General features: G+C 40.4%; 3 protein-coding genes across 14 annotated transcripts in view; 1 reads left to right on the plus strand and 2 right to left on the minus strand.

Moving 5' to 3' along the window:
* Positions 1–105,975: 105,975 nt before the first annotated feature.
* Positions 105,976–217,924, minus strand: MYLK4 (myosin light chain kinase family member 4). 7 transcript variants are annotated; one of them, XM_037010977.2, is made up of 13 exons: positions 217,363–217,924; positions 212,476–212,590; positions 192,397–192,667; positions 130,982–131,060; positions 127,262–127,367; positions 124,489–124,582; positions 124,306–124,415; positions 123,273–123,414; positions 120,440–120,510; positions 119,502–119,630; positions 118,748–118,900; positions 115,554–115,632; positions 105,976–109,419 (listed from the first exon to the last, which is right to left on the minus strand). In XM_037010977.2, the coding sequence occupies exons 3-13, from the start codon at positions 192,553–192,555 to the stop codon at positions 109,297–109,299; spliced, it is 1,245 nt and encodes a 414-aa protein (XP_036866872.2). In that variant the 5' UTR covers positions 192,556–192,667; positions 212,476–212,590; positions 217,363–217,924; the 3' UTR covers positions 105,976–109,296. The 7 variants fall into 7 exon arrangements, with proteins under 7 accessions (XP_036866872.2, XP_036866870.2, XP_073080888.1 ...); XM_037010975.2 differs by lacking the exons at positions 212,476–212,590; positions 217,363–217,924 and adding exons at positions 112,149–112,218; positions 193,963–194,155; XM_073224787.1 differs by lacking the exons at positions 115,554–115,632; positions 212,476–212,590; positions 217,363–217,924 and adding exons at positions 112,149–112,218; positions 193,963–194,161.
* WRNIP1 (WRN helicase interacting protein 1) lies at positions 214,768–236,274 on the plus strand. 5 transcript variants are annotated; one of them, XM_073224782.1, is made up of 7 exons: positions 214,769–215,778; positions 217,931–218,122; positions 219,414–219,580; positions 229,751–229,980; positions 234,061–234,216; positions 234,890–234,969; positions 235,543–236,274. In XM_073224782.1, the coding sequence occupies exons 1-7, from the start codon at positions 214,963–214,965 to the stop codon at positions 235,816–235,818; spliced, it is 1,917 nt and encodes a 638-aa protein (XP_073080883.1). In that variant the 5' UTR covers positions 214,769–214,962; the 3' UTR covers positions 235,819–236,274. The 5 variants fall into 5 exon arrangements, with proteins under 5 accessions (XP_073080884.1, XP_073080883.1, XP_073080885.1 ...); XM_017672142.3 differs by having other exon boundaries at positions 214,770–215,778; positions 219,339–219,580; XM_073224783.1 differs by lacking the exon at positions 234,061–234,216 and having other exon boundaries at positions 214,768–215,778; positions 219,339–219,580.
* A 47,801-nt stretch (positions 236,275–284,075) lies between these two features.
* SERPINB1 (serpin family B member 1) overlaps positions 284,076–288,358 on the minus strand; it is an 8,344-nt gene continuing 4,061 nt past the window's right edge. For both annotated transcript variants that reach the window (XM_037011704.2, XM_017667145.3), the window contains exons 5-7: positions 287,167–287,309; positions 286,915–287,082; positions 284,076–285,436 (exon numbers count right to left, since the gene is read on the minus strand). In XM_037011704.2, the coding sequence (XP_036867599.2) occupies positions 285,032–285,436; positions 286,915–287,082; positions 287,167–287,309 (716 nt within the window). In that variant the 3' untranslated portion in view covers positions 284,076–285,031. The remainder of the gene's footprint in view (positions 285,437–286,914; positions 287,083–287,166; positions 287,310–288,358) is intronic.

A 288,358-nucleotide genomic window follows, 5' to 3' on the forward strand; every position in this document is an offset into this window, starting at 1 on the left:
CATATACTATTAATTAATATTATACTTATATTAATCATATATTAATGTAAGGATAATGTTATATAATACTAGAATATTATATAAATCTTATTCTATTCTACCACATTTGGGAAAATTGACACAAGTAGCAGTAGTAAATTCTGTGTGGAACCATCCAGATTTTGGTTCTTGGTGACAAAGCTCTGCTGCAAGTACCCTCCAGGAATTGTCTTTGCTGAAGCCAGCCATCTCACCCATTTCCTGTGCTCTTCCTGGGAACGACCTGCATTCAAATGACTGGTTGATGTGGTGGTGTTAGGCTTGGTCCCCTGACTGTACTGGGGGGCGACACTGTGGGCTAGGCTGAAGCTTCCTCCTCTGCCCAGTCCTGCTCCCTTCTGTCTCCTCACAGCTGTTACTCCTGCTGAGCATTTCTTAAGCAACTTCTGGTATGCTGACCTTCATCTTAGGGCCTGATTCCAGGGAAGCTAACTGCAGCTGTTTGTCCCAAAAGAAGTGATGCCCAGTGGGCTTCCAGTGCTGTGTCCCCTCAGACACTGGCAGTGACAGCCACCAGTCATAGGAAGACTATTGATGGTTCTGAAACAGGGTGGCAGAGGTAAGACTTACACAGGATGTGACTGGAATGACATAGTAGTAGACACAAGTATGCTAGAGGGTTCAAAGTATCAAGTGACTGATAAACATGGAAGAAATAGAAATTATAATGACAATGCAATTGAAGGTTATTGCTAGATGCAGTAGATTCTTTGGAAAGACTGAAAGGGATTGCTCAGCAATTAATGTTTGGGGATAAGAGCTAGAGGGCCCCTTGGCAAAGAGACTCTCATGTCATGAAGCTGAAGAACAGAAGAGATGAGCACCAGGTTCAGGATGAAACAAGAATAACCAGAGAAAGTTGGATCCTCAGCCTAAGCAGCTGTGCTAAGACAGGACCAAGGACCTGCTTGGGAAAGAATAGCACTCTAAGTCATAGGTGCAGGATGTGGGGGGATGCACTTGGAAATCTTGAGTCCCCCGATTCGTTTGAACCCTCTGGGCTACCAGAAGTGAGCCAGTTCTCCCCATTAGAAGCTAGTGAGCCTGCCCCTTGGAAAAAATGTCAAGGCCACTTCCTTATAAGACCACACATTCCCCTCTCTGAATCTGCCCCTTCTCCCCCTCTGCCCACCCCAGACCACTGAGTAGGGTTGATTCTCAACATAAGTTTGGTGAAGGTGCACTTGGCCTGGGAAAGGGGGTCAGGGACTACACCTGAAGACTCAGCTAATGGGAGCTGGCAGAAATTGGGAGAGTATACATGGGGCTGGATGCTAGGGAGCTGAATATAAAGTGATACAACAAAGCCTTTATGGATATGGGGGAACTTTCCCAGAATATAAGATTTAACACCTTGCCAAGGGCCTTGGAGATGATGCTAATATGCTGTTAGAAGCTTGAAAAAAAATTGGTACATGTCATGTGAAGTAGAAAAGCCTGAATTGCCACCTCACATGGTGAAAGAGAGGATTGAAAGGCTCAGGAAATGGGCCTGCTTGAGCAGCTATGTTAGGCAAGGCCAAAGGGCACACCAGCTGATCATGTTCTGAGGATGGATTTCAAGAATCTCTGAATGATGGCACTGAGGATTGCACAGCATCCCTGAGAAACTTGGTGGCAGCTCTCCTTGCAGGCCAGGGCTGACCCCAGGGAAGGTGGTCACAGAACAGGCTCCCTGAAGACAATGAGGGTGAAGTCCCTAGAAAAACAGAGGCCAGATAATAGTGTTTCACCTTTAGTTATGATGACTGTCATATGAGTGGTAAAATTAGAGAGGCAACCAGAAGCATGTCCTGCAGAGAGCTATGGAGATGGAAATAGAATAGGACACCCTTAAGGCAAGAATTAAGAGCAGCAATCAAGAGGATTGCTCACACATACAACCATAAGACATCATGGATGGATGAGCAGGAAACTAAGGGCAGATATCTCAATCAAATGTCAAAATCATTTTTCCCAGTTTCACTGGCTTGAGCCTACTCATAGCCCATTAACCAAAGAAGAGCCAGGTCACCAGGATGAAGACCTATTAACACATGACAAAAATATATAATAATGATTCCCTACCCTTCTCTAAAGGGACCTATGGCCATTTACTCAGATAACTAAGTGCTGAGGAAATGGGAAAACCCAAATATCTTGAGGATGGTTGGACATAAGATCCAAGTTGCATTAATGCCAAGGGATCTGAAATGTCATTTGCCACCTGTCCCCACCCCCCATCAGAATAAAATAAATAGTAGACAGATAATAAATGGAGTTATGGCCCAGGTCCTGCTCACAAGAGAACACTGGGTCCACAGACCCACACAATTTCTTCCATTCCTGAATGTATAACTAGAATGAACATAAATGATAATTGGGACAGAGGCTTAAAGATGGCACCATGAGAGGTGAGACAAAAACCTCCTCCCAAAACCACATATAATATGAAAATATAGCAAATACATCTAATCCTGAAAAAGCAACAGGAAAGAAGGCTGAGGCAGATTGCCTACAACTGGGGAAAACAGCAGACCTCAAGGAAAAGGGTAAAGTACCAAATCTGTGATCCAGAGGGACCCAAGCCCTTCCCCCACCACAGCTCACCAGCAGGAGGAAGAGAAACAGAGCAGGGAGGGGGTGGAGGCCTGCAATTGATGAACACGCAGCCCTGGAGATCTGCTTTGAAAGCACAAACCTACATTACATGGTGCTCTGGAGATTAGGGGTGTTGAAAAGCTAGACAGGCAGAATACTTAGAGATACTGAGATTCAGCTGCTTGGGGAAAACACATATCCACAACTGGCTGCTCTGTGACAGAAGAAAGGCAGACAATCTGAGAGACTTCTTTACAGCAAGAGGGCTGCTGAAGAGGCAAGAACTGCTCAGAGCTTACTGCTCAGGAGAAAGGACAGGTGGACAAAACTGTCCAAGTGTGTTCTGCCCAGCAGGTTGGGAACTTTCGGGAGCTTCAGGTGCTCCATACCCTGGCTGGCTATGAAGCTACAAAGCTCCCCACCATGATACACACCCTGCTGTGCCTTCCTCCTGGCCGGCACCAGCTCACAAACCAGCTGCCCCTGCCATTGTGTCAGGCCAGCCAGAGAGCAGCCCCACCTATGGCAGCTACAAGTGCAAAGCATAGAGGCTTCTCCCTGCACACTTGACCCACTGGCCCTGGCAGTAGAGACAGACACTGCAGCTGGGAAGCAGAAAAGAGCTCTTTCCTCCATACAGGGACAAGTGCCTCTAGCCTGAGACTCCCACCATCTCTTCAGGGGCTGAGCAGCTCCAGAGAGCAGAGTTTCTGGGCACTAGAGGGCGCCACCTACAAATATGAAACATCAAAATAACCTGGTTCAACACCAAATCGCACAAACACCAGAAAGAGGGCCAAGTGAAACTGAACTCACCAATCTTTCTGAAAAAGATTTCAAAATAAAAATCATAAACATACTCAGAGAGCTACAGAAAAATATTCAAGAACTCAGGGCTGAATTAAAGAATGAGATTCAAATGTTGAAGAATACATTATCTGAAATGAAACATACAATAAAGGGATTTAAAAGCAGATTAGATGAAGTAGAAGAGACAGTAAATGAAATAGAAATTAGAGAACAGGAATACAAAGAATCTTAGGCTCATAGAGAAAAAGCATATCTAGGAATGAAAGAATGTTGAGAGAACTCTGTGATCAATACAAACAGAACAATATCCACATTATAGGGGTACCAGAAGAAGAGGAGAGAGGAAAAGGGATAGAAAGTACCTTTGAGGAGGTAATTGCTGAAAACTTCACCAATCTGGGGAAGGAGATAGTCTCTCAGGACATGGAGGTGCACAAATCTACCACCAAAAGGGACCCAAGGAAGACAACATAAAGACATATAATAATTAAAATGGCAAAGATCAAGGATAAGGACAGATTATTAAAAGCAGCCAGAGAGAGAGAAAAGATCACATACAAAGGAAAACCTATCAGGCTATCATCAGACTTCTCAATAAAACCTCACAGGCCAGAAGGGAGTAGCATGACATATTTAATGCAATGAAGCAGAAGGGCCTCAAACCAATAATACTCTATCCAGAAAGATTACCATTTAAACTTGAAGGATGGTTTAAACAATTTCCAGAAAAGCAAAAGCTGAGAGAATTTACTTCCCACAAACCATCTCTACAGTGTATTTTGGAGGGGCTGCTATACATGGAAGTGTTCATAAGGCTAAACAGCTGTCACCAGCAGAGATTAAACCACAGTAATGAAAGTAGACTAATTAATTACCAAGCAGATGCAAACTCAAACCAACTACCCCTAAACTCAGTCAAGGGATATACAAAGAGTAGAGAATATGATACCTAATATATAAAGAATGGAATAAGAAGAAAGGAAGAAAAAAGAAAGAGCCTTTAGATTATGTTTATAATAGCATACCAAGAGAGTTAAGTTAGACTGTTAGGTAGTAAGGAAGTTACCCTTGAACCTTTGGCAACCATGAATCTAAAGCCTGCAATGGCAATAAATACATACTATCAATAATCACCCTAAATGTAAATGGTCTAAATGCACAAATCAAAAAACATAAAGTCATTGAATGGAAAAATCAACAAAACCTGTCTATATGTTGCCTATGAGAGACTCACTTCAAACCCAAAGACATACACAGACTAAAAGTGAAGGGATGGAAAATGATATTTCATGCACTAATAGGGAGAAAAAAGCAGTAGTTACAGTACTTGTATCAGACAAAATAGACTTCGAAACAAAGAAAATGAACAAGAGACAAAGAACATTACATAATGATAAAGGAATCTGCCCAACAAGAGGATATAACCACTATAAATATCTATGCTCCCAACATAGGACAATGTACATATGTGAAACAAATACTAACAAAGTTAAAGGGACAAATAGAATACAACACATTCATTTTAGGAGACTTCAACACACCACTCACTCCAAAGGACAGATCAACCAGACAGAAAATAAGTAAGACACAGAGGCACTGAACAACACACTAGAATAGATGGACCTAACAGACATCTACAGAACTCTACACCCAAAAGCAACAGGATACATATTCTTCTTAAGTGAATATGGAACATTTTCAAGAATAGATCATATACTAGGCCACTAAAAGAGCCTCAGTAAATTTGAAAAGATGGAAATTGTACCAACCAACTTCTCTGACCACAAAGGTATAAAACTAGAAATAAATTGTACAAAGAACACAAAAAGGCTCACAAACATATGGAGGCTTAACAACATGCTCCTAAATAATCAATGGATCAGTAACCAAATTAAAATAGTGATCAAGCAATATATGGAGACAAATGACAAAAATAACTCAACACCGCAAAATCTGTGAGATGTAACAAAGGCTGTGCTAAAAGGGAAATATATTGCAATACAGGCCTACCTCAAGAAAGAAGGACAATGTCATATGAACAGTTTAAACTCACAATTAAGTAACTAGAAAAAGTTCAAATGAGGCCCAAAGTCAGTAGAAGGAGGGATATAATAAAGATTAGACCATAAATAAATAAAATTGAAAAGAATAAAACAATAGAAAGAATCAATGGAAGCAGGAGCTTGTTCTTCAAAAAAATAAACAAAATCGATAAACCCCTAGCAAGACATATCAAGAAAAAACAAAACTCTATACACATAAACAGAATAAAAAATGAGAAAGGGAAAATCACTATGGACACCAAAGTAATACAAAGAATTATTAGACAATACTATGAAAAATTATATGCTAGCAAACCAGATAACCTAGAAGAAATGGACAACTTTCTAGAAAAGTACAATCATCAAAGACTGACTCAGGAAGAAACAGTTAATCTGAATAGACCAATTGCCAACAATGAAATTGAACTGGTAATCAAAAAACTACCTACGAACAAAACTCCCAGACCAGATGGCTTCACTGCTGAATCTTATCAAACATTTAGTAAAGACCTAATATCCATCCTTCTTTAAGTTTTTCAAAAAGTAGAAGAGGAGGGAATACTCCCAAACTCATTCTATGAGGCCAGCATCACTCTAATATCAAAACCACTCAAAGACGCCTCAGAAAAAGAAAATTACTGACCGATAACCCTGATGAACATAGATGCAAAAATATGCAATACAATATTAGCAAATCGAATTCAAAAACACATGAAAAAGATGATCTATCAAGATCAAGTAGGTTTTATTCTAGGGATGCAAGGATGGTACAATATTCAAAAATCCATCAACATTGTACACCACATTAACAAAAAGAACAATAAAAACCACATGATCATCTCCATAGATGCTGAAAAAGCATTCAACAAAATTCAACATCCATTCATGATAAAAACTCTCAATAAAATAGGTATAGAGGGCAAGTACCTCAACATAATAAAGGCCATTCATGACAAACCCACAGCCAACATCATACTTAACAGCGAGAAGCTGAAAGCTTTTCCTTTAAGATCAGGAACAAGACAAGGATGCCCACTCTCCCCACTTTTATTCAAAATAGTTCTGGAGGTCCTAGCCACGGCAGTCAGACAATACAAAGAAATAAAATGCATTCAGATTGGCAAGGAAGAAATTAAACTGTCTCTGGTTGCAGATGACATGATATTGTACATAAAAAACCCTAAAATATCTACTCCAAAACTCCTAGATTTAATATCTGAATTCAGAAAAGTTGTATGATACAAAATTAATACAAAGAAATCTGTTGCGTTCCTATACACTAATGATAAAGTAGCAGAGGGGGAAATCAGGAAAACAATTCCATTCACAATTGCATCAAAAAGCATAAAATACCTAGGAATAAACCTAACCAAGGAGGTGAAAGACCTATACCCTGAAAACTGCAAGACACTCATGAGAGAAATTAAAGAAGACACCAATAAATGGAAACTCATCCCATGCTCTTGGTAGGAAGAACTAATATTGTCAAAATGGCCATACTACCTAAAGCAATCTACAGATTCAGTGCAATCCCTATCAATATACCAGTGGCATTCTTCAAGGAATTAGAGAAAACTGTTCTAAAATTCAAATGGAACCACAAAAGACCTTGAATAGCAAAAGCAATCCTGAAATGGAAGAATAAAGCCAGGGGGGTTATGCTCCCCAACTTCAAGCTCTACAACAATGCCAAAGTAATCAAGACAATTTGGGTCTGGCACAAGAATATACCCATAGATCAATGGAACAGAATAGAGAGCTCAGATAAAAGCCCAAGCATACATGTTCAATTAATATATGATAAAGGAGCCATGTATATGCAATGGGGAAATGACAACCTCTTCAACAACTGATGTTGGCAAAACTGGACAGCTACATGTAAGAGAGTGAAACTGAATTATTGTCTCACTCCATACACAAAAGAAAACTTGAAATGGATCAAAGACCTGAATGTAAGTCATGAAACCATAAAACTCTTAGAAGAAAACACAGTTAAAAGTCTCTTGAATATAAATATGAGCAACTTTTTCCTGAATGCATCTCCTCAGGCAAGGGAAAGAAAAGCAAAAATGAACAAATAGGACTACATCAAGCTTAAAACTTCTGTACAGCAAAGGACACCATCAGTAGAACAAAAAGGCATCCTACAGTATGGCGGAATATATTTTTAAATCACATATCTGACAAGGGGTTAACATCCAAAATATATAAAGAAATCACATGCCTCAACAGCCAAAAAGAAAATAACCCTATTAAGAAGTGGGCAGAGGATCTGAACAAATACTTCTCCAAAGAAGTAATTCAGATGGCCAACAGACACATGAAAAGATGCTGCACATTGCTAGTTATCAGGGAAATGCAAATTAAAACCACAATGAGTTATCACTTCACACCAGATAGGACGGCCAACATCGAAAAGACAAGAAACAACAAATGCTGGTAAAGATGCAGAGAAAGGGGAACCCTCCTACACCACTGGTGGGCATGAAAATTGGTCCAACCATTGTGGAGAGCAATATGGAGGTTCCTGGATATAGAAATACCATGAGACTCAGGAATTCCACTCATAGGAATTTACTCAAAGAAAGCAAGATCTCAGATTCAAAAAGACATATGCACCCCTAGTTATTGCAGCCCTGTTTACAATAGCCAAGATATGGTAGCAACCTAAGTGTACATCAGTAGTTGAATGGACAAAGTAGACGCGGTACATACACACAATTGAATACTATTTCGCCATGAGAAGAAAACAAATCCTACTATTTGGAACAACATGGATGCAGCTAGAGGATATTATGCATAGTGAAATAAACCAGGCAGAGAAAGACAAGTACCAAATGATTTCATTCATTTGTGGAATATTACAGCAAAGAAAACTAAAGCAACAAAACAGCAGCAGACTCACAGACTCCAAGAATGGATTAACGGTTAACAAAGGAGAGAGGTTGGGATGATGGGTAAGGAGGGAGGAAGAAGGGGACTGAGGGGTATTAGAATTGTTACACATCATGTTGGGGGGAGTGTCAGGGGGAAGCCAGGACACCAAAGAAATTTAAAAATACATGATTTTATTTTGCTGGAGTCATTTCTATACAATGGAAGTGTGGTGTGGCACTTGGAAGAAGCTATATGCTTGTGACTGATTTTCTTTGACTGGAAGAATGGTCTTAAATAAGAACCTGCTGCTGGCAATTGTCAGGTGAGCAATTCATAGTGCGATGAGGAATCAGGGTGAGGACTATGGTTCTCACAGGCACCTAATCCCTGTGTCCCCCGAAACCCCGCACTCAGAAGGTCTGATTCTCTTATGGGAGCCTGCACTTCTACACATAATGAATTTATTATGAATGGGATAAAAAAAATATGGTTCATCTTTTTTATTATTATTATTATTGTTATTATTATTATTATTTGTTATTCACAATTATTTATTCTGTGCTATAGCACAGAGAAGACAAGTAGTGACTCTGTGGCATCTTACTACACTAATGGACAGTGACTTTAATGGGGTACAGGGGGACTTGATAATATGGGTAAATGTAGTAACCACAATGTTTTTCATGTGAAACCTTCATAACAGTGTATATCAATGATACCTTGATTTAAAAAAATTAAAATTAAAAAAAAAGATAATTGGCACAGCTTTCTCATTGACTTGTCAGTCTGTGGAGTAAGAGCTACCAGAGTGTGCAAAGTCAAGTTGAAGGCTCTGAAACAGATCTTTCCCTAGTGAAGTAAGTAAATACGGAACAATATTCTATCCTGGGGGGATGGCAGAGATCAGCGTCACCCTTTCTGTCATGAGGACACCAGGCACTGGATTTAGGGCCCACCCTAAATCCAGAATGGTCTTATCTGGAGATCCTTGATCTCGTTACAGCAGCAAAGACCCTTTTTCTAAGTTCATATTCACAGTTGCCCAGGCTTAGGACTTGGACACAGCTTTCGGAGAGGACACAATTCAACCCACTACCCCAGATGACACAAAAGGCATTCAGCTCTGAGCGGAGTCCAAGGAGTGGCCCTGCCATTTGGCCTGACTGACTCTGTGGGATGGGTGGTGTGTGGAGTCATAACAGGAGAGTTATGACAGTCCCTGGGGGTTCAGATCAGGGCCAAGTAGCTGAAGTGGAAAGTCAGCTGTGGGAAATAGCTCCTGGTGAGGTGCTAAGCTCTGCTGGAGGCAGAGTTCCACAACAGTGTCACCAAGTGACCCCAGTGTGAGAACCGCCCTTCATGAGCTCAGCTTTATGAGACCCACCAAGTCAGAAGGTCAGCTGGGCCCAGCCAAGGTGATGTCCTAAGATGAAAGTGGCATGTTAGGGATTAGTCATGAGCAAGAGTAGAGGGCACAGGTGAACTGCATGACCCCATGTCACCCACGGGTTACAGCAATGCCTCTCCCTCAAACACACTGCTACCTTCCTCTGGGAGGGAGTCCCTCATGGCCAGCTGAGGAAGGAACGACAATGTTGAGATTTGTTCATGGTGTGTAGATGTGAACCAAAAACAGACTTCAGCCCCTCTCGAGGCTGGCACCAACAGCCAGTGCCCCTGGGTGCCCTGCCGAGGCAAGCAGAAGCCATGCAGGGTGAGGGGTGTAGAATGGAGGGCAACTCCTGTTGCCTCCAGGGCTGCAGTTTGTCCTGCTACCTTCCTCTTATGCATGTTCCCTGCACACAAGGGCTCCCAGCTCATAGAAGGGCTGCTCTTGGAACCTGAGAAGTGAGGCCCAGCGGGGCAGGCCTGCTCCCCAGGGAGCATTTTCCATGGCTGAGAGGGCTGCCTGCAGACACCCAGCTGGCAGCCTCTGTATGACTTGCACGGGGCCAGAGTTTCTCAACCTTGCAGCATTGACATTTGGGCTGCATCCTTTGTTGTAGGGCCATTCGGGGCATCATACGATGTTTAAACAGCATCCCTGGCCTCTACCCACTGGATGACCTCCCTGACGCTATGAAAACCCAAACCATCCCAATGCTGCCTAATGTCCTCTGGGGGCCTCCTGCCCCCTGTTGAGAACCACTGTGCCAGGAAAGAAGCACCATGTTGGGACCACGCCTCCTCCCTGGGGCAGTCTGCATCAAGTAAGGAGCCGGCAGCCAGGCCCCCACTTGGGACAATCCTGAAGGGTCTTCCAGCCTCGGGGCACCTGGGGTTGGCTGGGGCACCTTTCTCAGTGACTGCTGCACTTCCCAGCCTCTCCTCTGCCCCCGCTAGGCTGGCTTCCTTCCCTTTCCAACAGTGCCAATCCCAGAAGGACTCCCCGACCGTCCTGCACACAAATCTCCCCCTCACGAGTCAGGCAGCCTGAAGGAGCAGTCAACTTCAGCTTCCTCACCATCCACCTTAGTTAAACTAGTGAATCATGCAGTTTTCTTTGCTGTACTACTTTCTCGATGAAAACATCAGCAATGCCTGGTTCATCTTCATGAGTTTACTCAATGGCGACAGTCAACAACAGCTGCAGTGTGGTTCTCATTGGCAAGGTCCTGGACTTGGAATTAATCATAGAACAAGATTTAGGTCCAGACTGGCTACATAGTTTGCAGGGTGACTTGTTCAAAACTTGGTAACAATTTAAGACAGTAACAGCAGAGCATCAAACCAAGAGTGGGCCCTCCTGAGCTTGGCATTTTTGTGGAGCATGGATTGTTCACCCATAGGTCATGTTCTCATGCAACCGTCTTCTAGCCAGGGAGACAAGTATTCAACCATTAATTACATAATTAATTGTTTGATTGCAATTGTGAGAAGACTTATGTCAGAGAAGTGCAGGCTCCCATGCAACCTGTAATAAGACAATCAGACCTTCTGAGTGGGGGGTTTCAGGGGACACAGGGATTAGGGGCCTGTGAGAACCATAGTCCTCACTCTGATTCCTCATCGCACTATGAATTGCTCACCTGACAATTAGCCAGCAGCAGGTTCTTATTTAAGACCATTCTTCCAGTCAAAGAAAATCAGTCACAAGCATATAGCTTCCTCCAAGTGCCACACCACACTTCCTTTGCATATAAATGACTCCAGCAAAATAAAATCATTAAAATAAAAAAAAATGTTGTTAAAATAAAGTGAATGGAAACATAAGGAGGTCCATCACTGGTTTAAGAAAATAAACTCAAAACCAAAATATTCTGAGCAACACATTAGGGAATTAGAGGGAATCAAAAAGTCCACAATAGGGCCAGCTATATGTCAGGTTCAGAAACTGATTTAATTCTATGCTAACAGCAAGGAGACCTCAGTTCTATTCCCAGTGCTTTCTGACTCTGAGAACGTCCCTTTGGTTTTCTGTTCCTTGTCTAAATAATGAAAAAAGCAGTTGGTCTGTCATTTTGGATTTCATGAGTGTTATTAGGATGATTCTTTTAGGACACTTTGAGCTAGTTCTTCTAGAAACACAAATAAATACCATACTTACCTAAAGACAAGGCAATCTAAAGTTAGGGTACCCACACCCAGCCACAAACAACTATTGTGAATTCCGTCTCTACCAACCCCCACTATCATGTAGAAAAGGTTTTCGTGTGGAGACACCAGACTTCCACCAGTGCTTGTGCCCCCCCATTTTGGCAGGACCTTCTTTTCTTGTTCTTGCTTCTGTCAAATCCACCATGTCCTTTACGAACACAGATGCTGATGTACATTTTCATATTTTGAAAACAAGCACAAGGGTGTATGACTGCAGAGAATATGACAAATGCAGTGTTTCATGTGAGTAGTGAAAGGGTGATTATTAAACATACTGGGAAAACTACTTACTTATCCAGAAAAAATTAAGCAAGCTTTTTACCTTACTCTAAATATTTAAATAAATTCCAGATGGATCAAAGAGATGAAAGGTTAAAAATGAAATTTACAAATATTAGAAGAAATTTAGATGATTTTATAATTTTGGTGTTTGAAAAGCCCTTTCTAAAAATAACACCAAATGCAGAGTTTGTAAAATAAATCATCAATAGATCTAACTATATATAATAAATTCCACATACCCCATAAGCAAAATTAAATGTCAGTTAACAAAGCAGAAAAATATTTGCCATATATATTCCAGATAAATGACCAGTATCTTTTATATATAAAGAACTCTTGCAAGTCAATATGTAAAAGACAAATTCTTTGGCTACAAAATCCACTTCCTGAAATTCATCCTCAGGAAATAAGCCTAGAAATGGTTATCATACTACTTCCCCTTTTCAAGTGCCCAAGGGGTCTGTTGGCCAGGGAAACTACCTGGCTTAGAAGTGAGCGAAGGGGCTTTAAGCAAGTCCAGGGGCCTGGAGGGTAGTCAGCCGGAGGGATGTTTCAGGGCCCCTACTGTATCAATGACTAGTTCCTACAGAAAGGGGTTTCTAGAGAACCAAAATAATGCATTAAATACAGGGGGTGCCATACCAGGAGGGGTGTCCAAATCTAAAGGCCCCCACTTCGGGTGCCCAATAAAAAACTGTAACACTCAATGAAAGTGACATGAAAGACTGAAAATAATCCTTTAAATACTTTGATGACCCTAATTAGTGTTCACATCACCCTTTTTTAAAATTCAGGAGAATAAAGCTGAGAAAGATTTCGTTACCCAACTTTTCATTCTCAAGATGGAGGAAATGGATGGAGCCCAGATCCTCTGTGTTCCAGTTCTTTGCTCTGCTGGTCTGTATGCCTTCTTGGCATCTTAACAGATGTTTCTGCTTCCTTTTTCTCACAGGGCAGCTGTACAAGAAGGCCTTTTTGATGTGAGCTCCGCATGTCTGGTAAGGGCAGACTTTCTTATGGATGCATTTCTCAGTTTCGTGGGCCTCTGGACTGTGTCCTCTAACTGTTTCCAGAAAGTACCCGAGAGGTCTGGAGAGTTTGAAAGGGGAGCTCTGTGCACTCAAGGTCGGATTTCATGTCACTGTGCTGCAGCCTTGTGCATACTCGGGATTTCCCTTAATAAATTACAGGTCCTGCCACTGAGTTGTGAATGGAGACTAGTAATAGGTGATTTAGAGGTGCACAGAGGCTCCCAGATTCTTTAAAGATCGGTTTCTTTTGTTTGTTTGTTTTTACCAGGAGATGGAAAGTCAGCCTTTGAGAACCTTGAGTGCCTCCACGGAGACTTCGGGAGCCAATATTTGTCAGGATTGGGTTACCTGATCTGAGCCCATGTACTGAGTTATTGAAAGTTTGAAAAAAAAAGAACTTTTTATATAGACTTGTAAAGATCACAAAATTGGCTGTTGTATTTTCTTCCCCAGCCCTTCATTTCCTCCCTATTCCACCTGGCCTGCTAAGATACATGGTGAACATATATTCTGTGCCTCTCCGTCTGGGTCAGGTGGCATGCAAATGCTTTCTGAAAAGAGTGGATAGTAAATATTTTAAGCCCTCTGGGGCCAGATGGTCTCTGTCACAACTATTCAGCTTTGCCTTTGAAAGTAGCCACAGACAAGCATCAAATAAATGGATTTGGCTATATTCCAATAAAATTTTATTCACAAAAACAAGCTGGGGGCTGGATTTGGCCCACAGGCCATAGCTTGCTGACTCCTGTTCTAGTCAAAACTCATGTACCCCAGGTTCTGTTTTTTCCCTTATCGCACCTCTTATTCATGCTTCTAAGTTTCATGTAACTTCTATAACCTAACCATCCCACTGACAACCAGAAATGAAGAAGTGAGGATTTGAACAATTTAGCACCTGGTGAATCTGAATATGCCTCTTTTTCTAGGTTCCTGTTTCCAAGGTGGGTATTTATGTTTCTTTATACACCTATTTTGCATTTCTCAGTCTGGTAGGAAATGACTGCTGTTGCTGAGATGAGGCCTAGCCTCCCACGGCACTAAATTTGCCAGCCCTAGAATCCTAAGTCGAATTCTCAGTTCTCTTGGTGGCCAATTATTAAGAGCATTTACCTTCACTGCTTTTAGCTATTTGCATTAAGTGCCCCTGCACCGAGTGTAAGGGGCAAGTCGCTCTAATCCCTGCAATTCCCTGAATGCCTGCTCCCACCTGCTCCTGTGATCCTAGCATGACATTTGATCTGTAGTGTATCAGATTGACTAATAGTTCCTTTTATTGAGATCCTATTAAGTGCAGAATATCTTTATCACATCACATAATCCTTCTGACTGCTCTGATATCATCTTTGCTGGAAGAGACAATGGACTCAGAGAGATTTACTCCATTGTCCAGCAGTACAGCTAGGATGCAAGCCTGTTTGTCTGACTCCCAGCCCCATGTCTTTCATTGTTATACAACCATTATTATTAATTTACACATTTATTCCTACACTCATCCACTGCATACTTTCTGATTTTCTATTTCCCAGCACTGGAGATACAGCAGTGACAAGCAGAGATAGTCCTTTCCACAGGAGTTCTCAGATGCTCATCCATAATTACCCGTAACCAAGCCATCATAAGGGCAGCATGGCCTGCAAAGGAAAGCCCAGGGGCCTATGCAGGTATGTGGCAGAGGGTCCTAAGTACATTAGCTTACCTCTCATCAGGGTTCGAAGTTTATTCAAGGACAAAGATTACCCTTATATTATTTGCTATTTTATGTAACTGCTCTATTGGGACAAAAAGTTCTGATTTCTCCACCTTCTCTGTCTGTGCACAGATGAGTCATGGCAGAGACCAGTGCGGCCTGTGCGGCACCCTATGAAGCAACCAGAAGTAGTGAGATCAACATATAGCAGCTAGCAGAAGCCTTACAGGCATACCATGCATGGTGTGGGGAAAGTAATGAAAATAATGCAATTTACATCATAGCTCTTATGTACAAAACAACCCAATGCATTTTATAAAAAGAAATACATGATTACTTAGGGAGCTGCATAGAACACCACATATTGGGCCTGGCTATAAGAGGAGGGAACAGCTGAGAAATCAGGGACAATGGGGAAAAATACAGTGAGAGAGGAGCCTTTTACAGGCTGTTCTCAGAAATATGATTGATTAAATCTCTGCCCAAGAGGTCTCCAGAATAAACAACAAAAACAAAAAGTCATTTGATGAAGTAGCCTCAATGTTGACCTGGACAGAGGGTGATGATCTTTAAATACTGGCCCTTAGCTTCAGGCAGAGAGGTTTCACGGTGGGAAATCGGGCAGGACAGATAGAGGCATAGAAGAGGGTTCTCTCTGTCAGAAGGGTGAAAAGAAAGAAAAAGAACAGCCCTTCAGGAACAGTGGGGGATGTTCCTGTGTTTATATAAACATGCTTCCTTAAGAGGGTGGACCCTTTACAGAGAAGGGCCATGTCTTCAGTACTTCACATAAACTGCTCTGCGATAGCCAGCAAAGAATGAGGTATTGGGGGCTCCTGAGGTGTTTGAGGGATGACAGCCATCACATCCATGTAGAACCCCTTACCAGGATACCCTTTGTGCGGTCCCTTAGGCACTGTGCAACAGTAGCTGCTGCACTGTGCTAATAGCCTCACTAGGTTATAGGTCTTATCTGACAAAGTGTGAAGTAAAGAACAGCTGGCTGTGACCCCACAGAGGTAAAAGCCTCTGGCCTCTGCCTCTTGAACAAGCTGTTCCCAAAACAACGCTGTCATTTTGGTTATTTGCTGTAATAAAACCACTGCATTTGTTTGGAGACACCACATACATCTTTCAAAATCCCCCCACCTCCCACTCTACCCAGGGTAATGAATATCAAATTTGGAAAGGAAAAGCATGAAGGACATCTCCCCCTACAGTTAAGGGCCAAGGAAATTAGGTTAAGTCTTTCTCTTAGTTCCAGATAAAATCTTGGACAAGATGGCAATTGCACTGAGAGGGATCACCAAAGCCATTTTTATTTGCCAGCATTCTGTTAGGGGAGCTGATTTGTAGGTTTAAAATATGCAATGTACAAAAAAAGAAATCATTTATTTCTTGACTGACCTTGGGCCTTGATTTATCTCAAAACCAAGAGAACTTTCCTCTTGGTAAAGGTGGGCTAATTCTTTCAATAACTCCTTAAATTCCTCTGCCATCAAAAACAAGCCACATGCTGAATGCACAGAAATGCTCTGAATTTGAGAAAGGTGACGTGGGGAGTAGTGAGGGGTGAGGGAGATGACAGAAGGAACAGAAGCTGGGAAAATCTGGAGGGGATGATGTGTAGCTAATGGCGCATATTTTAGGATAGAAGAAAAAGCCAAATGTTCAGGATGGTAAGTGGGGCCTGTGCCACCAGGCCCGAGGCACTTCGCCTTGTTCACTGACCACTTTCAGGCAGTCCTCTGTGGTTCCGGCCTTCGCTTGCTGGCTGACCTTCCCCTGACTCCAGGAGGGGAGGATAGTGAGGCTCTGTGTCCTCACAGGCCAGGCTGTCCTGCGACCCGCCTGGGACCGCGCAGCGCCTTTCCCACACACCCCCACCAAGGCCTTGCTGTAGGCTTGGTTTATTTTTTCAGGTGAGTAAACTCTGTATCAAATACTGGTTTCTCAGTTGCTTTTAATTAGGCTTCTGGGTCCCACTCTTTCATCTCGGTGAAATCTGCATCACTTTTCTCCAGCTATTTTTGGTTCTAAAGCCATGGGTTTGATTTCATTCAGCTAATTGAAGGCACACAGGAAAGGAGAGAGGGGATAATCCCAATCATTTGACATTTCTTAGGGTTGTGATAAACCACAGGTTTTTAGCGGCCGAAACTCTGCAACCTCTTCCCCAGGGGATGGGGCTGCCCACTCACGAAGGCTCCCAGATCAAAGCCATGTGGGCCTCTCTGAAGCCCCTGAACTCCAGGTAGACAGAGGAAGGGCAAGTGAGGCGTCATGATGTAACCAAACATTCCCGGCCTAACTTTCCCTCCCTGCTGGGAATCTGGTGTTCAGCGGGATCCCTTCAGCCTGGCCGAGACAGCACTGGGCCCTTGCCATTGATACACGTTAAGGCTCAGCCAGCCAGACACGTATTAACTTAGAGAACCCAGACGATAGTGACACCCCAAGAAATGTCCCATGAAATGAAAAGCCAGCAGCTAGGTGCTTGCTTAATCCCAGGCAGTATATGCTTTTTATTAAAATGTTATTAAATCCTAATACAGGATCCTCTTCTAATCTTTGGAACAAAAGACTCTGTGAAAACTATATTTGTGAAGTAGAAATAATTTGTTGTTTTTACCAAGGCTATATAGTAAACAAACTTTAGATCTTGCCAGAGTAATAAAAATAGAGGGCAAATAAATTTATCGGAGTCATTCCATATTTACAATTGATAGGATTACAGGACTTTCATAAAGCTTCTACAAAATGGAAAAAAAGACCCTACTTATCCATTTCCAAAAAAACCAAAATAATATTTTGCATCCATATCTCAATACACCATTGTGCCCAAGTTCATTCCAGGAGACAAAGGAGTACAAATTACTAGTTAATTCTAATTAAAAAATAAAGTACATAAGTGGATCCAAAACAGAGGCAATTGACAATAAATCCAAATTCCACGTAAAGTGGCCTTCATAAGATAATGAATGGGAAAAATATCTGTACTTCATTCACATAAAGACAGAAGAAAAATGATAACACACTGTGATTGCAAGGGAGTAAGGGAAAATTCATTATTTATAAAAAGCTGATGGAAGTATATACTCTTTTCAACCTCTATAGGGAATTTGGCAATATCTACTAAAATTATAAATGTGTATGCTCTTTGATCCTACATTATTTTTCTAAGAATTCATTCTATAAACATATTCACCTAGGGGAGAAATAACATTTCTATAATATTATTCATTGTAGCATTGGCTGAAATAGCAAAAGATTAGAAACAACTTAACTTCCATCAATAGGGGACTGGATAAATAATTTACACTCTAACCCTACAATGGAATATTTTACAGCTAGAAAAAATGAGGACTATATATATTACTGTTAAACAATCTCCATTACATATTATCAAGTGGAAAAATCTAGTGTCTATAATACATTATCATTTGTTAATAGTAGGAGATAGACAGACAATGATGACAATCATGATCGTGATAAAGAATAAAGGCAGAGATAGCCAGTGTCAGCACTCCCTGGGATTTTGTTTGTTTGTAATAATATAAAATAATCTCTGGAAGAATATATAAGCAATGTAGGTGCCTGTACCAGAACTGGGTGTGCTGAGGAACTAAGTTGAAAGGAGAATTTTCACCATACCACCTATTAGAGGTTGAATTGTATCCTCCAAAAAGATATTTTGAAGTCAATCCCCAGTACCTATAGATATGACCTTACTTGGAAATATGATCTTTGCAGCTGTAACCAAGTTAAGATGAAGTCATACTGGATTCACGTGGCCCAATTCAATATAATTGGTGTCCATTTTAGAAGAGAAAAAGACACACATACACACACACACGCACACACACACACACACACACACACACACACACGGGAGATGGCCTGTATAAAGACGGCAGCAGAGTTAGCATAACACATCTACAAAACAAGGAATGCCAATGCCGGCCGACAAACCACAGAGGCTAGGGGCGAGGCCTGGAACAGATTCTCCCTCGCAACGCCAGCCCCATCTTCACCTGGACCTTGACTATCAGCCTTCACAACTGCGAGACAATAAATTTCTGCTCTTTTAAGCCACCTAGTTTGTGGAACTTTGTTACTGCAGCCCTAGAAAACTAACGCACACCATTTTGTAATTTTTGAACTTTGAACCATGTGAATGTAATACTTATTCAAAAAATAAATACATAGATTGAATATTATTTGGCCATAAGCATGAAAAAATTAAGTAGGTCTTATTATACCATGACTCTGATTAACTTTCCAAAACCACATAGAATCTCATGGAAATCTAGGGAATTTGTTTCAATAGTCAACCATACTTAGGCTACTAGTTAAAAATGAAAGAAACAAAGAAAAATCCAGGGATCTTGGGTGCTGACTCTCTCTGTCTGTATTTCTGAACGCCCACCCTGGCAGCCAGAAGCTGAGAACTGGCCATAGGTGAAGTTGTCCTTTCCTCATCTTGCTTTCCTACCATTTTTTTTTTTTAAAGAAAAAAAGGTGAAGTCGTTTGATAGCAAGAAAAGCTGCCTGAGCCCGCAGAAATGACTAGAGCCATTGAAAGACCCTTTTCTTGAGGGCTTTTGCTCACAGTCTGCACGCACATTGGTCTTAGAGGGTAAATTAACCACAGATTTGCTCTGCAAATGCTGCAAAAATGTTGACTTCATTGATTCACCAGGTTCCTCCTCTGCTTATAGAGCAAAACTGTGCCTTTTCTTGCAGACTGGGACTGAGTTATATTTGTACATGGTATTAGCTCTGAGACTGAAAAAGTTTTTGTAACTACATGCAACCAAGACACCAAAATGTCTGATCAACTCAATAAACTCAGAACCAGATTTTGACATGGACGCTCAGCCCAATTTTTTTTTAAAAAGAGACCTTTTTAATAGGACAGTTTTAGAAAAATTATGAAGATAACAGTTTTTCTTTATAGCCTACAACCAGTTTCCCCTATTACTAACTTTACATTAGCCTGATACATCTGTTATGATTAGTGAACCAATATTGATTCAATGTTATTGACTGTATATATATAACCATACTTTATTCAGATTTTCTTAGTTTTTATCTAATGTCCTTTTTCTGTGCCAGGATCCCATCCAGGACACCATAGCACATTCTGTCCCCATGTCTCCTTAGGCTCTTCTTGGCTATGACAGTTTCTCAGACTATCCTTGTTTTGATGACCTTGACAGTTTTGAGGAGTTTAGGTCAGGCATTTTGCAGAATGTTCCTCAGTAGGTGTTTGATATTTTTCTCATGATTAGCCTGGGATTTTGGTTTGAAGGAGGAGGACCACAGAGGTGAAGTGCCATTCTCATTACATTATATCAAAGATGCACACTACCAGCATGACCTATCACTATCAGTATTGACCTTGATCACCTGGCTGAGGTCATGTTTGTCAGGTTTCTCCATGCAGAGTCGCACTATATGTCCACCTCCCACTTCCATACTGTCTTCTTTGGAAGAAGCCACTCTGCACATCACACATTTAAGGGGTGACAGGTTCTGCTCCAAATCCTTGAGGACAGAAAATCTACATAAATCATTTGGAATTTCCTGCATAGATTTGTCTCTTTTCTCCCACTTATTTATTCAACCATTCATTTATATCAATATAGGCTCATGGATATTTACTCTATACTTTTGGTTATAAGTCAATCCTACTTTATTTACTTAACTGAGTTTTTGATTAAATAGAATGGTTGTTTTGGCACTATGCCCAGATCACAGCTTACCATGCAATGATACATGATAGTATCTTTTTATGTGTTCACATGGTACCATAATTCTAATGATTCATTTATTCATCAAATATGTACCATATGCACTCATGGTGCCATGTGCTGGGTAGAGAGTAGTGGAGGAATAGACTGTGTCCCTGTCCATGTGAATAGTCAATCGAATGTTTGGTTTGTTTATTTATTTGTACATAGAAGAGCATTAGAAAATCTGGGCATCAGCAGACAATATAATTCCAATCCTCAAAAAGCTCCAAGAGTCATTTGAGCAGGCAAGATGCATACCCAAATTCACATAAGACAAGAGAGAAAAGTAAGTACAGACCAAAATTTGTTGGGGTGCTATAGGATGAAAGTAAATCAAGGATGGATTTCTTGAGATGGCACAGAAATAGATTATCTTAGAAAAGTTTGGTTTTAAAAAAAAAGGATTTGTAGATATGAGACAATGAAGAGGCAAATGGGATCAAATGTAGATTTTTCTAGGCTGGTACTTTTTTTTTTTTTTGACACTGAAATTATTCTTTTATTAATGCCAGAAGCAAAAATCTAAACAATAGCATTTGTCAGGTGAATTTTTTTTTTTTTTTTTTTTGAGAGGGCATCTCTCATATTTATTGATCAAATGGTTGTTAACAACAATAAAATTCAGTATAGGGGGGTCAATGCTCAATGTACAATCATTAATCCATCTCAAGCCTAATTCTCGTCAGTCTCCAATCTTCTGAAGCATAACGAACAAGTTCTTACATGGTGAACGAACTCTTACATAGTGAATAAATTCTTATTCACTGGTGAACAGTGCAAGGGCAGTCATCACAGAAACTTTTGGTTTTGATCATGCAATATGACCTATAAACAATCAGGTCAAATATGAATATTCGTTTGATTTTTGTACTTGATTTATATGTTGATCCCACATTTCTCCTATTATTATTATTATTTTTATTTTTAATAAAATGCTGAAGTGGTAGGTAGATGCAAGATAAAGGTAGAAAACATAGTTTAGTGCTGTAAGAAGGCAAATGTAGATGATCAGATGATCAGGTGTGTGCCTATGGACTAAGTATTAATCCAGGCTAGACAAGGGCAGCAAGACATCCACGGATGCAGAAGATTTCTCTCAAAGCAGGGGGGGTGAGGTTCTGAGCCTCACCTCTGTTGATCCCCAAATTCTCACCTGATGGCCCCCCTGCGACTGTGCCTGTCTTAGGTTGTTCCTCCCTTGAGGAATCTTACCCGTCTCTGGCTAACCAGTCATCTTCCGGGGCCATACAGGGAAATGTAAAGTTGGTAAGTGAGAGAGAAGCCATATTGTTTGCAAAGGTTAGCTTTTTACTTCTTTGCAGATTTATGCCCTGTGGCTTCTATGCCCAGCACTTGTCTCGAGGTATCTTTACCACCTGGAGGAATTATGATACTCGGTAAATTCGATATGAGGCACGAATTCTATTTAAGGGTTGTAATTAGGAAGGAAGAAGAAAAGCTATAGATGTAGCATATGAAGGAAACTTGGGAGGATTGATTATTTCTTTGACATATCTTCTTGTAGAGTACCTTAAGTATGTATAGGTTTTAAACTACTAACTAATTTGCACACACATATTGACATAATAGGAATACGGTGACATAAACAAAGCAAATCTATAATTACCAGCCATCTCCAGTGAAGCCAAGAAAACCATTTAGGCACCCTAGGCATTTGTGAAAATTTATCTATGATATGATGGATATTGTCCAACTGTACTTGAACCATCAGACAAATTAAAGCAGCCCATTTCTGGGATCTGTTCACATCCCATATGTTCTTTTAACCATAGATAGTCTATAGTCATGAGATTTTGGAGTGCTACAACTTGCACCCCTCCCAACTCCTGGTTGAGTTCCAACAGTACAGATCCGGTCAAATTCGTTGTCTCACTGTATGCACATGCCAGCCTAGACATCTCCCTCCTCCTTCTTATGGCAAGTCCAGGAGACGGTGGGCTGGATGCAGCCACAACCGCAGCATCGCCCGGATCCCTGTGGAGGCTTTTTGATGATCATCCCCCGGCACGAGTCCTCCAGAGAGTGCTGATGCCGGAAGCTCCTCCTCATATCGTATCTTAGTTCATTTTCTGGGTATCCAAGCTAGGCCTTGATCTTCTGCATAGAAACAAACAGACCCTTTGCCCACACTTTGACATGCCCTCTATACCACTGTGCAGAACTCATTGGAGGTCACTAGGCTGGTACTTTTAAAGACAGAATAGACAGACTGTCTATAAAACTAAGAAGAAGAATGTGTGAGATTCCAGACTGTAGACGAGTGGTCCCCTGCCAGCGCAGACTCTTCAAGGCGCGGGAGGAGTGGAGGAATTCGTTTTGGGGACACGATGGAGATGGGGGGGATGTTCCATTCACTGAGAATGTTGGCAAGAATGAAACACTCGCATTCCATCTAAAAAGGAATCTGTGTCATCAGGTGCCATGAAGGATGAAGCAAAGGGAAGAAGTCACGCCTTCTCAAGGTGGCCGTGGCCCATGAATTCTTTTCTTTTCTCTTTCAACTTTATTGAGGTATAATTGAGAAATAAAATTGTAAGATATTTTAAATGTACAACGTGATGATTTGATCTATGTATACATTGTGAAAGGATTTCTCCCATCAAGTTAATTAACACACCCATCACCTCATAGACTTACTATTGTTGGTGTTTTAATGAAAACATCTACTTTCTGTTTTCTTAGCAAATTTTAATTATACAACACAGTGTTACCACTACATTCATCTTGTTATACATTAGATCTTCCGACTTTATTCATCTTATAATTCTGTGTGTTGGAAATGACTATGAAAACTTTCATTATGTTTTGGAGAAGAGCAGATAGGAAGATTCCCTAAGTCCACACTTGAGCTGCTCTGATGGTTCTTAAATTGTAAAAGAATTTCATCCCCTGAGTTTGCCACATTTTACTACTCACCCATCTGCCATGACCTCCAAGAGATTTGCTGTTTAACTCTTAATGTGATTAAAACATGTCTGAGAATTGAAAGAAAAACACTAACATTAAAAATAATATCAGTATAATGGTAGAGTAGTTTAAATGTTCTCCATGCAGCAAAGCTCTTAACAATGGTTTCTTGCTTGCCAAACCTCTATAATGCTTTGTACAAAGCAAATATATTTACCAGGATATGATTTTAAAAAAAAAAAGCTCAAAGAAATGGATATTTCAGTTTTTTGTCTGGGATTTAAAAATAAATTTAGTACTTAACTTTTGTTTTTGGAAGAATAGCATCCTCTGTTCTTCACCCAATCCAAGTCCCTTTTCTGAGACTAGTCTCTCTCTGTGCTTCCCTTCCCACAGATCTCAATAAACAGTTGCTGGATAAAAGATTACAAAGGTATAATCTTTTCACTTAGAGCTTTGCAAATATTTGCAAATTATCATAACAGGGTCAGCAATTATCGAAAAATGCCAGCAATTTTCTCTCAGGAAGATTTTGATAGGTCTGGTGGTAACAAATTCCAGTGTCCTTGTAGCCTCTGGCCACTGAGTGAATGATCACTGTCAGGGTTTTCATATCTTAACTTCCTCCCAGCGAGAGGGTTGGATCTGCTGCTGTTTGTAAATGGTCGCATGTTACTGCTGTTCTCAGTTCAGCTGACCTCACATGAACCAGCCAAGTGACCATAGGGAACAGGGATGCTGGGCTCCATCCCTGCTGTCACACTGAGTAAATAGGAACCCATTCAAAAAACAAAATCCCCCAAACAAGCTTATTCATGAGCTTGCAACCTGCTCTCTCCTCTTCCCTAAGTAGCCTAACTGCATTTTCAGCTTTTGTGCTAAATTTTAGAAATCCTGCAAATATAATATCAATCTGCACTTTCCTGATCATGGGGGACACTTACTAATATAGGATGTCAGTGACTGATTAAGAAGGATCACAGTGAGGAATTGCATTTCTGTAATTCTGTAAAACATACAAAGTGGTTTCACATGACTTCTCATCTTGTGTTTGTAACACTCTCTTTACAAACTTCACCTTCAGTGTCAGAATGGCTGTAATGACCATAGCTAACATTGAAGGAGCCTCATTGTGTTTGAAATTCTATTCTGTGGCTTTCATCTGTACTCATTCACTTAGGCGCTATTATTATCTCCGTTTTACAGGTGAGAAGACCGAGGCATAACACCCTGCCCATAGCTGAACAGACCCTAGACTGTCTGTACCCATAGCTGCTCTGCTGCCCTGCCTGGGTTCAAAGCCCAGCTTGGCCACTCACTGGCTGTGTGAATGTGGGCTAGGATCTAACTTCTCTTACCTTAGTCCCCTCATATTTTAGTGAGGATAATAATACCGATCCAATAGGGATTTGTCAGGGTTGAATCATAATTTACATAAAGTTCCTGCTATGTGCTAACTAGACATTGGTATTACTTTTATTTGGGATCACATTTCTTTTGGTAAACACTGAACATACACTACGTGCCAGGCCCTGGGCTTGAGCTGAGGGTACAATGATTTATCAGCTTCCTGTTGCTGCTCTAAGTTACTGGTCTTGGTGGTTTAAAACAACACAAGTTTGTTATGTTACAGCTCTGTAAGTCAGAAGTCCAAAGTGAGCTAAAATCAGGGTGTCAGGAAGATGGCGTTCCTTCTGGAGGCTCAGGCGGGAGTTCATTTCATCGTCTTTCCCAGCATCTGCAGGCCACCTGCATTCTCTCGCTCACGGTTCTCTTCCTCCGTCTTCAGTGCCAACAACAGTGGTTGACCTCTGCTTCTCTGATGCTACTGTCTCTCTTTTTTCTCTGTAAGGACCCTTGTGATTGCAGTGGGCTCATACAAATAACCCAAGATAATCTCCCCACCTCAAGAACCTTAATTAGAGTATGCCTGTTAGGTCCCTTTTCCTTGTAGGGCAAAATCTTCACAAGCTTCTGGAATGCAGACATAGACATTTGGTGGGGAGGGTGGAATTCTTCTGCCTACAGCAAATGGCAAACCAAACACAGCCCCTGATTTAATGAGGTTTATGTATCCCATTTCCAACTAAGAAAAGTTAGAAACAAGAGATGAAATGGTTTACTGAGGCTACTGGAATGTCAGGGATGCTGAGCCTTATCAGACTATTTTAAGATTTTGGGAAACTGAGCTTTTTACTAAACACTTCAAGTTCCTCTCTGAAAACACAATGCATGAGATTAGAAAGAAAGAAAGAAATAGGTGCTGCCAAAGATGTCTATTGTGATATTCTAGTTACTGGCCTTTTTTTCTTTTGTCTCCCAGATACTTAAGTTGTAAGATTAATATATTATTGATAAATTAATGCTAAAGATGTTATTTCAGGAATGTTTTGAAAATATAACTAGAATTCTTAATCTGAAGAGGTTCTTTTTTGGCAGCTATTTTACTTTGTTCCTATAATTAAATTTTCTCTCAAAATACAAATATTCTACTTGGGAATAGTCATACCCTCCTTTGTCTACCATTGTTAAAGACTCTGATTAAATGGAAATCCCACCCCTCAGCCCCATAATAAACCAATGTTTTTCATATGACATAGTACATATAAAAAGCTGTTTCTTGCAACAGTTTTCTTCAATTTGTGGTATGACTGAGCTTGAACATAAGAAGACTGAAGTTACAGAATATCTATAAGAAATGACATTTCATAAGCTGGTGGTTAATGATGCCTAGAACATAATGGGGTTTAGAAAAATAAATAAATTTTTAAAAGTAAGAGTCCATCAACCTTATAATATTTTATAATTCCCATTATAGCCCTTCTGCTATTATTTTAAATCTTCTCTGAAAAGCCAGAATCATTCAGTGCTGTTTGCACATACTTCATAAACTCACTGTGTGTCACTTAATATTTAAAGAAATTTCTTGCTAAAGTAAGAAATGGAAGCAGACGATCTACTGCTTTCCACTCACTAAATGATAATGGACAGATTTTTCGTGACTCAGACGTGCCATTGAGTGCTGTAGAGATTCAAAGACACTGGGGTTTGCCATTTGGCAGCTATGATGACTGGGACATGGCAAGTGGCTTTTTCCTGTTGGACCCCAGCTGAGTTAGGTAAAAGTCTGTAACACATAGAAGATTCTCTCCACAAATCAGGAAAGCAACTGATTCTCAAGGGTTTTTCGTATGTAGGTGAAATTCAGTTTAAACTTGAACAGATCGTAATGATATCTGCCCTAACTTTATCTTGTTCTGACTGGAGTGAGTGGGGCCAAGAGCACTCAGGTGTCTGGCCAGGAATACCTGCACGTTAGTGACAGAGCCAGGGCGTGCCTGGGACCAGAGACCCGCATCAGCACCTCTTGAGTCGTGAACACAGTGAAGGAAGTCAAGTAAGAGGGCGACATAGTGAGATCCTGAACTCTCCTCTTCCCATGGACATACCAAGTCTACAGTTAATATGGAATAATTTCCTCTTTAAGAAACTGAAAATTGGCTGACTGACAGCTATTCATAAGGCAAATTAGAAGAAAACTGTCAAGGCAAGAAGGCCACAGTCTTGCCATAAAACCTACCCTTACTTGGCAGCCCACAACCAGGGAGAAGCCCAAAATCCAGAGCTTCTCCCTGGGAAGCAAGGGATTCAGACCCCACATCAGGCATCCTGACTTTAATGACTTTTGACAGCCAAGGCCCCAAAACTTCTGGCTTTGAAAACCAATGGGGCTGAGAGCCACAAGACTAGCTGCTTTTAAAGGACCCAGCTCAGAGGCAGCCAATTGTGCCAGACTTAAGGTGACCAGGGCTCACTTGCTTGTATTAAAGTGGTGGCCTGAGGGGCAGGATCTAATTTATACACACTCAGGACTGTGCTGGGACACCATCCCAGGGGTGAAGACTGTGATTGCCATCATCTTGCTCTCTCTTTCCCATGCTCCAGAGCACCAGGGTCCTGGCAGGAAGCTTTTGCCCTGAATTTTGTGGCTGCCACCTAAAAATCACTCTTGATCACCTGGCAGTGGAGACCAGGGAAGCTTGAATTCCTGGTCCCACGAGACTGTGATACTAGGTGTCACCTAGAAAGGAGCTCATACAGTGCCTGGCACCCCAACTTTCCTAGCTGCTGGCAGGGATACCTCTACATTGATTGGCTCTAGGGGCCAGTGAAGCTTACATTTGCTGGTCCCTGGGGCCGCAATCAATGGAGAAAGAGTGTTTAAACAGCTAACACCCCCAGGGCACAGCATGAAGCAAAAGGCCTAGGAGTTGGGTCTTTCCGTATAGGAGGTCTGCGAGGTAAGCATCATGACTGCAGCCTGATGGGCGGGCTTCTGATCAGTCACACATCTCAGGGATGACTGTGATCCTTTCCAGAGACCTCAGGGAGTGGACACTATCTTTGCAGTCACTCTCCACCATGCTCCAGAATGCCAGTGTCTCTTGGAGGGGGGTTTACATGTTTCTGGTGCCCTGTTTTTTCTGTCTGGTACCCTAGTCTTTGTGGCCATTGCCCAGGGGATGACTCTTGATCACCTAGCTCTGGTGGCCAGGGTGGCTTGTATTCTAGGGACCTATAGGACTCAGGCAATCAGGGAGATGGTTCTTGGAAGGCTGTCACTCCTAGGGCATGACATAGTGAACTGGCTCCCACCCCAGTCTTTTGGTGAAGGACACTCTGCTTGTCCTGGAGCTTCAGCCTGAGGCCTCAGGTTTGGCACACATTTAGTGGCCTAATAGCTGCTCTCAAAGAACATAGGCTTTGGACACCATCTTTGTGCTCTACCTCTGGCCTGTTCCAGCTCATAGATATCTCCCAGGAAAGAGCTTATGTACTTGTCTTGAGCCCTGATCTCCATAATTGTCACCTAGGAGATACATCCAGATCATCTAGTTCTGGTGGCCAGCAGGGCTTATACTGTGGTCCCACAGAATTACATATATTTGCATACTTAGAAAGCTGCTGCTAGAATGTGGCTTCCAGTCAGCCTGAATCTAAGCACTGGGATCTAGCTTTTTGAGATACTCACAGGTCCTGGCACATCCTCAAGTACTGCGAGCTATTAAAAATCTAGTAAGTGCTTGAATGAGCACAGAGGTTTGAGAGACAACCAGGATCTGAGGCAAGGTTGAATGACAAGTTTCATTTATATGAGGCTACACTTTAAAGACTGGGAGAGGTGGCTGCTTCATCTACTATATAGAAACCAACACAAAGAGCTGGCAAAATGAAGAAACAGAGAAATATGTTCTGAATAAAATAGCAATATAAAACCTCAGGAAAAATATTTTAATGAAACAGAGATAAGCAATTTACATGATAAAGAATTCAAAGTTCATAAAGATGTTCACCAAACTAGGAGAAGAATGGATAAAAGCAGTGAGAACTTCAACAAGAGATGGGAAATATGAGAACTTACCAAAGAGAAGTCAGCTGAAGAATACATAACTGAATAGGAAAACACACTAGAGGGTCTCAACCACAGACTAGATAAAGCAGAAGAAATGATCAGTGAACTCAAAGATAGGTCAGTGGAATGTGCACAGTCAGAACAACAAAAAGGTAAAGAACAAAGAGAAAGTGAGGATAACTCAAGGGACTTATGGGATAATATAAAACAAACTAATATTTGCATCATACGGTTCCCAGAAGGAGAGAGAGAAAGGGGCAGAAGGCCTTTTGAAGAAATTTCCCTAACTTGGGGAAGGAAACAGATATCCAGATACAGAAAGCCCGATAAAAGGAACCCAAATAGACCAACACTAAGACACATTATAATTAAAATATCAAAAGTTAAAGACAAAGAAAGAATATTAAAAGCAGAAGAGAAAACAACTTGTTATGCACAAGAGAATTCCCCATAATGCTGTTAGCAGGTTATTCAGCAAAAAATTTGTAGCAGAAAATTTGTAGGACTTTGATATATTCAAAGTACCAAAAAAAAAAACTTCCAACAAGAATTTGCTGACCAGCAAAGTTATCACTCAGAAGTGAAGAGATAAAGAGTTTTTCAGACAAGAAAAAGCTAAAGCCAGTCTTACAAGAAATGTTAAAGGGACTTTTTACACAGAGAACTGTACTAATTAGTAATAAGAATACATATGAAAGAATAAATCTCACTGGAAATGTAAATGTATGGAAAGGTAGTAGATCAATCACTTAGAAAGCTAGTCTGAAGGTTAAAAGACAAAATTAGTAAAATAACTATGATAACAATAATTAGCTAAGGGATACACAACATGAGAAACGTAAAATATCACACCAAAAACATAAAACATGAGGTGAGAGGGTTATAATGTTGAGTTTAAATTGGATCAAACATATTTTTATCAACTTGAAATACACTGTTATAGATATAAGTTGTTATATGTAAGCCTCATGGTAAACACAAAGCAAAACCTAGAGCAAATACACAAAAGCTAAAGAGAAGGAATGTAAGCATGTCACTAGAGAAAGTCATCAAATCACCAAGGGACAGAGCAAGACAGGAAGAACAGAAAGAGACTCTACAAAACATCCGGAAGCAGCCAACAAAATGGTGATCAGCGCATACCTACCAATAATTACTTTAAATGTAAATGGACTAAGTTCTCCAAACAAAGACATAGAGTGGCTGAATGGATTAAAAATAAAGTAAGACCCATCTATATGCTTTCTACAAGAAACTCACTTCAGCTGTCAGGGCACACACTGACTAAAAAGATGTAAAAAGATGTTCCATGCAAATGAAAACAGGAGAGCTAAAGTAGCTATACTTATATAAGATGAAGATTTAAACAAAGACGGTAATAAAAGACAAAGAAGGGCATTACATAATAATGAAGGAGTCAATCCAAGAAAAATATATAACATTTATAAATATTTATGCACCCAACAAAGAAGCACCTAGATACATAAAGCAAATATTAAAAAACCTAAAGGTAGAAAAGGACAGGAAAATAATAATAGTGCAGGACTTTAGTGGCCCACTTACATCAATGGATAGATCATCTACAGAAAATCAATAAGGAAACTGGCCTTAAATGTCACATTAGACCAGATGGACTTAACAGAGATATACAATATAGTCCACCCACAAGCAACAGAATATACTTTCTTCTCAAGAGCACTTGGAACATTTTCCAGGATAGACCAAAGGTAAAGCCACAAAACAACCCTTAATAAATTTAAGAGAATTGAAATAATACCAAGTATCTTTCCCAACCACAATGGTATGAAACTAGAAGTTAATTACACAAAGAAAAAATTCACAAATATGTAGAGATTAAACAACATGTTGCTAAACAAGTGGGACAAAACAGAAATCAAAAGAAATTTTAAAATTACCTTGAGACAAATGAAAAATGGAAATGTAATAGACCAAATTTAGGAGATGCCGCAGAAATAGTTCTAAGAAGGAAATTCATAGTGATCAACGCCTATTACAAGAAACTAGAGAAGACTCAAATAATCAACCTAATTTACACATCAAGAAACTAGAAAAAGAACAAAGCCCAAAGTTGTTAGAATGAAGGACATAACAAAAATTTAAATCAGAAATGAATGAAATAGAGACTAAGAGGACAAGAGAAAACATCAAAAAAGAAAAAAAAAACCAAGAGCTGCTTCTTCCAAGAGAGACACAAAACAGAGAAACCTTTATCTGGATGCACCAAGGAAAAAGGGAAAGGGCTCAGATAAATAAAATTAGAAATGAAAGAAGAGATGTACAAAATCTGTTGCATTTTTTTTCTAATTGATGAATTTATTTGAGAGACACATGGGTGCGTACACACAGGAAGAGATCTGGAGGGACACTCTGAACTTCCAGAGGCGGTCATCCACAGAGAAGGGCTGGACACAAGACAGTGACTGACAGGAGCTTTCATTTACACTTCACCTGTATTCGTTAAGTCTTTACAAGCATGTATTTTGTAATTAAAATACAAATGGAATAAAAGTGTACAAGAAAGGTTTGTGAAGAAAATCTGTTGCATTTTATACACTAATAATGAATTATCAGAAAGAGAAAGTAAGAACGCAATCACACTAATATTGCATTGAAAAGAATTAAAAACCTGGGATAAGTTTAACTCAGGTGACAAGGAGGTGAAGACCTGTATATTGAAAACTACAAGACAATTAATAAAATAAATTGAAAGAAGCACAAGTCCTAGCTAGAGCAATTAGGCAAGAAAAATGAATAAAAGGAAAAGAAGTAAAACTGATGCTATTTGCAGACAACATAAGATTATACAAAGAACTAGAACTAATGTCTGTATTCAGCAAAGTTGCAGGATACAAAGTTAATACACAGAAATCTGTTGTATTCCTATACACTAATGATGAACTAGCAGAGGGAGAAATCAGAAAAACAATTCCATTCACAATTACATCAAAAAGAATAAAATACCTAGGAATAAACCTAACCAAGGAGGTGAAAGACCTATACCCTGAAAACTACAAGACACTCATGAGAGGAATTAAAGAAGACATCAATAAATGGAAATACAACCATGCTCATGGATAGGAAGAATTAATATTGTCAAAATGGCCATCCTGCCTAAAGCAATTTACAGATTCAATGCAATTCCTATCCAAATACTAACAGCGTTCTTCAATGAACTAGAGCAAATCATTCTAAAATTCATATGGAACCACAAAAGACCCCGAATAGCCAAAGCAATCCTGAGAAGAAATAATAAAGCAGGGGGGATTACACTCCCCAACTTCAAGCTCTACTACAAAGCCACAGTAATCAAGACAATTTGGTACTGGCACAAGAACAGAACCATAAATCGGTGGAACAAATAGTCCAGATATTAACCCAAGCATAGATGGTCAATTAATATATGATAAAGGAGCCATGGATATACAATGGGGAAATGACAGCCTCTTCAAAAGCTGGTGTTGGCAAAACTGGACAGCTACATGTAAGAGAATGAAACTGGATTACTGTCTAACCCCATACACAAAGTAAACTTGAAATGGATCAAAGACCTGAATGAAAGTCATGAAACCATAAAACTCTTAGAAGAAAACAGGCAAAACTCTCTTGAATATAAACATAGCAACTTCTTCATGAACATATCTCTACAGGCAAGGGAAACAAAAGCAAAATTGAACAAATGGGACTACATCAAACCAAAAAACTTTTGTACAGCAAAAGACACCATCAGTAGAACAAAAAGGCATCCTACAGTATGGGAGAATATATTCATAAATGACATATCTGATAAGGGGTTGAAATCCAAAATATACAAAGAGCTCATGCACCTCAACAAACAAAAAGCAAATAATCCAATTAAAAAATGGGCAGAGGATCTGAACAAACACTTCTCCAAAGAAGAAATTCAGATGGCAAACAGGCACATGAAAAGGTACTCCAGATTGTTAATCATCAGAGAAATGCAAATTAAAACCACAATGAGATATCACCTCACTCCAGTTAGGATGGCCAACATCCAAAAGGCAAACAACAACAAATGTTGGTGAGGATGTGGAGAAAGGGGAACCCTCCTACACTGCTGGTGGGAATGTAAATTAGTTCAGCCATTGTGAAAAGCAGTATGGAGGTTCCTCAAAAAACTAAAAATAGAAATACCATTTGACCCAGGAATTCCACTCCTAGGAATTTACCCTAAGAAAACAGGATCACAGATTTAAAAAGACATATGCACCCCCATGTTTGTTGCAGCACTATTTACAATAGCCAAGAAATGGAAGCAACCTAAGTGTCCATCAGTAGATGAATGGATAAAGAAAATGTGGTACATATACACAATGGAATATTATTCAGCAACAAGAAGAAAACAAGAAGAAAGACACGTACCAAATGATTTCACTCAACTGTGGAGTATAAGAACAAAGAAAAAACTGAAGGAACAAAACAACAGCAGACCCACAGAACCCAAGAATGGACTAACAGTTACCAAAGGAAAAGGGACTGGGGCAGGGGGTGGAGGGGGGAAGGGAGGGATAGGGGGAATAAGGGGCATTATGATTAGCACACAAAATGTTGGGGAGCATGCATGGGGAAGGCAGTGTAGCACAGAGAAGACAAGTAGTGACTCTATAGCATCTTACTACACTAATGGACACTGACTGTAATGGGGTATGTGGTGTGGACTTGATAATGGGGGGAATCTAGTAACCACAGTGTTGCTCATGTAATTATATATTAATGATACCAAAATAAAAAAAAGATTACACGAAGGAAACCTTGAAGACACGTTCATGAAACTGTTAGAACTTAACAAATTCAAAAATTGCAGGATACAAAATCAATGTCCAAAATCTGTTACATTTCTATACACTAATAGTGAATTATCAGAAAGAGAAAGTAAGAACACAATCACATGTACAATGCATCAAAAATAATTAAAAACCTGGGATAAGTTTAACCCAGGTGATAGGGAGGTGAAGACCTGTATGTCGAAAACTACAAGAAAATTAATAAAAGACATTGAAAGAGACACAAGTAAATAGAAATATATTCCATGCCTATGAATTGAAAGAATTAATATTGTTAAAATGTCCATACTACCCAAAGCAATATATAGAGTCAATACAATCCGTAGCAAAATTCCAATGGCAATTTTTATAGAAGTACAACAAGAACTCCTAAAATTTGTATGAAAGACCCTGAATAGCCAAAGCAATCATGAGAAAGAACAAAGATAGAGGCATCACATGCCCTGATTTCAGACTATATCACAAAACTATATTAATTAAGACGGTATAATATTGGCATAAAATGAGACATGTAGATCAATGAAACAGAAAAGAGAGAACAGAATTAAAGTCACACCTATATAGTCAATTAATTTACAACAAAGGAGGCCAAGAATATACAAAGGAGAAAGGACAGTCTCTTTGATAAATGGTGTTGGAAAAATTGTACAGCCACAGGCAAAAAAAAATGAAATTGGACCACTATCTTACACCATAAACAAAAATTAACTCAAATGGATTAACATAAGACCTGAACATAAGACTTTGAACATAAGACCTAAAGCCATAAAACTCTTCAAAGAAAACATGTTAAACTCCTTGACATAGGTCTTGGTGATGATTTTTTTAATATGACACAAAAGCAAAAGCAATAAAAACAGAAAATAAATGGGACTGCATCAAACTATAAAGCTTCTGCACAGTAAAGGAAACCGTCAAAAGAATGAAAAGGCAACCTGCTGAATGAAAGAAAGTATTTGCAAATCATATATTGGATAAGGGGCTAACATCCAAAATACGTAAAGAATTCATACAACTCTATAGCAAATAATAATCCATACAATATAATAATAGCAAATAATAATTCATACAACTCTATAGCAAACAATAATCCAATTAAAATGGACAGAAAATCTCAAAAGACCTTTTTTTAAAGAAGACATATAGATGGCCAATAGGTACATGAAAAGATGCCCTACAACATTAATCATCAGAGAAATACAAATCAGAACTACAATGAAACATCAGATCATACCTGTTTGAATGGCTATCATTAAAAAGATTACAAATAACAATTGTTGATGAGCATATGGAGAAAAGGGAATCTTTGTGTGCTGTTGGTGGGAATATAAATTGGTGCAGCCATTATGGAAATGAGTATGGCAATTCCCCAAAATATTAAAAACTGAAATATCAGATGACCTAGTAATTCCACTTCTGGGTATTCACTGAAGGAAAATGAAAACACTAATTTGAAAACGTAACTGCAACCACCATGTTCATTGCTGTTGTGTTTACAATGGCCAAGATATGGAAGAAACCCAAGGGTCCATCGATGGATGAATGAATGATTACAGAATTTGAGGCCTATCTATACCATGGAATATTATTCAGCCATTTAAAAAAAAGAATGAGGTCTTGCCATTTGCTGCAACATGGGTAGACCTAAAGAGTATTATGGTAAATGAATAAGACAGAGAAAGAAAAATACCATATGATCTCTCTTATGTGTGGAATCTTAAAAAAATTTTTAAATCAAAACTAAGCTCATAGATACATGGGACAAATTTGTGGTTGCAGAAGGCAAGGGTTGGGGTGGAGAGAAAAATTGGAGAACTGGTATTTTTGTTTGTTTGCTTGTTTAGTTTAAATAAACTGAATAAAACATCAAATAAAAGTTAAATCTTTGTGTTTCAAACCTTCTGAACTTCCTGCAGCTGTAAGGAAAATAATACGTTGTGTGAGTGCAGCCAAGAAAAGGTGGTAGTATAAAAAACATGGCATTTGAGAGTTTAATGATGATATCAAGGATAAGAATAGGAATGGAGAAAAAACATTTTTTTATTTTTTGAAAAACTCCTACATATAAATAAAGGTTTAAATATGCAAATACTGTGTTTCCAATAAGTTCATATTTAAAGACCTATAACTCCAACCCTTCTTCTCTATCTCACTGCCATCACTTAGACGCAGGCCCCAGTCATCATTCCCACGCACGCACTTCATTGTTTATCCTGTCTCTGATCTGGTCCCTCCTTCAGCATTCCTCCACAAAACAGTCTTCCTTAAAGTGCAAATGTGCACTCCTTCTCTCCTTAAATGTCTCCATGTTTTGCAATGCTGTAAGATAGTCTTTAACACCTGGGTCATCTTACCTAAGACCCTGCTTCCTACCCACCAATTCCATACCCCATTCTTTCCATCAAAGCACAGCCTGCAGACATACCTGAGAGTGCAGTGCTCACCGAATGGGTTACCTAGTCAGTCTCTGTGCCCTTGTATATGCTCTGTCCCTCTGCACCAAAGCATTCCTAGCACACTTAATGGATTCAGCTCAAGCATCACCTCCTGGGCGCCACCTTACCTGACCCGCAGATAGAATCAATTAGTCCTTCCTTTGTGCCACTACTGGATCCGTATTGACCTCTACTATCGCACTTCTGATCTTTACTCTGGTTTTTTGTTTAATTGTACAAATACATGGAACAGGTATGACACATAGAGGGTCTGATGCATAGAGGGGCTCAAGGCATGGTTGATGGATAAATGAACACATTAAGTTCTCTGAATTTAGCTTGAGGCAGGAAGTAGTGAAAAAAATTATCTGGTTGAACAGTCAGCCTTTCCAAAGGACCTGGCCAATTACGATGGCAGTATGACTTCTAAAACCATCATGCTGTGCTTAACTCTAGGGAGTGTGAGCATTCAGGGAGCCTGAATTCAGGCCCCCAGCGCTTGTAAACGGAAACAATGTCCTGAGGAAGCAGGTCTGTTCCGGGACTTTCTCATACTTTGTACTTTCCAGCTCTTACGTATCACTGTGTATTCATGCAGCAGAAACACACCAGGCAGGGAAAGCTGGGAGTAAGCTGACCTATCCAAGGGGTGGAAACATATGGTAGAACTCTACGACAAGACGGTAAGATGGAATTTCCAGAATAACTTTACATGTTGAAGATCTACCAGGCTCCAGGAATTCCTCAGCTTTCCTCATAGGTATGCAAAATACTTTCTATGCTTATTCAATAAGAAGCTAAGTGGTCAAACACAGAGACTCTGGAGGTAGACAAACCTGGGTTCAAATCCCACCTTTGCCACCTAATGAATGTGTGACCTTTGATGTGCAACTTCTCTAAGCTTCCATTTTTTTCCTCCTTGAAACAGGGTGTTGTTGTGAGTATCAAGAAAATGCAAGACATTGAGGTCAGTGCCTGACATGCTGGAAGTGAGACAAACATTAAAAGCAGTGATAGACGTTAAGTTGAATTTTTCTACGTCTAAACAAGGTACTGGCTTGAAACATGTCTCAGAAAAGCACACCATGCTTCATGTATTATAAGTACTGCACATGTGAAAAGTCAGGAAAATAATCCTCCTCCGAAGGTTATAGTTAATTTGCTGGTTAATGGAGTGATGTGTGTGGAATCCATTTAGTCATCTAAGCGACTGACATGTCAATATTCCTGATATTATTTGGGTTAACTATTTGGGTTATCTGTTGCTATACAAAAACTGCCCCAAAACTTTAAATGCATATTGCTAAGTGAAAGAAGCCAAACTGAGGAGGCTACATCCTGTATGATCCCAACTATATGATATTTCTGGGAAAAGGAAAACCATGTACACAGTAAAAAGATCAACAGTTTCCAGGGGTAGAAGAGTGGGGGAGGAGGGATAAACAGATGGAGCACAGAGAATGTTCAAGGCAGTGTAACTATCCTGTATGACAATATAGTGGTGGATACAACATTATACATTTGTCAAAATCTGCAATATGTACAACACCAAGAAGGAACCCTAATATAAACCATCCACCTTAGTTAATAACGATGTGCCAATATTGGTCTCTCAATTGTAATAAATGTAGAACACAAATAGTAGCTATAAATAATAGAGGAAACTGTGTTCTGGAGGTATGGGGCATGTGAGAACTTCCTTCTGATCAATTTTTCTGTAAAGCTAAAACTGCTGTAAAAAAATAAAGCCCATAAATTTTTTAAAAACCTGCCTCAAAACTTAGTGGAAGTTCATATTCTAAGAGAGAGAAATAGTTTCCCCTTTTCAATATAAGGGGTGGCAAAGAGTTTGCAGTCATCTTTAATTGGCTATCTTTAGCAAGACTCTACTTGAGAAGGTGAAAAGATAAGAGTTGCTTTTTTCAAACCTGAACAAGCTAAACTTCCCAGGATGCTTTGTAAAAAGTCTAAACTAACATTTATAGACTCCCTGCCATAACACACACACACACCACACACACACACACACACAAAATGTACAGAAGGAAGGTGAATCAATGTGTCCAGAAAGTTCTGTTGCTAGAAAACTAGAGGAAAATTGCACTGTTTCCAAATAATTAACAGAAACTGTAGTTTAAATTAATGAAAATTCTGAATTATAGTCTCATAAAAAATGCACTATTGTTTCAAGCAAAAGCAGCATTAAACATAGACTAATCACATTTCTTACCGAGTCCTTAAATACTGCAGCAAACATTCATCCCATGAAAACCACCAGAAAAGGGTTGGTGGGTCTCTCCCATGGCCTTCAGGACTGGTGACTAGTGCCAGTTCTTCCAACTGTAACAGGGGCCCAGAAGTCTTGGTGAGGTGCCAGTGGCTCAGCGGCTCCAGTGTATCATCCCACTCTGGGGTCGTGTGGCTCTCTAGTGGCTCCTGGGGAGCCTGCCCACTGCCCTCCTGTGCCCAACCTTAGGAAATCTTCCTTCTCACCTAACCTTTCTGCTTGTGGCTAACACATTTGCCTGTCTCCTAAATCCTTTCTTTTTCAATAACTTACATTTTGGTACAAAAGTCAAAGGTGTGTTAGACCATTTTTCTTTCTCACCTGGCATTGCCTCCTCCAAGGCAGTGAGGATACCCAGACAGACACCTGCCTGCCCAGGTTGAGGACAAGAAGCAAACACAAATGCTGGAGGAGAAAAACCTTATAGGTTCAAGGGTCAGGAATGTTACATCTGCACTCACAGTTCTGTAGGAAGGAACCCACAGTGAGGCAGGATTATCATGGCCATGCCAGAAACCCACATTTCCAAACTCTGGGAATATCCTATTAGTGAAGCTTGATTTATCAACCTAGCAGAAAGGCTTAGAGCAGAGTGTTAGAGGAATCTGGACAACCTAGAAAAATTCATTGTCCTAAAAGGAAAATAAGCCAGGATAAACTGGGGCTGAGAAAATATGTTAATTAGAGAAATAATGAAATCTGTTAATGTTAATAATGAAAATCTGTTACCTAGAGAAATTAGGAGAGAATCAGAAAGGATATGCTGATCAAAATAGGGCTTATTTCAGAAATGACAGATGTGTTGAGGGGCTCTCAAGAGTAAGATGGGGAGGAGGAAAAGGCGGAGTAGGATGGAAGGAGGAAGAAGGTGGCAGGAGAACCGAATTCCATGGGTAGCAGTGGGGGGAAATCTTTTTGTTTTTCTTCTTTAATTTTTTTATTAAGGTATTACTGATATACACACTTATGAAGGGTTCACATGAAAAAACAATGTGGTTACTACATTTACCCATATTATCAAGTCCCCACCCATACCCCAATGCAGTCACTGTCCATCAGTGCAGCAAGATGCCACAGATCCACTGTGTGCCTTCTCTGTGCTACACTGTTCTCCCCGTGACCCCCCACACCATGTGTACTAAACATAACACCCCTCAATCCCCTTCTCCCTCCCTCCCACCCGCCCTCCCACACCCCTCACCTTGGTAAACACTAGTCCCTTCTTGGAGTCTGTGAGTCTGCTGCTGTTTTATTCCTTCAGTTTTGCTTCATTGTTACACTCCACAAATGAGGGAAATCATTTGGCACATGTCTTTCTCCACCTGGCTTATTTCACTGAGCATAATTTCCTCCAGCTCCATCCATGTTGTTGCAAATGGTAGGATTTGTTTTCTTCTTGTGGCTGAATAATATTCCAGTGTGTATATGTACCACCTCTTCTTTATCCATCCATCTACTGGGGGACACTTAGGTTGCTTCCATATCTTGGCTATTGTAAATAGTGCTGCAATAAACATAGGGGTGCATATGTCTTTTTGAATCTGAGAATTTGTATTCTTTGGGTAAATTCCAAGGAGTGGGATACCCAGGTCAAATGGTATTTCTATTTTTAGTTTTTTGAGGAACCTCCATACTGCTTTCCACAATGGTTAAACTAGCTTACATTCCCACCAGCAGTGTGGGAGGGTTCGTTCCCCTTTCTCTGCATCCTCGCCAGTATTTCTTGTTCTTAGTTTTTTCAATGCTGGCCATCCTTACTGGTGTGAATTTCTGAATTTCTTCTTTGGAGAATTGTCTCTTCATATCCTCCACTCATTTTTTAATCAGGTTATTTGCTTTTTGGGTGTTGAGGTTTATGAGTTCTTTATATATTTTGGATGTTAACCCCTTGTTGGATATGTCATTTACAAATATATTCTCCAATACTGTAGGATGCCTTTTTGTTCTGTTGATCATGTCCTTTGCCATACAGAAGCTTTCTAGTTTGAAGTAGTCACATGTGTTCATATTTGCTTTTGTTTCCCTTGTTTGAGGAGATGCGTTCAGGAAGAAATTGCTCATGTTTATATTCAGAAGATTTTTGCCTATGTTGTCTTCTAAGAGTTTTATGGTTTCATGACTTACATTCAGGTCTTTGATCCATTTCGAGTTTACTTTTGTATATGCAGTTAAACAATAATCCAGTTTCATTCTCTTGCATGTAGCTGTCTAGTTTTTCCAAAACCAGTTGTTAAAGAGGCTATTTCCCCATTGTATGACCATGGCTCCTTGATCATATATTAATCCATATATGGTTGGGTTTATATCTGGGCTCTCTAGTCTGTTCCATTGGTCTATGGGTCTGTTCTTGTGCCAGTACCAAATTGTCTTGATTACTGTGGCTTTGTAGTAGAGCTTGAAGTTGGGGAGCATAATGCCCCCAGCTTAATTCTTCCTTCTCAGGATTGCTTTGGCTATTCGGGGTCTTTTGTGGTTCCATATGAATTTTAGAATGATTTGCTCTAGTTCATTGAAGAACGCTGTTAGTATTTGGATAGGAATTGCATTGAATCTGTAAATTGCTTTAGGCAGCATGGCCATTTTGACAATATTAATTCTTCCTATCCATGAGCATGGATGTATTTCCATTTATTGATGTCTTCTTTAATTCCTCTCATGAGTGTCTTGCAGTTTTCAGGGTATAGGTCTTTCACCTCCTTGGTTAGGTTTATTCCTAGGTATTTTATTCTTTTTGATGTAACTGTGAATGCAATTGTTTTTCTGATTTCTCCCTCTGCTAGTTCATCAGTGTATAGGAATACAACAGATTTCTGTGTATTAACTTTGTATCCTGCAACTTTGCTGAATTCAGATATCAGATCTAGTAGTTTTGGGTGTATTCTTTAGGGTTTTGTATGTACAACATCATGTCATCTGCAAACAGGGACAGTTTAACTTCTTCCTTACCAATCTGGATGCCCTTTATTTCTTTGTGCTGTCTAATTGTTGTGTCGAGGACTTCCAGAACTATGTTGAATAAAAGTGGAAAGAGTGGGTATCCTTGTCTTGTTGCTGATCTTAAAGGAAAACCTTTCAGCTTCTCACTGTCAAGTATGATGTTGGCTGTGGGTTCGTCATGTATGGCCTTTATTATGTTGCCCTCTATACCCATTTTATTGAGAGGTTTTTATCATGAATGGATGTTGAATTTTGTCAAGTGCTTTTTCAGCATCTATGGAGATGATAATGTGGTTTTTGTCCTTTTTGTTGATATGGTGGATGATGTTGATGGATTTTCTAATATTGTACCATCCTTGCATCCCTAGAATAAATTCTACTTGATCATGGTGGATGACTTTTGACATATTTTTGAATTTGGTTTGCTAATATTTTTTGAGTATTTTTTCATCTATATTCATGAAGGATATTGGTCTGTAATTTTCTTTCTTTCTGGTACCTTTGCCTGGTTTTGGTATTAGAGTGATGCTGGCCTCATAGAATGAATTTAGAAGTATTCCCCCCTCTTCTACTTTTTGGAATACTTTAAGGAGGATGGGTATTATGTCTTTTCTAAATGTTTGATAAAATTCAGCGGTGAAGCCATCTGGTCCAGGAGTTCTGTTCTCAGGTAGTTTTTTTTTATTACCAATTCAGTTTCATTGCTGGTAACTGGTCTGTTCAGATACTCTGTTTCTTTCTGGGTCAGCCTTGGAAGGTTGTATTTTTCTAAAAGTTGTCCATTTCTTCTAGGTTGTCCAGTTTGTTGGCATGTACTTTTTCATGGTATTCTCTAATAATTTTTTGTATTTTTGTGGTGTCCATAGTGATTTTTCCTTTCTCATTTGTGATTCTGTTTATGTGTGTAGACTCTCTTTTTTTCTTGATAAGTCTGGCTAGGGGTTTATCTTTTTGATTATTTTCTTGAAGAACCAGCGCCTGCTTTCATTGATTCTTTCTATTGTTTTATTCTTCTCAAATTTATTTTTTTATGCTCTAATCAATATTATGTCACTCCTACTGACTTTGGGCTTCATTTGTTCTTCTTTTTCTAGTTTTCTTAATTGTGAATTTAGACTTCTCATATAGGATTGTTCTTCTGTCCTGAGGTAGACCTGTATTGCAATATACTTTCCTCTTAGCACGGCCTTTGCTCATCTCACAGAATTTGCAGTGTTGAATTATTGTTGTCATTTGTCTCCATATATTTCTTGACCTCTGTTTTTATTTGGTCATTGATCCATTGGTTATTTAGGAGCATGTTTTGAAGCCTACATGTGTTTGTGGGGGGGGGGGGTTGCTTCATTTATTTCTAGTTTTATACCTTTGTGATCTGAGAAACTGGTAGGTATAATTTTAATCTTTTTGAATTTACCAAGGCTATTTTTGTGGCCTAGTATATGATCTATTCTTGAAAATGTTCCATGTGCACTTGAGAAGAATGTGTATTCTGCTTGTTTGGGTGTAGAATTCTGTAGATGTCCATTAAGTCCATCTGTTCTAATGTGTTGTTCAGTGCCTCTGTCTCTTTATTTTTGGTCTGGTTGATATGTCCTTTGGAGTGAGTGGAGTGTTGAAGTCTTCTAGAATGAATGCATTGCATTCTATTCCCCCTTTAAATTCTGAAGTATTTGTTTCACATATGTAGGTGCTCCTGTGTTGGGTGCATAGATATTTAAAATGGTTATATCTTCTTGTTGGATTGACCCCTTTATCATTATGTAATGTCCCTTTATGTCTCTTGTGACTTTGTTTTGAAGTCTATTTTGTCTGATATGAGTACTGCAACTCTTGCTTTTTTCTCTCTATTAGTTGCATGAAATATCTTTTTCCATTCCTTCACTTTCAGTCTGTGTATGTCTTTGAGTTTGAAATTAGTCTCTTGTAGGAAGCATGTAGATGGGTCTTGTTTTTTATCTATTCAGTGTCTCCATGTCTTTTGACTGGTACATTCAGTCCATTTACATTTAGGGTGATTATCAATAGATATGTACATATTGCCATTGCAGGCTTTAGGTTCATGGTTACCAAAGGTTCAAGGTTAACTTCTTTACTATCTAAGAGTCTAACTTAAATCACTTAGTAGGCTATAACAAACACAATCTAAAGGTTCTTTTTTTCTCCTCTTTTTTCTTCCTTCTCCATTCTTTACATATTAGGTATCATATTATGTACTCTTTTTCTATCCCTTGACTGCCTTGGGGGTAGTTGATTTAATTTTGCATCTGCTTAGTAATTAACTGTTCTTCTTTCCTTACTGTGGTTTTATTACCTCTGGTGACAGCTATTAAACCTTAGGAACACTTCCATCTATAGCAGTCCTTCCAAAATACACTGCAGGACTGTTTGTAGGAGGTAAGTTCCCTTAACTTTTGCTTATCTGGAAATTGTTTAATCCCGCCTTCAAATTTAAATGATAATCTTGCCAGATAAAGTAATCTTGGTTTGAGGCCCTTCTGCTTCACTGTATCAAATACATCATGCCACTCCCTTCTGGCCTATAAGGTTTCTTCTGAGAAGTCTGATGATAGCCTGATGGTCTCTCCTTTGTATGTGATCTTATTTCTCTCTCTTGCTGCTTTTAATAGTCTGTCCTTATCCTTGATCTTTGCCATTTTAATTATTATATGTCTTGATGTTGTCTTCCTTGGGTACCTTGTGTTGAGAGACCTGTGCACCTCCATGGCTTAAGAGACTATCTCCTTCCCCATATTGGGGAAGTTTTCAGCAATTACCTCCTCAAAGATACTTTCTATCCTTTTTTTTCTCTCTCCTTCATCTGATACCCCTATAATGTGAATATTGATCCATTTGGATTGGTCACACAGTTCTCTCAATATTCTTTCATTCTTAGAGATCCTTCTTTCTTCTGTGCCTCAGCTTCTTTGTATTCCTCTTCTCTAATTTGTATTTCACTTATCATCTCCTCTACCATTTCTAATCTGCTTTTAAAACCTTCCTTTGTATGTTTCATTTCTGATAATATATTCCATAATCATTGGATCTCTGGGCAGAATTCACTCCTGAGTTCTTGAATATTTTTCTATACCTCCATGAACATGTTAATGATTTTTATTTTGAAATCTCTTTTAGGAAGATTTGTGAGGTTGATTTCATTTGACTCTTCTCTGTTCAATTTTACTTTGAACCAGTTTCCTTTGATATTTCATATTTGTATGTGGCACCCTCTAGTGCCTAGAAGCTCTACTCTTTGGAGCTGCTTAGCCCCTGGAGTAATGTTGGGGGTCACAGGGGAGCGGTGTTGGTGCCTGTGGGGAGGAGATAGCTGTTTTCTGCTTTCCGGCTGCTATGCCTGTCTCCGCTGCCAGAACCAGTGGGCCGAGCACACAGGTATAAGCCTCTATGCTTTGTGTTTGTAGTAGGTGGCTGGCCTAATGCCATGGTAGAGTTTGTTGGTTTGGGCGCCAGGTGGGGCTGGCCAGGAGGAAGGCACAGCAGGTTGCTTATCACGGAGGTGGGCCTTGGTGCTGTGTAGTCAGCCAGGGGTCTGGAGTGCCTGAAGATCGTGAAAGCTCCCAACCTGCTGGGCAGAGTGCATCTGGACAATTTTGTCTACGTGTCCTTTCTCCTGAGCAGAAAACTCTGTGCAGTCTTTGCCCCTTTAGCAGCCCTCTTGCTGTTAGGAAGTCTCTCAGACTGCCCGCCTTTCTTTTGTCCCAGAGCAGCCAGATATGGATCTCTGCTTTCCACAAGCGGCTGGAATCTCAGTCTCTCCAGGTATTCTGCCTGTCTTAACTCTCCAACCCCCCTAATCACAAGACCACCATGCAATGTAGGTTTGTGCTCCCAGAGCAGATCTCCAGGGCTAGGTGTTCAGCAGTCCCAGGCCTCCACTCCCTCCCTGCTCTGTTTCCCTTCCTCCCACTGGTGAGCTGGGGTGGGGGAGGGGCTCGGGTCCCACCAGGCCATGGCTTTGGTACGTTACCCTGTTCCATGAGGTTTATTCTTTTCTGTGCAGTCTGGTGCAGCCTTCTTTCCTGTTCTCTTTCAGTATTAGTTGTATTAATTATATTTTCATATTATATGCAGTTTATGCTGTCTCACCTCTCATGCTGCCATCTTAATCTCTCCCTTGGGGGTTATTCTGGCAAGCATTTTGACATAAGATAGGCAGTTTGAAGTAAGGCCCAGTCCAAAAAGAGCCTACTTTTTCCGGGTTCTAGGGGCCAGGAGTACACGGAGAACCATGAGGAAAGGGCTCGAAGGTAGGTCACTAAGTGGGCCCAGCCACACTGTCTGAGCCACATGACACCAGGAGCAACTCAGCAAAGCCAGAGCCGCTCATCCTCCAGTGAGACTGGCACAGACTGGCACCCCGGTGGCTTCCTGCCTTTTTTCCAATGGACTCAATACAGCAAGACTCTGTGGAGAGGAGAGGAAGCCCAAGACCACACCTTGTTTTGGAGAGGAAACTTGTCCTTTTCCTTTTTCAATTTTTTGACCAGCCAATTAAATCCAAAACAAACTATTTATCCAAGATGGATGAGCCCCCTTTTTGGTACCTGAGCAGTGAGGGAACTTTAAGAACTTTATTTAATAAAGAAAAAGTTTGTATTTACTGTAAACTTTATACACAAATGATCTACAAATGGTTTTCAATTGTCCAGAGTATTTTATGACTGGACATAAGCACAATGTTGTACCATAGCTATACTATTAATACAGCCTTTTTCCTTGGAGCAAACAAAAATCAACTTTAGTTAGTGATCCCAACCCAAATCATAAATTAGGTAGTCTACATGCTTTTCTTTCCCTTTAGAAGATATTTCTATTAGAAAGATATGTACCTATGACCTGTATCACAGAAAAATAATCGCAAATGTCACTTAATACCATATGCTCTGAGGATGTCAGGGAGCCGGGGGAGTGGACAGAGCTAGTTAGTAAGGGTTTTGTCTCTAGAGCATGGTTACTCAAGTTCTCAAAATGATTTCCATCTGAGGAAGGTTTGGGGGCTGAGTATGACAGGAGGGAATGAGGTCAGCCAGTAATATTGTGTTCAAAAAAATCATCCATCATCTCTGCTGGGGCCTTGGTCCAGGTTCTAAATGATCAGGAACAGAGAAAGAATCCACCTCTCTCATCCTGGTTCCTGGAGGCATGGCTGTTGTAACTCCAAGCCCTCGATAGTTAGCCAAATGTGAAAGACATGCTATCCAGGTGCGTAGAATTAGCATAGGACTTGAAGACCCAGAAGCCGTTCTCCTACAAGCCCGATGCATTTAAAAGGCCATTGTTCAAGGCAGAATTCTAAAATGAACCCTAGGGTTCCATCCCTGACGGGTATGCAGATGCCTCCTCCCAGTCATTCAAATTAAAGACTAATCTGGATCCTGCTGTGAAGGGGTTTTACAGATGTAATTAAGGTTCCCTATCAGAGGACCCTAAAATGGTGAGATTAACCAGTGAGCTTTACCTAATTACGTGACCTTTTTAAAATCTAAATGGAAGGGTCAAGTATTTGAAGCCTGAGAAGGATTCCCTGCACCATTGCAGACTTAAGAATGACGGGGCCCCATGGCAAGGAAAGCAGGTGACCTCGAAGAACTGAAAGCAGCCACAGCTCACAGCGAGCAAGGAAAGAAGGACCTCTCAGTCTTGCGACCACAAAGAACTAAATTCTGCCAACTGTGAGAATGAGCCTTGAAACAAATTTTGTTCTACAGAAACTCTAGACAAGAACCCTTGACTTAAGCTTTTACCCAAGCAGAGAACCCAGCCAGACCATGCTGGGCTTCTGATTTACAGAAACGGTGAGATAATGTCTGTTGCTTTAAATCATTCAGGGAGGGCTAATTTGTTGCTCTGCACTAGAAAACACGTGGCCAACTTTATATCTGTTTGTCTTTCTGCTTCTATGTCACTTACTTTCATTCTCTATCTCTGATGCACATAAAATAAAAGGTAAGCCAGATAAGTGAGAAAATGTTATCTATGCAGGTCTAAAAGAGGAAGGTCCTTTATATGTTTAAAGGGGAAGTAATGTTTCTATAATAAGATTATGGCATTTGAGGTTTTGTGTCTTAAGAAAAACAAAACAGTTTAAGACCACATAAAATGGAGACAGGTCATTCTCAGCGATGCAGCTAGCTGTCCACCAGGGCAGCCAGCAGCCCTCGGAGTCTCAGACTTGGGGAAGCGGGGTCAGCACAAGGGGAAGGGGAAGGAGGGACTCCTCACAGGTGAAAAATTTAAGGGGGTGCCAAAAAACCCAGTCATTAAGATAAATAAATTTTTAATTGTGGTGAAACATATGTAATATAAATTTTACCTTTTAGCTGTTTCTAAATATATAACTCAATAGCATTAACTCACTGTGTTGTGTTAATGATCACCACCCTCCATCTCCAGAACACTTTTTATCTTTCAAAACTGTAACTTAGAACCTGTTACACAATAACTTCCCAGATAAATAACACTTTAATACAATATATTTATAGACTTTTATTTTTTAGAACAGTTTTAGGTTCACAACAAAATTGAGGGAAGATACATAGATACCCTCTGTCTCCCTCATTTTGCACAGCCTCCCCATTATCAACATCTGCACCAGAATGGTGCATGTGTTATAACTGATGAACCTATGTTGACACATTATTATAACCCAAAATCCATTTCTTAGTGTTGTAAATCCTTTGGGTTTGGACAAATGTATCATGACATGCCCCATCATTACACTGTCATACAGAGTACTTTCACTACCCTAAGTATCTTCTGTGCTGCATCTATTCCTTCCTCCCTCTCTTTAACCCCTAGCAAACACTGAATACTATTGCTTTTTCTAGGATGTCACATAGTTGAAATCCTGCAGTATATAGTCATTTCAGACTGGCTTCTTTCACTTAATAATATGCATTTAAGTTTCCTAATGCCATACTTTTTAAATATCAAAATCAATGCAAAAAAAAAAAAAATCCAGGATGAACAAAATACCAAAATTTAAAGACCAGATCAGTATTAGCAGCCACTCCAACCATCTTCACAATTCAACTCACTCTGTACTTTGATCATGTAACAAACTCTGTCCTCTAATAACATTGGGACATTTTCCTTTGACCATTTGCTGCCAGAACTTTTGCGTATTTTGAGATCATCTAAGTGAATTATTCAGTCGGCCATGGCAGGCTGGAAAGAGTCTGGTGGCTGCAAAGTCCCTGCCAAGAGTCTGAGCTTTCCTGCTTGTCCCACCCCCTCCCCTGCTGGACATTTCTGGGAAGTTCATAGGTGGTAGGTGGTGTAGATTACAGCTGAGAAATTAGTTCAGATCATGCAAATAAATAAGAGGCATGGAGAATCAGCATGAAGCATATGTCCCCGGCTTCCAGCACAAGCTCCCATCACCGTTTCCAGAGCTTTTACTGGCGTGACTTCAAAATAATTTCTTTCTGAATTTCAGCAGAAATTCAGTGTTTTCAGCAGTGAGAGAATTACTTTGAGATTGGGGCAAGACAAAGCCCTGTCCCTTCACAGGCTCATTCCTCTCTCCAGTCTTCTTTCTCCACACAGAAGCACTTAGAGAACTTGCTGGCCCTCCTCTGATGAGGGGCTCTGGGTGCACTCCCCACCAGGGAGGCGGCCAGGGAGCTGGGCACCGCTGAGGGCTGTGTGACTCACTGGGCAATGAGGCTTGAATGAATCAGAGAGCTCGCTGCAGTGAATCGGAAGAAAAGACCAAGTTCCTTTAAAGCCTGGTCCAGGCAGAATTTCAGAAAGGTGCCATTTCTGATGTTCCTTTCATGGAAGATGGTCTCTAGACTTCTCGGATGCCAGGCAGTGACTTAGCACTGTTGATTTCTGAGGGTGTGAGACCTGTGGTGAAGGAGGGAATGTATACCAGGTCTGACGATTGCAGCAGAGGTGGAGGAGAAACTTGGGGGATGGGCAGGGCAGAACCAGGGAAAGGACCTGCCTACTTTCCTCCTCCAGACTGAGAAAGGCACCCTGTCCTGCTCCCAGGAGGGAGGGGCATGTTCCTGAATAGACCCAGGAAAACCCAGGGGCCCACAGGAAAGAAGCACTTGGTACTTTCTTATGTTTATTCTCCTCTATTACGCATATAGAGACTGAGAATCTTTGTAAATTCTCAGAGACTTTTCATTAATCTCCTGGAAATAGCACTTAGCTACTTTAATTTCAAAGGCGCATTTGGTAATGTACGTAACTGTACAGTCACTGTGTGGAACACCTGGACTAATACAATATTGTGTATCGACTGTACTTCAACTTAAAAAATTTTTAAATAGAGTTCCACAGAAGGGAAAAAATAAATAAAACTAATGTCTGAAAACCTTGCGTCTCTTTGCGATTTTTACGATTCCACATGGGACGTCATCCATGCAGCTCACAAGGGTTGCCAGCTACTTTCCGCTGCTGGTCGGGGGCAGCTTCTCTGTGGCAAAGGGAAAGGTGGCGTGTCCAGAGGGCCAGATCCCCGCCCTCAGCACTGGCCCAGCGGCTCCCCACATCTGCGTCCCTCCTGCTGCGAGAGGGGGCTCGTCGCCCGGCGTCATCGGTGAGAAGAGGATGTGGAGCCAAGCACTGCCCTCTCCCTGTGCCCAGGGAGCCGGACTGTCAGAACGGAGGGTGGCATGTGCCGTGCACAGTTAAAGGGACACAGCGCTCTGTGACTGATGTCAAGGCCGACTGCGCATCCGTCTCCAGCAGTCTACGCCTTCCCTTTCATAAACGGTGTATTTTATGTTGTGCGTTGGCTAGCTTGGTGGGATAAAGTTAACAGTGAAATTGGGCTTTATTATTATGTCCCCAGAAATGCTAATTCTGGGATTCTCAGGATCCAAATAAAACTGGCCCTTCCTTGGAAGAGAGTGAAGGCTTCAGGGACTCATGGTGGCCAGTGCCACCTTGTGGAGCACGAGGTGGCTCCATGTGACCCAATCCAGCAGGTGGAGACGCTCCTCCAGCTCCCCCACTCCCCCTGTGCTCTCAGCCATGGGGGTTGAGCAGGGACAGTGAATGGGGGGCACTGCATCTTGATGACACTCATAGGTTAGGAGATGCCCCCCACTAGAGGTACCTGAGCCCTGTGACAAGTGCCCCGACAGCAGGTTTCCCTGGCAGGGAATGTGTCACCTGTCCTCTCAAGGGGCCACGAGGGGGCTTGAGTAATGAGGAGCCTGGGGTCCCCGGGGCCTTCCCACAGCCTGGTGAAGGCCTCCTCTTCTTCTCTGCTCTGCACAGAAAGGCGGAGTGTGCTCCCCTAATCTTACCAGAAGGCTTAGGTCTATAGGGTGGAGATTCCAGGGGGCTGTAGAATTAGACCCTCCGACAAGGTGACTATGAGGTATTCGTGTTTTCTCAAGGTGAAGACTCACACCTGGAGCTGCCCAGGAGGCAACCGCGGTGGTCTTTCCCCCTGGCCACTCTGCCCACGTTCAAGTGCACAGTGCAGTGCAGGCAGCGCCGTGCTACCTTTTGGTGTAATCAAAAAAATGGCGAAAACAAGTTTCAGCTCTCGACCTTCCATTTTCATCAACATAGAACTTCTCTGAAACAATCTCCAAACCAGCTCACCTCTCACCACCAGGCTATTTCTGTTCCTGGTTGTGAATTGCAAAGGAAAGAAGCAAAATGGAGAAGGAAAGGGGAAACATTTCAGACTGAACAGGTGTGTTTCTATTTCATCCTTTTAAACAGGGAAGTTCATTCAAAAACAAACAAAACCAAATGCAAATAAAAACACAACCTCAAGAGCTATGTGTTTTTGCTAAATTTGTCACGATTTGCAGTTGAAATGTTTGATATGTCTTTGCTGCATCCTGAGACTCTAATTATGATTTTCTTTTCTCCCTGTTAGATTTTCTGTTCTTTTGAAGTTAGGAAATGTCGGTGGTTTCTTTCAAGGATCTTTGGGCAAGACTTTTTTTTTAAGAGTCAGAGCAGGAAGAGGCCATTCAGCTTATCTTGTTCACTTCCTGAAATCTAAACAAGCCCTCAGAAAACGGCATCACACCCTATTCATTCAGCCAGAGTCTCTGCACTGGGACAGGGGATTTCAGAGCCATCTCAACTTCATAAGAACTTTTGGAACTGGTTTGAAAAGTCTCCAAAGATTTTGAGAAATAACTTAGAAAGTTTCAGCTAAAATTGGTATGGCTATTTCCCTCCTAAGGAAATGATTCAGAAAAGTCCTTTCTTTCCTCAGAGAATTCCATCCCTGTTGGCCTCCCACAGCTCCCAAGGAGACTGATGGCTGATATTTTCAAACTCTTATCCTAATTCTGTTTATTCATTGGGTGGAGAAAGCCTCTAGCTATTCTTGTAATTCCCCTTGTCCTAACTGAGAAGTGAGCTTTGCAATATGCACGTGAAAGAAATGAAGAGTTTTGAGTAAATCTACTTGCCCTCATCAAATAATTATCTATGTAAGACTTATTTATAGGATGTAAGGCTTTTCACCATGCAAAAAAAAAAAAAAAAAAAAAACGACCAGAAATGCAATGCAAACACCCCAACATATATTCCTCCCAAATTTGTGAAGCTCCCTGCCTTAAAAACGTTACAGGGAGGATCAGCTATCAGTGCAAATCATCTATGTGTGCAAACACAGTGCGGCCTCTTGGCCAATCATCTACGCCTCTCCTTTCAGGATTCTTCCCATTTGAATGTGGAAAAGCAGAAATGTCAAGTAAAATATATTTTAAGGACCAGGCAGCAGGAAGCAGACAGTGTCTGGCCTTCTCATTTGACATGGCCAAGCTCCTTAGCATGGACTTGTCATGGTCTTGGGAATGTGACAAACAGTGTGGGTATGTGTGAGTGAGCTCTGAATGCCACTGCCATTAGTGCTACAGTTAGCACTAAATGGTCTTATCTCTGAATAAAAGCTGAGACTCCCAAGGGCCCTTGAGGGTTGCATGTGTTCAGTGCCTGCCACCAGAATCTACTCGCTGTTATCAGTGCAGAGCGTAAATGCCTTCATCCATCAACCCGGCTGCTCATGTGGAAGCCCTAAACCAACACTCATCAGGGAAGTAAGACTGAACTCAAGCCATAGAATGAGCCCAGTTTCAGAATGCAGAAGTTTTTTTTTTTTTAAGTTCCATTATCACACCACAAAATTTGTAGTCATATTTCATTGTCAGAGTTGAAAATAAAAGTCAGTCCTCAACTATCATGACAGCTGTTTCTTTCTATTACAATGTGACCGCTTGCTATTTTTGAACTAGTACCATTGACATCTTACTTATCAAGCTTTTTTTGTGATAAAGGAGAGACTATCATGAGTGAATCATCAAAAAGTTTCTGTTTATCCTTTTAAGTAGCACATTTTAATTTTCAATCTTAACCATTTTGGTTAAATTTTTTCCCCAAAATACATTACAAACTTCCCAGCCCTCGTATCAACTAATCTTTTTATTTTAGTAAAATATGCATGATATAAAACTTACTGTTCTAATCATTTTAATTGTATGGTTCATTTGTAAGTGTACATACAGTACATAAATGGCATTAAATATATTCATATTGTGCAACCACCATGCATAAGAACTGATTCTTTTTAACACAAATGAACCTTCCTTTGCTGGCTCAGTGTCTTCCATGTAAACATCCAGCACTATGTTGCGGTGTAATATTATTCACAGGGACAAAGGAAGTGTTTATGGCTATTTATCCCATATGTTAGACAGCCTCTAGTGTTAAGGTTTTGAGGTCTTGAAATAGCATTTCGTATTGCTCTTGTTTTGGTTGTTCTTTGCTCCCATCAGGCTGTGAGCAATCATTTTTCTCTGCTTTCAGTATACTTGTTTGTGACATCCACTCTTTCATAATCCACTGCAAGAAGAGCCAATAATCAAATTTGTTAAAATGTGCTAAACTACAACTCCAGGGGCTGAGAAAGATTTCCTGTAAGGATCAAAAATATCCTGTGAATGGACCTCATGATGAGCATTTTCCTGATTTGGAAAACATTTTTCCTTCTTTCAGGTTCTTTGTCTTAGATTGCTGTGATTGACATACACCTGACCTGTAAATAAGGAAAGACTCTTCCTCTTGTGAATCTTGGTTGCCTGAAGCTCCCCTAAACATCAAAAGGCAAAATGTAATAATAACATCTGGAAGCCTAGTCCCCACTGTGAAAGCAAAAGAGAAAATTCAATTAAGGAGACAAAAAAATTTAAGCAAACTCCCTTCTAGGTTACTATCATTTCCTGCCGTAGAAATAAAAGACAGATTCTTTCTATATTTGCTCTCAATTTGTCTCGATCATAGCATTTTTACTCATGAAATTATTTCCCTAAATATAGCAGGCAGAGAAATAAATCCTGGATGGAACCTAAACTTTAAAAGCAGCCAGAAAGCAGACAAAGCTGGAAAAGATAAACTGGGGGTGGGGTTGGGGGTGGGGATGTCCAATACCTCTCTCCTTTCTGCTTCAGTACCTCCTGGATGGATGCGTATTTTCTCTGAAAGTATCTGCTACCAGTACTTCATTTTAGCATTCTAATTAAGTCAGTGGTTCTCAACTGGAGGCAATTTTGCCCCCGGGGAATGTTCGGCCAAGTCTGCAGAAGTTTGGTTGTTGCATCTGGGGAGAGAGAGGTTCTAGGACCTAGTGGACAGAGGCCCGGGAGGCGGCCAACCACCCTGCAGTGCACAGGACAGCCCCCGTCACATAGAATTACTCAATGTCAGTAGTGCTGAGGTTGAGAAGACCTGAGGTAAGTGGCCAGAGGATAATGGAGGGAACAGAAGGATGCCACAGAGAAGTGTCAGAGAGGAACCTATAAGTAGATCACATAAATGCTGCATGTTTTATGAGATATTTGTGGGTGCAAAGGGTTATTAAAAATGTACTTTCGAAGCTAGAGGACTCGTACTTGAGTTTGACTGCACCAAATGGAAATGACCCTGTTCAGAAGTTGAGGCTGCGAGAAGGAGCCCGCTGAGCGCCCTGAGGGCTGTCATGAGTGTGTCTGAGTGTGTCTGCTCCTACGGGCAGGGGACAGGAACAGCCTCAGCTCTGGGCAGAGGGTCTGAATCCAGCTTAATCTATGCGATCCTGGAAGAAACCCACTTAGTCCATAATAATTAAAGAAATGCTCAAGCTTCTCATACTCAGGGAAGTACACGTTCAGACAGTGGAGTACCCCTGCTCACCCTCTGAATCGCTGCATTTTAAAAGTGAGGCAATATCGACTTTTGCTCTTTGAACTTCTATATTGTTTTGAATATTTTACAAAGAGTTTGTACTCATGTATTACCTGTGCCCCAAAACAATAATAATTTTTATTTAAAGAATCAAATCCTTTTCACAAATATAAAATGTTGGTCAGTACCCACTACGTTTATTTTGTGATCCATTGATGTTTACCACCCTTGGTCTGAAAAACAGCCCGGGGAGGAAGTTACACAGGAAACATGTATGAGGATGTGATTTACAGGGTGGTTTGTGTGGTTGTTAACACTAGGTGTCAAGTGTGCCAGGCTACGGTGCTCCGATGTTGGTCAAACACTCTACTAGACGTCTCTGTGAAGGTTCTTTTGGATGGCATTAGCATTTAAATCAGTAGATTTTGAGCAAAGCTGACCCTTCTCTGTAATGCACGTAGGCCTCAGCCAATCAGCTGAAGGTCTTAAGAAAAGAGACTGAGCTCCCTCAAGGAAGAGGGAGTCCTGCCAGCCCTTGGGCTGGGGCTGCAGTGCTTCCTTGGGCCCCAGCCTACCAGTCTACCCGAAAAATGTTGGTCCTGCCAGCCTCCATAATCATGTGAGTCAATTCCTTAAAATAATTCTGTCAATATATGTATATATAATAAATACATATTATGAATTTATTATTAGTATGTTATTATATGTATTATATATTGATTTTACACATAAATTATACAAAGAGAGAGATTTCTATATGTCTATAGATATATCTATATATATAGTTATAGGTACATGAGATAGGTAGACATAGAATTACCTTACATACACACATATATCACACACACACGCACACACACACACACACACACACACACACACACACACACACACATCCTATTGATTCTGTTTCTCTGAAAAACCCTGGCCAACACTAACTAGTTTGTAAGAAAAAAATTTGAAGACAATTTAAATTCCCAGTATTACTGGAGCCAATAAATAAAAAGCAGCATATTCATATAATGGAATATACAAGATATTTGTTACAATGAATAATTAAGTTTATGCCTTTCCTCTTAAGCAGCTCTTGAAAGCAAAATGTTGAATATACAAAATAGTGCTAAACAATGTATGCAATAGAATGCCACTTATGCAAATTTAAAAAATATGAAATAATGCTATGCTTTTATTATGGAAAATATATGTGTAATGACATAGAAAATCATGGACTAGATGGATACACATCAAATCAAGCAGCATTGCAGTCTCTGAGGAGGGAGAGGATGAGAGAAGTAGCACAAGTAGAGAAGTAATGGGACCAAAAGCACAAAGACTTCAACTCTATTAGTAGTGCTGTTTTTAATAAAAAAATATCTGAGGCATATGTGACAAGATGTTAACATTGTTCTTTCCAGCTAGTGGTTGAGGGAGTTGAATTGCAGTCCCCCGAAATACATCCACCCAGGGCCTGTGAATGTGACGTTATTTGGAAAGAGAGTCTTTGCAGGTGTAACCAAGGTAAGGATCTTAGGATGAGGTCATCCGGGGTTAGCGTGGCCCTAAATCCTGAGGCAAGTCCTTGCCACCACAGATTTCAATTCTCCTCCCAAAATTCTGGAACTTTTATCCAAAAATGTGTTGATGTATTTGAGAAGGAATGAAATCATGTAAAAAGGTGAAAATTGGATCTGATTTGCACAGTGGCACCTAACTAGTTCCTGTCCTTCTTGGGGTGGTGTAAGACCTCTAATTTTGGCATCAGAAAATGGTCTTAAAAGCCCCCCACCAACCCTCTGCCCCCCTCTTCCCCACGTGGCAGTCTCAGAAGCCATGCGCTCCAGGTGGCATAGCTACAAGACGGAAGCCGGGGTCCTGCCTGCCTCTGGAAGACAGCTACCCTGAGAGCTGCCTGCCCTGGACTTTGATAAGCAAGAACTAAGATTTTCTTGTTACTGAGACCTTGGGGGTTCTGCAGCATGACCCATTCCTAACAAATATAAGCCCCAGAAGTACTGGTCTCATTATTTAATCTTTTGACCTTCTTGAACATCAGCATTTACAGATCCTGCCACCAGAATTGTCTGTTATTTCTATGGCTCGGTCAGTTCTCCTTAGGATTATTAAAGACATTAGTAAACATGCATTAAAATCAATTTACAGTCTCTTCCACTGGGATTTCACAAATACAACCTCATAGCCACATGAAATTACCTCTCTCATCTGACTCAGAAAAGCACAGTGTAATTAGAACACTTCGCACAATAAAAACAAAGGAGCGTCAATGGATTGTTCTGGATACCAAATATGGTTAAGCCACTCAACTGTAAGTTCTGACCGGCCAGCTTTGTTTATCTACACACATTTCACAAACAGGGGGTAGACTGAGCGGTGAATCAAGGTGTGCATGTGTGCATGTGCTTGTTATCAGTTAAGCCTTGCCCAGTCTTAATTCTTCCTACCCCAAATCAGCACTTTTCTATAGACTTCTCCCACAGAAGACATGTCACACGTGATGGGGATATGATTTAAGGAAGCCATGAAATGTAATAATGCAGAATACAGGCTTTGAGGCCCGAGAGACCTGGCTTCAAATTCTGACACTTACCAGCTGTGTGTCCTTGACCAACTCGCCGAACTTCCTGATTTCCTGGTGTAGAACATGGGCTAATGGTATGATCTTGTGGTATTTGTGATGAATATGAAAAGTCCTTAGAAGAGAATCTGGCTGGTCCTGAGTCTGGGCAGAGCGGTAGTTTTGTTGTAGTCCCAAGGATCAGAAGGAAACTCCCCACCAACCAGCAGGACATTCTCAAAGCTTTCTTGCCCCGCAGATGGAGGAAGGACGCGTCCATGGAACCCCTCCCCCTAGAGGCAGAAAGTGTAATATTCCCCGCAGGGAAAGCTCCGTAAATTGACGCCCAGGGAATTCCATGTTAGGCAGAGTCAATGAGGCCCTTCTCACAGGCACAGAAATTATAACCAAGCATTAATGAAGTAGAGAAGCAGACACCAGTGAGTGGGGGTGAGGGAACCCTACAGCCAGGAAGGCACCTTCCTCACAGAAACCCAAGGCCAACCAAGTTAGGCAAACCCATAGACCAAAAAAACCACCTGCTTCAACTCAATTAAATGTGACCAATCTTCAAGTAGGAATAACCTGGCTATTGACAAGCTTGTCTTAAAATTAATGCAGAGGAGAAATGTCTTGAAGGACATTCATTAAAATAATCTTCGTTATGCTTGGATGATGGTATGGCAGGTGATTTGTCACACTTTATTTTACAAAAGCAATAAAACCATTTTCAGGAAGAAAAACAATGGAAATAAGAAGGAAGTATCCGATGTTCTGAGTCAGAGACCCGACTCCAAATCCCAGCTTTACCCCCACCAGCTGTGATCTTGAGTGAATCACATAATTACTGAGGGCCTCAGTTTCCACATCTGCAGAATGGGAGTGATGGTGGCCACCTCCTAGGATTATCTGAAGCTTAAAGTAGGCAAGTCATGATATGCAACTTCATCTAGAAGAGGGCTCAAAAACAGTAAAGTTTTTTGTGTGTACTTTTTTCATCCCCATGACTTATTTGTTTCATGACTGGAAATTCATACCTCTCAATCTCCTTAAAAATATATATAAAACTCCATCTGTCAAAGTGATTTTGACATATGAGCAATTGCAGTAAAATACAGGGCCAGATGAGGACCGGGCTAGTCACTGTGTACACAGAGCTTCTCTCCTGCATCTTGTCTGGGTGCTCTTTCAGTTTTGTGCCTCTGTCAAGCAGGGACCAATATTTAAACAGTATGGTTGAACAAACTTAATGCCAGCCATTGGAGACCAGTTTTAGGCAACCACCCTTCCAAAAACATTTTTGAATTTATGCCCCAGTTTTCTCATGTTGAAAGATAACTGAGCAAGCTCTAGCTACTTTAAAATAGCATGAAATAAGATACTTTTGTACTTTGTATATACATTTTGAAATGTACACAGTCTGGGCTGAGTTATAAGAAAACTATTGAATTTAGGAAGGCAGATATTAGCACAAACACTTGAACCTGTGTTAACGAAAGGAGACACAGGTTGCAACTTGAAGGCCATTTACTGTGTGCTTCAGGAAAATCCACAATGGAGCTTGAGGATGCAGTGGGTGGTGCTCATATCACCACGTCAGGGAGTCAGCTTGAGGGAGACTTGCAGATAAATGTCAGATGAACTAAATTATGGATTCATTTTTTTTCCAAATGCACTATACCTTTAGTGTGCCACAGTGCAATCAATAAAAATTGTTCGCAGTCTGGGAACTTTCTTCACGTGATTGACAGCAAAAGATTCTACTAAGGAGAAAAGCAGGAGGGAAAGCTGCTTTGGATGTGTCTCATCCTTTCCTCAAAACATTGCAGGAAATGTATAATTTCATTCTACTTCCCTACTATTTTAAAATACATGTTCTACAGTGATTAAAGTTAGGTTTATGCAAATAAAGTAGTGTGACATGGCCCTCAGAATATCGGGATCGGATTAAGCTGGAAAAGTATGCTTGTGTGAATCTTGGAGAAAACCAGCCATAATCTTATGGCACTAAAATTCACAAACATTAAATTCTGTTTGAAAAAAGAAGTAGATATCTTTTTTAAAAGTTTGGTAACTGTCTTCTTTATCTTCTTTATGGCCTATTTATTAGAGTCTAGCACTTTTATAATCAAATGACACATTGGAAAGGTTTTTGATCATCCCTAACTTGGGTGTGCCTAGCTCACATCCAAGGTAGATGAGGATATATTTTAATAAATTATAAAACTAGGAAAATCAGAACTAATATCATTTCCTGAGCTCCTCCTTAAATATGTTTCTTAAATATATTTATTCTAGAGTTTGGGGAAATGTGGCCATAGATGTTTCATTCTTAAACTGTTCTTTAATATGAGGCTCTATCATGGGTTTGGGAATAAATAATTGTGTAAAAATAATTAATAGGATGTGCTTTGCTGAGTATTTCTCAGTGGCATATAAATAAGGCATTACTTCATGTGTGCACTCAGGGTTACTATGTCAAATGAGATTTAAGAAGGAAACACAAGAACTTGGGTACATCCATTGTATATTTTGAGAAAGATGACTCTTATACAGGGCAGTTTTTCAGTGTCACCTTAAGGCAACATGTTCTTCCAAAGAAATCCATCTTTTCTTTTCTTTTTTTAAAAGCCTTTTGGCCTTCCCTTCCCACCCACCATCCTTCAACTTCTCTCAGTGGACTCTTTCTTGTTTAATCAGTAAATGACCACACCTCAGTGATGGTAAAACAGCCCCTGTCAGGGAGTAGCCTCAAGTTATCTCATGTGCTTGAGCTTCAGGTAACATGAGTAAAGGTATCTGTATGTATATAGTCACATGTGTATTCTAGCCAGAAAAAAAATGTGTTTATTTTGACACAGGGAAACACTGACTTTTGTTGCTGAGGAACTTGAAACTAGTGAAAATCTCTCTTCTTATTCTCTGAGTGGACCTGCAGTGACGTAAGCGCCATTCCTTCAGCAAATGCCCACTGGGCAGCCTTTGAGCCACATAGTCCTGACTTCATGAAACCTGTTGTCCTGGGGAAGGCTAGTTTCTCCCTTCAATTCCTCAAGCCTGGGGTGAAAAGTCAAGAGCTGGGTGCTATCCTGCCACAGTGTTTTAAGGAACCAAGGTGTGACTTGCAAATACAAAATGTTTGGGAGGGCCCTGGGAATAACTTAATGGGAAGCTAATTTATTAATTTGCAAGGGAGGTGTAGGAACCTCTGCCCTGTTCTGACACCCTGAGGATCTCCTCTCAGCTGCTACACCCGCGGAGGTTATGCTTGGTAAGACACCAGACAAGATGGACACGCACCTGCATTTCTAATGTGTTCTTGGGGTTTGATTATGATAAAAAAGAAAGGTTTTTAATAAGTTAAACAAATGTACACACACACATAAACACATGTAACACTCCAAAGCAACTTGTTGGGGAAAGGTATTTTTCACAGAAGTTATGACTTAATTGGAGATGGACCATCTCCCTGAACACAGTCCGTGCCAGGGAAAACAGAGGTGCAGAGTGTCCCCCCCTCACCACCAGGGCCTCCGAGACACTGGTTGCGGGGAGGGCTGAGGGCGAGGAGGTGACACTGGAAGGTGCAGCTGCTGGAACCAGAGGCTCATGTCACATCCACCCATTCAGATTTCAGCTGTCACAGCCGAACTGAGATTCCACGGCTACTGTACCGACCCCCCAGTGTAACCACATCCTGGCACGGAAGCCCCAGGCCAGAAGCAACTTGACTCAAACCATCTCCACTTTGACTTGGTGTCCCGGAGCTTTTGAATGGATTGCACAAGCATGTAAGACCAAAACAGGCCAGTGTGCCTTCTCTGCCTGTGGTTGTGGAGGTTACCAAGGGCCGCCTGAACCTGGCCTAGCAGCACCAAGGCCTCCTTCCTAGGATGGGCGATGGGCAGGTGTTCTCTCATCTGCATTTCCTCCTTCTTCTCCCCTACTTCTCATTCGCAGTTATCCATCTTTCTCTAAAAGTTGGCAGATTCACTGGAGACAATCCCCCAGCTGGCTTCCCTGCCTTCTCCATCTTTAGGTCAGATTTCTCAGGAGGGCTGGTAATCTGCTCTCAGCTCATCAATAACTTCATCAGCAAATCCTCCCAGATCCACCTCTGCTCTGTGAGACGAGCCAAGACGCTGGCCTGGCTGCCCTGTGGGCTCCAGACCCTCCATCCTGCCATTTCCCTCCTCCCGGGGCCTCAGTCTCCCTCTGCTTGTTTTCATCCTTTGCTTACCGTTTCACCACCACAATGAATAGTTGTTTTATGTGACATTCTTGGAGTCTTTTCCGTGGGCTGGCAACTTTGTAGCGGAGAGGGATTTTCTCTCTAAAGCAGAATGATGTCTTGTTTTTAAAAATGACAATAAACTGAAAGAGTAAGTTCCTCTAAAGGAAGTTGGCCTATGGCATTCAAGTTGAGGGAAGAGTTTTTCCTATCCAGAATTTGCCCCCTTTCCGTAACCAGATGTGCACACTGCTGCGGCCTTCCTCCCAGGCTTGTTCCAACAGGCTTCTGCATGCGTGCTGGCGCAGGGTCTCCTCCCTGCCCGCTGGGCTGTAGCTTCTCAAACATGCCCCTGTTTCCGAGGGCAGGGAGCAAAACAGGTGGGGAATGAGCTGGGGAGCCCCTCCGGGTTGTTTCTCCGCAGCAGCCCACACTCCTGGTCCACGCTGAGCTTGGAGGAGAAGCACAGACGGGCCTCCAAGCTCTGGGCGCTTCTCCTCCTCTGAACTGGCAAGAGCATCTGTGGGATAAAGGCCAACATCTTGAGGCTCTGTGTGGACACGTATGCTCAAATGTCTGGGTACCTATTCATTTGCTTTTTCTTAGGAAACCATCAGAATATAGCAAAGGGCCTGGTGTCTGAGAGCTGTGGGGCTTCATTCCAGCTTTTATACTTGTCTCATTGGCCATGTAACCCTAAACAGTCTGTCCTTCAGTTTCTTCAGGTGTAAAGTGATGAAGACAGTATCTACTTTGATAGCTTGTTGGGAGAATTGCCTAAAATAAAGTGAGTACTATGGCTGCAGGCTTAATGAGCCCCTCTCTATACTGGAGGGGGGCCTAAGGCTCCCCTGCAAAATAGGAACCTGCCGTGCTCACTGCCTGTTTCCTTTGCACCCCCAAAGTTGGGCATTCTTACCAAGCTTCTTTATTTTTATTATCTCATCAACAGACTCCTTGACTTACCTTCTTTCCAAAGTCCCAGTACACCGCATTTATATTTCAACTATCCTTAAAAAGACTCCATCTGTAACCTCTGCACTGCTCCAAGCGCTGCTGTCTCAGGACTCAGCGGTTCCCAGTGCCTGTCCCCACATCTCCAGGCCCTGCTCTGGGGAGGTCATTTGCATTGGTTTCCTAAACTATGAGGAGCACGTTCTGCTCCCCGCAGACCACGCTGGCCCTTCCGGAGCCAGTCACAGCGCTGGACTGAGAACAAGGGCTGACTCGGCCCAGCAGGTCTTGGCTGGGAATGTTTTGATTGCTAACATCCAAAGTTGGTCTTCCCTCTATCTTTTATGGGAACAAATTCATGCATGCTCCCCACTGGATAGAGCCGCTTTCCCTGCTTTCTGCGGACACGTGCCGGCCTGCTCCTGACCTCTCCTCACCCTGGCCAGTGCCTTTGCCACCGAAGCCTGTCAGTAGATTTCTTTCCATATGTCCACCTGCGTGCTTCCTTATGACCACTTTATACTCCGCAGGAGTTGCTCTCCTTGCCTGTAATGTTTCTGAAAGCTTTGCTCAGAAGCTGCTGGGGGATGGGGAATCTGCGGAGGAATGGCGCTTTATAAATCAAAAAAATAATAACGGAGCGTACGCTAAGCACTGGAGACTCGAAGAGGTTAGGCATCCCCACGGGCGCTTGGGAGGAGCAGGGCGCGTCTAGTGAATGACAACACTGCCCTCTGGTGGCCAGTATGAGCCAGAACCAGATTGTGCGGGCAGCTTTGAGTTTCTATACAATGCGGACGAGTTTTCCCACTAATCCCATAGAAACCATAACCGAGCAATGAAAAGAATTCCCCAGGAAGCATTACAGCCAGGAAGAAGCATAGTAAGAAAAAAAAACATTTTTAGGGTTTTTTTTTTCGGTCCCCAGATAGCAGAATTTTTGAGTAGCTCCGAGCTCACTAAAGAAACCCAGACTTTTAAGGGCATTTTATAACGTTGCTTTTCATAAAGAAAATATTTAAGCCATTGCTATTCTGTTACTGAGGGTTACTGTTAGCCAAAAATTATTGTGGAACTCTCTAAAAGGGGACAGTTTGTGCTTCTTTCGCGTTAAGTGAAAATGCCAGTTTTTATGCTTAATTATTCAGTTATGAACAGCATATGTAAACTCAGAGTTTGGGTTCTCTCTGAGCCAGAAACCTGGCTTCAGCAATCATCCACATACACCATGAGGACCGCACGCTTGGTGCTGAACATGCAAGCCAAGCGTGATGAAGTCTGTCTTTAACAGGGCATTTCATTAAAGTTTCAACCACTCGCTGTAAATATCTCCAGTCTAGACTGAGGAAAAAGTTGTAGCATACTTGGAAATTGGGGTGGAGTATTGTAGTCCAAGAAGGCATATTCCTTTCTGGTATTTTCCACTCCCTGGCTGCATAACCTTGAAGTCTGGATTCTCTCCGTTTCTTTGTAACTGGAAGAATCCTTGTATTTCTCAGTCTACCCCATAACTGTGTGGGAAAGATTAATATGCTGGATTTTTCTAAAGCACTTTGAGCTTCTTTCAAGGGAGTAGCTTTATGAAAGCTACCTTCAGTGAAGTAAAAAAGAAGAAAAAGAAAAAAAAGTGACATATTTAAATAAGATGCTCCAAAGTCGGAATTGCCATGAACATTGTAGATCAAATCTGCCCCAAAATGAATTAATATAAACTTCAGGGAAATGTGAAAGTGGCCTTTGCATTTACTTTATGGTGCCTAAGTACAAAGGCCCAAACTGTGCTGGGCAAACCAGGGGCTACTCCTACCTTAGACCCCAAAGAGCACCAGCCACAGTACCCCCACATGGAGAGACCAGCCATCGTGATGAGGTTGACGCGACCCTGGAAGTGTATGCCCTCAATAGCAGGGGTGCCCCAAGTGAAATGCTCTCTACATGAAATCTCATCTTTCATTGGTTTTAGAGCTGCCTTCTTTTTTTTTAATTGTGACAAAATATGCCAACACAAAATTCACCATCTTAGCCATTTTTAAGTATGCTGTTCAGTAGCTTTAAGTATCTTCACATGTTGTGCAACCATCACCACCATCTAGATCTAGAACTTATCCATCTTGCACAACTGAAACCCTATCCCAGTCAATACTAGCTCCCCATGCCTATCCTCAGCCCCCAGCCCTTGGCACCCCATTCTATTTCTACTCTCCACCTCTGTGAATTTTACTACCCCAGGGACCTCACACAAGTGGAACCATCCAGAATTCGTCCTTTTGTGTCTGGCTTATTTCATGAGCATAATGTTCTTAAGTTTCAACCATGTTGTAGCCTGTGTCAGGATTTCCTTTTAAAGACTATTTTCCTATTAAGACTATTATTATTTTTAAATATTCTGTTTTATAGATCACCACATTGTGTTTATCCATTCATTTGTGGATGGACACTTGGGTTGCTTTTACCTTTTGGCTATTGTGAACAAGGCAGCTGTGAACATGGGTGTGCAATTATCTCTTCAAGCCCGCGTTTTCAATCCTTTTGCTTTTATACCCAGAGGTGACTCTGCTGGATCATACAGCAATTGTATGTTTAAATTTTTGAGGAGCCTCCATACTCTTTTCCAGACGATTGCATCATCGTACATTCCCACCAACAGGGCCCAAGGGTCCCGGTCTCTCCGCACCCTCGCCCGCGCCTGTCTTCTGCTTCTTTGGTACGAGTCATCCTGATTGTCAGGTGGTAGAGAGCTGCCTTCCTTTGATTAATGTGACCATCACTTTCTCGGCCTGGGAGCTTTACAGAAAGGTTATCTCTTTTCATGGTGTCTCTCAACAGGAAGTCACTTAGTGGGCGTGGTTAGGCACTCCTACACTCCCTGCAGTTACCCCCTCAGACTCCCCTGAAGGATGTTGGGAGTTGGTGGACAGAGGACACCCAAGACGAGGAGAACCCTGGAGTTCCTGAGACCCAGTGCCTGGGGGGCAGGCATCTGGAGGGCAGCAGCAGCCAGGCTGGACCTCACAGCCCCCTCACAGAGCCAGGACACCCTAACCCCGTCAGCCCTGAGGTCCAGGGCCTGCGGCCTCCTGGGTGCACGGGGCTGTGTGTTCATCTGCAGCCACACAGCGGTTTCCAAGGGAATCTGGGAAAAGGGAGGCACCCCAGATTATAAGGAACAAGACCCTAGAGACAAAAATGACCACGTGGGAAGCCGCTGTGGCCCTGACCAGGTCTGGGAATGAGCTGGAATGGAAAGCCATCTAAATAAAGCCTGTTTACAGCCAATGATTTGGCTTTCTCAGGCACTGTTTGTATGAGAGTTGGTGACTGTAGCACAATTGTTCTAAACTGGTCATTTTTGTCTCTGGCTTTTTATTTGCATTTGAAATGATTTTATTGTAGGTAATACAGAATTATAACCCCAGACTTTTGCTGCCGTTGGAAGATATGCACAGCTTCCCACAAAAGCTTCATTTGGTGGTAAGCCTGTTGTGGTGTTTGAATATTTGAAATATGGTAAAAATAATCTGAGAGGATCACCTCATCTTTCCCATGTCAGCTCTCACCTTTCTTGCTCAGTTTCCTGATGAAAGGTCTCTGTTAACTCCTCACGCAGGGAAGAATGCAAATATAAATTCAGTTACGGGCCCACTTCAAAGGTCTGTAAGTGGGAACGCGAGGGGACCAAGGATCCCACAGTCATGGGAACTGTCTTCGTAGAGACAGTGTGGAATTCCAAATGTGGTTAGAGCTTCCCCATCTGAAAACCATAAGAGTGGACTCAGTAGAACACCCCCAAGTGATAAATTGAGTAATGTTACTCAGTAAAAAACCTAAATGCCATCTTTCCCGTTTCCTTCTGCAGTAAGCAGTCCCCAACCTTGCTGCCTATGAGCATGGCTTTTGGAGACTTTTGAAGAGCCCAGCTGCACCTGAGACAGATGGGATAAGGGTGGCCAGGGCAGCAGGCAGCAGTTGTGACTGCCCCCCGCTGGCTCTTAGGTGCCCAGGGGGTGGGAACCTATGCCCAGCAAAGGGAGGGCAATGAGCACCCCAGAGAGGATCCCTTCTTGCAGGCGGGACCAACAGCAAGACGTTTCAAAAGGAAATAATGGATCAAAGGTTCTTTAATTTGGGGCAGTGAGCTGTTGACCTCTGAGAGCATCATGACTTTTTATGCAGTTTGAAGGTAAGGCACAAAACAGATCAAACAAGGCACGAAACCAAAACTTGAGAGTCTTGTGAACCCACTTTTCATCAAAATACTTTTCCACCTGTCCTCATTAAAAATGCTCTCAATGTACAAATTCAATTAATTCACTCTAAAAAGTAAATGACCATGAAAAACCAAAGTAATGCCCTTCCTTGGACTCCTGAACTTGACCCCTCCTCCCCACAACTCCAGCGTACCCATGCACAGCATGAGCACATGCACACACACACACACACACACACACACACACACACACTCACTACTGTTGCATGAACCTTCGTCTTCCTTCAAGTCTTAGAAGATGAGTTTTCTTTCTGCCTTCGCTTTTTGTCTTTTTGCCTCTTTGCTTCTCTTTCCCGAAGATTAGCTATTTCCCAGGGATGTTTTCCTACACTTCTAAAAATAAACTGCAAGTCCATTTGATTTTAGAGAATTTAATTTTTTTTTAATACAGAGAAATAGATAAGGTCATAGAAACAACAAGCAAGAGAGAAAACAGAGGATCAAAAAATATATAAAATTTTGGAACAATGGTTCCAACACTCCCAGTTGCTTTTCAAGGAGATTTGGACTATTCTCCCACCTCTGGCTTCTGCCTGTGTTTCCCAGTGACTGGCCCGGGGTAACCTGAAAGCTTCAGGTCTTTGGTTTTATTCCTGAGAGTAAAACCACACCTCACACCCCCACCCACTCCCACCAACAACCCTCCTTAAGTCCTGCAGGACTCCTGTGTCACCAGGCCCCCTATCAGCCTCTCTGCCGACAGACATATTAGGCATTTACTACCAGAGGACTCTAAACCTTAAGTTCAAAGACCAACTCTACCAAGGCAGATAGTATTTGGGGCATCAGTGAACAATTGAGGAATTGAGTGACATGGGATCTTTGCTACCTGGTCCAGCAAAACATGGAAAGATAAATGGAAGGCTTCCTTCCTACAAATCCCAAGTAGACCAAGTTCATAGAGGGGAATACTTCACAACAAAACACCTTTCAGCACTTACTAATTAAGCATGTGACATTGCCATTTATTAAATCTGGTAGGAATGGTTAGAGGCTCAACAGCTTAAAAGAACAAAATACTTGGCAATGTTGAATAGCTGACTATTAATGTCAGAATATGACAAAATACTAATGTTAAAATGTGCCACCAGTCTGTCAAAGTTTCAGGCTACTAATATATCTGCAAGGCCTTTAAGAACAGTTATTCCAAGCACTTGAGAGCATATGGCTTAGTGAAGAATACACTATTCTAGAAAGCTCTACCCGCAATTCTGCCAGAAGAAACTTAGGTCAATCATTCAGCCACTATGGGCCTCAGATCTTCATCTTTAAATTAGTGATAAAAACGTCTACCTCAGGGTTGCTGAATCCCCTAAGAATATTTTAGCACACTGCTTGGTGCCAATAGTATCGACAACAAGCACATAAAAAATGCTCAGCATCATTATTCATCAGAGAAATGCAGATGTACAACACACTGGGAAGCCCAAGGCTCCCACTAGAATGGGAGTAAACAAGGTTGACTATACCACATAAATGTGAGGGTGAGGGGCAGCAGGAGGTCGTATATATTCCCGGTGGAAATGAGGAGTACCACCCCTCTGGAAAACCACGTAGCAGGATGGTGAACATATTACTTCCACATAACCCGGCAATCCCACACCTAGATATTCACCCAAGAGAAATGAATCATGTGTCTACACAAAGAATGGAATGCCACCATTCATGGCAGCATTAATCAGATAACCAAGAACTGGAAACCAAATGCCCTTCAGCTGCTAAATGAATAAACAAAATTTGAAATATCTGTACTATACAAACTACAGAGCAATGGAAAGGAGCCGAATAATAATACAAGCAGCAACATGAATGAAGTCCAAAACATCCCACTAAGTAAGGACATTGACTTCCTTCCCCCAAAATTACATATTGCCTTATTTCACTTATATGAGAGTTCAGAAAAGGCAAAACTCTAGACATAGAGAGAATCAGTATTTAACTGAGTCTGAGATCAGGAAAGGGGTCAACTGCAAAAGGTACACAAGGACATTTTTTTTTGCTATCATTAATCTACAATTACATGAGGAACATTGTGTTTACTAGACTCCCCCCATTACCAAGCCCACCCCGCCCCACAAACTCCATTACAGTCACTGTCCATTAACTTAGTAAGATGCAGTACAATCACTACTTGTTTTCTCTGTGTTGCACAGACCTCCCCACATTATACATGCTAATCATAATGCCCCCTTTCTTTTTACCCCCTAATCCCTCCCTTCCCACCCATCCTACCCAGTCCCTTTCCCTTTGGTAACTGTTAGTCCATTCCTGGGTTCTATGATTCTGCTGCTGTTTTGTTCCTTCAGTTTTTCTTTGTTCTTATACTCCACAGATGAGTGAAACCATTTGGTACTTGTCCTTCTCCGCCTGGCTTATTTCACTGAGCATAATACCCTCTAGCTCCATCCATATTGTTGCAAATGATAGGATTTGTTTTCTTCTAATGGCTGAGTAATATTCTATTGTGTATATGTACCACATCTTCTTTATCCATTTGTCTACTGATGGACACTTAGGTTGCTTCCATTTCTTGGCTATTGTAAATAGTGCTGTGAGAAACATAGGGGTGCATATGTCTTTTTCAAACTGGGCTGCTGCATTCTTAGGGTAAATTCCTAGGAGTGGAATTCCTGGGTCAAATGGTATTTCTATTTTGAGCTTTTTGAGGAACCACCATACTGCTTTCCACAACGGTTGAACTAGTTTACATTCCCACCAGCAGTGTAGGAGGGTTCCCCTTTCTCCACATCCTCACCAACATTTGTTGTTGTTTGTCTTTTGCATGGTGGCCATCCTTACTGGTGTGAGGTGATATCTCATTGTGGTTTTAATTTGCATTTCTCTGATGACTAGTGATGTGGAGCATCTTTTCATGTGTCTGTTGTCCATCTGAATTTCTTCTTCGGAGAACTGTCTGTTCAGATCCTCTGCCCATTTTTCAATTGGATTATTTGCTTTTTGTTTGTTGAGATGTGTGAACTCTTAATATGTTTTGGATGTCAATCCTTTATCAGATCTGTCATTTATGAATATATTCTCCCATACTGTAGGATGCCTTTTTTGTTCTACTGGTGGTGTCCTTTGCTGTACAGAAGCTTTTCAGCTTGATATAGTCCCACTTGTTCATTTTTGTTTTTGTTTCCCTTGCCCAGAGAGATGTGTTTATGAAGAAGTCACTCATGTTTATGTCCAAGAGATTTTTGCCTATGTTTTTTTTCTAAGAGTTTTATGGTTTCATGACATACATTCAGGTCTTTGATCCATTTTGAATTTACTTTTGTGTATGGGGTTAGACAGTGATCCAGTTTCACTCTCTTACATGTAGCTGTCAAGTTTTGCTAACACCAGCTGTTGAAGAGGCTGTCATTACCCCATTGTATGTCCATGGCTCCTTTATAATATATTAATTGACCATATATGTTTGGGTTAATATCTGGACTCTCTATCCTGTCCCACTGGTCTGTGGCTCTGTTCTTGTGTCAGTAGCAAATTGGGTTGATTACTGTGGCTTTGTAGTAGAACTTGAAGTTGGGAAGCAAGATGCCCCCAACTTTATTCTTCCTTCTCAGGATTGCTTTAGCTGTTTGGGGTCTTTTGTGGTTCCACATGAATTTTAAAACTATTTGTTCCAGTTTGTTGGAGAATGTTGTTGGTATTTTGATAGACATTGTATTGAATCTGTAGATTACTTTAGGCAGGATGGCCATTTTGACAATATTAATTCTTCCTATCCAAGAGCATGGGATGAGTTTCCATTTGTTTGTGTCCTCTTTAATTTCTCTTAAGAGTGTCTTGTAGTTTTCAGGGTATAGGTCTTTCACTTCCTTGGTTAGGTTTATTCCTAGGTATTTTATTCTTTTTGATGCAATTGTAAATGGAATTGTTTTCCTGATTTCTCTTTCTGTTAATTTTTGTATAGGAAAGCAACAGATTTCTGTGTATTGATTTTGTATCCTGCAACTTTGCTGAATTCAGATATTAGTTCTAGTAAATTTGGAATGGAGTCTTTAGGGTTTTTTATGTACACTATCATGTCATCTGCAAATAGTGACAGTTTGACTTCCTCTTTACCAATCTGAATGCCTTGTATTTCTTTGTTTTGTCTGATGGCCATGGCTAGGAACTCCAGTACTATATTGAATAACAGTGGGGAAAGTGGGCATCCCTGTCTTGTTCCCGATCTTAGAGGAAATGCTTTCAGCTTCTCACTGTTCAATATGACATTGGCTGTGGGTTTGTTATATATGGCCTTTATTATGTTGAGGTACTTGCTCTGTATAACCATTTTGTTGAGAGTTTTTATCATGAATGGATGTTGAATTTTGTCGAAAGATTTTTAGCATCTATGAAAATGATCATGTGGTTTCTGTCCTTCTTTTTGTTTATGTGGTGGATGGTGTTGATGGATTTTCAAATATTGTACCATCCTTGAATCCCTGAGATGAATCCCACTTGGTCATGGTGTATGATCCTCTTGATGTATTTTTGAATTCAGTTTGCTAATATTTTGTTGAGTATTTTTGCATCGATGTTCGTTAGGAATATTGGTCTGTAATTTTCCTTTTTGATGGGGTGTTTGCCTGGTTTTCATATTAGAGTGATGCTGGCTTCATAGAATGAGTTTGGAAGTATTCCCTCCTCTTCTCTTTTTTGGAAAACTTTAAGGAGAATGGGTATTATGTCTTCTCTATATGTCTGATAAAATTCAATGGTGAATCCATCTGGCCCAGGGGTTTTGTTCTTGGGTAGTTTTTTTATTACTGATTCAATTTCTTTGCTGGTAATTGGCCTGTTTAGATTTTCTGTATCTTCCTTGGTCAGTCCTGGAAGGTTGTATTTTTCTAGGAAGTTGTCCACTTCTTCTAGGTTTTGCAGCTTGTTAGTATATAGATTTTCATAATATTCTCTAATAATTCTTTGTATTTCTGTGGGGTCCATCATGATTTTTCCTTTTTCACTTCTGATTCTGTTTATGTGTGTAGATTCTCTTTTTCTCTTAATAAGTCTGGCTAGGGGGTCTATCTATTTTGTTTATTGTCTCAAAGAACCAGCTCTTGGTTTCAGTGATTTTTTCTATTGTTTTATTCTTCTCAATTTTATGTATTTCTTCTCTGATCTTTATTATGTCCCTCTTTTGGCTGACTTTGGGCCTCATTTGTTCTTCTTTTTCCAGTTTCATTAATTGTGACTTCAGACTATTCATTTGGGAATGTTCTTCCTTCTTTAGATAGCCCTGGATTGCTATATACTTTCCTCTTAGAACTGCCTGGGCTGTGTCCCACAGAAGTTCGGGCTTTATGCTGTCACTGTCATTTGTTTCCATATATTGCTTGATCTCTGTTTTAATTTGGTCATCGATCCATTGATTATTTAGGATCATGTTGTTTAGCCTCCATGTTGTTAAGGCTCATGTTTGTGAGCCTTTTTGTTTTCTTTGTACAATTTATTTCTAGTTTTATGACTTTGTGGTCTGAGAAGTTGGTAGAATTCTAATCTTTTATAACTTACTGAGGCTCTTTTTGTGGCCTAGTATGTGGTCTATTCTGGAGAATGTTCCATGTGCACTTGAGAAAAATGTGTATCCTGCTGCTTTTGGGTGTAGAGTTCTGTAGATGTCTGTTAAGTCCATCTGTTCTAGTGTGTTGTTCAGTGCCTCTGTGTCCTTACTTATTTTCTGTCTGGGTGATCTGTCCTCTGGAGTGAGTCGTGTGTTGAAGTCTCCTAAAATGAATGCATTGCCTCCTATTTCCTCCTTTAATTCTGTTAATATTTGTTTCACATATGCTGGTGCTCCTGTATTGGGTACATATATTTTTATAATGGTTATATCCTCTTGTTGGGCTGACCCCTTTATCATTATGTAATGTCCTTCTTTATCTCTTCTTACTTTCTTTGTTTTGAAGACTATTTTGTCTGATACCAGTACCGCCATACCTGCTTTTCTCTCCCTATTGTCTGCATGAAATATCTCTTTCCATCTCTTGACTTTTAGTCTGTGTATGTCTTTGGGTTTGAGGTGAGTCTCTTGTAAGCAGCATATAGATGGGTCTTGCTTTTTTATCCATTCTGTTACTCTGTGTCTTTTGATTGGTGCATTCAGTCCATTTACATTTAGGATTATTATTGAAAGATATGTACTTATTGCCATTGCAGGCTTTGGATTCGTGGTTACCAAAGGCTCAAAATTAGCTTCTTTACTATCTAACAGTCTAACTTAACTCACTTATTAAGCTATTATAAGCACAGTCTGATGATTCCTTATTTCTCTCCCTTTGTATTCCTCCTCCTCCATTCTTTATATGTTAGTTGTTTCATTCTGTATTCTTTTGTGTTTCCTTTGACTGCTTTTGTGAGTAGTTAATCTTATTTTTTTACTTTAGTTAGTATTTGGTTGGTCTGCTTTCTTTGCTGTGATTTTATGTTCTCTGGTGACATCTATTTAGCTTTTGGAGTGCTTCCATCTAGAGCAGACCCTCTAAAATACCCTGTGGAGGTGGTTTGTGGGAGGAAAATTCCCTCAACTTTTGCTTGTCTGGGAATTGTTTAATCCCTCCTTCATATTTAAATGATAGTCATGCTGGATACAGTATTTTTGTTTCAAGGCCTTTCTGTTTCATTGCATTAAACATATCATGCCCTTCTCTTCTGGCCTGTAAGGTTTCTGTTGAGAAGTCTGATGACAACCTGATGGGTTTTCCTTTGTAGGTGACCTTTTTCCTCTCTCTGGCTGCCTTTAATACTCTGTCCTTTTCTTTGATCTTTGCCATTTTAATTATTATGTGTCTTGGTGTTGTCTTCTTTGGGTCTCTTGTGTTGGGAGTTCTGTAGGCCTCCATGGTCTGAGAGATTATCTCTTCCACCAGTTTGGGGAAGTTTTCAGCAATTATTTCTTCAAAGACACTTTCTATCCCTTTTTCTCTCTTCTTCTTCTCATACCCCTGTAATGCAGATATTGTTCTGTTTGGATTGGTCACTCAGTTCTCTTAATATTCTTTCTTTCCTGGAGATCCTTTTATCTCTCTCTATGCCTCAGCTTCTCTGTGTTCCTGTTCTCTGATTTCTATTCCATTAATGGCCTCTTGCACCTCATCCATTCTGTTCTTAAGTCCTTCCGGAAATTGTTTTATTTCTGTATTCTCCTTCCCTGTTTTATCTGTTAGCTCTTGCATATTTCTCTGCAGCTTCATCAGCATGGTTATGACCTTTATTTTTTAATTCTTTTTTGGGGAGATTGGTTAAATCTATCTCCCCAGGCCCTCTCTTGGGTGTCGTCTGGGTAATTTTGGACTGTACCAAATTCTTCTGCCTTTTCATGGTGATACAGGTAGCTGTAGGCAGGTAGCACATGTGTCAGCTGGAAAACAAAGTCCTTTCCTGCTTGCTGGTCACTTTGCCCTCCTGCGCTGCCTGTGTCAGTTACCCGCACTCCTGGAGCAGCCTCCGGATTAATCCCCTAAGCTGCTGTGGGCGGGGTCTCTGTCAGAGTAGCACAGAGCCCTGCGGAGGTAGCCAGCACTCCGGGTGTGCTCTCCTGTGGGAGCGGCACCCCTGCCAGGCAGCTGCATGGTAGCAGCGGCCTTTGGGTTTGGCCTGGGTGGCTGTGCTCTGGGAGGAGATTCCGGGTGGTTGCTGGGGGCGCAGCCACTCCTGGGCCACAGGCTCATGCAGGCCACTCCCAGGCTGCTTGCTCGGCCTCTGCCACCACCAGGGCTCACATGGGCCACTCCTGGGCCACTCGTTCAGCCACCACCACCACCGCCAGCTCATGCAGGCTGCTCTACAGCTACTGGGCCAGAGTGTCGGGGTCTGCACAGGCTTAGAGAATGACTGGCAGGCTGCTTATTGCCATGAGGGGCTTCGGAGCTGTGCTGCCACCCAGGGGTTAGGTTACCTCGAGTTCCCCAGGATTCCCAGCTGCTGGGCTGAATGTTCCAGGACAGTTCCATCCAGCTGTGAGGTCCCTGTCCCTTTAAGACTTTCAAAAAGTACTTGCTTTTCTTTTGTCCCAGGGGAGCCAGCCACTAGCAGATTTTACTTTTCCATTTCTTTAATATCTAGCACACCATGCACCGTGTGTCTGTGCTCCCGGTGCAGGTCACTAGAGCTGATTGTTTAGCAGTCCTGGGCTTTCACTCCCTCCCTGCTCCCTCCTTTCTTCCTGCTGGGGAGCTGGGATGGTAGGGGTGCTCAGGTCCCTCCAGGCTGTGGCTTGTATCTCACCCCCTTCATGTGATGCTGAGTTCTCAAAGATGTAGATGTAGCCTGGCTGTTGTACTATATCCACTGGTCTCTCTTTTAGGAATAGTTGTATTTGTTGTATTTTCAAAAATATGTGTTTTTGGGAGGAGATTTTTGCTGAACTACTTACACTGCCATCTTGGCTCCCCCTCCACACAAGGACATTTTTAGGATGATAAAAATGTTCCATATCTTGATTGAGGGGATGGCTGCCACATAAAATTACCAAAATCCATTACACTGTGTTCTACAGTGTGTACAAAGTGATCTGTATACAATGAAAATGCCTAAATTTTATTATACATAAATAATGCTTCAATTAAACTAGAAAAAAATTTAAATACCACATGCAATATCCACTTTAATGCTATCATTATGGCATTGTCTTTGGGGCAGGCAATACTCTCTGATTCCCACTCACAGCTAGCATCACTCACTTATGTGGCAATTGACCAAGTTTAGGGATTAGCCTCAGCTTGGCTCCATCACCTCTGTGCTTTCTAAAGGGACAAATGGCTGTCTTCTTTGCTGGCCAGCAGAGCAACTACTATGTAAGGACTTTCTGCTTCCAGCAGGGGAACTGAACAGCAGCCACCCACCCTTTGGGACAAAGCCTAGGGAACAGAGGCTGGGGCAGAGACACTTTCAGATGCCCCTGACTCTTCTCAGGGAGGCCTGAGCACTGCATGGGACAGTGCACCAAACAGGGAAAGATGCTACAAAAGTGAGGTTCTGAACAAGAATCCTGCAGGAGGTCTCAAATCCAATCTGGGAATGTACAGCAGGGAAAATCATTCATTGGAAGGAGCATTCATGATGCCATTGTGTTAAGAATAAATATGAGGCCATCAATTCAAATAACCAGGTGGATTGTTTATTTATTTGAATAAATAAACCTTCTTTTCCACTTTATCAAGTGGTGGTGAATTAGCTAGTTGGTCATTTTGTTCATGTGTGACATTGGAAGGGTGTGTTTTAGTTTGATTTATTTTGAAAGAAGAAACCAAAGCATGAATTTGGATGCAGGTAGTTTAGGGAGGAAGGTAATCCAGGGGAGCAGCATGAGGGATGGAGACAAGAAGGCTGAGAGGGAAGGAAACCCCATCAGGGCTGTGTGACCGAGCTGGCTCCTGCAGTGGAGATGTCCTGAGAAACTCTTCAGAGGACCGGAAGTCAGGCATTTCTCATTGACTTCCAGCTCCCATGAGTTGAGGGTCCCAGGGGGTTATTTTCCAGAGCTGTATGTACCTGGACAAAGCCACTTTTTGTGGCTTAGGAAAAAGCCCCGAAAAGCAGTGAACCCCCGCTGGAGCACACATTTGTGTGGGCTCTGAACAGCCCTCTGCAGCCACCCTGCACTCCGGTGAGTGAAGGGCTGTGGTGCCAGCTGCAGGTGAGGGCCCAAAGGAGAACAGGTAGGTGGCAATAACAATCTTTCCAGCCAAAGAGAGTACAGACTCATCATCCCCTGAGACACTACAGGGACAGAGCAGACAGCCCCCTTGTGGGGTGTTGGGGTGCTTCCTCGGTGCTGTTCAGAGGCAGTGAGGTGAGAGTGGAGAGCTTCCCATGTCACTATTGGCTCTCTGAACCTGTGACCCTGTGGTGGTGTGGGTCTCCCACACTCTGGGAGAACTGGAGGGGCAAGATTGCTACCACGTGCTATTCATCCTAAAACTTAGACTAAGCCATCACACAAACACATGGAGAAGTTTTAATGGTTTTATTTTAATAGAATCCAATTCCTCCAAGACAAGCTGGGGGCACACTTCCTGCCCTGTGCTTTGCACCTGCAGTGAAGATCTAGAGCCAAATGGAAGACAAGGTGCATTGGGGATAATCTGATACCCCAGCATCATTCCTAGCATAGGTGGACAGAATATGCACGTGTGTAATAAGAGCTCCAGGGGTCACCAGACACTTGACAAATGGCCTGGGGATTATGTGCTTTTAAACTTTTCTTTGGAGACAGGGGATGATCAGCAGGTTTTTGACACTTTTGAAATACCTGCTGAATGTGCCCACCTGCTCTACAGAGATTACTCCTTCCTGGAGCTTGGAGACAATGTCTCTAATTCTCCAAGAAGCTCACAACCTGGAACAAAACTTTTGTCCTCCCAGAGGAGAACCAACCCCCAAGCAGCTCACTGAGGAGAAAACAGAAGACAAGACAGATTTTAGAGAACCTCTTACTAACGAAAAACTCGTATTAATGATGGTGTTTTCCCATATCACTGATTTCCAGGACCTGTCTGAACACTTTGGGTGACCAAGAGGCCAGCTTACCCCAAGAGTGTATTTGATATTCAATTGAAAAGGCTGCACTAATTTAAGCAGCTCCAGAATGGCTAACAAGTATGAACAAAGCTTTAGAATGGAGGTTAGAGTAAAAATGTAATGGCTGTTTTCATTTTTCATGAACAGATCAATTTTACAATAGAGATGATTGATTAGGGCACCTAATAAGTCAAGCTCATAGACGCATTTACCATGAATAATTCTCTGGTAAACACTGACCTAGCCTAGGAAAGAGGCTGGGATACCAGATCATCCCAGATGTGCTTCCCTGTCTTCTCTTCAGATGTGTGGCCTTTCACAGCAGGTGTTGCAGGACAGCGTGCAGCAACCATATTTGTGAGTGAGTCTTTGTGTGTGTTTAAACAACTTTCCATCTTTATGCCAACTTTTCTATACTCCGATGTTTTACATATGAATTCATGATCATTTATCTTAACCTTTATTAAAGGTTTCACTGAGAGTGAACCACAGAGTGTGATGTGTGTATATGTGTGGGTGTGGGTGGGTGTGAATTCATAAAGTGAACATAGGCAATGAAGAGAGTTTCTTAGTGATGTCGTAAGTGCCATATAGGTGCTTACTGCCTCCGTGACCTTTTTTGTTGTAATCATATGTATCAAAGAAGCATCTCCTCAGTAACTGCTGAGGAGATGTATTTTTCACAATGAAGAAAATTTCAAAGTTTCTCAAATGGGCTCTCTCACACTTCTCCCCTACCCCACTGATTTGTTGTCAGCCCCACCAGATCAGTGAAGACATGCCTGTGAAGAGGCTTGGAGGCAGGTGGTAGACTGTTTCCCTATGGGTTGGAAAAATTTTAAAGTAAACCCAAGCCTTACTAACTGAATGACATTCAACAAGTTTCCTAGATGTAGAAGACCCAGTTTCCTTATATGGAAAATCAGTAGTATAGAAAGACACACCACTTCACCCAGATTACTATGGAGATATATAAATTAGATAATGAGTGTTAATCTCAGCACAGTGCCAGACACAAAACATCTGCTCAATTAATGATAATAATTTTGAACATGGCATGCCTGATGACTTTCCTTGCATGTAGCACCAATGCTTGAATACCTTCTTGATTCGTTTCTATCTTAGGGCCAGTCTCATTCTTTGGGCAGCACATTGGAAGCTCATTTTAAAATGGTCCATGAGAGCACAAAACTCAAGAACACTAATATTCCATAGAGTTGCAACCAGGAGAGAATAGCCATGAAAGAGTTAATGCAGCTTTGCCTGCTGCATCCATGGTGAGGATCCCATATGCGGTGCCACTAGGAGACTGCTGGGTGTTTTATTTTATGATGGAAGCTGGGTAACTTCCCACATATATCATGGACTTCCTTGGGATGATAGCTGAAGCAGTACTTAGGGAAAGTATTAGCATTAAATATCTATATTAGAAAAGAAGAAATATTGCAAATCAGTGACTTAAACTTCCTCTTTTAAAAATTAGAAGAAAAAGAGCAACCTGACCCAAAAATTTTAAATAGAGAGGAAATAATAAAGAACAGAAATCAACAAAATAGAAAACAGAAAATTAACAAACAGAGAAAACCAAAGAAGAAAAAAGCTGATTCGTTGAGAAGCTAAATAAAATTGATAAATTTCAAGTCAGATTGATCAGGAAACAGGACACAAGTCAAGTTATGAGAGAGGAAGAATCATCACAGGTTCTGAAGATATTAAAAGGATCATAGGGAACAACCAATTAATAATGCCAATAAACTTAGATTAAATAGATAAATCATTTGAAAGATACTACTTACTAATATTAACTTAGAAAGAAAGACATATTCTGAGCAGTCCTACATCTATTACAGAAATTGAATTGAATTTGAAGTTAAAAGCCTTCCCAAAAAAGAAAACTCCAAGAAGATAGCTTCACATCAACGTTCACGAGCGAAAAGTCATTACAACAAAACCACAGAATAGATAGGAGAGTATCCTTCGTAAACATAGATGCAAAAATTCTAAATAAGGTCTTACCTAATTGATTCCAAGAATATAAGAAGAAGAATTATGGTCAACTTGGGTTTGTCCCAGGAATACGTGATTGGTTTAATATTTGAAAATCAGTCAATGTAGTTTATATTAATAATCTAAAAAAGAAACCATATAATCAAATAGATACATGGATAAAAAGGTATTCAACTAATTCAATATTCATTCCCAATGAAACTTTCCAGAAAACTAGGAATAGGAACTCCTTAACCTGAGAAAGACTATCTACAAGATTGCTTGCCCTGCCCGCTCTACTCAATATTGTGCTAGAGGTGGTTGCCAGGGCATTAAGGAATGAAAATAAAAATGAAAAGGCATTCATATTCTAAAGGAAGAAGTAAAATTGCCTTTATTTGCAGATCATATGATCATCTATACAGAAAATTCAATGGCATATACAAAAATCTTTGACAATTATTGAGTTCATTAAGGTTGCAGGATAGAAAAATCAGTATGCAAAATAAACTTTTTATAATAGCAATAAACAATTAGAAACTATAACTTTAAAAATACAATAGCATCAAAAAACATGAAATACTTAATGACAAAATTCGACAGAAAGAACGAGACTTCAATACTGAAAACAACAAAAGAGTGATGAGAGAAATTAAAAGATGTAATTAAATGTATAATTATACTGTGTTCATGTGCCAGAAGGCCTGGTATTTTTAAGATGTTAATTCTTTCCAAATTATTTTATCAGTCCAATTCAATTCCAATCAAATTCCAAGCAGATTTTCTTTGTAGAAATTAACAAACTCATTCAAAAAAACCTGGGGAAATGTGAGGAATCTAGAATAACCAAAACAATTCGAGAAAGAAAAAAGGTTGGAAGACAAATAATACTGATTTCTAGACTTATTACAAAAGTCCAGTAATCAAAACAGTGTGTTTTAGCATCAAATAGATGAATAGATCAATGAAACAGAATATAGTCCAGGTCACATATACATACCCAACTGATTTTAGAAATATGCATAAATTTAGTGCAGTGCAGAAAGGAGTTTTTTCAACAAATAATGCTGGAACAATTGGACTTCCATAGACAAACAAACAAGCAAGCTTTTATTCATACCTTGCATCATACACAAAAATTAACCCAAAAGGCAGTATGAACCTACATGAAAAGTTTAAAATATTAAAACTTCCAGAAAAAAACAGAAAATCTTCACAACTTTGTGTTAAAGATATCTTAGATATGGTATCAAAAACATGATCCATAAAAGAACAAGCTGATTGCTGCCATTTGAAGTTAAAACTTAAATTTTTATTATTTTAAAAATAAAATTAAAGATTTCTGCCATTTGAAAGACACTGTCAAGCAAATAAAAAGACAAGACATAACCTGGGATAAAAAATTTGCAGATTATATATCTGATAAAGGACCTGCATCCAAAATATATCAACAACTCTCAAAACACAACAATAAGAAAACAAACAACCCAATGAAAAGGGGCAATAAATGTGATCGGACACTTCCCCAAAGAAGATATACAGCTGGCAATTACAAAAATGTAAATACACACACACACACACACACACACACACACACACACACACACTCACACACACAAATTAAATGGGCATTAGGAAATTCAAATTAAAACCACCATCAGATACCATTACATATCTATTATTAGAATGGCTAAAATTAAAAGGGCTGACCATGCCAAATTTGGCAAAGATGTGGGAGCACTGGTGAACATTTCAGTTGGCACAAGTAAGCTGAAAAACAATTTGAAAGTTTCTTAAGGAGTTAAATATTCATGTACTATATGATTCATACTGTTAATTTCAATAAAGTTACTAAAATTATATTATCTATTTTGTGTATGAAGTGCCTATATGCACTTTTTTTTGGTATCATTAATCTATAATTACATGAGGAACATTATGTTTACTAGACTCCCACCTTCACCAAGTCCCCCCCAGATGCCCCTTCACAGTCACAGTCCATCTGAGTAGTAAGATGCTCTAAAATCACTTCTGGTCTTCTCTGTGTTGCACAGCCCTCCCTGTGCACCCCCCCTCCCCCGCACACATTATACATTCTAACCATAAGGCCCCCTTTCTTCTCCCCTCACTACTCCCTCCCTTCCCACCCATCCTCCTCAGTCCCTTTCCCTTAGGTAACCGTTAGTCCATTCTTGGGTTCTGTGATTCTGCTGCTGTTTTATTCCTTCAGTTTTTCCTTTGTTCTTATACTCCACAGATGAGTGAAATCATTTGGTATTTGTCTTTCTCTGCCTGTCTTATTTCACTGAGCATAATAGCCTCTAGCTCCATCCATGTTGTTGCAAATGGTAGGATTTGTTTTCTTCTTATGGCTGAATAATATTCCATTGTGTATATGTACCACATCTTCTTTATCCATTCATCTACTGGTGGACACTTAGGTTGCTTCCATTTCTTGGCTATTGTAAATAGTGCTGTGATAAACATAGGGATGCATATGTTTTTTAAAACTGAGCTGCTGCATTCTTAGGGTAAATTCCTAGAAGTGGGATTCCTGGGTCAAATGGTATATCTATTTTGAGCTTTTTGAGGAACCTCCATACTGTTTTCCACAATGGTTGAACTAATTTACATTCCCACCTGCAATGTAGGAGGGTTCATCTTTCTCCACAACCTCGCCATGAGTTGATATCTCATTGTGGTTTTAATTTGCATTTCTCTGATGACTAGCGATGTGGAGCATCTTTTCATGTGTCTGTTGGCCATCTGAATTTCTTCTTTGGAGAACTGTCTGTTCAGCTCCTCTGCCCATTTTTGAATTGGATTGTTCACTTTTTGTTTGTTGAGGTGTGTGAGCTCTTTATATATTTTGGATGTCAACCTTTATTGGATCTGTCATTTATGAATATATTCTCCCATACTGTATGGTACCCTTTTGTTCTATTGATAGTGTCCTTGGCTGTACAGAAGCTTTTCAGCTTGAGGCAGTCCCACTTGTTCATTTTTGCTTTTGTTTCCCTTGCCCGGGGAGATATGTTCAGGAAGAAGTCACTCATGCTTATGTCCAAGACATTTTTGCCTATGTTTATTTCTAAGAGTTTTATGGTTTCATGGCTTACATTCAGGTCTTTGATCCATTTTGAATTTACTTTTGTGTATGGGGTTAGAAAGTGATCCAGTTTCATTCTCCTACATGTAGCTGTCCAATTTTGCCAGCACCATCTGTTGAAGAGGCTGTCATTTCCCCATTGTATGTCCATGGCTCCTTTATCATATATTAATTGACCATATACATTTGGGTTAATGTCTGGAGACTATTCTGTTCCACTATAAAAAGTCAAGCAAAAAACTGGTCTGTGACTCTTTTCTTGTGGCAGTACCAAACTTTCCTGATTACTGTGGTTTTGTAGTAGAGCTTGAAGTTGGGGAGCGGGATTCCCCCCAACTTTATTCTTCCTTCTCAGGATTGCTTTGCCTATTCAAGATCTTTGGTGGTTCCATATGAATTTTTGAACTTTTTGTTCCAGTTTGTTGAAGAATGCTGTTGGTAATTTGATAGGGATTGCATTGAATCTGTAGATTGCTTTGGACAGGATGACCAATTTGACAATATTAATTCTTCCTAGCCAAGAGCATGGGATGAGTTTTCATTTGTTAGTGTTCTCTTTAATTTCTCTTAAGAATGTCTTGTAGTTTTCAGGGTATAGGTCTTTCACCTCCTTGCTTAGGTTTATTCCTAGGTATTTTTTTTAAATGCAATTGTGAATGGAATTGTTTTCCTGATTTCTCTTTCTATTAGTTCATTGTTAGTATATAGGAAAGCCACAGTTTTCTGTGTATTAATTTTGTATCCTGCAACTTTGCTGTATTCTGATATCAGTTCTAGTAGTTTTGGAGTGGAGTCTTTAGGGTTTTTTATATACAATATCATGTCATCTGCAAATAGTTACAGTTTGACTTCTTCTTTACCAATCTGGATTCCTTGTATTTCTTTGTTTTGTCTAATTGCTGTGACTAGGACCTCCAGTACTATGTTGAGTAACAGTGGGGAGAGTGGGCATCCCTGTCTTGTTCCCGATCTCAGAGGAAATGCTTTCAGCTTCTTGCTGTTCAGTAAGATGTTGGCTCTGGGTTTTTCATATAAGGCCTTTATTATATTGAGGTACTTGCCCTCTATACCCATTTTGCTGAGAGTTTTTATCATGAATGGATGTTGAATTTTGTCGATTGCTTTTTCAGCATCTATGGAGCTGATCATGTGATTTTTGTCCTTCTTTTTGTGGATGTGGTGGATGATGTTGATGGATTTTCGAATGTTGTGCCATCCTTGCATCCCTGAAGTGAATCCCACTTGGTCATGGTGTATGATCCTTTTGATATAATTTTGAATTCGGTTTGCTAATATTTTGTTGAGTATTTTTGCATCTACATTCATCAGGGATATTGGTCTGTAATTTTCTTTTTTGGTGGGGTCTTTGCCTGGTTTTGGTATTAGGGTGATGCTGGCTTCATAGAATGAGTCTGGAAGTATTTCCTCCTCTTCTATTTTATGGAAAACTTAAAGAAAATGGGTATTATGTCTTCTCTGTATGTCTGATAAAACTCTGTGGTAAATCCATCTGGCCCGGGAGTTTTGCTCTTGGGTAGTTTTTTGATTACCGATTCAATTTCTTTGCTGGTAATTGGTCTGTTTAGATTTTCTGTTTCTTCCTTGGTCAGTCTTGGAAGGTTGTATTTTTCTAGGAAGTTGGCCATTTCTTCTACGTTTTCCAGCTTGTTAGCATATAGTTTTTTGTAGTACTCTCTAATAATTCTTTGTGTTTCTGTGGGGTCTGTCATGATTTTTCCTTTCTTATTTCTGATTCTATTGATGTGTGTAGATTCTCTTTTTCTCTTAAGTCTGGCTTATCTATTTTGCTTATTTTCACAAAGAACCAGCTTTTGGTTTCATTGACTTTTTTGTTTTATTCTACTCAATTTTCTTTATTTTTCCTCTGATCTTTATTATGTCCCTCCTTCTGCTGACATTAGGCCTCATTTGTTCTTTTTTCCAATTTTGATAATTGTGTCTTTAGACTATTCATTTGGGATTGTTCTTCCTTCTTTAAATATGCCTCGATTGCTATATACTTTCCTCTTAATACTGCTTTTGCTGAGTCCCACAGAAGGTGAGGCTTTGTGTTGTTATTGTCATTTGTTTCCATATATTGCTTGATCTCTCTTTTAATTTGGTCATCGATCCATTGATTATTTAGGAGCATGTTGTTAAGCCTCCATGTGTTTGTGAGCCTTTTTGCTTTCTTTGTGCAATTTATTTCTCGTTTTATACCTTTGTGGTCTGAGAAGTTGGTTGGTAGAATTTCAATATTTTGGAATTTACCGAGACTCCTTTTGTGGGCTAGTATGTGGTCTATTCTGGTGAATGTTCCATGTGCACTTGAGAAGAATGTATATCCTGTTGCTTTTGGATGTAGAGTTCTATAGATGTCTATTAGGTCCATCAGTTCTAGTGTGGTGTTCAGTGCCTCTGTGTCCTTACTTATTTTCTGTCTGGTGGATCTGTCCTTTGGAGTGAGTGGTGTGTTGAAGTCTCCTAAAATGAATGCATTGCATTCTATTTCCTCCTTTAATTCTGTCAGTATTTGTTTCACATATTTTGGTGCTCCTGTATTGGGTGCATAGATATTTATAATGGTTATATATCCTCTTGTTGGACTGACCCATTTGTCATTATGTAATGTCCTTCTTTATCTCTTGTTACTTTCTTGTTTTGAAGTCTATTTTGTCTGATACTAGTACTGCAACACCTGCTTTTTTCTCTCTGTTGTTTACACGAAATATCTTTTTCCATCCCTTGACTTTTAGTCTGTGCATGTCTTTGGGTTTGAGGTGGGTCTCTTGTAAGCAGCATATAGATGTGTCTTGCTTTTTTATCCATTCTATTACTCTGTGTCTTTTGATCAGTGCATTCAGTCCATTTACATTTAGGGTGATTATTGAAAGGTATGTACTCATTGCCATTGTAGGCTTTAGATTCGTTTTTACCAAAGGTTCAAGGTTAGCTTCTATACTATCTTACTGTCTAACTTAACTCACTTATTAAGCTATTATAAACACAGTCTGATGATTCTTTATTTCTCTCCCCCCTTTCTTATTCCTCCTCCTCCATTGTTCTTATGTTAGGTGTTTTTGTGTGTGTGTGTGTGTGTGCTCTTTTGTGTTTCCTTTGACTGCTTTTGTGGGTAGTTGATTTTATTTTTTTGCCTTTAGTTACTATTTGATTGTTCTGCTTTCTTTACTGTGATTTTATTTTCTCTGGTGACATCTGTTTAGCCTTAAGAGTGCTTCCATCTAGAGCAGTCCCTCTATAATACCCTGTGGAGGTGGTTTGCGGGAGGCCAGTTCCCTCAACTTTTGCTTGTCTCGTGATTGTTTAATCTCTCCTTCATATTTAAATGATAATGGTGCTGGATACAGTATCCTTGGGTCAACACCCTTCTGTTTCATTGCATTAAATATATCATGCCATTCTCTTCTGGCCTGTAAGGTTTCTGTTGAGAAGTCTGATGACAATGTTATGGGTTTTCCTTTGTAGGTGACCTTTTTTCTCTCTCTGGCTGCCTTTAATACTCCTTGTCTTTGATCTTTGCCATTTTAATTATTGTGTGTCTTGGTGTTGTTATCCTTGGGTCCCTTGTGTTAGGAGTTCTGTGTGCTTCCATGGTCTGAGAGGCTATTTCCTTCCCCAGTTTGGGGAAGTTTTCAGCAATTATTTCTTTAAAGACACTTTCTATCCCTTTTTCTCTTTCTTCTTCTGGTACCCCTATAATGTGGATATTGTTCCATTTCAATTGGTCACACAGTTCTCTTAATATTCTTTCATTCCTGGATATCCTTTTATCTCTCTGCATCAGCTTCTCTGCATTCCTGTTCTCTGATTTCTATTCCATTAATGGCCTCTTGCATCTCATCTATTCTGCTTTTAATTCCTTCCAGAGATTGTTTTATTTCTGTATTCTCTGTCCTTAGCGCTTGCATATTTCTCTGCAGCTCCTTCAGCATGTCTATGACCTTTATTTTGAATTCTTTTTCAGGAATTTTGGTTAAATCTATCTCCTCAGGTTCCCTCTCAGGGGAAGATGTCTGGGTTAGTCTGGTCTGTATCAGATTCTTCTGCCTTTTCATGTGATAGATGTAGTCATGTGCCGTTGGCACTTGTGTCAGCTGGGAGAACCAAGACCCTTTCCACTTGCTCCTGGCATTCCTTTCCTGGGAGAACAGTGACCCCTAGCAGCTTGTGCTGGGCAATTGCACGCAGATGGGATCTCTGATTCTTGCCCGGCCACTGTGGAGCAAGCTTCACAGTTTCTGTGGGCATGGCCGGCGTCAGGCTACTGCTCCAATATGGCGGGGCTGCCAGAGTGGGAATGGGTGGGAGGCTGTTTATCACCATGAGGGGCCTCCAACCTGTGCTTCTGACCAGGGGTTTAGGGCACCCGTAGTTCCACAGGATTCCCAGCTGCTGGGCTGAGTGTGCCGGGGTGCTTCCATCCAGCTGTGGGGTCCCTGTCCCTTTAAGACTTTCAAAAATCACTCGCTTTTCTTTGTCCCAGGGGCCCTTCCTGCGGGGACCCACTCACAGGTTTTACTGTCCCATTTCCCTCTGTGCTCCAGTGTGGATGGCTAGGGCTGGGTGTTCAGCAGTCCTGGGCTCCCTCTCCCTCCCCACTCCGACTCCTCTCCTCCCACCGGGAGCTGGGGTGAGGGGTGCTAGGGTCCCGCCGAGCTGCAGCTTGTACCTTACCCCCTTCATGAGGTGCTGGGTTCTCGAAGATGTAGATATAGCCTAGCTGTTGTCCTCTATCTTCTGGTCTCCCTTTTAGGAATAGCTGTTTTTGGTGTATTTTCAAAAATATGTATGTTTTTGGGAGGAGATTTCCGCTGCTCTACTCACGCCGACATCTTGGCTCCTCTCCCTATATGCACATTTTTAATGGAGTGTATATCAACTTCTGCAACTCTTTTCCTTTTCCTTATTTTTGTCCAACTTATATTTATTAAAGTATAATTTTTTTGTCTGTTGAGTCTAATAATAAAAAATTAGGGCTTATATTTTGAATGTCTTATTTTCCTATTTCATTTTGTTCGTGGTTAATTTTCCATTGTATTTCACTAAAGTATCAGTTTAAAGTAGATTGAAAATTTAAACGAATAATCCAAAAATCCTGATGTTTCTTTATGTGTAGATTGAAAAACACTACTCTAGCATAATTCCTCCCTATCAATCAGAATGGGGTCACATAATCATGCCTTACCTGCAAGAGTTTGGGAAGAGAAGAGCAACCAAGTTCTATCACATCAAAATAGGGTGGCCCAGAATGTTGTCTTAAGAATCTCTGAATATCCACTGCTCCATTAAAAAACAAAGCAAATAAATTTTTAATTGGCAAAAAATGGAAAAAATCAACTTTTTTTATAGCTCTGAGAATTATCCAAAGACTTGGAACAATCCCAGGAATATTTACTCAAGAATGGCTGAATATCATAAGTACAGTCAGCTTTGCAGCATTTTAACTTGCTGTTCCCATTCCCATTCCTTTCTCCACATTGCTGTGGTAGACTTGAAAACCAGAAGCTTAACAGTCATGTAAAGGGACATGCTGGGTTTGAAACTTCTTGGAAAGTTTCATCCTAAGAACCCTGTCAATATTAGACCTGTCTATCAATTTCTTGGGAAATCCCCATTTTCAGGAATTGTTATTTGACCTGACTCAGAACTTGTTCAATGTGAAAACCTTATCTCCAGGCATTTGTTTAAAAAAAAATGGCAATTGTTTTAACATCTCAGCTGCCTAGGCCAACATTATTCATTGAGACAAAAAGTTAAAAGAAAGATATGGAGAATTAGATGTTCATAGGGGGTTTTGAAAAACTCTGACATATTTCAGGGGATCTAGAAAGACATGCAAATGTGCAGGGCTATGTACATGCCTAGGAAAGAATTGAGAAGATTCTAATCTCTCAACTGTGCCTGACTTTGAGGCTCTGTGTGATCAGGAAGTGAAGGCTAAAGCAGAGTTCGAAATTGCTGTTGCACTGAGAAAGTTTCCAAACACACAAAGAATTCCTCAGCAAAGGGTGGAATACTTACTGTTTAAGGCATTTACAAAAATCACTTTCTAATCTTTAATTAGCCACTAAGCTAAACATTGAGCAGATACTTCAGGGCCACACGTGGCAAGGAGTATAGACTTTTCTAAATTAGTCCAAGAAAGTGACTGAACAGACATTATGATCAACAACAACAAAACAGAAAGAATGGCAAACAAATCTGACTTCTAGAATAACTACATTATATTATTTAAAATGTCCAATTCTTAACAAAAATATTGTAAAACAATGAAAGCAAAAGGGAAGTATGGCTCATACAAAGAAATAAAGTAATCAATAGAAATTGTCCATGAGGAAGACATTTGGGGGTTTAATAAGAAAACTTTTAAATAGCTATTATAAATTCATGCAAAGAACTAAAGAAAACCATGTGTAAAGAATTGAAGGAATATGAGAATAATGTTTCACCAAATAGAGAGTATCAATAACAAGACAGAAATTATTTCTAAAAATTAGTAATTCTGAAGTTACAGCAACTGAAGTGAAAATGTCACAAGAGGGGCTCAAGAGCAGAGTTTAAGTAGAAGAAAGAATCAGCAAACTTGAAAATAGGTTAATTGAGATTATCCAGTCTGAAGAAAAGAAATAAAAAGGAACAAAGAAAACTAAACAGAGCCTCAGATACCTGTGAAACACTATCATGCATGCCACCATATTCTCAGTGGGATACCCAGACAGAGAAGAGAGGCAGAAAGAGAAAGAAATATTTGAAGAAATAATAACCAAAAACTTTCCAAATTTAACATAAAACATCAAGATGCTCAACAGACACCACACAGAGTAAACTTAAAGATGTCCACACCTGGAAACATCATAGTCAAACTGTCAGAAGACAAAATAATCTTGACAAAAACAATAGAAAACTCATCACATACAAGTGATCCTCAAATAAAGTTAACAGTTGACTTCCTGTCAAAGCCACAGAGACCAGAAAGCAATGAAATGACAAATCAAAGTGCTAAAGGAAAAACACTGTCACCCAAGAATTCTATATCTGGTAAACTATAAAAATAAAGGGAAAGTAAGACATCCCAAGATGATCAAACTAAAATACTGGATTGATAACTAACCTCCCCTATAAGAAATAGTAAAGGAAATCCATTTGTATCTAATACTTTGATAAAATAGTTTAAACTTTAATAAGAAGAAGAATCCTTTAAGCTGAAATGAAAGGATATAAGACTCATATCCATATGAAGAAATAAAGAACATTAGTAAAGGCAGATAGGTAAATAAACAAAAAAAACCTGGTGTTTCTTTACCTGTAGATTGAGAAAGACTACCCTAACATAATTCCTCTCTATTAATCAGGATGGAGTCACATGGTCATGCCCTACCTGCAAAAGTCTGGGAGAAGAAGCACAACCAACTTCAGATATTCTATGTGATTTAAAAGACAACTGCATAAAGCAATTAATTGTAAAACAATGTTGGTGGGCTGGTAATATATAAAGATGTAATTTATATGAAAAGATCACAAAGGATAGTGTAAGAATAGAGCTATTTTATAGCAAAGTTTTATATAATATTGAAATCAAATTGGTATTGATACAAAGTAGATTGTTTTAATTTGTTAATTGCAATCTTCAGGAAAACCTCTAAGAAAATTACAAAAAAGATATAGTGAAAGAAACAAGAGAATTAAAATGAAACACTAGACTATATTATTTAATATAAAGTGAAACAGTAATAGTAGAATAGAGGAGATGAAAAGACATGTCGTAGAAAACAGTCAAATGAAAAACATAAATAAATCCTACTTTGTCAATACTTTTATGAAATGCAATTCCATTAAATACACAAATTAAAAGGCAGATATTGGCAGAATTAATTTTTTAAGGCATGATATAACTCTATGCCATCTAAAAGTGGCAAATTTTGGATTCAAAGTTGGTTTACATTGAAAAAGATATATTATGCAAACAATAGCCAAAAGAGAGCTGGAGTGGCAATAGTAATATCAGATAATATAGACTTTAGGACAAAAATTGTTGCTAGCAAAAAAGAAGGACATTTTTTAAATGATAAAATAGACAACCCATTAAGAAAACACAAATTATGAACATATGTGCCTAACAACAGAGCCCCAAAATACAGGAAACAAAATGAAATAAAGGGAGAAATAGATAATTAATTAACAATATTATTATTCACAATAATAGTTGAAGAGTTCAGTACTCTGCTTTCAGTGAGAAATAGAAAAACTAGGCAGAAGATCAACATGGAAATAGAATTGAGGAACGCTATGAACCAACTACACCTAAGAAATATGTATAGAACACTCCACCCAACCATAGCAGAATACACATTCTTTTCAAGTGCACATGGAACATTCTTCAGTATAGATCGTATGTTAGAACACAAAACAAGCCTCCATAAATTTTTAAGGAGTGAAATCATACAAAGCACTCTAATCACAATGGTATTAATATAAAAAATCAATCAAAGAAGGAAATTTGGGAAACTCACAAATATGTTGAAATTAAACAGCACACTCTAAATAACCAGGAAGACAAAGAAGAAATCACAGGTGAAATTAGAAAATACTTTGAGATAAATGAGAATTAAAACACAATGTATCAAAACTTAACAGAATATAGCTAAAGCAATGAACATAGTCAAATTTTTATCTTTTAACACCGTATTGGAAATGGGTTTGTTCACCATCATGGAGGTAACTTGAGAGTTACATTTATTCAATAGTACTAGCATATCTCAAAACAACTTTAGAATTGCTATGGAATAATTTTTAGGGTTCTCATTATAGTTTTAAAAAATATCTTTAATGAAAGAAGTTCTTTAAATTTAGAGGTTTTAGGTAATTTTTGAAAGCAGAAATCATCTGGAGCCACATTAGTGAATAACATGACTAGCGAAGCTAAATGATCCCATTGTTGACCTAAACACCAGGTGACAGACAAAGAAGTGATCCTGATTTCTATGGAGGCATTTGCAAAACAAGACAGTTGGCAATTCCTGAAGAGACATTCCAAACATGTGCAAAGTAAAGAAAACATGGTGGGAATAAATGCATAGCTATAGAGGGTGACTATTTTTAGTACAATGGTCATTGAAATGCATATGTTTTAGGCATAATGCTACAGCAAGTACTCTCAATACCTCACTAGTTGCTTTATGTGTCCCATCATTTCAAGGTAGCAATCTTTATAATCTTTTTCTGCTGCAATAAAGAGAAATTGGAAATGGTGAGGAGGCAAGAACTGGCCTAGGAGTTTGGTCCTTTACATCAAGTTCATATTGATTAAGTAAATTTCCATTTGATCTTAATTTGTTTTTTTCCATTGTTTGACAAATGACAGTCTGTTCATAAGTCTAGGGATGTGTGTTTATATGCATACATGCACATACAAAATATGAAAGTTTATCTTTAAAGTCAGAGAGTCCAAGTGTCATATACACTCACCTAAGCCTAAATTTTTGTCCCTCTAGCTGCCTCTGTACTGTTATTTCATAATAACTACCAAAAACTAATGACAAGATCCTTAAGTTCTATGCAATATAAATTACTACATAAATAGCAAACACATTTATTCCTTACTGTGATAAAATGGAAATGTCATTTTGCCAATGTGAACAAGATTTCTTCTTCTATAAAGAGTATTATTTTGGAAATTACAACTCCCAGTAGATTGTCACAACAGGGACAATTATTATCTATTTTATTCATCTTTTTGTTATTAGAAGCACCTTAACCAAACATTTGATGTTTTAAGAAACAAACTTGTAAGATATTTGTAAGAAAGCACAACCTAGAAAAAAAATTTTGAGATAGAAGGAAAGTGAAACTATTGTAAGAAAACTGTAGACTCTGACAATAGGGAAATTAACAAAAAGGAGGCTCGGCAGACTAGCAAAAACCATGCTTCATTCTGGAAAGCTGAGATCCACTGCACATGGGAAAAGCTGCTAAGTGAATTATTGAATGATAAGATTTGGGAAAAATAGGAAGATTTTCAGTGAAAAAATTCTTGAAAAATCATTTAAAATCATACATAAAAGCAGACCATACATTGTCTTTTGAAACCTTTGGAAAACTTCATAAGTTTTTGAAATGCAAAGTTCAATTTTCTAAACATATGGGTAAGTTTAAAATTATTCAGAATATTAAAATTAATTTGAAAATAATTAAAATTCAGGAAAACCTCAGGTGTTCATCCCTGTCCTGGGCAATGTTAACATGGTATAAAAGTGGCTAAGGAAATTTACAGTGAACATGTGTGTGAAGTAATTGGGGTGGGGGGGAAGTTCAGACATTAATTAGCAAGAATTATGAATATGCTTATTGGGTTGTTTTCTCTCAACTTGATATATTTGAGCATATATATAGAGGAAATATTTTTTTAAATTATGAATACACATGGAAAATAAAATCTAACTTGTTCATAATATTCAGCACTTTTGCCATCAATCACTTGATGAGACATGGAGGAATACCAAAAAAGGGTCTAAACCAAAAGAAAACTATGATTCTAAATATTTTTAGAAGTTTATTCAATAAGTCTTGATAATAGCATTGAAAAGATCTCCTTTCAAATCCAGGAAAATAAGGAATCATGCACTGAAAAAGTCTTTCTGTTGAAACCTGAACAGAATAATTATGTCAAAAATAAGACCCTAAGTCCTATACTCAAGGGACTTGTAGGAGAAGGGAAACCAGACCAAAAAAGTAGAAAGTTGGAAATGACCACTGCTATGGATGTGACAAGGACATAAGGACTTTGCCTTGGATAGGGAAGGATGGTGAGATTTAGATGTTTATCAGGCAGACAAGATTAGGGGAGAACTCCTCAGACAGAGGGAAGAGGATGTACAAAGCTTCGGAATTACAAACAAGCCCATTGCACTGATGCTATCAGAAGTTACAGAGCATTCCCATAGCAAAAACCTAAAAGAAGAGAGAGGCTTTGGTGACAGACTGTGGGAAGAAACTGGAAAGGCTTCAGGGAGACCATTAATGAAAGACTGAAGCACCTTGAAGAGTGCTTCATGTAATCCTAATGACTTCTAGGATGTCATGAGTGATAACTTGAAGAAATGTGGAGAACGGTAATTTGAACTTGGAGAAAAGTGATCTTTGTTATATAGTGGCAGAGGATTTAGCAACACTGCCACCTGCAATAATAGGAAAGTAAAAAACTTACCAAGTGGACTGTATGACCTAGCTAAGGAGATTTCCAGAGACCGTTGAAAGTACTTCTTTGTTTCTTCTTACTGCTTATAACAAAAGGTGAGAAGAAAGAGAAACAAAAAGAAGGACTTTTTGAGGAGAGGATTAAAGATGACAGCATGAGAGGGGAGACAGAAACCTTTTCCCAAAACCACATATAATATGAAAATATAGAAAATACATCAAATCTGAAAAGAACAACAGGAAAGAAGGCTGTGGAAGACTGTCTACACCTGTGGAAACCAGCAGACCTCAGTGAAAAGGGGAAAGTACCAAAGCCGTGATCTGGAGGGACCCAAGCCCTTCCCCCACCCCAGCTCACCAGAGTGAGGAAGAGAAATGGAGCAGGAACTGCGTAGGACTGCTGAACACCCAGCCCTGGACATCTGCTCTGGGAGCACAAACCTACATTACATGTTGCTCTGCAGATAAGTGGGGTTGGAAAGCTAAGACAGGCAGAATACTTGGAGAGACTGATATTCCAGCCACTTATGAACAGGTACACACAACCGGCCACTCTGGGACAAAAGAAAGGTGGACACTCTGAGACTTCCTAACAGTGAGAGGGCTGCTAAAGGGGCAAAGATTGCAAAGGGATTTCTGCTCAGGAGAAAGGATGGGTGAACAAAATTGTCCAGGTGCCCTCTGCCCAGCAGGTTGGGAACTTTCAGGAGCTCAGGCGCTCCATCCACCTGGATGCCAACACAGCTACGAGGACTGCCACCACAGTATGCAGCCTGCTGCGCCTTCCTTCTTGCTGGCACCAGCTCACAAACCAGCTGCCCCCACCATTGTGCCAGGTGAGACAGGGGGCAGCCAAACCTATGGCAACTACAAGTGCAAAGCATAAAGGCTTCTCCCTGCATGCTCAGCCCACTGGTCCTGGCAGTGGAGACAGGCCCCACAGCCGTGAAGCCAGAAAGAGCTCATTCTTCCCAACAGGCACCAGTGCCACTAGTGTGATACCCCCGCCATCACCCCCAGGGTCTAAGAAGCTCCAGAGAGTAGAGCTTCTGGGTACTAGAGGGCGCCACCTACAAATATGAAAGGACAAAGGAACCTGGTTCAAACCAAAATCCCACAAATACCAGAAAGAGGGCCAAGTGAAACTGAACTCATCAATCTTCCTAAAGGAGATTTCAAAATAAAAATCACAAAAATGCTCAAGGAGATACAGAAAAATATTAAAGAACTCAGGGAGGGATTCAGGAATGAGATACAAATGTTCAAGAATACAGTGTTTGAAATGAAACATACAATGGAGGAATTTAAAAGCAGATTAGATGAAGTAGAGGAAACAGTAAATAAAATAGAAATTAGAGAACAGAAATTGAAGAAGCTGAGGCAGAGAGAGCAAAAGGGTCCCTAGGAATGAAAGAATATTAAGAGAACTGTGTGACCAATCCAAGTGGAAAAATATTCACATGACAGGGGTAGCAGGAGAAGAAGAGAGAAAAAGAGATAAAAAGTGTCTTTGAGGAAGTAATTGCTGAAAACTTCCCCAATGTGGGAAAGGAGATAGTCTGTCAGGCCATGGAGATGCACAGATCTCCCAACATAATGGACACAAGGAAGACAACACCAAGACATATAAAAATAATTAAAATGGGAAAGATCAAGGATAAAGAAAGAGTATTGAAAGCAGCCAGAGAGAGAAAAAAGATCACAATCAAAGGAAAACCTATTAGGCTATCATCCAACTTCTCAACAGAAACTTTACAGGACAGAAGGGAGTGCATGACATATTTACTGCAATGAAGTGGAAGGGCCTCAAACCAAGAATACTCTACCACAAAGATTATCATTTAAATTTGAACAGGGATTAGACAATTTCCATATAAGCAAAAGCTGAGAGAATTTATCTCCCACAAACAATCCCTAGAGTGTATTTTGGAGGGACTGCTATAGATGGAAGTGTTCCTAGGGCTAAATGCCTGTCAGCAGAGGAAATAAAACCACATTAAAGAAAGTAAACCAGTTAATTACTAAGCAGATGCAAAATCAAATCAAATACCCTCCAAGTCAGTCAAGGGAATAACAAAGAGTACAGAATATGATACCTAATATATAAAGAAAGGAGGAGGAAGAAAGAGGATGAAAAAAAGCATACTAAATGAGTTAAATTACACTGTTAGATAGTAAGGAAGTTACCCTTGAACCTTTGGTAACCATTAATCTAAAGCTTGCAATGGCAGTAAGTACGTACCTACTGATAATCACCCTAAATAAAAATTGTCTGAATGTACCAACCAAAAGACATAGAGTCACTGAATGGATCAAAAAACAAGACCCATCTATATGCTGCCTACAGGAGACTCATTTCAAGCCCAAAGACATACACAGACTAAAGAGAAGGGATGGAAAAAGAATTTCATGCAACTAATGGGGAGAAAAAGGAATGAGTTGCAGTACTTGTATCAGACAAAATAGACTTCAAAACAAAGAAAGTAACAAGAAAAAAGAAGGACATTACATAATGATAAAGGGATCAGTCCAACAAGAGGATATAACCATTATAAATATCTATGCACCCAACACAGGAGGACCTACATATGTGAAACAAATACTAACAGAAATAAAGGGGGAAAAGAAAGCAATGCATTCATTTTAGGAGACCTCAACACACCACTCACTCCAAAGAACAGATCAACCAGACAGAAAATAAGTAAGGAAACAGAGGCACTGAACAACACATTAGAAAATGATGGACCTAACAGACATCTACAGAACTCTACACCCAAAAGGAACAGGATACACATTCTTCTCAAGTGCACATGGAATATTTTCAAGAATAGATCATATACAAGGTCACAAAAGAACCTCAGTAAATTTAAAAAGATTGAAATTGTAGGAACCAGCTTCTCAGACCAGAAAGGTATGAAACTAGAAATAAATTATGCAAAGAAAACAAAAATCCCACAAACATGTGTAAGCTTAACAAAATGCTCCTAAATAATCAATGAATCAATGACCAAATAAAAACAGAGATCAAGCAATATGTGGAGACAACTGACAACAATAACTCATCACCACAAAATCTGTGGGATGCAGCAAAGGCCTTGCTAAGAGGGAAGTATATTGCAATACAGGCTTACCTCAGGAAAGAAGAACAATTGCATATGAACAGTCTAAACTCACAATTAATGAAACAAGAAAAAGAAGAATAAATGAGGCCCAAAGGCAGTAAAAGGAGGGACATAATAAAGATTAGAGCAGAAGTAAATAAAATCGAGAAGAATAAAACAATAGAAAGAATCAATGAAACCAGGAGCTAGTTCTTTGAGAAAATAAACAAAATAGATAAACCCCTTACTAGACATATCAAGAAAAAAAGCGAGTCTACACACATAAACAGAATCAAAAATGAGAAGGAAAAATCACTACAGACACCACCAAAATACAAAGAATTATTAGAGAACACTATGAAAAATTATTTGCTAACAAACTGGAATAACATAGAAGAAATAGACAACTTTCCAGAAAAATACAACCTTCCAAGGCTGCCCCAAGAAGAAACAGAAAACAGACCAGTTAGGATCTACAAAATTGAACTGGTAACCAAAAACTACCTAAGAACAAAACCCCAAGACCAGATGGCTTCACTGCTGAATTTTATCAAACATTTAGTGACAACCTAATACCCATCCTCCTTAAAGTTTTCCAAAAAGTAGACGAAAAGGGAATACTTTTGAACTCATTTTATGAGGCCAGCATCACTCTAATACCAAAACCAGACAAAGAGACAACAAAAAAAGAAAATTACAGACCAATATCTGAAATGAACAGATGCAAAAATACTCAACAACAGATTAGCAAGTAAAATTCAAAAATAGATAAAAAAAAGATCATTCATCATGATCAGGCAGGATTCATTCCAGGGATGCAAGGATGCTACAATATTAAAAACTACTCAGATTCAAAAAGACATATGCACCCCTATATTTATCACAGCACTTTTTACAATAGCCAAGATATGGAAGCAACCTAAGTGTCCATCAGTAGATGAATGGATAAAGAAGATGTGGTACATATACACAATGGAATACTATTCAGCCATAAGAAGAAACAAATCCTACCATTTGCAACAACATGGATGTTGCTGGAGGACATTATGCTCAGTAAAATTTGCCAGGTGGAGAAAGACAAATGCCAAATGATTTCCCTCATTTGTGGAGTATAACAATGAAGCAAAACTGAAGGAACAAAATGGCAGGAGACCCAGAGACTCCAAGAATGAACTAGTGCTTACCAAAGGGGAGGGGTGTGGGAGGACAGGTGTGGAGGGAGGGATAAGGGGATTGAGGGGTATTATGTTTAGTACAGATGGTGTGGGGGACCACCAGGAGAACAGTATAGCAGAGAGAAGGCATATAGTGAATCTGGCATCTTGCGGCACTGATGGACAGTGACTGCATTGGGATATGGGTAGGGACTTGATAATATGGGTAAATGTAGTAACCAGATTGTTTTTCATGTCAAAACTTCATAAGAGTGTATATCAATCATACCTTAATAAAAAAAATCCATCAACATCATACACCACATCAACAAAAAGAAGGACAAAAACCACATGATCATCTCCATAGATGCTGAAACAGCATTCGACAAAATTCAACATCCATTTGTGATTAAAACTGTCAACAGCATAGGTATAGAAGGCAAGCACCTCAACATAATAAAGGCCACATATGACAAGCCCACAGCCAACATTATACTAACAGAGAGAAGCTGAAAGCTTTTCTTTTAAGAGCAGGAAAAAAACAAGGATGCCCACTCTCCCCACTTTTATTCAACATAGTTCTGGAGGTCCTAGCCACAGCAATCAGACAACACAAAGATATAAAAAGCATCCACATTGGTAAGGAAGAAATTAAACTGTCATTGTTTGCAGATGTCTTGATATTGTACATAAAATACCATAAAGAATACACCCAAAAAGTACTAGAACTAATAACTGAATTCAACAAAGTTCCACTATACAAAATTCATACACAGGAATCTGTTGTATTCCTATATACTAATGATGAACTAGCTGAAAGAGAAATCAAGAAAACAATTCCATCCACAACTGTATCAAAAAGAATAAAATACCTAGGAATATACCTAACCAAGGAGGTGAAAAACCTATACCCTGAAAACTGCAAGACACTCATGAGAGAAATTAAAGAATATACTAATAAATGAAAATACATCCCATGCTAATGGATAGGAAGAATTAAAATTGTCAAAATGGCCATCTTGCCTCAAGCAATCTACAGATTCAATGCAATCCCCTATCAAAATACCAATAGCATTCTTCAACTAACTAGAGAAAATAGTTCTAAAATTCATATGGAACCACAAAAGACCCTGAATAGCCAAAGCAATCCTGAAAATGAAGAATAAAGCTGGGGGGGTTATGCTCCCTGACTTCAAGCTCTACTACAAAACCACAGTAATCAAGACAATTTGGTACTGGCACAAGAGCAGACCCATCGATCAATGGAATAGAATAGAGAGCCCAGATTTAAAACCAAGGATATATGGTCAATTAATATATGATAAAGGAGCCATAGATATACAACAGGGAAATGACAGCCTCTCCAACAACTGGTGTTGGCAAAACTGGACAGCTACATGGAAGAGAATGAAACTGGATTGTTGTCTACTCCATACCCAAAACTAACCTTGAAATGGACCAAAGACCTGAATGTAAGCCATGAAGTCATAAAACTCTTAGAAGAAAACATAGTCAGAAATCTCTTCAATATAAACATGAGCAACTTTTTCCTGAATGCATTTCCTTAGGCAAGGGAAACAAAAGCAAAAATGAGCAAATGGGTCTACATCAAGCTTAAAAGCTTCTGTATAGCAAAGGACACCATCAGCAGTACAAAAAGGCATCCTATAGTATGGGAGAATGTATTTGTAAACAATATATCTGACAAGGGGTTAACATCCAAAATATATAAAGAACTCACATGCATCAACAACCAAAAAGCAAATAACCTTATTAAAATATAGGCAGAGGATATGAACAAACACTTCTCAAAGAAGAAATTCAGATGGTTAACAGGCATATGAAAAGATGATCCACATAGCAAAATATCAGGGAAATGCAAATTAAAACTGCAATGAGATATCACCTCACACAAGTTAGGATGGTCAACATCAAAAAGACTATGAACAACGAATGCTGGCAAAGATGTGGAGAAAGGGGAACCCTCCTACACTGCTGGTGGGAATGTAAATTAGTTCAACCATTGTGGAAATCAATATGGAGGTTCCTCAAAAAACTAAAAATAGAAATACCATTTGACCCAGGAATTCCACTCCTTGGAATTTACCCAAATACAAATTCTCAGATTCAAAAAGACATATGCACCCCTATGTTTACCGCAGCACTATTTACAATAGCCAAGACATGGAAGCAACCTAAGTGTCCATCAGTAGATGAATGGGTAAAGAAGAGGTGGTACATATACACAATGGAATACTGTTCAGCCATGAGAAGAAAACAAATCCTACCATTTGCAACAAGATGGATGGAGCTGGGGGTATTATGCTCAGTGAAATAAGCCAGGCAGAGAAAAACAAGTACCAAATGATTTCCCTTATTTGTGGAGTACAGCAATGAAACAAAACTGAAGGAACAAAACAGCAGCAGACTCACAAACTCCAAGAAGGGACTAGTGGTTACCAAAGGGGAGTCAGGGGGGTGTGGGTTACCAAAGGGTGGGAAGGGAGGGGGAAGGTTGCTGAGGGGTATTATGAGTAGTAGACACGCGTGTGTAGGGAGTCACAGGGAAGACAGTGTAGCACAGAGAAGACAAGTAGTGACGCTTACTACGTTACTGGACAGTGACTTCAATGGGGTATGGGGGGGACTTGATAATATAGGTGAGTGTAGTGACTACAATATTTTTCATGTGGAACCTTCATAAGAGTGTATATCAATGATACCTTAAGTAAAATGAAAAAAAAAAGGGCTTTTTTTTAAAGGATGAAAAAGTCCAGCCTCTTCATACAACAAATGATACTACAATTAGGACATAGCTTCCAGGCAATGATCAAATCCAGGGCCCTCTAAAGAAAAGTACTGTCTAATCATGAAGCCAAGAATTTAAAATCTTTTAAGACCTCAGAAATATCCAAGACAGCACATCAGTAGGTCTTCTGAGAATTTTGAGGGTGTTAGCCCTCAGCAGAAATCCAAGATAGACAAGAGCGTATCTCCAAGAGACTTACGGGTATGGTCATTTCATCAGAAAATAATGAAATCAACCGCAATAAAATTCACAGGCAGCCTAGGAGGCTTTTTAAAGATGCGTTTCACTAGGTGCCCTCCAGCTTGGACTGAAATGGTCAGAGAGGGCACAAAGAGGATACAAGCTTCTTATTCACAGACTTTAGGGAGCAGGAAGCAAGCTGAGAAGCTGACAGCTGCACACACCAACTGGCTTTCATGGACAAGGAATAATGACACAGCGGGTGAAACCAAGAGCTCAGAGTCATGAGTCATGGTAAACCATTCCTGGGAAGGAGTGAGACTGAGTCCCAAATAAGGAACTCCAACATCTGCCTTGCTGAATTTCGTAACTGCTATAGAGCAGTGATTCTTGTATGTTGTCCCTTTTCTGTCATTTTGAATAAGAATAGCCTTAGTGGTTGTCCTATGCCATGTCCACCTTGGTATGTTAGGTATGAATGTGGTGGAGGATTTTTAGTTACATGTCTTTGGACTGAGAAGAACTGTACTCAAGGAACTAAACTTAAGGAACTTCACTCAAGAAGACTCATCCACAACTAGACTTGATTTAGAAGACAAGATTCTTGATGTTGAGCTGAAGCTGTAATAGGATGAGGTTTTGAGGGACGTTTGGAATGGCATGTTTTGCATGTGGGTGGGATGTGTATTTCTGGAGAGCCATAGGGTGGTGATGGTCACTAGCCTCCAAAACAGCCCCTAACGAATCTTACCTCCTACTATTATTCTTGCCTTGCTGTAGTCCCGTCCCACATTGAATAGGGCATGTGGAAATTAGTCGCTGTTGCTGGTAGTAGGTTATGAAAAAGATTGAGCTTTCTATCTTACTCTCTTTTTCATTACATGCCCTGAAAAGGCCCCTGTCATATGAGCAGCCCTATGGAAAGGTGCACCTGGCAGGAACTGAGGTCTCCTGCCGAGAGTCAGCATCACTTGCCAGCTATGCAAGTTAGCCATCTGGGAGATGGATCCTCCAGTCCTAGACATGGTCCTTCCTTTCTAGCACTGGTTGTCTGTGATAAAAAGAAATACCACCACAAATAGCTATAACTCTTTATTAATGACTAAATGATCCCAAGGCATTCAATTAAAAATTTTAGTGTCTGTTGTCCAAAAAGAGTCATATCTATAGGTCTCCTTTGTCAGAAATGCCAAATTCTGACCCTGCTGGAGGCCCAGGAATTAATTCCTGTGTCTTTAGAGTAGAAGGGGTGGAGAAGCATAGCAAATGATGCTGAAAAGTAAGGTTGAATGCACTAATACATGAGGATCTTGAACATGATACTAAGGAGTTTAGGTTTTTTTAGGCTAAAGTTCTAAACTTTAAAGTGATATAATTATATTTGTGTTTTAAAGATAAAATTATCATCAATATGGAGAATTGGAAGAGAAAGAGAATGGAGTCCAGACCAATCATGAAAGCAGTGAGATGCGTGTGGCACGAAGTGTGTAACAGCCAGCGCTCCCCAACACAAAATCAGGATGAGCGATGGACCACAGGAAGAAGAAGGCTACGTAAGAAGGCTATTTGCTCACTACTAGTTCACTCCTCCACAGAAAATTGCAGGATATTAGTCTTAGGAAGGAATGAACTCAGAAGGGCCACCCCGCTGGCAGGGATGAGTGTGGCCGCAGAGTTCCCGAGAGCAAGATTCTTCTTTGCTGCTTCATGTCTACTTTAGGGACTTGCTTCATTAGACTGTAAAGAGGGACAGAAGACACTCCTTTTTAAGAGCCCCGTGTTGACTCACAATTGTTAGCTAACTCTGTAAGGCAGAGATGTCCCTAAAGACGACAGGCAGGGATGCCGGGAGTCCGGCAGGCCTGACGTGCTTCACAGGGCGAGTACTTTGAAGTAGAACAAGTCTGCGTGGGAGAGAGGGGCAGGAAGAGGATATGTGTTCCTTCTTGTGTGTTCCCCAACTTGCTAAACAAGGGGCCAAGGCAGAAGCTGAAAGACCTTTTTTTTCTTAGGAATAACTGTGTGAGATACTGTGGCCAAGCTGTGTGATTTTGTCTGTGTGAGTTACTATACAATACTCTGGGGCACAGAAGTTGGCTAACATTGGAAGGATGCTAATCTAGTCAATAATATATATCCCAGGGCTTGATACATAGCACTTAAAATTAGCAATAATAAGCTGGTCTGTATAATCTTTTCTTCTGTCTTTATGTCTTTTCAATACCAAAAAAGTTTGAAATTAACATGGATAGTAGAAAATTATTTTTTTTAATTGGTGAAATAAGTAGTGTTTCGAATGTATAGATTGGCTAGAAATGTTGTATGGACATTTCTACCCTTAAATGAAAAATAAAGATATAATAATAATAATGTAATGAGTAATAATTGAATTATTTTTCATTATTATACTATATTATTCATATAGTAATAATGTAATACTTATATAATGATATAAGAATCCAGCAAGCTCAGAAGCTTATACTCTTTAGAGCAGCCCTCAGCTTTTAGAATCCACTGGGTCCTAACCTCAGCCATTTAAAAAGGATGATATCATCTGACCCAACTAGTTACCTGGATCTTACAATCAAAATATTGTCACATCTGCCTTGAGTGAACATTTCATGCAGGGTGCTGTCAGAGGGCATAAAAGGACAGGCAGCTGAGGCTTCACTGGGCTCACACACAGTTTGTTGAGCTATGGCTGTACCTGCTACTCATCATTGTAGGTAAGGCAGAATGCAGCCTGAGCCTCATCGCACCAAACCCCACCTAGTAGTCAGGTTATGGGGAGGAGACTATTGCCTTCACTGATTTCTACCTGTCAGCTTGTAATAGCTCTGGAGACATTCGGTTAGCTGAGATGACCCAGATTGCTTAGGTCTGTCCCAACACAGGACAGCGAGCACTCTCTGCACGTCTGTGGGACCGCACGCCTGTGCACACATCCTCGTGTGATGGGGACTCCTGGGAACACTGCCTCAGGTACTGAGAGGGTTGACCTCTTGAGGGAAGCCAGGAAGCAGCACTATTGGCAGTGGGACATTAGCAGGGAGGTGCCCTTGGTGGTGTCTTGCCAGAAGAGGCCACTCTTCCTGACAAGCTGGTTCCTATAAGAATATTTTGGAAGCATCTAGAAATCACTGGAGGAGCTCTAAGGGGGCTCAGAGGCTCTAAGCTCTGCAGCTGAGGCCATGAGCTCACTAAATGCAGTTTAGTAGCTTTCCTGAGACCCTGCTTGTACCCACAGTGGTAACGGTGAGGTCCCATCTGGGGAGCGCTGAAGGAGGGGCACTGGGAACTGCTTCCTTTCCTGAGGGTTTGGACCATGAGATAGGCTGGAGTCCCCTTCCAGAGCAGAGGGAGCTCCGGGGAATGGTGCTGTGGGCTTCAGCGCCCTCCCTTTGTGGGGTGCGGAGGTTGGCTACCCGGCAGAGGGTGAGGAGAAGGTCAGGAGGAAGATGATTGAACCTTATCTCTGAGTTCCAGGCCCAGAAACACTGGCATTGAGAATCTATTTCTGGTAAAGCGTGCGGCTGTCCCATCTTGTGCTGGTTTTAGAGCAGAGGAATGTGGTTTCTCCACTCATAACATTTTGGACATCAAATGTGTGGGGTCTTTTCCTCGAGTTAAGCAATTCTGACCCTCACTAGTTGGAGTTGGCTTAGACCCATCAGATGCAGGGCTCAGTCTCACAAGACTGCCCCACTTCACACGATCACAAGGGGTGGGTCCCAGGGTCACCCACACTTCTGTCTGACCTGACTACAAATTGGGGCTTCCCATGACCTCCTCCTAATGCTCAATAATTTGCTACAATGAGCCCAGGGAAAAATTTTGCTTAACTATTACCAATTTACTATAAAGGATATATTAAAGGATGCAAATGAGCAACCAGATGAAAAGGTACACAGGGCGGAGTCCAGAGGGTCCTAAGCACAGGAGTTTCTGTCCCTGTGGAATTTCAGACAAGCCACCCTCCCAACACTTGATGGGTTCTTGCTCACCAACCAAGAAACTCTATAAACCTCTTTGATCAGGGTTTTTATAGAGGTTCCACTATGCAGGCATAATTAATAACATTAGCCATTGGTGATTAACTAGATCCCGAGCACCTTGCACGCCCCCTGGAGGTGGAGGTGTGGGGCTGAAAGGAAACCCCACATGCTGGGTTCCTCTAGCCGCCAGCCTCATCCTCCAAGAGTCGCTTCACAGGCATAAACTCTGGGGCGGCCACCGGAGGCTGATCACGAGTAACCGCGGTGCTCCTCTCGCCTCTCCTGCCCAGGAAATTACAAGGGTTTTCAGGAGCTCTGCGCCAGGAACCAGGGACAAAGCCTAAACACAGAGCTCTTATTTTATCACCATATGATGGAGGATGGATGAGATTTACTCACTTTGGGGAAGAAGTCAGAATGGCTCGCCTAGAGATTCAAGTGGGAAAAGACAGGTTCAAAAAAAAGGGACAGGGTTGCTTTGTGTGAGAACACAAGCACCCCACTCCTGCATGACATCAGGACACTAGGAAATTCAGTGAGACTGTCTCGACCAGGTTGGGGTGGAGGATTTCGTGGGCACTGAGAGAGTCAATCACTGCTGGGCTAACATGTGAATGGTGTCATGGACCCAGCTGTCATCCTCAGACGCACATGGAACTGGGCTCTCACAGCAGCATTTCCAGACCCAGAAAGCAGTGCGGCAGCCGATGACTGGGTGCCCATTTTATACTGACTTTTCAGTGGCAGATTTTCTGAAGCAGACACCTTGCAGGGGCTGACGAATATTCACTAAGGTATGTTAAAAGGATTGAACAGCTGCTAATTGCCTTAATAACTTTTTAAACGTTGTTCTGGCACTAGAAACTTTACAGGTATCTCAGTCAATACATTCGTGTTAATAGGAAAAATAATCCTAGATGCCTGGTTAGGGTGGTACATTGTAACCACCATGTTTTCAAATGAGAAATGTTTCTGCCCACAGGGGCTGGCCACTGTTCTTGCGGGTGGTTCTGGAGTCCCTATGCCACAGCTCTTTGCAGGTCTCTTGGGTTCTTAATGTCACAGTATTTTTAGCATGTCAGAACTTGTCATAAAGGACAGAGTTTGTATTGCATTTGCCAAGTCCTTCTTTGAATAACTTAGCTCATAACCAAAGGTAAATAAGGTCTGTTTATTTTTCAATATAATACATATATATGACTGTTATACATTTTTAGAAAGCAAAGAAATATAGCCAAATGAAACTATGTTCAGAAATAAAAAATATACATGATATATGCAATCACCACATCATGAATCCATTTTTATTTCTTAACTACACTGATAAAACTCACTGTTATCAGCTGGCACAACTACAAAATACTTATCAGTCAACAGATGAACACTTCGGTGTTGATGTTTTCTGCTCTTCTGAGTAAATAGTAGTTGAGTTATAAACCTTCACAGGTGAACCTGACCATATAAAAATCCGCTCTAGAAAACACACTTGACTGAAAAGGCAAGTGGACAAATACATAGAACTCCTAGTCTGAGAAACTGGGGACTCCAAGCTCTACAAGGAAGTCATCTTAATCCACAAATTGAGCTCCTGGGAAGTCTAGTGTAGTTTCCCTTAGGACAGAAAGCAATCTGCCTTTTGGAAATATAATTTTATCCCAAAAAGGCTTTAGGGGAGCATCATGATGGATGAGAAGACGGACTTTGATTCTATCTGAAGAAAAAGAGAAAGAAGTAAAAAAAAAAAATTAAAGATAGAGCAAAAGCAAAGTCAGTAACATGGTGGCTATGGAGAAGTGAGCCTCAGTGCGGTGCAGCCCGCATCCACAGGGACCCCCCTCCCAGGGAGCAGAGAGCTGAGCGGGGGCTGCTAAGCACACTGCAGGGTGCCTGCCTCTCCCTCTCCCTCTTACACAAGTGAGTTTTCCAATGAGGCTCCCTCGGCTGGCCTACCTTCCAAACCAAACCAAACGAGCATGTGTATGCAGCCTGGCACCCCTTACCTAATGGCTGGGGTAGGGATAGTGGGAGCAAAAGGGACAAAAAAGGAATGCAATTAAGAATAAGACCCTCAGTTTCCTCACATCAAATCCCTACATTTACAAAAGAAACAGCAACTACCTAATGCAAAGAGAGCGAAGCCATAGCATCCATTAAGAGGGTGGAGGAGAAATTCAGGCTCTCAAACTCTAATCACTTTTTGGAAAAACTGATCACAATAGCCTCAATCTAGCCAGACTCAGCTTCCCTGGTTCATGCTCGCATCTGGTTTGATGACTGCTGTGCAAAGCCTTTTCCCATCGAGAGGCAATCTACCAAGTTACAGCTCTTGCTGGAGTAGCCACAAGCGGGTGGAGGGAGGGGAGAGGATAAGCAGAAGACTGAAGTCCTCCTATTCTGCTGTAATTCTAAACGGTAACAATCAACTCTGCAATGCAAACTACCCTCGGCTCTCAACTAAAACACACCCCACTGGCATGGGGATGCCTCCCCATTCAAATGCGGAAATTTAACTACAAATTCAAGGGAGATCCATCTGCAAAGTCATCTCCTTTCTAGCATCTTTTAAAAAAATCATACCCACTTACTGTGGGGTCACTGGTGGATTAATCTGGCAAAGAAATTATTCCTTCATTTGACCTAACCTGTGTCTTCCATGTGTGGTAGGGTGTGGGGAAAGTTTATTAGCCAGCGTGAGTCAGAGTGGGAGCTGGATGCAAACGGCATGCCGAGGCCCTACTGCTTGGTCTGGTAGGGCATCCACACCACAGGACAGAAGATGCCCTTCCACGAGGGGTCTCAAACCAGACCCTTGTGTCTTAGTTAACATCTGAGTGAATGCCAGCTCTCTGAGGACTGAGTATTAATGCTTTTATTTTTCCAAACTCAATGGATACCATCAGCTAAAGATAGCACAGTAACACAACGCTTCAGTCACAGAGCTTTGTTGTTGGTTTTTTTTTTAAGGAAACTAAATTAAACATTTTAAGCACAGTCACATAACAGGAACAGGAGAAACCAACCTTGGGTAAAGGCATGGGCCAAAGGAAAAAAGAAATACATCCTAATGTAAGAGCAAAGGCTGACAGACTTGATTTTACAGCTCACAGGACCACTACACTGGCATGTGGCCTTACCTAACTACCCATTTTCTTCTGTCCTCTTTACCTTTCACACGAGAATAAGGATATTGCATATATACTTATTCTTGGGCATGTTCTAAGGAGTCACTAGGTGAACAGGAGAAATAACGTAGAAAACCTAGCCACCCATTATTCTTATTCCATTTCATCAGTGTTGTGACAACTGGAGCTTAGAACAATTTACATCTAAAACCAAAGACATTATCATAGTTGATCTCAACACAAGACTTCCTTGGAAGTGGAAAAGGTGAGGGAGCTTTAGAAGCTGAAGGGTGAGCTTGGTGCAGGGTGGGAACGAGGCGCTAGGTGTGGCCTTGCTCTGTCTTTTCTTGGTAAAGAAATGATACACAGGGCTCACCCCTCTGAGGCCCTGGGCCTTTCTGTGCAGGGCTCATGTCTCTTATTAAATGCCTGTGATGAAACACATGAGCTCAGAGCCAGGAGAAGCTTGTAACTGGAAATCATTCTCATGTCCAAAAAGTGAGGTGAGGTGTTCCCATCACCTTTGGTTTCTGAATGCTCTGTCCTCACAGTTGAGCCACAGGAGTCGGAGTGCAGCTGAGGTCATTGGCTTCATCAGGGTTTGAGTTTACCCAGGAATTCAAGTGCTATTCCCAGTCACCTCCCTGCCCCAGGCCACACAAGACCCATCGCTTCTCATTGACAGCTGTAGTGTGAGGAAAGCTCTCCTGACTGTTAACAGTATTCAAACGGTGTGATTATAAAGACCAATCACAAGCAGATACCTCTTGCCCCACCTCTCAAAACCAGCGTTTTGTGCAGATGAATGTTCAATCAGAGGAGAGCTCGGAGTATGTTGTGAAAATGCACATTTGAAAGTAGCTTCAGCAACCTGGAAGAAACTGATGTGTGTGGAGGAAAAGTCCAAATAAATGGAAGATAGTGTCTTATGCCTCTTGTCTCAGAATTCAAAGAAAGTATATGTTCCAGAAAGTAAATTAGTCATCAGTTGGATTCACCTGATCTCAGAGCAATTCACACTAATAAAGTCTGAGAAACTAAGTTTTCAAGGGTGCACCAGACTTAGAACTTCTTCTGGGAATAGAATCACCCTTTGATTATCCCATTAAAGGCAATGTTTAATGACTCAAGGCAATTTCTCTGTCTGAATGCGTCCTCCAGGTTTAAAAATCTGAAACAAATATCCAATACAGTTGCTCTAGTATTCAGAGCGATAGCAGAAGTAATACACCCCTTTGCCCTGGTGGGTAAAATCAAAATAGAAACACCAAAATCCAAAAAACTCAAGATGGCTCGCCTGCAACCCTGGGACAGCAGCACCCAGCATCCCCGGGGACTTGGCGCTCTGAGCTCAAGTGCAGTGGCCCCCCCACTCCCCCACTGCATGGCCATCAGTCATCACAGGGGTCAAGGCATCAGAACTGCTGATTTTTCCAAAAATCTTCCCCAAGCAGCAGCAACCACAGCAGTTTTCCTGCAAAGCAAACAAAATATGACTCTTGTTAATTCAGCAGGGCTTTAAAAATTGTAATTAGTTGGTTGTGCCCCTTAGGAAAACCACACAGGATTTTTTATAATGTATGTGTGTATGTGAGAGGAAAATAAGAAACCCCTTGAAGGATTCCACTGCTTACCAGAGTTGGGGGTTCAATTTTTTTTTCAGTTTGCGTAAGATATTTTAGTGCTGTTTGCAGTATGGAAGGACAAGGCTTCTTTGTTTCATATGAAGCACAGCCAGCTCCCAGAACAGCTGCCACACCGTGCACTGTGTCAGCTTGATCCGGCATCAAAGCCAGACTGCGGAGGGGGTGTGGGAATATTTCCATTCGCTTTATGACTGCCTCTGACCTGCAGCCCGCACACCGTTTGCTGCCCTACATCATTCCTGTGGACCTAAGGGGGTGTCTTCAATTTATATGTCACAGGCTGGCCAGAGATGCAACAGAAACATGAAACAAAATGCCACCAGGCTGATTTTCTGAGTGTTTCCTCAACGCATCAAAAAACCTCTAACAAATTACAAGAGATTTATATGCCTCAGTTTAGGCTGTGGCTTATGCCTTATTCATAGGACCCTGGAAGTCATTCCTTTTCCACAGGAATAATCTTCAACCACCAGATTTTAAAAATCAATATTATCTCAACATGGGTTTTACTAGTAATATATCTTGCCAAAAACCCCATCTATCCTAGCAGGAAATATTGTGAAGAATTATCTATTTTTTTTAAAAAACATTCTTCTCAGATGAGACTACTCCCAGAGTTAATATCTTAAACTGTAAAAGAAAAAGAAAGAAGAAAAGAAACTAGGAAACAGCCACATCATATGGACCTAAAACAGCTTTTGCCTGGCCGGCAGTGCAACCAGGTGAATTCCTGTGGCCAACTGTTGCTGCAGGGACCAGGGAAAAGAAGGCAGCCAGTCCCAGAGACCCACCATCAGGAGGCGGGCCTGACCAAGTCAGAGGAAGGGCGCATCAGGCAGTGCCAACAAAGATGGCAGCGAACAGCACCAATGTGACCAGCTCAAATGTCTTGGTCCTCTGCATAGCTGTCACTGCTCCAGCTGCCACTGTCTTCCATGCCGTGGGATTCAAAGCACAACTTACCATGGAAGGACTCCCCAACCTCCCACCGCTATTTCCTCCTCATTCTTCCCCTACCAGAACTGACCACAGGCCTGCCTTGCAGTGCAACCTCCTGTCACCCAACAAATTCATTCCCACCAGCTCAAAAGTGACTCTAGTGTGTATGGTGGGAAGGTAGCTTGTGAGAAGCCCTCAGGGTTTGTGGTAACTGGGGATGAAATCGCTTCTGCAGCAGTGGGGCTGCGGGAGGAGGAATGACACAGGCCAGGCTGGCTGCCTGTAGACCCAGGTGCTCACGGCTCAAGGTGAAGGCTGGTTGCATCCCAGGTAGCTCTGCAACCCAGGCCCAGGAGCGCAGAGTCCTTCCCCCTCTCCCCATTGGCACAAGACACAACACTACCTTCTACTCTTCCCAAAACTTTAATGTCCTCGTTATTTTTGACAAACAAGAATGGCCTTTGTCAGCAGAAAGCACAAGTCTTCTTATTGAGTTTTGTGGGTTTCTAGGTAAGTGATTGACTCATAAGTGAGCAATCCTTGCACCAAAGCTGAATGCTTTCCTAACACTTATCTGTGACTTTTACTATGATTTACTGATTTATTTCTACCCAACCTTGTTCTACAAAAGATTCAAGGCAGTTTATAAGAATATATACAGTCAAACAGACAACCAAAAGCCTCAGAACCAGAATAAATACAAATCAGAATAAAAGATTAAGATGAGTGCGCAGGAAGAATGCAGACTCGCAGGTCATAGGTCCTACACAGTTGTTAAAATAGAGCTGCAAAAATGGCCATGGACTCACTGCCCAAAATTAGGGAGCTGGCTTGCTGGAGGATGAATGGCCCCCTGACAAGGACACCAATGTTGGAATTTCTGAAAGTCCTTAGCACTAAGGACACTTCCTTAGGCTTCCCCTTTAGGGCATCAATTAAGGTAGCCTATTGATAATCACGTATATTCAGTATTGAATTATATTTTAAGGAATTCATGTGTAAAACTCTCTTGGTAATCCTGACAAAATTCTAAGCAGATAGAGGCTTTATATGAAGTAGTGGCTCCTCTGAATCCAAGAGGGGGCCTCCCCAGAAGCTGCTCAGGGAAGAACAGCACGGGGTTTAGATTCATGGACATCCGAGAGGATCCTGCCATACCAGCAGCATGGCTCTGAGTGACTTATTTAGTCACTGAGTCTCTGAGACTCATTGTCCACAACTGCACAAAAAAGGCGTTACTTTCTCCAATCCCACACAACCATTTTAAGGACTACCAGAAATCGTCTCTGTTCAGTTGCTGGCAAGTAATGATGGAGCACCGACTATGGGCCAGGCCCTGGTCTCTGGACTTTGCTTGAGTTACGTCACTGAAGTCATTCAAGAAGCATAGTAAGTAGGATTATCCTCAACCCACAAACCAGAAAAGGGAAGTTGCCCTGTTAGAAAATGGCAACGCCAGGCTGCAGACACAGCAGTTCGATTTCAGGCCACCCCCACCCTCAGCAGAAACATCGCCTTGCTTCCCACACAGTCAGCGCAAATATATGTTTCATTTCCTTCTTGCTCCTCTCACTTAAGGTTTGTACAAACGTTCCTCAGGAAAAGTAGGGAGACCAACCTTTCCAACGGGCGCCTCCCATACACTATTTGGTCACAAGGTCCTGAGCATCAGAGCAGCAATCTCTCTTCTAGGAAAACCAGAAGACATTTTGAGAAAGATTAGAAGCTTTTTAATAAGTTCCTGACTTATGATACAAGAACGCTTGAAGGGTCATAACTTGCTCCTGAGTAGGAAACGTTCCTCAGATGTTTTTGGAGCTGAAATTGCTGATAACCCACTGACGCACCTTCAGGGTACAGCTCAAGCAAGTCCCCACCTCTCCCTGATGCCTTGTCGTCACCGCCTCTCAGAGTCAGAGACAAAGAGGTTAGCACTTGATGACTTTTTACACATGTCTTGTCAAAATTCACTTTGACAAAACACAAGAGTCATGGCTGATCCTGAGGCTGCGGTGACTACAAGGACGAGTCAGACACAGGCACTGCTTCTTTCAAAAGCTTTCACTCTATCAGGCACGTTATGAAAGGGCTTTAAGAAGACAGAGAAAGCACTTCCAGCCTGGGGGTTGAGAAGAGCTGCCTTAAAGGACGCTGCATTTGAAATAGGCATCCAACAGTCGCAAGGGCTGCGGCTGCTCCGCAAGGGGTGGTGGGCTGCCTGGACTTCTGGGTGTGTTTATTTGGTGTGCACAGAATCCCACATGAAGATCTTTGGATCATGGAGCAATACGATCAGAGTTATAATTGAGGAAATAATGATTTGGTGAACTAGGGAAGAGAGTGGATTGAGATTGAATACCATCTTATAGGTTACATTATTAGTTCAGTAAATTGGAAGAAAGGCATGAGCTAAAGTAGTAGCCCTGGGAATGGGAAGAAAAGGCAGCAGGCTTGTGAAAAAACCATGTCATATTGGCTTATCTTTCCTTCTTTTGGTCTCGAAGCATTTACTACGTCTGCAGCGTGTATTTGATGAACACTAATAGACTTGTAGTTTGGGAATGCTTTGCTCCACCCCAGTTGAGAGCCATTTCTGATGGAAGAGGGACAATGTGTGGATGGTTGGAGACACAAAGAGCTGAAAACCACAGTGTGTGCCATCTGGAGCACAGCACAGAAGGCGGACAACTTCAGAAAGAAGAAAAAAGAATCCGTAAATGTAGTGACTGACTATAGGCATGGTCAGTGATTAAGAAACAGTAAGTGCTTTTAAGCATGAAACAAAAGATATAAATGGAAGTCTATAAGACTTTCAAAAATAGGATTTAGATTTAAAGAGTAAATCGTTTTGAATAAGAGTTAAATTTTTAAGATAAATCTTAGGACATATGAGAACCAAGACTATTCCAAAACATCAATCTTCTGGAAACACTTAGCTTCAACATTTCATTGAAAAATGGAATATGTTAAGCTTAAATAGTGGCTTTCAGTAACACCAAAAATGTATGGCACATGAATGGTTTTGGAAACATCATGAGGCCCCCTCGCTGCTGCAGCCCTTTATCCAGCAGGAAAGCAGAGTGCTGAAGCTCTGCCCAGACGCCCGGCCTGCCCTTCGGATGCTAGCTGTCCCTTGCTCCTGGGGAGATCCCACCCAGGGCTTAACCCCTGTGCTCTGTTTCCTCATCTACAGAATGAGGATGATAACAGTACCTGTTACAGAGGATTGGTATGAGGATTAAATCATAAAGCAGTTGCAACCGTTTCTGGCATAGTTCCAAATAATAATAACTTCAATAATAATTAGATTTCTGCAATGGAATTTTTTGTCTTGAAATCCTCATCATTAATGAAGTATATATTCACCTTGGATCCCAGGAGTTGGATAGAATTACAAAAAGGTGATTTCATTGCTGTTGTTATATGGTCTAAAAACATTTTTAAACACTTTAAAAACTGTATAATGTCATTAATTATCTGCTGTGGTTTCCATATTGTCCTACCATGTCAAACTGTATTTGGATGCCAATAAGCTTGGATAAAAATACTTCAGTGGAAAATTGGCCCAAAACAGGTTGGTAACTCTAATAAGCAGTTTATGTAGTCTGGGTGAGGTACCAACTAGGTAAAAAGTCTATTTTTACTTGACATCAGTACCAATTATCAAGGAGAGGCATATTCAGACACAAATAAAACTTAGTACTGATGCTTAATTTAGAAGTAAAGTTAATTTCAATAAAAGCTGAATGTGGAAAAAATGAGTACCTGAAACATAGTCATTCCCAGGTTTGTTGGTCAGTGAAAAGGCTCCATTCCAAAGCCCCAGGCAGGAGGGAGGATGCGGAGCAGACATGGAGGATGAATGTATGTCAAGAACATTCTATTTCAGGGCATGACAGGAGCCGTCCTCTCTGACGCTCGGGCCAGACCTGCCCTCAGTGTGACTTGAGGTAGAGATTGCTTATTGCGTCTATATGCACCTTCCCAGTTGAGCATGCTACGTGTTCAGTGAGTTACTGAACTGTTATGCGTCTGCTTCTCTGTTCTTTGTATGATACAAAGATTTGGTGATCTGGATGGAGATAGTCTGGAGGAGGCTACTGTAGTCATTCAGAAGAGGGGTGTCCTGGGCCAGGATATACATGGGGGTCAAGAAGACTAGACAGATTCCAGAAGTAATCAGGGAAAATGATGGACAGAACTTGGAATAAATTAAATATGAGATGGGGAGATGGAGGGAGAGGAAGGATGCAAGCAAGGTGCCCTGGGGTTTGGGAGAGGTTGTGCAGTGGGGGCCCTTCTGGGAGGAGGGTTGAGAGCGAGGCGAGGTAGGCGAGATTCAGTCAGTTTGGATAGAGAAGACCCAAGTAGAAATGTCAAGGACACCGCGATATATGGATCTGAGGCTTGGGAAAGAAATCTGGTCCCTCAGGATATAAACAGCAATTAAGGTAATGAGAGTAGACAGGGAATTTATTGTCAGAAGTTATTGCACTGTGGCCTCTGCAAGCACTTCGGTCCTCATCACGCAGTCTTTGGTAAGAGTCTCCCTCACATATCCTTCATTAATGTCTGGCACAGGCTGAGTATTACAGTTTTTGGTGCCCAGAGCATATGAAAACAGGTAAGCATAGAAGTGAGAATTCTGAGTTCTGTCTTAAGGAGGTATAACTATCCTTAATGTACATTAACATATATTCTCCAAAACTTATGTTTATATATCCTAGGCTATATGTGTAAGTGTGTGTACATTGTACAGTGATTTAATTCATTTTATGATTATAATGATTTAATAATGCACACAATAAGTAGTTATGCTACTAAACATAATTAGCACTTATTTAAAAAAACACAAACTGTTCAACAAAATCACTTTAAGCAATTTAACATTAACTCAAGATTTGAAGGCTATGAGAAAAGGCATTAGAAGGAATCTCACTTAAGGTTAAGATGCCTCAAGTATCTGATCATCAAAGGACTGAGGCCCAGTAGGAAAAAAGAGGAAAAAACAAGCCTCAGTTACCTGTGTTTTGAGCCTGGAGTGGAGCTTATGGTCTAATAACCAAGGGTGTTTGAGAGCTTCACTTGCACTTATTCTCCAACTAAAGGGAAATTCAGAAGATTATTAGTAGATATGCACCAAATCAGGCCTGAATCTGCCATTCAACCTCAGTTCTGGCTGCTGCTACTGGGAGACCAGATGGCAGAGTGTTAAATTCACAGGCAACACTGTCATTTTGGAATTGTTATAAACTTACATGACTGTACGTTTCAGTTACATCCAATCAGGGTAACAGTTATCAGTTAAGATAAGAAAGGCCACTAAATCAAAATTCTTGTTAATAACAAACATCTACTTACACATATAAGTAACCATTCTTGATTATCATGCCTGAGCTTCAAAAATTGAACTTCTATTAGTCATTGAAGGATAAGTAGACACTATTATAAGAACAAAATGCTATGATTCTTGATGTTTACAAAAGCAATTTATGTAGTAAAACTTCTGAATAATATGCATTACTAACCTCTGAATATGTATTACTAACTTCAAAGAATTAAATAAATAGATGGAGAGTTAACATAAAGGGTTTTTTAATTGGAATATAGTTGATATGCAATATGATATTGGTTTCAGATGTACAACATAGTGACTCAGTAGTTATATACACGACTAAATGCTCCCCAGGGCAAGTATAGTTACCTGTTACCATTCCAAGATATTGGTTATAATTCTCTAGAGTTAATAATATAATATTATTGGTTATATTCTCTAGAGTTAACCTAAGTATTGAGAGGGAATATATTAGATACCTTTCCAAAGAAACTATACCTTTTTGAGCCAACAAAGCTCTATATAATTGAAAAAAGTAATGATAGGAGGAAGAATGATAAAGATTACATTATATTCTAATTCTGAACTTTGTAAACCTGTTTTGTATGCTAATGTTTATCACATTAGACCAAATAAACTTTCAAAATAAAAACACTAAGTAAGTGTAACAACCTGAAGTCTGCTTCTGAAACAATGTCAAGAAAGTAGTTCCAAATAGTCATGAGGCTTCAGTTTATATGATTGCTTTAGTAAGTTGCTTTATCAGATACAAAATATTTAAGTAAAAGATTTGAAGAAGAGATAAGTCTTCAGTTAATGAAGGAACATTTAATAACTTGGTGACAATATCACCATTAGTATGACTCTAAATGGGCAGATACAATTTTTTTAAAAACTCTTGGCCTCCACCAACCTTGGTTGGTATCATTCTTTAGAACATCCTTGATTTTCACTTTTGGATCCCCAGAAGCATTCCAAAAGCTGACAGTGCCAAAAAATTATTATTCCTGCACTCTAATGTAAAACTTTTAAAAGCTGACTATTAAAAGGTTAACAATAACATTGTACTACTAATAATTAAATTTTTAATACATTTTCAAGTTTATTTTAATACCCTAGAAATTTATTCTATGATAGTGGTATTTGATGTTGGCCTTAGTTTCATCCAAGTGTTGACTTGAATACTTGGCCAGTTTCATTCTTCCCAAATGTGTAATCACTCCTCTTAATGAAGCCCTCAGACTGAAGGCATGGGCAGGGCAGGGGTGCTGAGTCTCCCAGGCCTGGCTCTGAATCTGCCCTGACCCGGCATTTTGCTTCACTACCCTCAGCCTCTACTTCCTCACCTGTAAAGTAATGGTGAGAATAGCTCCATACCACAGGATTACCCAGAGGGTGAAATCAGATAACATAAGTAGGGTATCTGTAAAATAGGTTCTAAGTATATGTGGATTTCTCATCCATCAAAGATTTGATAGTGTCAACATTTTCCATCTGTTCACACTTAGCTCAGTGATGTACAAATAATAATAACAGTAACACAGGCTATTGTGCCTCTCCATTAAAGGTAAAACCAGCGTCTGTTCATTGCCCCTCCTCTCAGACTGATACCCCAGCCTGGTTAAGCCCTCTCACCCTTCAAGGCTCAGCTCTGGTCCTTGTCAATGTACTCTATCTTTGCATTAGCTACATGGTATTATATCTTTGTAGAAATATCTATCTCTTGTATTAGATCATGAGTAACCTAAAGACAGACACTGGGCTTTATCTATCTGTTTTCAATGCCGCAGATGCATTTCCTGGCATATTGTAGATAATCTATTAAGTGCTTACATGAAAGAGCCTCTTGTGTGTACGGCTCTGCACCAGACCCCTTACTCATGTTGTTTCTTTACCCTTCCCCCGTTGCACCCGCCTGTACCTTGGTAGATGGTCATGTTCATTAATACCTAAAAGCCATAAATATAATAAAACAACAGTGACTATTGTTGGCACTGAAAATCTTAAACACTATCTACCATTATAGGATGTAGATATAAAACAATCTGAAATAGTGTTTTTGATAGACTAATCACAATGTCCTTTCTTTACCCATAATTTTGAAATGCAAATCACACTCCTTCATCCACTGAATTTTGAATTACTGTGGTTTTAGCAAAAAGAAAATAGAAGTCCATGTAATATCTAACAGTTCAGTGTGCAACCTTGATTTTGAAATGCAAATCACACTCCTTCATCCACTGAATTTTGAATTACTGTGGTTTTAGCAAAAAGAAAATAGAAGTCCATGTAATATCTAACAGTTCAGTGTGCAACCTTGGGGGAAGCTGGACATGTTTGATTGTCAGTTTTGCCACTTTCTAGCCATATGATTAAGGCAAACCACTTAAGTCTCCCCCATAAAATAGTAATGATAATTTCCACCTCATGGATTTGGGGACTAAAAGAGATCATGTATATAAAGCACCTGGCATAGTCTGGCCCATAGTAGGTTCTCAATTAAATGATAAACTGTTCAGCTACACAGAGCAACATATGCTTTGTAGATGTGAAAGGGATCATGGAAATAACTTATCCCGCACCCTTTATGTTGAGGTCAAGTCCACTGAGGCAAGAGCCCTCAACCGCTAGAGCCTTAAGGCAAAAGGTGGAAGGAGGGAAGTTCTTGCAGCCTTATTTAAACCTCATGACCAAAGCAGCCCCAAATCTCAGTAAATTGGGTCAAAAGCATCAAAGTCATTCTATCTACCCCTCTGCACAGGCATCAGAGATATCACTAAGGGAATTTGATAGTTTCCTGACATGAATTCCAGGAACCCTGATAGTATTCTGCTTCCCTATTATCTCTCCTCCTTCCAGAACACAGAATGAACTTGGATTACCTCTTCTCCTTAATCAGAAGCTTGGAGATGAACTCCCTGGCCTCTTCTGAGATGTCCTGAAATTCTTCATCTTCTAAGTCCCACCTGCAGGCCAGGATGTTGTTGAGGGTCTCAGCATCATTATCACCCAGGAAGGGGGACAAACCACTAAGTCTATAAGACAGAGGATCCAGACTGAATATTTTCAGTTTCAAACCCTTTATAGAGAGGCAGCTTTTTTTTTTTCATTTAAAACTGAAAGAGGGCAAGTAATCTAATAATTAAACATAATTTTATAATATTTTTTGCAATCAAGAAAACTTACCTCCCCCACCCCAACTCCTAATTAAACAAGTGCAGCTATGGAGGTGGCAGCTACACTCCAATACGAATCTCTGAGAAGAGTGCAGCTTCCTTTTAAAGCTAGTGAGGTCTGTGACATACTCAGATCGCAAACACCAGGGGGTCATGTCTGAAGAATAAGGCCAGCGTTAGTCATGTAGGATATTAGGACACCGGTTTGTTTTTAAATGTCTTTTAGGGCCTGGTATCCTAGAGGTTAAAGTGATAAGTGAAGATGTTTACTTTTTCCAGTGAAGCACAAGGAAAGAATTTATTCCTTTTGCCCCCAGCCTAAAACCTAGAAAGTCACTGAAAGTGTGTTATTTATTTGTTAAAGACCTAAATTAGAGCTTTCATTCAAAATAGCAAAACCTCATAAAATATGCATGGCAACTGAGATGAAGTCAGAGAGACTGGCCGGCGCTCTGCTTACAGCATGTAGGCAATGACCCCCACACTCCACATGTCAGTGGGGAAGGAGACAAAATCATAGTTCACAACTTCAGGGGCAAGAAATTCTGGGGTTCCAAAGTTCACCTTCAGTTTCTCTCTGGGTTTGTATCTGAAATTAAGGAGACAAAGTGGAGAGATGGAAAGTGTACATCAAAAATAAAAAATCATGGAAATTGAAAGGATGCAGTCTATAAGACAAAATAACTACAGCCCACACAGCAGATTTAAAATAAACAGACTTAAAAGGAAATCACATACTTAAAAGATAGTGTCCAAAACCTGTAAAGAAGCTTGAGGAATTTTAAGTCATAATTCATACTACAAAACCTTAATATAAAACTTACATAAAACTGTAATACTGCTGAACACCTGAACATAATACTTAGAACAATTTCAGAATATGACAAAAGGAAAAGTGATGGTCTTCCACGTGCAGACGGCTTGAATATGTCCCCCATATTAATGGATAAATGAAACGCAAATATTTGCAACATCCATTGCATATTCATTGTTAACACGCTGAAGCCCACATAAACTCTTTGTTTCCTTAAGAAGCTCTGACATGCTAGAGTCCATTGCAATCTTGTTTACATTATTAATTTTTGTAAAGTATATCTTTTCTTTACAGATGGACAAATATGAAAGATTCAGACAAATCTGAACAGATTCTAAATTAATGTCTTCAAATTTCATCACTTCACTACATTAGGTTTTAGTTTTTCATATTTTTTCTCTCATGCACTGTAGAAACTTTTAAACATTCAAATCCCAAGACAGCAAGGTAAAGTGAAAACAATTTTTGTAAGCTAATTCCATGAAGGTATGAAACCAAGGGTATGTCAATTTTACCTTTGCAAAGAAAGAGCGCCCACCACACTCCCTAGCTCCATTCATACACCCCTGTTCAAACAGACATACCTTCTGGCCAGTCCAAAGTCAATAATTTTTATTTGCTTAGCATCCCGATTCACACACAGGATATTCTCAGGCTGCCAGGAGAAAGAGACACATTAGCAATGAAAACAACCATCATTCACTCAAATTGTCCTGGAACCACAACTAAAAATACAACGATGCTCAGGAAAAACATATCAGGCCTTTCACTTTGGGGCTGGCTTGTCTGTGTGGGTATTTTCTCCTTTAATTATGCGGTGGATGAGGTTGTGGGTACCCTGCCAACCTTACATTACCCTGCCTGTCCCTCCCTGGCTCTACAGTTTACCATAATGCCTGAGTTCAGGCAGAGGCTTCCTTGGGGGAAGACAGAAAAGGAGGCTGCTTCAGTACTTTCTAAATGGATGGTGGAGGCCGCCTAAGACTTGACATCGGCCCCCCTAAAATTATTAGGTATGAATTTACCTTCTTGGAGGAATATTTTTTCCCAAGGATTTACGAGTTCCAAGAGAAATGGCCTGATTCATTTAAACAGCCGCACTGAATATGCAATTTTATGTGCATGTTCTGACCTCCAGACTCCCCCTCCGCACTTAGTCTATGGGAACGTCACGTAAAAGGAAGGCTTTCCCCCCGTTCACCCTTCATTCTGGGCAACCCCAAAGTTTTGCTGAGTTTGGTCTCGGTACTTAAATGTGTTCCCTTGGAGTCTGACTCTGGCAAGACTTTGACCTGCCAATCGGGTAGTCCTAGGGATAAGAGGGAGAAACCGAGATGGTAGCACTGCAACTCCGTGTTTATGGAAGGTCTTACACGTGTACTAACATGTGTTAGGACAAAAGAATTGAGGTCTGGGAAAAATAGAGCATTTGATTTAGAGTCAAGGTCATCTACAGAAGAGAAATAAAGTTTTCAAAGAATTGCCTGGAACTCTCCAGCTCTGATCCCAACGCTTCCCTAAGAGCTGGGGCGCATTAGCCCAGTGGTCAAATCCTAGGATCCCAGGTCCCATCCTTTCAGTGGTATCATGGCTGCCCCTCTGCCTGTCTCAGTGGAGAGGAGCTTCAACTGAGATCAGAAGCCTTTATGAAGTGACATAAAATACGCATTACATAGTGTCTCCTTATCAATATTCAATAGTCCATTTGGTTGGCATAATGTCTCTAGAAGCCCTTTTCTAAAATATCTATAAAACAGGTGTCTATAGGTTAAACTGTTTGTAGAGAAGTGGGTGCTACATAAGATTTGGATTCATGCTTAAATAACTGATCAATCATGTATAAAGCTGTACAATTGTCAAAGAATACTATGATGCAAAAAATTTTCAGAATTTAAAGAAACAGCTTTGACAGTGCTTCAAAATGTTAATTTTTTGCTAATTATGAAATTAAAACATATTCACTGAATAAAACTTGAAAAATACAGAAGAATATAAAGGAGACCATTTTTAAGTCACCTTTGATCTTCCCTACATAATGACAAGCATTCTTAATAATTTTGGCCCTTTTTCTTTCAAGGAGCTTTCTGAAGGGGATGGTTGGTCCTTAATGACCCATCCAACTGCCACCTTTTTTATTATCTTTACATACAGTTTGTAACTAAAACTGCCCATTGCCAGTCCTTAATCAATGTTATGAGCCACATACAGAGTAGTTTGACTTATGATGGGTCAGGTTCTAGTTCCAGTTGCCAATCAAATCCCTTTAGGGATATCTGCAAAGTATCTATACTCAATAAAAATGCTCCATTAAAATATGCATTATCAAACTCAGGTCATAGCCAAGGGCTTTGCTAATGATTTTTAACCTCTGATTTTGTCATTTTATATACCATTTCATCCTGCACTGTGAATGGGAGCAGCAATGTACATAAATCAAGACAGTGAGGGAAGCCAAGTTATAGAAAGAGAGACCCATGGAAACCTACTTAAGGAAGCTAAATTTATTTAGCTCTGTAATCCCTGATGACTTGCAAAAGATGACTTGCAATAATGTTATATAGAATATATATTTTATCTCTCTGTCACATTGGGAAAACAGAGAAATGAGGAAATGATAGAGCCACACAAGAAGAGGCGCTTTATGATACTCAGCTCTGATACTGGAGCTACTCAGAGTTATTGGCCTGGGTCTTTTCCTGGTTGTAACTACACGCAGTCCAGTTCTAGGGACTTCATAATGGGAGCAAGATCAAAAGGGAAGGATCATTAAATAGAGGAGAAAGGAAGGCAGCATGGCTCCCCACTGCCATATAGGCTTTCCGTCATTGCCAGCATGGTGCCTGGCTCCAAGCCCTCCACCTTCTCTGCTCCTCAGCACTGCAGCACCACCCTCTGGCTGCCTTATATCCCGTCTTGCCACGGGTTTCTCAGTGCCCTAGCATGCCCACAGAGGAACAACCACTAAGGTCCAGAGCTGCCCCAGAGTGCTGCGGATTCCTGGAGAGCTAGCAAGTCTGGCTCCGCTAGGGAATCCTGAATTAACTAAAACCCTCACACCTACTTATCCTAATCGTGAGGGACACAGCAAGGATACCATGGTGGAAGTGATGGTGGTGGTGGTTTTAATTCTAAACTTTTAGGGAAACCATGTCCCATGTGTCTTTTAATACAGGCAAATTACAAGAATATGAATAGCCCCCAGAGATAGAGGCATGTCAATATTTAGGGGATGATAGAAATTGGGAATGGGGAGATGAGGCTAATAGTCCAAATTTTCATTAATTCCTGAATGTGTATGTACCACATGACAGCATCAATTTCCCAAGCTTGTGTCAGTGACTGGCAGGGCCCACTGATCTGCATGAGGGGAGGGGAGGGAAGGGCTCACATTACATGTGATACAAAAACCCATTCTACCTTCAGGTCCAGATGGAGAATGTACATCTGATGCATGTGCCTTATGCCCTCACATATCTGCCTGATGAACAGGATGGTATCAAACTCAGTCAAGTTGTAGTTGTCGTCAATGATGCGGTCGAAAAGCTCGCCTCCATCCACACTGCAGAGGAAAGGGGGTGAAGTCGAGTCATGACCCTTTAATGAACACGTGACTTCCTTGTCACAGCCGAGTGTTTAACTGCTCTAACTCACCCAACAGATGTATGACAATTCTTTCTCTGCCATCTTTGCTGTCTCTGTTAGCTGATGCTTATGTTGAGGGCCCTTATTTAGGGCCATCAATTTCACAAATGCAAAGTCTCACAGTCCCTTTCATGTATGGAAGAGAAAAAGGATTTTGAAAAGGCCAGGAGGGGATTCCAGCACAAACTGAAGGTCAAACAAGATCTCCTCAGACTAATTTCAGTGATAAAGTGCTTCTATGTGGCTGATGCTAGATATTTTATTATCCAAAATTCCTTTTTACACAGTGACAAACAAAATCCAGAATGGGGCAGAAAAAAATAAAATGAATCACAATACTGGTTCAGTGTGAATTAGAACTACTACTTTCTAACTAAACGCTTAAGTTCTTATAATGATGATTTTAATGGAAGCACCTTGGCCCTGATTATTAAGATTTTGACATGAAATTTGTATTAGCAATTAGAGTGAATGAGAATTGCAGCTCAAAAACTACTGTCCTCCAGGTTACCCAGAAAATACTTCAACCAGATTTTTGACAGTATAGCTTAGATACAAAGCTCGATCTATGTTGTTACTCTACTTTTTCTCCTTGAAATCACCTGTGGAGATGTCTATTCCTAAGTAATTTCCTCTCTGAAAGTGTCAGACACGACACACACAAACCCAAATCAGCAGTGTAGTCAGTGTGGACTTGGCCCTGCTGAAGCAGGTCAGAGCTTCAGGTGTGCAGTCACAAGTGCCACGAGCTCTACACATGTGTGTGAAGCTTTGAGGGATGGGAGAGAGGGCAGGAGGGAACACATACTATTCCATGACCAGGACCACGTCATTCTTAGACTCGAAGGCGTCATAGAGCTGAATGAGGTTCACGTGATCCAGCTGGTTCATGATGTTAATCTCGTTCTTCACTTCATCCTGAGAAGACAGAACGGCCCTTTAGTGAGGTGAAGACAAGGGCAAGGAGAGAGCCACACTGCATAACCTTCACCTTATCCTTCTTGCTTCTGGTCTTGATGATCTTGGCTGCCAGCTTCAGACCTGTTGCCTTCTCTTCACACTTGTGAACCTGGCCAAAGCGCCCCCTGCCGGAGAAGAGGACAGGGTGCATCATGAGGGGCTGTCTCCACCAGGACCTGGCTTCAGCCACTCTGAAGTACACCAGGCAATTGCCCTGGGCATTTCTCTTTCTGAGTTTGAATGAGCAGACCTATTAGTGCATCTACTGTAGCCAGTAAACTTCCAGCACAGTGTCAAGGTGTGGTCTGTGGATCACTGGCATCAGAGTCACCTGGGGCAGTGTTAGGAATACATATTTCCAGGCCCTACCCCAGACCTACTGAGGCAGGAATACAGGGTGACACCCCAGAATCTGCATTTCACAACATTCCTTGGGGTGATTTGTATACACCCTAAAATTTGAGAGTCTCTATTATAGAAAAAATAGGATCTTTCTGAATACATATGAATGTAAAGTGCACAATACAGACACATCAAATTATTTTTGGAAACTGTATGTAAATAAAGAAGAAGTAATAACAATATAGTATATAACATATGATCAAAAATATATATTATATAATCACCCATGAGATTTTTGACAGTTTAGCTTGGATATAAATTTATATATACTTTGGAAGACAGCTTCTTACAAACACATACACATAAAGATTCACATGCTCAAGAACAATTTTGAAATTTAACTTCTTGCTTTGATTTCTGATTTTGTAAAATAGGACACAGGTGCCAGCAGCGGTGGCTACCACAGCAGGAGTGAAAGGGAAGCTCCCCAGACCATCGTGAGCCAGAGGCCCACCGCATTCCTGGAGGACTGCAGAAGTGAGGGTTGTGGCAATAACTGACAGAGGCTGGGGGGTAGCGGGTGAAAGCCGCCACACCCCACTCAGCTCAGCTACATACGCCCAGCAGAAACAGATGAGTTTTGCAGAGTGACATTAACATAAATCTAGCCAAGTGGTAACTTCAATTCCAAACACTGTTCCACACGTAGTCTCTTAACTGGAGCACATAAACACAGGCCCAGGTGCCTCGTGTGTAGCTGCTGATACAGAAAATGCTTTTTTCTCTTACTCGGCAGTGGCCCCCAGGGCTGCCTGGCCCAGCAGTGGTGCCACATCACTGTTTAGCTTCAGGATTACCTCATCCATCTCTCATGTGTGATTCGTTCTGCAAGAGCCTTGAACAATTAGTCTACTTCACAGGATTCCTGCTGGTCCGCCATTCTGAGAACCTCACGTCAACTGAACATAGTGAGTAGAGACTATAAATACCTGGAAGTCACAGGGCGGGAGATGAACCCCAGGAAAATTCAGGGGCCTGCCATCACAGGCAAGTTTTTTGGGATCCAGTGATCCTTGGCCTGTTGCAATATCTCTACCAAAAGTGAAAGATAATGTGCTGCTCTGTAATTGTCTACCACTAAAAAGATCACTTGATCTCTTGGCAAGTGAGGGCAACGACAGGCATGTGCTCGGGCCCCTGTCACTCCCTCACAGAGCGCGTTACGGCTGCCTGCTCCGGGTACAGGTCAGAAGAGGAGACGGCGGGCCGTGGGTCCAGATGGCAGAACGTGCGCCTGAGAAGACCCGAGACTACCCACAGGGGCAGAAAGGAAGTTTTCAGACAAACCGTGAGTATTGTTTCCAAGCCTCTTCTGCGAATAATCATTCTCCTGTAGAGAAATGGCCACTGGCTTGCCAGTGAAGTCCCCAAGACCCACAGAAGCCGCTGTGTGCGGTAATGCTGCAGGCTGGTACAGCACCTTTCTGAATTCCCATTTCTCCCTCAGCCCAATCACACAATCCCACGGGAGGTTCTCCGATGGTCAGCTGGCTAGGGAGGAAGTTGGGGTGGTCCCCGTGGTGGAGGGCAAGAGAAATGTGAATGGGAGGAGGAAGTTGTGATTTTACAAAGGTCAACCACACTGCCAATGACCAAATGCAGAAACACACACTCTAGTAGCTGTGCATATTTTCCATGTGTTATTAAGTAAATTTTGCATGTTCGTCTAAATTTTCTGCTTTCCTCCTCTTATTTTACATAGATATGCTGATGGTAATAAACTATACTGTAGGCTTTATGTTACAAGATATCATAGGGGGATTGTGACTGAGGCAGAAGAGCAATGAATTCATGAACTTTATTCCTTCTTCAGGGAGAGGGTATGCATTTAGATGTCCTTCAAATAAGTCCTCCAGTGAGGAAAGTAATGGATTGAACTGGATGATATAATTAATACAGTAATGACATAAATAGAAAACCAACAAAGATAAACAAGAGATTTAACATATGCCTATAAGAAATAGTGTTACTTGATAATATGGGTGAATGTAGCAACCACAATATTGCTCATGCGAAACCTTCATAAGATTGTATATCAGTGATACCTTAATAAAAAAAGGAAAAAATATATAGTGTTCACTCATTTCTACATTTTGTTTCTCTGTTTCCAAGCTTTGGACAGCTTCTAAACCTGGTGACTCACACTGAGTTTCTCTCACTTTCAGACATTACAACATGGGAAGTAAAGCAGATAATAAACATGGGGTTTAGTCACTGTCACCACATCAAACTTTCTGGCACCAATGACAATTTTCAGAAATGGTTGTATCTCTTAAAATGTTTGTTTCTGACATTTCTGGTTCTCAGTTTGAGACTGGTGGACATTTACAAAATCCTCAGGATCTTTTCTTTGAGAGCTCTCTTTTTCTGTCGAAAAAAAGTTAAAATTGAGTGTTACTCACCCTCCTAAAATTCCTGTTCTGCTCACAGTATAAAAGCTGTTGACCGCTGCTTGTTTGGCCGTCACAATACGGTGATTGAATGGAGCAGGCGGGGCCAGGATGTCATCTGGAAGGTGAGGGGAAAAGTTTCTCTGTTGAGCAGTCAGACCACTTTGTGGCACTAAGCATAAGAAAGACTTTGGCCCCAGAGTAAGACTTTGCTCATTTAATAATAAAATACAATGGGTCTTCTATTTTATTCCTAATGACCCCAGGGAACATTTTCATTTCATATTGTGATCTATGATTCAGGGAGGTGACACCTGACACCTTTTAGACAGAATGTCAAGACCACTCAACTATGGTCCATATCATCTTCAGGATGACTTTTAGAAATGTCAAAATAGTTGACAATCTCCAACCCCAATGCAGTGCAGACAGGTAATACTTCCAAGCCTGAGGTCATTTAAATTCAAAGAATTTGTTTGATCCATTTTTTAAAAAGCACCATTATAGTCCATTATTTTAATTAAAGCAGAAATGAAAAGTTTCTTCATGCCATTGAAATGTTTGATATTATTATATATTACTTTCCAAAATATTTTAGCCCTTTTTTCAGACACATTTAAGGCACTAAGGTGAATTTTTCCTGGCTAGAAATAAAACACCCAGTAAAACTAGCTTGGTATGTATTCCATAGGTCTCCAATTTCTGCTACTTTTCACCTTCCAGCCTAAGTGTTAAAGTTCTAGTCCACCTCAGGACCAGCTCTGAATATAAATTACTTAGTAATATTCTTCCAGTGTTCTTTTGACTTTTCCACGATTACTACTGTTAAAATTTGCTTGCCATGACCCTGTTCATTTCCCCATTTATTCATGATTTAAGCATCTGTTGCATGCAGCTTCTTACATGCATATGGACAATACAAAGGGAAGTGAGTAGATAACTTTACTTTCAACAATCTGTATTTATTCAACATACAGTTCTTGAGCACTTACCTGGTGCTAGGCACTCTTTAAGTGTTATATTTTTTAAAATTCAGGTAATATAAATCTCTGCAAATATGATCTGATATGGAAATTCACATCTCAGGGCATAAATATGCTGAAAAATAAAGAAGTCAGGAGGGAACTCTTTTGGTGGCATTCACCCCTTCAGTCCAAAAACAAAAAAAAGGCTGTTGATACACACAAATGGCATCAGTATGATATGACGTCTCCTTCAGGCTGTTAGCTTAAGTGCAGTTTAATTGGGAATGCTTGCAGTGAAAGGTTAAGAAGCTTTAAAAGGCTGACACAAAAGCCATTTATTTCCTACCCAATGGGGTCACCAAATCTTGCTGTCTGGAGGTCTTGCTTCCAGCAGACCCCCAGGGTTTGCAGTGTAAACTCTCCTGGGCTTGTCTGGGTTCCTGTGTCCTGGTAGCTACATGTCTTTCCCCTGAACTCGCTATGTCTATTCTGCCCTCTTGCTGTCCTCTGGGATGACTATTCCTCCATCACCCTCCGTTTACTGCTGCCCGCATGCTCTGCTTGTTCTGCTTTCTGGAAAACAGGTCCTGCTGCTGAGTGTCCCAGGATTCGTGATGTGGAAATGGCTTGTACACAGCTGATACACCTGGAAAATAAAATCCAGCTGCAGCTCTCAACATTTCAAGGAGATAACTTGCAAGTGGCCAAAGTCTTCAGGACTAAAGCTTCCTTAGAATAGTATTTTGGTGAAGGGGCATAAGCTTCATGACAGAGAGTTGGCCATTTCAGTGTTTGGGGATAAAATGGAGCAAATCTAAGTGACATGATAAGTGTACATAACTAGGATTGAGGAGAATCTCCTGATGATCTCATTGAGACCCCAGGTTATTCCCTTGGCCCTTCACAACAGCAGCCAGTTTATGAATTTATGAATACCTAACCAATTTGATCTTCATTATTTTTCCTTCCTTTTCTAATTCAAGAGAGAAATGGCTAAACTAAAGCATAGTAAAAGAAGCAATCATCTCTCTGAATAGCAACAGCAGTGAGAGGAATCCTTTACTGGTGAAAAAAATTGACCTAATTTCAGTTTTCACAAGCTCCAGGCCTTACAAAGTACATCTTCACAGTGAGGGACTTTCTTAGTAAACATTAGTGCTTATGTTTAATTGTTGGAAAATCAGACTTCTCCATGATTTCAATACATTATTAAAAAATGTAATACGAATTGTATCTTAAACCCTTAAAAAGTTACAGTTTGTTTAGATAATCTTTGTTCCAAATTCTGGGGCTCATCATAATATAGACTAATTAATTTTAATTGGTTACACAGTTACCTGAATTTATATGTGAAACTTTGCAATTAAAGAAGAGTCATTCAGTAATCTACTTCTTATTCAAGCTTCACAGTATTTCTGAGAAAACAGCCAATTTATATATGTAATGGGGGCAGGTAAATTTTTCAAGAATGAGGTTTTTAACTTAGAGATAAATCTGATCATTATTCAATTCTTGATCTCAGGAAGGATGTGCTCTGCTTTGCTAAAAATAAGAATTTTTACTTGATCTTTAAAAAATACTGGTTGACCCTATACTGAATTTTATTGTTGTTAACAACCATTTGATCAATAAATATGAGAGATGCCCTCTCAAAAAAAAAAAAAAAAGACATTTCAAATCAAAAAAAAAAAAATACTGGTTGATATGAGTACTAACAATCATTATTTTTGTCTATTAGTTAGTAGAAGATTTAGAAAATAATAAAATGCCTGAGAATGTCACAGGCAAGAAGAAAAAGTCATGACAAGAAAGTGTGGCTAAAAGAAATCTAGACAAGCTTGGAAATGGGTTTCTAAACCTTTGCTTAAAAAGTGAACACTTCAGTTATCCTTTTGATATGGCCTTAAGTCGCACCGGCACACAGATCCACAAAAATGCCAGCTGGGGATATGCAGACGGGTAACCCTACCTTTCACAGAATTGATCACCATGAATTTTGTCAACATACTGCTTTTTATTTGAGCACTTGTTCAGTGTATCATTTGTGATTGCCGATCCTTCTTTTTTCTCAACTTCTTTTCTACTTGTATCTTCCTTACAATAAGGCTCATTCTTCTCTCCTTTGACCACTGGACATTCATTCTTACCCATGGCGCTGTGCTGATCACCACCAGCACTGTTATTTTCTTGTCTGCTCAGCCTCTCTGTGGGTGAATTGTCTCTTCTGTCTGTACTTTCTCTTGGCTCTCTGGAATGTCTTAGAGCAAAATCTTCTACCTCATCTTGTGGCCCTTCTGTATTAAATGTGGCAACACTTCTCTGAAATAGAGAGGAATTGGTCTTCTCAGCATTTTTCTTGTTGAGTTAATTAACCTTTTCTGTCTCAGAGAAGGGTTGGTTCTTCTGGGAAGTTCTCTCTAAAAGCCACCATAGGTCACAAAATATTTTAATGGGGATGCATGTGATCAGTATAAATTTGGCTTCACATAATGGCATTTCTATTCAAGTTTCTGTTTATCGGCATATATAATCTTTTGAAAAGCAGAGTAGAAGTAACATGACCAATTGTCTGACAATTGGGTTCCCAAAGACTTCTTAGTTTGTAACTAGTAGGACCCAAAGCCAATCACGTAAAAGTATTCAAACAGCACTCCTCCCAGAAGAGAAGTTATGAACATGTAACAAGTTCTTTAAAAAAGCATTTTTTTAAAGAATTTAAAAAAGAGCATTCTTTATTCATGAATATCTAGTCTTCTAAAGACATTACCTGTGACAGCCAATGTCCTTTTGCCTTTGACAGGTGCTGTTTCCTTCAGGTGAGGGTGTGACCACACGTGCTCCTTAGCCTGCAGATACACAATCAAGTAACTGAGGTTACATGTTACACCAGAGCTTCTCAGCCTCAGCACTACTGACACTTGAGGCAGCATAATTCCTTGTTGGGGGAATGTCATACGATGTTCAGCAGCAACTCCTGCCTCCACCCACCTGATGCCGATAGTACCCTCCCTCCCAACTGTACCATCCAAAAATGTCACCAGAAATTGCTAAATGTCCCCTAGAGGTAATATCTCCCCAGGTTGAGAACCATTATATTACATGATTCAAGCACAGGAAAAAAATATATAAAATTAATAGTAATTTAGAGAGCAGGAGAGTATGAATTAATGAAACCCTACATAGACTACAGTATTTGCAAACAAATGAACTCTTTTAAAAGAAATTCTATAAAACTCTGGCATTGTTTGTAGAAGGTGGCCCATCTTCATGAATAAAGGATATTGATAATGTATATGCCACCTTTGACCTCAGTTTATATTGTCTTTATATGGTTCACATATGAATCAAATAAAAATGCAAGGATATATGTGAATGGGTTTTGTTAACCAGAAAGTGGGAGACTAAAATGAACTTTTATACGTGGAGCTTTTATGTTGTTCAGAACAGATGGCTTTTTACCCAAGGAGATAAACATTCTTCTCACAGTTGTGGCTTCCCTGAATTAGCTTAGCAAACCCTTTTTAAGTACCATATAAAAAGTAAATATTAGCTCAATCTACCCAAATTATCACAAATTCTAAAGCTATGCATTATAAATTAATGAAATTATATGGATATCCAAAGAATCAGTCTTTTTTTCCTTTGTAAAGACAACAAAATTTGCCTTAAGGTGACTTGCAAGCATGAAATGCCATGTAAGCGTAGCTCATAGACATCAAGACAAAGCGCAAATGTACTTTTTAAACAATCCCAAGAGCAGTTCCATAAGTTCACAGTATTTCCATTTTTCACACAGGGACCTTAAAACACAGAAGCATGTTTAGTAAGTCTGTAGAACACCAAAATTAGTGATTAGAGCCTCAGAGTTTGTGACTTTCTCTTTTAAGTGCAGGGAAATGTACTTCAACTTCCTTGGGCAAAGCCAGTTGCTCCCTTCTCTATGCTTGCACAGCTCAGCACCTACCCACCCCGGTATTACTTGCAATACCTTACTAAACTTTACTTCCTGTCAGTTTCCCACTAGACTGTAGGCCTCACATGGGCAAATAGACTAGTTCATCTGTGAATCTCTGGCACTTAATCCAGAGACTGGGATAAAGTACTGATGGTGGTGGTAGTGGTGATGCCGTGGGTAGTAATGGTGGTGGTGACGCGGTGATAGAGATGGTGGTGGTGGGTAGTGTTGACAATGGTGAATATATACTAAGCACTGACTATACATTAGGTACTTTTCTAAGCATGTTACCTTATTAACTCAGTTGCTTCTCATAGCTAACTTTTGGAATAGACATAATTAGCTCCATTTTATAATGAAGTTGGGTAATTTTCCAGGGTTATATGGTTCCAAATGGTGCAACCAGGATCGCTTATGACTCAGTTGTCTACTTCAGTCTGTGTTCTTAATAAATACACTGTACTGTCTCTCTGAATAAAGAAACAGAAGATTAAAGGCAACGTACATTATTAATATTTACTGACTATTTATGCCACACAGCCAGCACCACAGGAGATAAGAAAGAAGACTAGGAGAGAAGGGTACAAAATGAAAACAAATGAATAGAATGAAGAAATAAATATTTATTGATCAAAAGATTAGAGTTAACATGGAAGAGAGGCAAGAGAGAGATAACTTAAGTCCAATTTTGAAAATAAGTCAAATTAGTCAAATAAGATAGTTACAGAAATTTTGTAACTTTGTTTTTTATTGCTTCTCTTTGGAAATAAAAATTGGTGGATAGGTATTGTGATTCTGTATTTATTCTGAAGGTGTGAACACTATGGTAAAAGCATACATGTCTTAATAATGAAAACTGGTGTGTCCACCAATTTCACTCCATCATTATATGTGAAATTGAGATTTGGTTGTAAGACTCCATAGAGTCTGATCAATCAGTGTTTGCCTGTAAGGCCTGAGTGTTGGTGGTGGTAAATGTCCACAAGTCATATCAACATTCTTTGGGAACAACAGTCTAACTTGACCAATAGGAGGATCTGCTGATCCTGGAGAAAATAAGAAACCAGCTTCCAAATGAGCTATTTTTTTCTTCACCAATTACATATCATATACGTTTTACCATTTAAATAATGTAAAAAGGTCTTTATTCATTGTCACAGGCTATTGTATTTTCATTTGCTTATGTAATACTGACATCTAGAGGAACTTTGAACTAAAGAGTCTTCAAAAGGCCAGAAGTACTTCTTTTCTGTTTCTGGACAACAACTTCAAAATGAGGGGTTTTTACTTTGTGTTTGTTTCCTAGTTATATTTAGAAGTAGCTAAAATCGGAAGTACAAGTCTATAGATATGTCTTGTTTGTGTCCAAAAATGAAGCATTTTCTCCTCAGCAAAGGGGGCCCAGGACAGTGCTGTTATGCAGAATGTGCCTGTAAGAATTACCACCACCCTCTGTTAATAGACAGAAATCATGTCAGAAATTGCATCCGTCTCCTCAATTCTTGCTGATGACCATGGTGGGCCTGAGGGCCTTATTTGACTCAAATTCACTCATTATTCATTTGCTTAATAAATACTTACATATTTGCATATGCATTCCTTTTATAATAATGTATCGATGGATTTAGAATAACAGAGGGAAGAAAGGGGTCCCAAATACGCAAGTATTCAAAACACAGTTCAGCTTTCTCCACTCATCTGGTTTCCTAGACTGGTGTCCTAAGGGGGTGCATGTGCCCAGAGCATATCCAAGAAGTCTTCACGGAGCATGAAGGAAATGTTAGAATCCATTTCTAGTCATTTTTCATTCTTTTGAAACTTATATTTACCTATGTTTATAAAACTACACATACAAATTTTATAAGCATCTATAACATATTAAATGTTATTTATAAAAGTAAATATACATGTATTGCTTATCAAGGTATTTAATTTATAAGTAAATAAACATATCGGGATATGCTAAAAATATTTTGAAGACAGCTCAGAATTAAAATAATTTGGAAAAACCATTCTTCTAGACAAAACTCTCCCACATTCTGATTTTCTGAAATATATGTTTTAGAAAAGAATAATCCTAGCAAGTTTAAGAAAATTCTAATTAGCCCAAGTACATAATTAGAACTAGCAGCTCGATTCTTGCAGACGGCTCCGAAGAGGTCAGGATGTGCTGCCAGATGCTACTCTGGCAATATAAGCCATCACTGCACTTCCCACTCTCATCCTCAGTGCAGTTTCGCTTACTACTGCAGAGCCAAGACCTGCAGAGGAAGGCGCCGTCCGTCCACAGGTGGGTGCCCACCTGCCTGGGCTCATGAGGCCACCCTCACCGTACACCACAAGCCTGCCCCCCGCACTCCGCTAAAACTCCTCTTCCCGGCAGTGGCGGAAGGAAATTTCCAAAAAGGAAAAGTAACTCACTCAGTTGAATAACTCCGCCTGATCCCTCTTTCATTCCCATTCAATAAAAACCAATTTTAAAGATCAATCCTAAAACAGATTTTACTTTAGAAGAACAGAAAAGTGAAGGTAGTCGCTGCCTCCTCTGGATGCCTACATTACGGGAATCATTTTCTAGGTTATCATACCATCAGCTGACGTGCCTGACCCCACACTGGGATATGGACCCCTCTCTTTGCCTTTGGTCCCCCAGCACCACACAAGGGGGTCAGGTTCTAAACGCGCTTGGCAAACCCATGTGCAATGAAGGAAAGAGGTGTTTGCCAGGTGGTGCCCTTGTTTGTGAGAATGTTCTTTCATAGGTTGCCTCACTGGGAAGCCAAGCTACCCCAGGCATCTTCTGAAATGCATCCGTCACTGCCTCTCACATTCTTTACATGGTGATATCCACAGCCCCGCATTCTGGGATCATAGTTGCTCAAGAAAATTGTTTTCTAAACATCACAAAGGGACAGCACTAGACCAGCTGCATACCCTGAGCTGAGGGTGTCACGTGTTCCTGCTCACAGAGATGCCAAGATGAACATTTCTTGGTAATTTTAACCTAATGCCTAGAAATATAACAAAATTATAACAATTGATAATGACTTTGTTAAATGCTGATTAGGCTCCTCATGGGGGGAATAGGGAAAAACAGACCCTAAAAGAACATAAAGAGAATTATCAGAAAAAATATTAAAACTATGTATTCCAGCTTGAGCATAGATCATTTTAGAGATCATTTTTAAATAAATCTATTTCTCTTCATCCTCGGGGCACACTCAAATTCTCTGCGTGTGAAGTGAGAAAACTTCCGAAAGTCCCTGGCTGATAAAAGTAATTTTCTCAAAGCATAACTGGTTTCTCCTTCTGTGGGACTGGTGTAGAAAAAGGCAGGCAGGATCTGGCTGGCCGAGTCCAGGAAGGGAAAGTGTTAGCCGAGACCTCAGAGCCCAGTAAGCCACCCCTCCCAGGGCTGCTGAAAACAAGGGTAATCAAACTGTCACCTGAGAAAGTAGCCCTGCCTGGAAAACTGAAGCCTTTTCATGCATCCACTATGACACGGACAGGGCTTCATTCAGAAACCGTGTCAATAGGACTCCTCAAGGATATGTATCAAGAAGTGTCCTGAAATTAAAGGTGCTGGTTCAGGAAGTTCTAACTGGGCCATCTGGCAAGGGAAGATACATGGGTAATTTTACTTTCATTGGATTATAAAATGTATTGAGCAGTACCATAAAAAAGAAAACTGTGCTACCACGTTCCACAGCCTCCTTGAGCAAGAAACGATAGAGCACGGAAGAGCCCTGGTCAGACAGACTCCGCCGGGTCATTCCTCCCCGACACGGACTCTCCTTAAGGTAAATGCACTCCAGGTTTTCTTATTCCAAAAGCCCCCTTGTTAAAAACCCAGACCACGTGGACCACAGGTTCAGTCCCAAGCAGGTGTGTCAAGATGAAGAGTTAAGGCTGTGGCCGCCCCTAGCATCTGCCCTGCCACTCTCAGAAGCCAGGCTGTGGGTGAGAACTACAAATTATTACAAATTATTTGCTTCCCTCCATTCTTCTATCCAGCCTTCTTCTGTCGGTTTTAAAAGAACTCATTAGAATCAACTTGGAACAAATTAAGAATCTTCACCTAAGTATTTAGTCACTACTTTGATCATACAGATTTTATTTTTGCTCAGCTTAGTTAGGACATCTCATAACGGATTCACATTTTCTCATTTCCTTCTCACCACTGCCTTTCCTGTCCTCCCCAAACAGAAAAGACTGCCCCTTGAACTGGTAAGCACTCATTTCCCCACTCAAACCACCAACGTGGCTGCCTGGCCGGCAGGCCCTGTGTACCAGCCCCACATTCCCAGCTCTCCTTTCTCTGACAGCAGGGCTCTCAACCTCCTGGGGGGCATTTGAAAGTTTGAGGCCTGGGTCCTACTCCAAAGAGGTGGGGGGGCTGGACACTCGTTATTTTTTTAATCTCACACACACACCTCCCCATGACTGTAATGGGTCAGGTGCCACTACCTCTCGGCTCTGGCTTCCATCACTCTGGACATTTTTTTTTTTTAGTCCTTCTTACCACCCAGGCTCATCTGCTTCACCACAGTTTTGAATGATAGAAATAACACTGGACACGTGGTCTTTCTTAGGTCCTTCGTTCCTCCCACCCACCAGCGTGGGCCTTTGATCCTCTCCTGGATGGGTTACCCAGCAAACTACTACCTGCTCCTCACCTGCCACCCAGGAGCATGTGTATGGAAATGAGGCTGAGGGGGACTGCCCGGGAGACCTCAAAACCTCCCCTCGGAGGGCGGGGATGGCCCGCCATTAAAAAAGCCAACGTCAACGTTCCCAATCATGCCTCTGGCCCCGCGCTTGAAATCTTTGCCTTGCTTTCTGGTCAAAATTTAGTAATTGAAAGTGATTTAATTCCTCTACCAAAATGAAGGTGAGCAGAAAAGCAGAGAACTCAGGCTAACGTGGAGAGACACCACCTCACGGGGCATAGTGTTTATATCACTTAACACAAAAGTACATCTGAAAATCATAAATCTCTGCAGGCTTTTGCTTTCTTGGGATTCTGTCACCACAATAACAAGCACCTGAATGCTTCAAAAACTGTGGAGCAAATTACTAAGACAGTGCAATGGGGTGTGCGCGCGTGAGTGTGTGTGTGTGTGAATAATCAATTTCAAACACAGTTATTAATGGGATTATAGTTTCCTTGATGCTCGTTTCATTTCATGAGTCTTACTTAGTCAAATTCCTCTTTTATACTATACAAGACCAAACCTTGGAATATTTTCACATGAAGTTTACAGTGTTTTTTCATCACCTAATAAAACTCTTCTAGTCCTTCCCACCACAGACAGTTTTATAAGTATTCATGTCACACAATGTTCTCAGTATGCTTTTTAATTTTTATTTTAGGGGCACTTTTATCACTCCATCTCTTGCGTCCTTCTCTGAGTAAGCAGCTTCTCCCAGGCTGGATCATGGAGGTGCCACATGGCTGTCAGAGGCCCATGGAAAGCGCAGTTTCTAAGACTGAGGTGATGTGTGGTCCCATGGGTTGTAAGGGAATTTCGGAGATCTAAACTTAGATTCACTGAGCTAAATGTTTAACCTCCTAATGGCTTGCCTTTCTGTATCTTCCCCTGCATAGCAAATATTGCAAGCACGCTACAAAGAAGAATGGCTTTAAAAAGCTATCTCTGATAAGAATGAGAAGCTGCAAAACTCTCAAAAAGTCTCTGAATTTGCAATATGCAGTATGAACTCTGTAGATGTAAGCTAATCAGTTATGATGATCCCCAAATGTTTTCTACTATTCAAAGTAGGTCCATGGACAGGCATTAACTGGGAGCTTGGTAGAAATGCAGTGTCTCAGCCCCTCCCCACCACCTATCAATCAGAATTTGTGCTTTAACCAATCCCCAAGTGGCCCCCACCTACATCAGAACTTGAGAAGATTGACCTAGATAACAGACCGAATGATTTGGTGTGAAGAAATATCTCACAAAATGTTTGTCACAGCCTCTTGTATTTATTTTAATCTTGCCTCTGTCCAGGAAAAGGTAATGTCATGTTCGGGCAAGCTCAGAGCAAGGACGGCAGAGAAAGGAGGAAGGAGCCAAGACAATGCTCAGCCGGTTGGGATGTCAGTAGGCCTGGAGGGGTGTGGCCAGTGGGAGTCCAGCACTACGGAGAGTATCAGTGGACTTCATAGAATGTCCAGAACCTTGATACCAGCCCAGAAGTCCTGGCAGGGACTCAGAAGAGAATGTAAGACTTGAAATATCCCTAGAACTTTCCACTAATCTCTGGGGTCTCTAGCAATTGCCCAAACTCAGTCCTCATAGAAAGGCAATATTAAAATGTAAAGGTTCTGTTATGGACTGAATATTATGTCCCTCCAAAATTCATATATTAAACCCCTAATTCCTCATATGACTGTATTAGGAAACAGGGGGTCTCTGGAAGGTAATCAGGTTTAGAAGAACTTATGAGGGTAGAGTCTCTATGATGGCTTTAGTGTCTTTATCAGAAGAGGAAGAGACCAGGGCTTTCTTCTGTCTCTCTGCCATGTGAAGACACAGATTCAATAACCCTTCCTCAATGTGGATTTTTAAAATAATTTGCCATTTGATATCTTCTTAACAAATGTTTTATACCTAATGAGAATCAGAACATGTACTGTAAACACTGTATGCTTAATGTATATAAAATCTATTGTTCATATTTCTACATTGAACTTAACTTATTTTACATGCTTTAACTCATTAGCACAGAATTACACTTAATGAACACCTTTGGTGATGGAAATGAGAAGAGGTTAGTTAGGTATTGTTACTCCCACATCTTACTTTATGATGATTATGGAACTTAATTTTGCCAAAAGGCAAGAACAAGCAATAACTATTTCATTTGAAATGTCTGACTGAACTTCTTTGTACATTACCTAGCAAAACATCAAAATAGGTGCTAAATGCCTTTGCACTTTACAACCAAAGTCCTCTACAGTATTTCTAATGGTGACTAAGTAACCAGTCTAATTATATATAACATTCATTACTGTAATGTTTCTTCAGCACTAAAGTTCTACAGTGCCACAGAATCTAGAACAAATCTTGGGACAGGTAAAGAGCATGCTCGAAGCTTTATACGCTGGCAAGAAGCCACCTCTCAAGTGCTTTTCCAAGTTTTCCCACCCTCGGAATCTGTCTTCTCTTGTGATGATGATTTAGTAGTAGCCAGATTCTAAGTAAAAATTTCTTTATGGCGGATCATAGAAGTAGTGTGCTTGCTTGCTATTCATTTAATTCTCCATTTATCAGCAGGAGAGGGTTTTGCTTCTAAGTAGTTATTAGGTTATCCCCACTGCATTGGGCCCTGTCAGCATGCAAAGAGTTCTCTTGGAGATTTTATCAATAAACTTTCCAAGTTACCCCTTTCTACAATGGGAAGGGAGTGTGCTGGGAGTAGTCTGGGGTAATGTTTCTTCTCAAGCAGTGCTTAGATTTGGAAACCAGTGATGTGGGGATGGATTTGTAAGACATGCCCCTCCAGTATCTTTTCAAAATTATTGTCTCAGGAAGCTATGGCAATGAACCTCCCACCCTGTTTACACAGAGGGCTTCATCTGCTGATTCAAATAATAACAATCTCTATTCTCCAAGGCAAGTGATTGCTATTTCAGTAAACAAAACCAAAACAAAGCAAAAGGTAGCATTTTTTGTTGTGGAAAATAGCTATTTATTTTCCATGTTGCCTAAAGGAAGAATAAGAAGAAATATGAAAAATCAGCTTAGATTTAATATCACAGATTTAAATTCGATTTTAAAAAGAAGTTAAGATAATGGAAGGGGTTTGCCTCATAATCCAGTGGGTTAGATACACAACTGTTTTGTATTCCCAGTCACACAACTTACCATTAAAAAACACAATATTCTAATGGTACAAAATAAGACAAGGAAGTAGAAAACTTACTGAACCATAAAATCCATTTTAAATTTGAAGAGACTTAAAGAGCATTGGAAAAATATGTGAAGGAAACCTCACTCAGAATTGGAGTTGGGAAGCCATGAAAGGAGGGCTGTCAGGCATGCACCACTCAGTGCAGCTTACGGAGTCCACCAGGAGGAAGTGTAAAATAACTAAGTCGTGGGAATGTAATGGACAGCATGGCAACTATAAGACTATAGCATATTTTAAAGTTGCTAACAGAGTAGATCTCAATAGTTCTCATCACAAGGAAAATAAGTTTATAACTAGGTACAGAAGCAGACATTAACTAGACTTACGGTGGTGATCATTTTGCAATATATACGAATGTTGAATCATTATCTTGCAGTCCTGAAACTAATAATAGTATGTCAATTATACTTCAACTTTAAAACATATGAGGATAGTGCCCCCACAAAAAAAAAATGAAAGAAAAAAGAAAAGGTTGACATTTCATGGTGTCAGAAGTGGGATCTGAAGGAGCTGAACCCCTGAGGAACTAAGAACCCCTTGAGCTCTGTGTGGTACCCACTTGGGCCCTTTGTGCTCTCTGCTTCAGTGAGTCAACTTCTTCATTTTGGTTGAGTCTTCTCTCAAATTCATCTCCTTCTGGTTGAGCTCTGCAACTTCACTGGGGATCTGTTTTCTTGAAGGCATCATCCTTTTGGTGAGAACTCATTTGTTTTTGAACGTCTGGTTTTGAGGTATGAATCCAAATCCTACAAATTTTCTCAAGAGGGTTAACCTTCTGGGGCCCAAGTTGGTTTTATGTTCAAAAAGTAAGGTCCCTTCTCAGGAATTCCACTCTTCAGAGTTCAACCAAAGAAAACAAAATCCCTGATTTGAAAAGGTATATGCACCCCTATGTTTATCCCTACACTATTTGTAATAGCCAAGATATGGAAGCAACCTAAGTATCCATCAATAGATGAATGGATAAATAAAATGGGGTACATACACGCAATGGAATATTATTCAGCCATGAAAAGAAAAGAAATCCTGCCATTTGCAACAACATTGATGGCTCTAGAGGGTATTATGTTCAGTGAAATAAGCCAGGCAGAGAAAGAAAAATACCATATGATTTCACTTATTTGTGTAATATAAAAACAAAGCAAATAGAAGGACCAAAAGAGCAGTAGGCTTATAGACACTGAGAAGTGACTACTGGTTACCAAGGGGGAGGAGTTGGAGTGGGAGTGGGGAGAGGGGGATAAAGGGGCACAATAATTTGCAATCACAATATAAGTTGGTCATGGAGATGGTAGTAGAGCATGGAGAATATAGTCAGTGATTCTATAACATCTTTCTACACTGATAGATAACAACTGCACTAGAGGGGGTGAAGATTCACTAATATGGGTAACTGCTGTATATTTGAAACCAACATGAGATTGTATATCAATGATACATCAATAAAAAAAATAAGGTCCCTCCTCATACACATTCTTAATTAAATGAGCCAACTTAGCCAAGGATAATTTAGAACTCCAACAGCCATAAACTTTCTACTTCCCCAGACTTGTGCTTTTCAGAACAAAATTAGAAGACTACAGCTCCAAAATTAAACAGACTGAATGAGATGCCAATTTTAACTGATACCTGGAGGTTTCCAAATATATCCAAGATTTTAAAATCACCTTTTTATAAAATATAATTTCTAAATTAACTGAGGTGAATGAACAATTGAAAGAAGACAAAAAAGGGGAAATAAAGCTTATAAGGTCTCTTTTCCTTCCTCTGTTCTCTTTGCCTCTGGCACCAGCTTCCTCTTCCCTTCTGTACTGTCTCCATCACCTCTGTACCCTACACTTCCTCATTTTAATCCCCTCACTGGACTTTTCTTTTTCTCTGACCCTCTCCCTAGTTACTCCTCTCCCAAGCCAATTAAACTGCCCCTTTCAAATCAGACACTAAGGATTCAAATGCTAACCCCTTAATTTTTCATGTGCCCTGGTCTCATGCTGAACTATGAGTCACAAAGATTTTCCCAAAGTAACTGAACTGAGTATCCCGCAGATTTACTGAGGAATTTAATATAGTCATTCAAACGAACCAACCTGGCTTCTCTGACTTACATCAGCTACTTCATATGCTTGTTGGTGAAGACCAGGCCCAACACTCAATGAAAATTGCCAATTGGAACAATCCTGAGAAGTCTTTAGAATTGCAGCCTGGGGACCAAGAATCCCTTGCTGCCTTACTATATAATCAGGCTCAGGCAATTGCCAAGCAACTCCACTTGACAATTCCTAGGGCTTTCCCAAAGCCAGTTGGTTTAAATAAGATTTCAGGCTTGTATCCAGAAGCCCAGTGAGACCATGCATGGTTATTACAGCTGGCTCCAAATGGTGTTTAAAGAAATTGTGTCACCTCACCAACATTTCCACAAAAAAATGCTGTCCTAAAATGGTCTAAAAGTCAAAGAAACTCACCTCCAGATGATAATTTGGAGAAACTGACTAGACATCCATGAATCAACACCAGAAAAGGAAAAACACTATTGGTAATCAAATGGCTGTTGGCTTAAGAAAAGACCACTGGTTTGGATCAAATAAAAACCCAGCCCCACCAAAAATTAGAAAATTCCCACTGTTGACCACTGTACATGCATTCAACCATTGGTCTACAGATGAAATTATAGCATTTATGAGTCAATAATGGTGAAGAAATATTAACAAGGCTACAAAAGGTGCCTACTTTACTCACTTCATCTCCCCAAAACATGATCCAGGAGAACCTGCCCACAGTGCTCCTGGGCACTTTAAGTTGCCTAGTGGACAATTTGAGGTTTGGCAAATGAACCTTATTCAGCTACCCTGACACTGTGGATACAAATATGTATTGGGAATGATTTGTAAGTTTTACCACTGGGTTGAAGCCTTTCCATGTAAACCATCTATTGCCTCTTCAGTAGCTAAAATACTATTAGAAAAAAAAATCATCTCTACCTAGGGAACCTCTCTTGAGCACCATAGTGACCAGAACCTGGTCAAATATTACGGCAAGTCTGTGCTGTTTGGCCAGTTCTACAGCACTCTCACAATGCTTATGATCCTCAGTCTTTAGGGCTGATCAAAGAAACCAATGGCATCATCAAAACTTAATTGGCAGGAGGAGGAGCCAAGATGGCAGCATGAATAGGGCAGTGGAAATCTCCTCCCAAAACCATATATATTTTTGAAAATACAACAAATACAACTATTCCTAAAAGAGAGACCAGAGGATACAGTACAACAGCCAGGCTACATCTACATCTGCGAGAACTCAGCATCTCATGAAGGGGGTGAGATACAAGCCGCAACCCAGCGGGACCTGAGCACTTCCCCCACCCCAGCTCACCAGGAGGAGGAGAGGAGTCGGAGCGGGGAGGGAGAGGAAGCACAGGACTGCTAAATAACCAGCCCTAGTAATCTGCACCAGGAGCACAGACACACATTGCATGGTGTGCTGGATATTAGGGAAATGGAAAAGTAAAATATGCCAGTGGTTCCCCACAGGCAGTTACCCTGGGACAAAAGAAAAGCAAGTTTTTGAAAGTCTTAAAGGGACAGGGCCTCACAGCTGGACGGAATCATCCTGGCACACTCAGCCCAGCAGGCAGGGAATTCTGAGGAGCTTTGAATGCCCCAGCCACCTGGGAGGCAGTGCAGCTCTGAAGCCCCTCATGGTGATAAACAGCCTGTCATACATTCCCCCTCCAGTGTGGCCCCGCTACAGGGGCCAAACAGCCTGAGAGCAGCAGCACCCACAGCAGCCGCCCAGAGTCTCCCCCCAGCACTCAGCCACATGGGCCAGACCCAGGACCGCCGCTGGTATGCAGTTGCCCAGTGCAGGCAGAGGAAGCCAGAGCAGGGCACAAAGGGGCACCGTACTCACAGGAGAGCACACCCTCCACACCTGCCTCTCCCCACAGAGCTCTGGGCTGCCCCAAGGGCTGCTCCCAGTGTGCTGGGAAATGACACAGGCATCAGAGGGGCAAGGCAACCAGCAAGCAGGAAGGGACTTTGTTCTCCCAGCTGACACCCATGCCACCTGCCCACCACTACCTCTATCCCCATGAAAAGGCTGAAGAATTTGGCCCAGTCCAGAATCACCCTGACAACCCTTGAGAGAGTACCGGGGAAGACAGATATAACCCATCTTCCTGAAAAAGAATTCAAAATAAAGGTCATAACCATGTTGATGAACTTGCAAAGAAATATGCAAGAGCTAAGGGATCAATTTAGGAGGGAGACTACAGAAATAAAACAATCTCTGGAAGGACTTAAGAGCAGACTGGATGAGGTGCAAGAGACCATTAATGGAATAGAATTCAGAGAACAATACAGAGAAGCTGAGGTAGAGAGAGATAAAAGGATCTCCAGGAATGAAAGAATATTAAGAGAACTGTGTGACCAATCCAAATGGAACAGTATCCGCATTATAGGGGTACCAGAAGAATAAGAGAGAGAGAAAGGGATAGAAAGTGTCTTCAAAGAAATAACTGCTGAAAACTTCCCCAAACTGGGGGAGGAAATAGTCTCTCAGACCATGGAAGCCCACAGATCTCCCAACACAAGGGACCCAAGGAGGACAAAATCAAGGCATATAATAATTAAAATGGCAAATATTGAAGACAAGGACAGAGTATTAAAGGCAGCCACAGAGAGAAAAAAGGTCACCTACAAAGAAAAACCCATCAGGCTATCATCAGACTTCTCAACAGAAACCTTACAGACCAGAAGAAAATGGCATGATATATTTAATGCAATGAAACAGAAGGGGCTTGAACCAAGAATACTGTATCCAGCACGATTATCATTTAAATATGAAGGATGGATTAAACAATTCCCAGACAAGCAAAAGTTGAAGGAATTTGCCTCCCACAAATCACCTCTACAGGGTATTTTAGAGGGACTGCTCTAGATGGGAGCACTCCTAAGGCTAAATAGATGTCACCAGAGAAAATAAAATCACAACAAAGAAAGCAGACCAACCAAATACTAACTAAAGTCAAAAAAATAAAATCAACTATTCACAAAAGCAGTCAAAGGAAACACAAAAGAGTACAGAATAAAACGCCTAACATATAAATAATGGAGGAGGAGGAATAAGAAGTGAGAGAAATAAAGAATCATCAGACTGTGTTTATAACAGCTTAATAAGTGAGTTAAGTTAGATGGTTAGATAGTAAAGAAGCTACCCTTGAACCTTTGGTAACCACGAATCTAAAGCCTGCAAAGGCAATAAGTACGTATCTTTCAATAACCACCCTAAATGTAAATGAACTGAATGCACCAATTGAAAGATACAGAGTAATAGAATGGATAAAAAAGCAAGACCCATGTATATGCTGCTTACAAGAGACTCAAACCCAAAGACATACACAGACTAAAAGTCAAGGGATAGGAAAAGATATCTCATGCAAACAACAGGGAGAAAAAAGCAGGTGTTGCAGTACTTGTATCAGACAAAATAGACTTCAAAACAAAGAAATTAACAAGAGATAAAGAAGGGCATTACATAAGGATAAAGGGGTCAATCCAACAAGAGGATATGATCATTATAAATATATATGCACCCAATATAGGGGCACCAACATATGTGAAACAAGTACTAACAGAATTAAAGGAAGAAATAGAATGCAGTGCATTTGTTCTAGGAGACTTCCACACACCACTCACTCCAAAGGACAGATCCACCAGACAGAAAATAAGTAAGGACACAGAGGCACTGAATAACACTCTAGAACAGATGGACCTAACAGACATCTACAGAACTCTACACCCAAAAGCAGCAGGATACACATTCTTCTCAAGTGCACATGAAACATTCTCCAGAATAGACCACATACTAGGCCACAAAAAGAGCCTCAGTAAATTCAAAAAGATTGAAATTCTACCAACCAACTTCTCAGACCACAAAGGTATAAAACTAGAAATAAATTGTACATAAACAAAAAGGCTCACAAACACATGGAGGCTTAACAACATGCTCCTAAATAATCAATGGATTAATGACCAAATTAAAATAGAGATCAAGCAATATATGGAGACAAATGACAGCAACAGCACAATGGGCCAACTTCTGTGGGACACAGCGAAGGCAGTTCTAAGAGGAAAGTATGTAGCAATTCAGGCCTATTTAAAGAAGGAAGAACAATCCCAAATGAATAGTCTAAAGTCACAATTATTGAAACTGGGAAAGAAGAACAAATGAGGCCCAAAGTCAGCAGAAGGAGGGACATAATAAAGATCAGAGAAGAAATAAATAAAATTGAGAAGAATAAAACAATAGAAAAAATTCAGTGAAACCAAGAGCTGGTTCTTTGAGAAAATAAACAAAATAGATAAACCCCTAGCAAGACTGATTAAGAGAAAAAGAGATTCAACACACATCAAAAGAATCAAAAATGAGTAAGGACAAAATCATGACAGACACCACAGAAATACAAAGAATTATTAGAGAATACTATGAAAATCTATATGCTAACAAGCTGGAAAACCTGGAAGAAATGGAGAACTTCCTAGAAAAATACAACCTTCCAAGGCTAACCAAGGAAGAAACAGAAAATCTAAACAGACCAATTACCAGCAATGAAATTGAATTGGGAATTAAAAACTACCCAAGAACAAAACTCCCAGGCAAGATGGATTCACCACTGAATTTTATCAGACATATAGAGAAGACATAATAACCATTCTACTTAGTTTTCCAAAAAATAGAAGAGGGAATATTCCAAACTCATTCTATGAAGCCAGCAGCACTCTAATAACAAAATCAGGCAAAGACCCACAAAAAAAGAAAATTACAGACCAATATCCCTGATGAACAAAGATGCAAAAATACTCAACAAAATATTAGCACACCGAATTCAAAAATCATTAAGAGAATCATACACCATAATCAAGTGGGATTCATCTCATGGGTGCAAAGATGGTACAACATTTGAAAATCCATCAACATCATCCACCACATCAACAAAAAGAAGGACAAAAACCACATGATCATCTACATAGATGCTGAAAAAGCATTCAACAAAATTCAACATCCATTCATGATAAAAGCTCTCAACAAAATGGGTATAAAGGGCAAGTACCTCAGCATAATAAAGGCCATGTACGACAAACCCAGAGCCAACATTATACTTAACAGTGAGAAGCTGAAAGCTTTTCCTCTAAGATCAGAAACAAAACAGGGATGCCCACTCTCCCCACTATTATTCAACATAGTATTGGAAGTCCTAGCCACACAATCAGACAACACAAAGAAATACAAGGAATCCAGATTGGTAAACAAGTGAAGCTGTCATTATTGCAGATGACATGATATTGTATATAAAAAAATCCTAAATAATCTACTCCAAAATCTACTAGAACAAATAACTGAATTCAGCAAAGTTGGAGGATACAAAATTAACACACAGAAATCTGTTGCTTTCCTATACACTAACAATGAACTAGCAGAAAGAGAAATCAGGAAAAGGATTCCATTCACAATTGCATCAAAAAGAATAAAATTCCAAGGAATAAACCTAACTGAGGAGGTGAAAGACCTATACCCTGAAAACAAAGAGATACTCTTAAGAGAAATTAAAGAGGACACTAACAAATGGAAACTCATCCCATGCTCTTGGCTAGGAAAATTAATATTGTCAAAATGGCCATACTGCCTAAAGCAATCTACAGATTCAATGCAATCCCTATCAAAATACCAACAGCATTCTTCAATGAACTGGAACAAATAGTTTTTAAATTCATATGGAACCACAAAAGACCCCAAATAGCCAAAGCAATCCTGAGAAGGAAGAATAAAGCAGGGGACATCTTGCTTCCCAACTTCAAGCTCTATTACAAAGCCACAGTAATTAAGACAGTTTGGTACTGGGACAAGAACAGAGCCATACCAGTAGAACAGAATAGAGAGTCCAGATATTAACCCAAACATATATGGTCAATTAATATATGATAAAGGAGCCATGGACATACAATGGAGAAATGACAGCCTCTTCAACAGCTGGTGTTGGCAAAACTGGATAGCTAAATGTAAGATAATGAAACTGGATCACTGTCTAACCCCATACACAAAAGTAAATTTGAAATGGATTAAAGACCTGAATGTAAGTCATGAAACCATAAAACTCTTAGATAAAAACATAGGCAAAAAGCTCTTGGACATTAACATGAGCAACTTTTTCATGAACATATCTCCCTGGGCAAGGAACACAAAAGCAAAAATGAACAAGTGGGACTATATCAAGCTGAAAAGCTTCTGTACAGCAAAGGACACCATCAATAGAACAAAAAGGCATCCTACAGTAGGGAGAATATATTCATAAATGACAGATCCAATAAAGGCTTGACATCCAAAATATATAAAGAGCTTACCCACTTCAACAAACAAAAAGCAAATAATCCAATTAAAAAATGGTCAGAGGAGCAGAACAGACAGTTCTCCAAAGCAGAAATTCAGATAGCCGACAGACACATGAAAAGATGCTCCACATCGCTAATCATAAGAGAAATGCAAATTAAAACCACAATGAGATATCACCTCACTCCAGTTAGGATGGCCAACATCCAAAAGACAAACAACAACAAATGCTGGCGAGGATGTGGAAAAAGGGGAACCCTCCTACACTGCTGGTGGGAATGTAAATTAGTTCAACCATGTGGAAAGCAGTATGGAGATTCCTCAAAAAGCTCAAAATAGAAATACCATTTGACCCAGAAATTCCACTTCAGGGAATTTACCCTAAGAATGCAGCAGCCCAGTTTGAAAAAGACAGATGCACCCCTATGTTTATAACAGCACTATTTACAATAGCCAAAAATGGAAGCAACCTAAGTGTCCATCAGTAGATGAATGGATAAAGATGATGTGGTACATATACACAATGGAATATTATTCAGCCATAAGAAGAAAACAAATCCTACCATTTGCAACAACATGGATGGAGCTAGATGGTATTATGCTCAGTGAAATAAGCCAGGCAGAAAAAGCAAATATCAAATAATTTCACTCCTTGGTGGAGTATAAGAACAAAGAAAAAAACTGAAGGAACAAAACAGCAGCAGACTCACAGAACCCAAGAATGGACTAACAGTTACCAAAGGGAAAGGAACTAGGAAGGATGGGTGTTAAGGAAGGGACAATGGGAAAAAGGGGCATTACTATTAGCAAACATAAAGTAGGGGATGAGGGGGCACAGGGAGGGCTGTGCAACACAGAGAAGACAAGTAGTGATTCTACAGCATCTTACTACATTGATGGACAGTGACTGTAATGGAGTATGTGGGGTGGACTTAGTGATGGAGGGAATCTAGTAAACATAATGTCCCTCATGTAATTGTAGATTAATGATACCAAAATAAATAAATAAATAAATAAACTTAATTGGTGAAATTTGTGGACACCCTCTAACAACCTTGGACAAAAATATCACCATTGCTTCTTCTAAATCTTGGATCCACCCCATTTGGAGCACACAAATTTTCACTATTTGAGATTACTGCTGGGTACCTCATGCATTAAGTTTCTGCTTCTTTTGACTCAGACCGAATGAAAGGAGGTATAAGGCCTTTCCTTATATGCTTTCCTTTGATATACTTCAGTATTGCAAAGGTCTAATTATATCCCTTGAAAAGTATCATGCTCTAGTAGAGCAATCTTTCCACAATGCACTCCAGCAGACAAAACCTTATACACTGTACCCTGAAACCTGGGGATTTTATTTATTAGAAAAGACACCCCCAAAAAGATTATTTTCAACCATACTGGAAAAGCCCTTATCAAATGTTACTGCCCAATCCTTGCTGCCAGACTCTAAGGAATTGACTCCAAAATCCATGTGTCTTATCTAATAAAGAAAGCCCCAAACCCTGACTGGACTTGCATACCAACTGGTGACCTCACATTAAAGATATTCAAGAATTGAACCAGATGACAGCTTTGTCAAGATTATGGGCTTTGACCTGTATATTCTCTCCTTTTTGCTTTTTCTCACCTTTTCTCCTCTACCCTGGAAAGACAATGCTGTCATTCATATTTCCCAACCTCTTTCAAAAGGGGGAAGCCATTCTGATTCTTGGGTCTTTCGTCAGTAACCCTGATATGTCCATGATATTTGTGACCCTTTAGATTCCCATGTAGCAAACTTTTCCTTCCTCTCCAATGCAACCCCTAACTACACCCACACCGGTCCAGATAGGTCTTACCAGCTTAAACTGCTACAACCAGGTTTTCCTGCACTTTGCATTGACAATTCCCCTGTCATAACTCTCAAAGCAATGAATCGTCCCTACCTCAGGTATACAGTTCCCCATTCTCAATACCCCCTTAGATCTCATGCTATAATAAAACAAACCCTTTCTGCACACCCTTTGAGAATAAAGAACAGAACAGGATGGTTTCTCCCTAATTGTTCCCAATATCACTGACCCTTGGTTCAAAAGGGCCAATCAAATAATCCCAATTTATAGCACTGTTAGTTATCAAATCCTAGAAGGAGTTTTATGTGCACTCCATGGTTTTACCTCTGTCTGTGGCGAATGAGCCTCTCACTGGGCCTATCAATATTTAGACAGCTGGTGGGTTGGAGGCAAAGGCTGACCGGGATTTTTACCTGTCACCGTGGACATCTGCAATCTGAAGCCATTTGTTGGCCCTCCCATTGGTCTTCGCCATTAAACCTTCTTTGCTGCCTTAAATGGAAACTTCCTGAAGGTGCACATGACTCTGGATTTACCTCCATCAGACAGGCATTTATCCCTCTTGTGGGTGTTCATGCTGAAGAATGGATGACTAGAAATCTCTCTCTGAAACTGGGAATGCTTGCTGATTCCGCTGCTAAGTCAACAGCAGCCCAACAGCCATCACTTGACTTGTTGGCTAAAGTGGTTTTGAACAGTTGCATAGCCCTTGGACACCGATTTGCTGAACAAGGAGTGTTTGTGCAATAGCAAGCATCACTTGTCGCACATGGATGAATTCCTCAGAGAAGCAGAAACTCAATTACATAAATTTAGAGAACAAGCACATTGGCTACAGCAAATTCCGCCTGATGACCTAATCTCTTTAAAGCATTACTCTCAGGCTTAGAAACCTTTAGGACTATTATACAAACTGGGGTCGTCTTTCTGCTCCTCATCTTATTTTGCATAGTCATTTTTAAGCTTTGTACCTATTGCCTGTCAAACCTCCGCAGAAGGGAGGCACCAAATCGGGTGATGCTGGCTCAGTACTTTGAAATGGTCTCCAGACTTGATAGGATTTGGACTTTTGATGGGAAGTGCCTGAGGGTCTCCCTCCTACCTTTCCTTGTGACTCAAATGTGGTCTCAGTGGTTTCCAATCCGTGCACTTTCCTTCCAGCGTGCTACGTAACACCCAAGAAAGGTCCTTGGTGGAGCCAAGGGGCAAAAACAATTACAATAAGAAACAGATGATCCAACTCTTGATCAGTGATGCTTTCAAAGAAAGATCTTGATCAAAAGGAGGAAATGTGAAAATGTGTTAAAGAAACCTCACTCAAAATTGGAGTCCAGAAGCCATGAAGGGAGGAATCTCAAACACATACCATTAATTGCAGCTGCATAGTCCAGCAGGAAGAAGGAAGGAAGTTTGCTTGGCTCAGCACCAGCAAGCTGCCCTCACAAGGAGCCAATGAGAGGCCACCACCACTCAGAACTCTCATTTTCCTCCAATGAACTTTTATTCAAAACAACCCATCCCAACTTCCTCCTTTCTTCTTAAAGAGACGCTGTCCTCCTTTCCTCTCTGGACTTGCCTGTGGTTTACCATAGTTCACTTGTCCTGAACTTGCAATTCCTCTGCTATTCCTGAATAAACTAGATTTGGCTGACTGATGGCTTACCTCTTTCTTTTGAAAGGTTGACAGCATGGAGCCCAATCAGCTGAACTGGAGATTAGAAATGAGATTCTAACCAATTTCACCTGTATAGGGTATGTTGATAATGTTTAAAATGTTTCAGCTAAAAGGAACAGCTGGGGTTTTTTCTATAACACCTTCATCCTCATATATGTAATAAGGCATTGTCTCAATCTCTATTTTCTCTCATTAAACATCCCCCACCACAGTACATTGTTCAAATGTACCCATAGTTCTCAGCAATACACTTGTTATTATGCGCCAGTTTTCTATGGTGTGTATAAGAAGTAGGCAGCTATAGATTAAGTTATGTTAGGTATTGATATAAGCTTAAGCATTAATCTATGATTCGGTATTGGATTGCTAGAGCAAAAAGTACATTGTTAGGCCAAGTAAACTTTGAAGTGAATGTTTTTGTTTGGAGGAAAAAAATCCTTCCCAAATAAGACGTAATAATGGACATGATTAAGAAAACTCTAATAGCACTGCAGTAGTATTAGTAAGGGTCCTTAGCATCAGGCTAGACAGTACCAAGAGCTAGCAGGGGCTGGCTTACCCTCCTTGGCTCGTGAAGAGCCCCACTCAAAATTCTCCACACAGGGGACAGAGGCAGCATCATGCATGTCATGCATTTCCCCTGGAAGGAAAAACCACGCAGACTTGCTCTTATACTTTGCTGTTAAATAAAGACCTGCCTTTGATGAGGTGATAGCTGGTCTCTGCAGCAAAAATGCCTAATCACTGATGGAAAGTTCAAGTGCGGGTATTCCAAGAACAGGATTAACGTCTGTTTTCAGTTAGGAAATTCATATAAACCTGTGTTCCATCTATGTTTACTGCATGCAGCTGTGCCTCTCTCAAAGTGCTTAATGAGCTTTTTTCCTTTGTGAACAACTTACACACAAAGGTAACAACCTTGAGTAGATATTATGAAAAAAATACTTGTATAAGACAACACAGACCAGGATGTGTGCTCTTTGTCCATTAACTGAGAGGTACTACATACTTCATAATCACTTGCTAAGCTATGTAATCAAATGCCAGGAAGTAAATCTAAACTGTGAAATGAGGAACTACTAAGAAAAAAAAAATTGAAGAAACTTTTTCCAACTATTCTGGTCATATCTCATTATTTTCATGTATTAAAATGTAGGGAATAGTCTAAATATACTTGAATTTCACATTTAATGAGATCAGTTCAATTTGGTATTTAACAATCACTGTAAAATTTTTCATTTTGATTTAATTCAGTTATAAGCAATATATTTTTTAAACTGACCTCATTACTGATGGAGTACATTTACACAAATATATAACTTACATAGCAACATGGGTCAAATCTGAACAAGGACAACTCTTCATGTCTGTTACTTTGCTGTTGTTCATTTTTTACTCACTCCCACAGGATTACTCATGTTGGCACCAACTTTTCCTATCTAATAGAGAAGTGGTGTTATTTAAAAATAAGTAAGTTCAGTTTCCAAGTAGAAGTTATAGAAAGTATTAAGTACAATTTATGAATTCTACTTTTAGTTAGAGTCACCTCAAAATGTTTATCTATTAAAAGTTGTTTCAATAAATGTCAAAGTAAAATGCAGTGTTTCTTTTGAATTTTAAATAAAATTAACCAGATGAGGATTGCAATTCCTATGTAAATCCACATTCTATAAAATTGCGACCTCAACCACAATCCTCAACTCAAAATCCTCAAATCTGTATTTATTTTCAAGGGATTAAATAACTCAGACTTTATTAAGGCTAGGTTAAATAACTAAGACTTTATTATACAATATGGGTGTATATTTTTAATGAAATAGCATACCTTTCATATACATTTTATAATCGTCCATTACATTTATTAAATATCATTCCCATCAATATTGATATTACCAACTTCACATGTGTATAATGTATGTAACCTTTCTATACAGATGATCTAATATCCTCATTAAAATTTAAAACAGGAATTCTGATAGAATTAGTTCCAACCTTAAATCTAAATATACTTGCTCTAACCAATGTTTTATTTTAATAATTATAATGTTAAGATAAGTTTCCTTACTAAGTTCAAGTTCTAATCAAAGAACAACAGCTCCAAAATAGACTCTGAGAAAGTTGTGATTAGAAATAATAGAAAAGTGTGCTTTAAGTGTATTCTTTAATGAAAATTGCATTTTTAAAAATTTAAAATTTAAGCTGTATATTTTGTTACATTCTCCCCCGATGATTTTGTGAATTTTTCAGAGGCTACCAAAGAGTTGATCTTTACTTACCAAAGTTTAGCTCACAAATTTGCTACATAATGTAGCCTTCATTGTCATGAATTTTGGCTATGGTAAAAAAATCATGGCTCACATTTCCATTTTCACTGTTAATAAAACAGAAGGAATTACCCAATCTCAAAACAATATGTTTGCTTCAATTTGAGCCATTGGTGTCATTAGCCTTAGGTAGCCGAAGGTAGCCGAGGAGTGGATTGCCTACTCAGAATACACTTAGGGATTCTGGCAGCTCTTGGCTTCTCACAGGGCTGTGGTTTTGTTTATACCCAGTACTATATGTTCCAGTCCACTTAATCTTTTGGCTTGTTACTTTGTTCTCCAACTCAGAACTTCTGTCTCCTCCCCACCCAGTTCTCTCAATGCAGAAGTCTGTATAATAGGAAGGCCTGGGTTTACCTTCTGGCTTTTACACTTCAGACATTTTCCTACACAGCTCATATCCTTGAAAACACTATCTGGCTTCTTTCAAAATGAGCATGTCTGATATGACACTTTTAAAATTATCTAAAAAGTTTAACCCCCCTTTGTAAGCCAGGTACCTACCAGCTTTCAGATGGTCCCTATTCTCTTGAAAGATTGCTTCAGCTTAGACTTTATCCTATTAGTGGTGCTCATTATTTATGCACGATCAGAAACTGACAGCTGTGTGACGTCTCTTCCTGCTCTGGCCATCATAAAGCTCTACCTGTCTTCTCATCTACCAGTGTTATTTGACATCTATGAACATCAAGTGCAGATTTGTTCCTCTTGGAGAACTCACCAACCCTTCCACCTAAAATCTGTACAAATGATCTCAACATTCTGTCTTTATTCCCACAATGCTGATGATTTCTAGATCTTAATATTTGGTCATACTATATGAATTTTGAACTCTACATATCTAAAACAAAACTCAGTATCATTCCCCCGATATTGTCTTGCCTTCCTGTTGTTCCCATTTCGGTCACTAGCCCTATAACACTTGTGTTCTATTCAGGCCCCACTCAAAGCAAGAGAGTCAGACCTGGGCCTTGCCCTGGAGTCCCATATTCTCTCCTGGGCATAGTTCACAAAGGAGGCTCACCCACCTTAAAATCCAAAGCCCCGGCAACCTCCAGTGTTTAGGTATGCGAACAGTACCAGGACTCCAACAAGTGAGCACAGCCAAACAAACAGGGATCCAGAGAAACACTGTTCAAAATTCCAGTCAGGAAGACTACATTTTGAAAAGCCTTTCCATGGTTATTAAGGCCCCAGATACTGAGGGCAGGTCAAAGGCTGTAACTCCTGTCCCTAGGAGATGGTCTGACAAGTTCTAGTTTAGACTCTGTTCTCACGTACATGACCAAAGCTTTAAATGGGGACCAGCAGAGCCTGTTCCTAATATCTGGGGCATCTTTGGGAAATGGGGCAATCTGCTGGGGGGACTCAGGCTTAGGGGGTCTCTTATGAGAATGCAGGGTGCCCACAGGGGTGAGCTACACATTTGTAACAATTAGAGGCCAGGATTAGCTTAAGCTTCATGCAGTGGCTTAAGGTACTAAAAGGAGTCAACATCTATGCAGACACTTCATTTCCCAAAAATTTGATTAGGGAGAAATTCTTAAAATGAGAGCTCCCTTGTCTAAGGAAGATCAGAGAGGTCAAGGCTGCCTGGCAGCTCCTACTGCATACCAAGCCTGTGGGTCCACAGCTCACTGCAGTTGGCCTGAGAAGCTAAGGAAAGGAGGTGAAGCTTATTCTTGGAAATCATGGGAACAGGGTTCAAAGTCAAAACACTCATTACAAGTCAGTGACCCTCAACCCTAGGTGCATAATAGAATCACCTGGAGAGCTTTGAAAAACACCAATCTGGTGTCCCATTCTAGAAAGATCATATCCAGATCTTTGGAGTGGGACCCACACTTTAGTATTTTCTAAAGACTTGGAGTTGTCATATTAAGCAAATGAGAACATAGGATGCCAAATTAAATTTAAATTTCAGATGAACAAAAACCACTTTTTTTAGTATAGATAACAAATATGTTTTTTAGGACCGCACAACATTTGGGACATTCTCATACTCAAAAAGCCATTCATTGTTTCTCTGAAATTCTATTTTAACCATTGTCCTGTTTATCCTCTCCAGCAACCAATGTGACTCTAATGCACAGAAGAATTCCCTAAGGTTAGCCCACAAAGATACTATCCCTCTAACTTGCAAAATATGGCTTAATTAGAAGTGAATTCTGTTGCCCCAGCTAAGACTCAACTTTCAAATTTGGTTAACTATGATTTAATTCACTAAACTTTAATAATACGTGTTGGAGACATCAAGATTTTGCAGCAAAGGAATAAACAAGATATTGTCCTTGTCCTCAAGAAACTGCAGTCCAAAGGTAGAATAAAATTAAATCTTACATACATTTCATTAAAATAAGTAATAATATCTTTAAAATATCTACCTAAATAGTAATTGCTCGTTAACATTTCTGTTTATAAGACAGATCCATATGGAGCAAGACTTACAGAAATAAAACCTATTTAATGGAGGAATGAAAATTACATTCTTGAAAATGAACTTTCAAATACTGATTTAAAGCTTTCCTCCTCTGTAAGTTTTCTGGCACAGAGAGCTGGCCACTAAGTTCTGAACGAGGTCTTGCTCCTGAAGGCTGCTTCCAGCTCTGAGCTAGAAGCTCTCGAGCCATATGTTACGTTAGGAGGTTCAAAGCACACTATTTAGTACTTTTTTAAGTTGGCATTTAAAATGTTGAGCAGGATGAGACTGAGAGACATAGGACTGAGTCACAACTAGTGTCTTCTAGATTCACATAAAAAAATTGCTACTAAGAATGTCCAAGTTTCAAAAATCTACAAGTCTTTCATTTTCCAAATAAGAGTGGTTAAGTTTATTCTCATAACACTGTACCTTGCACTAACTTTTCTCCACGTGTCTTGGATGGGACAGAGTGCAGATCTGTGGCCAGTCTGCTGGACTGGGCATAATGGCACACAGCTGTGGACACGAGTCTAGGATGGAAACAGTTAGCCTCCATTGCACACCTGAACAGAACACATGCTGAAAACTACAACTCAAGGCTCACATCCATGCATTAATTAACCAAACTTCACCCGGTTCCTCTGTTATCCAGTTTACATGCCTCTGAATTTCCCACCAGGCATGGTGAAAAACTTAATTGTAGAATTAATCTAAATCATGGCATTCCCACATCAGCTAGTTAAGTAACCCTGGAGAAAAAGGAATAGATGAGTTTAGCATAACATTTTCTTGATGAATGCATGTTACAGATTTTGGTTAGTGTCTTTGATGTGTTAGCAGCCCTGTGCCTTTACCTCCTGATGGTTCCATATCCTAAATATTTTAGCTACCAGTTACTTCCCACCTTTCTCATTAGATTTGCTTGCCTATAGCTCAGTAAAGAGGAAATGAAGGGAAGATTCTCTTTTCATTTGCCAACTTTATTTTAATATGACACAGGAAGAAAATTTTTTGGTTATGCTGCATGGACATTTCTGTGGGGTGTCAGTCCCATGGGATGAATGTGATTGTGCATCAACACACTTTAGCACAGTGGGATTTTCTGAGAAGCTCGGAGGTGCAAAGATGGTTTAGAAAGGCATCTGAGACAGGCATTTAGTATAAAACATTATCCACTAATGACAAACAATGTTTAAAAGTAATGCTGAAGTTGGGTGTCTTTGGTTAAAAAAAAATAAGGCAAATTTTAAGGTACATAATTTTAAATTAGGCTCTGAGAATTTCATTCGAAAGAGCAGGATGCAAGTGATCACTGTTTTTCATGGTAACTGAAGCTCTTGTCTCCAATCATGGAATCCTTGACAAAAGGTGTTTCCATAAAGACGTAAATAATAAGAACAAAGGTTCTACACTATGCAGGTAAATATATGTGAGAATACACATCAGAGCTGGCCATTTGAAGTAAGTTGTTCTCATCTTTTAAAGCAGAAGAGCAATTGCTATCAACTGGTTTATTTAAAGAAACCACCACCATGGTCCCACTAATACTCAGTGTAACTTAAAACCCTCAAGCACTAATGCCCGTCTCCCTGTAACAACGGCTTCGTCATGCTCTGGGGCTCATCTTCTTCAGAGGCCATCTGAGCCAGCGGACAGCCTCTGGGGAGAGAAGCCATCAGTCAGCACCGGCTCCCTTTTGTCTATCAATGGTACTCACCTGCTGTGTTCGTGAGTACCCTGTGCTGCCTCTGACAGGCAGGTCTCCAGTTAGCAAATTCCAGAAGAGAGGCCATTCACCCATAGGCCTGCATATTTGCAAGTAGCCTGATGAACTCTTCCCAGGCCTGTGTGTCTACTTCAGGCCACTTAAAATCCAGCAGGAAGCCACCAGTTATCCAAAGAACATCATCAGGGATAATAAAATTTCAAGTGATTTCTGGTCTTGCTAAGTAGACAGAGTACCAACGAAAACCCAGAAAATTCCCTACTCAATGACTTTCATGTGTTGAAAAGTTGATTTTAATCATCACCAAAGTCACAAGCACTGGTTTCTAAACTAAAGCTACACAAAATTAACCAAACCAAATTTAAGGGCTCTGAGAAGTCCTAAATGGTACCTTCTGCGGTTAAGAAGGCCCAAATGAAGTGTGCCAGCTTTCATGGAGCCAGACTCCTGACCTGGGCTCCAACACAAAGACTTTATGGAGAAAGGCCGGGCACAAGCTGCCCTCTGCCGCAGCTTCCCAGAGCACCTTGCTTCAAGCCATAAAGAGTCCTGCAGAAAGCAGGCTATTCAGATTTATGAAATGTTAACTCTCTGATGGGATCGTCTTCATCAAAACTGATTATTGGTCAGGCTGCTGGGTTCTAGTCCCATTTCTGCTAACCAACTGTGCGCCTTTGAAGGCATTTAATATGTCAAAATCTATGTTTTCCTCTGTCAAATGTGCTGACTTTCACTGTATTGTGAGGCTAAGATACAGTGAAAAATGTGGAAATATTTTTGGAAAAAAAAGCAACAAAGACACTAATGGATTTAGTCTTCTTAAAATAACATTTTCAAGTATCTGCACAAAGAGTGTCTGCTCCGAATTGCCCCTCTCCTGCCAAAAGAGATGGCATGTCTCCATGGCTCAGTGTCCTGTCTATCACTACTGCTGGCATAGGAGGCATGGCCGTGCATGACCCTGACACGTGGAAGAACACTGTCCCTTTTACATAAGAGCACAAGGCTGCCACTGGTATTATGCCAGAGGGGGAGTCCCCCACCCGGAGAGTCAGGACAGGGTTTGACTGTCCGAATCCCCCGGGGAGGTCCCCGAGGGCCAGCACAGCCACCTGGTGTCAGGTTTCCCAGCAGCACCGCTTGAAGGTCGCATCCCATATTTAGGCCCAAGCATAGGCTGGCAAACGTGCCCTGAACTACTCTTCAGTACAGGACTTTGCTCTTCTCATTCCTCTTCAAAATGCAAATAAGTCATGGCCACTCCCACCCAAACGCAGGATGAAGAATGATTTTTCTCAAATGAAAAGTAATGAGAACCACAACTACAATGAGCTACCACCTCACACCCATCAGGATGGCAACTATCGAAAAAACAAATAAGTAAATAAATAACAAGTGTTGGTGAGAATGTGGAGAAATTGGAGCCCTTGTGCACTGTTGGTGCAAATGTAAAATGGTGCAGTCACGGTGGGAAACAGTGCAGCAGTTCCTCAAACAGTTAAACATAGACTTACCATATAACCCAGCAATTCCACCTCTGGGTATTTACCCAAAAGAACTAAAAGCAAGGACTCAAAGAGATATTTCTAGACCGTGTTCACAATAGCCAAAAGGCAGAAGTAATCCAAGTATCCATTGACAGATGAATGGAAACACAAAGTGTAGACTTAACATGCAATGAAATATTGTTTAGCCTTAAAAAGGAAGGGAATTCTGACACAGGCTACAACGTGGATGAACCTGGAAGACACGCTGAGTGAAATAAGCCAATCACAGAAGGACAAATAGTGTGTGATTCCACTTATACAAGGTTCCTAGAGTAGCCAAGTTCACAGAGACAGAAAGTAGAATGGGGGTTGCCAAGGGCTTGGGGGAAGGGTGGACAGACTTTCAGTTTGGGAAGATGAAAAGGTTCTGGAGATGGATGGTGGTGATGGGTGCACAACGATGGGAATGTACTTCAAGCCACAGAACTGTACACTTAGAAATGGTTAAGATGGCAAATATTATGTGTATTTTACCACAATTTTTTTTAAAAGCTATAAAAGCTAATTTCATACATTTTACTGTTTGAGACCTTTCTGAGGAGAAAGTAGGCTGACCAGACAATTGTGGGCACAATAAAGTGCTGTGTTAAGGTTTCCTTACTGCATTAAAGGCCTGAGCACAGGAAATTTTATTTACCAAGAGGAAAAGGAGCAAATCCCTAAAGGGCGTCTGAATCAAAGCTTTCTGCTGACTTCCAAGAATAAGCTAGTCCTACATCAAGTGTCCAGGTTGTAGGTGAGGATCAAAATCACGACCAAATATGTTCTTCTCAGGTTCACCTTTGCAGAAATTGCTCCTCTCTCTCCATTTCTGAGAGCGGTACGTATTTGTACCATATGGTACAAATAAAAAATGGAGGTGTTTTCCCTGCCAGAGGAGGAGATGAAATGTTTGCACAGTAGAACTCAGAATATGTGCGAAACTCAAGTCCCTTGGAAAATCCAAGATTTATGGAACCTTTTCTGTGCTAGCCAGGAGTCAATGGCTTGTTATGCACCCCCCCACCACGGCTGCCTCTGCTATGCATGTTAGAGCCTTCATGCTCTGGCAGAGCTTTCTACTCTCCAGGTCCTTTAAAAAAAAAAAAAAACTCCAGTGAATGCTTCCTTGTAAATGCATAAGAATAACAGATATGAAAGGATTCTAAGTGAGCATTGTTGACAAAGGCATGGGCTACAATAAATAATTATCTCTACCTTATTTCTTTCCCTCTTCTCCAAAGGATTTGAGGTTACTACCACATAGTCAGAACATTTTAAAATTTGGATTTGGGGCTATAATCAATAATTTTAAATGACCAATAATTTTTATGGACACAAAGTAAATGGAATTTTCAAGATGTCATAGCTAATCAAAATCGGAATCATCCCTGCCTTGGTTTTTTATTTTGTATAAGTTGAAGACATACATGTATGTAATAGCAAGGAGCAGAATACTTTTAAGTGTGATCTTGTTTGGATAAATCCCCTAAAGCATATACATATATGCTGGTATGTGCATAAGAACTTCTAGAAGAAATCACAAGAAATAAGTGTTTACAGTGAAAAGAGAACTTCCTAGAACTAAGCTGTCTTCATTTTAGAGTTTTCTGTACAATTTCAAACTGTTACCCTATGCTAATATGTGTGTATACATATCCATTCATTCATTTATTCAAGATAAAGGGCTGAGAATACTCAGAGGAATAAGACAGGACCTCTGGCAGAAAATTCCTTATAATCCATTAAGGAAACTGGTAGGTACATTATTAAAATAATAATCATGTTTGTGCTGTAATTGTTTAAGAACCTGCATTCAAATCCTGAGTTGGCCTTTTTCTAGCTGTGTGATCTTGGGCAAGCTACTAAATCTTTCTGGGCCTCAATTTTCATCTTTAAAATGAGGATAAAAATCGTCCCTACCTTATAGAGCTCTATGAAAATAAAATGAATGAGCATATGTAAAGTGCTTAGAACAGTACCTGGTACACACTATGCTTTCAGTGAACACCTGATATTATTACAGTAAAGATGTAGCACAGATATTGCACTGCAAGGAAAAAAAGAGCTTCTGCCTGGGTCCTGGGTTACCAAGGCCTTGAAGTGGAGATACCACTTCAGTCAGGCCTTAAAAGATAAGCAGTTTTTTGCCAAGTGAATAGAAGGGAAATGACATTTCAGAAAAGAGAACAGTACAAGAACAGGCAGGGAGATGTGACTGCCTGGACAGCAGCCCAAAACAGGCAGTTTGAACTCCTGAACTTTCCTTTCTGGAGCGCCTCACAGAAATGAAAAAGAAAGAGCAACTTTGTTCATTTTTAAAGTCCAGTACGTAATTTGTGTAAAGTCTGACCCTTCTTATGGCATTTCAGGCTCACTTGTTAAGTTGTTTTTTTATAGGCTTCTCGGTAGAAGTTCACACCTGATCAAACATCTGTAAATGAGCTAGTATTAAAAAAATGAAAATCCTGAAATATAAAGCAGATACCCACACAGACCTCCAGAGCACAGGCACATGGTAAGGGGCAGGCCTCACACCTCTCGCAATCCAATTTACACCTGCTTCTGGGACTGATTAGTTGACAATATGCTGCCTGGCCTTGGGAAAGGGCTTTATGAGGGGGCCATTCTTGGCACCTACCAAGTGAGATTCGAGGTAAAGGTCCAGTACCTCACATTTCCCTGGTTGCCCCAGATCTGAAGTCGGACTGTGACCTCGGGCTCCTCAACCTAAGCTACACCGAGGCAGCAGCTACACATTTGAAACTCCTCACCAAGAGGCTTTCACAAATCTCATCTCATTTGGTCCTCACTCGGAGCCTCTGGAAAGACATTAGCATTTCCTTCTTGTTGGCAAAAAAGTGAGCCTCTGAGAAGGTAAGCAGTTGCCCAAATCCCCTCCTGACCAATAGTTAGGATTTTTGTCCAGGTCTTCCAACTCCATATTTAGTTCCCTTTTTATTGCTATATGCTGCCTCCTCTGAAATGAACCTTAAACTCAGGAACCCAAGATGTCAGCCTCACAGCATCACAGAGTGTTAAAGACTTAAGAATCTTGGGCTTCTGGCCCTGGAGTCTCTAATCCATATGCCAAGCAGCCACTTGTTGCCCATGAGTCCAGATGTACTGTAAGCATTGTCTCTGGACTGACCGTATCATAGATTGCCTATCCAGTATCCTCTGCCATCTTCCCTTCTAACAGACATCTAGATAATGTGCTCTGCTTAAAAACTACTTCTTCAGCCACCTTTGCTGATGGGATAGCCATTGAGGTAAAAGGGTAAAAGAATAAAAATTTTTCAAGAGAAATGTTTCAGCCTTCCATTGTCCTTCGTTCATCAAGCCGTAAGAAAAGCGGATGTGGGTAGGAGCCCCAGCAACCATCTTGGGACCATGAAGAAAGGGCCAGAGAATTTCAGAGAGCTTGGCTATAAATGAACACCTTTAGACTACTTTATTGTGAGGGTCTACGTCTGTATGTGTTCAATCCACCATGGTTAGAACTCTGTTTCTAGAAGCCATATGAAATTCCTGGCTAAATATTTGTGCATACTCAATATATGACTATTATCCAAATGTTTGTTTATACTGATGTGGTTAGTAAAATTCAACTTATTTGAAAGAATTTCTGAATAAAAATGGCTTTCAGTCATGTATTATCTCAATTCAGGATATTTCTATATTCAGGAACTCTCAGAAACATAGATGCTATTATAAGGGAGTCTGTGAGGTTTTTTTTTCTTTTACATCAGTAAGGTGAGATGTCCCTAATCTCCTTCAATCCTTAACGTGACTTTCTAAGGCAAGTTCTCTGGACTCATGATGGGGTACTCTTTCCACCATCCCACTGACATCATGTTGGACTGCTGTTGCAGACAGATCATACGAGCAAGAAATGAGCAGAAATGAGAGGCTCATTTTGAGCAAAGTCCTGAGGCTTCTAAGGTTAATCCCAACACTCTTCACAAAAAGATTCTTCAAAGGGCAGAATGTACAGCTAAATCTTGGGTTACATCCTTGAGTCTTATCCACCCTCATGGGAGAAAATACCCCAGTCAGTTTTATGCACAAAGCTCAGCACATTGAATGTTTATCAGTGAGGAATTACAGAAGGAAGGAAGGGAGGGAGGGAGGGAAAACAGGACCACCGGGTATTATTAAAAAGATGCAAACCAACAACACTCGCATGAACTGTAAGTCTGAGGCACAATTTCCTTCATGTTTTACAATAATTCCTGAGAATGTGAAAAGAGGACCACCATTTCACAGGTAAAATTGTGAATCTAAAGCAATTAAATATTGCAACTTCCCACCTAGCTAAACAATCAAATATACCAAATAATTTAATATTAATCAAGTCTAAAAATGCATGGCATTTTATAGCCCTTGAATTTCTTGCTTGTGTTTAGTGATTTATTAATTATAAATAACATGTTATATTTCACAGTTTGTGCTGTTTTCGTTAGAGTAAATCCTCAATAATCCCAAATCCAGGTACATGAGAAGTCTATAAAATAATTTTTAAAATTTGTTTAAAAAGAAACACAAATCCAGTTATGTTAATTCAGTAATACAAAATAATAGCTAATAAACTATGGTTCATGTATATGTCATACAAGATTCACATTAATAAGCAGATTTGTAATCAGAAGAACTAGCTTGTCTTTCTACATGTAAGTTCTAATAATATCCGTCAATATTTTCTTTCTTACCCAGGTTACCAATCTACAATCTTGTTTACACTCTTTTTTTTTTACATCAAACCTTCTCCCTGCCCTGGAGAGCAAAGATAAACCAAGTCCATTATCACTAGTGATAACTTAGTTAAGTTTGACTACATGGAATTTTATTGTGTGACTATGATGGCAATGATCCCATATTTAAAGAAAATTTGGGTTGTTTTTAAGCTAGCACTTCTTTTTCAATAAATAAGGTGAACCTGAAATTACTGCTGATGTATTTGTACATTTGTGAAAAGACCTTTCCGGTTCAAAACTCACCTCCTCAAAGTATCCATTCCTACCCAGTCTTATTCCATGCTCTGCTCCTACTTTGAAACCCTTAAAATAATAGTAAAGAGATTTGTAAAACAGCAAACACACACACACACACACACACACACACACACACACACACACAGTCAAAAAAAAAAAGCAGAAGCAACAGTAACAGAATTTTGGAAGCTGGAGGTAGTTGGATAAGTGATTATTGATTGGCACAGCCAGGAAAGCTGATCCAAGACAACAGAGGATAAGGTTGAAAGGAAACATGAATTGTCCTGCAAAACTCCATAACCTCACTTGGAAAACTTCAAACAATACTGATCCCTATGTCCTGCTGCCAAAAATTCATGATTTAATTGGCCTGGCTCATGGCCTAGATTTTGGAATTTCTTGAGATTTCCTACGTGATTCTAATATATAGACAAGTTTTGGAACCCCTGCCCTAACATGTAAAACAGAGAGTAAAACTAATGAAACAAAACAAGTTGAAGGAAACAGAGATTATGCAAAGAGAAAGAAAAAATGTATTAAATCAATGTCACAAGAACAGGGTTCATAAAAAAAAGAAACATTGAGAGAATAAAAATGTTCTGGAAATTAAGACTATGATAGTAGACAAGAAAACTTAAAGAAAGTTTCCACAATAGAGTAAAGAAGTCTCCCTGAATGTTAGGTCTCAGAAATATTACATCTCATCATCACTTCTCAGGAAACTACTGCAAGATGTAGTCCAACTAAACAAAGAAGTAAAACAAGAAAGAAAAACAAAAGATATCCAACAATGGATACCCAACATAGCAAATTTTTTAAGTCAAGGCAACCAGTAACTCTAAGGAAAAGAAAAGGCTGTGAGAGATGTGAAAAAACACAGCAGTGTTCTCATACATGAACATTGCTGTCAGTCATGAACAGAATTTTCAAAATCACAGTAATTGAAACACTGGAATTTTATTTAACCAATAGTTATAGGGAGAATGAAAGCAAGAAGCAGGACATAAAAGATGTGAGTATTGTGCGATGGGTGGGGGATGGTATGTGTTGTATGTGTGTGTAAGTTGAAAGTGGGATATGGGAAAGAGACTTGATCCTTATCTTTCTCTCTACAGCATTCAATTTAAAAAACTTAAATATGGTGAGGTGGAGTCAAGATGGCAGTGTGAGTAGAGCAGTGGAAATCTCCTCCCCAAACCATATATATTTTTGAAAACACAACAAATATAACTACTCCTAAAAGAGAGACCAGAAGAAACAGAACAACAGCCAGACTACATCTTCACCTGCGAGAACACAGCGCCTCGAGAAGGGGGTAAGACACAAGCCGCGGCCCAGGGGCACCCGAGCACTCCCTCATCCCAGCTCCCAGTGGGAGGAGAGAAATTGGAGCAGGGAGGGAGAGGGAGCCCAGGACTGCTAAACACCCAGCCCTAGCCATCTGCACATGAGCACAGACACACAGTGCGTGGGGTGCTGGATACTAGGGAAACAGGACAGTAAGACCTGTGAGCGGGTCCCCTCAGCCAGTACCCCTGGGACAAAAGAAAAGTGAGTGCCCTCTGAAAATCCTAAAGGGACAGGGGCCTCACAGCTGGATGGAAGCACCCCAGTGAAATCAGCCCAGTAGCTGGGAATCCCAGGGAACTCGGGGTGCCCCAATCCCCTGGGCGGCAGGCAGCACAGCTTGGAGGCCCCTCACAGTGATAAACAGCCTCCCACCTGTTCCCCCTCTGGTGCAACTCCATCATAGCGGCAGCGGCCACGCCCAAAGCAACCGGGCCAGGTTTCTTCCACAGTGGCTGGGCAAGAATCAGAGATCCCGTCTGCACACAGCTGCCCAGAACAAGCCACTAGGGGGTCGCTGTTCTCCCAGGAGAGGAAGACCACAACCAGCAAGAAGGGACGTTCTCCCAGCCGACACATGCAACAGCTCCCCACAACTACCTCTATCACCATGAAAAGGCAGAAGAATTTGATCCAGACCAAAATCACAGAGCCAACCCCTGAGAAGGAGATAGACCTAACCAATCTCCCTGAAAAAGAATTCAAAATAAAGGTCATAACCATGCTAATGGATCTTCAGAGAAATATGCAAGAGCTAAAGGATGATGCCCAGAAGGAGATTACAGAAATGAAACAATCTCTGGAAGGACTTAAGAGCAGGCTGGATGAAATGTAAATGGCCGTTAATGGAATAAATATCAGAGAACAAGAATGCAGAGAAGCTGACACAGAGAGAGATAAAAGGATCTCCAGGAATGAAACAATACTAAGAGAACTGTGTGACCAATCCAAATGAAATAATATCTGCATTATAGGGGTACCAAAAGAAGAAGAGAGAGAGAAAAAGGGATAAAAAGTGTCTTTGAAGAAATAATTGCTGAAAACCTCCCCAAACTGGGGGAGGAAATAGTTGCTCAGACCACAGAAGCACACAAAACTCCCAACAAAAGGGACCCAAAGAGGACAACACCAAGACACATAATAATTAAAATGGCAAAGATCAAGGACAAGGAGAGAGTAGTAAAGGCAGCTAGAGAGAGGAAAAGGTCACCTACAAAGGAACACCCATCAGGCTATCATCAGACTTCTCAACAGAAACATTACAGCCAGAAGAGAATGGCATGATATATTTAATGCAATGAAACAGAAGGGCCTTGAACCAAGAATACTGAATCCAGCACGATTATCATTTAAATATGAAGGAGGGATTAAACAATTCCCAGACGAGCAAAAGTTGAGGGAATTTGCCTCCCACAAACCACCTCTACACAGTATTGATATTTTAGAGGGACTGCTCTAGATGGGAGCACTCCTAAGGCTAAATAGATGTCACCAGAGAAAATAAAATCACAGCAAAGAAAGCAGAACAACCAAATACTAACTAAAGACAAAAAATAAAATCAACTACCCACAAAAGCAGTTAAAGGAAACACAAAAGAGTACAGAAAAAAACACCCAACATATGAAGAATGGAGAAGGAGAAATAAGAAGGGACAGAAATAATCATAAGACAGTGTTTATAATAGCTCAATAAGCAAGTTAAGCTGGACAGTAAGATACTAAAGAAGATAACCTTGAACCTTTGGTAACCACGAATCTAAACCCTGCAATGGCAATAAGTACATATCTTTCAATAATCACCCTAAATGTAAATGAACTAAATGCACCAATCAAAAGACACAGAGTAATAGAATGGATAAAAAAGCAAGACCCATCTATATGCTGCTTACAAGAGACTCACCTCAAACTCAAAGACATGCACAGACTTAAAGTCAAGGGATGGAAAAAGAAATTTCATGCAAACAACAGGGAGAAAAAAGCAGGTGTTGCAGTACTAGTATCAGACAAAATAGACTTCAAATCAAAGAAAGTAACAAGAGATAAAGAAGGACATTACATAATGATAAAGGGGTCAGTACAACAAGAGGATATAACCACTATAAATATACATGCACCCAACACAGGAGCAACAACATATGTGACACAAATACTAACAGAACTAAAGGAGCAAACAGAAGGCAATGTATTCATTTTAGGAGACTTCAACACACCACTCACTCCAAAGGATAGATCCACCAGACAGAAAATAAGTAAGGACACAGAGGCACTGAACAACACATTAGAACAGATGGACCTAACAGACATCTATAGAACTCTACATCCAAAAGCAGCAGGATACACATTCTTCTCAAGTGCACATGGAACATTCTCCAGAATAGACCACATACTAGGCCACAAAAAGAGCCTTAGTAAATTCAAAAAGATCGAAATTCTACCAACCAACTTCTCAGACCACAAAGGTATAAAACTAGAAATAGATTGTACAGAGAAAGCAAAAAGGCCCACAAACACATGGAGGCTTAACAACATGCTCCTAAATAATCAATGGATCAATGACCAAATTAAAATAGAGATCAAGCAATATATGGAGACAAATAAAAACAACAGCACAATGGCCCAACTTCTTTGGGATCCAGCAAAGGCAGTTCTAAGAGGAAAGTATATAGCAATCCAGGCCTAAAGAAGGAAAAACAATCCCAAATGAATAGTCAAAAGTCAGAATTATTAAAACTGGGAAAGAAGAACAAATTAGGCCCAAAGTCAGCAGAAGGAAGGACATAAAAAAGATCAGAGAAGAAATACATAAAATTGAGAAGAATAAATCAATAGTAAAACTCAATGAAATCAATAGCTGGTTCTTTGAGAAAATAAACAAAATAGATAAGCCCCCAGTCAAACTTAATAAGAGAAAAAGAGAATCAACACACATCAACAGAATCAGAAACGAGAAAGGAAAAATCACAACAGACCCCACAGAAATACAAAGAATTATTAGAGAATGCTATGAAAACCTATATGCTAACAAGCTGGAAAACCTAGAAGAAATGGACAACTTCCTAGAAAATACAACCTTCCAAGACTGACCAAGGAAGAAACACAAAATTTAAACAAACCCATTATAAGCAAAGAAATTGAAGCAGTAATCAAAAAACTACCCAAGAACAAAACCTCTGGGCCAGATGGATTTACCTCTGAATTTTATCAGACCTACAGAGAAGACATAATACCCATTCTCCTTAAAGTTTTCCAAAAAATAGAAGAGGAGGGAATACTTTCAAACTCATTCTATGAAGCTAACATCACCCTAATACCAAAACCAGGCAAAGACCCCATCAAAAAGAAAATTACAGACCAATATCCCTGAGAAATGTAGATACAAAAATACTCAACAAAATAATTCAAAAATACATCAAAAGGATCATACACCATGACCAAGAGGGAGTTATCCCAGGGATGCAAGGATGGTACAACATTCAAAAATCTATCAACATCATCCACCACATCAACAAAAAGGACAAAAACCACATGATCATCTCCACAGATGCTGAAAAAGCATTTGACAGAATTCAATATCCATTCATGATAAAAACTCTCAACAAAATGGGTTTAGAGGGCAAGTACCTCAGCATAATAAAGGCCATATATGACAAGCCCACAGCCAACATTATACTTAACAGTGAGAAGCTGAAAGCTTTTCCTCTAAGATTGGGAACAAGACAAGGATGCCCACTCTCCCCACTGTTATTTAACATAGTACTGGAGGTTCTAGCCATGGCAATTAGACAAAACAAAGAAATACAAGGAATCCAAATTGGTAAAGAAGAAGTTAAACTGTCACTATTTGCAGATGACATGATATCGTACATTAAAAACCCTAAAGACTCCACTCCAAAACTACTAGAACTGCTTTCGGAATACAGCAAAGTTGCAGGATACAAAACTAACACACAGAAATCTGTGGCTTTCTTATACACTAACAATGAAGCAATAGAAAGAGAAATCAGGAAAACAATTCCATTCACAATAGCATCAAAAAGAATAAAATAGCTAGGAATAAACCTAACCAAGGAAGTGAAAGACCTATTCCCTGAAAACTATAAGACACTCTTAAGAGAAATTAAAGAGGACACTAACAAATGGAAACTCATCCCATGCTCCTGACTAGGAAGAATTAATATTGTCAAAATGGCCATCCTGCCCAAAGCAATATACAGATTTGATGCAATCCCTATCAAATTACCAACAGCATTCTTCAACAAACTGGAACAAATAGTTCAAAAATTCATATGGAACCACCAAAGACACCAAATAGCCAAAGCAATCCTAAGAAGGAAGAATAAAGTGGGGTGGATCTCGCTCCCCAACTTCAAACTCTACTACAAAGCCCAGTAATCAAGACAGTTTGGTACTGGCACAAGAACAGAGCCACAGACCAGTGGAACAGAATAGAGAGTCCAGACATTAACCCAAACATATATGGTCAATTAATATATGATAAAGGAGCCATGGACATACAATGGAGAAATGACAGTCTCTTCAACAGATGGTGCTGGCAAAACTGGACAGCTCCATGTAAGAGAATGAAACTGGATCATTGTCTAACCCCATACACAAAAGTAAATTCAAAATGGATCAAAGACCTGAATGTAAGTCATGAAACCATAAAACTCTTAGAAAAAAACATAGGCAAAAATCTCTTGGACATAAACATGAGTGACTTCTTCATGAACATATCTCCCTAGGCAAGGGAAACAAAAGCAAAAATGAACAAGTGGGACTATATCAAGCTGAAAAGCTTCTGTACAGCAAAGGACACCATCAGTAGAACAAAAAGGTACCCTTTAGTATTGGAGAATATATTCATAAATGACAGGTCCAATAAAGGCTTGACATCCAAAATATATGAAGAGCTCATGCACCTCAACAAACAAAAAGCAAATAATCCAATTAAAAAATGGTCAGAGGAGCAGAACAGACAGTTCTCCAAAGAAGAAATTCAAATGGCCAACAGACACATGAAAAGATGCTCCACATCACTAGTTATTAGAGAAATGCAAATTAAAACCACAATGACATATCACCTTACACCAGTAAGGATCACCACCATCCAAAAGACAAACAAAAACAAATGTTGGTGAGGTTGTGGAGAAAGGGGAACCCTCCTACACTGCTGGTTGGAATGCAAATAAGTTCAACCATTATGGAACATAGTATGGAGGTTCCTCAAAAAGCTCAAAATAGAAATACCATTTGCCCCAGGAATTCTACTTTTAGGAATTTGCCCTAAGAATGCAGCAGCCCATTTTGAAAAAGACAGATGCACCCCTATGTTTATCGCAGCACTATTTACAATAGCCAAAAAATCGAAGCAACCTAAGTGTCCATCAGTAGATGAATGGATAAAGAAGAGGTGGTACATATACACAATAGAATATTATTCAGCCATAAGAAGAAAACAAATCCTACCATTTGCAACAACATGGATAGAGCTAGAGGGTATTATGCTCAGTGAAATAAGCCAGGCAGAGAAAGACAAATACCAAATGATTTCACTCATCTGTGGAGTATAAGAACAAAGAAAAACTGAAGGAACAAAACAGCAGCAGAATCACAGAACCCAAGAATGGACTAATAGTTACCAGAGGGAAAGGGACTGGGGAGGATGGGTGCGAAGGGAGGATAAGGGTGGAGAAAAAGAAAGGGCGCATTACGATTAGCACGTATAATGTGGGGGGGGGGTGCATACAGGGAGGGCTGTACAACACAGAGAAGACAAGTAGTGATTCTACAACATCTTACTATGCTGATGGACAGTGATTATAATGGTGTTTGTGGGGGGGACTTGGTGAAGGGGGGACCCTAGTAAACATAATGTTCTTCATGTAATTGTAGATTAATGATGACAAAATAAAAATTAAAAATTAAAATCCTAAATGTGTAAAGGAAGAGAAGCATATACATGTTATTTAGACATATGGAGGCAAATAACAAAAGAATCTGGTAAAACAAATGAAAATGTTTACCTCTGATGAGGGGAAAATGAAGACAAGGTGGGTAAGGATGGCCATTTCTCACCAAAGGCTTTATAAAATTTCATGACTCTTCAGATTATGTGAATGTATAATGAGTATGAAAAATGTGAAAATATAAATATTGTTATCTAAAAATAGTTTCATATATTTCATATATAAAATGTTTTATGAATGGGCTGTCCCAATTTTTAGCATGACAATTTGAGACCCTGTTACATCACCTTAATAATTCATTTTTATACTTAATGTCACATTTTTCCAATCAAACGCCAACTTCTCTTATTTTCATTTCTTTAATTAAAAAAAGAAAGTTATCTGAGTTCTTATAATTTCTAAGATGATTAAGTAAGGTTTTAAATGTAATGTTTCGCACCCTGAGAGTATCAGAGTTTATTTCAAAGCTTGAAGTTGAAACAAGTTTGCTCAAGCAATTAGCATTGGAAGGTTGGGAAGTACAAAAGATGCAAATATGTCTCAGAAAATCTGGGTGCCTGCCCTCATACTGGGCTCTCTGGAGGTTCTCTCCCTCACTGGCTTCATAGGGACTGCATTTTTCTTTCATTTAGAATTAATTTTCCTTATTGGCCCAGTCAGAGTACCACATAAAGCTGCAGTTCTGGCTTTTTGCACACTCAGTGACAGTCAGGTGGAGGGGGTCAGGCTGTGGGTGACTGGCTAGACAGACACCCTTAATTTGGTTGTAAATTTCCTAGGAAACGCTGTTTCTGGGTTCTTCTATGCAAAAGTATTCTGTCTGTTTCTGATACCCTTTATATTGGCTCCCTGCTTGATCATTTAAAGATGACCTTGTCCACCTTCAGTCCCCCTGTAACCAAGAATGACATTTCTCCTCCTCACCCAGCACCTGTGTGGATGAGCTGGACACAGAAAGGGCATTCCTATGGCTGCTGAGTCATCATCACCAAAACCCACGGACCCCACTGTTTCCACTGTTTCTGCTTTTCTGAAGGTCCCTCAGGGGGGACCTTCTCTTGGCTGACTTATCTCATTACCAGTTGCACACATTCCCAAACATCTCAGGGAGTTAAGAAGCACTAAAAGTTTTCTAAAAAGGCTAGGAAATATTCAGCACTTCCAAGTGCTTAAGAATCATATACTGCTTCAAGCCCAAATATGATACTGAGACCCTGTAACTGCAGAATTGCAAAAAAGTACAATGTTTCAACTTACAGACAGACGTAAAAAAAAAAAAGCAGAAGAGATGCAGTAGGTGAGGGGAGGAAAGAGTTCTGGGTCCACAAAGCCACAGCCATTCACCAGGAAATGGTTTTAAGTGTTTTGAGGCTGTAGGTGAGTGGTTTTCGAGAAACCAGATCTCAGTGTTAGGTGTCTGCTTAAGTGAATTCCATCTTTGATTCATTCTACCATTGAGAAAATTACTAGCTGCTACTAAGAGAAGGCAGCAGCCATGTCCAGAGCTGTTAGGCTATTACAAGACGTAAGAAAGCATGGTGACAAGTAGGAATGGCTCACAGGAACCTCAGACCAAAGCAGCCCTCAAATCCTTGGCTTTGCTTATTATATAATCAACAAATGATCACTCAGGCTGAAACAAATTTTCATGTAAATATCTTAAAACTGGATTATTACACCAGGAAAGACCAGCTTCTGATACATAATACTTCAGAATTGCAAATAGTGCCAGATGCTCTTGTTATATGAAATGTGGGCCTAGGAAAGCGCACTGTGTGGGTCAGAGAGCACACAGGCAGGCAGAGCGGCCTCTTCCATCATTCTTCCATAATTCTGGCCTCTTCCATCATTCTTCACAAATTTTGAAGAACTGCCTCTATTAATTAATCAAAGTCAAATACCACCATCTTTTCAAACACAAAAGTTTGGATTATACTACTTCAAGATTCTGGCCACAGGGAAGGAGCAAGACACTAGAAAGCACCACAAGGCTTTCAAAGTAAAAATGTAAATTAAGGAGGGTGGATGGAAGGCATGCCCAGAAAAGGAACTGCCCAGAACTGGGGCAGGAGCAGGAGAAAGTTCCCCTTTCTCCTCCAGGGTCTCTGGGACGACCACCCCCAAGTGGGTGGGAATTCCCCCACGGACAGGTATTCTTTCACAGAAACAAAGATTAGCATTTCCAAAATTTTAGAATGCCCAAGAATCACTGGTGGTTGTACTTGAACATGAGGATCAGAAATATTGATTCCATAAGTCTGGAAAGGGGCTCAGAAATTTAAAAAATAGTAACATTGTTGGCTCATACATCGTCATCGTCATCGTCATTACTATTATTAGCTAGGATTTACTGAGGGCTTACCATGGTCTAGCACTGCCCTTCTTTAATTCACCTCAACCTTATAAGTGCTCATTTTTCCCCCATTCTACCCACATGTAAATGTAGGCACATAAATGTTAAGTAACGACTCCACAGTCATTTGGGTAATAAGTAGCAGAGCTGATTTCTCGATTTTTAAAGGTAACGTAGGTACCACGGTTTAAAAACTAATCCCAATAAGCAGCATCAGACACTGGGTAGCACCTCCTGGTACGGTATGCTTTGTTTCTTCCTCTTTGCTCCAAAGTATTTTTCATATGTAAGACCCCGGCAGGGCATTGAAACCTTGCTGTTTTCTGCAGAATGGAGAGGGCCTCTTTTAAGACTTTTATTTAACTCATCTCACATTGCTTGAAAAGTTTAAAAATAAAAATGTCTGATAATGCCTAGCCTTCACAAATTCCACGTTTTTGTATCTGGCTCTTGGTGGCCGTGAGCCTACGTACATTTCTATGTCACCTTCTACCATTTCCCTTTTGAACTGCCTGCTGTTGGGCTCCGACTCACAGTGCGTTTTCCTCTATCAGCAGCTTCCCTCAGTGCCCTGCCCCACTGGCCCTGCATTCCCGTGATGCCCGGTTAGGCTGGGACTGGCGAAGGCCCACATAATATAGCTCTCTGGTTATCCTGGTGACCAAAGGTCCTCTGTACTTGTCCCGTTTCTCTTTACCCACGTGGAAATCCAGTAATTCACACCTGCTTTTTCCCAATGTTCAGATCAACCTAAACCCGCACCTCCCAATCAGCAGGCTCTCTGGTTTCCTCCACCCAAGCGCAATCCCGGGAAGAGGGAGCCAGAGAGCATCCACGCACCTGCAGCCCCGGTTTCTGCAGTGCCCCCTTCCCATGTTACCTCCCCACTGGGCCCTACAGTGCCCGGCGCTGTGATGACATCTGTGCTGGTCTGTCGGTGTCCTCAAGCAGTGGGCCATGGGTGCTCCTGCTCCCTCCTGTGTGCCAAACTGCATGCACACCTGCCCTCCCAAGGACCCAGCACGTTAGCTCAAGGCCATGGTCACAAAGCACCTCCCCGTTGCAGCCTTACTTACAGGCCATGCCCTGTTGCTATGCAAATAAGAATACAGGAAGTCCAGCGGAATGTGAATTTCAGATAAGCAACGAGGAACTTTTGACAGTAAGTATGTCCCAAATACTACATGGCCGTACTCATACTAAAAATGATGCATTGTTTACTTGGCAGCCCTACCCTACTACTGCCCACAGCAGTGGGCCAATGTCCTTCCAGGAGAGGCTCTCTTTAGGCCTCTTGGAATACCTCCCAGATGGCAGACTTCAGTTCCTCAGACACGGTTTAATAACTTTGAACCTCGCTGGGGAGAAGGTGAAGGTCTCGTTTTGTTTCTGTCTAGGAGGCTCCTCCTAGGGGGCATTTTTCAGCGTTTACCCATGAAGACCACTGGGAGAGTAGTTTCTGACAAACTACAAAGGCCCCCATTAAAATCTACCTTGGAGGTGGTTTCTGTGCTTGTTTCATTTATATAACACAGAAGGGTCACTTAAACAATTTCTTCAAAGCAGAGCCAAGACAACTTTTTATCTCCATCCAGATGGAGATGTAGTTGGCAATCTTCTAATGCTAGCTTTTCTCCTCCCTAAAGTGCTGCCTTACCAGAAAACCCACTAAGCTTCTGAAAAAGCATTATATGGGGTCTTCCAAATAAAATGAATGGACAGCTAGCTTAGAGCAAAGCTCTGTGTTCCAGTAAGACGCCCACCTTCAGTGTGGCATTCCCACACTGAACAAACCTGCCCTTCAAGGAGGCAAATAGGCTGTCTTTTTCTTCTTCAGTAAGTGCTGTCAGCTGACCATGACGTCAGCCCTTGGGGTACACAGAAGAATGTCCTAGCAAATCTGCTGCCCTCGAGGAAGCACTTTTTAAAACTTTGCACAAAGGTATTTTGCCAGAACAAGCCCCTCTATTGCAGAATTGCCCAGCATAGGGAAAGACAGGATGGAAAAACACAAATAGGAGTCAGGTCTCAAAAACCCAATTTTCCTTCATTGCAGCAGTAAATAAAAGACTCTAAATACCACATGAGCAGGTCTCTATGTGGTTAGAGCCTCTGGCATTCACTTTAGAGGCCAGTTTTCAGGCCGAATTCTCTTACTCAGCACTTTTAATCCAAATAATCAGCCCAGTGTCTGTGGACGAGCAGGGAAGGAACAGGGCAGTGTAAGAATCCCTTGTTGCTAATGAAATGTTAAAAATCATGGACAGAGATGGTCTGTGCTATTTAATACAGAGGAGACTCTTACCATTACCCCCTCCATACCCAGAGTTTTTTTTATTTCAAGAGGAAAAAAAATACAATTTATGCACCTTAAAAAAATATGAAGTGAAAAATTATCCATTAGCACAGCAAAGACCTATTTCCAGGAAACAGGTTATAAAAGAAAATTTTTGATGTCCTGAGGTTAAAACCAGGAGGTGTCATGACTTTAAAAGTGAACGATGAAAGAGCCCCTGTGTCCAGGTGCAGCACGGGCTTGCCTCGTTTCATCCGTTAAGGGATGCTGGTTAACCCCCTGGCTGTGGTCCGGAATATCCTGGCAGTTAGCATCTTGCATTAAAATTTATAAACCATGAAAGACCTTTTCTTACAAAAAAGTTAATTCAGGCTGGATAGCCTGGAAAAAAAGTATTTAAAAGCGGTAGTCATCAGAAGTGGTTATATGGAAAACCAGAGGTAAGTAATGCTTTTAATCCTTAAAACATACTAAAAATAGAGCAATAGTAATTTCAGAAGGAAGGGAAATGGCACCAACTATAATTTCATTTCTAAGAAGTCCCAGGAATAAGCCCTGGAACCACCAGAATTAACCTTCAGTGATGACAGAATAATGGTGGAATATTAGCAGAAAGTCAGAACTGTCAGAGGGATGGAAACAGGCCGCCCTTTGCTATCTCCACTCTGGAGCTGGCCAGAGGACTCCACTCTCTAGCCTCCAGCAGGGCAGGTCTGCAAGGGCTTGCAGCCACCCAGCTCTGGCCCTGCTACTTCTCTCCATCTCTCTTCACTTTCGCTCCTTCTTTAATTCATCTACTAAATAAGCCTTTATTGGGCCACTCCACTGTGTTGCCCTGCTCTATTTCTGCTCACCCTTTGGGTACCAAATAAAATTCCTCTTGCTTAGAGTGACCTTCCTTAATCCCTCCAGATAAGTAACAGCCCATGCTTCTGCTCTTCTCTCTACCCTTGGCACCCTTTCAGCTGCCTGGCTTCTCTGCAAGCTGTGGAAGCGAGAGAGACTATTCCTTTTATTTGTCACTGTATCTGACCCCGCCCACTCACTGAGTGCTCCTTGAAGATTGGTGAAATACATAAATGCCAGACCCTGTGGTCCAGTTTCATATGCCTGTTTTGTCTTCTATTCCCAAAGGACTTAGAGATCCAGCCCTGAAGTTAGAGTTTTAAAGGGCTTGGTGAGGAAAAGAAAGTGGCAGTGAGAGAGGGTGACAGTTACAACAGCTAGCCACACATGATCCTTGCCATACAGCAGTGAGGCCATCAACAGGAAGTCCAGCTGGTGGCCTTGGGGGTGACTCCATTTCTGCATAAACCTAGGTGAGAGTAGAGATGGCCCAAAAAGTGACTGTCTGCAGGCCTAGGCCAGGAAGTCAGCCTGAACCAGCCCACGGCCATACTTGGAGGATTATGGTCCCCAAGAACCACCCTTGAATGTGCCCAGTCTTGTTTTCTTCCTGGTTCATATAATCAGACATTTCAACCTCATCTAAATGATAAGTTTCTAGAGTTAACAGTAACAATAGCATTAATAATGTTCACAACCATTTCTTGAGCATCACTTTGCATCAGGCATTTTACTAAGTGTTTTATGCACAGTTCCTATGTGTTCTGCGCAGCAGCCACATGAAAGCAATATTATTAACCTCATATTTCAAATACCAACTTGGCAAGTTATAGGAATAGACATTGTCCGAAGGTTAATTATGATGGACACCATAAACTCCATGTCTCTGGCCTTGTCCATAGATCTTAGCAGGTATCTGGGCACTCAGGAAGTATTTAATAAGTTCTTTCCACTTGACCCAAGCACAGTAGTACAAGTCCTTGTGTTTCCAGTGCTAGCAGTTCCTATTGAGGCACAAACGTACAGCCAGCATGTGTCTGAGCTGCACCCTGGTCTTAACAGAGCTTGTTGGCCAGCTCTGCAGTGGCCCTGGCGATGTGGCTCTGCGCCAGGCCATGCTGAGTGAACCCTGAAGACTCTGGGGTGTAGGGAGCACGTGGGACCAACATTCTGGGGGGTGAGCTGTGTCTTCTGCCAATGCCACAGGACAAAAAATCCAGACAGTTTTGCAGGAATGGTCAAGGGACTGCCCCGGTGTTTCATTTCTGCTGAGAATGACCTCAAATTGCCGGAAGTTTGGGCTTCACACCACTTACCCTTGGCTTTTCCTTCCAAATATTCTCTCACTCACAGCCTTCCTTGACCCTCTGTCCCCATCCGCTCTCTCAATCTATTTGTGGATATGTTTAGGGCTCATAACACTGCAGTTGGATTTCGTTCAGTTTCTCAAATACATTCAAGGAAGGTTTACTTTATTATAATTATCCAGACAGGGTCAGGTCCTTCGACCTGCTTGCATGTAATGCAAAGTGATTCTCAATTTAACTCTTCTTAAACCTTTGTATTTTTTAAATTATTTCTGATCAGTTGGTTTTATCCTGCACGGAACCTCTTTTGCTACCTCAGGCACATATTATATCTCAACCAAACTGTGGAGAAGCCTTCCTTCTCTCAGAGCCAGGTTTCTGACTACTGGGTATGAGAGAACCAAATTTTTAATCCCACTTCTCATTTTAGTCTTGATGCAACTGATGGAAAAATAGAAGAGTATGATGGAAATGGGGCTATATACATAAAAACTATAGTTTCCACAATTTTCCATGAATTTATAATCCCAGATAACAGGAGACCTCACAGACCAACCAAGCAATAGGAGGTACAACAAACTCAAAAATATCAGTTGGCATTCATGTAGCATTGACTCAGAACAAAAAAAAATCTAATATGTATATATTATCCACCTTATTCTATAGATAAGGAAACTCATGTGGTGATAAGACTAAGTTAATCATAAGAGGTAGGGGTGATGAGTTCTCATCTCATAAAGAAGTCAAATACTTCTAAGTTCAATACATTTGTATGTAGACAAACCCCAGCAATGAGACATGATCATCTTCTTATGTGCCAACTGGCATCTCCTGGCATGAGCAAGTCCAGGGATGGGAGGAAAACAGAACTGGGGAGGAGGCAGGCTGCTTCCTCTGAGCAGTGCCAACCACACTTCTCATGAGCACCTCCTGGAAGGTCATTCACAACAGATTCCCAAGCTCCTCTCCTGCAGATTCTGCTTCAGTAGCTGGGGGCCTGGAGGTCTGTGTATTCACCACGCACCCTATGTGACTCTCATCTTCAGGAGTTTGAGAAATGCTCCCTAGAACAGTGGTTGTCATCCTAGATAAACAAACATCAGAGAGTGGCATAACTTGCCCAAAGTCAAGATCTCTTGCATACTGTGAATGGCAAAGCCCAGACGAGCCCTTGAACTCCAGATAACAGCAGTCTTTCCACTTGACCCTGGGAATTTCTGAACCAAAAGCCACCCAAAAGCAGCAACTATAGAATGCCATGGATTGAGCCACTCCACACCACACATGTTCCTGTTTACCTCCTGGAAAACGCCTGCAGAAGTAACTCAGCTACAAGATAGATTCTCACGGCTTAGTCCTTCACTCAGCACATATGTGGTTTTCAGTTAAACCTCCTACTGCTTTTCCAAGAGTGGACCAAGGAATTTCCATGACACAGCATCTCATCACAGGGCCATCACCTTTCAAACAGGCTATGGACCCATCTCTGAGAGGACCGGTGTGACCTTCACAAGGAAGGCAGGCCGTGCCTGGCACTTCACATGTCATCTTCCCTCGGCATATCTAACAGGCCATAGTATAGTCTTGTATTTTGTCTGCCTGGGAAATCTAATGGAAAGAACTATTATTAGACATATTTATTTTATCAAGGAAAATATGCTCTTAAAATGGTCAAGAAAGAATATTGCCTGGTTCCCAAGGAATAGCTTAGACCCCTAGAGAATATATATATGTATACACACATATATATACACACACATAAATACATATTCTGAATATGTGTGTGTATGTCATGCATACATATATATATATATATATATATATTAGGTAAGCATATATTCACAACTGTGGCAGTAAATGTTTATTTTTCTTTCAGCAGGTTTTTTACAGTAAACTTTGATTAACCCTTTATTTTTCAATTGCAGAAGGTAATGAATATTCTAGTACTTCTCAAACTTAATGTGCACATGAGTCACCCAGGGGGCTTGTTAAAATTCAGGGTCCTGTTCAGTAGGTCTGGATCGATCAAGGTCCCAAGGGATGCTGACACGTCATGGGCCACTCTCTGAGTAATAAGATTCTGGTCTGTGGTGAATGACCATTTTCATCCCACATAAAATAGCAACTGTCAATGACTAGAATATATACAAGAAACAAACAAACAAAGAAAATGCATAAAACATGTATTCAAATGAACTTATTCTTTCTTGGATAAGTAATTACAAAAGGGACTTCAGAATCTATTCGATGCCTCTTGGCTACAGTCATAAACAATTTTACTCCATTTTATTACAACCATGTCAGAGCACAAGTTGATATACAAATTTCAACTTGAGTGAAAGAGGTAGCAGATGGACTTATTCTTCAGAGGGGGACAGAAAGCTCCCGGAACTATGGTGTTCTCTCATTGGGGACACTCTGATCTGCGAGTAAATGAAGAAGGCTGGGGTCTATCAGATCGCACCAACCTCTCAAAACTGACTCTGCCAATCTAGAAATGATGAAAATTTCATCCCAGTACGACCTCTTGGAATTCTTGGGAAAATTGTCCAACACCAATATTGTTCCAAATAGTCTGCTATTTGGAGGTTGGCCCTACTCATTATTTTGTTTCAATATTTGAAATAGGCATATTAATAATTATCCTTATTTTGGCCCCCCGTGAAATGTGAATTACCAGAAGGGACGCCAAAGCCGTCCACACAAAAGCCAATATAAACTGGGGAGGTCAGAATAGAATCACCTGTGGTGGGATATGAGTCTGGCTTTGAAGGACAGGAAGGATTTCAAAAGGCACACAGGAGAGGAATGAGGAAAGGTGTGGTGAAAAGTAAACGAGTGGGAACAAAAATCAAATTTGGGGGTCACATCTCTGTGCCAGGCACCAAGCCATTTGCTAACAGGTAGATTAGCCAATTTACTCCTCCCAATTGTCCGGCAAGGTTGGCATTATTATGGCATTTTGATGGATGAAGGACCGAGACTCAGGTTAAATGACAGTCATGCAGCCGGGTCCCACGGGGCTTTGAATCTGAGTCTCTTTGACACCAAAGTCAACAACTGGCCCTCTCTAACCCACCATTCCCCAAGGCATGGCTATGCCGCCCTGGGAGGTAGGTGTACCTCAGGAAACAGAAGACTAAGTGGTCAAATAAATTTTGAAAGCTCTTAGGATAAACAATAATACTGATAATGTTTCAGATCTGAGTTGCTATCTATTGAAAGCTTGCGCCTGGTTAAAAAAAGTTCCATTGCTGTTTTACCAGGGAGACTTCTCAGAGCCTTTAATATACCAACATGCATAATATACTAACATAAATTTCCAGTATTATGTGTTGGGGAGCAATATCAATAATCCCACATAAAATTATATTGGTCATGCAACACATAATATTAAAATAGAACAAGTGGAAATAGACTGATAGGCTTGAATTATGTCATTATCTTCTAGTGGACAAGCTTAAGAGTTAGACATTATGCCTATGGACTTTCCAACCTTCCCTTTACTGCATTAGAATATACAGCTCTACAATTAACTATGTGTGGCCCTCCGAGCCTGGGAGTCAGGACGGTTCTCAGGGAACAGGGACAGCTTCCCCAGTGGTATGCAACCGCTCAGTAAGTCGAGTCTGGTCATCCACCATTTGAAATACCAAGAGGCAAAGGTTCTAGGCAGGACATCAGTGGAATCTCTCCTGCTGCTTCTGTCACATCAGTGATAATAAGTGTTGTAATTTGAGAGCTTACGCATCTTTGTAAACTGCCCCTTTGACAGGCTTGAACCAGCCATGCATAGCCTGGCTTTCATGGCATAGTAGGTAACACGTCCATATGAATAGTTAGCCTTCTCTCATGTTCTATTAGGCCCATGTTGCTAACTCCTTCTCTATGTTAAATAATATGATCCCACCATCAAGAATTTAGTTAATCTTTTGATTTTCCAAGCCATGTTTCCATTATTATCTCTTAATAGTTAGGCATCTTGAGAGAATTCTGCTGGACTGGATGAAGAGCTTCTCCCCTTCATGAGTCTCTGAAGATAGCTCATCGTATCTGTACACATCCTTAGATGACAGTGGAGAAATACTAACCCATTTTGCCATCATTCCAATAGAAATGCAAAAGAGAGATGTAAGAAACCTTTCAAGGAGCCAGATACGCAATGTGATGTCTGACAGGATGAAGCAGAAGAAGGAAGGGTCAACATCACAGTTCAGAGATCAAGGTCACTAAGGTGAACCAGGTTACCAGGAAACATAGAAGGAAATGCCAGGTGGAAAGACATTAAAGGAGAGAAGTCCTTCAGGAAACTAGATGTGTGGGGCTCACAGTAGGAAAGAGATAAGGCCACAGAGGGTTAGCTGCCATTGATAGTAAAAGCTCAGTTGTGTTTATGAAGCACTTCCTCTGAGTCAAAACATTGGGTAACTGCTTTATACAACAACCCTGTGGGGTTAGCATCATTACCAATGAAATAGGCTCAAAGAGGCTAAATAACATGCTCAGTGTCATAAAGGTAGCAGGAGGCAGAAATGAAATTCAAGCTTGTGGTCTTACACTAAACTGTATTCCACAGCTAAACCGTCTCACATTGAAACTTCTCACCTTAGGTAAAACTGCAAAAATACCAAGAAGTACTATAAAAAGCTAAACAAGATAACATTTGGATTACCTATCTTCCTGATCTATATTTGGTGAAAAGTCAACTCCATTCAATGGTCAAAACTTAGTTGTGATGAATAAAGTACAGAGAATTCAGAAATTTGTGCATTGTATATCCAAAACAATTAAGTATCTTAAAGTATGCTGACAAACTACATCTAGCTTGTAATTTTCCAATGTTACTATATATTTGAAAGGATCATTAGTTTCAGTGTATTCTTTCCTGACTCCTGTACCAGTGAACAGATGACTGGGAACCCAACTGGTTCCAGGCACAGGATGTTGCTTTCAACTATTAGGATTTTATTTTTGGTATCATTTATGTACAATTACATGAGCAAGTTATGGTTACTAGACTCCCCCCATTATCAAGCCCCCACCGCATACCCCATTACAGTCACTGTTCATCAGCGTACTAAGATGCTATAGAATCACTACTTATCTTCTCTGTGTTGTACTGCCTTCCCCGTGCCCCGCCCCCACATTATGTGTGCTAATCGTAATGCCCCCTTTTCCGCCTTCTCCCTCCCTTCCCGCCCACCCTACCCAGTCCCTTTCCCTTTGGTGACTGTTAGGATTAGCCTGAAGCGGTCTGACTTCATTGCCCCACCGCAGTGACCGTTGCACCTTCTGCCCACCGGAGGTCACTGTTGCACAGCGCCAGAGGAGAGCCTCAGCGCTCCAAATAAAAGAAGCTCGACTATTTCCTCCGTCCAGTCTGGCTGTGTTTACAGAAATAGACCAACCAACCAAAATAATAATCAAATGTGAAAATATTTCATGTAATGTGAAGATAATACAAACTTTCCTTAGAAAATTCATCAGAAATGATTTCAAATACTTACTGTTTACTTTAAAAATATATAATTGCAGCTAAATTTTAACAACTAAACCTAATAATGGTGTCCTGAGGCAGTCAAGCTAATCCACTCAGAAAAAGAATCATGGTATATATATATATATATATATATATATATATATATATATATATATATATATAGTTGCATAACTGGGCACCTACAAGATTTAACTAAGTCCATTTTCTGAGGCCAGCTCCCCCATGGCCACCTGAGCCTTCTAACTGGGCTCCATGCTGGGCTCAGATTCCCGGCTCCCAAACAGAGGCCTCGGGGGAATTGTTCATAGAGAAGGAGCCAGAGGCACAGGAAAGTTGAGAAGCAGGATGCCACCAGAAACAGCTGGAGCAAGGCAGGGGGCCAGCGGGTCTGGCTGGTCATCACCTGCTCCAGGCCGGCTGAGCCAGAGCCTCCCCGGTAACTGCCGTGGTGTGTCCAGTGGGAAATGACCACGGGGGAGCCTTGGCTGCCACCATGCGAAGTGCTGCCCACCTGCCGTGCGAAGGAAGCCGGGCGCTGACGAAACACAACACATACCGAGCAACTCAGACGACGCGATGGGAAGACAATGCTCATCTTAGGAAAGGAGAGTCCCTCGCTTTAACAGATTTGGGGCAAGTCCATTTTTTATCTCTTGGACTTTGAGTTCTCCCTTCAAAGAAGGATTTGGTTAGCTGACCTTCAAGATATCTCAAGAGCTATGCTTCTAGGTTTCTCATCTTTTTGTCATGGTCTACGTGATAGAGCACAGGTCTTTAGTGTCCCATTCGTTATGGAAACGACAGAATAACATGTGCTCATCAGCGCCCCCAAGTGGATGAAGCCAGGAGCCATGGATTGTACTGCAGGCTTGTGCTGGTACCCAAAGAACAATCACTTTTACAGTCAGTGGACTAGCAAATTAGACACCTTTCTCTAAGCAAAAGTTCTAAATGAGATTGAAGTGCTGCCTGGGACCCCCAAGAGAACCAGCATTCACCCACATGCAACAGAAAGTGCCAAGCGTTAGTCACACCATGGGACAGCTCCTAAGCAGCAGGGATCACACTCTATGGGTTAATATCCCCGCCCAGTCCTGTGGGTGGACAGCTCTGAAGTTATCCTGCCAGGCAGCAGTCAGCTTGGCAACGCCACCTGTCGGGGCTTCTCTCCTTCCCTGTTTCACAGTCCTCACTCCCACTCCTATTTCCTGAGTCAATATCCAAAACAAGCAGTCTGCATATGTGCTCTTGTCTCAGTTCTGCTTTCTGATGGGACCTCGTGGGTGACAGTAAGGAGGACATGGGTCAGGCACATAAAAAGCACCAAATAAACTTATCATTGTTTTTCCATTTATCTGCTAACTAGAGAAAAAGACTTTAGATCTCCTCTACACTGCTGTCTGCTTACCACCAGTTTCCCTGATCCGCGCCACTGTCACTACATGGTGGGCAGAAATGAGAAATAGAGTTGACAGTGCCAAATGGCCCAGGAAAAAACCTAGAAATAGCAATGCTGTCCAGGCATCCAGAGGCTGACTTGGGATTACTTCATTGCTAAGGATTTAGAGTGATTTTTAGGTTGTTAGCTAACAAAATCATTTAGAAGATTTAGATGTATGCGCGTTATTGTGTACTAGAAAATCTAGAATAAGCATATGCTCTAGAATAAAACATGATTTCACTCTATTATTGCTTTTGCTAAAATTTTCTTTAATGATTTGACATGTGAAAATATTAATAGAAGTAAAAGTAGCATGTAGATATAGTAGAAGTATTAAGGTGGTATGTGGAAAAAAAATGAAGTCTGGGAAACACTATGGAAAAATGTGCTTTTTACAAAAATAATATTTTAGGTAAGTAGACAAGGACATAGCTGGGTCAATTGTATTTAAGAATTGTGTCATCAGGTGTGTTAAGCATTTTTTTAGGAATACAGATTTGGTTTGTGATATTTATGGGTTTTACTATATTGCTTTAACTTTTAGAGAGAGAAAATAAGGTATTTTTCTCATATTACACCAAGTGGCATAAAACTATTATAAATTCTGAGAACTGGATAAGACACAACTATAAATATGACTTATCTGTGCGTTTAGTTCAGGACACCAGAACTTTACATGGGCAGATATCTACACCCAGTACACTGCAAAAACCTTTCAATTATTCTATGTCCTGAATGGAGACAGATCACAGTAGTATCACAAATAAGATTCTCTCATGTCCCTATACAAGACAGTTCCTAAAACTGTTGGGTTTGTAGAAGTTTCTAAGACAGTAAGTTGCCCACATTTCTAAATAATCATTAACAGTGGGGAAAGGCTATAAAATATGTTGTAAAATCTGATATAAGAGACATTTTCTTTACAGTGAAAAAGCTGCAAAAACTTTTAAACATCCACACCCACAACACTCCTAACTAGCCCATATCTTGCTGGGCTTTTCACTGGGAAATGCTATGGACACTACATTCTCACAGCCTGGGTGAATAACTCATTCTTTTCCATATGTACAAGAAAAGCCCTGATAATATTTCCCATAGGAAATTTAACAGCCAAAAATGATTAATGTCTGGACAACAGTGACCAAGTCTGAAAACGCAGACCTAACCACGATGTTAGGTCAGACCTAAAGAGACTCGTAATGCTTTATGATGTCTTACTTTACAAAAAAGTCTGTTCCTGTCTATCCATCTTTCTCTCATCTCTTTTACCCTGTCCTAAGCTAAAGTAGATCAGATGAAAAACATTTCAAGGTCTGGCAATTCCCCTGAAAGTGAATCTAATGGTCCCAGAAATACCTCTTGTGTCAGGGTCCCCTGGAAAGCCTCAGGCCATTATCAAAGCATGACTCCCAGAGCTTTCCAATCCTCTAACCACCAAAATGCTGAGTTGATGGTTCCTTGTTGAACAAGACATAAAGAAGACATTTTTATACAAACATAGGGATTTATTGTCCAACTCCCCTGGAGAAATCTCTTTTAACTGTAAATAATGCGATCTCAATGGGAGTAATATCACCCCAAGAATATAAAAACTGATTCTTTAGGAGGGATGAAAAAAATCTTACTTTTTACTTTTAAAGCCCAGATATACCTATAATACATAAACAGGTACACAATATAACTGTGGTATTAAGATTGTACTCGGGGAAAAAAGCCTCAAGTCTGGGGAAGCGAGTTGATGATAAAGAAAAAAAGGTGAGCAAGACCTCTGTAAATCCACTTCCTGTAGGGACAAAGGCTCAGGCTGTTTTCTATAACATATTCTAAACTGTTTCAGAATCTTCTAAATATGGTTTTAAAAACAATTTATCCTATGCTAAAATTGATGAAAGAATGAAATATGTGGAAAGCTACTTTCCCAGATACAAGTACCTCTCTTGGGAAGTGCTAAATCCACAGAATCTGAATTATTTCTCTTCTTTTGGATTTCTGCTAATTTCCTAACTGAATTCCATTCCTGGAATAGCTACAGTATCATGTGAAAGGCATTGTCAGGCAACACTACAAAGGGAAAAGCATAGAAGGCTGTGCTAGATAACTTTCTCAGAAGAGGAAATTATCCTTCAGATACTGTTTTTGCCACAGACTTCTTAATACTGGGAAAAGAAGTTTTACTTTTGTGTTATTTTATTTTCATGATGAAGTCATATAAGAAAGTAGAAGAATGAAGAGATGTTGACATTGTTTTTATCTCTCACAAACAAAAATAGATTGCCAACCTTAATATGTACCAGGAATGGCTGCTTCAAAGTTCCCTGAAAGTTGCTGCAAGTGTTTGAAGCATTGAAATGTGCCACATGCCACTATTATTACCCCTACTCTGCCTAAGGCAAGGATTAAGACAGGGCATGCATTCCATCTCCTTTGGCAAGCACCACTCTCTGGCTGGAAACATTCAAACAGAAGAGCAAAATGAATCTGTTTTAGTTAAAAATGATGTTACTACCTGTGTGTCCTCAAGAGCAGGAGCCTGTCTGTGACCTCCCCGTGTCATCACGGACTGGAGCACACGCCACAGTAAGAAAGACGAGATAAGGCACACACTACCTACAATCCATATGTCTTTTCTTCTAAGTGATAAATCCATTCTCTGGGAGAAGCTGTAGAAGTCATTTAGCTTATGAGCTCCTTCCTGCCCCCAGTCCAGCACAAGCACGTTTCCAAGCACGTGCTTGCTACGAGCTAGGATCTGAGGAGCAAGCGTTGCTGGGTTGCAGCAAAGGGTTCTTGCAGGGTCTGGCTACAGATGTGCCCAGTTACACAATCAACAGATAATCTGCCTCTTTAAAAGGAAAAATATGATGGTCTGAAACAGGTGCAGGGCAGAGAGAGACCTGCTGGTGACAAGTGACACCCACATGAAGGCACTTGTCCCCAGTTCAAGGGCAATTAACACTACAGAAACTGGCATCTGTTGGGCCACTGCCAGGAAGCTGTCTCCTAGCCTTATCGGTGAGGAGCAAGGAGACAGAGGTGGGGAAATGTGACTCTAAAAATCACAAACCCTCCACCCTCAGCTATGCTATTTTGAGATCTAAGTTATAATTGTTACGAACACTACTGATAGCCCAATTCCACGGTTGTTTAGGAAACACCACCCACCACCTGTAGTCAAAATAGTGAGCGCCACACTCGGCTCCAACCCACCCTATCCTATCCACATCCTGCTAATAAATATTTTGCTTTGTTTGGTCTTTGGAGCATTTGTACCAGGCATTTAAACATTGCAGGCGCTGTGAGGGCCCACTCCACTAGGACCATCCTTATTTCCTAGCCCACAGCTTTCCTTTTCTCCCCTGGTTGGGACCATGCCTTTTGGGTAGACGCTAGGTAACCAGGGGTGTGCAGGAAGGTGGGGGGAAACCAAAGAGCAGGGAGGCTGGCAGAGACAGCCCTGGGCCCGCAGAGCAGAGAGATGTACAGTGAACGGGCACAGGAATACAGAGTCAAATGGGGGACCAGAACTCCAGGGATCTGAGAGCATTACCTGGCTCTGTAGTCTTTCATTAAGCGAATTGTTAATGAAATATGAAAGAAATTCAGCAGGGGGCTATTTATATAGGTAATAGAGAACTAACAAAAGAAGAAAGCCTGGGTTTGATTGTGTAAGAGTGATACTGATTATAATTCTGAGTTAACGATATTTACACAGCAGCTATTAAGCTCATCACTCATATGTGCCAGGTTAATTTTTTAAAGTTTTACTTGATTTCAACACCATATTATGTAGGCTTCAATCTGGTTTATTATGGCATATCCACTGAAAGCTTTTTTCTACACTATTTAAGTGATATTGAACACCCTTTAGAATATAATAGAATGAAAAAAGTCATTAGAAAACAGAAAAAGGGGAAGTAGAAAAATAAAAGGAACAAAATATAGTAAAAAGAGGATATGTGGTATTTAATAAATTCACCAAAAGATAAAGTAGAAGAAAAGAAAATAGTTAAAAATTAAGTGAAACAGAAAAACATGGCTAAGAACAGGAAAAGAAAAAAATAATCTGAACTTTTCAAATTATGAGAACAAACATAACTTGTTAAATTGTTAGATAATGTTTCCCTGTTGGGTGAGTAAAGACTCTTCTAGAAGAAACTGCCCTTCGGGCCTTCAAAACAAGGCTTCCACATTGTTAGTGTCTGAAATTCAGAGTGAATTCTTCCCAGTGTTCCTCAGTGCGGGTTTCTATGATTAGCCATGTTAATCTTTTCCAAGAGAGAAGGGGTAAAAGAGAAAGGTGAGTAAGTAGAGAAAAGTATGGCCAGTATTTTTTTTTATATTTCCTGGAGAGAAAAGACTGGTATCATAAAGATTTACTGTGGCCCCAGCAGAAGACAGAGACATGTCTCTCAGCTCTGTGTACATACCTGAAGACATCTGAGCTGCCAGCTCTCTCCACCACCTACTGCCAAGGCCTGCTGGCTACTCTGGCACCCACGCCAGACAAGCCAGGACCCCCAGCACAGTGGCCTTGGCAGCCCCCGACTGGAGCAGAGCTCTGTGCCTCCTCGTCACGCGCCCAGGGCAAGAGGGACAGACAGGGAAATTTATTGCTGACTTCCCTGGGCGCTTTGCCATTTACAAAGAAACTGAATGGCACCCGTTGGGCTACTAGTCATTTCTGCCACCTTCTGCACAGCATCTACTCCAAGACCAAGGCTGGGAGGCGCAGGTTACATGGGGCATATCAGACTAATTGCAAAGACGGTTCCTTTAGGGTTTCTGCGGAGCAACATTCTCAGTCTTTCCCTCAAAAATGGCCTAAATTATTTAGCTAACAAATCATTTGATTTCTAACATTTTGGAGCAGTTTATCACAAAAACGATTCTTCCTAAAAATGTTTATGTTTCTGCTTAGCACCATCTCACTCTTTAAAGATGTTGCTACTTATAAAAATTATATCACAGAGAAAACAAATACTGGAAAAATAATCAAAATCATATCAACTATTACAGGTAGTGGGTCATTTCAAAGTTATCCAAGAAGACTTCTCATCTTCCCTGTCCTACAGAAATTAGTAACCAGATAAAAGAAATCCTTCTGTTGTTTGTATCCTAAACACCCCTAAAGAAGAAGTCTTTCATATCTGACTTAAATTTTGCCTTGTGAAAATTTCTTCTTTGTGTATCTAGAAAAAGATACAAACTCAGAGGAAAAGTGGAGGTCTCAAAACACCTAAGTTTCCATGCAATTCATTTCTTCTCTCCGGCAGATCTTCTTTCCTGTTCACTCACAACAGAAGGACTCCTCTGCCCACATACCCAACATCTCTACCTCTTTGGCTTCATCCGAAGTGCACTTCCTTTATGAACCGCGTTTCTCAGAACAGTAGCTGGACAAAGAGGGAAATTTCCCAAACTTGCTCTGATTATTAAAAACAGTGATCGCTAGCCTTCAACCAGAATGCAGAGTTCACTTAAATAGATTCGTCTGTCCTGCAAAAATGTATGATGTCTACTACCTGTCAGTTACCAGGAAAGCAACTAAGAAATCAAGGTTGAGGGACCCGAGGGGGGCGTTCTCTGACGAAGGAGACAAGCACATTCAAAACAACCACACATGTTAGAACACAGGCCTGGGCAAAATGCTGGGAGGCCATGCTGGGCAGGGAGCTGCACTGCCCCGTGGCCAGGGGCCAGGGAGGCTGTTGCTGGCTCGCACTCACTGAATGCTTTCCATGGCGACAGACCCTGCTAGGTGCTTCAGGAGTGTTGTCCCAGCCATCATCCCCCTGTTCAGAGGAAGTAGCCCCTTGGCTGAGTAACTTGCCAAAAATCAAGCAGCCAGAATCGGGCTCAGGGCCTTCTTTTGAACAAATGAGGGCACAGGAGGGCCATCAGGCAAGGCTTACCTGTCCTGTCAACAGCTCTGCTATGAGGGTCTCAAGGTCTTGAGGAAATGGGGCGCTCCTTCTGCAGAGCATTTGTGTCCTCCACAGTGCTTCTCTGAATTTCATCCCCAAATCCATCCTTTTAAGTGATTCTTTTTAAGATATGTGTGTGTCTGTAAGTTTGTTTTCATGACTTTTAAACCACTAGCCACAGTATGGAGTAGCCTGCCAGTAGAGATGCATATTCAAAAGCCTTCTAATTACTTACCAAACCCAGTTATATAATTACAACACATGGTCTTCAGTGAAACAAAATGGAAGTTTGCTTATTCATCAACGTTCGTAAATTCTGCACACCAGTGACAAAATAGAATTTAAAGAGAGTCTAATAAATGGCTACATTTATTGATCATGTAAGAAAAAGATAAAGTAGAACTGATACATTTTAGGACACTAAATTAGCACATAATTACCTCATTCTCTCCAGATCTTGAATCCTGTTCACTAGAACTTTCTTCCAGAAAACATTCCACTTTCTCAACCTTTTCCATGCACTGTAAAAAGGCCATTTTCTCCAGCCGGTTACTATTGTAACACGTGCTGATTTCTTCCAGCCTCTTCACTTTTAGCATCTTGGTGGTGAGTATGAGTAAGTCACGGTCCGGAGTGTGTTTTTCATCCTCCTCTGCCTCGGATTTGTAAATCAAGATGCAGTCGTGACTTTTGAGTGTGCCTTTCTCTTGACTGTAAGGAAAGGAGACAAAGTTCTCATCACCTACTCACTCATTTGACTTTTTTGGAGAGTGACCAGGGGGAATGTTGAAGTCTCTCCTATTTAAACTGGATAGAGGGTACAAAATTAGGAAGAGAGATGTTAATATTAATATTGAAATTCAAATGCTGGAACTTGGAAAGGAAAAATGGTGTTTTTCCCCCAGTTTTTCCTACAAAAGCAAACAGTACGAAACAAGCTTCAGTTTCACTGGGCAATTAGATAGATATTTCCCTCATTGCATAAAATAAGGTTGATATCAAGTAGCCAGTTTAAATATAGAATATAAAGTTTCTTTGGATTTAACTGGGATTGTAGGTTTTGCTCCTCCAATGAAAGGGCTCCCTGTGTAATGGGGTCTCTCATGCTTCCCCTGGGAATTTTGCCCCCCTTTGGGGAGCAGACGCCACCAAATGAACCATTTCCAGAGCTCTTCTCTGCCAGCTCCTTCAAATGTTTGCTGTTAATTTTTTTAAAGAAATTTGTTTCCTTACAGCTCACTCCTGTCAATGAGATATTTAGAAACCTTTCTTTGCATCTTCAGTAACAGCGGGGTACCAAGTTCAAATCCTCATGCTTTCTTTGAAATACTTCTTAAGACTGACTAATATGCATAATACTGTTCTGATGCTAGAGATCTACACATAGATATGTATCTATACATCACTTGATTATCTGGGGTTGGGGGAGACAGATTTGAATTTGTGTCAGGTTCACAAAGCCAACTCCTAACACTCCCTGATGGAGATTTTCTGAAGATTGCTTCTTACACCTTTTTGTCAATTATCTCCATAAAACTCCATCTTTCATTTGCTCAACTCCTATAGTAAAATGATACCATGAGTCCCAAATTAGTTAAAATTCAATACTTCATAAAATTATACTTAGCACCATAAAGATCTTATATTCAGACACATTAAAATGTACAAGGTATCAGCCAGAGCTCTATAAGATCCATTATGATCATTATTAGCATTCTTTCAAATGAGAAAAAAATCATAAGATAGATGCATAGCTATTTCTAAGGCAAGCTATGACTAAAATATACTGTGTAATTATAGATGGTACTTAAGTTGGATCAGGAAGCCACATAAAAATTAACAGATTAAAACAAAAGCATAGGTCAAAGATATAATAATTTTGCAAAGAAATATTAAATGTTAAGCTCTACTTGGAGTTGGGTACAACTGGTTATTTAAGGCAACACATAAAGAAGGAGAAAGAGGTTTGAGAGGTTCTAACATTTTTTTTAAACAGATTTAATTACCATTTATAGGAGGACATCCTAGGGTTTGGACCACTCCAAGTGTAGAGTATAAGTTCCGGCAGAGAAAGGGAAGTTTTGCAGAGTTCAGAATGACAGCACAGTTCTCTGATAAAACTCTTTGCTCTCAGTCAGTGTAAGTCTTCTGAAAAGACAAGTGTCCTCTATGAAAGGAAGTATCCTCTCTCTCTAATGCCACTTTGAGCCCCTATTTAAATTAACATGGTCCTTGATCTCATGTTGCTCAGCTGTTTCCTTCTTAGTCTTATGGGGAAGATATTAATTTTAGACATCAGGCTTTTCAGGGCCAATGGCTCCATTTCAAAGGTCAGGTAAGGAAAGGATGAACTGGGAACAGTGGATGAAATATCACCTTCACTTTTTCTTCTTTTCAGTGTGGCAATCCTCTCAGAATTCACAAGCTACATTTGTCTTTGGCAATCAAATGCCCAGCGTTCCTGCCCTTTTAGACTTGTGATTATTTAACTGCTCATTCCCAGTGGGGAGAACTCTGAGTTGGAACCCACAGACACCTTTGCTTATTCTTCTCAGACTTTGAACATACCCAGCTAGAATATAAGAAGTCTTCTAAAAGCACTTAGCAAGTTTTAATTTTCTCAGGCCTTAAAATTATTTGCAGTATCTTCAGCTGTTTATAGCTGTAGGGAAAGGCCAAACATACACATGTCCACAGGGCTGCAAAGAACGGGAATGAATTTTCATAAACTCTTCTTACAAACAACACCATGACATCCCCACTGGTTTTCTGTGACAGGCAAAGAAAAGAGAATCTAGCAAACGACCCACCTGCCTGATTCTAGCAGTCTAGGGCTTTCTTACCTTTCAAAAACAGGGTGTGTGTGTGTGTGTGTGTGTGTGTGTGTGTTTTATTCTTAATTCAAATCAGTGTATTCTGTATCAAGTAAAAATACATGTTTCTATTTTGAGTAGCACATAAAGAATTATAGCAAAGTGTTTAAAAAGCAGAACTTTGACTATTTTTCTAGGATTAGAGAACTGTTCTTCAGGCAGAGTAAGTAAAAAAATTATGTATTTGTTAAAGTAAATTATTTAATAAGTTTGTTATGAAAAGACTGAACCGATTTGAGGTTACCAATTTTTCTTAGAATAATGAAACACTGAAAAAATAGCAAATCCTCCCCACAAAGGAAATACCATGTACGGCCCCCTGCTATTGTGACTGGACTGTCCACCCAGACTGTCCAGATGACAGAATCAGAATTTCCATTCCTTCAGCTCCAGCAAACCAGCCATAGGCTCCAATGAGCCAGAACCAGCAGAATCTGCTCCTTTGCTTTGTTTTTCCCTCAATTAATTTTTTATATTAGAGTAGTTTTAAATCTACAGGGACGGTAAAAAGTGAAAAGATGGCACAGAGAGTTTCCTCCTGCTCTGAACCCAACTTCACTTATTTTTAAAACATTACATTGATATGGTCCACTTGTCACAATTAAAAAACCAATGCTGATACATTGTTAGTAACTAAACTCCACACTTTATTCAAATTTTACGAGTTTTTCCCTAATGCCCTTTCCTATGTCAGAATCCCATCCAGGACTTTATATTCTATTTAAAGCCACTGGGATTGGTGATGGATTATATGTGGGGGTGAAAGAAAGATGGTAGACAAGTAAGACTTCCCAAACCTTTTCCTGAGCCCTTGAAGGAGGGCGTTGTCATTAGTTGAGATGGAGAGGCCTGAGAGGAACAGGTTTTGGGGGGAAAGTCAGGAACTCAGTGCTTGACAGGTCCGTGCAACATTCAAGTTGAATAGGCTGTGAGACAGAAATTTGGACTTTAGGGAAGAGGTCCAGTGGGAGATATAAATGTGTGACTCACCACATAGAGATAGTTCCAGGCACATTAATACTACTCAATAATAAAAAGGAATGAAGTACTGATCTCCCTTATAACTTGGGTAAACAAAAACATTGTGCCCAGTTGACAAAAGTGTTAAGTGAAAAAGTCAGAAACAAAGACCACGTACTGCATAGTTCCACTTGAATGAAATATCGGGAAAAGGTAGATCTATAAATCATGGAATGTAGATTACTGGTTGCCTGGAGCTGAGATTAGGAATAGGGACTAAGTGAAACAAATCACATGAGGGTAATGGAAATGTTTAAGAAATTGTCCTGTGGGGATGAGACTGCAACTTATGTTTCCTAAGCCATTGCTGAATTGTACACTTAAGATTAGGTGAGTTTTATGATATGCAAATTATATTTCAATAAAGTAAGAAAAAAAACCCTAGTAATGCAATTAATAAAAAGTGAACCTGTTAAAAGAAGGAAAAAAAAATTCCTGAACAGTTTGTGGCCAACTGTTCCAGGTAACCAAGACTGGGAACCAAGGAGACATAAATTATGCCCCACACTTGAAGGGTCACCAGAGGCCAAAGAAAAGGGAGAGGAAGTGGTGAGAGGGAAAGAGTTAGGACTCTCACTCTCTTTTTTCCTGCCATGAATGCCACATAGTATATGACTTTGGAATTAATAGAAAAATGAGTGGTAATTTAAAACTAATTTCTGTGCCCGATTTCCTGCTCAGAGATAGGATACTTCAGCAAGAAGGATAGTGATACGGCGGAATGTCCAGACTTGTTTACAACCCAGTTTGATATTAGACCCTTGTAATTTCCAAGTGATGGTGAGTAAGTAGCTAAATTTTGTGTAATAAAAAGTGAAAGTAAAATAAGAAGGTTTAAAAAACTAGATTAAAAATACAGATGGGGCCATTTAAAACCAATGTCCTTCAGAAATACTAAGTCTTTTAGTTCATTACTTCTATGATGGTTGCGCAATTTGTTCATTTAATAATATCCTTATTTACTTTCTTGTAAAATGTAAATACATGTCACTGAGTTAATGCCTTGTTTAGAAAACAACACATATGATATTTAATAGAAACAAAGTACATTTGCAGATATTACTCATAAATTCATAAATTTCCAAAGCTCATGACTTTCATATAATTTTTGTAAATATTTTTTCTTTTTTCTGATTTTTTTAAAACGTAATATCTCCCCAGAATTTGCATGAAACATACAATGAATATCCATATACCCTTTATGTAGATTCATTAAATGTTAACATTTTCCATATTTGCTGTCTCTCTCTCTCTTTTCTGAAAGTTATAGAGCTCATGAAATTTTATACTTAGGTACATTAGCACGTCTCCTGAGACATAGACAGTTTCACATGAACAGGATCCAATCAAAAATAACATAACACCATGTCTTTTTAGGCCCTTTTTATTTAGTCGGGGAACAATCACCTAGTCTTCTTTAACCTTTCATGACATTGATATTTTTGGAGACTCAAGACCAATTTCTTCATAAAATGTCTCTCAACTTGAATTGCCTGATTATTTCTCTTTGTTTGGAAACAGGTAAACCTTGGGCATGAAAAAAACCACATAAGTGATATTTTATATCCCTCAGAATGTCACAATTGGTGGCTTTTCCTGCCCAATTTCTAGAACTTGCCATTTCTCACAGGAGCCCTGGTTCCTTTCAGGAAGAATAGTTTAGAAGTTAAGACCAGAGCATAGGGAGTATTATTTGCTACTGGGATGTCATTGCTTCTAGTCCTTTCAGTGGGCAGAGCTGGGAAACACAACTTTTTTAAAATCATGAGTTCTCATATTTCTAATTCCAACCCAACACCATAGGATTCCTTCTGTCCCTTCCCCTACTCCATATATGTGTATCCTTCCCAGAAATTCTTTATGCCTGAAAATGAAGGAACAAAATAAAATGCTTGCTACAAGGTAAAATTCATGCAACTTTTCTATCTACTCTAAACAATAGAGGAAATCCTTGAGTGTTCATGCCCAATTTTTCAAAATTTCACTCTATAGCATGAACCATCACTTTTTTAGATTTTAGAATTGGAGAAAGGGTATTTTTATGTTTATGTTCTTGGGAATGTTTTTCTACCTTTGAAATTGGAAGTGAATTTCAGGAGCTAGAAGAAGCTTATGATAGTAACAAGGCACAAGGCATGAAATTACAGAAGTGCAAAGCCCAAGTCATGCTCTTCTGAACAAATGTTGGCCTGCTTTTCCCAAGCGGGTAAGGTTCAGGACAGAAATTTTCCATAGGGAAAAATACTGAAGTAGAGAAGGTGCCAGTGGCTGATGGGGAGATGGGTGAAAGTTTCACATACTCTCAGGGATATGCTATTTCCTATTAAAGAAATAGGAATTTCTATAATTGCTATAAAAGTTGTATTTCCAGGTAAAAAAATAAATTTGACTATTATATAAGGGTTCATGATAAGTTCTTAGGTTTTATCCTTTCAAAAGTACTGAAATGTTTTGGCATAAAATGGTAAAATGGTAAAATGGTATTATAAGTCCCAGCTCTTGTATGGGAAACATTTTCAGTGTAAATGAAGCCTGGGAGGGCATCGAGTGATGGACACTCTCATCTGCTTCTGATTGGAATGTAAAGTTGCTCTAATCTTTATGGAAGGCAATCTGGCCATGCCCTTTAACCCCACAACTGAGTTTCAAACAATTTTGCCCCAAAGAAATAGAGTTGTACACAAAATATTATCTTTGAAGTTATCCATGATGACATTATTTATTGTATCTAAAATAAGCTGATTGAATAGATACCATATAAGAAAGCATATTATGCTTCCATTAAGTCATGTGTAGAATATTTAACAGTATAAGAAAAAAATGGTGGTAGTGGAGTGAAAGAGCTGATAGAATAGTATATGCAGTTAAGATCCCAATTTTGACTACAAAAAATTATTCTATCAATAGATACTCAGATGATAATACACATAGATATATATAATTAGAAAAACAGATGAGGTTGCTATGTCAAATATTAACAATGGTTATCTCTAGAGTAGGAATGGGAATTATGTTTCGTGCTTTTCCAGAGTTACCAATTTTTATAAGATAAACATTCATTTCCTTTTTAATTTGAAAAATTACCATTAAAATAAATTTATAAGCCCCATAATAAAAAGACTAGCCTAGTGTGGAAAACATGGGCCTTGAAAACAAATAGCTTAGGCTTGCTTTTGAGATTTACTAGCTGTGTAAACTCAGAACAGTTGCTCAGTTTTTTCACCTATTAAATGAAGATTATGACATCTTCCTTATGGGGTCATTGAGATAAAATAAGTGAGATTAAAAATGGCTGATGCATTAGGACTTAATAAATCACAGCCTTTAAGATTATCATTGGTAATATTGTTGATGTTGATGTTACCAAATCTCATAAAAAATAAGATATTATCAGATGAAAAATACAGAGCCTAAATTCTGAGAAAAAATATTCCCAAGCATTTCAGTTTTCTCAAGCCATAGTGCAAGATCACTTACTGTTATTCTAAGTCAGAGCCTTACCAACCTATGGCTGCAAAATGAGGTCACATTAATTTAAAATATGTTTTTTCTTTCATTGGAGTATATACATATAGAAAATACACAAAACTGAAAGTACGGTTTATGAAAGAATTATAAATATCCATAAAGCCACCACTAGAACTAGAATATTGCCAGCACCCCAAAATTCCATTCTTCTGTGTTCCCCCTTGAACTAACCACTAAGCTGACTTTTTTTCTAATAATTTTCTGTATTTTCTTTCCAGTTTTACTGGAAAGACTCTAAATATATAGCTTTATTTTGCTGGTTTGGGATTTCTATGTCTGTGTATTTAAACTATTTGTAATATTTTGTCTTTTGTTCAGTTAAAATTGACTTTGTCTAGTTCATCACATTATTGTGGATCTTTGTTAGTTTCCATTATTATGCAATATGCATCATATAAATATTACAAAATTGATGCATATATCCTATTATTGATGGACATTTTGGCTACTTCCAACTTGGGATTTGTGTGAACATTATTGTATATTCATGATGTACATTTCAGTACCAATATAGACCCTCACCAGCACTGTAAAAATGTTGTTGCTCCAAATCTTTAACAATACTTTTTTACTAATCTAGTAGATGTGTAATAATCTATCATTCTTTAAATTTAAATTACATTCCTTTGATTCCTAAAGGATTGAGTTTTTATATATATGTCCTTTGGTTGTCTTTTTTTAAGTACAGGATGAAGTTCTTTGCTCATTTTTTATTAAATTTTCTATCATTATTCTTATTTCTATGTAGGAGTTTTTAATATATTTCATTAGTATTGATTAAATTTAATTACTTTTTGATAATTTTAATCTTATAAATACAGGCTTGATAGTGATGTGTATTGCAAATGCTTTCTCCCTAGAACACCTTATAAGTTAAGAAAAAGAAATAAGGCCATTTAGTATTGGAAGGAAAGAAACCCAAGAAGTCAATAACCACAGACGCAGTATAGAAATAGAAAAAAGGCATCCATTTCACCCTTAAGATCAACGTTTGCCCTAAGATTTGTGTGGATTCCCATAATCATATTAAGAGTATTCCCTTTTATTCCTAGTTTCCTAAGAGTTCTTAATTCACGAATGAATGTTATATTTTATTAAATGGTTTTTTTTTGCATCTTTTGAATTGATTGCATGCTTTTCTACTTTAATCCAATAATGTGAATTACATGATTGACCTTCTAGTGTAAAATCAACCTTGTGTCTCTGGAATAACTCAACTTGTTATTATGTATTATCCTAATCACATATTTCTGGATGAGGTTTGTAAAAAAAATTTTTTTAGAATTTTTACATCTAATGGTTATTAAGACTAGTCCACAATTTCCCTTTTTCAAAAAGTCATTGGGTTTTCAGCCTTCCTTCTATTAAAATACATGCATTTAAGGCTATAAATTTCTCTCTAAATATTGTCTCACTCACACCTTACAAGTTTTTATATGTCATATTCCTGTATCATTTAACTCAAAATATTATTTTTCCATTTTGAACTTCTTTGTTGTTACCCAGAATGTGTTTCTTCCTCTAGGAAGGATCTCCTTCTCCTTCCGCCAAACCCTCGGAGCATTTCTCAGAAGCCCAGGACCTAACAAATTTGTGGCTTGAAGGTCCACCCAGGCGACTGCAAAACCAGCAGTCATAGCCAGCCCAGCAGGGCTGAGCCCCCAGGCACGCCGCCCAGAGACAGGCACTGGGGCATTTTTGCCTCCCTGCTGTTGCTCAGGGCCAAGGAACCCTCCCCACAGTCTCCCAGGAGTCGCCGCGGTAGATGAATTTACTTCTGGTTTACCTTGGTCAGGGTGCTACTCTTTTGGGTGCCAGCTTAGTGGAGGAAGGTCTATTAGATGCCTCAGCATGGGTACACTACTGTGGTCACCCTTGCCCCATGAAGCCACCCACATCCAAGCCCAAGTTTGGCAGAATTGGCACAATCCCTTGGGTCAAAAGGAACAAAGTGCTCAGCTCTCTCTTGCCTCTTTGGATTAGAATTTCCTTGAATTTCTGCCTGGCAGTTCCTTACTATTTTATCAAGTCTTTGATACTTTTAAGAGGATTTTTTAAATATTTAATTCAGCATTTCTAGTTGTTTTCACCAGGGGTGCTGATCTGAATTGGCCAGCTGCCATTTTCAGAAATGGAAACATTTCACATTAATTTTTTGTAACTTAGATAAAATTTGCTTACAGTGGAGAGCACAGGTCTTAAGTATTATACAGTTCTCTGGGTTTTGAGAAATGTGTGCACCCAATTAACCACCATCCAATTGTGCCCCCTTTCAGCCAAATCCCCCATTCTCAGAGACAACCACCCTTTTTATTTCTAACACCTTCATTGCCTAAGCCTTGCTATTCTTGAACTTTCTATCATGGAATTGGAGCTTGTGGTCTTTTGGGTCTGACCTCTTCTACTCAACATAATATTTATGAGAATCATAATAGTAGTTCATTCTACTACAATCTAGTATTTCAGTGAATGAATAGACCATGGTTGTTTATCCCTTTGCCTACAGATTGACTTTGTTTCCAGCTTTTTGGGTTTTGGGTGTGGCTTTTTGGGTTCTTTTGTTTATTTTTTGCTATTATAAATGAAGCTTCTACAGGCATTCTTCTACAAGTCTTTTTTGTAAATATGTTTTCATTTCTTTTGCCTAAATACCTAGGAGTACAATTGCCAAGTCATAGGGTAGTACATGTTTAATTCCATAAGAAACCAGCAAGTTTTTCATTGTAGCATGTTATGGTTCCAGCAGCAATGAACCAGCAATGTATGAGAATTCCAGTTGTTCTACCACCCTCACCAACATTTGGTATTGTTGGACATTTTAATTTCAGTCATTTTCATGGGCATGAAATGGGATATCTCATTGTGTTTTTTAAAATCAACCTTTGATATAAAATTTATGTAAACTGCACCCATTTTAAGGGTACAGTTTGATGAGTTTTGATAAATGTATGCACCTATATACCCATCTCCTCAATCAACATGTACATTTCTATCACTAGCCCCCCCACATCCCTCATATCCTGTCACTATCAATAATCCCCACCCCACCCCACCCCAGATAGCCATTGATATGATTTCCATCATTACAGATTAGTTTTGCCTGGTCTAGAATTCACATAACTAGAATCATACAATATATACTTTTCTTGTGTCTGTCTTCTTTTATTCAGCATAGTGTTTCTAAGATTTATCTATCTTGTGTGCATTGGTAGTTTATTTTTATTGAATGTAATTTTTACTGAGTAGAACTCCAAAATTTGTTATTCCATTCATCTGTTAATGAGCATTTGGAGTGTTTCCATTTAGGGGCTATTATGAATAAAGCTGCTATAACCATTTACATACAAGTCATTTTGTAGACATGTTTTCATTTCTCTTGAGTTTCATTTCTCCCCAGGAGCAGAATTGCTGGGTCATATGGCAAGTGTGTGTTTCATTTTTTTGAGAAAACTGCCAAATAATTTTCCCAAATGGCTGTACTGTTTTATACTCTCATAAGATGCATGGGAATTTTGATTGTTCGTTGTCTTTACCAACAGCAACATTTGGGTGAAGGTTTTACTTCACCAAAAGCAACATTTAATATTGTCAGTCTTTTGTACTTTCTGTCATTCTACTGGGAGTGTAGTGGCATCTCACTGTGGCTTTAATTTGCATTTCCCTGTGCATGTTTCACATATTTTTTGGCTATTCACGTATCTTCTTTTATTAATTGTTCTTTTAAACCTTTTGCCCATATATACGCAAGATATACAAGTCACAAATATACCTTTTGTATATCTTTTTAATGTATCTTTTAAAAATATACCTCTTGTATACCCTGTGGAGAAAATGGAAGTTCCTACGGCCAGGATCCTCCCCTGACCCTAAACTGCTTGATGATGTGATTGGCCTGCTCTTAGGCCACTGCTTCCACAGTTGGCAATAAGCTATTATTGACTGAGTCACCGTATAAAGAGCTCTGCCCTGTGCTCTGGGTGAAGGCAGGGCTGGAGGTGGATTATGGACCTGCAGACTGCTGGATGCAGATGTGGTTCTAGTGCTTAACCTACTGCCAGGAAAATAAAGCCAGGTATAAACCCTTTTACCCCAAGAATATTCTATTGTCATTTCTTGGTCTCACCGAATCCATAGGGGACTTACCCAGGGCTGAAACCCCCAGGCAAGACGATCCTTTATACCTTTTGGCTGCTCATTTATCTTTTTTTGTGAAATGTTTTCTTATACCTTTTGACCATTTAAAAACTGGCGTGGTTTTTTTCTTATTACTGAGTTATAATAATTGTTTGTGTTTGTATATTCTGGATAAAAGTCCAGTGCAGATACGCATTGCAAATATTTTCTCTCGGTCAATGGTTTCTATTTCCTAAAGATATCTTTTGAAAAGCAAATGATTATAAATTTCCATGAGCCCAATTTATACATAAATTTTTTTAATGACTAGTGATGTTTGTGTCCTAAGAAATCTTTGTCTACTCTAAAGTCATGAAGATATTCCTCTGTTACCCAGTAGAAGCTTTATACTTCTAGGTTTTACACTAAGACCTATGATCCATCTTGAATTAATTTTTCCCTGTGGTGTAAGGAAGTAGGCAATGTTCATCTCTTCTCTTTTGTTTATTCAGTGTTGACAGGAACATTTGTTGACTTTCACATTAGTTTTTGTTGTCTTTTAACAATGTCCCTGAGGTTCTTCTCCACACTGCCTACCAGTCGCACAGCAGCTCCCAATATATCCTTATTTACTCCTGGGAATTCCTCAAAGAGTTCTTAAATATGCTACAAACCATTCTGTTGGCATCATGTTGTGTCTGAGGGTCCTACTGGCCCTGCTTAGTGAAAGCCACTGCTTGTGACTCTTCTTGAGGAAGCCTGACACTGGCACTGCTGATGGTGCCCATGGTGTGAACACCAAGGTCTGTGCCATGGGTGTGACCTGCAGGTGCTCCTTATCTGTCCATCCTCAGGGGACAGAGCAAACCTAGAGAATATGGCCTTCTCTCCAACTCAGTGCTGCTGGGTCTTCTAGATCCCAAAGCAGCACCACATATGCTCAGAATGCCCAGTTCCTCATAAACAGTTTGTTCACTTGCTGGTCTTCAGCCCTTTCCCCATAGGTTTCAAATTAATTTTGATGGACAAGAAAGAAATAGATGCCATGGCATATCTTCCACATTCTCTTTTTTCTTCAAATAAAAATCTATCTCTCCCAAAAGTATCCCAGTCTTTCTCTCCAGTGGCAATCCTCCATTGTCCCTAGGTGACCACATTATTCTCATCTCAAAAAGAAAAGTATCTTTTGGGGGTATGGGTTCTTTAAATATCACCATGTCAGCAGAAAGTCTTCATCTAAACTTTCCATAACCAAAAGCCCCATTCAGGTGGTTTTTACGGAAGAAACAGGGTGATCCAAATCCAAATGTAAACCTTACAGGGAAAAAAGCCTGTACTTCAAGTCTACCTGATAGTTTTTATTCGCTGATACCATTCACACTCCCAGTGCCCACTACATTTTAGGCATGGGGTCTGGTACTGAGGGTCTAAGGTGAAAAACTCATCCTATGATAGAAGCTGGAGGCAGGAGCTGAAACAGACATGTGACTGTGTAATTATAATACTATGAGGAATCTATCATAAGCGACAAACAAGGTGTCAAATAAGCATATGGCAAAGGGCACCAAAGCAGCCTGGAGAGTCAGGGTAGGTTAACAGGATTTATTTAAACAGAAGAGTGAATAGTAACCCAGGTATAGTAAAGGGCTAAAAAGGTACTCAAAGGTAAGGGAGTAAGATAGACAGGTGTAAGAAGAATATATTGAGTGTTTTTACCCTTAAGCATAATAATGGCTGCTAGTTTGAGGCAAAAATAAGGAAAATCCATCATGCCAGGAAGATATCTTTCTATATTTTACTAGAAGTGTTTTTAAAATCAGGGACTGAAGAATTTAGCTTATGTCACTTCACATTTCACTTTGTAAGATAAAAGACACCTGCTTTTTCCTAATTTAATAATACCTAGTACTGGCCAGTGTGATTCAAAAAGAAAACAAAATAATAGATAAATGTATTGGAGGGGAAGAAGCAAAAATATTGCTCTGACACTGACTGGATGTCCTGTAATTCAATTAAATTCTGACACCAGTAAACTGGAGTTAGTATCAGTTGCATCAGACCCCACAGGTTAAGGGCAAAGTCCTGCACAAGGCTGCCCTCACTTCAGACACCAGCCTTGTCATAGGGACCAGCTGTACTCCTGACCAACCAACTAAAGTTTGGGGTTTCCATTACTCCCTCAGGTTTGATAATTCACAAGAACAGATATCAGAACTCCTTGGAGGTATTTTGCCTATGATTACAGTTTTTAAATAAAGGATACACATAATAATGAAAGGTCTGGGGTGTCCCATGGAGATAGGGTTTATCACCGTCTCTGCCCATCAATGCGTTCACCAGTGATGAAGCTCCGCTGAGGCTTGGTGTCCGGAGCTTTTACTGGGGGTTTATTATAAGAGCCTGCAGCTCCAAGCCTCCAGTTACATGCTTGGTCTTTCTAGTGACTAGTTCCCATTCTGAAGCTATCTAGGAACCCACCAGGAGTAACCTCATTGTCATAATAATGGCTCTTCTAATGCTCAGGAAATTCCAAGGGTTTTGAAGCTTTGTGTCAGGAACTGGAGACAAAGTACAGATAAATGTATACTTTTTACAATGTAAGAGTCTGTTGAAAATCATTTAACACTAATAAAAGAGTTCCCCTAAAAAGGCCAAATATGAAATAAATTAATAAAACTCAATGCATTTCTTTTATACCAGTAAGACCAACAAGAAAAATAGGATAGTTAAAAGGTCTCACTAAGAAATAGGTGAAGGGGATAAAGAGGTACAAACTTCCAACTATAAAATAAGATTTGGGGATGAAAGTACAGCAAGCTTAGGGAATGTAGTCAATAATATTGTAATAACTTTGTACGGTGACAGATCATGGTGAGCATTTTGTAATGTATATCATTGTCAAATCACTATATTGTATATGTGTAATCAGTCTATTATATGGTCCTATTACTCTAGCAAGAAAATGTATGCTATTTACTAAAATAAAGTTAATAAGACATGTGGCATAGATTTTGAGGATACAGAGGAAAGTCCAAAAAAAAGGAGCATGAGATTGGGTTAGGAGACAGGAGTCACAGAGCAGGAAGGGGAACAAATGACCATAGGGCTAACTTTTAGGGTGGTGACTAAAAATGTCAGGGATGTGTTTTGTGGTGGGATTAACTGGACTCAAAATTAACATGGGCATGAACATGAGGGTGCAAGATGATACCTGGAGGTTCAATAATACAAGGAGGATTATTATATACCTGTGCTTAGACACTGCAACCAGGCTGAGACTTTACTTGCTACCTCAGAAGAGAGGGCTTATTTGAGTCACCCACTGAATACATCATCTGCATACTGAGGAAGGAGGACAGAGTAGATGATTACACTGTTCCAAGCAAAGTGCCAAAGCCAGCTGAAAACAATTCAGCAGTGAGGTATTAAAGGAGAATTTTTAATTTAAGATTTTATTGCTTTACATTGATCTCATTTCTTTAAACCTTATAATAGAGTTTAAATTTATTTGCATGTGTGCTGATTTAAAAAGAAAGTTAAAATTTGGTTAGAAAAATCTCATATGGTTTATTCATTTTTCTGCCATCACCATCTAGTGGAGAAAACTTTGAACTTCAGACAGAATGAGCTAGGACGCAGGAAAAAGAGTAGAGGGCTTACTGTGTGCCAGGCACTATTCTGAACACTTCTACATCCATAAGATCACCAAATTCTTAAAACAGACTGTGAGGTAGGCAACACTGTTCCTCTCTTAGATTTGAAAACAGTCTGGGAAGTTAAGTGGCTTGCACAAGGTCACACTGTGGCCAGTGCAAGCCCAGATTCTTGAAGTCGGAATCTAGCGCCATTTTCACAGTACATTCAAACAGCTCAGTTTTTCAATGTACATAACCATGGGAGTAAAATGGATATAGGTATATGGAGAATTTTGTCATTTATTCATATTTTTTCCTTCTCCTTTTTCTTACTTTTTCATATAAATAACATATATCTGAGCAAAGCATATGTATAAAAAGAAAATAGGATTATACTGTATAATTAGTTTTGTATCTTCCAATTTTTATTTCATATTACATAATGAATATTTTCCCATTACAATCAATAGTTTTGAAAATCTGTATTAGGCAACAATAAAGAAAGATATAAAATTACATTTATATGTAAATGAACAGTGTAATCTTGAAGTGCATTTTTAAAGACTTGGAAGAGGTACTAAAATATTAATAATGATGATCTGAGTAGATTTTTCCATAAGCATGTGTCATTTCTTTAAAAAATTTAAGTTTATATTTACATATTTGGTAAAAATTTCCTTCAAAACCTGGTTTGAGGGCATCTCTAGAATATGAAAGGTAGCAGAATATGTCACATGAAAATATACCACTTTGTCATAAGACGTATTTTGAGCTGAAGGCAAAATTAAGCAGCAGCAGATATAAGAAAAACTCTTGCTCTCCCACTATTTGCCTAAAAGCAAGACATAAATTTGCAAAGCTGTCCCCTCCTACCCACTTTACCAGGAAGGACGGAAGTTAATCATGAGCGACAACTCTAGACCCTTATCAGCCCAGACAGAGATGGCACCAGAGGAATCTCCATAACAATGAACTTTACTAACTAGCCCTTATCTTCTCTTTGTTCGTACACATATATGTCTTCCACAGGTTGCCACCCTGGATACTCAAAGTCCTTTTCCGCTGTCATGTCATTCTCTACAAATGTACTGCTCTTTTGTTAAGATGCAAGCCCAAATTCCTCACTAAGTACTCCCATGAATATGTGCACTATACCTGTTAATAAATTTGTTTTTCGCTTCTTAATCTGTCATTTGTTGGTTTAATTTACAGGGTCTTAGGTCATACATAAACCTTGTAAGACCGGAGGTACCAGAGGAAGGGACGGGTCTCACTGGAGGAACCTGACTCGAGCTAAGTAAGGAAGAGAACAGCGAATGTCACTCAAATGATTCAACGGAAGGTCCCTAGCCGCAGGTCCCGCCTAGAACACGTCGCAGTACTCTCTCCCGAGCAGCCCAGCATGACCAATCATCGGTGATTACAACACCTACACCGGCCAATCAGTTCTGTTTACAATACCCTCAGGGCTCTCCCAGCTCCCTTGATAAGCCTGTCACCCGTCCTGCTGGGCGCGACTTCCCTGGCCCGTGGATACGCTGACCGGTGAACCTCGCCCGGGATTGCACTAATAAATTTTTTTGGGCTCCTTTGTTGTCGCTTGCCTGGTCTGGTTTCATTTACCTTACACTTGGTGCCGAAACCCGGGAGGATGGTGTGGGGCCCCAGCAGGCTCCACGCTCCTCTCCCGACCCAGGACCTCTCTCCGGAGCAGGACCTGATCCCAGGGCCTCAGACAACTTGGTGGGTCCCTCGTCTTCCCTGCTCCCTCCTCCTACCCTCCGCGGGGCGCCCGGTCCAAAATCGCGGCCGCGGCCGGATGCCCCTCTGGCATAGTGGAGACGTCCCTATCTCCAGATCACCAAACCTGCTTTTCCCGTCCCTAACAGGAGTGGATCCAGGACGCTAGACCTGCTCGTTTAGGGACCCGGGGTCAGAGGAGATAGTCATGGGAAGCCAGCACTCAAAACCTGAGGCACAGACCCCACTGAGGTGTCCCACGTCCCATCTCACCACTCCGGGCTTATCCGAGGACATCCGTAAATGGAAGCTGATCTTCCTTGGTTCCCAGGCCTGGCCCCGTATCCTCTGGATAACCAGTCTCGCTGGCCTCCCGAGGGAACTTCTGATTTTGGCCTCCTCACCGATCTCAGCAACTATTGTCACCAGACTGGGAAATGGGCCGAGGTTCCCTGTGTCCAGGCCTTTTGGGGCATTGTGCTCCGTGTTAAGTGTTCCTCGGCCCAGGTCCTCCTGGCCAAGTCCCCCGATAGGGCTACCAACCTCTCACTGCGCCGGAATCTTCCTTTACTGATTCCCCAGAGGACCTTGGCCTCCCCCCTCCGCCACTACCCATCCTTCCCCGTCTCTCCCGTCCCCTTCTCCTCAACCATCTGCCCCTTCCCAGGCTCCTCCTTATTCGCCCTCCGGTGCCCAAGCCTCTTCCGTTCAGGCCTCTACTGTGCCTACCCCTGTGTCATCTCCCCTATCACCTCTCCCCTATCTGGCTCCCCCCACCAAACCACCATCTTTAATTCCTCCTTTGTCTTCCACTTCAGTCCTGCCAAATTCAGTCAATTGCCTCCCCCCACCCACCTCCGGTCCTACTGACGTCACATCTAACTCCTCTATTTCTGGCCATACTCCTGCCACCCACAAGTTATACCCCCCTCTTCTGTCATCGCCGCCATCTTGTCCTTCTCCTACACTGCCTCCTTCCCCCACCCCACCACCATTTTATATGCCTAAGCCGCCTCCTAACTGGGCCAGCCCTCCGGTCACTAGATCCCAGGCCCAATTATTAGCCCCCCTTCGGGAAGTGGCTGGCGCTGAAGGATTGGTTTGAGTACATGTCCCCTTCTCCCTGGGAGACCTGCCTCAGATAGAAAACACCTGGGCTCATACTCTGCCAATCCGACTGCCTATACCGAGGAGTTTCGGTACCGCACTCAAGCATATGAACTCACATGGCACGACCTCCACGGGACTCTAACCTCCACTGTCACCCCCAAGGAGCGTGATCATGTCACCTCAGCAGCTTGAGACTGTGCCGACCAGGTACATAACTGACCAATCTCTATCGGTCAGGGCCACGGCGGTGCCCGCCGAAGACCCACAACGGAACTATCAAGATAATGCCACAGATTTTTTCAACAGCGACTGGCAGAAATCTCCCGAGTTACAGTTAACCAGATGCTGTCACACCAGTACTCGCCCCTTCCCTCCGAACCACCCCTGGCCACATACCAGCTGTAACTTCCCCGTGCTGCCCCTCCTCAGCAAGAAGTACCTTACAAACCTAAGATGGGTAAAGGAAAACATTTTTTCCCACTTCTAGAAACCTCTTCTCAGAGTACTTGTGTGGGTAAAATTGCATTATTCCCAGAGTATCTCACCAGGCCTTGGTACATCTCCATATCAAGAGGTAATTACAAGGGCTAGAGAGGGCATATCTGGACAGGAGAAGTTGGGTGAGGGCCCTTCCTCTGCAGATGGTCATGAGAAACTTGGGAGAGCAGAAGTGGATGACTGCTTGTAAGCAATAAACAGGTTTTTCCTTCTTTATTTCTCCCTGTGACTAATTTTGGTTTCAAAGGTATTTTGCCCCAGGATTTTCCCCCAGAGTTACAACTTACCTTTGTGATGTTCCTGTGATAGTTGGGTTGTGGGGTGGGAGTAAGTAAAGGCTAGCTATAAAATTTCAAGATCCTCCATTTTTGCATAATTTCAAATTATATGATGGCCAAAGAGCAAAGATTCATAACTCATTTTTGCTTACTTTTTATTAACTTTATTTTTGAGCCTTACATATCATTAGAAAAACCATTAAAAAATCATTCTTCACTCCTCTTAACAGTTGCCAGGAAGTTGGAACACATACTTTATATCCAATATCAACTGGAAAAAATTGCTTCCTTTCCCTTTTTTATTACTATCCTTTAACTAATTCTGTTAGGCAGAAAGACCAATATGAGTGGGATGAAAAGAGGGTGGGGACCTGTAACTCCGGGGAGGAAAATATGTTTCCACCCCAGGGCAAATAACCTTTGAAGCCAAAATCAGTCAAAGGGAGAAATAAAGTTGGAGAAACTCATTATTGCTTACAAGGAGTCATCTACTTCTGCTCACCCGTGTCTCTCGTGATCCTGCTGCAAAAGGACCCCACCAAACATCTCCAGTCCGGGTGTACATTTGCTCTCCACCCCTTTGTAATCACATATTGATGTGGACTACTTTTCTCCACCCCTTGAATATACCTATTAATACGGAGATGCACTAAGGCCAGGTGAGAGATTCTGGAAATATTGCAATTTTACCCACAGGCCCACCAAGAACTCAGAGAATTAATCAGATAAAGCCAGAGAGCCAGAGAGGACTCAGAGTTAGTGCCCTTTGCAATGTGAATTTATTCCACATTCTCTGAATCTGGGCTGACCTTGAGACTTGTTTTAGCTAATGCAGGTGAGATGGGGCAGAGATATGGGACAAGATCATTATTAACTTTCTTAAAAATGCCAAGATATGAATAGCACAGTAAGAAAAAGAGGTACTTATCTTAACACTAAGATTCCATTTTAAAAGCAGAGCTGGGAAGTTAGATCCCTAACATATTCTTTGGTAATCAGCCAACAATCAGAGTACCTATCTTAAGGCAAGGCAGGCAGTCTTAACTGATAATGTTTACGGTGCTTGGGGGTAAGCAACTGTCTTGGAGAACAGGCAGTTTATTCTACATAATTATCGGGAGGACTGACTATGGATAATGACATACTGTCTCTCACTGGAGATGGACATCATGATACCACAGGACAAGCCTACACTCCTTGACCCTTGACCTTTACCACATTCTTAAAAGCCTTAAAAGACAGAATCCTTAGCCTTTAAGTGTGCCTTCTCTCTGAGTGGGTATTTTTAGTAGACTTCTTACTACTCAGTTTATTATGTTTTGTCTCTTTGCTCTTCAAGTGTTATCTTTGTCACTTTGCTATTTCATTCTATTTTCCAGACTTTAAGCACAGGTCTTCACTCTCTCTGTCCTGCTTCAAAAGAGTAGAGAGGGCTAAGAGCTCTGAGCTTGCAAGTTCCTGTCAATGAGCTTCCCCTTCCTCTCTGCTTTATTCAAGTAAACCTTCCTTTGTCTACCTTGACTCAGGACCATTCTTTCCTTGGAGTGTATTTGCTGGGAAGAGAGGTTGGTTTGGAGACACAGGGAAGTCAGAGTACCAGGTAAAGAAGGAATTTATTAAAGCAACAGTGTCAGGGAATGACAGATTAGAATAGTAAAGGAAGTTCATTGAACTGCTACTCAGCATGGGGCACATCCCCTGCTAACTCCTTAAACTAGTCTCACCTGGTGTCCAGTGTCCACTTGGATCCTCACAGCATGGGAACTGGGTCCCTACCAATCCAGGTTTTGGGGGAGCTGCAGAGCACTGGATGGAGTGAGATTATGTTCTGTGAACTTCCTAGAGACAAAGAAAGAAGACTTTCAGGCAGGCTGCTAAAGAGCATGACTGTCAGCTGCAGTTCCACCCAGGCACCCAGGTGACAGTAATTTGCAAGCCCAGATCTGGACTCTAAACAGCCCCTCCTTACTTATCTGAAATAGGACAGAGGGAGTGAAGGTTTGAGGTTAAATTTGGAGAATTAGAATGACAAAGAAAATTAACAAAGATGCTTACCTCCAGAAAAGTGCAGAGACAAAATATTATAAATTGAGCAATGAGAAGTTTATTTAAAGCAAAAAGGTGCACACTTGGAGAAAGGGAAGTGTGTGCTATGTCAAAGAAGAGGTGCCCTTAAGGGTTTAGGATCTAAGATTTTATAGGTGGTTGAGGATTTTTCAGGAATGCCACAAAGGGCCAGGTATGAACTGGCCAAATTGTCCCAGAATGTTCATCTTTGTTAAGGCATTAAGTTTCTTCTTTTTTTTTTTTTAACTTAACACAGAAATATACTGCTTTGGATTACTTTCCAGGATATCAGTTTCTGTCTGGAAGCATATCAATCAAGACGAGCCTTCAACGTGTGAGCCACCATCCATTTGATTAAAATGCAATCTTAGCTTTAAGACAGAATTCTTCCTGAATAAGCTGGGCCTTTTAGCAGGTTAAAGTAAATCTTGCAATAGTATCTTCTAATTGACAGTGAAAACATAGGCTAAGCTGAGATACCTTTCTTTATCTGGGGAGTGTTCAGACTTCTAGGCCAAGTTGCTCCTGGCCTTTTGAGCTTTCTATTTTTAACTGGTTAACTCTTGGAGTCCCTTCTAGTGGGCTTTCCTGGTCTTGTACTCTTCCCACCCTGCTCACATCTGTTTTCCTGCCCGGCATTTCAAATAAAACTTGCCCCGCTTCACTACTGTGTTTCTGCCCTTCAATTCTTTGTTGCAGCAGGGACAAGAACCAAGAACTCAACGCCTAGCAATTCTAGCTCTTTGTGAGTCATATTTTTCTGCAAAACCATTTTATAGAGGCTCATACAATACCTAGGGGTGTTTCCTTTGGGCCAGTTTCAAGTAGATGTTCTTGCACTATAGATAAAATAAAAATCCCATTTCTGTCAACTTTTAGAAAAGTTCATTCTTTCTAAAATTTTCTTCTCTCATTCTTCATTCGCCCCAATTTATTTTCTTCCTCCAAACAACGAAAATGCATGTTTATGACACGTTTTTGAAGGAGAGGTTTACAGAAAAGCACACAAAATTATCTAAAACAATAATCCTATCAAAGATGTAGAATACCACACGTTTTAATCATTCTTTTTCATTTTGGTGGGGGGCATTATCTGTCACTGTCTATAATGTAATTTTTAATCATTGCCTAACATTATTTTATTGCTATGGGGGTAGATATGTCCTAACTTGACTAAACCTCATTTAGAATTGTTTCTAATTTTTACTGTTCAACAGTAGACAAGAGACAAGCATCTAAATATGTGCTTCAGGTTAAAGGCAGAACCAATCCAAAAGGGGGTGGGGTGGGGATGCTCTCTGTGTCTGCATTTATCTGACCGCTGCTTGAGGTGAACATTTTTTTCACACGTGTACCTGTTTTGTTCTTTTTTTGTTCGAGTCTTCTTTCCGGTTTTCTTTTGGAGCGTTTTGGGGTTTTTTTTTTTGCTATATCCCTTTCATTACAAACCAGCCGCCCTGAAATTCTGTCCCTCCGCCCTCCCACAAGCTCAGCTGCCCCAGCGCCGCAAGTTGCTTCCCAGGCGCAACCTCCGCGCCTTTTCGCGGACATCTCCTCCGGCGTTGCGGGACTAGCAGGGCGCGGAGGGCGCGCCGTTTTCGCCACCGCGCAGACCTGGGCACGCGCAAGCCCCCACACCCTCCCCGGTCTCCGCGGCCCCTTACAAAGGTAGCTCACAGTGCAGACCGGAAGTGGACGCGCGGAGGATAGGCCAACCGCCTCGGACTACATTTCCCGACAGGACGTGCGAGACGCAGCCAGCTGCGGCGAGGCAAATGGCCGCAGACTACATTCCCCGACAGGCCGCACGACACCTTGCCAAGGATGGCGGGGGCAAACAGTCCCGAACTACATGTTCCGAAGCGCCGAGCGAGACATTGCCGCCGGCGGCTTGGGCAAAAGGCCCAAGACTACTCTTCCCGGCGCGCCGCGCGAGGCGCCGCCGGCGGCCGGCCGAGGGTGGGCCGACGCGGGAAGCTCCGGACGTGAGGCATGAGCGGCGCCCTCCCCCGGCCCGCTAGCGTTCTGCCACCTCCCTGAGCGAGGGTCGCGCGGCGCGGGGCCTAGCGGCGGTTATCAAGAGCCGTTGGCGAGCGCGGGGGCTGTTGCGGCCGCGCCAGGCGCCGGCGAGGGCGGCGGCCACCATGGAGGTGAGCGGGCCGGAAGACGACCCCTTCCTGTCGCAGCTGCACCAGGTGCAGTGCCCCGTGTGCCAGCAGATGATGCCCGCCGCGCACATCAACTCGCACCTGGACCGCTGTCTGCTGCTCAACCCCGCCGGGCACGCGGAGCCCGCGGCCGGGCCGCACCGCGCAGGCGAGCGGGCCAAAGGGCTCTCGCCGCCCAGCGCCAAGAGGGGGCGGCTGTCGGAGAGCTCGGCGCTGAAGCAGCCGGCCACCCCGACGGCGGCCGAGAGCAGCGAGGGCGAAGGCGAGGAGGGCGACGACGGCGGCGAGACCGAGAGCCGGGAGAGCTACGACGCGCCGCCCACGCCCAGCGGCGCGCGTCTCATCCCCGACTTCCCGGTGGCCCGCTCCAGCAGTCCCGGGAGGAAGGGCTTGGGCAAGAGGCCGGCGACCGCAGCCGCGGCGGCTGGCAGCGCGTCTCCGCGGTGCTGGGACGAGACGGAGGCGCAGGAGGAGGAAGAGGCTGTGGGCGATGGCGACGGGGACGGCGATGCGGACGGCGAGGATGACCCAGGCCACTGGGATGCGGACGCCCCGGATGCCGCCGCCTTCGGGGCCAGTGGGGGGGGCCGCCCGCACGCCCGGGCGCTGGCGGCGGAGGAGATCCGGCAGATGCTGGAGGGCAAGCCGCTGGCCGACAAGATGCGTCCCGACACCCTGCAGGACTACATCGGGCAGAGCAGAGCCGTGGGGCAGGAGACGCTGCTCCGGTCCCTCCTGGAGACGAACGAAATCCCTTCACTCATCCTGTGGGGGCCCCCGGGCTGCGGCAAGGTGAGTGCCGCCTGGGCAGAAGGGTTCCGTGCGTTGAACCCTGCGGGTCGGGCGCCGATCCCAGTGGTCAGAGAGCCGTGGCGGAGGCGCCCCTCTTAGAATCCGACCGTCTTCCCTGGATATGAGGCCTAAGATTGCGGGGCCTCAGAGACCAGCTGAGCCCGGGGCAGTGCTTGGTCCGCAGGCGGAATCTGATGGGTGTGAAAAAGGCACACACCCCCAGATGCGCGAGACACGTTTTCTGGTCGTTTTCAAAACGAAGATGTCTGAATCCGTTAGGCTTACAAGAATATGTGCACTCTTTCTGTGTTTGACCTACGGTCGTATTCCAAGGTGCCCTCCGCTCCTCACCCCCACACAATTAATGGCCCATTCTCAAAGAAACTGGCATGCTACAAATGATAGAGGAATATTTGCGGAATTCCATTTGTAGGTACAGATTCAGCTTTGAAAAAAATAAGCAAAATTCTTGTTTTTGTTTCCTTCCCTTTCTTCTGGTTGTTGGTTTTAACAGAGTTTTTTAATCCTTGAGAATGAGTATAACAAGACAAATACGAAAACTGTTGTCCCTCTGCAAGTTATTTTCATCTAGTATTTCCGTAACTATCCTCAAAATACCTTGTACTTTAGAGAAAAATCACTGGTGCATTTGATGTCTAGTTCTACATACCTTGTTAGGAATTAGCACAAGTCCAGAGAAAGGTTATTGAGGTCTAGAAAACATGTTATTGGAAGAACACTGAAGAAACAGTGGAGGAATTAAAACTGAAAAATGAGATGGCTAAGAGGTGTTTACTTGGTTGTTTTTTTTTTATCCATAGGAAATGGAGGCTAATGTGCACTAGTGAGTGAAAGGCAAAATTCAGGATCAGAATGTGAAGGGGCAGTCAACTTTCAGGTTCAAACTCCTTGGTGCACAGGGCTTTTATGGCTTTTCCCAACAGCTTCATCTCCCACAACTTAATCATACCTCCCTTTACGCCACTTCCTGGTGTGCATCTTACTGGTTTTGTGCCTTCCTTTTTGCACTTTTGCTCTCCCTTTGGCCAAATATAAATTAGATCTTAACATGGTGTTGGATTTAATTGTTAGCCCATTTAAGGTATTGAGTTATGGAGCATTCATGGGACTTGTCCGCTAACTTTTTATAAGATGAGAATGGCAAGTCAGCTCTTCGTGGCCCCAGATGGCAAGAAAAAGACCCTAGGGAAATATGTAGGATGAACTCACAAAAGATGCCAGGCAAGAGATCTGTGGGCTGGGCTGCTCATTGTAGTGGCTGGGGTTCAATCACAAGTCCAGGCATAGGTGGGGCATGGGTTGTAGACAGGGATTTGCTAGAGAAGCAGCCACAGTAAGTGCTGTACAAATTTTAGAAAAGAATATACCACCTTTCCATTCATCCAAAAGATTTGTCTCTCTCTTTAAAAAGACTTCCCTCTTCATTTCCATTCTTATTAGTATACAGTTAACGACAACAATGTTAATTACAGCGTATGCATATTTTATGGAGCATTCATTAAGTGCCAGGCAATGAGCAGTGCTTTCATTGGATCTTGCTGTTGTTTTCTGGTAAATACTAACCTGATCAAAGTGCTGTTGTTTCATCTACTTCAGAAGTAGACTTGTTGGAGAAGTGACGTGAGGTCATCTTAAGTGCTAGGTGGTGGTTGGTGGTCTTTCCGTTCAAAGGCCCATACTCCTTAATTTCTAAGCTGCACTGATGAGCTTCCAGTTGTAGAACTGATTGATTCTGTGGTTCTGTACCCCAGCTCTACATCTAGTCCTTCAGCAGGAATGCGTTCTTGGCTGGAAGAGGTCACAGTTGTCACCCAGGCTCTGCTAAATCAGGACAGCCTCTCTTTACTGGGATTCCAAACATCTTAAAGTCCCCAAAAAAGGAAATCAAATGGGATTAGGTACATAGAAGAAAAGGTCAGAATTAGTGTAAGGCTCAGTTTCCTGTCACATATAACTTTTTTAAACATTTTTAATAATGTGATATGGTATTTCAGATTGGCTCTGAGCTGCTAAGCTTTCTTCAGAGTTGAAGTTGTTGGTAAAAAGTGCTGATGCTTCTTGTGTTAGTACCTGGGGGTGCTTTTCTCTCTGTGTCTGATCAGCTTTCCAAACTGCATATCATCTTTTCTAGACGACTCTGGCTCACATAATAGCCAACAACAGCAAGAAACATAGCATAAGATTTGTGACATTGTCTGCAACAAATGCCAAGACAAATGATGTGCGAGATGTCATAAAACAAGCTCAAAATGAAAAGAGCTTTTTCAAAAGGAAAACCATTCTTTTTATTGATGAGATTCATCGGTTCAATAAATCTCAGCAGGTATATTAACTTCCTTCTACCTTTTGGTCATTGTGAACATTAAATTGAATATAAAGTATGTGAGATCACTTTGAAAAGCATAAAGCCCTGTACAAATAAATGGTAAGGACTGTTGCCATTACCTCTTGTCTCCAAAGAAGCATAGACTGTCACACATCTTTGATCCTGTTTCCCCACTTTTTCTTAGTGTTTTTTGGTGACAAGAAAATGCTTTCTCTGTCTGATAAATGAAATTGGTGATCTTTACCCAAGCTGTACAGATCAAAAAAGTAGCTTTGGGTTATTTCCAAGTTTTTAGAAATTTTGAACTAAATATAAGGAATCAATGAACAGTTAACTTGATTTTAAGATCATTATTTAAAATAACATTCTTTTTTATTTCTCCCCTATAAAGTGTTTCTTTTTATTTTCAAAATTAAAGAATTCCTTTTCTATAACTTTAGATTCTCATCAAGGTGTATGTTACAAGATCTAATCATTACTGCTTATTTAAATGGCCTTCTGAAATAAAAGGACAACTTATTTTTATAAACAAAGCCACTTTTGTATTCTTCCTAAATAAACAGACTTTTTTTTTCAAATATATCTTTGATATATTTGTTGTATCTTTTTAATGAGAAATAGAAATGCTTCACAAAACCCTACTATGGTTTTTTTTCCTGATCTGAGTCTAACTAAATAGAATTCTGACTAGATGTTAGCACTTTAGGTTTCACATTAGCATTTCTCCCCATAAGACAACAGTGGTGGTGATGTGTTCACCAGGGCATAGTTACCAAGTTCGTTAGGAAGAGAAACTTTATGACTGAGCACAAGCAGTGAAAGACAATTTTGGCAATATTAATGTTTTTATGTTTTCTTAGACTTTTGTAAAGTAGCTGCTATTATTTAAGTTATGTGTCAGTTCAGGATTGGGATAGAAGAAAACTTTTCTAAGAAACCATTTATGTTGAAACTAAATTAAATTTAAAGGTCCACTTTGAGCTATTAGTCTACCAGCAAGAGACCAGGCTTACACAGTGGTATTCCAGAAGATGTGCTGTAGGCTTAAAAAGCATGAGTTATGCTCTCCTGACGTTGCTTCCATGTCCAGTTCATATAAAGCTGCTATTCCTGAACTCAAAATTAGGAAAAGGAAGGAATGGCCAACTTAACGTAGGTTTCTGCAGGTTGTTGACTGGGATCAATTTCTTCTGTTTTCTTCCCATGTGATTAGGACACTTTCCTTCCTCACGTGGAATGTGGGACGATCACTCTGATTGGGGCAACCACAGAAAACCCTTCCTTCCAGGTCAATGCTGCTCTTCTGAGCCGCTGTCGAGTTATTGTTCTTGAGAAGCTTCCAGTAGAGGCAATGGTCACTATTTTAATGCGAGCGATCAACTCCCTGGGAATCCACGTCCTAGACTCCAGCCGTCCCACTGACCCTCTGAGCCACAGCAGCAACAGCAGTTCAGAGTAAGTTGACTGTCGGCAGTATCCTGGGGACACATAGCTCCCAGGGGATCCACTGGCAGGGGGCCAGAAAGGGCTGGCCAGCAATAAGGACAGGGTAGAGACTAAGAAGAAATGTTGATCTAGTAATGAAAACAAAAGAGGGGTAAAGTGTTCAGTTACACCAAGTGTATCTCCAGAGATGTTTCCTTTCTTTTTGTGATGCATTTTATAGACTATAATGGGTATACCTGTAAATCTTCAAGCTTCAATATTGCTTTGCCTGTTATTATTGGGCCTGTGTGATATTGGGTATTTGGTTTTGCCATCAGGGATTTGCTTTATTGACTATTTTCTTTGATGTTATAGACTTTAACTTACAAATATTTCAAGAATTATACTCAGTTTCCAACTTTTTCATACAGTTTACTCTTGGAAGAATGCTAAGTAAAAATTAATGTAAATGTAACCATAAAGTTCTTTAAGCCTTTTTAGAATGATTTTTCACACTCTAAAAGTGAGACCCAATTCCATGAAAGTAAAGAAATTTTAACTGAAAAGGGTGCTTTAAAGGCTGTCTCTTCCTTTTGGTAATCTATTTCTGTATCATGAGTACCATGTGAGTTCATTAATGCACAGGTTATATATCATGTATAACCAGTTAGATTACTCAGGTCAGTTGGGTTTCCTTTATATATATTAGAATATATTCTTCAGATGTCTTTATTCATGTCTCGGCTGAAATAGCTCAGTGGAACTTAATCTGGTCTGATAAGAGGCTAATGCCTGCCTCTGCATGCTGCGGACCCCACAGCTGCGAGTGCCTGCCCTGAGGCCAAGTTCTGGAGCCACTCTTCAGTGAGGATTAAAGTACAAGACCCAGGGTTTAAGTTTCCACAATCTCTCCTTATGTGTCTGGCTTCCCATTTGCTCCTGTCTCATCTGTAGGAGAAATTATGCTGTGCCTCTTGAAAGCCTTGAAACATGGCCAAGGACCCTGCAGGCACAACAAAGTTGCATCCTTTTACAGTGGAGTTGTGATGGGATGGCCATCAGCATTGTGGATAAAAAGAAATCTGTAACCTGCTCGCATGAGTCAGGTATACTCACTCTTAGGAGCATTTTGTCTGTGGGCACTTGTCAGGGTTGAAAGGCTACTACCAGCTCCTCACACCTAGTGTAGCTTTCCTGTACACTACAAAATGTATATAACCAAGAGGTAAAGAAAAATTGAAGGAAAGAGGGAAAATCCTAACATTTTTCTGTGTATTTTTTTCTATGTACTAGTTACTGTACTTTGTCTACAACTTTATATCTTAACGTTTTATTTATCTATAGTAATTTTATTTATTTCATTCATGTCATCATTTCAGGGGATGCCCTCAGGTTTTTCCCTGTCCTCAGTCACTGCCAGGCCATAATCTGCGTGAAATGAGAAAGACAGTAGACCACGAGTTCATCTTAGAAAGGATTTCAGCATTTTAACAGGATGCCCAGGTCATGTGCATGCATAGTCAAATTTAAGAGGATCAAGTGAAAGAATTAAGATTTCTTTTACTACTGGAACTGAGAGCCATACAAAATCGAGCCAGTGATTCTTAATCTACAAAATTGCATTTCAGTCAGGAAAACCCTCCCCTATTCAGCGCATACCCACTTGCCCACTGCCACTCACTTGGAATCGGTCCTAATTACGACCTTCATTCTCTTGCCCGCTTCCTGATGTTCCCCTCCTTCCTGGGCGGTCCGGGAGGACAGGGATATGCTTGTCCCCATCTCCAGCACCCAGCGCGGTGCCCGTCATGCAATGTGCTTAGTAAATGGTTTGTGAATGAATAAATCCTAGCTTTTAATCTGAGAGAAAAGGTTAAAAAAAAATTTCTTTTTTAGTGTAGTCCAATATATAAGGGATAATTGCCCTAGTATCAAAGACCTTTTTCTTTAATACTATTGCCTAAGCAAACTATACCAGCAAGCAGAATGAAATAATGATTATTAAGCTTAATTAATAGATCTGCTTATTAGCAATTTGATAAGTTAAATCGGGAGGTGTCATAGACCACAGAAAGAATTTATTATAAATAAATACTAGGATTTATTCATTCACAAACCATTTACTAAGCACATTATATGCTAGGCACTGTGCTGGGTGCTGGAGATGGGAACTATTTCCTAACAGAAGGACCTGGCCACCCTAGTTCCTATAGGTAATTAAAAGTGGATTGTGTTATCTTTCAATTTTAAGTAAAATTTTACTTTTAAATCCCAATTGACTATGTATACATTCTTGTGGGCATAAGTTAGGTCTAGCTGGAAAGAAAGACTTAACCCCAAACAATTACTTTCTGTGGGAAGCCAGAGCTTCCATGAAGTGTGATGCTTGAGCATGCATTTGTATTCTTATATCATATTTTGGTGCCCTCCATAGCAACTGGAACACTGACCGAGGGCGCCGAGGCTGTTTCCGTATGCGTGAGGAGCTGAACGGGTGCTGAGTCTGCGCACTTGAGCTGATCATTATGCCATTGTTGATTTTACTTGAGAAGTTACGAATTCTCATATGGTGTACACAAGTATATAACAAATTCCCATTAGAGTGAAACAAATATGCCCTTTTTAAGGTTTCCCTTCTATACTTACTGTAGATTGAAGGTACTGTGTTGGAAAGCTCACTCCTGTGCCTTTAAAGAGCTTAGCATGTGATAACAGGATAGATGAGTGTGTTGATGGAGTTATGCATGTGGAATTACACGCAAGGAGCAAAGGGTATAGAGAAGATGCATTGAGAATATGTGAAAACAAATGCTTCACCTCCCAGATGAGGGGATGCTGAACTGACCTTTGAAGGATAAGCAAAATTTAACTAGATGAAACAGAAAGCTCATTTTGGCAAGGGGATGTAGCATGTAAAAGACAAGGTGGCAGTAAACAGCATGATCCATTCATGGTGGCTGGATGGAGGAGTTGACATAAGAAAATGAAGGTCAGTGAGGCCAGGGAGGCAAGGCCAGATTTTAACCAATCTGTGTTTTAATGTTAGACAAGTAATGTGGGGAGCTATGAGAAACCATAGAAAGATTTTGAGCAAGAAAATGCATGCTCAGATCTCCATTTTAGGAAGCCACGTGTGGCACTGAGAGGGTAGAGTGGGTTGAAGGGAATCAGAGTCCCAGACCTCCACCCCCATCCCCAGTGTCAGGGAGACAAGTTAGGAAGCCATTGCAATGCTAGAAGACAAATGGCTAAGTGCAGATGACTTAAACAAAGGCAAGAGCTGCTCTGAAAAATTCCTGAGTCAGTTCTGTAGGCCCAGTGTGAAAAGGGAGGGAAAAGGAGGATACAGGATGACTCTGTATCTGATGGCTGGGCACACAGTTACACTTTTGAATAAGAAAGATGTTCCAGGAAGCAGAGCCGAGGAGGAGGAGGAATTCAGTTTGGGCCTTGTTCAGTTTGTTGGACCTCTGGGTGATTCATACGGCGAGGTCCCTTGGGCAGTTTGATGGAGAAGTCAGGAGAGCAGCAGAGAGTTTGCAGATAGAGATGTGGGAGCCTGCATCCCAGAGGTGGTATAGCCCATGTGTTGGAAACACTCCTCCAGGCAGGCTGAAGAGAGCCAGGAGCTAAGGGTATTAAGTTGAGGACTTGACAGTGTTGATTGTGCGGGAGAAATAGAGGAGCCCAAGGAGGCAAAATCCAGAAACGTCAGAAGACCAGGATGCCCACAGAGGAGAGCTGCAGCACTCGGCAGTATCGCACCAGTTAGCATTAGGTGTGGCTGCATGTAACGGGAAAAATCAAATTAACTGGCATAAACAAGATAGAACTTACCTTCTCACGTGAAAGACCCTGAAGGTTGGTGTATATAAAGAGTGCAGTTCCTAGTCAGCTTCATAGAACCATCCGGGACCTGGGCTCTTGTCTTTCTGCTTTACCACCTTCAGCACATGGCTTCTACCCCATGCTCCAGTGTTGCTACTGAATTTTAGCCACTGTATCTGCATTCCAGGCAACAGGAAGGAAGAGGGCCAAAGAACAATATCCACCCTACCCCCTTACCACCTCCCAGCTTTAATGAGACATCTGCAAAATAGTACTGTATTCTCAATTGTGATTTTTGTTGTGAAGAGAAGGATAGAGGTAAGCTGGTAGTTTGTTCAATTACCTTTACCATAGTTCCTTTGGTTTGTATGGGTAATCAACAGTTTTCATGTATTTTGCTTTAGAAGCATTTTGGTCACATGGTACAAACAGCAAAGCACATTATCTGTGCACAGGGTTAATTTTGCAGACCTGGGAAAGGAATCAATCATTTATCCTCTCATAAGCTTGTACTGCTGAAAATAAGAAAGTAAATGAGTGTTTAGACACACTGCAGGACTTGTTGCTTTGAAGGATTGTAGATTCCAGGTCATAGGATACATGTGTATTCAAAACCATGTGTGTTTCCAGGCCAGATAACAGCGTAAGTTTGTTGATTCGAAGGGTGAAGTGAGAAGCTGTAACTGCCCTGTTACTGTATAACTAGGCGGAGTTCCAAGAGTTGGTTGAAAGAGTTGAAGCAGCTTGTGTCCTGAAGAGAAGTGCTGTAGCTTGACTCTGAGACTGGGCTTTGCTCTTATCCTCTTGAGAGGGGAGACCAGACAGAATGGCCCCATAATAAAATGGCTGTGGGTTTTGTTTTTGTTTTTAATAGAAGTTTGAATGGTTTTGCCTGCCTTTCAAAAATTATCTTTTCTATCATTGAATAGAAAGAAAGGTAGTGTAATACCGGAGTAGGAGCTACTGATTAGGATGAGTTACAGGTTTAGAGTAGATTTCAATAGCTTTTCTTAAAAATGTTTTGACATAAAAACAGGTATATGAATGTACATTATTAAAATTATGATATAGAAACACTGGCAACCAGAAACTGATCTCATGGACCGTGTATTTGTTTCCTGTGGCTGCCATAACAAATTACAGGTACCCCCCACTTTTCGAACATTTGCTTTACAGCACTTTGCCCTACATTAGTACCTATCTTTCTAACCGAAAGAAATCCGAAGAGGATTTTTGCTTTTACAGAAAAAGGCAAAAAGCAAAAATAGCATTCAGCTTTTGTTTTGCAGTGAGCTGCTATAAAGGCAGCTCACACCCTGAGTGGCAAGAGGGGCCCCACCAAGCTCCTTTCCTCCCTCAAGCCTTCATAGCTTTGAACTGTGTCTGTGAGCATCTATGTTTTATCTCAGTTTATTTTGTGCATCCTTTAGCAAGATGTGTTCTAATTAATCAGAAAAGCCTAAGGGAGGTTATTTTTGGGTCTGGGAATGCTCAAAAATTTTCCCATATAAATTAGTGATAATTGCTTCTTCCTTTACACCGTTTGGAGTTACAGAAGGTTTCATAGAAACATTCTACTTTTAGATAGTGGAGGGAACTTGTACCACAAACTGGGTGGCTTAAACAGCAGAAATTCATTCTCTCACAATTATGGAGGCTCCAAGTCTGAAGTCAGCTGTTGGCCGGCCACACTCCCTCCAAACACTCAGAGTCCTTCCTTCCAGCTGCAGGTAGCTCCTGGCATTCGTTTGTGGCAGTATCACTTCAGTTTCTACCTCCATCTTCGCATGGTCACCTCCTCTGTGTCTCTGTCTTCTGTAGAGACTTTGTCATTGGAGTTAGGGGCCACATTAAATCCCTGATTGTGTATCTTGAGGTCTTTAACATAGTTACATTCACATGTTCAGTAATTAGGATTTAGACACATTTTGTGGGGCCACTATTCATCCTCTATAGCCTACCAGGTACATGGAATAGTTTCAGTAGGAAAGATGCATGCCTCCATGGGATTAAACAGAAAGAGGGCATGTCTGTGAAGTTTATGCTCTCTCTTTTTGGAGAAAGTAAGTTTTGTTTTGTTATGCTTTCACTCTAGTTATTCTGGATGTAACAGAGCTTACAGCTCTGTCTTGATTGTATGCAATTATAGGGTGTATGCTACTGAAGAGTCTAATTTAAATGATTCTCATCACTAATCATAAAGAGGGCTAACATTTACTGAGAGCTCATGATGTGCCAGACACTGCTATAAGCATATTCATGTCTTACCTTACTTGATACTCTTCCAAGTATCATTATCTCTTTGTTGTTAGATGGGGACACTGAGGCACAGAAAGGTTAAGTAACATGCCCAGCCCATGGTCACCCAGCTTGAACCCATTGGGGCCAGTTTTTAAAGACCTGTTTCTAACTACTCAGTTGTTAGAGGGGGTCTAGGTACCAAGTTAAAGGAGTTACTTTCACTTAATGCCAAGTTAAAGTGCTGCTGGTGAGTATTAATATTCTAACCTTTCTCTTTGTTTTTTGTTTAAGGGCAGCACTGTATGAATTTTTAAAGGATTAAGGACGAAAGATTTCCATCTATAATTTAGCAGTAGCTCTTTTTCACCAGATCTGCACATCACACTTACCAGGGATACATTTTGAAAGTGCATGTGTGTCTCTAGAAATTTCAGAATGTAAGTTATGCACATCTGTATTTTAGGAAAGTTCTCTGTAATCTGATACACATCTTTGATTGAGGACCACTAGGTAGCTGCTATTACCCTGACCACAGAATGTTTATTTTCCTTGGTGAAGGATTCACAGGGTATTTGTTTTGTAATTTAGGGTGAGTTTCACTGTGCCATATATATTCTTTTGTTCTGCTGTGAAATAACAGGTACATTTTCACTTACTTCACTCCTCCAATGTAAACGTTCAGCCATCTAAACAGTCCTCCAAATCCCATTTTCACCCACCAGAAAACAATATGCAAAAAGATTCAGGCCCTTGGAAGAAAAAGGAGGGAGGTGGCTTTGCACCACGCTTCTCCTATTCCTCTTAAGGCTCTAGGCCTTTTATCTCTGGGTCTTGTTAACTAGGAATATGATCTTTAACAAAGCACTTATTTTAGCCATTTTTAAAAATTATGGAGCAGTTATTCTTTTTAAGTCATGTTATAACAATATAATTTACAATCTGTTGCTTTTTTTCTCCATACCATGTGAAATTTTAGGTATTCTATCACCAAAGATTTTGTCTCATTTAATTATATTTTTAACTTTGGAAAGTTACTTCCAAGTGGGAACATTTTATAAGTTTATGCTTAAATTTAAAAATAATGTTAAGATAATTTGTGCAATAGTTGCTGTTTGCTGAGTTGTGCAAATACCAATACGAATGTCCCCTATTTCATGATTCTTGGCAAGAGCACTGTCATCTCTCTCTCCTAAAATTTAAAACTATTGTAACACATTTTATTATTCTTGAGAACCTAGTGTAAACTGGGGTTCAGGATATATTTATTGGGTGGGAGGCAGACATTCTATACAGCATCCTTAGTAGTGAATTTCCATTTGATTTAGTTGTATGACCATTGTGAGTACCACCAGTGGGTCACTTTTTAGTACATGAACAGAGTTACTCAAAGGTTCATTTGTATCTAAAATACTTGCTTATTTTGGACAGGGCGAAGTTTGGGATGTAGGTCCTGTCAGAGGAAGGGGAGGAAGAGTGGAGCAGTGGGAGCCTGGGTGGAAGCAAGCTTTAATTGTAGCAGCAACCCCGTCCCCACAGCTCCAAGTCTGACGACAATAGACAGTCAGGGAGCAACTTGGACTTTGGTTAAAAGTTTAAATAATTGAAGTAAGGATGCTGCTTTCCAGCCATGTGAAATGCATAGCCATTTTTGAAGGCTTATTCCCAGTGCACTGCTAATGAATCTGTAGAGCCATGTGCTGGTTGACGGCTTTGATGATGAACAAGGTATTTGCTGACTTTAGATGAGGACTGATGGAAATGGGGCAGCAAAGTACAGGGGTGTATAAGGCACCCTACTTTCTCTGTCCCTAAGCACTTCATGCCTCTAAATAGATGCAGTGGACAGATGACAGAAAAGGGGTATATACCAGAATACCACTGTTGAGGTAGTATAACAAGAGGTGGCTTTACCCTTGTTCTGTTTTTAAATTACATAATTTACGTTTTGCAAAAAGGTAATACTTAAGAGTTCAGAGTAGTTTATTTGTTTTTTAAAATATTTGAAAAATAATTTTAAGATTTAATTGTTAAGGATGCAAACTATATATAGTATGATCTTTTTTTTATTTTAAATTAGAGGAAAGGTTGGTGATTGCACAGTGGATGGGTCATAAAGGAAACTGAACAAATGATGTAGTACCAGTCGTTAGCTCTAGGTGATGGTGAAAAAGAATTTCTTGTTTCTTTTTTTAATACTTTCCATATGTTATGATTTCTGAAAAACAAATGTGTGACTCAGATTTTGGAAAAATTGAAGTTAGTTCATTCAGTGTGCAGATCTCAAATGCCTGTTCTCTCCCAGGCACCGACTGGGGCTACAAGAATAAAGCAAGTTTCCTATCCTTGAGGCCTCAGCATTTGCGGGGATGGAGAGATGACAAATGTGATCAGCAGATGGCTCCATTCCTGGTGATGGCTCCGTCAGGATTGATTGGGTTCCTCCTTCATTCCTTTTTCTCCTGCAAATGATCCTGAGGGCTTATTGCTAGGAAGCTTTCCAAGGAGAAGAAAGGCATTGCTTTTATTAGTTCTGAGGCTAAAATGAAATATTCCACAGTCTGCCCCAGCCCCGCCTATCCTGTGCACGTGTGCACACAGGGATAAGGTGCTGTAACCAAGCCCCAGGAGTGCCCTTCCCCTTTGGGCACGTCACGTGAGTAGCCGCTCCTCTGGTGTTGGCTCTTCCTCACACATTTTCTTGCCTTCTTCTCAGTCATCTAAACTCTGCTAAATGGTATGTGCTTGAGAAACGGTCTGTCAGGTTTGCAAAGTGCCAGCAAAGTGCCCTCAGTATGTATTTTGAGTATCTGGGCAGGAAAGGAGGAGGATGTGCTTCTGGACTGTAAACATGGCTCTGGGGCCCAGGCAGCTGTCAGGAATCTGATGAGAGAGTCATTCATTATCAAGCTGAGAAAACAGGTGCCTGATGTGTGAGAGAGAGAAACAACTGGAAGTCTTGACTTTGGTAAATAAGGCAATGAGATGAGGCGGTCTTAAGATGTTAAAAACAAACTGTTTAGGGAATGAAGTGCAAATTAGTGTTATGTGCACTATTCACCAAAGTGAGGTTGTGGGGTGGGCATGCCTCAGGAAATCTGGATGGACCTTCACAGACAAGCAGGGCCTTCTTTCGTGGGCCCCTCCCCCTACTTGGCCCAGGCCAGTTGGTGCCAGTGCATTTTTTCCAAATAGCTGATTTGGACAGTTCTCATTAACTTAGGAACTACTGAAGACATCTTCAGCTGGAGGTCATGACAGGGCTAAGCTGTAACTTTGAAAAATATTTTTGGCTTTGCAAATGTGCAGTTAGCAGCTAGTTTGGGAATTAATAAGGTCCCTTTAAGTAACTATGTATGTTAGATATCTTGTCTAACTAGACTAGAAATAAAAATCTTTGCTGAATTAGCCTTGAAAACAAATCATATTAGACTTTCTTTATGAAGGTTCACATTTAGAAATACGGTGGAACTGTTAGTCCTAACCTTCAGAGAGAGGTTCTGGGATTTATCCAAGCTCTTAAAGCTAGGCTCTGGCAAAGTCTTCTGATAGATGCCCAGACTGGTGACCTCTCTGCTGCTCTGTGCAGTCTTCATGTGATTAATACCCTCTTGGAAGCACACGCAGGCCAAATCCCAGAGACCTGCTTCTATGTCCTGCCAGAAACCTGGTTTGTTGTTTGGAAAATGAGGGAATTCAACTAATCTGGAGCTTTCAGATTTAGCATCCTGATGTGATGCTGTCTTTTCCTTGTGGGGGAAGTGGTCTGAGCATACCTGTCTCAGGATGTGGGCTCTGTTTGAAGCATGTTTTCTGTGCACTCTAATGAGATGCTAGCATTTCAATAGTTTTCACCCTTCTGTAGAATAGAACCAGAAGATGCCGTCAGTGACTTGCTAAATCATTCCAAGTCTTCTTCGTACGTGCTTATTGTGTGTGTGCATGTCCAGTGAAATGACCCTGTGACTGAAGGTCAGTTCAGTTCTCAGTCTTGATAATGTTTAATCATGTTAAAAACAGGAGCCTTGAACCTTAAGGTAGCATTTTAGTGACCTTGCCTAAGACATAGAAGTAGTACAGAAGGAAAAGTGTGTAACATGAACGCGACAGTAACTAACACTGGTTGTGTTGCAGGCCCTCCGTGTTCATAGAGGACAAAGCAGTAGATACCCTGGCTTACCTCAGTGACGGGGACGCCCGGACAGGACTGAATGGACTGCAGCTGGCAGTGCTGGCCAGGTTGAGCTCTAGGAAGATGTTTTGTAAGAAGAGCGGACAAACCTATTCTCCCAGTAGAGTTCTGATCACTGAAAACGATGTGAAGGAAGGCCTCCAGCAGTCTCACATTTTATATGACCGAGCAGGTAAGTAACTGAAGTGAGAAAAGGGTGAGATTTTAATGAAATTCGTGTTGTGTGCACACATTTTCATTTCCAGGCCTCTGACTTTCAGCTGCAGCCAAAGCATGAATGTGATTCTCAGTTGGGTCTCCATTTTGGAATAGAATTAAACTTCCCGATGAGACTATGATTTCAGAGACCTGCTCCCTGACCTTTTTTAAGGGAGGCACAGAGCAGAAGCTGTCCTGATAAGAAAGGAGAAGAGTTTTCAGGTTTGAAATTGTAGGCTTCAAGCTTATCTTAAAAGGTAGTTAGATTTTGTCATTACTCTCTGATAGCACCTTTCAGAACACAAGCACTTTTTGAGGCCCTTATATTCAACTGACAGTAATTCTTGTGATCGTGTATAACAGCAATAAATAGCAAGAGGACTTCTGCAATCAGTGACTTATTTTTACTAATTTAATGAGAATTAAAATCCTTAATTTCTAAGGTCTCAAATAAAAAGGAAGTTTACATGGATATGGATGCTTTATTTTGTAATAGCTTTTAAAAAAGTTTGTTTTGCTGAGTATAGTTCTCTGTTGTCATAGAACTGCATAGCAGCTCTTATTAAATCCATGCCATGGCAATATTAAATGTCAGAAGCACAGCACATTTGCGTCTTTTTACAAAAGAGGCAGGTTGATGGAGATGGTGTAGGCAGATCGGGCTGGACTTCGGGGGCCTGAGCAGGAGTGTGATTCTGGATAGAATCATGTCGCAGAGACTGGAATAGGATTTCCTCGCCTTTCGAAGCTCTGCCAGAGAAGAAGGCTGATAGCTGAACATCCCGGTATCACGTAGGCCGCACCATGTCTGCGGTGTCTCCGAATGCCTCTTGATGGTGGAGTGTACTGCTTACTGGTTAGAGAAGTGGACTCAGGAGCCTAAGAATGACTGTGGTTCCAACGCTGCCTCCTGATAAGTGCACAGAACACTGTGTGACCTAAGGTGAGGGACTGAAGCGCCTCGGCTTTAGTGCACCTCAACTGAAAGCTGGTGTTAATTAGCACTAAGAATACATCAGAGGAATTTAATAAACAGTCCCGTCTACTTGCTGTTAGAAGCTCGCTCTTGGCAGATCCTTTCATATCACAGCCCAAAGATCTCAGACGGCCGGCTCACTCTGCCCCTTAATGTCCTTTGAACACTTGGGAAGTTGGAGGAGCAAAGCATTCTGGATATAGGGCTCAACTTTACATTTGGCCAAACACAAGAATTAGAGATATGAACAAAATTAAAAATTTTAAGAGGTAAAAAAATCCCCAATGTTGGACTCTCCATTGTTTCTAGGGGTTTAAGCACCATGGGTCTTTTTCCCTTGTAGGTAGAAGAAAGGAGACTCTTTGTTTTGACTTGGCCAATGGCAATTTGTTGTTCTACAGTTTATCAGACTACCATTTAACATAACATTAGCTAACATTCAATGTTTGAGTATTTTGTATACATTATCTTTTTGTTTTAATTCTCAAGATAACTCCTGAAGTAGCTATTAATATTATCCCCATTTTACAGATGACAAAGCTTACCTAAGTTCACAAAGCAGGTGGCAAAACTCATCCTCAACTCCAGTTCGGCCTGGTTCCCAGGACTGTGTCCTTCCCCACTGCCAGTGCTGCCTCCGTGCCAGCCCAGCACATGGTCACTTACTCGCGACACACACCAGCTCACACATGCACTCTCACACTCAGCTGACTCCCCCATGTGCATGATCGAGCACATTCACACACACAGTGAAAGTCAGACATGTCCAGTCCTAGCACTGGGTTTGAATGCAGAACTTAACTAGCCATGAGACCACAGACACGTTACTGGTCCTTCCATGCCTGGATTCTCTTTTCTGTAAAATGGGGATTTTTAAGACTACCTAGCTCATAGGATTGTGAGTATTCAATACCGTATGCCTGGTATGGAGTATGTACTATGGAATGCTGTCTAGTAAGTTCAGCATTCAAACATGAGCCCTACTTCTTGGGGCTCATGTTCCATCTTGGGGAGCCATGCACAATGAAGATCACTTTTTTAGCTCTGTGCTACCCCAGGAATTGGTGGAGCAATTCCCAGCCTTACATGTGGTGTGATCGTGTCCCCCACCCTGCCCTGCTGTAACACAGCTGCTCTGCAGTGGGTCTGTACACACGCCTAAATGCAGTTCAGATCCTAGAGAATCATGCCTCTACAGGCTTCGTTCCATAAATAAGGATGGTGGAAGCATTGCCCTGGAAACCTGCTAGCACGTGCTCTTGGGTCTTTTTATAATTTTGGTGAAACAAAGACCCCCAGCCCCAAGATTTTAGTTATTTCTCTCAATGTCACCTAGTACATAGTTACCCATTTGTGGAATCCAGAAACCAGCTCAGATATTTCTGCATCAGAGTGAAGAAATTTTCAAATAAGAACAAGTTCTCTGTTGTGCATTGAGGTCAGGGCCCTACATAAATAATGTGAAGTTTTAGGCTATAGAAGTTTAAGTGGTATAGGATAAAAGCAAAAATGAAAACTAGGAGAGAATAGTATCTAACACCTAACATGTTTCTATAGTGCATACTCCCTACCAGGCCTATGTTACTTATTAATACAATCCTATGAGCTAGATAGTCTTAAAATACCCATTTTACAGAGGAAAGAATCCATGCACAGAAGGATGAGTAACTTGCCCAGGGTCTCATGACTAGAAAATTCAGCATTCAGACCCAGGCTGCCTGGCTCCAGAGCCCATGCTTGTAACCATATCACGTTTCAGAGTTGACCTCCGTAAAGGTCTGAGAAGATGGGTAGCCTTGTATCTGGAGAGATTGCCATCTCCTCGTTTACATTTGACAGAAAGTGGAGCAGAGGTGGCTTCTTCCATCTCCTCCATATCCATAAGATGGCCAGGCCTGCGAGTGGGGTACCATGTGCATCCCACCCAGGACACTTTCCCAGCCAGTCTCCATAGCACTGTGACCTAACTGAGGAAGCCCTGAGATGGGTGATGACTCACTTCATCCTATGAAATCTGGCAGTGGGGAATGATCTGCCCTGATGCCTGACATGCGTGTCCCTGCATTCAGCCTCTTGGGACCGTCTTCTCTGGCAGGCCAGCATCTTGTCGCATGGTCTCTTCATCTGAAGGCCAGGTGTCATCTTACCAGCGTGGTCAGCTGCTGGGACTTGTTACCGGGACACAGCGCCGTGCAAAGCACTTCATGGTCTTGCTGTTGGCCTTGGTGCTTCTCTGGAAGGACAGATAAGAATAAGAGTAGTGCCCTTGCTTTCCGAGTTTTAGGTACCTTCTCCTCAAACTTAAGGAAGAGATGATGGTCAAAAATAGTGAAATGAGTGCAAATGTAAATTTCTTCTCCTTAAATGTTTTCCTAAAATACATTTCACTCATGTGTTTACATGTGAATCTCAGGTTATACATGGGTAACACCAAGTGGTGAGGGGGAGGGGCTGCACTGCTTTCGGCTGCAAGCTGTTAGTCCGCATCATTCCTGGACGCTGCCACAGAGGGGTCCCGACCCTGCATTTACCAGACGCCAGGAAGGGAGCTGAATGTGACGCTGAGGAGCAGATGGGCCGCAGTAGCTTCCTGGCCACTTGACTTTCCATCCTCTTGGCTGCGACCTGGCCCTGGGCCCATTTTCCTCGATTTGGCGGTGGAGCGCACGGTAGAAGCAGAACATCAGAGTCACTCTCACTCCGCTCTTTGCTCTGGCAAATCCACTGAGGTCGAGGAGGACCCACTTTCAAAGTAGATGTCTTCTCCCCACACCTGGTCTATGCTCACATTCAGCCTGAAGAGCCACAGGTTTTCCAGCAGCTCCCTACTCCGAGTGGGACTGCAGGGACCTGCAAGGATCAGCTTCGTATACCAGTGACACTGCACCCTGCCACTGAGCAGCTGGAAGACAGTTATCAAAGCTCACGGTCCTCAGGCTTTCCTAGGTCCCTTAGTAGTGCAGGCTTCCTTAAAAGCAGCCAAGTGAAATACACATGTGGCTTGGGTGACCCACCTCTGAGCTCTGTGGATTCCCTCCTCCTGCCCCTACTTGAGCGGGTGCCTTTTGTGATGTCCAGGAGAAGAGCATTACAACTGCATCTCGGCACTTCATAAGTCCATGCGGGGTTCGGACCAGAGCGCCTCCCTCTACTGGCTGGCACGCATGCTTGAAGGAGGAGAGGACCCTCTGTACGTGGCCAGGAGGCTTGTGAGGTTTGCCAGCGAGGACATCGGTGAGTGTGATGGGAAGGGCCCCAAACCCGTTGTCCGCACAGGGCGTGGTGCCAGCGGGAGGGAATGCTGCTGCTTTTTGGCCTGAGAATTTCCTGGTACTGTGTGAGACTGAAGTATGAACTCATTGGTTTATTTCTTGGTATTTTGTGTATGCTTTTGACTGTTTGCATTCTTAAAGTTGCCATTTTCTGTTTGCTCTTCAGTAGTGATTTTCCTAACATGAGTATTAAAAGAAATACTTTAAATTTGCTTTGCAGTCAGGTGTCCAGATTTGCAGTGGACAGCTCCTGATTTAGAAATGTAAGATTCTGTACACTATTTAAAGAAAAAGATCCGAAAGACTTTTCTATTCTTTGGAGTTAGTAAACATTTTGTGTTCAGCATGTGCATCCTTGTAACAACTGTCTTTGCTCCTTAATGTTTGATGTACATAGTCTTATTTTTCCTATTAGACATTGAGTTTTTAGTCCATGAGGAAAAAACTGATAAATGTTTCTTTAGTAAGCTGATGAGATCAGAGAAGAAACAGTTCATTTTGCTAAATGGGATTTTTTGGTCAACAAAATCTGCAGGCACAATGGTCTCTGGTGTGGCAGCATGTACATGGCTCAGGGGGGGGCGGGATGTGCTTTCTGACGAACACTTCCCTTTGTCTTTCTGCACATGTGGTAGGTCTGGCAGACCCGTCGGCACTGACGCAGGCTGTCGCTGCCTACCAAGGCTGTCACTTCATAGGCATGCCTGAATGTGAGGTAAAGTACTCAGCCTCAGTTCTTTGAAAGTCAGGCCTTTTCTCTTGTGCTCTGTCCCTTTGTGGATTTGAATATATGTTGTGCCTTCACTGTGAATGTATGGGCTCACCGAAGAAGCTGCTTGGCTTTTTGACTCCCATTGGAGAAGCTTAGACTTGAGAGACAGAGGAGGCATTAAGTATGAGTGAGGTCGTGTTCCAAGTTCAGGAGTCCTGGTTCCAGGAAGTGCTCAGGATTCCCTGGGGGCAGAAATGTTGAAGCATCTCAACAGGCAGTTTCTGCACATTCACCCACAAACAGAGCAGCTTCGTATTTATTCTATATATTGGGTTTTTAAGAAATTTTTCATTTAATAAAGAGTTCAGTTAAAAAAGAAGAAAACGACTGGTCTGGTTCAACCTCTCATCTCATGTGGCAATTTCTATCATAGGTGGTTATCCATATTGTGGGCAGAGAGGGGGATGATAAAAGCTTGGTGGGAACCCTGTCAGAAGTAACTGGGGACATCATGAAATATTCTGCAAGACAGACTTTCTGGCACCTTCATGATGAAACCTCCTCTCTCCTTCCCAGGTGCTTCTGGCCCAGTGTGTAGTCTATTTTGCCAGAGCCCCAAAGTCTATTGAGGTGTACAGCGCATACAACAACGTCAAAGCATGCCTGCGAAACCAGCAGGGGCCTCTGCCCCCCGTCCCGCTGCACCTGCGGAACACGCCCACCAAGCTGATGAAGGATCTGGGCTACGGCAAGTGCTACAAGTACAACCCCCTGTACAGCGAGCCCGTGGAGCAGGAGTACCTGCCCGAAGAGTTGAGAGGAGTGGATTTCTTTAAGCAGAGGCGATGCTAACTCCGAGGCTGTGACATCAGAAGGATGTTCTTCTTCTTAGGGAGGGCCAGAAAGAGTGACTGAGCGTGAAGGTGGTTGCCTGGTGGAAGCTAAAGCAGACCAACGTTTTGTGCCAGGAATGTGAGTCCTCAGGTGGAGGCACAGTCACTTCAACTGAATGTGTCACGATGAAATAGTGTGCATTTGCACTCTGCAGTGGTTATGTTTATGAAAATAACCTGGCAGCTTTGTGCAATGAATTAATGTTATAAGGAGTTATCTATTTTGTCATAGTATTTAAGTCATAATGTCATTTCAGAATTCAGTTCTGTAGGATTTTTTTTTTCTTTAAAAAATGTATACTCTGGGTAGTTTCAATTGGTAAAAAAATGTAATTGTGATTTAATACTGCATAGTGTTTTGGGTATTTTTTTTATATGCAAAGGTCTTATGAACCAATAAAACTATTTCAAAGTACTCCAGTTTTTCATATTTTTCCCTACTGGGATCCTAGGCACTAACATCTGTCACTGTCATGTTTTGGTGGGTAATTAACTGTGAAGGAAAAACTGTAGTAGAAAATTGGGAAGCTTAGTGCCCAATAAATCACTGCATCCTTTTGGGAATTAATATTTTAAAGAGATACATGAAGTTTTAAGTGGCTTAAAGAAGAGTTCTTTTCCCTCCTTTTCCTCGAGCTCTTCTTGCAGCTCCATGTTTATAAATGATACGTTTGTGTTTTTCACACACACGCGCATGTTTGTATCTACTGCTCATACTTTTCAGACTCCTTAATAGCCAGACTGTCTGTGGAATGCTGCACAACTGGTGTCCTGGCACTTCCTCTGCCTCTGTCCTGTTTTATATATACTATATCCTGCCCTCTTGGGTTTATTCCATTATTTCTGTGTGATGCATCCTCTCCTGGTTTTGTCAGGCAGGAGGGATAGTGTGATTGCACTACCCAAGCCTGGCGTGGGGCCCTCCCCTCTTGTCCGGACTGGCTGCACTTCAGTGTGCAGTTGTCATCCTAGAGATTGTCTTTGTTTCATACCTTCACCACATCATCTCACTACAGGGTACTGGACTTCCCCTCTCTCAGCTTAGTGGGTGCATATCGTTCAGTAGCTTTATGGAGAAAGGATGCATAAGAAGCAAAATATTTTTAGGCCTTAAAAATCTGAAAGTGCTTTCATTCTACCTTCAGACTTGTCTGATACTTTAGAAATAAATTTTAGTTAGGAAATTATTTGTCAGTTGTCTTCCTATTTCTCATGTTGCTTTTGTTAAATTTGAAGACATTTTGATTTTGTGACCTCTGCAAGCTTATAAAAAGCTTCTCTGTTCTGATGTTCAGAAAGTTTGCAGTGATTTTACTGGCACTTGGGCACTTGGTAGACTCTTTCAATCTGTTAACTCACCTCTTGCAGTTCTGGAAAAGTTCTTTATTTGATAAATACTGAGTGCCTGCCTCATACCCCCTGTGCAGTTGAAAATCCACATATAACTTTGTAATAAATACCTAGAATGGACAGATCTCTGAAGTAAGAGATATAACTTGTTTTAAACAAAATTCTGCATGATTGTACACCGTGAGAACCAAAGAGAATAAAGTCTTGGAAAATGGTCCAGTGTAAACAATATATAAAATTAGTAGCTTCTAGAGTGCTAATTATAGTCAGAAAACATACCAAGAGAAACACTCTGTTCTCAGTAACAGCCTAGAAATAAACTTAATAGTCTCTGATGAACAGGACTAATGTGAAGAAATCACCATACTCGAGACAATAAACTTGAACAAAAATAGAGATAAGCGAAAGATGGCAGCTTCAGAGGTGAGACAGGGGCTTCCTCCTAAAACTGCATATTATATGAAAATATAATTAATACAACTAATCCTGAAAGAGTAACAGGAAAGAGGACTGTGCCAGACCGCATACACCTCACAGAAAAGGGTAACATACCAAAGCTGTGGCCCAGTGGGACCTAAGCCCCTCCCCCACCCCAGCTCACCAGCTGGAGGAAGAGAAACCGAGCAGGGAGGGGCTGGAGGCCTGGGCCTGCTGAATACCTAACTCCGGAGATCTGCTCTGGGAGCACAAACCTACATTTCATGGTGCTTTCATAGTACTCTCATGATTAGGGGATTGGAAAGCTAAGGCAGGCAGAATTCCTGGAGAGACAGATTCCAGCCGCTTGTGGAAAACAGGGATTCATATCTGGCTGCTCTGGGACAAAAGAAAGGCAGGAAGTCTGAGAGACTTCCTAACAAGGAAGCCATTAGCAAGAAGGCTGCTAAAGGGGCAAGGATTGCACAGAGCTTACAGTAGCTCAGGAGAAAGGACAGGGAGACAAAATTGTCCAGGTACACTCTGCCCAGCAGGTTGGGGGCTTTCACGATCTTCAGGTGCTCTGGCTCCCTGGCTGACTACACAACTCCAAGGACCCCCTCTGTGATAGGTGGCCTACTGTGCCTTTCTCCCGGCTAGGCCCACCTGGCTCACAAACTGGCAAACCTTGCCCTGGAGTTAGGCCAGCCAGAGGGAAGATCTGTCTACAGCAACTACAAATGCAAAGCATAGAGGCTTATACCTGTGTGCCTGGCCCACAGGTTCAGATAGTGGAGGCAGGCACAGCAGCCGGGAAGCAGGAAACAGCTCTTTCCTCCCCTCAGGCACCAATACCACTCCCCTGCAACCCCCAACATTGCTTCAGGGGCTGAGCAGCTCCAGAGAGTAGAGCTTCTAGACACTACGGGGGCCACATACAATTACAAAATGCCAAAGGAACCTGGTTCACAGTAAAATTAATATAACTCCTGAGAAAGATGACATGGACCTCATGACTCTTCCTGAAAAGGAGTTCAAAATAAAAGTCATTAACATGCTCATGGAGGTACGGAAAGATATTCAAGAACTCAGGAATGAATTCCGTTCAGAGATACAGTCATTGAAGAGCACAATGGAGGGTAATAAAAGCAGATTAGATACAGTGGAGGAGACGAAAAACGAAAAAGAACACGAATACAAAGAACTGAGGCACAGAGAGAAAAAAGGGTCTCTAAGAATGAAAGAATATTGAGAGAACTGTGTAACCAATCCAAACAAAAATATTCGCATTACATGGGTACCAGAAGAAGGAGAGAGAAAGGGATAGAAAGTGTCTTAGAGGACGTAATTGCTGAAAACTTCCCCAATTTGGGGAAGGAGATAGTCTCTCAGGCCATGGAGGTGCACAGATCTCCCAAAACAAGGGACCCAAGAAAGACAACACCAAGATATATAGTAATTACAATGGCAAAGATCAAAGATAAGGACAGACTACTAAAAGCAGCCAGAGAGAAAAATAAGATCACATACAAAGGAAAGCCCATCAGGCTATCAGACTTCTCAGCAGAAACCTTATAGGCCAGAAGGGAGTGGCATGATGTACTTAATGCAATGAAGCAGAAGGGCCTTGAACCAAGATTACTTTATCCCACAAGTTATCATTTAAATTTGAAGGAGGCATTAAACAATTTCCAGATAAGCAAAAGCTGAGAGAATTTACCTCCCACAAACCATCTCTACAGTGTATTTTGGAGAGACTGCTATAGATGGAAGTGTTCCTAAGGTTTAATGGCTGTCACCAGAGATAGTAACACCACAGTAAAGTAGAACAGCTAATTACTAAGCAAATGAAAAATTAAATCAACTACCCCAAACTCAATCAAGGAATAGACAAAGAGTACAGAATCTGATACCTAATATCTAAAGAATGGAGGAGGAAGAAAAAGGAAAGGAAAAAAAAAAGAACCTTTAGATTGTGTTTGTAATAGCATATTAAGGGAGTTAAGTTACACTCTTAGATAGTAAGGAAGTTAACCTTGAACCTCTGGCAACCATGAATCTAAAGCCTACAATGGCAATAAGTACATACCTATCAATAATCACCCTAGATGTAAATGGACTGAATGCACCAATCAAATGCATTGGGTCACAGAATGGATTAAAAAAAAACCCATCTATATGCTGCCAACAAGAGACCCACTTTAAACCCAAAGACATACACAGACAGAAAGTGAAGGGATGGAAAAAAATATTTCATGCAACTAATAGGGAGAAAAAAGCAAGAATTGCAGTACTTGTATCAGACAAAACATTTCAAACAAAGTCACAAGAGACAAAGAAGGACATTACATAATGATAAAAGGGTCAATCCAACAAAAATATATAACCATTATAAATATCTATGCGCCCAACACAGAATAGAGAGCCCAGATATAAACCCAGCCATATTTGGTCAATCAATATATGATAAAGGAGCCATGGACATGCAATAGGGAAATGACAGCTTCTTCAACAGCTGGTGCTGGCAAAACTGGACAGCTACATGCAAGAGAATAAAACTGGATTATTGTTTAACCCTATACACAAAAGTAAACTCAAAATGGATTAAAGACTTGAATGTAAGTCATGAAACCATAAAACTCTTAGAAGAAAACATAGGCAAACATCTGAATATAAGCATGAGCTACTTCTTCCCAAATGCATCTCCTTGAGCAGGGGAAACAAAAGCAAAAATGAACTCATGGGACCACATCAAACTACAAAGTTTCTGTACAGCAAAGGACACCATCAACAGCACAAAAAGGCATCCTACAGTAGGGAGAATATATTTGTAAATCACATATCCGACAAGGGGTTAACATTCAAAATATATAAAGAACTTACACACCTCAACACCCAAAGAGCAAATAACCTGATTAACAAATGGGCAGAGGATATGAAGTTCTCCAAAGAAGAAATTCAGGTGGCCAGCAGACACATGAAAAGATGCTCCACATCACTAATCGTCAGGGAAATGCAAATTAAAACCACAAAGAGATATCCCCTCACACCAGTAAGGATGGCCAGCATTGAAAAGACTAAGAACAATAAATGCTGGTGAAGATGTGGAGAAAGGGGAACCCTCCTACACTGCTGGTGGGAATGTAAATTAGTTCAACCATTGTGGAAAGCAATATGGAGGTTCCTCAAAAACTAAAAATAGAAATACCATTTGACCCGGGATCCCACTCCTTGGAATTTACCCAAAGAACACAACTTCTCAGATTCAAAAAGACATAGGCACCCCTATGTTTATTGCAGCACTTTTTACAATAGCCAAGATATGGAAACAACCTAAATGTCCATCAGTAGATGAATGGATAAAGAAGATGTGGTACATATACACAGTGGAATACTATTTGGCCATAAGAAAGAAACAAATCCTACCATTTGCAACAACATGGATGGAGCTGGAGGACATTATGCTTACTGAAGTAAGCCAGGTGGAGAAAGACAAGTGCCAAATGATTTACCTCATTTGTGGAGTATAACAATGAAGCAAAACTGAAGGAACAAAACAGCAGCAGACTCACAGACTCCAAGAATGAACTAGTGGTTACCAAAGGGGAGGGGTGTGGGAGGGCAGGTGGGGAGGGAGGGAGAAGGGGACTGAGGAGTATTATGTTTAGTACACATGGTGTGGGGGGTCACGGGGAGAACAGTGTAACACAGAGAAGGCACATAGTGGATCTGTGGCATCTTGCTGCACTGATGGACAGTGACTGCATTGGGGTATGGGTGGGGACTTGATAATATGGGTAAATGTAGTAACCACATTGTTTTTTCATGTGAAACCTTCATAAGAGTGTATATCAATCATACCTTAATAAAAAATTCTTTTTTAAATAGAGATAAGCCATATGCCTAAACATGTTAAAAACACTTATTAACATTATTTAAATGTGTTTTTATATTCCCATGATGGTTGGCATTTAGAATGTAATCAGTACATATTTGTTGAATGAAAAATGAATTAATAAAACTTTCATAGGGATACTTGCATAGATGTCTTAAAATAGAGGCCTGTCGATGTTTCTGTCCACCAGGAGTCAGGCTTCAGCTGTGACAGATGAGTCATTATTTAAATATCTCACCAGAACTCCCACATGGTACAGATGACCGCACAGCCAAGACTGGGTTTCAATATCTGAGATTAACCTCACACACTAATAACCAGGTGTTTTAAAAAGCTTATTTATTTGATCTCTGAGGTAATATGTAATCATTTTTTAAAAAGGTATGAGAAGGATGCAGGAAAAAATATGTATTTCCATTTCTCAAAGATAACCAGTGTTAAAATTATAGTATATGTCCTTTGGGTATTTTTCCAATACGTATGTACATGTGTGTGTGGATTTTGGAATCATACATCATCCCTATGATAGTGTGATTTTTCTCACCTCACCACATGATTTTTTATATCCTCAAATTGGTCCCTTAGCATATGACTTGTAATAGTTACATAGTCAACAGAGCTACACGTTTTGTGCACTGCAGAACACCAGCTGGGCCATCCACATAGGCTATGATGCAGTGGGCACTGCAGACCTGGATTTAGTAACGTTAGAAAAATGGGAGATGCATTTTGAGACCCTCAATCCCCTTCCTTGGTCTCGTTTGCCAGCGCCCTGGACAATGTCACCCTCATCTCTTACCTGGCCCTTGACACACCCCTTCCTGCCTGGCCCTCCACTGTGCACGGTCCACCCAGGGAGGAAGGACAACTATCTCCACGTCATCAGCACCTCCTCTGCCTGCTTAAAATCCCTACGTGGTGCTTCTCTGCTTTCAGCATAAAAACAAGCCCAGGCTTTAGCCCCAGAGGTCTGCAGGATGTGGCCCTGACCACCTGGCCAGCATAGCTGCACATCCCTCCTGTCCTCCTTGCCCATCAGCCCCATCCCTGGGCTCTTCCACCTCCCTTCTTTCCCCACTTCTATGCCTGGGCCCTGCCAAATAGCAGCTGCCCCTTTTATCTTAGTGTGCCTAAGTCCTCCACACTTGAAATGGGTCCGTGAACAGGGAGACGGTGCGATGTGTGGTGCTAGCAGGTATGCTCAACGGTAGGTCTGCTGCAATCCAAATCTCTGGGCCCTGAGGGAACTCACAAATTTTTGAGCAAGTCATCTGTGCTTATTTTGATGAACTTTCAGTTTCCATTAGAAACAGCTTTTTACTCACTCGGCTCCTTACTAAGGAATGAAATGCACAGACTTCATCTTGCAGCTTGCACTCTCTCCCTGCCTTGCCACTTCATTATTGTTACGAGTGAAAACAGTTACAGGGAAAACAAAAAGTCTCTTCTTAGCACAAGAGCATCATTGAGAAACTCATACCTGACCACAGAGTCACAAGTATGCACATGAGGAAAGTGCCTTGCTACTCGGACTGTGCATGGTTCAACTGGCTCTGAGGAAGCTGGAGTCCCTGCCACCGTCCTGCTTGAGCAACCCGCAAAGTTTTGAACATGGTATTTCTTTATTGTGAGTGGAAGTTACTTAACCGGCAGCCTGTGACCATGCAACTATTTTCTGAAGAGAAAGCTACTTGAGTTGGAATCCTACACTTCTTCCGTTATCTGTTTTTGAAATCTTGCTCCAAAGATGCATCAAAAATGTGAAGTCTTCACTTAACCATCCAGTTAGAATAAATTGCTCTTTCCTCTGCTCACATGATACCTGGCAGCTAACAGATTCTTTTAGGCTAGATTCTGCATAGATTCTTTTTGGCTATGATTGATGGCTGAGGGCAATCATAGTAATAATCCTGTTACCCTCACAACATCTAGCTCCTAGGATTTCTCAGTAAGCATGTTTACTTTATTTCACTTGCTAGACAAGGTGATGATACTTAAGAGCAGACATGTCACTGTCCCAGGTGGTATGCAGGTGCAAACTTCCCCTGGCTCAGGGAATAGACAGCCACGTCCTCAGATGGTCTTTCCAGGCTGCTTGCTGTGCTTCTGTAGATTGGGAATGACTGGATAGTTTAGCATAAGGTATGTATTTTCTACTTTTGCACTAAAAACATCATTCACGTACTTTTAGCAATATCTTTAAGAAATACACTGATCCCAAAGTCAGTGTTTCCTTACCTTTCCATGAAGCTTTAATGAAGTAGAATAAAAAATGCATAATTAATATGTATAAGGTGTTAAGTCATAAAACAGATTTGGACAAACTTCTGGAACCATGGAATACTGATTGGATTTCTTATCTCTCAAAGGGGGGGGTGGATTACAATAATCTAAAAAACTCATGCAGTCAGAAGATATGGGGTTGTTATTCACATAAAACCATTTAAAGGAAACTCATTTTGCTAATGAGTCTTCAATTAAAGTATGTTTTACATCCTTATAGCATTTCTCAATGTTGGGAAAACTCGATTTTGAGACAAAGCTATTGTTGAATCTCTGGCAAATCGCTGAACACATTTGGGCCTCAATTTTCTGTTTTAAAGTAAGGAGAACAGTGGCCATCGACCATTTTTATGGGTTTTTGTGGAGGCGGGGGGTTGCCAGGCCCACCTATTTTCACACTGGAAGTTTCTTATGAAAATCAAGTCAGGTAACACAGGAGAAAATTCTTTATCAACTGTCCAATGCTGTATAAAAGCAAGGGCCTCTTATTTTTTGGCCAAAGATATGAAAGTGTTAAGTATTAGTAAGCTTTAGAGGCCCAGTGCTATGGGAGTCAAATTTTTTCATCAGCCTGCTTGATAACACACAGAAATGGAAGGAGCTCCAGTGGGAAAGTGATGACTATGCCCTCCTCTCCTGCTCCTCATCCCCTCTTCTCCCTGTTGTGGCGGCTGCCTCCTCCGCTCATGGCCATGGGCAGCCAGGTGCAGCCTTGAGTGAATTCTGCTGGTTGCTGCTGGCTGCCCTCTTTGGCCACATTAGCCAAATCTCTCATTGTCTGTCTGCCCCCACCTCCCCATTCCCAGAATCTGGTGATGGTGTTGAAATCATGAAAAACCCAAGTGATGAGACTTTAGGCCATCTCATATCTGGAACCTCTTTTCTAGTTTCTTCTGTCCTGTGAATGTCATTGACACAAAGGGCGGAACCAGGAAAGGACTGGAAGTCTTACAGCACCGAGGTTTAGGAAATCCTTGCCACCATTTGCCCATCACACTTGAACTGGGACTGTTCTTTGTCCCTGGGGTGGAAAGTAAATCTCCTACAGAATGCTGGACGACCAGCTCTGTGTTCTGAGTCAGAACGACGCGAGGTGGGGTTCCCAGCCCAGCAACACCCCGGAGCTCATGAGCAGTCAGGTGAGTCCCAGCCCTGCTGCCAAAGGATTGCAAGGGCTGGGGCCTGGGAGTCTGTATGCTCACGAGTTCTCACGTAACTTCTGTGCCCCCTGAAATTTAAGAAAACTGTTCTTAGTTACTCGAGGATGCTTTGGTGTCAGGTACGAGGCAAAGGGATCACAGCTCAACAATGGGCACATAAGACCAAAGAGCCGACTAGGTTCTCCAGCCTCTTGTCTGTCTTCTCAGGAGCCTCACTGGGACTTCCTTCCCTCTTCCCTGGAAGCCAGAGAGACCTTGCTCCTCTTCCCACAGGGCAGCACCAGACAGGCGGAAGGGCAAGGAGGGGAGAGGGCAGACGGCTCCCTTGCCTGCCCCGTGCCCACCTCCAACTACCAGCCAAAATCCTGGTCTCTGGGGAGCTCCCCTCTCCTCCTCCTTCTCATCTTCAAATCTCTTCCTAGGAGGAAACTGTCCAGGGCTCACCACGGCTGGCCATCTTTCCACAGAGAAGAATCTTACTTAACTTGGATGTTCATATGTCCAAAGCCCCCCATGTCACTTACAAATGGCCCACCCATTCCTTCTGGATTTAGGGGCAAATATACTAGTGGGGCCCTGGCCAAGGAAGGACCTCTGTGGGGCAGCCTGCATGTGGGTTCTCCCAAGGCCAGCATGGGGTGGGTTACGTTTGCAGGACCAAGGAGCCCTGCTGGATTGACACATATCATTGAATCAGGAAACCGAGGCCTCACAGGGAAAGAAAGAAGGTGAGAGGAAGCTAGCTGTGTTAGACTCGGGCTCTATGGCCCAGAAGCTCCAAACCAAGTCCAATTCTGCAGCTTCCCAGACTTTGTCTCAACCTTCCCTGGCCCCTTTCACCCATAGATTTGAATTCTCCGTGAAGGAAGCCCCTTGAGGCACCCTACCCTGGTTAGGTAGACAGAAGGCATGGACTGCCCAGCAATGGAGTACCTGGAACCCTACTTTAGGACAAGAAGGCATGTGTCCTGCCCTCCTCTGACCTCCCAACTTGGAGTAACCCAGCTGGAACAGAGCCCAGGTACAACACCTGAGCAGCACGCTCTGTGGCACAATTCCCAGGGCTCACAAGGGCCCTCAAAAATCCAGTTAAGAGGGACAAAGGCCCAGGAATTGACTCACTCAAATTTATGCAAAGATGCCACCCATGCACATGTTTCAATCACCACCTGATATCATCATAGGTGGATCCCCAACTCCATTTGTCCTGCCCTGAGTCATTTGGGATGACTTCAGCAAGTAGCAGGGAGAGAGCTGTTCTTCACTTTAAAATCAGACCCCACTGTGACTTGAAGCTAATGCAGCCCACTTTCTCCAAATGAATTCTTTTCTCTCTGTCCAAATGTTTTTTAATGTCTTAGTTTCATCTTTTCTGAGCATCATCAAGATGCTTTTAAATAATATTTGTTAAAGATACACTTGTGAGTTAGTGATTAGAACTCCTAATAAATAATATCCTATAATAATTAAAATAGCAATGATCAAGAATGAAGACAGACTACTACAAGCAGCCAGAGAGAGAAAAAGGTCACATACAAAGGAAAACTCGTCAGGCTAACATCAGACTTCTCAACAGGAATCTTACAGGCCAGAAAGGAGTGGCATGATGTATTTAATGCAATGAAACAGAAGGGCCTTGAACCAAGAACACTGTACCCAGCAAGATTATCATTTAAATTTGAAGGAGGGATTAAACAGTTTGCAGGTAAGCAAAAGCTGAGAGAATTTACCTCCTACAAACCATCTCCACAGTGTATTTTGGAGGGAATGCTATAGATAGAAGTGATCCTAAGGCCAAATAGATATCACCACAGGAAATAAAACCACAGTAAAGAAAGTAGACTGATTAATTACTAAGCAAATGCAAAATGAAATCAACCACCCCCAAAGTCAGTCAAGGGATAGACAAAAAGTACAGAATATGATATCTAATACATAAAGAATAGAGGAGGAAGAAAAAGGAGGAACAAAAAAGAACCTTTAGATTGTGTTTGTAAAAGCATGCTAGGTGAGTTAAGTTAGACTCTTCAATAGTAAGGAAATTACCCTTGAACCTTTAGTAACCACAAATCTAAAGATTCAAAACAAAGAAACAAGAGATAAAGAAGGACATTACATAATGATAAAGGGGTCAGTCCAACAAGAGGATATAACCATTATAAACATCTATGAACTCAAAATAGGAGCACCTACATATGTGAAACAAATGCCAACAGAATTAAAGGGAGAAATAGAATGCAATGATTTCATTTTGGGAAATGTCAACAAACCACTCACTCCAAAGGACAGATCAACCAAACGGAAAACACATAAGGGGACAGAGGCACTGAACAACACATTAGAAGAGATGGACCTAACAGACATCTACAGAACACTCCACCTAAAGGCAACAGGATACACATTCTTCTCAAGTGCCCATGTAACATTTTCAAGAATAGATCATATACTAGGCCACAAAAAGAGCCTCAGTAAATTTAAAAAGATTGAAATTGTACCAACCAGCTTCTCAGAGCACAAAGGTATGAAACTAAAAATCAATTACACAAAGAAAAAAAAAGCATACATATACATGGAGGCTTAACAACATGCTCCTAAATAAATGGATCAATGATCAAATAAAAACAGAGATCAAGTAATACAAGCAGACAAATAACAATAACTCAACACTATAAAATCTGTGGGACGCAGTGAAAGCCATGCTAGAATGGAAGTATATTGCAATACAGGCCTACCTCAGGAAAGCACAGCAAACCCATAAGAACAGTCTAAACTCACAATTAATGAAGCTAGAAAAAGAAGAACAAATGAGGCCCAACCAAAGTCAGTAGAAGGAGGGCCATAATAAAGATCAGAGCAGAAATAATAACATTGAGAAAAATAAAACAACAGAAAGAATCAATGAAAGCAGGAACTGGTTCTTTGAGAAAATAAACAAAATAAATACACACCTAGCCAGACTTACCAAGAAAAAAAGAGAGTCTACACACATAAACAGAATCAGAAAATGAGAAAGAAAAAATCATTACAGACACCATAGAAATACAAAGAATTATTAGAGAATACTATGAGAATTATATGCTAACAAATTGGATAACCTAGAAGATATGGACAACTTTATAGAAAAATACAACCTTCTAAGACTGACCCAGGGAGAAACAGAAAATGTGAGAACACCAATTACCAGCAATGAAATTGAACTGGTAATCAAAAAAACTACCTAAGAACAAAGCTCATGGACCACATGGCTTCACAGCAGAATTTTATCAAATATTTAGTGAAGACCTAATAACCATCCTCCTTAAAGTTTTTCAGAAAGTAGAAGAGGAGGGAATACTTCTAAACTCATTCTATGAGGCCAGCATCACACTAATACCAAAACCAGAAAAAGACACCACAAAAAAAGAAAATTGCATATATCCCTGATGAACATAGATGCAAAGATCCTCAACAAAATATTAGCAATCCTAATTTGAAAATACATCAAAAATATCATCCATCATGATCAAGTAGGATTTATTCCAGGGATGCAAGGATGGTACAACATTCAAAAATCCTTCAACATCATCTACCATATCAACAAAAAGAAGGACAAAAACCACCTGATCATCTGCATAGACACGGAAAAAGCATTCAGCAAAATTCAACATCCACTCATGATAAAAACTCTCAACAAAATGGGTATAGAGGCAAGTACCTCAACATAATAAAGGCCATATATGGCAAACACACAGCCAACATTATACTTAACAGTGAGAAGCTGAAAGCTTTTCACCTAAGATCAGAAACAAGACAAAGATGCCCACTCTCCCCACTGTTATTCAACATAGTACTGGAGGTCCCAGCCATAGCAATCAGACAACAGAAAGAAATAAAAGGCATCCAGACTGGTAAAGAAGAAGTTAAGCTGTTACTGCTTGCAGATGACTTAATAGTATACATTAAAAACCCTAAAGAATCCACCCCAAAACTTCTACAACTAATAACTGAATTCATCAAAGTTGCAGGATACAAAAATCAATACACAGAAATCTGTTGCATTCCTATATACTAATGAACTAGCAGAAAGAGAAATCAAGAAAACAATTCCATTCACAATTACATCAAAAAGAATAAAATACTTAGGAATAAACCTAAACAAGGAAGTGAAAGACCTATACCCTGAAAACTACAAGACACTCATGAGAGAAATTAAAGAAGATACCAATAAATAGAAACACATCCCATGCTCATGGATAGGAAGAAGTAATATTGTCAAAATGGCCATCCTGCCTAAAGCAATCTGCAGATTCAAGGCAATCCCTATCAAAATACCAATGGCATTCTTCAATGAACTAAAGCAAATAGTTCTAAAATTCATATGGAACCAAAAAAGACCTGAAATAGCCAAAACCGTCCTGAGAAGGAAGAATAGAGCTGGGGGGATTATGCTCCCCAACTTCAAAGCCACAGTAATCAAGACAATTTGGCAATGGCACAAGAATGACCCATATATCAATGAAACAGAATAGAACCAAGATATAAACCTAAACATATATGGTCAATTAATATATGATAAAGGAGCCATGGATATGCAATGGGGAAATGACAGCCTCTTCAACAACTGGTGTTGGCAAAATTGGACACATACATGTAAGAGAATGAAATTGGATTATTGTCTAACTCCATATAGAAAAATAAACTCAAAATAGACCAAAGACCTGAGTGTAAGTCATGAAACCATAAAACTCTTAGAAGAAAACATAGTTAAAAATCTCTTGAATATAAATATGAGCAACTTTTTCCTGAGCGCATCTCCCCGTGCAAGGGAAACAAAAGCAAAAATGAACAAATGGGACTACATTATGCTAAAAAGCTTCTGTACAGCAAAGGACACCATCAGCAGAACAAAAAGACATCCTACAGTATGGGAGAATATATTCATAAATGACAGATCCAAAAAGGGGTTAACATCCAAAATATATAAAGAACTCAAACACCTCAGTTCCCAAAAAGCAAATTACACTATTAAAAAATGGGTGGAGGATATGAACAGACAATTCTCCAAAGAAGAAATTCAGATGGCCAACAGTCACATGAAAAGATGCTCTACATTGACAATTATCAGGGAAATGCAAATTAAAACCACAATGAGTATCACCTCACACCAGCTAGGATGGCCAATACAGAAAAGACTAGGAATGGCAAATGCTGGCGAGGATGTGGAGAAAGGGGAACCCTCCTACACTGCTGGTGGGAATGTAAATTAGTTCAACCATTGTGGAAAGCAATATGAGGTTCCTCAAAAAACTAAAATAGAAATACCGTTTGACTTGGGAATTCCACTCCTAGGAATTTACCCAAAGGAAACAAGTTCTCAGATTCAAAAAGATTATATACACACCTATGTTTAATGCGGCACTGTTTACAATAGACAAGCTATGGAGGCAACCTAACTATCCATTAGCAGATGAATGGATAAAGATGTGGTTTCGATATACGCAATAGAATAGTATTCAGCTGTAAGAAGGAAATAAATCCTACCATTTGCAACATGGATGGGTATTAGGCTCAGTGAAATGAGCCATGTGGAGAAAGACAAGTACCAAGTGATTTTACTCATTCGTGGAGTATAACAATGAAGCAAAATTGAAGGAACAAACAGCAGCAGACTCACAGACTCCGAGAAGGGACGAGCAGTTACAAAGGGGATGGTTGGGAGAGGGTGGGTGGGGAGGGAGGGAGAAGGGGATTGAGGGGTATTATGATTAGTACACATGGTGTGTGTGTGGGTTAAATGGAAAGACAGTGTAGCACAGAGAAGACAAATAGTGGTTCTGTGGCATCTTACTACACTGATGGGCAGTGACTTCAATGGGGTACAGGGAGGACTTGATAATATGGGTGAATGTAGTAACCACAATGTTTTCATGTGAAACCTTCAAAGGAGTGTATATCAATGATACCTTAATTAGAAAAACAACAACAGTAGGCTATGGTTATGGGGAGTTAAACTTGTGACTTTATTCCTTTCAGTAAGTATGTGATTAACAAAGTGGTTCCCACAAAATAATTTAGTTCCCTCAGAGTTTCTATGATTGTTCCAGGTTTGCTGGGTGACAGTCTAGAAAGGTTTCCTTTGAACTGAGTGTGGAAGAAAGAAGTGAGGGGTCAGCATCTCAATTTAAATCTCTATTTGGTCACTGGACATTGTTACTTAAGTGTATTCTTTCCTTCTTCCATTCATTCATTTCCCCCATTAGTCATTTAGCAAAGATTCAGTGTATTTAAGTGTTGGGAATATAAAAATCAGAGACAGAACTTCCAAGTTATGGTGGCAGAATAAATACACACATAATTAAAATAACTTCACATATAATTGTAAAAGAGTTGGTACTTTACTTACATCAGACAGTAAATTTGCTAATAATAGGTAGGCTCAGTTTGACGGCATCTCCTAGGAGAAGTCTCTTAAGTCACAATTAATCTTTCTTTCCTTTACACTCCAACAGGGCTGGCACAGAATCTTCGGTATTATTATAGCACTGCTTGGTCTGTATGGTGTTTTAGTGAAATTACTAGAATCTAAAGAACTTCAAAAATAAGTAAGAAGTTGTTTTTGTACTCAGTGTGTTTACAGTATATTAGCAGCTTTAAGACAGGAACACCAAGGAAATGCAAAGTATCTGCTAACTGCTAAAGGAGGTGCGAGCCAAGATCAATAGAGGGTTAAGTACGTGAAAGAGAACATCACTGTATCAGGAAAAGATTCAAGAACAGGAGACATATTTGATAGGAGACTTGGAGGGTAAGCACTATTTTAACAGGTACAGGTGGTAGAAATGAGCATTCTAGGAAGATGAAAGGGCATGAAGAGCTCTGCTTCAGCATAGGAAAGGGCTTCTCAACTGCAGCACTATTGACATTTGGGGTCAGAGGATTCTTGGGTACAGGGATGTCCAGTGCACTGTGGGATGTTCGGTGGCAAACCTGGCCTCTGCCCACAAGATGCCAGAAGCACCACACCCCAGTCACGACAACCAGAAATGTGTCCAGATGTCGCCACCTGGCCCTAGGTGGGAAGCAAAATTGGCCCAGTAGAAAACACTGATACAGTATATATATAACACCAAGACATGTAATAATAAAAACGGCAAAGATCAAAGATAAGGACAGGGTTTTAAAGGCAGCCAGAGAGAGAAAAAAGGTCACGTACAAAGGAAAACCCATCAGGCTATCATCAGACTTCTCAGCAGAAACCTTACAGGCCAGAATAGAATGGCATGATATGTTTAATGCAATGAAACAGAAGGGCCTTGAACCAAGAACACTACACAGCAAGATTATCATTTAAACTTGAAAGAGGGATTAAACAATTTCCAGATAAGCAAAAGTTGAGGGAATTTGCCTCCCACAAAACACCTCTGCATGGTACTTTAAAGGGACTGCTCTAGATGGAAGTACTCCTAAGCCTAAATAGATGTCACCAGAGAAAATAAAATCACAGGAAAGAAAGCAGACCAACCAAATACTAACTAAAGGCAAAAAATAAAATCATCTATCCACAAAATCAGTTAAGTAAAACACAAAAGACTACAGAATAAAACACCTAACATATAAAGACTGAAGGAGGAAGAATAAGAAGGGAGCAAAATTAAGAATCATCAGACTGTGTTTATAAGAGCGTAATAAGTGAGTTAAAGTTAAACAGTTAGATAGTAAAGAAGCTACTGCTTGAACCTTTGGTAACCACAAATCCAAAGCCTGAAATAGCAATAGGTATGTATCTATCGATAATCAGCCTTAATGTAAATGGACTGAATGCACCATTCAAAAAACACAGAGTAATAGAATGCATAAAAAAGCAAGACTCATCTATATGCTGCTTCCAAAGACTCACCTCAAACCCAAAGACATACACAGACTGAAAGTGAAGGGATGGAAAAAGATATTTCATACAACTAATAGGGAGAAAAAAACAGGAGTTGCAGTACTTGTATCAGAAAAAATAGTCTTCAAAACAAAGAAAGTAACAAGAGATAAAGAAGGACATTACATAATGATAAAGGGGTCAGTCCAACAAGAGAATATAACTATCAGAAATATCTATGCACCCAACACAGGAGCACTAACATATGTGAAACAAATACTAACAGAATTGAAGGGAGAAATAGAATGCAATGCATTTATTTTAGAAGAATTCAACATGCCACCCTCTCCAAAGGACAGATCATCCAGGCAGAAAATAGGTAAGGACACAGAGGCACTGAACAACATATTAGAACAGATGGGCCTAATAGACATCTATAGAACACTCCTTCCAAAAGCAGCAGGATACATATTCTTCTCAAATGAATATGGAACATTTTCCAGAATATACCACATACTAGGCCACAGAAAGAGCCTCAGTAAATTAAAAAAGATTGAAATTCTACCTACCAACTTCTCATATCACAAAGGTATAAAATTAAAAATAAATTGTACAAAGAAAACAAAAAGGCTCATACACACATGGAGGCTTAACAACATGCTCCTAAATAATCAATGGATCAATGACCAAATTAAAATGAAGATTAAGCAATAGAAGGAGACAAAGAAAACAACAGCACAGTGCCCCAACTTCTGTGGGAGGCTCCGAAGGCAGTTCTAAGAGGAAAGTTATATAGCAATCCAGGCCTATTTAAAGAAGGAAGAACAATCCCAAGTGAATAGTCTCAATTCACAATTATTGCAACTGGAAAAAGAAGAACAAATGAGGCCCAAAATCAGCAGAAGGAGGGGCCTTTAGTTTACCAAATTAAAATTGAGAAGAATAAAACAATAGAAAAAGTCAATGAAACCAAGAGTTGGTTCTTTGAGAAAATAGACAAAATAGATAAACCACTAGCCAGACTTACTAAGAGAAAAAGAGAATCAACACACAGCAACAGAATCAGAAATGAGAAAGGAAACATCACCACTATGGACATCACAGAAATACAAAGAATTATTAGAGAATACTATGAAAATCTATATGCTAACAAGCTGGAAAACCTAGAAGAAATGGACAACTTTCTAGAAAAATACAACCTTCCAAGACTGACCAAGGAAGAAACAGAAAATCTAAACAGACCAATTACCAGCAATGAAATTGCATTGGTAATCAAAAAAACGACCCAAGAACAAAACCCCTGAGCCAGATGGATTCACCACTGAATTTTATGAGACATTTAGAGAAGACATGATACCCAGTTCCCTTACAGTTTTCCAAAAATAGAAGAGGAGGGAATACTCCCAAACTCATTCTATGAAGCCAGCATCACTCTAATACTAAAACCAGAAAAAGACACCACAAAAAAAGAAAATTACAGACCAATATCCATGTTGAACATAGATGCAAAGATACACAAAATTTTAGCAAACCAAATTCAAAAATACATCAAAAGGATCATACACCATGAACAAGTGGGATTCACCTCAGGGATGCAAGGATGGTACAATATTCAAAAATCCATCAACATCATCCACCACATTAACAAAAAGGACAAAAACCACATGATCATCTTCATAGATGCTGAAAAAGGATTTGACAAAATTCAGCATCCATTCATGATAAAAACTCTCAACAAAATGTGTATAGAGGGCAAGTACCTCAACATAATATAGGCCATATATGACAAGCCCACAGTCAACACTATACTTAACAGTGAGAAGCTGAAAGCTTTTCACCTAAGATTGGAAACAAGACAAGGATTCACACTCTCCCCACTTTTATTCAACATAGTACTGGAGGTCCTAGCCACGGCAATCAGACAAAAAGAAATAAAATGCATCGAGACTGGTAAGGAAGAAGTCAAACTGTCACTATTTCCAGATGACATGATATTTTACATAAAAAACCCTACAAATTCCACTCCAAAACTACTAGAACTAATATCTGAATTCAGCAAAGTTGCAGGATACAAAATTAATACACAAAAATCTGAGGCTTTCCTATACACTAACAACAAACTAGCAGTGAGAGAAATCAGGAAAACAATTCCATTCACAATAGCATCAAAAAGAATAAAATGCCTGGGAATAACCCTAACCAAGGAAGTGAAAGACCTATACCCTGAAAACAATGAGACACTCTTAAGAGAAATTAAAGAGGACACTAACAAATGGAAATTCATCCCATGCTCTTGGCTGGGAAGAAGTAACATTGTCAAAATGGCTATTCTGCCTAAAGCAATCGACAGACTCAATGCAATCCCTGTCAAAATACCAACAGCATTCTTCAATGAACTAGAAGAAATAGTTCTAAAATTCATATGGAATCACAAAGACCCCAAATATCCAAAGCAATCCTGAGAAGGATGAATAAAGCAGGGGGGATCTCGCTCCCCAACTTCAAGCTCTACTAGGACACCAGAATAATCAAGACAATTTGCTACTGGCACAAGAACAGAACCGCAGACCAGTGGAACAGAATAGAAAGTCCAGATATACAATAAAGGAGCCATGGACATACAATGGGGAAATGACAGCCTCTTTAACAGCTCTTGTGAGCAAAACTAGACAGCTACATGTAAGAGCATGAAACTGGATCACTCTCTAACCCCATATACAAAAGTAAATTCGAAATGGATCAAATACCTGAATGTAAGTCATGAAACCATAAAACTTTTAGAAAAAAACATAGGCAAAAGTCTCTTGGACATAAACATGAGTGACTTCTTCATGAACATATCTCCCCAGGCAAGGGAAACAAAAGCAAAAATGAAAAGTGGGACTATATCAAGCAGAAAAGCTTCTGTACAGCAGAGGACACCATGAATAGAACAAAAAGGCATCCTACAGTATGGGAGAATATATTCATAAATGACAGATCTGATAAAGGGTTGATATCCAAAATATATAAAGAGCTTACCCGCCTCAACAAACAAAAAGCTAATAATCCAATTAAAAAATGGGAAGAGGAGCTCAACAGACAGTTCTCCAAAGAAGAAATTCAGATGGCCAACAGACACATGAAAAGATGCTCCACATAGCTAGTCATCAGAGAAATGCATATTAAAACCACAATGAAAAAAAAAAACAACCACAATGAGATATCACCTCACACCAGTAAGGTTGGCCACCATCCAAAAGACAAACAACAACAAATGTTGGTGAGGTTGTGGAGAAAGGGGAACCCTCCTACACTGCTGGTGGGAATGTAAATTAGTTCAACCATTGTAGAAAGCAGTATGGAGGTTCCTTAAAAAAACAAAAAAAAATACCATTTGACCTGGGAATTCCACTCCTAGGAATTTACCCTAAGAATGCAGCAGCCCAGTTTGAAAAAGACAAATGCACCTCTATGTTTATCGCAGCACTATTTACAATAGCCAAGAAATGGAAGCAATCTAAGTGTCCGTCAGTAGATGAATGGATAAAGAAGATGTGGTACATATACACAATGGAATTTTATTCAGGCATAAGAAGAAAACAAATCCTACCATTAGCAACAACATGGATAGAGCTAGAGGCTATTATGCTCAGTGAAATAAGCCAGGCAGAGAAAAACAAGTACCAAATGATTTCCCTCTCTGTGAAGTATAAGAACAAAGAAAAATACTGAAGGAGCAAAACAGCAGCAGACTCACAGAACCCAAGAATGGACTAACAGTTACCAAATGGAAAGGGACTGGGGAGGATGGGTGGGAAGGGAGGGATAAGGGAGGGGGAAGAAAGGGGGCATTACAATTAGCACATAAAATGTGGGGGGGGCATGGGGAGGTCTGTACAACACAGAGAAGACAAGTAGTGATTCTACATCATCTTACTATGCTGATGGTGAGTGACTGTGATGGGATATGTTGGGGGGACTTGGTGATAGAGGGAGTCTAGTAAACATAATGTTCCTCATGTAATTGTAGATTAAGGATACCAAACTAAAAAAAATGCAAAACAAAAAAAACTGAAGGAACAAAGCAGCAGCAGACTCACAGAACCCAAGAATGGACTAACAGTTACCAAAGAGAACAGGACTGGAGAGGATGAGTGGGAAGGGAGGGATAAGGTAGAAAAGGAGTCATTACGATTAGCACACATTATGTAGTGGGGGGGGCACAGGGAAGGTAGCACAACACAGAGAAGACAAGTAATGATTCTATAGCATCTTACTGGACTGATGGACAGTGACTGTAATGGGGTATGTGGTGGGGACTTGATAATGGGGGGAGTCTAGTAACCATAATGTTGTTCATGTAATTGTACATTAATGATACCAAAATTAAAATAAAAAAAAGAATGTATATGAACATGCAGACACACATCTGTGTCTGCACTTTTTGTCCTGTGCAGCTATATGAGCTTGGTTCACTTCTTCAAATTGTCTGAAAATTGGAGCAAGGGTAATAAAATTTACATTAAATGATTACTGTAGAGATTAAGGTACTGAATATAAAGTCTCTTGCACATAGAGTTATCATTGTTCTTTAAATCAGTGGATAATGGAGGTAGAAGATTTTGGAGCCCAGGATTTGTACGCTCATAGCAGGATTTTAAGAAGTTGAATCTTGTGTCACCAAAGATGGACTGACTGGGGGATATTAAGCAGAGGGCCTGAATGTAGGTGGTGTCAGTGGGAATAGACTCAAGGAATGGGTATGAGAGAGAGATCTGAAACAGCTCTATTAAACTATACTGACATCAATAAACTACACATATTCACGTAATTTGCTGAATTTGACATACATATACACATTTGAAATCACCATCACAAGAGAGTCAACATATCCACCAGCCACAAAAATTCCCTCATTCTCTTTTGTAACCCCTCCTCACCTACCCCGAATGCTGTCCCCTAGGAAACACTGGTCTGCTTTCTGTCACTTTAGATCCACTGACAATTACTAGAATGTTACATAAATGGAATCATGCAGTGAGTACATTTTTTTTGGCCTGGCTTCTTTCATTCAGCATAATTATTTTGAGATTCATCCATGTCATATCAATAATTGCTGTGTCTTTGCTGAATAGTATTCCATTGTATGAATACACCCACAATGTTTATTCATTTGCCTACTGATTGACATTTGGGTAGTTTCCAGTTTTCAGCTATTACAAATAAAACTGCTATGAACTTTGGCACGGAAGTTTTTATGTGGACATATCCTTTATTTTCTGGTAAAAACCTAGAGTGAACTGTCTGGGTCATATGTTATGTACATATTTAACCTTTGAAGAGATCGTTTTCCAAAATGGTGTAGAAATTGGCATTTCTATCAATGGTGTACTCTTCCTATGGCCACCCTTTTTCATTTTAATCATTCTGGTGGATGTATAATTCATCGTGGTTTTAATTTGCATTTCCTTAATGACTAATGATGTTGAACATCTTTTCATGTGCTTATTTACCACCCTATGTCATCTTTAGTGCAATATCTGTTCAAATCTTTTGCTTTTTAAAAAATTGAGCTGTTTAGCTTCTTCTTATACAGTAAGTATTCTTTATATATTCTAAATAATATCTTTTGTGAAAGACGTGTCTTGCAAATATTCTCTCCTGGTGTATGGATTGATTTTGAAAAGCAAAGGTGTTTTTGTTGAGTTTGGTTTTGATAAGATCCAATATATCAATTTTTCCTTTTACAGTTTGATCTTTTTAAGTCATATTTAAGATATTTTTGCCAAACCCAATGTCACTAAGATTTTCTCCTATATTTTATTCTAGATGTTATGCATTTTTTAGCTCTTGCACTTGGGTCTTTGTTTCCTTTTGTCGTTAATTTTTTCATCTTAAAGTTTTATATGAGGGGAGTGATATCACTGTCATGGCAGCATAAAACAACCCTTCCTTTGTCCCCTCTCAACAACACAAATTTGGCATCCATCCATCCGTAAACAAAAGTGGCTATATGGAAGCTGTGGGATCCAGGACCACACCCCAAAGTATCTGGAAGGAAAGCTACCCACTGAGAGTTGGTTAGTAGGCAGAAGACCTCAGTCCCTGCTATGGAATCTGATGTGGCCTGTGAATCAGCTCTGCCCACTCTAGCCATGGTCCCAGAGCCCCTCCCTGTAAAACAGTCTTTGACAATCACCTACAAACAAGACCAGATGTTCCCTTTGGTGTATTCCACCAAATATCTAAGAAAGAATTAACTCTAATCCTTCTCAAACTCCTTCAAAAAATTGAATAGGAGGGAACACTCCTAAACTCATTTTATGAGACTAGTTTTGTCCTGATACCAAAGCCAGATAAGGACACTACCAGAAAAGAAAATTACACCAATATTCCTGATGAACACAGATGCAAATATTCCAAAGTATTACCGAGTAAATTCAACAGTACAGTAAAAGGATCATACACTATAATCAAGTGGAATCATGAATACAAGGTACCTGGGATACAAGGATGGTGCAACATTGGCAAATCAATAAATGTAATACACCACATTAATAAAATTAAAGGTAAAAATCATATGATCATCTTAATAGATGCAGAAAAAGCATCAAAATACAACATTCTTTCATGATAAAAATTCTCAACAAATTAGGTACAATAACTTCAAATTATAAAGGCCACATGTGACAAGCCCATAGCTAACATCATACTCAATGGTGAAATGTTGAAACCTTTTCCTCTAAGATCAAGAACAAGACAAGGATATTCAGTCTTACTACTCTTATTCAGTATAATACCAGAATTCCTAGCCACAGCAATCAGGAAAAAAAGAAAAAGCATTCAAACTGGTAAAGAAGAAGTGGAATTCTCTTTATTTGCAGATGGCATGATCTTATATATAAAAACCCTTAAAGACTCAACCAAAAAACTATTTCAGTGTACAAAATTGTCATATAGAAATCAATAGCATTTCTATACACTAACAACAAAATGTCTGAGAAAGAAATAAAGAAAACAATCCTTTTCACAATGGCATTGAAATGATAAAATAATTAAGAATAAATTTAACCAAGGAAGTGAAATTTCTGAGCACTGAAAACTATAAGACTTTGATGCATGAAGAAAACACAAATTGAAAGATATCCATGTTCATGCATCAGAAGAATTAATATTAAAAAATGGCCATACTACCCAAATTCTTTAATCAAAATCCCAATGGCATTTTTCAAATTAAAAAACAGAAATAGAACGTTTGTATGGAACCACAAAAAACCCTGAACAGCCAAAGAAATTCTGAGAAAGAACAATTGTGGAGATATCACACTTTCTGATTTCAAACTATACTACAAAAGTATAATAATCAAAATAGTATGATATTGGCATAAAAATAGACACACAGACTAGGGAAGCAGAATTAAAAGTCTAGAAATAAACCTATACAGTCAACCAATATTTGACAAGGAAGCCAAGAATACTCAGTGAGGAAAGGGTAGTATCTTCAATAACTGATAATGGGAAAACTGGATAACCACATGCAGAAAAATGAAATTGGACCCTTATACCACTCATAGAAATTAACTGGAAATCAAGTAAAGACTTAAGCACAAGACCTGACACCATTAAACTCCTAGAATAAAACATAGGGGGAAAGTTCCTTGGCATTGGTTTTGGCAGCAATTTCCTGAATATGACACCAAAAGCACAGCCACAAAAGCAAAAATAAATAAATGGGACCACATTGAAATAAACAGTTTCTACACCATGGAAGGAAACAATCAACCAAATGAAAAGGCAACCTACAGAATGGGAGAAAATATTTACAAATTGTTTATCTGATAAGGGTGTATACCCAAACTATATAAAGAACACATCCAACTCAATAGCAAAAAACATCCAATTTAAAAATGGGCAGAGGAACTGAATAGACATTTTTCCAAAGATGACATATAAATGGCCAACAGGTACATGAAAAAGTGCTCAACAACACCTAATCATCAGGGAAATGCAAGTCAACACCATGAAAAGATAATCACCTCACACCTATTAGAGTGGCTCTCATCAAAAACACAAAACATAACAAATGTGGGTGAGGATATGGAGAAAAGAGAACCCTTGTTTTCTCAGTGGGAAGGCATTTAACTACTGTTATACTCCTTTCATTGATAAAGTATAGTGAGATGATCGATTGATTCTTGATTTCTAATTTAATCCTATTATAGTCAGAAAAAATATTTCATATGATTTACATCATTTAAAAAATACTGAGACTTGTTTTATGGCCCCAAATCTGTTCTGTCTTGGTTAATATTCTCTGTGTCTTGAAAATAATGTGTATTCTGCTGTTGTGGGGTGAAGTGCACTGTTCATGTCAATTAGGTCAATTTGGTTCATAGTGTGGTTCAAGTCTTCTATATCTTTACTGACTTTCTGTGTACCTGTCCTTCCACTTAAGGAAAAATACATGTTACAACCTCTAATTCTCAGTGGGTTTATCTGTTCTCCTTTAAGTTTTACCAGTTTTGCTCAATGTACTTTAATCGTCTGTTATGTGCATAAACAGGAATGGATTGGGACGGGGGATCTTTACAACTCTGTAGCTGTTGAGGATGGGACTGCTGGTGAGATAGAGGGAGGAATGAAAATAAGCCTGGTACTTGTCTGGCGTGTGTGCATTCAGGTATTTATGTAAGTCACTGGATGAGGGCGCTGTAGTCAGGACCAGCCTAGGTCCTGTGTTTCTAAAGTCTGTGTTTAATGCTCATTATTTTGAGCCCAGTACTCTCCTGATCTCTCTCCCACTCAGATCTTGTTCTTCATAGATCCTCAGTCCTACAGAAATATAAATGACTAATTTTCACTAAGATGTAAATGGTAGCTAGACTGCTGTTCCTGTAGTAAGCATTTTTATTTTAAAACAGGACCTAAATTTTTAAGGTAACAAGATGTAGCTTAGCCATGAAATTTCAGGCATTAGTCAGGATAAGCAAGATCTCTGAGGGCAGAGGAGCTGGAATTTCTCAGAATAGCCATAGACTATCAGCATTTCTACTTAGTTAGGCCAGCCTTGTTTCAGGTCCAATAAGTATTTAGTGTCTTCCAAGTTTGAATTACAACAACTTAAGAGTCTTCTCACATTTTTACCATTAGGAAAAGGAAACACACTTTGTTGCTTTGGTTTGAAAATCCAAAGTACCATACTAGTCCTGCTTTCCAGGAAAATCCAGTTCTGGCCAAATTCCGTACAGCACAGGAAATGGAACCTGACACAGGAAATTCCACCTTTGCTTTCTCTCAGTATAACTGTGTGCCACAGGCCTCACCAATCATATTTTAAAAATCAACAGGAATTTGTCCCATAATGCTTCAAACTCAAGTCAAAGTTGAGATGCAATAATAAGAGTGAAACACCCAGCCTCTTATCTTATAATTAAGCCTGATGTATCTATCACTCTATTTCTGCTGCCTCTTAATTCAGGAACAGTAAAGGGACTTTATTCTGTGTAAGAGAAAACAGAACAGGGATATCTGCTGAAGTTATAAAAACAAAGATAAGAGATATAAAATCAACAAGGAAATTGTTGCCAGGCAATGGTGCTTGGTTGTCAAAGAGACAGCACAGTGTTCACTAATAACCCATGAGCAATCTTTGATAATAGTCCATAAATCTCTGAGCTAGAAAATATCTATGTCATGAGTGGATTAAGTCAAAATACCCAAAGAATCAAAGCATCCAGTTTTCCCATTCTTTTCTGTAAATGTGGACTATGCTGTAAATATAAGGCCCCCCAGAGTTCTGCACATTTAAGGAGTGTAGTGTCTTTGGTAACTGGCTTGGGTGTGTCTGTGTCTTTTTTCATTTTGTGGCTTTAGTTTTTTTACAGGTGTATGCCTGATTGTACTTCTTACTCAAAAAATGAACTGTTGTCACAGCATGCAACCAAGTTGTGCCCAGGATCTTGTGTGGCAAGCCTGGCAAAGTCTTGCTAGCTTGATTACCAACATACGGCCAGTGAGTTCCATTCACGAACAGGGCCAACAGCAGGCAAGAAGACCACAGGATATTAGGGTTAAAGGAAACTTACAGAACTTTGGACCCACATTCATCTTACAGATGAGGAATGTGACTTCTCTGATCTGCCAAGGCCCATGTAGTTTTGCTTTGAGTCTGCCATTCCAAACAGAGCCTGGTCTTGATGTCCAGAGTGCTGTGCTGCTGAGCTGTCACCCTCCTCTGTTAAGGAACTGTTTGGCAGAGGGACTCTGCCATATGCATTGCTGATCCCCAGCACTGGCACAGCACATAAATACATCAGTACACAGGAACACTGACACATCGACCTGAGCAACGGTCTCAAGACATGGAGTGCATCTTAATCAGCCAGCGGCTGTCCTGAACACAGCCTCATCCCTGTATTACACTGAGTTCATACAGTGGCTAAGAGCACAGACTCTGGAGCCAGAGTGCCTAGGCTGAACCTGGCTCTTTGGGACCCTTGACAACTTGCCTAATATCTCTGTGTCTCAGTTTTGTCATCTGCAAAATGAGGAGACTGGTTTTACCTAACTCATCAGATTGTTTAGAACATTTAACAAGACTCCTAGAAGTTTAGAAAAGTTCCTGTCACATAAGCACTGTTAGTATGCGATATTATCTTCCTCTTAGAGACGATGCATGTTAAGATCATCACTGAACTTGTCAAAGCAAAATCTCCCAGGATGCACACGGGAGCTTGGAAGGACTGTGCTCATAATGAATGTCACTGGGCAGGGTGCAAGGTTTGGGGAAAGTGTGAAGGGCTGGGAAGAAAACACATTTTTTATATTGTTAATGTACAATTACTTAAACAACATTATGGTTACTAGACTCCCCCTATTATCAAGTCCCCCCCACATACCGCATTACATTCACTGTCCATCAGTGTAATAAGAGGCTATAGATTCATTACCTGTCTTCTCTGGATATACTGCCTTTTCCATGTCCCCCACCCCACATTATGTGTGCTAATCATAATGCCCCTTTTCCTCCCTCATCCCTCCCTTCCCACCCATCCTCCCCAGTCCCTTTCCCTTTGGTAACTGTTAGTCCATTCTTGGGTTCTGTGATTCTGCTGCTGTTTTGTTCCTTCAGTTTTTCTTTGTTCTTATACTCCACAGAAGAGTGAAATCGTTTGGTACTTGTCTTTCTCAGCCTGGCTTATTTCACTGAGCATAATACCCTCTAGCTCCATCCATGTTGTAGCAAATGGAGGATTTGTTTCTTCTTATGGGTGAATAATATTCCATTGTGTATATGTACCACATCTTCTTTATCCATTCTTCTACTGATGGACATTTAGGCTGCTTCCATTTCTTGGCTATTGTAAATAGTGCTGCGATAAACACAGGGGTGCATATGTCTTTTTCAAACTGGGCTCCTTCATTCTTAGGGTAAATTCCTAGGAGTGGAATTCCCAGGTCGAATGGTATTTCTATTTTGAGTTTTTTGAGGAACCTCCATACTGCTTTCAAGAATGGTTGAACTACTGTACATTCCCAACAGCAGTGTAGGAGGGTTCCCCTCTCTCCACATCCTTGCCAACATTTGTTGTTGGTTGTCTTTTGCATGGTGGCCATCCTAACTGGTGTGAGGTGATATCTCATTGTGGTTTTAATTTGCATTTCTCTGATGACAAGCAATGTGGAGCATCTTTTCATGTGTCTGTTGGCCATCTGAATTTCTTCTTTGGAGAACTGTCTGTTCAGCTCCTCTTCCCATTTTTTAATTGTATTATTTGCTTTCTGTTTGTTGAGGTGCGTGAGCTCTTTATATAATTTGGATGTCAACCACTTATCAGATATGTCATTTATGAATATATTCTCCCATACTGTAGGATGTCTTTTTGTTCTACTGATGGTGCTCTTTGCTGTACAGAAGCTTTTCAGCTTGATATAGTCCCACTTGTTCATTTTTGCTTTTGTTTCCCTTGCCTGGGGAGATATGTTCATGAAGAAGTTGCTCATGTTTATGTCCAAAGGATTTTTGCCTATATTTTTTTCTAAGAGTTTTATGGTTTCATGACTTACATTCACGTCTTTGATCCATTTTGAGTTTACTTTTGTGTACAGGGCTAGACAATAATCCAGTTTCATTCTCTTACATGTAGCTGTACAGTTTTGCCAACACCAGCTGTTGAAGAAGCTGTCATTTCCCCTTTCTATGTCCATGGCTCCTTTATCGCATATCAATTGACCATACATGTTTGGGTTTATATCTGGGCTCTCTATTCTCTTCCACTGGTCTATGGGTCTGTTCTTGTGCCAGTACCAAATTGTCTTGATTACTGTGGCTTTGTAGTAGAACTTGAAGTCAGGGAGCATAATTCCCCCTGCTTTATTCTTCCTTCTCAGGATTGCTTTGGCTATTAGGGGTCTTTTGTCATTTCATATGAATTTTAGAACTATTTGCTCTAGTTCATTCAAGAATGCTGCAGGTATTTTAATAGGGATTGCATTTAATCTGTAGATTGCTTTAGGCAGGATGGCCATTTTGACAATATTAATTCTTCCTACCCAAGATCATGGGATGAATTTCCATTTGTTAGGGTCCTCCTTAATTTCTCTTAAGAGTATCTCAGTTTTCAAGGTATAGGTCTTTCAGTTGCTTGGTTAGGTTTATTGCTAGGTATTTTATTCTTTTTGATGCAATTGTGAATGGAGCTGTTTTCCTGATTTCTCTCTCTGGTAGTTCAGTGTTAGTGTATAGGAATGTAACAGATTTCTGTGTATTAATTTTCTATCCTGCAACTTTGCTGAATTCAGATATTAGATCTAGTAGTTTTGGAGTGGATTCTTTAGGGTTTTTTATGTACAATATCATGTCATCTGCAAACAGGGACAGTTTAACTTCTTCCTTGCCAATCTGGATGCCTTTTATTTCTTTGTGTTGTCTGATTGCCACGGTTAGGACCTCCAGTACTATGTTGAACAAAAGTGCAGAGAGCAGGCATCCCTGTCTTGTTCCCGATCTTAAAGGCAAAGCTTTCAGCTTCTTGCTGTTAAGTATAATGTTGGCTGTGGGTTTGTCATATATATGGCCTATATTATGTTGAGGTACTTGCCCTCTATACCCATTTTGTTGAGAGTTTTCATCATGAATGGATGTTGAATTTTGTCAAATGCTTTTTCTGCATCTGTGGAGATTATCATGTGGGTTTTGTCCTTCTTTTTGTTGATGTAGTGTATGACATTGATGGATTTATTTTCGAATGTTGTACCATCCTTGCATCCCTGGAATGAGTCCCATTTGATTATGATAGATGATCTTTTTTATGTATTTTTGAATTTGGTTCGCTAATAGTTTGTTGAGTATTTTTGCATCTATGTTCATCAGGGATATTGGTCTGTAATTTTCTTTTTTGTGTGGTGTCTTTGCCTTGTTTTGGTATTAGAGTGATGCTGGCCTTGTAGAATGAGTTTGGGAGTATTCCATCCTCTTCTACTTTTTGGAAAACTTTAAGGAGGGTCAGTATTAGGTCTTCACTAAATGTTTGATAAAATTGAACAGTGAAGCCATCTGGTCCAGGAGTTTTGTTCTTAGGTAATTTTTTGATTACCAATTCAATATCATTGCTGGAATTAGTCTCTTCAGATTTTCTGTTTCTTCCTGGGTCAGACTTGGAAGGTTGTATTTTTCTAGAAAGTTGTCCATTTCTTCTAAGTTATCCATTTGTTACCATATCATTTTGCATAGTATTCTATTATAATTCTTTGTATTTATGTGGTGTCCACAGTAATTTTTCCTTTCTCATTTCTGATTCTGTTTATGTGTGTAGACTCTATTTTTTTCTTGATAAGTCTGGCTAGGGGTTTATCTATTTTGTTTATTTTCTTGAAGAACCAGCTCCTGCTTTCATTGATTCTTTTTATTATTTTATTTTTCCCAATTTTATTTATTTATGCTTTAATCTTTATTACATTCCTCCTTCTACTGACTTTGGGCCTAATTTGTTCTTCCTTTTCTAGTTTCATTAATTGTGAGTTTAGAATGTTCATGTGTGATTGTTCTTCTTTCCTGAGGTAGGCCTGTATTGCAATATATTTCCCTCTTAGCACAGCCTTTGCTGCGTCTCACAGATTTTGTGTTGTTGAATATATTGTTTCATATATTGCCTGATCTGTTTTTATTTGGTCACTGATCTATTGATTATTTAGGAGCATGTTATTAAGCCTCCATGCATTTGTGGGTTTTTTAGTTTTCTTTGTGCAATTTATTTCTAGTTTCATACCTTTGTGATCTGAGAAGTTGGTTGGTACAATTTCAATATTTTTGAATTTACTGTGGTTCTTTTTGTGGCCTAGTATATGATCTATTCTTGAAAATGTTCCATGTGCACTTGAGAAGAATGTACATCCTGTTGCTTTTGGATGGAGTGTTCTGTAGATGACCATTAGGTTCATCTATTCTAATACATTGTTCAGTGCCTCTGTCTCTTTGCTTATTTTCTGTATGACTGATCTGTCCTTTGAAGTGAGTAGTGTGTTGAAGTCTCCTAAAATGAATGTATTGCATTCTATTTCCCCCTTTAATTCTGTTTGTATTTGTTTCACACATGTAAGTGATCCTGTCTTGGGTGCATAGATATTTATAATGGTTATATCCTCTTGTTGGACTGACTCTTGTATCATTATGTAATGTCCTTCTTTGTCTCTTGTGACTTTCTTTGTTTTGAGTTTATTTTGTCTGATACAAGTACTGAAACTTCTGATTTTTTTCTATTAGTTGCATGAAATATCTTTTTCCATCCCTTTACTTTCAGTCTGTGTATGTCTTTGGGTTTGAAGTGAGTCCCTTGTAGGCAGCATATAGATGGGTCTTGCTTTTTCATCCATTCTATTACTCTGTGTCTTTTGATTGGTGCATTCAGACCATTTACATTTAGGATGATTATCAGTAGGTATGAACTTACTGCTATTGCAGGCATTAGATTCATGGTTACCCAAGGTTCAAGGGTAATTCTCTTACTATCTAATAGTCTAATTAAACTCACTTTGTTTGCTATTACAAACACAGCCTAAAGGTTCTTTTTTCCCCTCCTTTTTCTTCCTCCTCCAATCTTTGTGTGTTATAAATCATATTCTGTACTCTTTGTCTATCCCTTGGGTGACATCTATTTAGCCTTAGGAATACTTCCTTCTATAGCAGTCCCTCCAAAATGCACTGTAGAGGTGGTTTGTGGGAGGTAAATTATCTTAACTTTTGCTTATCTGAAAATTGTTTAATCCCTCCTTCAAATTTAACTGATAACCTTTCCAGGTAGAGTATTCTTGGTTCAAGGCCCTTCTGCTTCATTGCATTGAATATATCATGCCATTCCCTTCTGGCCTGAAAGGTTTCTGTTCAGAAGTCTGATGTTATCCTGATGTTCTCCTTTGTATGTGATCTCTTTTCTCTCTCCAGCTGCTTTTAAAAATCTGTTCTTTATCCTTGATCTTTGCCATTTTAATTATTATATGTCTTAATGCTATCTTCCTTGTGTCACTTGTGTTGGGAGATCTGTGCACCTCCATGACCTGAGAGACTATTTCTTTCCCCAGATTGGGGAAATTTTCAGCAATTACCTCCTCAGTGACACTTTCTATCCCTTTTTCTCTCTCTTCTTCTTCTGGTACCCCTATAATGCTGATATTGTTCCATTTGGATTGGTCACACAGTTCTCTCAATATTCTTTCATTCTTAGAGTTTCTTTTTTCTCTTTGTGCCTCAGCTTCTTTGTATTCTCTTCCCTAATTTCTATGCCACTTACTGTCTCTTCTACTACATCTAATCTGTTTTTAAATCCCTCCATTGTATGTTTCATTTCAGATATGGAATTTCTTAATGATTGAATCTCTGACTTTAATTCATTCCTGAATTCTTGAATATTTTTCTGTACCTCCAGAAGCATGTTTATGATTTTTATTTTGAACTCTCTTTCAGGCAGATTGGTGAGTTCAGTTTCATTTGGCCCCTTTTCTGTGGTTTGTGATATTTTGGTCTGAGCGATGTTGTTTTGACATTTCACATTTCTGTGTGGTGCCCACTCTTGCCCAGAAGCTCCAGTCTCTGGAGCTGCTCAGCCCCTAGAGTGAGGTTGGGGGGTTGTAGGGAAGCGGAGCTGGTGCCTGGGTTGAGGAAAGATCTGCTTCCTGATTCCCGTCTGCACTGCCTGTCTCCAGTGTCAGAGCCAGTGGGCCAGGCACCCAGGTGGAAGCCTCTGTGCTTTGCGTCTCTAGCTGTTGTAGGTGGGGCCTCCCTCTGGCTGGCCTGATGCCAGCACAGTGACTGCCAGTTTGCAAACAGGTGCCAGCAGGATAGGAGGCAGGCGCAGCAGGCCGCGTGTCACAGTGGGGGGCCTTGGAGCTGAGCAGCCAGCCTGGGGAATTGAGTGCCTGATGCTCCTTAAAGCTCCCAACCAGCTGGGCAGAGCCCACCCAGACAACCTTGTCCAGCTCTCCCCTCCCCTGCTCAGCAAGCCCTGTTCAAACCGCCCCCCCTTCAGCCACCCTCTCGCTGCTTAGGAAGCCTCTCGGACCACCCCCTTCCCTGTGACACAGAGTGGCCGGCTCCGGACCCCCTCCTCCACAAACGGCAGGAGTCTCAGTCTCTCAAGCACTCCACCTGTCCGAGCTCCCCAGTGTCCAGAGCACCACAGTATAGATTTCTGCTCACAAAGCAGATTTCCAGGTCCAGGTGTTCAGCAGTCTCAGGCCTCCACCCGCTCCCAGCTCCGTTGCGCTTCCTTCTGCTGGTGAGCTGGGGTGGGGGAAGGACGGGGGTCCCGTCGGATTAAGGCTTTCATAGTTACCCTGTTATGTGAGGTCTGCTCCGTTTGTGAGGTCTGTATGCAGTCTGGTGCAGCCTTCTTTCTTGTTGCTATTTTAGGGTGAGTTGTATCAATTAACTACATTTTCATGCTATTTGTGGTTTTGGGAGGAGTTCTCGTCTCACCTCTCACACTGCCATCTTGAATCTCCTACATTTCTTTTTATTTGGGACTTTTACCTTCCTACAGGAGCCATTTGATTGTGGGGTTAATGACTCTTAATAAAATAAATTAAGCAATCATTTGGCTTTTCTCATGGGGATTTTTCAGGTCAAGGCTGATTTCTATTTCCTTTTATTTCTTCTAAAAAGCAGCAGACAAAGAAGCCTTACCAAGAGTTTTAGAAATCATTGCAACACAACTGTGGCTAAACTGCTCAGAAAGAGAAAGGTTTCCTGCTTAACGGGTGCCAGGATTTCTCATATTTAGAATATTTGCTTAACATACAATAGAAAGAATCAGGCTAGAGTAAGAAAAAATAAATAGGGTGAGAATTCTTTATTACCATGTGTACACAAAAAGCCAAACACAGAGCTTCAGTCCAAAGGCTGTTGCTTTCTTCACAAGGTAAGTTGCTCATTAAAAACAGATTTATCATGGGCTCCACACGTAAGTACAACACACAAAATATAACATTTAGAAGATTCAGGCAATAGACAACACTCAAGGTCTTTCAAAAGTAGAGGACAGGTCACTTTGAAGAGGTTTGTAATTTCTAGAATGCTGGGAATTCTATTTCTTGATCTGAGGGCTTAATACATGCATAGGTGTGTGCATTTTTGTGAAACATTTTTGAATGGCACTATTTAAAGGAATTGGAGGTACTACATGAACCACTAGTTAATTATTAGCAAATGTCATTTATCAAATTATAGACATTTTAAAGAGCTTAAACAGTTTTTAAACGTCAAATAAAGGCAAACCCTAGTTAGGAAAACTGATGTTGCAGTGACTAAGAAAACAAAAGGCAATAAAGAGAACTGAATGTTAATGTGTGGATAAGTCACAGTGTTCCAGAATTAACAGACTTCCCTGCCTTGAAAAATTAATCACATCTGCCTTTAAAAATTCTATGTCCCTGTTTGTATCCTGCACCTCTCATGCTTTCTTGTGGTAATTTGCTTATCGTATTTGTCTTCCCAAATGACAGCCACCTTCCAGCAGAATCAGTTTGTCTTACTTATATTTTAATCTTCAGCATCTAGGGCAATGAAAGGCACAGAGTTGGTGCTCACTTTCCACCTGTTGACTGACTGGGTGGACAGAGGACTTTCCACTTAGGTCCCTGTGAGGGAGCTTCCTAGACCCTGTAGCATCAGGACCACAGGGCCAATGGCACCCAAGAAGTCAGCCAACCAGCCCCTGGCCCTGATGCCTGGCCATGGTAACTGTCTCTCATGGGACATACCTTAGGGATACTTCACCTTTGTTATATATGTTACGAATATGTTATATGGGTAGAAAAAAAATTATGGAATCAAATCTGTGAATTTCTGCTTTTTGGTTTCTGGATCATTTATCTTGTTTAAGAAGTCATTTCTCAAAGATTCTAAATATGTTATCCAGTGTTTTATTTCAGTACTTCTATAGCCTTATCTTTTACATTTATAACTTTATTTTTTTTTAAGCTTAGGTCTTTAATCTATCAGAAAGTTGTTCAGAGTATGAAGTAGAGATGTTTTTTTTCTGGAGGATCAGCCAGTCAGCCCAGCCTTTGCCCTGATTTGAGAAATCACATTAATCATACCATGAACTCCCACATAGTCTCACAGATTTATTATTATTCATTCTTTTTTATTCTATTGATTTGCCCATTCCTGAGCCACCACCACAGTGTTTTCATTATTGTAGATCTAGTTCTCTCTCATTTTTACCCTCATTTCAAAAAATTTATCCTGTTTTACTCATTTATTCTTCCAGCACAACCTTAGAATCAGTGTGTCAAATTGGGGTTTTGATTGGGATTACATTAGAATTATGGATTAATTTAGGGGAATTCGTGTCTTTATCACATTGGTTCTGTCTTACAATATGGTGCTAGGAGTCATCATTTTCTTCTATGTCTTGCACTAAGGTTTCAGTTTTCTACCTACTTTTGCACCTATATTAATATCTAGATAGTTTGTATTTTTGTTGCTATATAGTAAATAGGATTTTCTATTACAATTCCTAATTTACTATTGCAGTTATATAGGAAAGCTATTAATTTATGTAAATTTACCTGCAATATTGCTATCCTATTAGTCTCATTATAACTAACAAGTTATAATGGTTTGCTGATTTTTTAATTTTCTAGGTATTTTCTCTTTTTCTAATATTCATATTTTAATTCTCTGTCTGGACCCATACTATCTGGAATACCTAGAAAAATGTGTGAGACTGTTGATGATCACAGGTATCCTTGCTTTGGTCTTGATTTAATGGAAATGCTCATAAGTCTTCACCATTGCCTGTGAGCGACAGTAACACCATCTTGTCGAATGTGCTATGCTGACCAGCGAATGACACTTACAGTCCCTTTCTTTGGTACCCAAGAACTCCTTAGAAATATCCAACTGGAAACGATTACATTGTTCCCTGGGGCAGGACTCCTCCTATTCTAGTGATAAGACTTGGACATCAGCCCCTGCACCACTGAGCACACGAGTGGCTGCATTACATGTTGACCCTTCCTCCTGACTTCTATAAATTAGCGCCCACTAAACACAAAGAGCAGAGATAGGCACATCCTGCAGCCATCGGGGGCAAGCCTCTGTAGGTCAGATCCTCTCAACGAACCTCTGTAGAATTCGAGATGGACTTGGCAGCTCTTTCTTTGGTTCACAGCCCCTTAAGCTCCTGGGGGCCGGTTTGCTTCTATCTCCCCCAGAGGGAACAACCACTAGGCATTATGTGGATTTCTACCAGAAACTCCTTATCAAGTTAGGATGCTAAATGTTACTAATGTTTTTGGTTTTTGCTATTTATCAAAACAAGTATATACTTGGGATTCTGTTAGGTTTTCACATATTGTTTATTCTTATTTTATTTTGTACTATATTTCTTCTTATATTGTTTTCTTTCTGAGATTATATAACCTAGTTCTTATCACAGGTAATAATAAGTAGATTACCTAGTGCTGAACTGTTACGGCCTTCACGGTATAGGTTCAACTTCATTATGTCCATTAAAATATGAGTGGGTAATTAAATTGAAGGACACCTATACAATGAAATACTACTTGGTGTTAAAGGGATGAACTGATACATGTAACAACATGGATGAATCTCAAGAACATGCTGAGTGAAAAAAGTCAAACACAAAAAGCACATATTGTATGATTCCACTTATATAAAATTCTAGGATGGACAAAAGTAATCTATAGTGACATAAAAAAATCAGTGGAAACCTGGGGTGAAAGAAGAACTCTGTATAGTAATTGGGGTGGTGATTTCAGGCATATATATCTTTGCCAAAAGTTCTTGAAATTTGTGCATGAGGATATATAAACTATGCCTCAATAAGATGGATTAATAAGAAAAAAGTGCTTATGCTATTGCTATGATCCGGCAGCCAAAGTTGTACTGTTTCCTCTTTGAGCCACTTCCATTAGGATTGTCACCACTCCATATATGGTCCCTTTCTAAGGTCCCCAGTGATCCTGTGTCGCTACCTCTAAAGGACAGTTTGGTGCTCACCTCACGTGACGTCCCTGAGACTTCATTATGTCCATTTAATGGGCATATATATCCATGAAATCACTCCTCCTTGACGCACTCCCTCTGGAGAGCCCACTAAGTGCTCCCTCTCCTGGTCCTTCCCCACCTCGTGGGCTGTCCCTCAGTTTCCCCTGTTAGTCCTCATCCAGGAGCATGGCCTGCCAGGATCTCTGCCAGGGTCTCATCCAGGCCCGCTTCTCTTCATTAGCTTCACACCGGGCAGTTTCATCCACTCCTGGAACAGATACAACCTAATCTACACCTCCTCCCAGAAGACCTCCTCTTAAGCGCCAGACCCAACACCCACAATTAAACTCCCAAAGATCTCACCAGGCCTATTCTTCCTCCTGCCTTTCCATCTCTATAGTAGCCTGTTCATTCACCCAGTTGCTAGAACGCTGGACTAAAACCTTGATAACTCATTTTCTTTCACCCTCCACAATTTACCTACTGCTAAGCGTTGCTTCCAGTATGTCTCAAATCCATCTCTTGATATCCCCCTTCACTGGCTCCTGGTTGAAGCCAGTCCCTCTCTTCCTAGTGGAATAGCCCATAAGTAGTCCTCCATCTCCCACCCCTGGCCACCCACCCTCCAATCTCTGATATGTCAGATGGAGTAAATGTTTTTCATGTAGATATGTAGGCCTGACATTTTTACTTATTTTTTTAACTGCTCTATCTTCAGTACCTAAGTGGTGTATGGGACATGGTAGGATAAATGAAGTTATTGTACTTCAGATAAAAAACCCCAAGCCCACCTTGCTTCAAGTGCTCCAGGTGACCCAGTCTCTTCACTCCCCAGCCACATGCAAATTGTACCAGCTACCAAACTGTACCATTGCTAACCAATGGCTCAGGTAACCAGATTACTTCTTTTATGAACTAGGCATAAACTATCTTAGAGCAGGAGTCTTTTTTGGTTCATTGTTGCATCCTTAGGGCCTAGTACAGGGCTTAGAACATAACACATGGTGTAAGAATGTATTTAAACAAATGGATGAATAGAAATCAGAACAAAGGGAATGATTTGAGCGATCTTAAAAGCTATATCTTGTTATTGTCATGGTTCCATGGAAGACTGTGAATCTTAAATATGAAGGGCTTTACCTGTTGTAGATTTAAAATATTTCTGGAGTTAATGTACTTTAACTAAAAATAAAATGCACAATGGTTAAAACATTTTAATCTTTTAAAATTAGTTCAGCCAGGAGAAGTCACCAAGAATGTGGGACATAAAGTATAATAAGAAATTAATGAGTTTAAAAGCAAATAAGTCCTTACCTTTTGATATATTTAAATCATGTAAGCAATGGAAAATTTTAAATATCTCCTGTTTGTTTACCGTTGACAGAAAACATCTGGGTTTATCTGAAAAAGAGGGAAAAACCTTACCCAATTTCCTAAATATTTCAGGTATTAAATTTTTCATAGCAAACTAAAATTTGCAATGCACATTCATTCTTTGAAAACAGATCTTTAGAAATATTATGCAATGATATAATATTTAAATTTTTGATTTATAAGGAAACTGCTATTTATCTGTTGAAGCAAAACATCTTATTACCAGAAACTGTTGTAACAGATTCACAAAATGAGGAAAGGGCTGGTGCAAGGACTCTTTCAAACCTGTTTCTGTAACATCATCTTGTTCCTGCCATGCATTACCTTTTTTAAAAATTGTCTCTCCTTTCTACTAAAAAATCACCTTTATTCCATGACACATATGAGGTTTCACACTACAAATTATCCTTCAGCAGAGAATTCATTCATTCACATACCCTATAGGGTAGGCCCCTGTCACAGCAGCTCCTGACTGCTTTTTCAGACCAGAAAATAGCTGACATCCCAATTCACTAATATGTAATTAGAACCCTGAGAGCTTAGATGAAGAAAGCTTTTACAGTTCATAATCCGTATGTGTTTATGGGCCATTGAGCTCTTCAAGGCTGAAATATCACAGATCCTTCCTTAGTCCTGAATTGTTTTTTAAAATGACAAATTCTCACTCTAGTGTAGTTCTTATCCCCAACCATATGTACTGTCAAGATACTAGCTCTTGACAGTGACATTGGAGGGGAAGAGTATGCTGAATTTATTTGCCATCTAGTATATCTCTTATCCCCAAGCAGATGTACAATTTTTTTATAGAGATACTAGCTTTTGACAGTGACATTGGGAACAGGATGCTGAATTTGTGTCATGGAAAAATGATGACTCAGCAGGTTCTATTGAAATGCCATCTACCTCCTGTTTCCAAACAATTCCAGGTTATATTCTGCCTTTTCAAGAGCAGGTTCATTTGAGATGATAAGATTATTGAAGTTCAGTTGGTTGAGAGCTGCAGCTGAAAGTGAAAGCATATCATCGATATTGGAAGGCAAGAAGATCTCAGAACAGCTTAGAACACATTTCTCACCCCTCCGGATGACACGCAGTGGTGAAATTGAAGAGACCAGCTCATGAGGAGCCAGGATGATTTCGGCACTGCAGCTCTTTGAGGCGTGATTCCCTGAGATCCCAAGTGGGTGACTTATTCTCACTGTAGAAGAAGACAATAACATGTAGACAATAACTACATAAGGTTGGTGTTGACACGTGTGTCATGGACGGAGCACAAGGGCTGGCCCAGCGTCACTCCTCACTAAGTTTTAGGGATTCTCTCCCTGCCCTTAGCTGGAAGTAGCTATGGTCAGATGAGAATTCCAGGTTACAGTGTTATGATTTATTTCTGAGTAAGGAGGAATTTAGGATGGCAAGAAGATGACAGTAAGGAAACTGACCATTGCAGAAACCACATGACACATTTGACTTTGTTTTGATGATTTTAAAAGCACTCTTGATTTTGTAATACCCACCCAGATTGTTGTTGTTTTCCTCCTCAAGATGGGCTGTCACTTTCTGTGGGTTGCTTTTATCTGATTTCTTCTTTGATCATCTCATGGTCTTTGGACTCCTGCAGTTCCACAAGAATGTGTCTAGAATAGACATCTTTGTAATATAGTCTTTGGGGTTTGAATAGAGATTCTAGAATCTGACTTGATCTGTCATTTTTGAACATACATTTTGAATGTTAGCTCTTTAAATGTTGTTCCGCCCAGTACTGTCTCTGGTCTTCTTTTCCTGTTAAATATCTTCTTGTTGACTCTTTTAAGTTCTTCTTTATCCTCCCTTTGTATTTATGAGCTTTATTATATTTGTCTTCCTGGAAGAAACTATGAATAATTTCTTCTGACCTGACAATTCTCAACTTCTCTCTTTTGTTCTCTCTAATTTGCTGATCAGTTTTTTCTATTTGGTTCTTCATTTATTATTATATTTTTGAGCTCTAGAATTTGTTTCTTTTTTATTCAAATATTCAGTGTCTTTTTTAAGTTTCCAGTTATCTGCTGAAATATTTGACTTTGACTTTCATCAAAGTGTTGTTGTATATAATTTGTGTGTGAAGATTCCAATATTTGGAACCACTGTACTCCTATTTGTGTTGTTTTTCTGTGTTGGTTTTAATTTATGTTGTCATGGCTCTTTTATAATTCAGTTATGTTTGATTGTATGCTAGATATTGTATTTGAAAAGATAATTGTAAAAATGCTTCAAGGTGGAGAGAAGAAAAGATGGTGGCATGAGAAACAAGGCAGAAACCTCCTCCCCAAACCATATATAATATGAAAACACAGCAAATACAACTAATCCTGAAAGGTCGACCAGAAAGAAGACTGGGACAGCCTGCCTACATCTAGGGAAAAGAGAAGACCTCATGGAACAGGGTAAGGGAGCAAAGCCATGATCTGGCAAAACCCAAACCCTCCCCCAAACCAAGCTCACAGGAGGGTTGAAGAGAAACAGAGCCGGGGGAGAGGAGAAGCACAGGACTGCTGAACACCCACCCCTGGAGATCTGTTCCAGGAGCATGAACCCACGATTGGAAAGCAGAGACAGGCAGAATACTCAGACTAGATTACAGCCACTTGCGGGGAACAGGTACCCACAACTGGCAGCTCTGGGACAAAAGAAAGGTGGGCATTTTGAAAGACCTCCCAATAGCGAGAGGGCTGCTAAAGGGGCAAGGATTACACAGAGGTTGCTCCTCAGGAGAAAGGACAGGTGGACAAAATCATCTTGACACACTCAGCCCAAAGTTTCTGGAACTTTCAGAAGCTTCAGGTGATGCATTCCCCTGGCTGGCAATGCATACTGAGGCCACCCACTGCTATAGGCAGCCTGCTGCTCCTTCCTCCCAGTGGGCACTAGTTCGTAAACCTGCTGACCCCACCACAGTGCTAGACTAGCCAGAAGATGGCCCCGCCTATGGCAGATACAAGGGGGGTAACACAGAGGCTCCGCCCTGCATGCTAGGCCAACTGACCTTGGCAGTGGAGGCAGGCATTACATCTGGGAAGCAGGAAATAGCTCTTTGTTCCCCACAGGCACCAGTGCCACTCACCTGCAACCCCTTCCTTGGCTTCAGGTGCTGGGCAGCTCCAGAGAGTAGGGCTTCTGGGCACTAGAAAGCACTACCTACACAAAGACATTATTCCATGGCAATCATAATATGAAATGGCAAAAAATCTGGTGCAAACCAGAATCCCTTATACAGCAGAAAGAGGGCTAAGTGAAACTGAAATCACCAATATTCTTGATAAAGATTTTAAAATAGGAATCATAAACACAATCATGGAGCTACAGAAAAATGTTCAAGATCTCAGGGAAAACTTCAAGAAAGAGACAGAAACTTTGAAAAATACAGTATCTGAAATGAAAAATGCAATGGAGGGATTTAAAAGTAGATTAGATGAGGTAGAGGAGATGGTAAATGAGATAGAAATTAAAGAACAGGAATACAAAGAAGCCGAGGCACAGAGAGAAAAAAGGTTCTCTAGGAATGAAAAAATAATGAGAGGACTATGCGACCAATCCAAATGGAACAATATTCAGATTATAGGGAAAAAGAAGAAGAAGTAATAAAGGTAAGAAAGTCTCTGAGGAAATAATTGCTGAAAACTTCCCAATCTGAGTAAAGAAATAGTCTCTCATGCCATGGAAGTACACAGATCTCCCAACACGAGGAACCCAAGGAAGATAAAACCAAGACATATAAAAATGAAAATGGCAAAGATTAAGGACAAGTACAGAATATTAAAAGCAGCCAGAGAGAGAAAAAGATCATATACAAAGGAAAACCCTTTAGGCTATCATCAGACTTAGAAACTTTACAGGCCAGAAGGGAGGGGCATGATTTATTTAATGCAATGAAACAGAAGGGCATCCAACCAAGAATACTCTACCCAGCGAGATTATCATTTAAATTTGAAACAGGGATTAAACAATTTCCAGAGAAGCAAAAGCTGAGGGAATTAAGCTCCCACAAACCACCTCCACAGTGTATTTTGGAGGGACTGCTATAGATGGAAATGCTCCTAAAGCTAAATAGCTGTCAGCAGAGAAAACAAATCCACAGTAAAAGAAGTAGACCAATTAATTACTAAGCAAATACAAAATTAAATCAACTACCCACAAAGTCAGTCAAGGGATACACAAAGAGTACAGAATATGACACTTTACATATAAAGAGTGGAAGGGGAAGAAAACAAAGGAAGAAAAAAAGAACCTTTAGATTGTGTTTGAAATAGTGTAATAAGCTAGTTAAATTAGACTGTTAGATAGTAAAGAAGCTGCCCTTGAACCTTTGGTAACCACAAATCTAAAGCCTCCAAAAGCAATAAGTACATATCTATTGATAATACCCAGACTGTAAATGGACTGAATGCATCAATCAAAAGACATAGAGTTACAGAATGGATTATAAAAACAAAACCCAACTATATGCTGCCTACAAGAGACTCACTTCAAACCCAAAGACATACACAGACTAAGAGTGAAAGGATGAAAAAAAAATTTTCATGCAAATAATAGGGAGAAAAAAAGCATGTATTGCAGTACTGGCATCAGACAAAATAGACTTCAAAACAAAGGAAGTAACAAGAGAAAAAGGACATTACATAACAATAAAAGGGCCAGTCCACCAAGAGGATATAACCATTATAAACATCCCAACACAGGAGCACCTACATATGTGAAACAAATACTAACAGAATTAAAGGGGTAATAAATGCAATGCATTCATTTTAGGAGACTCAAACACATCACTCACTCCAAAGGATGGATCAACCAGACAGAAAATAAGTAGTGAGACAGAGGCACTGAACAACACACTAGAAAAGATGGACCTAACAGATATCTACAGAACTCTACACCCAAAAGCAACAAATACCCATTCATCTCAAGTGCACATGGAAAATTTCCAGAATAGATCACATACTAGGTCACAAAAAGAGCCTCAGTAAATTCAAAAGGATTGAAATTGTACAAACCAGCTTATCAGTCCATAAAGGTATGAAACTAGAAATAAACTATACAAAGAAAACAAAAAAGCCCACAAATACATGGAGGCTTAACAACATGCTCATAAATAATCAGTGGATCAATGACCAAATAAAAACAGAGATCAAGCAATACATGGAGACACATGACAACAATAACTCAACACTGCAAAATCTGTGGAACGCAAAGAAGGTTGCACTATTAGGGAAGTATATTGCAGTAAAGGCCTACCTCAGGAAAGAAGAACAATCCCATATGAACAGTCTGAACTCACAATTAATGAAATTAGAAAAAGAAGAACAAATGAGGCCCAAAGTCAGTAGAAGGAGGGAGATAATAAAGATTAGAGCAGAAATAAATAAAATCAAGAAGAATAAAACAATAGAAAGAATCAATGAAACCAAGAGCTCGTTCTTTGAGAAAATAAACAAAATGGATAACCCCCTAGCCAGGCACATCAAGAAAAAAAAAGTTTACTCACATAAACAGAATCAGAAATGAGAAAGGAAAAATCACTACAGACACCACAGAAATACAAAGAATTATTAGAGAATACTATGAAAAATTATATGCCAACAAACTGGATAACTTATAAGAAATGGACAACTTTCTAGAAAAATACAACCTTCCAAGGCTGACCTGGGAAGAAACAGAAAATCTGAAGAGACTAATTCCAGCAATGATATTGAACTGGTAATCAAAAAATTACCTAAGAACAAAACTCCTGGACCAGATGGCTTCACTGTTCAATTTTATCAAACATGTAGTGAAGACCTAATACCAACCCTCCTTAAAGTGTTCCAGAAAGTAGAAGAAGGAATACTTCCAAACTCATTCTATGAGGCCAGCATCACTCTAATACCAAAACCAGACAGAGACACTACAAAAAAAGAAAATTACAGACCAATATCCCTGATGAACATAGATGCAAAAATACTCAACAAACTATTAGCAAACCAAATTCAAAAATACATCAAAAAAATAATCTATTATGGTCAAGTATGATGTATTCCAGGGATGCAAGGATGGTACAATATTCAAAAATCCATCAGCATCATACAGAACAACAAAAGGAAGTACAAAAGTCACATGATCATCTCAACAGATGCTGGAAAAGCATTTGACAAAATTTAACATCCATTCATTATAAAAACTCTATAAATGGGTATAGAGGGCAAGTACCTCAACCTAATAAAGGCCACCATAAATGACAAACCCACAACCAACATCATACTTAACAGAGAAAAGCTGAAAGCTTCTCCTTTAAGATCAGAAACAAGACAAGGATGGCCACTCTCCCCACTTTTATTCTACATAGTACTGGAGGTCCTAGCCACAGCCATCAGACAACACAAAGAAATAAAAGGCATCCAGATTGGTAAGGAAGAAGTTAAACCACCACTGTTTGCAGATGACATCATAGTGTACATAAAAAACCCTAAGGAACCAACCCCAAAACTACTACAACTAATAACTGAATTCAGAAAAGTTGCAGGATAAAAAATTAATACGCAGAAATCTGTTGCAGTCCTATATACTAATGATGAATTAACAGAAAGAGAAATCAAGAAAACAATTCCATTCACAATTGCATCAAAAAGAATAAAATACCTAGGAATTAAACCTAACCAAGGAGGTGAAAGGCTTATTATACTCTGAAAACTACAAGACACTCATGAGAGAAATTAAAGAAGACACCAATAATAGAAACACATCCCATGCTCATGGATAAAAAGAATCAATATTGTCAAAATACCCATCCTGCCTAAATTACCCTACAGATTTGATGCAATCCCTATCAAAATACCAACAACATTCTTCAACAAACTAGAGCAAATAGTTCTAAAATTCATATGGAACTGCAAAAGACCTTGAATAACCAAAACAATCCTGAGAAGGAAAAATAAAGCTGGGTGGATTATGCTCCCTGACTTCAAGCTCTACTACAAAGCCACAGTAATCAAGGCATTTTGATACTGTTTGGCACAAGAACAGACTCATAGATCAATGGAACAGAATAGAGAGCCCTGATATAAACCCAAGCATATATGGTCAATTAATATATGATAAATGAGTCATGGATATACAATGAGGAAATGACAGCTTCTTCAACAACTGGTGTTGGCAAAACTAGACACATACATGTAAGAATGAAACTGGATTATTGTCTCTAACTCCATACACAAAAGTAAACTCCAAATGCATCAAAGATCTCATTGTAAGTAATGAAACCATAAAACTCTTAGAAGAAAACATAGGCAAAAATCTCCTGAATATATACATGAGCATCTTTTTCCTGAACACATCTCGGGCAAGGGAAACAAAAGCAAAAATGAACAAATGGGACTACATCAAACTAAAAAGCTTCTGTACAGAAAAGGATATCATCAGTAGAACAAAAAGGCATCCTACAGTATGGGAGAATTTATTTGTAAACGACATATTCGACAAGGGGTTAATACCTAAAACATATAAAAAACTCACATGCCTCAACACCCAAAAGGCAAATAACCCTATTAAAAAATGGGTGGAGGAGCTGAACAGACACTTCTCCAAAGAAGAAATTCAGATGGCCAATAGGCACATGAAAAGATGCTCCACATCACTAATTATCAGAGAAATGCAAATCAAAACCGCAGTGAAACACCACCTCACACCAGTTAGGATGGCCAACATCCAAAAGACAAGGAGCAACAAATGCTGGTGACGATGTGGAGAAAGGGGAACCCTCTTACACTGGTGGTAGGACTGTAAATTAGTTCAACCATTATGGAAGCAATATGGAGGTTTCTCCAAAAACTGAAAATAGAAATACCATTTGACCCAGGAATTCCAGTCCTAGGAATTAACCTGAAGAAAACAAGATCCCAGATTGAAAAAGATATATGCACCCCTACGTTTATTGTAGCCCTATTCACAGTAGCCAAGAAATGGAAGCAACCTAAGTGTCCATCAGTAGATGAATGGATAAAGGGAAGAGGTGGTACATATACACAATGGAATATTATTCAGCTATAAGAGAAAAATGAATCCTATCATTTGCAACAACATGGATGGAGCTAGAGGGTATTATGCTCAGTGAAATAAGCCAGACAGGGAAAGACAAGTACCAAATGATTTCACTCATTTGTAGAGTGTAACAATAACGCAAAACAGAAGGAACGAAACAGCAGCAGACTCACAGACTCCAAGAAGGGACTAGCAGTGACCAAAGGGAGGGGCTGGGGAGGGTGCATGGGGATTGAGGGAGAAGGGGATTAAAGGGTATTATGATTAGTGCACATAATGTAGGGGGGTCTCAGGGAAGGCAGTGTAGCACAGAGAAGACAAGTAGTGACTCTATACCACCTTACTATGCTGACGGACAGTGACTGCCATGGGGTTGGGGGGAACGCGATAATATGGGTGAATGTAATAACCATGATGTTGCTCATGTGAAACCTTCATAAGATTGCATATCAATACCTTAATTTAAAAAAAAACTTCGAGGTTTATGGCTAAACGTCCCCCAGAGATGAATTTGGTTTGTTTTTGCCTTGTGCCTCTGGGTAGCAGGAGACCAGATGAATGCAGTCCTGTTCTAGGGATTGGAATCGCCTGTGTTCCCGATGACTGAGAGCAGGGCCATAGAGCAGGGCTGCTCTGAGACAGTTCACTTCTACTCTTTGGGTGCCAAACAAAAGCACAGGACGTATAATGGGGTCCCCACTTTGGACAGGCCCCAACTCTGCCTATCTAGCCTTGAACATTGTCAAAATTCCTGCTTCACTTCTCATTTATTTGTTTTGGATTGGGAAATGCCCCTGGGGCAAAAATGGCTCCAATTTTCACATTTATCAATTTCTCCAGGATCTTGGCACAGTAATTCTTCATGATCATGTAAGCTCCCAGCCTTTGGGCTGATGCCTGTTTTAGTTAGTTGGTTTTTCAGTTGCCTTGAGAGACCCGAGTTATCTAGTTCACCATTACAATTAGACATTCTCCACATGAAAAATGAGTTCGGTTCTAGTCTCTGTCCTGCAATTCACTATTGTCTTGATCTTCAACAATTTATTCGTAGTCTATCAGCCTGTTCCCTCATATATAAAAAGGATTTGAGCAGTATTTCTGGGGCCCTGCAATTCAGTTTCTACTCGATTAGCACAATTTACTGTAAATCAGAGTAGATTTCAAGGTGAATTGCTGAAAGAGAAGAAATGCTGTGACAGACGCAGTGGCTATTGCTTTTCTTGTTTTTCTATAGCCCAGCTTAAATTTTGTTTTTATTCTGTGGAGCCCCCACCATCCTGGATATCAGTGTTGTCAGGCCAAAAACCCCCTTTTGTAGTTCTGGCTTGTCTGAGCGTAAGAAATGAGAAAAGACTTGCAAGAATCTTAAGAAACTTTATTAGCCTGCCCACAAGTGTGTGGGAGAAAGAAAATGCAGCATTTCAAGCCCCGTTACAAGGACACACCTGATAAAGTTTTATATTCATCAGAGGACCCCCCCATCCCCCAGGACAGCATTGTGTAAAGCCATCCCATTGCCAGAACAACCTGTGGCAGATGAAGGAAGGCAAGGGCCTTTATCAGAGAGCATGTGAGGAGCCAGTTCAAAGTGAGGTCTGTGTACCCACCCCTTTGCTCAACAGTCTCTGCTACTACATTATTTTTTCTGTCATTTCTTGTCATCTTTTATGATAAGACACCCATTTCTTGACCCATGTGACCCCATACAAACTACATTATCATGTAGGAAAAAGGAGAACAGAAATGGGAAGGCAGGCTATCACCAGGTGAATCTTCAATTGTTTGAAAAGTGCGGGGCTGTAGTACCAATCCTGTATAACAAAGGGTCAGAAACATTGGCTAAGGCAAATCTGTTTTCAAAACCCAGGCCCCTAATTGGGGAGATCTCCTGTATTTCCATGGGTTATCTGTTTTCTTAAGTCCCCCTTCAACAATCAGTATTTTTCTATTATGATTTCCAAAATTCGATCTGTAAAATATAGTAATTGTGTTTCCACGGCTATTAGACAGTATAGCAATTTCACATATTACTACATAGTCAAGAATCTACACATATGATTTATTCCTTTTTTAAAAATTGTTTTAGCTTGAGGCAAAAGCAATTATCTGAATTTTTTTCAATATAAAAAAAGAAAAATTCACACCCACGGCAAAGTCAAGAGATGTAAATAGCCAACAGAGCTGAACTTCCAAAAGAAATGAAAGATTTGGTTCTGGATAGCGGTTATATTGGTAAAGCTATATGAAAATTGTTGCCATTAAAAGTGCAGGTAATAAACCTCAGAGCTTGACCTTGTACTTTCACTGTCTCTAAGGGGAAGAAAATTTGCCTAAGAACAGGATGTTAGCTGAGGAATTGTGCCGAATAAAGAAAAGGAATGGATGGTCAACAAAAAAATTCTCTTCGTGCATTAGCATGGTGAAGGTGGCCACGCCCGCTGTTGCTGCCGCCGCCTCGGTGCCCTCCTCATTCACTTCTACAAAGGACTTGTGGACAATTTTTGATATAAAAAGATTTCTGGCCCCTGACATTCCAGACAAATTGGCCGCACTACTATTAAAGAGATCGTGTACACCCAGGCGGTTTAGGTGGAATTTGAGATCGTAGCTTTCTTCCAGCTTGAACCTAGGCAAATGGACATTGACTTCAGTATAATCCAGATTCTCAGGCTTGGTCCACTCTTGCAGATTTTCCAAAGTCAACTGTTCCTCAATCTGGAATTAAAATGGACAAAAAGAGGTGAAAACAATTTTATAAAAGTGAAATTATAATCATTATTTATATGAATGGACCCATACCAGTTGCTAGTTTCCTTCATGCTTCATGTCAAAATAGATTCCATTTTGGAAGATTTCAGTTCTTTCCAGTAATTGATGATAATGGAACAGAACTGTGTTCCAGGCCATGAAGGGCCCAAGTACAAGGATTTTGAACACTGGGTCCATCAACCACCCATATACAACACCCCCATCCACCCATCCATCCATCCAGACTTATTATCACACTAACTAAAACCCCTAACACACTGGATTACTGTGATAGGCCATGATGGCTGGTATTACCCTAATTGGGTGAGGGGCACAAGGGAAAATTAAAAAGGCTTCATCTGTTTTCCTCGATTTATTTTGAGCCCCACTGCTCCCTGTGGTTCTCCGTGAACCTCACAGAGCTGAAGTACTCACAAACAGGTTTAGCTCCTAGGTAAAAACAGAAAAGGACCTGGTTCCTCATCTAAAACAGGGGTAAGAACAGTACCTACCTTACAGCATTGTTGTGAGCATTAAATGAATATATGACGTGCATGGCACACAGTAAGTGCATATAACTGTCAGCTGTTATCACTACTATTCGATTAGAGTAGACTGTCATTTCCCTTGCCCCAATGATGCTGTTATTCCTTTCATGAGGCTAGGGACTTTCCTTTTATAATCAGAGAAGAGACAAATACAGAAATACAACTGAAAGAAGGAACACACTGATTTTAGCACATACTTTATACATGCAAATGGCTAGTGTTAGACTCCTTCCAGACAGCAAGTTTAGTTAGGGTAGAGAAAAACCACACAGCAGGAAGAGACACTGAAGAAAAACCAATATCTTCACAGTTTTGCATAGTCCTACCCTGGAGAGGCACCATAGCCTTTAAATTATGTAAACAGAGACCATATAAAGTTCATACCAGGAAACGGGCTTAGCTCTCAAGCTAACATGTCACATGAGTCTATCGTGTAACTCTTGGAAATATTGTTCATAATCTGTATGAACTGTGGTGAGAATGAGAAATATAATAGGATTTCATAGTAAGTGATGAAACTATATACTGCAATGTTTGGGGTTGTTTCATCTTTAAAACTTTGTTCAAATAAAACAACCCTCATTTCACTGCACTTTCCTCTGAAGTTCATTTCAGAGAGTTTCCATGAGCTGCCACTGACCAGTGCTAATGTAATATAGATCTCAGATGTTCTCCCCAACTGTTCACTCACAGTAGCTGAAAATTTAAACTTAGGCCTTCAAAGCAATAAATGTTGGTGGGCTAATTTACAAAGGAATGACCAAGACCCAGAAAGGAGAGTCAAGTAATGTTAGAAAGCACACAGCCAGCACCTATGCACCTACTACTGGCCCTACAGATGAGGCAGAGCCGATATATCACAGGGAGACATGAAACGAGCACGGGGCCTTTTGTTACCTTCCTCAGACCCGTGGACTCATCCTCGATGTCATCTGGCAGCAGGATAATCATGCTGAGCTCCTTGCCTTGGTACGGCAGCTCCAGCACACGGCACTTAAGGTCCTGGATGTGGCGGAATGGAAACTTCTTCTTCTGATACATCATTTTCACTGTTTTTGTGTCTTTCTGAACAGTTAAGAAAACAAATCGCTCACATTATTGTGTTCCTTCTGAGCACAGAGCAATTTTTAGACAGCCATGTCACCTCACCTTATTCAGCCGAAATGGTGCATTGGCCGTGGCCTTTTCCATGAACTGCTCATGCCACTTCCCTTTGAAATAGATGGCGCTCACTAGCACAAGTACAGTCATGCTATCAACCATATTTGGAGTCAACAGTTCTGGAATTTTCCCTAAAATAGATAAAAGTAAGCCTTTTAAAAAAACTGAATAGCAGGATCCCAGATTTGAACTGACATTCGATTAGCACTGAAATGCAATTCAGATGCACACTTCCTACCTAATTTTCCTTTAACATAGTACTAAGTTAGGAAAGCCCTGTTAGTATGTTTCCACTTCAAATAAACCAACTAAGTACAGCATAGGGAACACAGTTAATAATATGGTAATAACTTTGTATGATGACAGATGATAACTACACTTATGGTGGTGAGCATTTTGTAAAGCATATATATGTCATATCACTAGGTTGCATACCTGAAACTAATATGTCACCTATACTTCAAAAATTTTTATAAATAAACAAACTAAAAGGCTAGAAACAGAAAAATTCTCCTTTTCTAGAGTGTGTGACAATGAGCCTTATTTTGTGAATGGCCCCTCTTTCTCAGGGAAAAAAAATATTCCTTAATGAAAATGCTTTTAGTAACTTGTAAATAAATCACTTCTTCAAATCCTGCAAGCGGAAGCCTCTGTCACCAAAAAGATTTTGCCACACAGGCAAAGGCCCAACAGCTGCTCCACCGAAACAGAGGCTCCCTGTGAGCACGCATGGCCACAGACTATTCCTTGTTGGAAGACAGGCGTTCTGTAGGCCCTGCTGCATTCCCTGACGGGTCAGACGGCACGGAATCAGACACGCCACCTGACAGACTCAGTCCCACCAGCCATTCCTGATTTGGCAAAAAATATTTTGGACCCAAGCAGTTTGCAAATATTGATTCACAAGAATCAGGATGTTTCTTTCAGGTGTGTATTAAATAATTTGAGCCATGCTGTATTTTCCCCCAGAATTTTTATTACTTTTAGTCTACATTCAATGTTAGCCTTAATTTTAAAATGTAGTTTGGGGAACTTACGGGGAAAGAAGTATTTAGCTGCTTCAGCTGAATCATATGCAAGTTTGCCCTCTGAGGAATTTCTACATCTGAAAGCAGTTGGCACTGAGCAGGGCATAATTCCTGCCCAGGGTTGGGGCCAGGATGGGGAGAGGGGAGGAGAC

This window comes from Manis javanica, chromosome 16, assembly GCF_040802235.1.
Source record: "Manis javanica isolate MJ-LG chromosome 16, MJ_LKY, whole genome shotgun sequence".
NCBI classification, from domain to species: Eukaryota; Metazoa; Chordata; class Mammalia; order Pholidota; family Manidae; genus Manis; species Manis javanica.

Excerpts from the sequence above, each read along its gene's own strand:
- MYLK4 (XM_037010974.2), bottom strand. Across the intron at positions 124,583-127,261 it reads AGAACAGGAATTTTAGGAGG|GGGGCGCTTTGGCCAGGTTC; the intron begins GTGAGTAACACT and ends CTTCTCCGGCAG. Across the intron at positions 123,415-124,305 it reads GTGGTCCTGGTCATGGAATA|TGTGGATGGAGGCGAGCTTT; the intron begins GTATGTGTTCCC and ends TTTCCTCTGCAG.
- WRNIP1 (XM_017672142.3), top strand. The coding sequence starts at position 214,963 with ATGGAGGTGAGCGGGCCGGAAGACGACCCCTTCCTGTCGCAGCTGCAC. Across the intron at positions 229,981-234,060 it reads CATTTTATATGACCGAGCAG|GAGAAGAGCATTACAACTGC; the intron begins GTAAGTAACTGA and ends TGTGATGTCCAG. Across the intron at positions 234,217-234,889 it reads GTTTGCCAGCGAGGACATCG|GTCTGGCAGACCCGTCGGCA; the intron begins GTGAGTGTGATG and ends CACATGTGGTAG.